Source organism: Vitis riparia, chromosome 4 (assembly GCF_004353265.1).
Source record: "Vitis riparia cultivar Riparia Gloire de Montpellier isolate 1030 chromosome 4, EGFV_Vit.rip_1.0, whole genome shotgun sequence".
NCBI lineage: Eukaryota > Viridiplantae > Streptophyta > Magnoliopsida > Vitales > Vitaceae > Vitis > Vitis riparia.
Window position 1 is genome coordinate 2,591,479 of NC_048434.1, and position 273,033 is coordinate 2,864,511.

Consider the following 273,033-nt stretch of genomic DNA (forward strand, 5'->3'; position numbering starts at 1 on the left):
TAACTTATTTTATTAAAAATATTTTATTATTATCTATATATTAAAAATTAAATTAAATTAATTTTAAAATTTAAATTTAATTTAATTTTAAAATTAATTTTATATATAATTGGGGTGAGGCAAGGCGGGATGGGGCAATACCTGAACCCGCCGTGGGATTTTTAAAAAAATATCAAACCCGTTCCATTAGGGATGGGGCGAGTACCCGAAAAAACCCGGCCCATTACCATCCCTACTTACCATGAGATTAATATGTAAAAGGGATAAATAAAAAATGTTGATAATATATCTTATCTCATATTTGATTAAACATAAGATATGATAAGTAATAGGTATCATATCCCATCAACCAACCAAACATGGGATAGAATATAATATCCCCTCTATTATTCTATCTCATATTATATCCTGCCAACAAAATATTACCTTATGGAATTTATTTAAATCCAATTTATTTGTTGATATAAATAATCCAAGATATAAATGATGACCATTAATATCAACAATCCAATCACTTGACCCCACCACGAAATAAATGTAAATGAAACAATCCATACAATTTAGACAGGTAAAAATTACAATATCAAATAAATTTATGTCTATATAACATGTAATGTCCATATTTTTCTCACATTTTCTCTCTTATTTTTTTGTACAAAAAAAATTGTAACAAAAGGGATGATTTAACATTTAGACATGACTTATAATTGAATTTACTTCAAGAAGATAAAGTTTACCCTAACTATATATGACACACGAAACACACATTTGAAACTAATGGTTCATGTGTGGAAAGAATATAAGTCTATGTCCAACATTAAAATGATCGTGTAAACACTAACTCTAATTTTCATGTCACCCCCATTTCTGAGTCCAGTATGGCGGCCTATATGATCCCATACATACATCAGTATTTTTCACTAGTTTTCTAGTAATTTTCCCCTGATTTTCTTGACCGAGAAAATAGAAAATCCATGTTCAAACCCCAAGCCAAAGGGCCCCTATTTCAGCTCACAAATCAAGTGCAGTGCTCATGGATTCGTTCAATACCATCTGATATTTTTTTATATTTAAACCCCATTCCCCCCACCTCCACCGTTCACAGACACCCATCATGGAGCTCTCTTTACTCTACATGCTTCCATGGGCCATCCTCTTCACCACTCTTTCTCTTTCATTCCTCATCTACAAGCTCATGATCATCTCCCATGGTACACCCAGAAACCTTCCGTCCGGCAATACCGGTCTGCCCTATATCGGAGAAAGCATCCAGTTCCTCTCCAATGGCAGAAAGGGTCATCCCGAGAAGTTCATTTCTGAGAGAATGTTGAAGTTCTCATCCAAAGTTTTCAAGACCTCACTCTTCGGAGAAACTGCTGCAGTCTTCTGTGGCTCGGCCGGGAACAAGTTCTTGTTCTCCAACGAGAACAAGCTTGTGACCGCATGGTGGCCGAGCTCCGTAAACAAAATCTTCCCTTCCTCTCTGCAAACCTCCTCGCAGGAAGAATCAAAGAAAATGAGAAAGCTGCTTCCGGGCTTTCTCAAACCCGAAGCCCTCCAAAGATATATCAGTATCATGGACGTGATAGCTCAGAGGCACTTTGAGTCCAGCTGGGACAACAAGGAAGAAGTCACAGTCTTCCCGCTAGCCAAGATGTTCACATTCTGGCTGGCTTGTCGCCTGTTTTTGAGCGTAGAAGACCCCGACCATGTCGAAAAGCTTGCAGAGCCCTTCAACGAACTGGCCGCCGGGATCATAGCCCTACCTATTGATTTGCCTGGGACGTCATTTAACAAGGGGATCAAAGCTTCAAACCTAGTTAGAAAGGAGCTTCATGCAATAATCAAGAAGAGGAAGATGAATCTTGCGGACAACAAGGCGTCGACGACGCAGGACATATTGTCACATATGCTTCTCACTTGTGATGAGAATGGAGAGTACATGAATGAAGAGGATATAGCTGATAAAATTCTCGGGTTGCTCGTCGGAGGTCATGACACAGCCAGTGCTACCATTACTTTTATTGTCAAGTTCCTTGCAGAGCTGCCTCATGTTTACGATGAAGTTTTCAAGGGTAAGTCACCCAAAACCCACTATTTTCCCACTGTTAATAGCCTTATTTTTGTGTTTGTTTTCTTTATTTAACGTCTGATATCTCGGATCTTTACTCATCTAGAGATCTGTTCACCATAAATTAGAGATGTGCACCTCCGTCTCTGATATCTCGGATCTTCACTCATCTAGAGATGTTCACTATAAATTAATTAGAAAAAGGCAAGTACAAAATTCTAATTATTCCGATCAAGTCTAAGAAGGCCTAATCACTTAAAAAATGTCTAACAATCAATCATCATTTATACAAACATGACGTCTCGTTGTTTCAATCATTTAGATATTAGTCCATTAGGATTCAAAAGGTTTTTACGACTTTAAAACATATTTGCATATTATAATATAATATATATAATCCTATATCAAAATGGAATGGTCTTAATTATCAGCAGTACCTAGGTAATAAGCTTGTCATGTTTTGCTTAACAGAACAAATGGAGATAGCAAAATCAAAGGCCCCAGGTGAGCTGTTGAATTGGGAGGACATTCCAAAGATGAGGTATTCATGGAATGTAGCATGTGAAGTGATGAGACTGGCACCACCCGTTCAAGGAGCTTTCCGAGAAGCCATGAATGACTTCATCTTCGAGGGTTTCTCCATTCCAAAGGGATGGAAGGTCAGTTACTTCATGTATCACATACACTTCTTCCGTCTTATCTACATGCATATATGCTTGTGAAACAACTCCAATACTTACATGTGTTGTCTTCAATCTTTCGATAATCAGCTGTACTGGAGCACGCACTCGACCCACCGGAATCCGGAACACTTCCCCGAGCCGGAAAAATTCGACCCCTCGAGGTTTGAAGGAAAGGGACCAACCCCTTACACCTATGTGCCTTTCGGAGGAGGACCCAGGATGTGCCCTGGCAAAGAGTATGCTAGATTGGAAGTACTAGTGTTCATGCACAATTTAGTGAGAAGGTTCAAATGGGAGAAGCTGCTGCCAGATGAGAAGATTATAGTAGACCCCATGCCCATTCCTGCAAAAGGCCTTCCCATTCGCCTCCATCCTCACCAACCCTAGACCTATGTTATGAACATCATATCTACTCTCTTCAATGATATTGTAGCATTCAGTATGTGTCTGTATGGCTTCTTTCAATTTTGGTTAATGATCCATGTTCTAATTATTACTACTATAGACTTGCATGCAACTAATAATTAAGCTAACATGGGTTATAAAGCAATCTTGTGAGTTTGCAATGGACTCAATTAATGGTTGAAATAAATGTTGGTCAAGTTCAAACTCTCATTAACTTCTGAGGGCAAGAGTATTATGATTTGATATTAAAAACAATAAGAACTAGAATTTTATGAAGTATTGTGTAGCTCATCTTGAAATATGTACATGCATGATAGGCCTAAATATAAAAAATATGAAAATTGGATATCTGATTAGGTGATTATTTTAGAAAACGGTTTTTTGTTTTTTGACACCCAAAAATAAGAAAACACGTTTGATAATTAACAAAAAATAGAAAAATAGTTTTCTATTTTTTTAAAAATAAAATAAAATATTTAAAAAAAAACATTTTTAGTTGTTTTAAGTTGTTTTCACTTAGGGTAATTTTAAAAAATAATTATAAGAAATATAGAGAATGAATAAAAATAAACACCATATATAAAAATTATTTTTAAGAAGTACTTTAAAATATAAAAAAACAAGTTACATATATTTTAATTTCTCAAACATATTTTTGTTCAACAAAATATAAGAGCATGTTTAGTAACTATTTTCAAAAATAGTTTTGAAAAATAGTTTTATGATGTTTTATAGAATAAAAGTATGCAAGAAACTCAAAATATTTTAACCTGTTTTTAATATTTTAAAATATGTTTTAAAAATAATTTTTATGTTTAGTGTTTTATTTTCAATGATTTTACATATTTGTATAATTATTTTTTAAAACAGTCCTTACAAAATAAGTGAAAACAATAGAAAACAATTAAAAGATATTCTCTAAAGATAACTTATTCTATGTTCTCAAAAATAGAAAAAAAAACTATTTTTAGTTGTTAAACATGTTTTCTTAGTTTTCTTGTTATAAATGAAAAATAAAAAATAATTGTCAAACAGACATTAAGAGATCAATAAAAATTGTTTTTCAAAACAATTGTGAAAAACACTTTTCAATAAAATATTGTCGAGTCAACCCAACTTATAAAATCTTAAATAAAAATTTTTTCCTCATTTTTTAAAAAATAACATCATTTTTGGCATAGTTTTCAAGGATAGCTTTGATAACGTCTAGGCATTGACTATCACATTTAGTAAGTAGTTATGTAAAAAGGAAATAAAGATTTTGAAGTCCATGCACCAAGCAAGGTAGAAGAAGAGTCCAAGAGGAATCCAAAATTAGAAATAATTGAATCACATGACATGTCCAAATTATTCAATAGAAAATAACGAGAGATAGTAGAGATAGGACTTAAATAATTGGAACAAATTCAACATTCATCCACCATGGGAATAAAAAATATGCATAGGAAGGGAAGTTAATTTTGGTACTTTTTCATTTGGTCAATACTCCATAACTATATATTTAAATACAAATAATTTTTATTTTATCTTCCATTCCACTCCTTTCCTACTAGCCAAACAAGTATATATATATATACACTACTTTCCTTGGTGACTAAGCTGCCACATGTGTGTAAACACAACATTAAAATCAAAGAAAGGAATGAGGGAAAATCCCATTTGGACTTAAAGTTGTGATTTGTTGACAAAACTTGAATTTGATAAAATTTTCCTAGATTTGAATTGATTATAATTGTATTTAAGTTAAATTTGTGTCGTATAACTCATTTAATAAATAAATAATTTTTTATATCAATTTATATAATATGAAATTTAATTCAAATTGACATAATAATCATACTATTAACTCGATTATAATCCTAACTTATTTAACCTACATTTGACTCATTTAAAATTTGATTTTGAATGACGAGATCAATTACATCATGAACATATAAGATTAAAAATTTAATCATATTATAAGATTAAAAATTTAATCATATTGAATAAGATTTAACTTGACCAAATTATTAAATCAGACCTAATTTTTTAATAGGTTATATGATGTTTTAACTATTTAATAATTAAATCATATTTAGGTAATCTTCCATATATCTATGATACCCTATTTTTTTATCATATCTTAATGAGAGAGTAATTGACTCAACCTTCAATTAAAATTATTTTTGTCTTCATCTTGTGCTTTGTAATATTTTGTTCTTCCAAAAATCTTTCATTCGGAGTTAGGAGCTCTAATACTAATATGTAGTGCCAATGGAAGCTTTAATGCAAATAAAATTAGATTAATAATACAAAGACAAAATAATTAATATATAAAACATCTTATATTTTCTTACTCCTTATATTCGTACCTGAACCACGAGTTCTTTCACTCCGTTGGATATCTTCTGTGTTTTTTTTTTTTACATTTCTGTTACATTTTTTTTCACATCTTTATCCACCTTATATAGTCTTTATAAACCCACCTCCATTGTATGACTTTTTCCTCGTGATCTAGAATATTTATAAAGATATTCAAAATAATGTTGTTTATTTTATAAGGAAATTTATTATTATAATAGTATATCAATTAAAAAAAATATTAATTTTAATAATTTTTTTTATAAAAATGAGTTTATACTAATTGAAAATTTAGGACACTTTTTGATTGGTAAAAAATAAATAAATAAAAATTAAAAGTGTGTATAAATGAAAATTTGAAGTTATAAATGTTAAAAAATTTTTAATAAAATTTATTGTAAAAATGTAATGTTAGTATAATAAAAAATTTTGACCAAATGGTAAAAAGTTGAAATACAAATTTATGATCAAATCCCTTTTAAGTCAAGAATAAGAAATGTTTTAATAGTTCTTGGGTCATTGTATTTTTTAAAAGTTTTCATACATAGAAAAATTGTTTAGCAAGTTGGCCACATGTCATTGTCTTATTATAAGTAGTTCAGGGATTGGGGAAGATCCAAAGGACAAGGACAAGGACAAGGTCTCATCCAAAGTCTTCAAGGCTAAAGGACAAAAGCATTGCGGATCCATTTTTTGTTGTGTTGCCCGTCCGACAATATCTATTTTTCGAGATTTATTACCGATTTTTTTATTTAATTTCTGTTTAATACCAAAACTTTACATTAATTGCAACGGCCAAAGAGTCGAGGCCTGACCAGCCCATCTAGCGGTCCTAGGCTCCTAGCCCACATGGTTGGGACCATTGTAAGGGTACCATCTCATTGAAAAGGTGGTGGCTGTTTTTTTAAGGTTTCGGAACCCGTCCTGCTACCATGGCCCTATATTTTCTCTCAACAGTGACTTAGGCTATGTTTGGTTTCGGAAAATTTGAGAAAAAATACGAGAGAAAGAAAATACAAAAGAAAAATAGAAGGAAAGAAAAAATGAAGGAAAATAAAAAAATAGATTAAAAGTTGATAAATTATTATTTTTGTTATTTCAAACTCATTTTATTTATTTTAACTCATCAATATAAAGATTAAATAATTTAAAAATACATAAGTTTTTAATTAGTTTTAATTATATTTGATTTTCTTTGATATTTTTCATAGGACAACCAAACATGAGAAAATCATTTTTCTTAACATTTTTTTTTTCCTTTGTACTTTCCGGGAACCAAACATAGCCTTAAAGTAGCTTATGAAGTAATTATACACGAAAAATCCCAACAAAAACATGCAACCAAAATAATATTAATTACAGTATGACACTTAAAATTAGCATTTAGGATTAGATTAAGCAGCTTAAGAGATAAAACGACTTCTGAAAGGTCGAAGAGAGTGTGTGTGATGAAATGCTGGAAGAGAGTATTTTGAACACAACCAAATGCTCTAACAAAGTTCCAAGTAATGTTGCTAGAACCCCAATCTCATGATTAGGACTCTTAAGGCCATTGAAATAAATGAAGAATATGCAGAAAAGAGAAAGGAAGGGAACTTTATGATATAGGAAATGGTGCCTTTTATACAAGGAAATCAAGTAAAGCTGTATTCCATTGATACATCTGAAAGAACATAAACAATACTCTTAAGTTTCAACTGTAATGCTCAGTTGAAAATGATATAAACTAAAACAGCAGCAAGATAACCAGAACAATGGGTACATTTACAGACTTCCACCAGTCTAAGCCTCTATGACTCAAGCATTCTACAATCAAATCGGATGAATAAGACTCCCCTTTCATTCTTTTCTTCTTATTTTTCTAAATCTCAAAACCAGTAACTCAGTTCTGCTATCATTTCTTTGGTCCATCCTTATGATGATCAGATGGATACGTGACAGATGAACTAACTATATATTTTAAGAAAATAGCAAATGGAACACAATTTTGAAACCCTTCAGTACATTAGCTCTCCGAGTATGCCTGCTATTTTGGTGATGGATAGACAACGGTATTTGGAAGATGATGATTAGTCAAAGAATGGAGCTGAAGCTTTCAATGGGATCGGATTCTTCAAGAATGGAGGCTGCTTGGAAGCAGTCTATAGCATCAGCTATTCGTCCATCGTCTCTGTGAGCCATTCCCAGGTAATACCAAGCCATTCGGTTGGTAGGCTCTATCCTCAATGCATCTGAAAGTAGGCTTCTCACAACAGGAAATGCCTTCGAGCCCTTCTTCAACAACAGAGCACCAATCAAGATCTTGCAAGGCACATAACCCGGATCTAGTAAAAGGGCATTGATATAAGCAGCCAAAGCTTCTTGGATTTGTCCATGACCTTCAAACTTAACACCTAGTTCACACAGGAAAATAACTTTTATTATGATGAAAAATGCATTATCTATATTACAGAGGACTCCATTAAAATTGATATTTTTAAAAGTAAATAGCTCATAGTATTAATTAGTTTTTTTTTGGTAAACCAACTTGGTTCCATGTTTATTGCTAATATCCTCTAATCTATGATGACCCATCTGATAATATTTTAAGAATATTTCCTCACATCACTAGATTTAAGATCGTGTTTAACAATTTATTTATTAACATGTACAAATGTACACTAAACAAAAAAAATCCAGATATCATTTAGAATTCTTTCATAGTTTATCATAGTCCTACTGAATTTTAGCTTGTTAAAGGGGTTTTGATCATCCTAAAATTTTGGATTGGTATCTGGCTGGGATCAGGTTTCCTTTATTATTTAGGCTTCATCAAACCTTCTTTGCAGGAAATCTAATATTTCTAATCTGTTCTTACTTCTGTTAAACTTTTTATTTTTTATTTTTATGATTTTTATTTATTTGAGTTTCTAGGTTGAGCTATTAGATGTTTTTTTGTTGGGTTATGGGGCAGCCAATTTCGTCGTTATAAACTGTCTTATTTACATTTTATATTCATGCTTCTAGAAGTTTTTCAGTACCTGTACAGAAAGTTCTTAAGAGTTTATGAATAAGACACATGGCTCAAAAAGATTGAAGTTCAGAGATGAAAATTTTAAGTTTTAGTTAATCAGAAGGTATGATTGCCTAATGCTGGTGTCCCACTTCAGCGTGATACATGAATCAATAAACAAGTGGTAGGAATGCCACATAAGTCCTAGGAAATGTTAACTAATCATTGAGTGCCATATTGCACAAACTTGGAGACACCAGTAGGGAAATAGATGCTAGACTTATGCCAAATATCTCTCCATAAATATCTCCTTGAACCAGATATCTTTCCATAAATATCTCTTGAATGTATGTAGGCATTGCATTCTAATACTAGTATTCCTAACCTAAAAGCAGGGTTAGGGGATTTATCGCGTTGGTGGTAGGTAGGTAGGACTTTCCTGCTATATTGGATTAGTTTGAGGGTGTTGGTTTGACAGAGTTGAGAGCTCACTGATGCACAAGTAGACTAGAGGTATTAAAACTGTCATGGTTAGAGGAAAAGGGCCCCCCACTAGTTTCTAGGGGCACGTACCAGTGCCTGCAAATTTAGTGTATTATTAATGGAAACTACAACTCTCTGAATCCATAGAAGGATATCAATCCATTATTTGCATCGTAATTGGAGACTACTCCCTAGACATCTTAATCGTCAAGGCCCACCATTTGAGACCATCTAAGAATCTCAAGCTCTCTGCTAGTAAGATTTATATTGAGATTCCCATCATATTTTGCAATCCCTCCTCTCAAGCTGCTCTACTCTACCCTCAGACTTGGACACCTCAACACCACAAGGTTGACCTGCTCTGTTACTAAGAAGCCAACATAAATCTTTCAGGAATCATCCAAGGAGGTGAGCATGGAGATACAGAGATCTATTTGGCATGATGTCCCCTAGGTGCTTATATTGTATAGAATTTTTATTGAACATGACACCCAATATTAGTCTGTATGTCATGGGACTTTCATGGTGCCTCAAACATGGTGCTTGCGTATTGGTAACCATCTTGGCAACAATACAAAATTACTGCATCTACAGGCATCACATTTAAGCATGCTAAACCCTGTGACAGCAGGACCAATTATCAAGCATCATATTTATGGTCATGACCCCTAGGAGTTGGACTAATTATTAAGTGCCCCAAAACTCCATGTCACTCAACCACCCCAAAGCCTCATAAGATTGTTCATGTAGTAAACAAAGTTTGAGGTCTTGCCTTCTGCATGCAGTAATTCCACTGAGTATTCTTTCAACTCTCTAGCTTTTCCCAAGCATATCTCTGCATCCCTCCAATGTGAAAGGCTTGAGTATAAAGTCGCAACGCCATACCAGACTTCAAATTCATTGACTCTATCATCATCAACCTATCATAATAAACAGAAAGTTAAAAATGAATTCAGAAGCAATATCTAAGAATCAGGAACAGGCTTTTTCTGCATGGTTTTTAATTTTGCTTATTCAGGAAGGAATTTCAGATAAGGAAATATAAGGGTGCCCCCCCTAAAAATCACCAAGTTATGCATACCAATTGCAATGAAGATAAAAATTAGAAGCAACAAATAATCATCAGGGAACCAGTATAATTCTTATTAAAAGCAAAAAATAATCATCAGGAAACTGCTCTAATAAACGATTTAAATTTTATATATTCCAAGAGCCCTCCTATCTACAAATTCTATTATATAAGCCAAGCCACTTCTATATTGTAAGGAGGGAACCATATGAGGTATTCAGAATAATTAGTATATAATTTGTACATAATTATACTGAGTATATATAAGCCCCACAGGATGTAGTTGAATGGTAGTGTCCAATGGCAATGAATCTAAGGTACTGAGTTCAAGTCTCCTTGATGTTTAAGTGGTGTAAGGTAGCAGGGCAAGCCATATCACCCAGGGCTTGCTTCACCAGAAGTTGAGATAAACGCTTCGTTTTTGCAGTGGATTCCTCATTATCAGGAAAAAAAAGGTACATCCATGTCACTATGTGTAACTAGTATATATATAGAACAAATGCAAGGAATATAGGATTAATAAAAGTACTTATCAATCTTTCTACATAAAATATATGTATGATGACCCGCTTTATTTCCTATTTAGGTTTTTTCCAAAAGCACACCTTATAACTCTACTTATTTGTGGGGAAGTTAAGTATTAAATATTTAATGCAGGATTTTCAAAATCCAGTAACTGAGTAACATAATTGGGGATTAGGGCAAGGGTCTGTTGTCCCTTAGATTTGAGATAGGTTAGGTCATTGGAGTAGAATACCATACCTTTTAGATTTAGGATAGGTTAGGTCTGTAGAGTAGAATTATGTTTTGGTGCCATTTGAATGGTTAAATTAAGGTTTGATTTTTAACAAACAGCAAAACAGTGTGAAATGATAAGGACATTCAAGGGAGGAGAAGAAGAAAAACACAGACAAAGGGGCTAAAAAACTTAACAATAAATCCTAGCTTTTGAACCAAACAATCCTAACCATCAACTAAAACATGACCACAAGAAACCCTCTTTACATGTTCTCTGTTATAGTATCACTGTATCACAAATAATACTGGTACGGTAATGCAAATAGTGACACAGTAATTCACTACTGTGGCCTTTTATATATATATATATATATATACACAGACATAAAACAGGAAATTCACCTTGTTACCAATGTATTTACCCAAATGCTGGCAAAGCAAACCCTGGATGATATTGGCCCACCCCTCGATTCTGTATCACTTAAATACTGGATAGGCTCAAACTCAGGAGCTCTGTTTCATTTCCAAAGGGCACAATTGATGAGCTGCATCCCAAGGAGCTATGCAGAGCTTTGTTTTAGGTTCTGTATGGGGGGATATTTTCTTCTCTAACCAATCTATCTATGCCATAGAACTATTTCATTAATAACTTGAGAACAAAGTATTACACAGCACAGCCCAGGTATCCACCATTCATGGTAAGCCACGAGCATTGAAGCAGTTAACAACATAAAATTACCCCAATGTCCAGCTATACCCTAAAAATTCATAAATTTCCATTTCTCATGAATATCCTATCAATTACAAGCAATATAAGATATTTTATAGTGGTATAATTCCTCCTAACACATTTCAAGATTATGATGTGTTATCATTCTGACACCACTTGTTTTAATGAAATTAGATGGATGGTAACGTGTCTGGATAAAAATTCAGATGCACCTTATTCCTCCCAAAAAAAGGAATGCAGTCCACACAGAATCTAACCTGATGAACACTTGGGCGAGGACCAAGCGATTTCCTTTGGGCTTGAGCCAATGCAAGGAGGGAACAAAAAGTTTCAATAGCATCCATGGGTAATGACTCAGAGATCTTCAATTTTGCTTTCAGTCTAAGTAGTGGTCCTTGCTCCCATTTTGTAGTCACATTCAAAGCAGCATCAGTTACTGCTTCAGCCTCTGAAAATCTTTGTTGAGCAGACAAAATCATAACAAGCAATCTCCAACCTTTCGATATGGACCCACCTGTTGCATCAATGAACCGCTTTGCATAACGCAAGGCAACATTCAAATTCCGGTGCTCTGCATATTGAACTCCCAACTCAAAAATCAAATCTAAATTGTCACGCTCAAAAGGAACTGCCTCATTCAATTTCTTCAATGCTTCAGACTGAAGACGGGCCCTCTCAGCATCTGATAAAGAAGCTTTTGACTGTTTTGCTAGACAAAGACCCAACATGCGAAGACCCACACCCTTAAAATGGTGATCTGTTCCCTGAGTATTACTGATTGCTCTCTGAGCATAACCCACTCCTTCAGCTGCAAGAAGGGAATCCTCACTGCAAATCTTGGCAGCCAATAACAATGCCATGAGGTCATCTGGTCTTTCATGTTTGTGTAGGGACTTCCTTAACAGATTCAGGGAAGTACTATTTTGTCCAGCTCCACTGTAACAAAGAGCCAATGTTATCCAGCGGTCAACACGATGAAATACCCCAGGCATGACCTCCTCAAGTTGCTTTGCTAAAACAGAGGTTTGGCTGCACAGAGAGAGTGCAAATGTAAGGTGCTCCATAACTGATGGATCCCATTTGGTCTTACCAAGGTAAATTTTTTTCATAAGAATCATCAAAAGTAGGATTGCCTCCTCCAGATTATTTCTTGGCACATATGAACCATCCATCTGAACAGCTAAACTGGGTGGTGCAGCCTCTACTCCACTGTAGAGCAAGAACACTGCAAACCCTTTTTGAATCCTTGCACAGCAGTCGTTATCAAGATTCCATTGACTTAGCAGTGCACGTCTATAAGCAGACATCGCTTCATGATAGCAACCAGCCTGCTTCCAAAGCTCTGGAAACAGCTCTACAGCTTGGCTTACTGTCTCTTGCAACTTACTGTCCACTTGCACATTGGGTATGCCATGATGGAATATCCTCTCCACAGCATCAAGCACACTTTTACATTCATGAGCAGCCTCTGCACCGAGCAAGAAAAGATGCCTTTAGGTACTCATATTAGGAGAACAAAAAAATAAAAAAGAAAAAAAGGAAAAAACTAAAATTGACAGGTGAATCTTCTAAGAACTATCAAATTAATTATTAGAGCAGCTTTGTACCAGTTAACCGTCCAAGCTTTTGAAGAGACTTGGCCTTCAAGTATATTGCTTCCAGCACTAGGCCAGCGGCATGCTGTGAGACTGTGATAAGTGATTCAATGCGAGAGCGTCCCTTCCTAGGATGTAACCTTTCAGAAAAAGAAGGTTGCAACCGCTGTATAGCAGCTTGAAGATCAATACCATCAAAAACACGAAGAGCGCCTTCCACATTGCCTCTTTGATACTCCAACCTCCCAAGAAGAGCTCTTGCTTCCTGTAAATTTTTACACAAATGAAACCATGAGGCGTCACATCTGATATATGCTTCTGATATTATAGGCAGCATAAAAGTTACATCAGTGGATTCCATTTTTATGTCAATAAGGATAATTACATGAGGTTGGTTCATTCAAAAAGCTTCCTGCAATCATATCCATTGAAACAGAAGGGCAAATTTATGAAGCAGACCAGCCCACAGAGTCTTATTTGATTATCAACACAAAGAACATTCCGATTGTTAATTGAAAAATTGATATAAAAGCAATATTCCATGAAGGAAAAAGAATAAATAAGCAAAATGGGAAGCTCAATGTGAGAGCTAATGCGGTTGTTGAAGTTAGACTCTGACTAGATGTGAGAACCTGCAGATAGGATAGGGCAATACATGAAAAATGACAGAAATTCAAAAGCCTAAGATGATTTTGTAATGTGTTACAAAACCAGTGACTTCACAAGCAAGGAGTGGTACAATTCAAGTGAAAGGTAAAGGTCATGTGAAGAAACCATCAACTGGGGTAACAAGAAAAGAGCCATAACCTTATGATCCAAGAGGAAGAATGAACCTTGATATTTTTTATCCCAAAAGGCCAGCATTATGTTTAGTTCAATTAAATGAGGCACTTAGGAGGAACAATCATGGATGATAATCTTTTATATATAACCTAGCATCAAAAGAATTCATCTTGGCTCCCATCACATTGTCAGACACCATAAACACCATGCATTTCAAATACACCAGATACCAAACATCTACAGGACAGTTCAATGCACCGTCTATTCAAAACCTGTAGTTACAAATGATTATGCAGTGACAAAATGTTGTAAATATTATCAGTCCTTTATAGTTCAGAACAATTTTTATTACTTGATATGAGATATAAACCAAATTTTTTCACATTTAACTCCTTAGTGTCAACTACTTTGATTTCTCTAACAAGATTTTAAGAACTCTAAAAGAAACTCAGCAGTACAACCCCAATATTCAACCATTCCTTGACCTTGTAGAAACAAGTAAATAACAAAAACCTCTGAGAATAGGTAAGTTACCCATTGATGGCCTAACAATAAACCCAATTCCCAACTGACTACAACAAACAAAACATTTCTGTATTTTTATTTCATCAATTGTGTGACTAATTACACAAGAAACCTATGGGCAAGTGATAGAAATGTGTAAAGAAAAGTGGGAATGCAGAGAAGAAGCAACCTCAAAATTGAGTGATAGCCCCTCCCTTAGTGAAGATTCAGCCTCTTCAATATTTCCCTCGTCGAGTTTGGCCTCGACTTCAGTAGTTTTCATACAAAGCCCATTTACGCGAACCTCACCAACACTCAGTTCCCCTTCGGAATCTGTAGTCGATCGACTCCTCAGCATCTGCACCATCTCTGCACCCACCAGCTTTCTTCATAAATTTCAATTCCGCTCCCAAAACCTATACCAATTCAAATCAGAAACAACACCCATCATACTTCGAATCGTATTCTGCAATTTCCCAACAAACCCCACCAACCAGAAAATAAAAAACAGACATAACAAATCCGTATGCAACATAAAACGTGAGATCTGGGCGGACCAAACGATGGGATCACATCACGCAGACGAACACCCAGCAAATATATGTGGATAACAAAAACAATAACAATAGCAAAATGGTGGCATTGGGAACGATACCTCAATTTAATGCCAAGGGTTTCCACAAGAATTGTGAGATTTGGAGAAGAAAAGTGGGAAATGGGGTGATTTGTAAACCCGCGATGAAACAGCTGTTATTTTTGTGGGACATTAAATGCTCATATTCTTTATGGTAGTAGTAAGGCGTAGGGAGTTGTAGTGCAAGACTTGCAGTTGAGAAATTGAGAAATTGAGAAATTGACTTTCCCCACTACTCTCTGCTCGGTCCATTTGGGTTTTGGTTAGGTCGTAATAGAATTCCATTAATGATAAATCCAATATTTGATTGTATGCCATGGACTTTCCCAAGGGCTACTTCCTCATTTCTGATCGATTTCCATCTATTGGGTATGAGAGTGTAAGTCAAACCCGTTTGATAGTGATTCTTAAAAATGCTTTTAATATTTTTAATATTTAAAATTTTTCATCAATATTACATTATTGATGAAAAATTTTCTCTAATGAATCTTACATTATTGGCTATATCTCACATCAATCAAGCTCGAATTGGATGGTATCCCTACCTTCCACCATTTTCTTTAAAGACCATTGGGCCATTGGTTGGAAATATGTAAGAAAAACATGTGACCTTCTTCAACAAGCTAAAAATTTTGCCTTATATACTCAAATTAAATTAATTATGAATAGATAAGAAATTAAATATTTATAATAAATTTAAGTTGTGATTAACCAAAATTCACCACATGCCATAAAATACATAATGAAATATTATATGTGTGATAAAATAAAGATTATAATGTAAAAATAACATCCTTAAATTAAATTATTACGTATGTCACATGAGCCTCACACAAAAGGACAACAAGTCGTCTTCAATTTAAGTAAAGAAATATAATTTTTGATAATTAAAATGTAATTGTTAGAATAAATAAAATAATAATTTGTTTGATAATTGAAAAAATAATTATTAAGTCTTGTTAAGAAATAAATTGAAGACTATCAAATGTATATATATGTAGTTTAGATCTTAACAATGAATTTAAATTGTTTATTCCTTTAATCAAACTCTACATTTCATGAAGTGACTTCTTCAAAGAATCCAACTATCTTATTAGCTTTACTAGGGGAAAAGAAGGACATGGTTGAGCAAGTGGTACCACATGCAATCATTTTTCAAGAAACATCTTCAAGAATGAGCTAGCATGCATCTTACCACTAAGAAGTGTTGACAACTTCCTTGTAAGAAGATGGTATAGTAGTGGTAGAAGAATAAACTAAAAACATCTTGGGTTTAGAATGATATAATTTTGGAACGTGTAAGCATAGAGTGATGATTGCTAGGAGAGAGATGTAATGGAATTGTGACAATTGGTAACTTAAGACGGTTATCAATGGAAAAAAGAATTGTTGAAACAGTTGGATGATTCAGAGATAAATGGGATGCAACAAATGTAACACAAGAGATCGGACGGAAATATTAAGGGTAAGGTTGAGTATACAGGAGTGAATTGTGAATGAGATGATGATTGTGATGAGGCAAAATAAAAATCAGATTCATGGAATCTGACATGACGAGATGTATATTTGACTAATGTTAATATCAAGATAAATAAAACATTTGTATTTAAAACTTAAGCCGAAAAACAACAATGAGTGAAACACATCTATAGTTTATGAGAGTTAAAAAGGTCTAATAAGAGGAAAGTAAGAAGAACCAAAGACATGAATAATGGAGTAATTTGGCAATCAATGACATAAACATTCAAAAGGGGATTTTTGTACAAGACATATGGGCAAATGATTGATAAAATACATAGCAAATTGATAGGCATAAGGCCAATATTTGAGAGACATAGAAACATGAGTAAGAAGACTTAGGCCATCCTCAACTACATGTCTCTTTTTACATTCAGTCCTTTCATTTTGTTCAAAAATTGAAGGACAAGAGAGACAATGAAGAATACCAAAATGAGATAAGAAAGTAGAGAGATGACGATATTCCTCTCCCCGATCAGATTGAAAAGTGAGGATTTTAGTGCTAAATTGAGTTTCAACCATTCTTTTGAATTAAATGAAGTATTTGGTAGTCTCATCTTTAGAATTTAAAAAATATATCCAAGAAAAGTGAGTGCAATCATCAAGGAAAAGTAAAAAATATTTAACTCCATTAACCGAGTTAACAAGTGAAGATCCCCAAAGATTTGAGTGCGCTAATTCAAATGGTTTTTGTGAAACCAAGGTTTGGTTATTCTCAATTTTGATGATAACAATATAAGGTTTGGAACTAATGATTATATTTCAAGTGTGATTAAGTAAGAAAATTTTCAAAGTGGCAATCACAAAGACAAAATCAAGTCAAAGAGCAATCAATAAGAAAAAAAAAAACCTCAAAGAGAAATATTTTTCAAGACTTAAGCTTCATAGGATCTCTTTATAAGGTTGTTGGTGCACTAGTCTTTTAATGTATTACATTTTTTACTTATACACCAAAATCATCTAAGAGTTATTTTGTTTTAAATATTTTTAGATTGGATGATTTCACATTTTCAATTAAAACCTTGTATTAAATATCATTCCAAACTTGTTTAAAATGTTTTCAGTTGAAAAAAATGGTTGTTAAGCCAAAAACGGTTCAACTGGTTGAACTGGATTAGGAACCTGTTGACCTGTTCAGCTCAATCGGTTGAGGGGTACAAAAACCATATCTCTCTTCCAAAATGCTTATTCAATCGGTCAAGGTTGAACCTTAACTGGTTAAGGTCCAGTCGAGGGACGGTCGAGGTCCAATGGCCACCTGTCAAATATTAAATGCTAACGACTAGTCAACTAGTCGAACTGAAGCTCGATCGGACAAATCTTCAACGGCTAGTTTGACATTTTTCCTCTATAAAAAGACTTCAATCTTTATTGTTTTAAAAACTTAACCTTTTTAAATATTTCTTAAATATATTTGAGCCTTATGAGAGTATTTTTAGTACACCATTGTTCTAAAACTTGCATATCATTAGTACACCTTTCAATCTTAGTTTTTTTTTTTGTACATTTGAGCTTAAAGTTTTGTATTAGGATTTTGTGAGAATATTTCCTATCTTTATTTGTAAATCTTTGAAAAGAAAAGTCTAAGTGTGATGTATCACTTAGGGAGTCTCAAGTGTGGGATATCACTTGAGAGGTTGTTCAAGAGTGAAGTATCTTTTGAAAATTGTAAAGGGTGCTTAGAGCTAGAAGTCCAAGATAGTATATTATAACCATAATCTCATTGTATTGCTTGAAGGTTTGGTTTGGAAGCCATGAATTAGTGGAACCTCAAGCTTGGAATTGAAGTTAGAGAAGAGTGAGTGTAGACCGGGTTGCACCAAACCATTATAAAAATCTTGTGTTTGCATTCCCCCTTCCATACTCTTTTACTTAATATGCAATTGTTTTTATATTGTTTTATTATATATTTGCATATAATTGTATTTTCCATTCACATAATTTAAATTTTCAAAAAGAGACCATCACCCTATTCACCTCCCCTCTAAGGTGATTATCATAGGTTAGATTAGCTTAATTTTTCTAACAGTTTTATCGCATAAGAAGAATATTGAACAAAAGGAAGTTTATGGCTCTTGGCCAATTGACATGAGACACAAAAATCACAACAACATATTGTAGGTAGAGAACAAGCACTAAGGATTTTATTTATAGAAGGCAAAGTAGGGTGACCTAACCTATTGTGCCATAATAATACATTATTAGTAGGAAAATGAGTTACATTGGAAGAAAAACAAGATACCCTAGAGTTAGTAGTACTACTTTGGATACTCTTTTGTGGAAAAGAACAGGCACTAAGGATTTTATTTACAAAAGGCAAAGTAGGGTGACCTAACCTATTGTGCCATAATAATACATTATTAGTAGGAAAAGGAGTTACATTGGAAGAAAAACAAGATACCCTAGAGTTAGTAGTACTACTTTGGATACTATTTTGTGGAAAAGAACAGGCACTAAGGATTTTATTTACAAAAGGCAAGGTAGGGTGACCTAACCTATTGTGCCATAATAATACATTATTAGTAGGAAGATGAGTTACATTGGAAAAAAAACAAGATACCCTAGAGTTAGTAGTACTACTTTGGATACTTTTTTTGTGGAAACTTGTAAAGACTATGATTAGTTGGTCCTTGGAGAAGAACCTTCTTTGAAGATAGGTTCTTCACTACAAAAAATAATGGATAAACTTAAGGAAAACATTATTATCAGTATATAATTTTTAAACACTAATTAAATTGGTAGAAATCAAGGGAACATGAAGAACATTGTTAAGGTGAAAAGAATAAGAAGTAGATTGTAAAGAAGTTGAACCAATATTTAGAATGGGTAGTTCTTTACCATTTCCAACAACCTTGTTTGGACTCACAAATGGATTAGATGATGTGTAGCCTTACAATCTATCTACCACACAACATCACCAAGTATAAACGAAGTTGTGAAGTTAGTGAAGTAAGCAGTGGGATTGGACTGAGTAGTTTGGTAATTGTGATCAAATTGATGGTAACAATTAAGTACAATATGACCAAATTTGCCACATACCTGACATTGTGGCTTATTCATGTAATCACCACCAAAATTTTGGAAATGAGACTTTGACATTCCTCTACCACTAGAATATTTTGTTTGATTATAGAAATTTTGATTAAGGCCTTTGCCACCATGACCCCATCCAAAATTATCAGAGTTGTTTATCAAACCTTGATTGGTGTGTGGTGGGTGATTGGAATTGCCATAAGAGTTGTTTTGATATGGCTTCTGATTTTTTTTTACTAAAATTGTTCAGGACATTTGCCATATTTGCCTAAATTAAAGAAATCTCTTGTGTTGAAGTTTGCCACTCCAAGCAACTTTCATAGGCCAACAAGGGAGTATTGATATCATCAAGATTGGGTATATTTGTGCAAGAAATGATAGAGACAACAAATGAATTGTATTCATGTCCTAAACCTCCAAGAATATACAAAATCTGATCTTGTTTGGTAACAGATTCTCCAATTGCAGAGAGATTATCAACGATCTTCTTGATTTTGAACAAATATTAGGACATTGATTGTCCACCTCTCTTTGTAGTTTGAAGTTGTAATCCCGGTTACATAATTCTAGCCTTTGATGCATTTAGTATCACAGAGGGACATGGATAAAGACCATCAATAAGGAATTTGAGGCCGTTTGCGATAATGACACTCATTGGTTGTGTTCGATCAAGCCAATTGCACGGTTAGGGCTTGATTCAACGATGGAAGTGGCAAAGCGTGATATTGAGAAGTTGAGGATTAAACTCCTACTGTGGTTGAGGATGAAGCTGTTAACGCCATTGTTAGAGAGGTGAGATTTTTAACAACAGGTGTGGTTGATCTAAGTCTGCTCTAATACCATTAAAGACACATAGTAAAGTATTTATCTATTTCACTTACATTTTTTTTTTTTCTGTATCTGAATTGTTATGAGATTACTGGTTTTTCCCAAAGATAATACATGAAATTTTCTTAGTTTCTTTGAATTAGATATCTTAAGAAGGAAATGGAACCCTTGATCTGTATTCTCCTATAGCCCAGAGGCACATACTCCTGCTTCACCAAAGATTAAAATCATGAATTAGGGTTTTGTAGCTAAGCAGGACTACTATGACTACATGGAGAGTTTGGCCATGTTGAACATTACTTTCTTGGGACATGAAAGATAGCTCTCCCCCAACCTCCATCTTCTCGCTTTGATCCGAGCAGAAAACTGCAACCTTTTCTAACAGTTGCAGAATTGTAATATGTCTTCCCTGCAGCTGCTAGCCCACTCAGTGCAAACCAGGTACCATAAGTGAAGCAAACTCCCAGCTCCCATACCATGAGCCATCCGGCATTTGAACATTTTCAAGGTAATGGATTGCCTTGGCAATGAAAGCTTCTATGTCTTTGTCACGATGTCCAGGGTATAACTTCTTGAACAATACTAGAGACTGGATTGCTGATGAAGTGCATTCTGCATACTCATGTTCAATAACAACATCCGCAAAACACTCTGTAGGATTATGAAGCTGGAAAGAGAAGATGTAGAGCCCTCATTAATTCATTTATGGACAGGCAGAGTATGTGCATGCTTATCATGTTCAGCTTGATAGCATCTAGGTAATATAACCTCCAACCATTTTGATGCACTTGCTGGCTCCCAAACTGCTAAACCCCCATTTTTACTCTGCAGGCAGAAAAGGAGAGCTTAGCTCAATGAACCACAGAGATCAAGTGATTTAGTAGAAATCGGTAGTTCAAAGAACCACGATAATTCTTACTTGAAATGAGAGGAGGATATTGACAGCATCATACAATCGCTGCGGTTGCAATTGTTGGCCAACAATTTCTGGTGGAAGAAGTGGCAGCAATAGACAACACTGTCCAGAGGAAAAAAATTCATTCTAAGCTCCATGATTTTAGATCATAAGGGAAAATGCTATGCATTTTGGAATTTATGAGCCAAGACCATTCCAACCAGACACATGGAGAACTGCTTCTCATTTTGAATCGTTTTCAGGGAAAATCAATTACCCTGAGCCCTTCTGCAGTGCAATCTGAGACTTGCCAACCGTGATCTTGATGAGATAAAGTCCATAATCCTCTGGAAATGTGGTGAAACATGCTTGGGAAGTCACCAGATGGGTTGTCTTGAACCTTCAAGTTTTCAAGGACGAAGTAAAATATTTAAGCTAAAAACAAACTCATAAATCCAATTACATGCTTTTGAAGGCTGGGTCTAACCTGCATTTTCATGCCATCTTCAGCCACCCAGATATAATCAGGGATCCTAGCAAGATGATACTTGAAATGGTCACCATTTGGATCCCCTCCACCCAACAGGCCAGCATGCATAGCACCTTTTCCACGCATCCAATGGTGATGTATTGACTGTTGTCATCTTCATAATGGATGTGCTTCATTGTTGTCTGAAGACCCTCTCTCTGAGTTTATGTAAAGGGCCAGTGCATAAGCAACGGCTCCATCATTATGTAAAGACTATCCCACAGCAAGTCCTGTATTAGGGGGTGAGGGTAGTACAAATCCTCCTGCAACACAATCACATGTGTTTTAGGCAATACTCTTACAAAAGCCCTTTTTAGAACACATTGGCATACGTACGACAAACCTTTGCGCATAAGTAGCGAACGCCTTTCCAGTTAATTTCATGATAAGGTTGAACATGAAGCTCTACCCTCAGTTGCAGAACATCTGTTATTGGACAGACAAATCTCTTCCCATATAAATATGGCATTGGCATGTACACCAACAGACAGTAGCACCACATCTTTGCTGTGTTGCACATAATTGAAGACACATGATGTGATGATTTAGACAAAACTTATATATAATTGAAGAGACGTGGATTTCAGGACTGCATCAATTCAGTTGTCCATACCTGGATGCATAGATAGAAATGAAGGAAGCATCCAAAACTCTGGGGGCATTGGATTGTTGCCTGACCAATCAAACACACCAAGTATCTGCAACAAAAGAAACACCCTTATATTTACTTAGAACTTAGGTTATGGGAATGTGGAGTAGAGTTTTAAGTCCAAAGCTGAGCATACCGAGAGCCATGTCTTTCCCCAAGTGGGTATTCTGGTTACACCTCCGGGGTCAAGGATCCATTTCTGGGCTCTTGCCACTGCATTGTCTTGGCCACCATTAGGCCCTTCCCCCAGCAAGTGCATACATATGTAGTTAAGTGTTGTGCAGAACATGGTACTATGCCCCTCTACGTGTAGTCCCCACCCACCATCTTGGTTCTGCAAAGTGAATTGAAGCTCATTACCTGGTAAATCAACAAATTATATAGGGAAAAAGTGATGGAGAAAATGAGTATGTTGGCACCTGGTGATTGTATATGTACAGGAGAATCTCCCTCTGATGTTGAGATGGAAAGTGTATTGAGATGCCCAGTTATATATAGACACATGACCTACATTTAGCATGAGTTTGAAACTTAGGAAATGAGTAGATTCCAAGAATTGAATGAAATGAGAGCGATGGAGACAAACCAGCGGAGGAAGGAAGAACAAATAATGGCCAGTATTCTCAGCAGGCCAGTGGCCATCACTGGCCTGCAGGGTTAAGTAGAAGCGGATGGCCCTTCTCAATGTGGCAGTGGCTGCTTCATGGGTTACTTCCTCATTCTCACCATCTTCACTGGTAGAATAGTTTGCTGGAAATTATTCTCCTTCAGTAACTGCAGGGGTTTTTGGAAATCACAAAATACATGGAGGCCAGTCAGGAACCAAGCCAAAATATATCGTCTATCAACCAAACCATGACTGTACCAAATTCTTCTTTTCCTTCATTTGTTTTTCTGAGAAACCAAATATTACCTGGATGTGGAGAAGAGCATCAGAACTGGGCTTGACATGAAAGTCGTTGTCATGGAAATGTTGGCGAGCAATCTCAACCTGGTGAAGCTCCTGAGAGTTGGCGTAGTTGGGATCAAATTCCCAGGTCTGGCGTCCAACAAAGTTGTTGGTGGAGTATAGGTAGGGGTCATCACCTTGTGCAATCTTCAACCTCCACATTCTCTCTTTCTCAGTTAGCCTAACTGGACCTGATCATATTTGAGAACCTAAAATGATTTTAACCTTTTTTCTACGTTTTCTTAAAATGTTTTCAATCTATTTTCTATTCTATATTTTTAAACCATATTTTAAAAATAACTGTTGCATATAATACTTTATTTTTAATTATTTTTCAAATATCTATAATTAAAATATATTCTTTGAAAACATTATTATTATTATTATTATTATTTTCAAAAACCGAAAACAATTTTCTATTTTCATACATGTTTTTTTATTTTTTTATTATTTTATTTTGGAGAATAAAAAACTGTTTACAAAATAGTTCCCATACAAACCCTAAAAGCCTACATGATTTAGAAAAAAGAAAAGGAAAGACGTGGTAATATTGTTTTTGTAAAATGAAATGGCCACACTTGGTGTGTTTCATCCTCAGAAGAATAGAGTAGGGACAAATTGGGAACAAGTCAACTTTGCCGACTCAAAAGAGGAACGAAAGCAAACAATAAATCTTGGTAAGCCCAGTACCTTTCATTAACATGAATCAAAGCTTGAATTGGTTGGTATCCCTACCAACAGGCAACAGTTCCAGATTTTCACCACCTTATCTAAGATCTGTTGGGTCATCGGTTGGAAATATGACAAACTTGTCTACTTCCATCCCCATTTCATCGAATCCTCTTCTTTTTAAGGGTCTTCCTACAGTACCCCAAAACCACTTTTCAATACGGCACCCAACCGCAAATAACCCCTGCCATTAAAAAGGATTTTATTTACCAATCTCATTTCCTTGTATCTTCATGTATGATTCAGATTTGATAATGCATTTTACTCCCCAGATTTTGAGTTCATACCCATTTGATACCTTTATTCCAGGAATGGAGAGGCATTGCATAGTAGGTTATCTCAAACATAGAGTGACCCAAAATTGTGACAAGAACAATTATCAAATGTACAACCAGTTGTTTTCTAAAAGCAGTAAAGTAATTGATATGTTTTCACATCTGCCTGCCTGGAAGAGACTCACTAACAAGTCGATATCTTGATCATGGGGCAATTCTGGTTGGATCACGGGGGAAAAGTGATGTTTTGCGAATATTATTAAGAGCACAGAAGAGCATCACGACTCGCTCCAAACCCACTCCAAACCCACCATGTGGAGGTGCACCATACCTGCAGTAGCCCAAACATCACATGATTATATTGAAAATCTTAGGTTATTGTAGCAGCATGGAGTTTATTAAGGTTAACGGGCAATCAAGGTCAATGTATTCCAATGTTCATCTTATTCAATGCATAGAATTTTCAAAGCAAGCATTATTCTACAAGCACAACTCTAGGGATCTTTAGAATTAACAATATTTTTTAGCGATAAATACACAGAATGCATGATGAATGGCCAGATAAAGTTCAGAAATAAGTGAAACAGAGTAGATATCACAAAGAGACCAGACATCACTTGACAGCCAGTTCAGGAGGATCAGTCACTGATTCAGCTGCTGTTTTGACCACTTGATAAATAAAATATAAATCATTTCAGACATCCTAAGAGTGTAATCATGTTTTTTTTTTTTCTCTTTTCTTTATACATGCTAACACAGTCACTGGTTCAACTACCCAAGAGAGAGAATAGAAAAGACAAACCCTAGTATTTTAATTTCTGTTGATACTAAATGGTTTCATTCTGAAACAACTCATGGCATTTCCAAATCCTCATCCAAATGCACCCTAACTGCTTTATGTCTTTCCTACAAATTAAACTAATACAAGAAATTAAGCAAAATTTGATAATTGTGGTTATCACCTAACAATTGCAGCTTTTGACTAAAGCAACAATCACAGAAAATCAAGGATTCAACAATAAGTTTGTCGATAAAGAAGAAAAATACCGGAAGGAATCAATATATGTTGATATAGTCTTAACATCAATGCCACAAGCCTCCGCACGTTTTTCCAAGAAGTCAGGTACATGAACACGCTGAGCCCCTGAGATGATCTCCTCACCTAAACACAAAGGGAATTTAAAAATAAATCCTGATGAAACAAAAAACGATGTCTGTTTGCCGTAAAAAATCAGTAAGCAAAAGATATGGTGTGTTTTATATTTCCAAGAAAAAGTTCATAAACATTTTGAGCAAAACAATAAATAGATGCAAGAGTTAATAGCTTGCAATGTGACAATCCCAAACCCCCACCCTAAATATATATATATGAAAAAGAAAAATTGAGAAATTTTGTAGAAACCAGAAACAAGACGGGCACATAACAAATAATTTCAAACACAAGTGGATAAACAAATATTATGTATTGATATAATTTCTCAATTACCTCGAATAAAGACATCAAATGAATTACTGTACAATGGATCATCATAGGAAGGCATGGTATAAAATGGCCTAACAGCCAAAGGATACCGGTGAAGTATGTAAAATTCAGTGCCATATCTGTGTTCAGAAGCAAATTTTGGTTTAGTCATCCACATATTTACCAGACTTTTAATTTCAAGATTAAATTAAAAGGGAAGGTAAAAAGGGATGAACAAGAAAGGTATGTGCAAGATTGTAAGGAAAATTAAATTACTTCTCCAGAACTAGCTGGCCAAGTTTTCTCTCTGCTTCTGTGTTCAGGTCCCCATAAGGATCAACTTCCATGCCAGCTTCCTGCAAAAACAAGTTGAATTCAATCGCAAACACGAGAAATATTGTGAAGGAGCTGAACTTTGTGTAAGTAATGGTGCTGGTTATTGGAACATGAAATTCATTTTTGTTACCTTGAGCATTTGAACCCCTTCTTGAAATGTAAGTCGTAAAGTTTTTCGCAAGTACTGCACATTCCGTAAGACATCAATAATCAGAAAAAAAAAACCATTGGTCTATAGAAGAAACCACAGCCATGTAAACTACATTCTACAAGCTTTTTCATTATATAGAATGCAATATCTCGAACATGAATACTCGAGAATTTAAGTTTCAGAAGAATTATAACCTTTAGAGGTTCAAATGGATACTGCCTCTCAATAGCTTCAAGCTCCTTCTTGCAATTCTCATTCAAACTGTCAAACATTGCAACGAATAACCGGTCCACAATATCCATCACCTGCATAAACAATTTCTTATCAACATGTAGACCCATCATCTACTTCATGTGCTCATGCTGACCAACCCCAGAAATCAAATCTACCTCAAAATAGTGTTCCTTGATCTCCATTTCAACATCAAGACCTGTAAACTCACACAGATGTCTATGAGTGAAAGAGTCCTCTGCTCTAAAAACAGGACCAATCTCGAAAACACGCCCAAAATCACCACAGATTGCAATTTGCTTGTGAAGCTGAGGTGACTGTGCCAGACATGCAGGTTGCCCTTTGTAGTCCAGTCTGAAAACAGCTGAACCACCTTCACTAGAGCCTCCTATCAATTTGGGTGTATGGATTCCAACAAAACCTTCAGATAACAAGAACTGCCTAAATATCTGCAAATGAAAATTGAATTGAGGACCAGGTAGTTCAGCATAGCTATTATATCTTAAGTAATAAATTCAATAACTAATAACTAAAACTTACAAATAGAAAAGGGTCTGAGTGTCACCATTAAGAATACAAAGACCATGATATGAAAACCCATTCCAGAAAACTGAAACACAAAGTTAATAACAAGTAGACAGATCTTGTTCTTTGAATGAGATGAGCTGTATATTTAAAAAAAAAAAAGTCACATACTAAAATACTTAGGGCACTGTCAAGAGTCTTGACACAAGACTCAGACTAAAATACTTATAGGAACAAAAATACGGGGAAAAGACTGTTTTTAAAACTAAACCAGTAATTGAACTAGAAAAGTTCCAATTTTTAAATTAAAAAAATTAACAGTTCACGATTCATTAGTCAAACCAATACTTGAACTGTGGTCAAATCAATGATGTCACAAACATATAATTTATATATTATATAATATTAAAAGTAATTATTAGAAATTAAGAATATATATATATAAATATAAAATTCAAAATATAAGTCTATTAATATTTTAAATTATATTTAATAAAACATGCATGATATTTAAGTGTGAAGATATACATAACCGCCTAGTTTGATCTGGTTGATGGTTGGACCACCGGTCCAAACGGTTCAATTCCGATTTGACATGTACAGGGTCTAAAACATGAAAACCGATTGCAAAAGTGTCCCGTTGGGCTGGAAAAAAAGGTTTATGGTATCGTTTTGTTTCTCTAGCAACAAATTTTAAAATAACAAACTTCAAAACCCCTCATTTGAAAACCATCTAATGAAGCATAAAAGAATCAGTCTTGAACTGAACAAAATAAACATATGCAAGATTAGTAATTGTGAAAAAACACTCGGTGCAAATTCAATACTTAAAACTTTCTGCACTTAAAATTCAACTTTCATAGTTTTTAGTAGTTATTATTTAGTTATTAAACTAATATTAGTGATAGGTGGTGTCACTGATGGAGTCAGGAAATTGATTTGGGGGGTTAAGATTTAGGAATTTGGTTCAGGGAGGCAAGAACAAGCAAAACCTCCCAGTGCAGCATAGTAGTTAATTCACCCACCCTTGTTCACTGGCGGAGGGCGCCATTTTTTTCCTTCACAAAGACTCCCTTGAACACACACACACAAAAAACTTGAAGCAAGGATACATCCTTTTTTGAAATAGATTATGCCACATAGTGATGACCAAACAACACATCAAGTGTGGACCAACAGAAATGGAAAAAGGCAATTCAAAAGCCTTGAACTTACGTTTTCAACTTGACACTGGACGCGGAAAATTGCTTGATTAGCAGGGGTTCTCAAGTCAAGAACCCTATAATTTAATCGGGTATCCTGATTAACACGAACAAGCTGCTCTCCAGCCTGCAAACCCAAATGATCAAATTAATATACAAAATGAGGGTAAGAAGAAAAAATGCAAATCAGTGGATATAAAGAGAACGATGTTCATCGCTGATTGAAACTCTATAAAAACAAAACGGAAAATAGTCTCACTAAAAAAAAAAAAAGAATAATTGTAAATATACCTGCAAAGCCTTCTCGATTTCGCTTTCGCTTCGAGCAGCATCCTCAATATTAATTGGTAGATTTTCAGCCTTGCTAATGCCATATAGTTTCCTCACTTGAACTTCCACCTGAACAAAGGAAAATAAATTTCTACCAACACTTTTCCCGGAACTAGAAATATCGAAATTTAAAAATTTTTAAAAATCCACACCCACCTGTTGTGTAGCGCCCTTGATGGGAACGCCGGGGACAGAAATGATCCCTTCAATGTCAACATGGGACTCGCGGCTCAATCCCGTGGCGTATTTCACCATGTGGCGACTGACTAGATCAGGAGCCACCGTCAAGACGCACTGAACAGTGAAACCCATCTGTCTGACTACCAAGAAGGCGATATTCTTGCCGACGGCCCGAATGGTCTGTGCTCGCCCTCGGATCAACACCTTCTGGTCCTTGAGATCCTCGGTCAAAGCCCCAATGTCCGTCCATTTGAGACCGGTGACCTCTTTGGACTGTAAATCAAGGAGAGGGACATCGCCGTAGTTGGAAGCGAGGGGGTCGGGAGTGTCACCTACGGAAATTCCAGCAACAGAGGCAGAGGCGGCGGAGGCTGCTTCTTGGCGGCGGCGCTGCTTTTCAAGTTTGGCGGCCTCTTTCTTGGCGGCTTTCTTGCTCTGGGCCTTGGCTTCGTCTTCCACGGGTAGGTTGGGGGTTTGTGATTCGGATGACATTTGTGTTTAACTCAAAATTTTCACTATGTTTATCGGGATCGAAGAAGAAAATGAAGAAGATGAAGAAAGACGAGGAAATGAGCAACAGCCGCCGCTACTGCTGTCTCACGTATAGAAAGTCTAGGGTTTGGAACTTTGGATATGGAGAATGAGCGAATCCTCTCCTTCAACCTTTTTTCTTTCATACTCCATTTATCCTGTTTGGTTACGAAGGAATAGTATTCTCATCCGAATTTATGCTTTCCAGGATTATTCTTATTCTTACCTCTTCTTTCTTATTTGGATTAGTTTTCACTGGAACCAAACCATAAACCTATTGAAAGATAAGATTTTGTTTTGTGAATTACAATTTTATTTTATTTAAAAATTTTCAATTAACTCTTTTCATTATATATTTATATATTATTATGGACTAAACCACGAGAATTTAAAACTTATTTACTAATGATTTTGAAAAGTATTTTTAACATTTGAAAATTTTTATTTTTATCATTTTAAGTGTTCAAAAAAACTAAAAACGTTTCTTAAAATCACTACCAAACACACTCTAAGTATTATTAGCATTATGACTTAACTTTTACAATTCATGATAGAAGTAATCTCATTCTGACGTTCATATCGATTCGAATAAATTTTCTTTCCGAAAACCAAATGGAGCACACCTTTTTACACCCTGATTTCAAAGAAACAAAGAACATGCACTCATAAGGTAATCTCACCTGTGATCATTCTTTTTCTGAAACAATAGGCTGAATCCCTAATTCTGCAGTCATGCTGTGGACGATGGATGGGAAACACCTTGATGTTCAAGCATGCATTAAAGGGGAAACAGAAAGGGAGAAAAAGGGAAGAAAATTAATGCAATAGAAGGAAACCTGCCTTTGGTTAAGAAATCCAACAGCAGAAAATACAGGGGGTCCAAATATATATTACTAGAAGATAGGGAAGATACATACCAATGCTCCTCTACAACTACAATTACAACTATTACACCTTCAACACCACTAGTTCAATTCAAAAGATACCAAACCCAGAAACAAGCCCAAGTGTTTTTATGGTCATCTTTTTCCCTATCTTACCCAAAGAAAATACTGATAAATACACAAAAACACTGATAATTAACATTCTTACTCCTTTTTCTCCTTTTCAGTTTTCATTTATATCCCTTTTTTTTTTCTTTTAATCTTTAGTAATATCTGTTCTTCTGTCCTCTATTCTCTGGATCAGTCGGTTGTCATAGGCTGGGTCATGCAGCACCTAAAGCGTGCCTTCCGCACAGTTGTCATGATCTCAATTTCTGCATTCTCAAGCATCCTGACAACCTCAGTGAAGGGAGGACGCACTTCAGGATTGGCGTCCCAGCAGCGGGTCATGATATCGCTTAGAACAGGAAGACAGTCGCTTGGGATAATTGGCCTCACTCCCTTGTTCACCACAGCAAAGGCTGCCTGCACTGCAGTCATGTTCTGGAAGGGAAGCAAGCCTGTTATGAGCTCCCACAGGACAATTCCAAAGCTGTAGACATCTACCTTCTGAGTGTATGGCCTGTGCTGGATCATCTCTCTGCAAGAAAAGTAACGCACATCAAAAAATCAAAACCAATGAATCACTTATAAATATAAAAGAATCTACAACAAAAATTACAAGGTGGTCCTGTTTCATGTTCTGTTCTTAAACCATGCCGACCAAATGTTAACAGTTTCAAATTGGTAAAATGAGAAAGAGCCATCTCCATGACCATCCTAATCACCAGTACTGGAACCATGCATTATAGTACAAGCCAGAGAGAACAGATTTGTTAAAATGATACGATAGTACCAAGCAGCCTATCTGGTAGTCGGGTAACATGAAGTGGCATACAGACTGTGTCTTTAGACCAGTTTATATGTTAAACAAGTTCTTTGGATAACCATAGAGATCAGAAAAAGGTCCCAGACAAAATAGATTTCAACTCCCACCTCATTAGTTGGACCATGCTCCCTTGACTAGTTAATTTTATTCTCTACAAAAGACATTTGCTCCGAATGTAAAATAAAATTGGTTCTAAGCACTAAGCATGGAAGGGCACTCAAGACACTAGACATTCAATGTGACAATAACTAAATGGGCTCTGCTTGGAGTCCATACTTTAATTTTGATGACAGCATAACTGGACCACCAACATGAATAGTTTCCATGGGCTCTGAACAATTACTACCATTATGGTAATAATGATATATATCGGTCCAAGTAAGATGGTTATTGTAATTAATTTGTTGGCCCCCCACTCTACTTGTGAGATGAGGATTCTTTGGAGAAAAAAAGAAAGAAAGCTATTCATCTAAAATAACATGAACTTTGACCATTTACTTCAATCCTTCAAATGGGACACACCTAAAACAAGCAACTAAAATGAATTTAATGGCTATTAAAAATTATTTCCCTTGAAAATATTTCCATAGAAGCACTAAATACATAAACATTTCAAGCGCTATCCAAACAAGCTTATAGTAGGAGGGGAGAAGTTAGGGGAACTCTATTCTCTGATTTCCCCCCCTCTCTTTAATAAGCAAGAGAACCCATGCACGCAAAAGCGTACATGTGACAACCAACTCAAAGAACAAAACAGAAATTCAAGAACCCCAAGCCCAGCAATGAAGTCCAATAAAGCAAAACTACCACACGGAGTAAACCCCTCCTCCACCACTCTACCACTCTTCTCCGATCTGTTAGAATTCCAAATCACATTGATGCAGTTAAAGAGAAGATAACCTAAAATTAAGTAATAATGTTGCAGGTCCTCAATATCAGTATTGGAAACTAATGGCATTTACAGACAACAAAAACATTGAATGTTTTCTAGAGCAATAAGCATAAGCCAATGAAATGAGGAACTAATAGAAAATCAATATCCACAAAAATAATATGTATAATGTTCCCACTAGATAGAAATAAGGAAAACCTCCAAAGAATCAACTAGCAAAAATCTTGAAATTAGAAGAGAAGCTGAAATTCACAACTTATTATTATTATTATTATTGGATCAGAAATAGGCAAATTTATTCATTGAAAGGTAAACAAGGAGGAGGATGGGTAATCCTTGTACAATTGCTGATCAGAAGGGAAAAAAGTATCTTGTTCCATAAAAAAACTAAAACCATTTGCACAAACAAAAGCAGAAGCAACACACACAAACTAGGGAAACTTTATACACTAAAGGGGGAAGAAAATTTCCAACAAAGGCGACCAAGTGCTTTGCTCCTTGGCTACCTAGTCTGGAACTTGACTAGCAGAATAAGGAACTCAGGAAAAATAGCATCCCACCTCACTAGCAACATCTATGATTTTGAAAATCTAGTTGTCAGTCTCTGATGTAGGACAACCCTAGGATGGTTGCCTACAATCAAATAGGTGGGGTAAGGTTTTTATCTTTTAGGGTCTAAGGAGAGAAATAAGGGACAAAGTATATGGCAGCAAAATAAAATAAAACAAAATATAGAGAAAGAAGATAAGGGGAAGAAGGGATAGAAACCTTAGAGTCGCATTAAGGCTTTTTAAGAGTTTCACCTAGAAGAAATCAATTGAGTCTCACCATTGAAAATTGCATAGTATGCAAGAAAACATAATGTTATTAATCATCAATTAATTAATACTTTGGTCTACATCAATTAACATTATTTATAAGCTTATTTAAAAAATCCAAAGTCTAGTAAGATTCTAATAACCTATTATGATTCTAATTATTGGCTACTCCTAATTTAACTCCAACTAAGACTAATTCTACTTTAATTGCACTAATACTAACTCTCTTTCCTGATATATATCTTGGAGATTTATCCTCATCACTCTCCCTCGATCTTTTTGAGTGGTAAACATTTTTTCAATTTAGTGATGAAAGCTATTGAGTTGTTAATTTTCCTAAAAGCTTAAGCTACTAGAATTTGGTCTCAAAATGTATATCTCTTTAACACCTTCATTGACATGAGGCCCTATACCCACAAACAAACCAAAAATGGCCTCCTTTGCACTTACACATGGAATTAATAAATTGGAAAAATAAACATGCAGTGAGGTTTGAGCACATGACATCTCGCCAAATGAGACTCTGATAGCATGTTGAGTAACCAATTTTTTTTTTAAAGCTTAAGCTGTTAGGATTTTGGGTCCACAGATATATGTCATGCTCTCCAACATCCACAAATCTCTAACAACAAACTACAGTTCCTAAGTTCAAGCATCCCAGGATTTAAGTTGTCTATGGTAGAAAGGGGGGGAAAACTCTTCAACAATAGATAGACTATTTCTTTGGAACATAAAACTAACATATATGATTTGGATATTAAATATTCAATACCATTATATAAGAATGCATGATGAGTATATGACATGAAACACTTGATTGTCTTATACCATCAAAAGTTCTTTCTAGTGGTACATTCAAACATGGAAATTTTCAATTTGAGTATCATTTTTAACATATATCCATTCATTAAGACATCATATTTTTGTTGAGTTGAAATATCAATGTCTAATATTAAAGAATGCCTATATTTACTTCCTTTAACCTTACTACGTTTCATGAAATTGCTTGTCATCTATTTCTTTACTCCATTGTGGCAATATGTTTGCATTTAAATATACGTATCTTTTTTTTTTCTTCCTTAATATGTGGAAAATTTTATGGTACACTATGTAATATACACTGTAATAAAATGGAAAAACACTCAACCCCATCAAAGGTGAGTTTAGCTCTTGCAAAATTGTCCAAAACAAACATAGAGGAGTCATTGTTCATGCTTTGCTTCTTTTTTTCCCACAGAACTCTAGTATACACCCAAGAAAACCTCTCTAACCAATCTTGGCAACACCAAGGAGAACCCAAAAAGAGCACAAACCAACTGTGATAAGCTTCCCACTATGTTGCAATAAATGAGGATATAGATGACTAGCTATTCATTGCTTCTACAGAATAAATAAATTAATTAATAATAAATGTTTAACTTCATTGTTTGCATAGGGCCCCACATTTTTTTTTTGTTGGTTTCATTCTAGCCTTATGACACCTTTTATATACTCTCAATGTACTAAGGCTGCACGCCCCTTTTATCTTTTGATTGCCACTTGTCAATATATTCTTTCTATTTGCCTATAAATTATATTTAAAAAAAAAAAATCAAATATTGAACTAATCACTCCACCCCATCAAAGGTGGGTTCAACTCTTGCTAAATAGTACAAAACAAACATAGAGGAGTCATTATTCACGCTTTACTTTTTTTCTTTCCCACAAAACTCTAGTATATCCCAATAAAACCTCTCTAACCAATCTTGGCACCACCCAGGAGAACCCAAAAAGAGCAAAAACTAACTACAATAAACTTTTCACTATGCCACAATAAATGAGGATATGGCTGACCAATCACTTGTTGCTTCTACACAAAATAATAAAATATAAATATATCATATTGTGTATCATAAATTTTAACAAACTCTATATCCTCTGCCCCATTGCTCCCAAGTGTAATTATATTTCATTTTTTTTCCCCTCTTTAATTTTAAAATTACACATATCATACTATATCAAACCACATTAAGTCATATTGCAAAACTATGTTGCACCAAGGCAAATGTGTTTCAAATAAAGACATAAGAAAATGACCATGATTAAGCCTTTGGGATGTAGTTTAAGTAAGATTTGAAATGTCGGCATATATCGGCGAAATATCATTGATATTTCAAGTATCGAGCGGCATCAACATGATAATCACCACAAATATTTCATTAGTCTGAAATTTCATGTTTTTTCCACATTTTTTATCGATACATCAGCAATATACTGATATCACACCAATTTTTCGATGTTATCCATGATATTTTTTATGCCATGTCACACCCTTTTCAATTTTGGATTTAATGCCAAAAAGAAATTATTCCTAAATGCGGGGCCCAATGTCACATCACACCCCTTTCAGTGTTATTGACAAAAATTTTGGTGCCACTTCACACCCTTTTCAATTTTGGATTTAATGCCAAAAAGCAATTATTCCAATAGACAAGGTCCAATGTTGAAAATCAGCCCATCTAGCCCACCCATTAACTCATGTGCGGGTGGAAGGGGCAACATCTATTAAATAGACATTGTTTTTCTCTCCAAGTTCCGATGATGTGGGAGTGCACTTACTCTTCAAAAAATTACTTCAGCAAGATCACAACTATAGAGCTCGAACATAGGTCCTTGAACAAATCAAGGGTGGCCTATGCCATTGGACCATAGCTTCATGTGATTTAAATATGTGTATGAAATATTATTGATCCAAAAAAAAAAAAAAAAAAAATATGTGTATGAAATATTATATATATAAGTCATAACATCTTTGATAAATTATTAATATATATTATATTATAAATTAATTAAAATAAATTATATAAATAAGTTAAATTTAATTATCTTATTATGTATTTTATATACTAATTAAATATAAGTTTATAAAAAAGTTATCCACATTTTTAAATAAAAAATATTTATTTAAATATCATCCTTTCCTTTTGTCCTTCAATATATTTAAACTAAACATATTATCATTTTAATATTAATGTATTTTCAAATTCATTTATTATTGCATAATGTTACAAATTTATTAATGTGTTTTCAAATTTATTGTTTTTCTATCATTTTTGGAGTTTTCCAATATTTCCATGAGTTTTAATTAATCTTTATTTCATTAATTTTTTTGTCAAAACATCCATTAATATTTCCTGATATATCCGTATAATCCAAGTGTCAATATATTCATGTTTACCGATAATTTTATCCTTGAGTTTAAGGCATTTTCTTTGATTCTTACCCTAAACAAACCTTATAGTAAGACTTCTTTTTTTCAAAAAAAAAAATGATAAGCAAATTAGAAATTATATTACAAGCACCTATGAAAAAAGCACACCAAAATGCATACAATGTATACCAAAAGCACCACAAGGTAAGCAAAAGAAAAAAGATAACACAAAAAAAAAAAAAAAGGCTTCTTCCCCTTACTTGGACCTTAACCAGTCTGCAAAACCTATCATAGTTATTGAATGATCATCTATGTACACCCTTGAGTAAGACTCACAGCCTTATCTTCACCAACTTCCCGTGTTAGTCGAACAAACTTACAGGAAGGTATTATACATTTAACATCTGAATATAGTTAGTTATTTATTTCATAAGCAAATCAACAACGTATATGTGTGTTTGTACGCGCCCACATAGAAAGAAGTAAAAGAAAGAGTGATATTTAACAAAAATAGGGTGCAACCTAGCAAAGATGAAGTACATAGGGCATGCCAAGGCCAACAAAAGAAAAGACTACACTACTTTGACTAATCCGCGGTCAAACTACCAGCAACATTTATAATAGACAAATCATCTATTCCCATCTTGAGGTTCAATCATTCAAGCAAAGTTTGGGAAATATATCATCCACTCCCATTTCCAATAGCTCCAAAGCCTTCAAAAGTTCTTATATTCTCCCTTTCCACATGGTCCAACATGAACAAAGCGAAATCATTTTCCAAACCACCTTTCATCTCTCAGCCACAAAATACCCATGCCAACTATGCAGTCTTTGACTGTGCTAGGAAGGATTCAATTCATTCCAGGTAGGGAAAATATCAAGCTCCATAAATTGACAGCTCCGTCCAATGGTTCAAAATTGATGAATCGTTCTCTCCAAATATTTGCAAAGCTAATGCTGATTAACCAACATCTAACCTTTTCCTATCAATTAATCCATTTTTCTTCCACAACTACCTCTTATATGAAGAAACCCACCTCTGCAAGTGATTCAGAGTCAATTCATCCCAAATAGGGAAAATGCCAAGCTCCTTGACATTTTGCTCACAATGGTTCAAAATTAATGAATAGTTTCCTCCATATGTTTTGGAAGACTACACTAAAAACCAATGTCCAGCCTCCTCTTATAAGCTAATCCATTCTTCCTCTACACACCCTCTTACATAAGAAACTCGCCTCAAGTGACTTAGGAGTCCAAATTTCCCTAAAGGGAAAGTCCAAGCAACTTTGGAAACCAAAGCCTTAAAAAGCGTTTAATCGATTAAATTCCATTATGAGAGGTATCCTAACCAAATAAAGTAGTTTTATGGACAAATGAAATAGCTCATTTAGGTGGTGTTTGTTTTTTGGCTGAATAGAAAAAGCCAAATATTTTGACTTTTTCTATTCAGTCAAAAAACAAACACCACCTTAGTTTTTTTCTTTAAAGGGATAGCTCATGTAGTGAATTTGTTGAAAATATTTGTTTTTATTAATAAGTAAATAGGTAAATTTTATAAATATCCAACAAGAATGCTAAACAAAACATACACAAAGGCTACAAAAAGGCACCACCCTAAAGGGAGAGAACAACCAAAAACAACCATTCCCTCACTCACTAAGAACCTACCCAATCTACAAAATCAATAAGAGACATTGGTCCTTCTTCTATATACATGCTACCTCATGACATAAATGAGTGTTTCAATGCTTGAAACAGCTACTCCTTACTTTGGAACACTCTTTGGTTTCTTCCTTCCATATTATCCAAAAAAAAAACAAAGGGGGCCCATTCTTCAAACCTTCTTACACTTCCTTCCCAATAAAAAACCACACCACCCTAATATAGTATCCCATACCGAAGATGGAAGGACCTAAGCAATGTCAAACAAATAGAATAGAAGCTGTCAAACGATCTCACGACAATACAATGAATGAGAATGAGATCTGTCAATTCCTCTTTGCATTTGCAAAAAGCACATCTATTCGCCAACACCCACCCTCTTTTGAATATGATCCATGGTCAATACTTTGCCCCAACTAGCTTCACATGCAAAAAAACACACTTTTGAAAGGACCCAAGAATTCCAAGTGATGGCCATGGGGAAGGGAATTGCATGCCTCAACTCCAAAATGGAGTAGAAAGATTTGTTGAAAACATTATATATCATGTGAAGTAACTCTACATGTTTTTTTTTTTATCAATAAGCAGAAAATTGTATTGCAAAGAGGCGCTAAAGTAGCGACTCACAGAAATACAGTATAGAGAAACTCACCCCCTTACAAAATGACCCAAACAACAAGTTAAAAACAAAAAACCTTCTCCCTCATCGCAAACACACCCAATCTATAAAATCTATTAAAGTCGAAGGACCATCTTTTATCCACAATTTGGTTTCTAACCAAAGTAAATACACAAAAGAAGTTTTCAGCCTTTGAATAGACAACACTCCATCCTCAAAAGCCATTGTATTCCTAGCCTTCCAAATAACCCAAAACAGGAATAACGGTCCCAGTTGCCACACCACCTTCCTCTTCTTTCCCACAAAAGAGCCCCTCCAACCTACAAGGGTTTCCTTTACCAAATAAGGAAAAACCCAAGATACTCCATAAAACGAAAGGAGCAACATCCACACTTCCCTTGTTTTTTCACAATGAAGGAGGAGGTGGTCGATCAACTCCCCACACATTTGGCACAGAAAGCATCTATTTGCCAAAACCCAACCCCTCTTTTGCAAACGGTCCAAGGTTAGAACTCTTCCCCACAAAGCCTCCCACGCAAAGAAGCTTAACTTGGGCCGCACACAAGAATTCCAAATGATCTTTGAAGGGAAAGAAGCAAGAGACACCGGCTGCAAAGCCCTACACAAAGTCTTCCCCACAAAGCCTCCCACGCAAAGAAGCTTAACTTGGGCCACACACAAGAATTCCAAATGATCTTTGAAGGGAAAGAAGCAAGAGACACCGGCTGCAAAGCCCTACACAAAGATTTCACCGAAAAAACCCCATCGTTTGAGTCCATCCACCTCACCCTATCCTCCTCATCCACCCTAACCTTCTTCCCATCCAAGCAACAAAGCAACCTTCTCACTTCTTCCATCTCCCAATCATTAAAAGGTCTATTGAAACACAGAGTCCAACTTCCCCTCCTTTCCCCCTCGGCTGTCCAAACTTCATTTACCCAAGCTTAGACGTTGCTAGAGCAAGTAACTCTACATGTTACCTCACATTATTCTCAAGTCTATAATTATATTTTATTTTTCTTTCAAACTTACTTAATACTCCCACACCATAGTTTATTTATTTTTATAATAAACTACACTTGTATTTTAATAGATTAAAAAAAAAGTGCACCAAAAACAAAAGATAAATCCTACCAAAGAAACAAAAAGAATCCATGCATACATGTATACAAAAGACAAATACAAACTCCCTATAGAAATCCCATACAGGTTCCCAACACCAAGGATTAGTGTCCTTGATAAAGTGAAATAGAAAAGAGGCTTCTTTCTTAAAATAGCCTCTCAAATTTCCAATTTGCCAATTTACACTTCTGGGAAAGAGCTACCCAACACCCTAATGAGGTCCACAACCCTCCACATAAATAGTCGCATCTCCATGACCCTATTCGCCTGTTAGCCACCAATGATAGAATTGCCACTAGATTCGCCTTCATTAGGATATTGGAGAGATCCAACTCTTATAATTTTGAGAGCTTCAACTAAAGATGCTACCCACATAAAAAATTAGTTCAAAATTGCTTCCTTAAAAAGAAGTACAGAAAATCCCCACCCTTATGATCACACATGAGTCTATGAATGTCCATCTACTCTAAGATTACCCAAGGAACATTCATTGAAGTTGAGCTTCAAAGTGTCAACTATCAATAAGTAGAAGAATCGCATACTATAATGTATCAAATCATAGTCATATTATAAAACTAAGTTGATTAGGGCCATTATTGTCATGAATAGGCGCAATACTTAGAATTCAAGATAAATAATATAAGTTTTACCTAATGTAGAGGTTTAAATACCAAATATATATGTCACAAATGTACCTTTTTTTGGTTGTATATTAGATTCTAATATATGTCACAAAAGATGGTCCTTCGACCTTAATAGATTTTATAGATTGGGTGGGTTCGCGATGAGGGAGAAGGTTTTTTGCTTTTCCTTGTTGTTTTGGGTCCAACTGTAAGAGGGTGAGTGTCTCTATACTGTACTTTTGGTGGGTCGCTATTTTAGTGCCTCTTCGTAATACAATTCTTTTGCTTATTGATAAAAAAAAATTAAATAATTAAATAAGTATATTAGAAACAAACTACTTTATCACATTGGAATTAGTAAGTACCAAAAAAAAAATGAAATTTTTTTCCAAAATTTACAAAAATTTGTAAAAAAAATATGGAATGATATGCCTGTCACTCTTAAGAAAAGCAAAACAAAACTGCACATTTTAAAAAGGGAACTTAAATAATATACACCCAAAACTGTGTGTACGACTTGGGGGAAATTAAAATACCAACTGATAAGCCTCTCACTCAAAAGATATGCTACTTGGTTAGTTGAGCAAGGAACCCAATAACAAGAACATCTCCAGTTGCATCCAACATCAATAATTTGATGGATACACCAATCATAATTATAAACTCCATCCTTTTTTACCTCTCCAGAAATGACAATATGGAGTCACCATCAACCCACAGATTTGAGAGACTGAAAAGCTTTAGCCCTTAGCATACCTTCTAAAGAGCTTGTTTTCTCCCTCAATAGCCATACCCACTCTAGCGCTAGTTAAGCAAAAAGATGCACCTCATTCTATGAAGTCAAAGCACCAATATCCAAGCCTTTGAGACGTAAATCAAGGCACTTTACTTGAACCCCTACCAAGACGAGCCTTAAGGTAAGACTTAAAATCACTCCCTCTTACTGCACTCTACTTAGAAGTTTACCATGTAGCCAATCTTATAAAAAAATCATAATTGAATAAAGAAGCAAACATAACACTCAATAGAGATAACTACTTCATACATAAGTTCAAAACTCAGACCTATGTCCTAAAACAGAAACCATTCCATCCCTACTCCTCCTAGTGAGACCACCATCCCCCTTCTAATTCTCTAACCTCCTCTTTGATGGCTCTTTCACATAAGTAATCCATCTCAATAGCAAATTTCTGAAGCCATTTACCCAAAAAATGGTCATTCATGACCGCAAGGCTTCTAATTCCTATACCTTCCAACCCCTCCTATGACCAATAGACCAAGTAATACCTCACCCCACTCCAAAGGAAATTTCATTGAATCTTCTCTAACCTAATACGTTTCTGGCTAGGGACCACAAATAGATGCATAAAATAGACACTAAGTTAAAGAAGGTACTTTTAATAAGCGCAAGTTTCACCCTTAGATAAGAATTTTCTTTCCACAAAGCCAATCTTCTCTTAAACCATTATTCATCAAAGTACCAAGCTGCATCTAACTTGAATGGAGCACCAAAGGAAGACCCAAAGGACAAAACAATCTTTTAAAGAGAAGACTAGGATATCATATCAATAAACCAACATAAACTTTCAAGCGTATGCAAAAGTTTCTTAGCTGTGCAATTCAATAAGAACCAAATATTAGCACCCGATCCCTTTTAGAGGCCATGACACTACGGCCAATATTTAGCACAATTCTCCAGGGGCACATCTAGTAGTAAATGAATAATAAGATGGGAAGAAAGTGGAAGAGGAACATATCAATTGTGAACCAACCAAGAGTCCCCTCCCAACACCAGGACAATCACCAAAATCAACACGGATCTACCCCTCACAACCCTAACAACCCCAAAACAAAAAAGTGTGTGTGTGTGTGTGTGTGTGTATATGTTTGCGTGTATATGTATATATGTATACACATGCACACAAACTTCAAACGAAGAAACATAGTATGTCCAACAAGTTGCAAAACAGAGGCAGCAAACTACAATTGAGACACTCCAAAATAACAACATTGCTCATGTGTGGCATTTAAGTATCTTGAGGTTAAACACTGTTTGGAACATTAGCCCCAACAAAGAATCACCACTATTCATGATAAAGGACATGAAGAGAATGAATTAAGTGAATCCAGTGCTGCTTCTGCTTCAACCTTCATAACAATCAGCATATTTTGGACCCACCAGACAAGAATAACATCATGTGCACTCTGTTACCAATGCCCAGAAGTAGAATCAGACCCAACAACAAGGCACAACCATCGGTTTTCAAGGTTTTAGATTTCAATAAGGACTGTTACATCCTGATAGAATTAAGTATAAAAATAACGATAATGAATAGGTAATAGGTCAAATCCAAGATGCACAAAGGAAGAGTATGGATAAATATGTCATATGGAACAAAGCAGCATAAAACAGGTCAATGTTGTTTCAAAGCTCATAACACATTCTCATAGCCTAATGAGATGAAAGAAGGAAAGATAAGTGTGAAAATTGGGATGTCTGCATAAGAACAGCCTCCAACAATTCCAGAGTTCATCAAATGCTTGCTTCTATGTTTGAAGGGAGAGCCTCTAAGGAACAAGTAAACCCTAACTAGAATAAAGTAGAAAGGTCTTTAATATATTTGATAGCATTTATTATAAGACATAAATGATCTTCAAAAAGGAATTGAAACAGAAAAGATTGATCAGAACTTCGTAGCAAAGGCCTGCTCTCAGTCTTAATATTTTATTTATTTATTTATTTTGATAGGCAAATAAGTGCTTGCATTATAAACACCTAGAATCTGCAAAAACAATACATATGAAGTATACAAACAACGCCAAAAAAACTAGGTAGTAAGGAGACAAAAAAAGGTCTTCCCCTTACTTAACGAACAACCAATCTATAAAGTCAATCAAAGACAAAGTGTGATCCTCTATATACACCGTAAGCCAATTCAGAATGCAAGAACAATGTGAAGAATCATCCAGCATAAAATATAGAGGAGAAGAAATCTTAACAACTTAAAAGACGGTTAAAATGCTTACGGGGCCATCCAGCGATACGTCCCTGTCTCTGGTGTCATTCCTTCGGTTTGCACCTCAATCCGGGCAACACCAAAATCAGCAATCTTAATGGATTTATCAGCAGCAATCAAGAGGTTATCTGACTTCAGGTCCCTGTGGATGAACCCGAGTCCATGCACATATGCCATCCCCCTTGCAACATCCAATGCCTGCTTGACAGCCAATTTCAGCGGCACAGACCTATTCTGCCTCCTCATCAAGAACTGCCGAACTGACCCTCCCTTGGCATATTCAGTCACAATGCACCAAGCAAGGGGCTTACGGCATGCCCCAATAAACCTCACAATATTGGGGTGTTTCAGTGTCGCAAGCATCATCACTTCTTGCTGGAATTGCTGCTCCATCACCTGCGCCCTCTCAGGACTATTCTCCGGCCTTTCCAAAATCTTAATCGCCACATCGTCCCCATTATACTCTCCCCTGTATAACTTCCCAAAAGCCCCTTGAGCAAAAGCCGTCCCCATGTTGAGCTTGCGCAAATCAATGGTCCATTCATCATAATTCTCCAAACCCTCAGTTGGGTACCTAGTATCCATCAAAGCTCGAGCAAGTGCGTCTTCATTCAGAGCATGGGTGACCTTACCTTTCCCGGGACGAAGGACGCTGTGCCCCACAGAATAATTGTGGGTAGCCACAGGCTTCAGACCGGGGTGGTTTAGGATATGGGTAAGAGAATCATTGGACCCAACGCTACTGTTGTCCACAGACATCGACACGGACAAGCCAGCATTACTGGTCTGCAAACTGTCAATAGACATGTTGGAGTCCTCCCCAAGTTTCTGATAGAAGCCTTGAGTGAAATCAAAGTAATTGTTATCATGGTTGTGATTCCCCCCTCCGCCAATAATTCCAGTGAATTTCGGACCCTCCACCATTTTCCAACACTCCAATTACGCAAAATAAAACCCTAGAAATTGAATTAATCAAAGCTCATCTGACGCCACCAAACCTAGAACCAAACGATCAAAAATCAAAATCAACGCCAACACATCCCATAATCAACTAGTAAAGCAAAACCCTAGAACCAAAAAAAAAAAAAACCAACAAAACAAAAGACAAACCCCCACGCCCCAATCCACCGTTTGGTTGGGGAGAAAATGAGGAATATGAAGAAGAAAATGAGCAAGAAATAGAGAATTAATTAGGGCTAGAGTTAGGGTTACCCGACCGTAGACAACGCTGTGAGCTGCTCTCTCTCTCCTCTCTCCTCTCTCCTCTCTCCTCTCTCTCTTTATCTCTTGAAGGCAAAGACCAGAGAGAAAAAACAAACCCCCTTTTATATTTACGAATTTTCTAATTAGACATACAGTCGCTTTTATAAATACATCTGCCACTGAGTCTGTGTGCTGCTCCATCTTTCTATTTTCTTTTCTTTTTTTTTTCTTTTTTTTTCCTTCACATCCGACAAGTACTGTTCGGCTGTTCCACTATTTGCCACGTGTAAAAATGGCATCTTTTCATATTTATTATCAATTAATATTTTCCTATTTTTGGACTGCTTGGACTGCTTCCTCCCCACATCTGATTGGGCTTTCCATTCATTCAAATTTTTGCCAACTCAAACACACGATTTTTTGTGTCGTCATTTTGTACATTTTTTCTTGTCTTATGTAATTATGCCCTTAATTGTAATTAAATTTTAAAATCATCGAGCCTTATCCATTAAATTTTTATTATTTTATTTTTCCTTTTTGGAGGCATTAAATTTGGTAAGGTAATATAACATCTCTGTTCACTTACTAGGAGGATTCTTTTGGATTGTATTTGTCTTTTAAAACCCATATCTTTGTGACCAAATATGGATTTGGTTCATGATCTTGTTGGATATCCTTAAATTATACATCATAAAAATACGGGTTATTTGATTAAAATAGATGAAATAATCCTAAATTTATCAATTTAATTTTTCGCATTTTTCCTAAAAATGAACCATTTATAACATGTTTTTGAAAATATATAAATAACCCTAGAGAATACCCAAAGTGAAGCAACAAAATAAAATTTAACAAAAGGGTATTGCATTAGTTACCCTTATGTCATGTTTGGGAGAAAAACATGAGAGAAAGTAAATAAAATAAAAATAAAAAATTAAATAAATATTTTTACACCCTTCTTTTTGAACTTATTTTACTTATTCATATTTTTTATATAAAATAAATAATTAAAAATATATAAATTTTTTACTAATTTTAGTCCAATTCGACTTTATCTACAATTTTTTTTAATGATAAAACCCTTCACTATTTTTTTAATGATAAAAGTATAAAACCAATTTTTTTTATTTTTTATTTTATAACCGAGAAACTTTCTATTGTCAAACCCTTAAGACTCTCTATGGATACTAACCGTCCAACAAAATGATAAAATCAAATATGAAAAATAATTTTTCTTAATTATTTTTAAAGGAGCAATGCCTTGTATCATCCATGGGTTTAAAATGGAAAAACATAAAAATGTTTCTCCCTCATTCAAAAATTAATTAAAAAATAATTTGTCTTAGCATGGTACTTTTCAAAGAGCAAATATAACCTGCCTTAAATTATCCATGAATTTAAAAATCCCACCCACTCACGAATTATAACAAAAAGGGTGTCAGATCCTATATCAATAATGGACTTTTGTAGTATAATGATCCAAGTTAGTGTCTATGGTGCGTATTTTATAATAGTATTAGAAACATTAAAAGTGCTTTCAAGAATCCCGGTCAAATTATATATTTAGAATGCGTTTGATAGTGATTATAAAAAACGTTTTTCATATTTTTTAACACTTGAAAAGTGTAAAAACATTTCATAAATTCACTGTCAAACGAGCTCTTATAATGCGTTTGTCAATGATTTTTATGAAATATTTCTACCATTTCTAAAATTTGAAATTTTTTATCTTTCAAATACTAGAAAGATTAAAAATAAAACCCTTACTATAATCACTGTCAAACGTACTCTTAAACAACCCAGATTATAGCATTTTTTTTCATAATATATTACTTTGTTCTAGGCTACATTTGAATTTTGGTTCTAGGGAAGAGCCGAAGTGCAGCAACACAAATAAATTTGACAGAAGGATGTTGAAAATTGTTATTATTTGGCTATATACAAGAGCCACCTCCAAAATTGTCGATGTAACAAGGACACCACTAACATTTCAGTAGTCTGCCATTTAGAAAATCTTTACAAAGTCTGAGATTGCATCAAGGGGTTTTTTCTTTTTCCTTTCTTTTTTTTATTCTTCTTCTTTTCCCTGGGTTCCAATAGTAGTAGATGGTGCATGAGGTAAAAGAACATGACCAAAACAGCAGCTCGTGCATGTTTATGAGTCTGTTTGTCCAAGAAATTAAGCAGCTCTAGGGGTCTAAAACGATGAAGAAGCCGGTTCCAGATACTGACCTCTGCAGAGTTAACTTGAAAAAGGCTGCTGGGAGCCAGAGCCTGCGGTGGATTTCTTTTGAATATTTGCTGAAGCTGATGATTCAGAGGGGGATTTCTCTTGAATGTTTGCTGAAGCTGATGGTTCAGAGGGAGTGGGGATTGATTCTCGTCGCCATTGTAGATGAGGGGTGGAATACAGAGGTCTGTCAACGGCGATCTTTCCCTTGATGTGAGCAAACCGTGCTTGCACTGGCATTCCAGCAACCTGGGGTGGTGCAGATTTTCCAGTGGCCATGTCTGCCTTTCTAAAAACCTACATAGTCCAACATTTACAATGAAACAGCAGTGGAAGAAGTGAATCAAGAGTAGTAAATGAAAATGAATTCAACATCAATATTAACCGTCCAAAGTCAGACATCGAGCACATTAGTTAAGATTTTCCCCTTTCCCATTTGAGGTTAGTCCATCAGATATTGCTCCAGTAAAAAAAAATTACCCAAAGAACAATGAATGGGAGCACATGGATTCTTAAAATGGAAACATGACAGGAGACAAATTCAACAATAACTCCTTGGAAGTGGGACAGTACCTGACCACAGTCACTCCCTTCTACGTTTTGGGGTAGGGAAATGAAAGAAGTGAACCAAAACTACAAATGCAAATAAATTGCAACTCAATTCCACTGAATATTAGGTTATTTAGTTTGAAATTCAAACACTTGACAGTGATGCACCACTCCTGGCATTCTAGTCAGCCAATATTGTACAAGACACTAATGATATCACGTTTGCATCTAGGAGGCAGTGATCCTGATAACACGAGGTGGGAAGTTTTCTTCCCAAATATTCATTGTTGAAATTGTTCAAGGCAGAGCCCTATACTAGTCAGATGAAAAAAAAAACATAAGAAGAGCCAGGGAATCACAGTTGAAGGTTCATGGATGTAAAATAGAGTGCCATCATCGAGGCATTAAAGGTGTCTCCTAACATCTTATGACTATTTAAAAAAACTCAACCCCAGCACCCACACACCACACACACCCTTTTCTCCTTTCTGCACCTAACAATGTCAGAAGATATATCAGAAAGTTTCAACACAACTACCATCCCTGGTCAACTCATATATATCATATGGAAATTTTATGAGATGTCATCATAACCTATAAGCCTGCAGCCCAAGCTTGTCCAGGTAAATCTTGTCTCATGAAAACTTTCTAAAGCACTCCCTTGCCTTGCCACATGCAGCACCATATGTGTTTATCTCATCAGGTTTTCCAAAGATTAACTTAACCAAACCAAACCAAACCAAAAATAAGAAAAAAAGAAATTAGAAATAAAGAAATGCATAAAAACATTGTTTCATGTTTTCCTTCACTACCACAGCTTCATCTTACCATATCAATGATCAAATTGATCCTCTACAAGAATTTTAATCAATTGGTTACCTTTACAGTTCTTGAAAAAAATGAGGTCCCACTCAATGCCAATGCTTTGTTAACAGACTCCACACTGGCAAAAGTAATGAAAGCAGACCTAAAAGAGAAATATTACATGTCATTATCCTGCATCAGAAAGCCACAATATATAGATGGCACCTACCATGGTATTAACTGCGATAGAATGGCTGAATGAATGATATTTACCTCTTTGGTTGGGCAATTGTTTCATCAGTCAAAATAACAACATTGACCACCAACCCACATTTGGCAAAGTGATTTGATAAAGCTTCTTTAGTTGCTGCAAAATGTACCTGATATTTTCCACAGGAAAGGGGCAGCAAGCTTACGAACCAATTTTAACAGCACCAGTTAAAATAGAAAGGATTCATCAACAGCAAGAATACTGAAAGATTATGTTTATTTCAACTGGCATATATTTGATTTCATGTTTGCAGAAGATTGAGATCACATCACAGTCTTCAGGTGCCATACTAACAGCCATAAATCTTCCTGAGGGTTTCTCTATTTATTCACTTATATTTTTTGGTCTGATAAAAACAGGAGGGTTTGAGAGTTGCAGCAACTCATGGTTAGTTAGAAGCCTTGCTACCTACCGTCTTCAAGTCATTTCCTCCACCAATCAAGAGAATATTTTTAACAATTCTTCCCACAAGAGATAGTTTACTCAGGACAATCTATTTCTATATCTTTGTAATTCATATCATAGTTATCAACTCATAGTAGACCTCACAAACATTCCCAATGATCACATATATATCTGCAAAGATGCAGGCATCTTATATAGTATAATAAAAAAATAATTTTTTGGCAAAGCTTCTAGTGAGCCCACCCAATGTAACAATAAACATCTACAACATCATTAGCACTAGAAAAATACAATATTTTGAATTCCATAGCCACCAATTGGATTGCCATTCCGTGGCAATTTTTGAGAAGAAAAAAATTATGAGATAAATCCTGTAACCTCAGATGTTTCATAAGTTTGAATAAGTTCCATAATAAACCTAGTAGCCCAACATTCTAGATGGTTGCCCCAAGCACAGCCTGAATCCACTGAACCTGCATCAGTAAGCCTCACTTTTTTTTGATAGGTAAATAAGCAAATAGATTAAAAGCACAAGAAGGCGCACCAAGTACACACTATAGAAAGAGTGCTAAAAAACAAGCGAAAAGAGAAAACAACAAACCACACCCCAAACCAACAACACTAAGCCCTGACAAGCTAAGGACAACAAGACAAACAAAACCAAGCCTCACTAGCAAGAACAAACCATAGAAACTTCAAAAGGGATTTGCATGATAAATGCATTCAAATTAACAACTCATTATGCCCTTGAGGCCTAGCTCAAGTGGCAAAGGGATGGGAAGAGTTTGTGGGAGGTTCCAGGTTCAAGTCGCAATGGGGACAACACCTATCAAAAAATAAAATAACATACACAATTCATTATATGACCTTGGAAAAACATATAGAATGTTTCATGGAGTTTACATTTGTTACATATACAGTTCTTGGCTCGATATCTTCCTCTGGATGTCTCAATGTACCTGCAAATACACAAGTAAATAAATTTCTTGCACCACTTACCTCTTGATACAGTATGATGAACAATTGTCATCATTGTAAACTATTCTGGTAACACCATGACTGACAAGAAATCTAATAAAGACATTGTGATGGTGGTAAGAATTAAATGTGCCTCAACAACTAAGTTTTTGACAGGTAACTTATCAATGATAACATCAAAGTTCATTCAGTAACTTGCATGGGTGGCCCAGGGTAAATAAGCAAACCTGAGCTGAACCATGAACTCGAATGTCCTGGTTCTAGCACGGTGTTTCCTTGTTATCAACATACATATATACAAATAGTTCACTAGGTAAAAAACAAAATTACCTCAGAACATAGTACACCAGAAGTTAAAAAGTCAATTCCTGATTGAGGAAGAGGGTAAGGAAAGAGAGGATAAACCTTGCAATTATTCCTTTCCATATTCGAGGCCTATTTATTTTTCTTTGACCCTTTCCTATCTATCTTGATTCTTAAATAGATGCCAGAGATTTTCTAGAAATAAAAAAATAAACAGAAATCTACTAATAAGAAGTGCTGTCTATAACCACCTCACAATAGTTTTATAATTTTTATGGCTTCATCCACGGATCCAACACTTGGGAAGCTAGAAAGTTCGGGTGCAAAACAAAACATCTAAACAGAATTATTATTCAATTCATCATCCAAAAAAACACAAATCTGAATCATCACATGATACTGAAGACAAAAATGTGGAATCACAATTGATGAGATAGAGAAAAAACAATAAAATGGCAGAAACCACTCCACATGCTCCTTTCCATATTCTCAAGATGTTAATCTTTCATTATTTTTTACTTAAAACCACCACACACATCATAGAGAAAACCTTGTCAAAATTTGACAATAATTAGCAACTCTTAAAACAAGAAAAGCCCCAATAATTGCATTATTATTATTCACTTCGAAAGGTTGCTCCAATATGGCCTCACCAGAACTAGATGATAAATCAGGCTTTCCACCTCTTGTCAGATCTGTGTGCTTTGATCGAAGCTTACACATTTCCCTTTCAAGTTGATGAAATCTTACTTTCAAATCTAACATTTTCTGCAAGAGAAAAGGCTCAAATACTTCAACATATGGATCAACTCAAACATTCACTTGATAAACAAAATAAATAACATATACGGCTGCTGAAAATACTAGATAGTTGCATTTGGAATAAGGTCATTCTTGAGAGCTTGCATAGGATTGAAATTCAGTGATGTATTCATTTTTTAGACTCAAATTTAGCATCCACATAAAAACATCCAGAAACCTGAGCAAATGTCATAGCCTCTGAAACCTCTTCGGCCAGTTTTGACTTTTTGGAATCTCCTGAAGTTTCTTTATATTGAACATCCATGTTCCCCTTGTCCACCAAAGAAACTGAACTGTTACCTGGGCCAGTACTACTCTCACCAAAGTGCCTCTTTCGCCTGATATTACTGGCACCATTTAGTTTGCCAGTAGTACTCACACCACTCTCCAATTTCTTACATTTTCCAGAATTGTAAGCACCATTACCAAGCCCAGGAGCTTCTTGTTTACTATGTCTTTCAGTTGGTGAAGGAAGCACTGGTACACTCTGGTCAAGAAAAACTCCATTTTGCTCTCTAATAGAAATACCAGGTGCATCAACAGTTTTACTCCTTTCAAATGTATTTTTTTGCGGCTTGCCCAATCTATCCCAAACACTACCCCGTGACTTGTCATACTGGTGAGATACTGCAGTGACCACTTTGGGAGAAAGACTTCTTCCATATGCATTGGCAGAAGATGTTTGCCTGGGAAGAGGATTATCTGCATATAGAAAGGACATCTCACCTCAATGTGATCAACTCATATGTAATGCAGATTTTAATACGTAAATTTATACTATAGATAGCCTTGTAACTTCACGGATACATAAGAAGGCATAATTTTTCTGCTCACACCTTTAGCGTGAATAGACTCAAAAATTGATATGCTTGCTTGTAAATCATGTACATGGATTTAATGAACTTCCGAGACATATTTCAGTAGCCTTAACAAGTACAATACCTGCAATAGAAGACTGTAATCTTCTAGGATATGGCTGTTTTGAGGGTGAGAAAAGTTTTTTAGGCAAGTCAATGGCTTTACTATCAACAATCTGCTCTACAATATGCCAATGTTAGAAAATGGAATGTATTAGGGATAAAATTAGAAATCAAATAAATGGTTCACATTTGCCAACCTTCTGATATTTATCCATGTAGAGAATTCTTTCTTCTCCACTAGCTGGCATCACTGAAAAGCTATCCTTTCCAGAACATCCATGTGCCAAAAAATCATCATAAATGTCCTCAACTGGCTCAAGTTCACTTCGCATACCATTTCCAGACATCAGTAAGGATACCTTCTCAGTATTAACATCATCTGAAGGTGCAGCAAAACCTGCAGACCGTTGAAAGCCCTCAGAAAAGTCCGTATCATCTGGAAGAATATAAAAAGCATAGGTTGATGGGTGGCGCAACTCCTCACCTTCAGTCTGCCATGGGAAATTATAATTTATGTCACCAATTTAGCAAACAAAGAAAGCACTATTATGAATAAAGAAATGCATCCATCATACTGATATTACAGGTGATCCATCATCATTGCTGGTGCCATGATTATGAAAGTTCCTTGACCTTTTAGCTCTGTACTCCATATCAGCGTCATTGTCATGGGGACTGCTGAAGGTGACACCCTTGGGATCCAACGGGACAATGCTTGTATTTGATTGATTGGCATAGTCCAAGAGAAGATCCCATAACCTAGATAAAAGTAATACAGACTATTAATATCAGAGTAACTAACACATGTATCCAAGATACACTTTCAATATTTGAATCAGGATTTGTTTTTTTGTCGCTACATTGTATACGCAATATGTGAGCCAAACACATCCTTTTCAATGCCCCCTTTAGCTAAAACCCAAGCATTCAAATAACAATCAACAAATAACAATGTTGCAGTACTTTTTTAAAATGTTTCAAAGAAACCGTTATTAGTTATTTCAATGAGGATGCAACAGGTCTAGAATCATACTACCATGATACAAATTCCTCACTCCGTTCTCCAAGAAATGCCTCCAAATCATCTCTAGCTTGATTTCGATGCTTTCCATTACAAACGAGCACTGTAATATACTCCTAAAAAGAGGTAAAACTTCAGAGCATTATTCAACTATAAAGAGTATTATAAAAGTGAAGGTGTCAATATGCCAATGCCATAACCTAAGCTCATTATAAGCTTTTGATATCTCAACTAAAATATACAAATTTCCTGCCAAAATTCAAAAATCTATTTTGGAAAATTTTCAGAGCTTTCCATGAAAAAAGGAACCAAATCCAACAGTCTCAATCCCATCTGCCAAAACCTATAGATGGTTTCATGAACAGCATGATACATAATGCTGAAGCCACAACCAAGAATCCTTTACACTCAATCCACAATATCTAAGAAAAAGAAACTATAATTCCAGGAGCAAAAAAAAATTTGCACAGAATTACAATGATAAGATAATAATTACAACCCATGGAGGATTTCTTTTAGAGATATCTCTACCAAAGAAAGCTACTAAATAGTGCACCCAAGAGAATGGGTCTGAATATTTTCCTAATTCTTTTAAATTCTGATCAAATGATAGAACAAACTCTAAACCCCACCCTACCCTTGCCCTGACTATCAAATAAGTTTAAATTATTTTAAATATAATCATAAAATGGATATTAAAAGGCTGAAAGCAGCAAAAAAAGGGCAGGCGATGGAAACTTGGAAAACTTCCTTTACATGCATTTTCCACTGTTTGGTTCCTAAGAAAATAAATAAATAAAAACCCAGCCGACCCAGCCAGATTTTCTCGAGAATAAAACAAGGAAAAAAAATTAAGAAGTAGGGTTCGGATTTCTTTTTTCTTAATTTATCTTGTTATTGTGATGGAAGTAGTGAGAATCCAAACGGCACATGAAGAAAGAGCCTGGAACGGGATGCAGAGTCAGGGGAAGTATGATCAAAATCCAAAGCCTGAAATGATGAAAAGGGAAGGGGGGAGTAGTAGAGAGAGAGAGAGATGAAGAGAGAAATAGAATTACAGCGAGCACGTCGTCAGTGTAGTTTCCAAGGAATTCGAGAAGCTTGTGGGAAATAGAAGATTTGAGAGTGGTTGCCAGCGGAGAATTTATAGGGATCTTGAATGATTTAGGGTTTCCCATTTCGCAGCCCGCCTTCTGGAGAAACGAAGAGGACGAGACGATTAGACCAACACTCTCTCTCTCTCTCTCTCTCACCACCCTCGCTCTTACTCAGACTGCCGCTGCTCTTCCTACTATCATTATAAGTTTATGTTTATTTTCGTCTTTGCCACGTCATTAACTAAAATTAATTAAATAATATCCTTTTTCACATTATATATAAATGGTATTTTTCTTTTATAGAAAATAAATAAAAAACAGTATTTTATATTTAGATTTCAAAAAAAAATTGTTCTACAAATAATTAAAAACTATTATTTAAGAAGGGTTTTTTAAAAATTATGAAAAAAAGCCTAGATTTCTAATATATATTGGGACGTAATTTCTAAATATAATGAACCGTGGATATGAAATTTTTGTCAAATTTGAGTGAAGTTCAAAATATTTTTTAAATTTTATTATGAAATATAGTTTTTCTGGTGTTTGGTTTCATTATAATTAACATTAATTAAAATTTTATATATTTTAAAATTATTTAATCATCAAAGATAATAAGAAAAATAATTTTAAAATATATATAAAAATAATTATTGATTTTAAATCTATTTTTATTTTCCTTTAATTTTTTTTTTCCATTTATTTTTTTTTCCTTCACATTTTTCCAAAAACCAAATATAGCCTGTATGAATTCCATACATTAGAGCTTAGACATAAGTCGAAGTCCAAGGCATAATTTTTTAAAAACCGAATGACGATACGGGTACATCTCGCTTTTATAAAATATAATTCAATAACAAAACTATATGAAATTTCAATCTACATTAAAAAAAAAAAAAAAATAGATGTTTTAAAAAAAGTAAAAGAGAAGGAAATGAATAAATCACACGGTATGAACATAGTTTTAAAAGGCGAGGTTAAGTGCATCTATACTCAAGGTGCAATCACTCTAATTATAGGGCTTATCGAACGAACACACTTTATCAACTTTATTCTTCTTTTTTAAATGCTTTTATTCTTGAATTTTATATTATATATTAAAATTTATATAATTTCTTTACTTTTTATATTGAATGTTTCTTTTAAATAATTAAAATTTAAAATTCTTTATTAATTGGATTAGATTTTAAATCATATTTTATAAAATCGATACGTGCATTTCACTTTACTCAAACACACTTTGTGTTGCATCTTACGGCTAAGTTGTAGCAGATGCTTCTGCCTTAGGTGTGCCTTGTGCCTAAGGCGCCTTGTGCCTTTTAAGACTATGGGCACGAGCGGGGGGTCAGTGAAGCACTACAACTAGGGAGTGGTTAGTGGTTGCCTTTAACAAGTATGCTGGGCATCCTTGCACACTTGTACTCCAATTTGCCAAGTTTTTGAGACTCACTTTTTTATGGGGTTAATCCCCCAAAGTTCTAAAAAGAAGATGAAATCACATAGAGATGTTTGGCATTTGGAGTACAAGTACAAACATGACACATCTTCAGATCTTCTTCAACCAGAGCTCAACTGTGCCTGCTGAGGAGTAAAAAAAAAAACACAAACCCCTGGCCTCCTGTCTCCTAAACTTCAATTTCAGATGGATCAAAGGCCAGGGCATCATGATTCCAACAAAGAACTAGGTAACATCAATTTCTATAAAATTATATTTTAGTATAACTTTTGCTGCTTTTCACCATTTCTTACTAAACTAACTATAATCAAATCAACCTTTTCAAATCTTCTAGGCTCATCTCCCTGGTCGTCATCCAAATGGAATCATAAAAACAAGCGTAAAACTAAAGGCAGAGAAGAAAAAAAAGGGACGGAAACGCACCAGAGGATTAGCGCTTAATGGCTGTTCTTTTCACCACTACATGGGCTTACTCGACTGTCTAGGTCTAGCTGTTGGGAACACTATAAAGACTTTGCATCAGTTTTTAGAGCAGGTTTAGCCAAAAGCTTATCCTGTGAGAATTCAAATCATCGCCAAGAAGAATGACAGGCTAAGGTACTTCTGCTGAGGTTTATGTTTAACATTTTGTTAGAGCTATATGACAACCTCAAGTGAGTAATTTCTCACTTTCAGATTAAATCATTTGTCACCAAACCTCATCTTCAACAGTTGGCAGCTTTGTATTATACTACTATAAGCTACTGAGCAAAGAGGTTCTGTTAATCTCAGCTCCAGGCATCCTTGTGACTTCTCTTCATTCAGGTTTTCAGAAAAGCCATGAGGCATATTCCCTGCTGGTATTTGAGGAAAGATTGGACAATGGTATTCAACAAGAAACTACTAAGTATAAATCAGGACTGTTTCAGAGGGACTAAAACTTCCAATTAGTTTACTGAAAAGCAACGACATGAACAATTATATAAATTTGATGGTCGTTAAGAATCTAACATAGATTTGATGTCAGTTGCTCGAAGGTAATACCCATCAATGTTAAACCCAAAGCAGTCCTAAATGCTTGGAGAAACATGCTCCATTACAGACCCAATATATCTTAAACAGATATTAATACATTGTGGCATATGTATGATAATACTCCAAAACTGAATTCACAAGATGGTAGATGTAACCGACAATCACTCGCTAATTGGAAATCCCCTTTGAATAGTGTTTTTCAAACAATGAAGATCAACTTAATAAAAAAAATTTCTAAGATAACCAACACAAAAGAACATGTACTCCATCATCACAGTAGGATTTAAGCTCATTTTTGTTTAGTCCTCAATTATGTTTCAACAACACTAGGTTTGGAAGAGGATGGACTTGTGAATGGCCAAGGCATTCAAGTTCAAATTCAAAAGCGAAAGATAACTATAGCCGAGACCGAAAACACCCATGTAGCACAAGAATTGTAAACCACACTTTTGATCTCCTTTTGTCTGGGGTGAGAAAGTTGGAACTGAATGGAGGGTGTTGTGCAGAAGAAAAAGAACAAGACAGAGAAAAAGAATACCGCATAAATGCATTGTACTAGCACAAGAATCATCTTGACTAAAAATTCTGTTGCAGTTCATGCAGAACCAATGGCAAATTCTAAGACAGAGACCATCAGATTGCCATCCAAAGTTCTAATTCCCATTTGAGATTCAACTCAAGAAGGCAGGAAAAATCACAAACTGATGCTGATAGTGAATGAGCGCAATCCAACCACTCAATCCGAGAGTTATTATCTTACTGAATAAGATAAAATACAAGCAAATATGGAAATTCGATTACAGGTGAGGTTACCCAGTGATCATTGTGCCGGCACCTTCATCAGTGAGGATCTCTAGCAGGAGTGAATGAGGAAGGCGGCCGTCGATGATACTAGCAGTCCTAACCCCTTGTGATAGAGATCGAACACAACAATTCACTTTGGGAATCATTCCGCCACCAATCTTCCCCTCCCCCTCCATTTTCTTAACCCCTTTTATGTCAATTTGCTTCACTAAGCTCGAGGGATCGTCCCGGTTTTCGAGAATTCCGGCCACGTCTGTTAACAAAATCAGCTTCTCCGCACCCAATGAGGCTGCCAATTCTCCGGCAACGGTGTCAGCGTTGATGTTATAGGATTGGCCAGTCTCGTCGGAGGCCACGGAAGCGATTACAGGAATGTGGTTGTTGTCAATGAGGGGGCGGAGGATAGTGGGGTCGACGCGGGCGACGTCGCCGACGAAGCCGAGCTGGGCGGAGTTGGGATTGGGTCGGGCAGTGAGGAGACGGCCGTCCATGCCGGAGAGGCCGACGGCGGTGGCACCGGCCTTGTTGATCAAGGAGACAAGGTGCTTGTTGACCTTGCCAACGAGAACCATGGTGACGATTTCCATGGTGGAGTGGTCAGTGACGCGGAGGCCATTGAGGAAGTTGGGCTCGAGGCCAAAGCGGCCAAGCCAGAGGTTGATCTCAGGGCCGCCGCCGTGAACGAAGACGGGGCGCAGGCCGACGCAGGAGAGGAGGACGAGGTCGTTAATGACGGAGGCCTGAAGGTCAGGGGATTTCATGGCGGCGCCGCCATACTTGACGACGATGGTCTTGCCCCTGAACTTTTGGATGAAGGGTAGGGATTCAGAGAGGATCTCGACCCGGAGCTGACCAGCTAAGTCGGATTTGGAGGATTCTAAAATGGGTGGCTGAGAGGTTGAAAGAGAAGCCTTTATAGAAGGAACAATGGTGGGTCTATTGGGTGTGGAATTGAGAGAAGATTTGAGAAATGGGGGAGAAGTTTTATCAGGAAAAGGGAGGGGAGAGGAAGAAGAGAGTGATAGGGTTTTGGGGATGAGCGAGTATGACATCTCCTGCCTTCTCCTTTCTTTCTACTGCTTCAGCTGCTTCTACCAGTGAGGCGGCTGAGATTGTTGTTAAAAGAGTTCACTTATATACTCCTATATCTTTCTACTCCCCACAATCCCTTCTTTTCTCCCTCTGTTCATATTCCATGTTGGGAATTCTTTTCTCCCCGTCCCCCCTCTATTCATATTCCATGTTGGGTATTCCATCCCATTGGCATCTACCCTTGCATAATTGGCATGTTTCACAACATTTTTAAAAGTAATTTGATACTTGGTTCGTGATGATGAAACCACCTAGAGTATAGGAGAGATGAATTGACAATTCAAGCAATTTAATCATATTACATTAGCAATTTTGACAAACTTATAAAGAAACACTTGATAAAGTCATGGATCATACAACCGCATATCAATTTACTAATGTGAAATAAATGTAATAGAGTTTTATCTTATTCAGACACACTTACACCCAAAGATTTTATATCGATTGTTTTCGTAGGTTGTCCTCATACTTATTAATAGATCAACTCAACCTGATGTTTAAGGTAGCAGATCGATACATCTTACCTTTTTGTCAAAAAGGCTTTCAATAATGCTCTTGAAAGACCTAAGAATTAAGAATGTTAGGGTTGAGATCTAGTTATCCAATGTAAGTGCTAGTTTTTTAGTTTAGAAATTTAGGGTTTTTTTTTTTAAATCAAAAACCTAGATAGATATTCCAAGTAGGTTCTTTAAAATTAAAATTACCAAAAAATCCTAACATAAATAAAGAAAATGGACTTATAAATCTAATGAGAGTATCGATGTTTAAACGTCCTAGAACATTAAGTAAACGTTTGAGCATCCCACTTAGAGGATGTTTGAATATTCCCCTTCATGACATTTGAACATCCATCAAAATTTTTAGGCTTTCAATTCCATTTTTTTTATTTTTACTTTGAATTTCTAACTTCTTCAAATCCAATTGTCATTTTCCATGCTCTACTACATCCAACATAACTCCAAAGTAAGTCAAAATCGATGATAACCAATAAGATTCTTGGAACTTATGATGTGTCAATTTCAATGCAATGATAAAAGAAAATCGTCAATCTTATATATTACATAAACAATCTTTTCATTTGATAGTTGGTGACAAAACAAATATTACAATGAGACCACCCTCCTCTCCCCCCTCCCAACCCCAACTCCTAAACCGTTGCCTCATCGAATCCTAATGTAAAGTCATCTTAACCATCATACAGTCGTCTACAATACCCTTATCAACAAACCTCTCATCTACACTCAACCAATATGCAAATATCGTCAAATTATATAACGAATCCTTTTTATAACAAAAACGACTATTTGGAAAGGCGGGAACATGTAAGAACTATAGAGGCAATGAATGTGAGATTCGACCCGACTACAAAGCAACTTAAGACTCTACCAAACTAAGTCAATCGTCCATCACCCACAGCCTAGAATATATAATGGCAGTGCTTGTAGTCAACTCCTCAAAAAGCTTGCCTACTAATCAGGCCAGTCGTTGTCACACATCTCATACCTACTCATTTATAGCAAAAGAAGTTATAGGGGAAGGGATTTGATCCTTAGAAGACTAGATCGAGCAGATAACGAGGCAGTGGCATGTCCAAGACCAAAAGCCCAACTTCTAGAACCTTGAACTCGAGCCTGAGATGGACCAACATCATTAGATTCCTACTTATAGACGAAGATGAAAGCCTCCTCCTAGTACCTCCACAAGGAGCCATGTAGAAAGTCCGAGAAAATTTAGAAGAATAAGACTAACCTGAATAAATGAACATTACGTAATACAGAAGATCCTATAGAGACAGGATTAAGGTAGAATGGATGAAAATGGAGAGTGAGGAAATGACCATCAATGCCCTTATGTAATAGGGACGATCGTGTTTTAATATAACAAAACAAGACTTTAAATTAACGTTTAGTGTAATTAAAAAAAGAAAAAAAAAAGACCACTTGGAATGAATCAAGAAAAAGCTACGCAATTCAACGATACAGAATTAAAGAGGACATTAAGAGAATGATTTCTTCAAGAAATATTCTCTAGGTGTCCAGGTGACATTTGGCAAAATTAAGAACGTTGATGACTCCAAACAACTCCTACTTGAATTTGTGACATTCTTTTTTGCAAGAATGACTTTGCAGGCGAGCCCTTGACCATTTCCTACAGCTTGCTTTAGGCTACTTGAATAATTGTAATAGGCTAGCTGTGGCCCATTACCTTGCCACTCTCCGATGCAGGTGGGTTGGTTAAAATTAGAGTGCAGACTTGTTTATTCAATATCAATTTAACCCTAACCTTCATTATGCCATAGGCAAAGATATAACAAAGTAAAAACCCAAAAAAAAAATTCCAAATCCAAAAAGGAATTCTCCCTTTTTCCCTCCCCCCTTTCACTCTCTGTGAGTAAACCCCCAAGCCCATAAAAACAATAATTACACGATCTGGGCTCCTCACTTCATCATGTGTAAATATATATAGAGAGATCATCTAGAAGCCGAAACCATTGTCCCCAAAATCTTCCTCATCACCACTGCTGAAGGATTCCACCACCTCACTGTCATTGTCATCCTCATCTCCCTCCGTCACTAACTCCAGTATTCCACCTCCCCCATCAAAGTCCGCATCATCCATCACAAAATCCCCATCATCATCATCGTCGTCATCCTCTTCAAAATCACCCAAGCTGTCATCATCATTGCTCAAGTCATCACCATCGCTCTCTCCATCCCCATCAAGTGCAGGACCCAGTAATGGGTCCTCATCTGCATCCTCATCCTCGTCTTCATCATCTTCCTCGCTCTCTGCATCATCAGGATCAGAGTCATCATCTGTTGGCCTGCGCCGCCCAATTTCATACATTCTAGCAGAAGAAAACATCTCATCATGATCGTCCATTGAAACCAACCCCACAAAGGAGTCGGTTGGCTCTGTTGCAAAGTCAAGCACACAGCGGTCTACGGTAATCGTGGCAATGTCAGAGTAGTTGACAGCATCAACAGTGCGAAATGCAGAAAAGAGAGGGTGCTTGGCACGGCGGCTGTGAACTGCTGACATTATGTCCTCAAGATTTCTCCTCAGGATGGCATAAATCACATCTCCACGAGAATTAAAAGTTATTACTGTTTGATCCAATGAAGGCACAGTTCGGAGGAGCCTAAACTTCCGGAGGTCCCAGACCTCAGAATTTATAATCACCTGTTAAAAAGGAAAAGCCTTCATTAAGTTAATTAAGGGAAAGTAATTGTAATGATATTTATGCAACAAAATAGCATTCTGCAGATGACTGTTGCATCAAAAGAAAAGTGGCGGAAAGGATCAGCTTACCTCATTTCCAGCAGGATGGAAGCCCCCACCCCCATAATCTGTAAACTGATCAAAACGATGAACAGGGCCAGACCCCCGCCTATCCCATAAGACCCCATTCCAGAGAAGCATGGTGTCTGAAGGACTGAAGTGTATGAGTGGATACACATGGCCTCGACCTGCAGAGCTGGCAGAAGTGTCAGCCAGTTTGAGATCCAATTGGAGGGTCTGGATGTCATACACGAGAATTTCTCGTCGAGATGACTCTGATGATAGCGCTGCAAATATGGTCCCAGAATTGCTAAATCTAGCAGCCTTGCACCCATCAAATGGATGTCTAGGGCCACCTGATATCGAAGAGGCATCCCACAGTCGCACATCATGGGAGCTTGATGAGAGCACCAGCTGTGTGTCACCAGAAAGATAGGACTGGACTAGTGTCAAAGGATACTGGTGGCCTGTGAAACTCTCTAGCATAGTGCTGCTGTTGCAGTCAAAAATTTTAAGCTCTCCAGAATGACTTCCAGCCGCAATCTGTGCAGAGTCCCCTAGAAAAGCAAGAGATGTCAAAAGGCCATTACCATCATCCCGGCAAGTTCTCCAGGGCCTGAATCTGCTGTAAATGAATTGACGATCCCTCCTGTTTCCATGGATTCCACCATGCACATTTCTAAACTCACGTGTGCTAAGCCGGGCAGTTACATTTGATGGAGCATCAAGGCTTCGTCTTGGTTCAGGACAAATATGTGGGTGTAAGAGAGAGAGTGGCGGTAATGTTGTTATTGGTGCTGGGCACTGGCGATGCTGGTGCTTTAGATACTGGACAACAAGAGAGTCTAGGGTAAGCCTTTCGGTGTTGCCAGTATGTGGGTCATTCAGAGATCCAAGTTGGAAGGAAGAAGGTGTCATCTGACCCAAATGAGGAATACCACATTGGTTATCATCTAAGTTATCAGTTAGAACACTACTTGGTGTTGGCCGCCCATATTGATCTCTTGGTGTACAACATGGTGTTGAGAATCCAATCGCATCATTCAGTAGATTGCTTTTTCGGACAGTATTTGGTGTTGAACAAACAGGTGAATGAAGTCCAAGCTCACTGGTGTTGAGTCGCTTCACTGACGATGCCAACCCAACATCCTTTAACTCCGTTAGCTTCCTTTTCATTGGCAATATAATTGGAGTCTTATATTGGGACTCAGCATCCAAATTTGGTTTTGATGTAGTTACTGATGGAGTTTCTGGTACACTTGCAGGTGCTGAAGACTTTTTTGAAGTACTGAAAACTTTGCTGATTGCTGGAGATTGGGCATCATGGGATTGAGGCTGATTTCTGAATTGAAAGCTGAGAGTAGATGAGAAAACCAGTGGCTTCTTCTTTGAGGAAGACACAGATGAATCAGAATTCAAACAGGAATCTTCATCCTTTGTGGTCGGCTTCAATTTATTGGAGAGAAACCCACCAGCAATGCGACCAGATGGCCACTGAAGTTGCATAGATGGAGTTTCTTGGGAAGAGGCTTGATGCACGAGAGATGATGGGGCTGCCAAGGATGGCAAAGGTGTCAACTGAGCCTCTTTAAGCAATTGAGCAGCAGTTGTGCTCAAACCAGATGCCTGTAGGTGTTCATGTATAAGGAGTAAGAGTTCCCTGAAATTTGCCCACATAAGACCTCATTAAAACAAACATAAAGAAAAGGAAATAATAGAAAAAGAGTTAAAGTGATTATAAAATAGCACCAAAAAAAGAAAGAACAAATACCTGGAATGATAAGTAATAGGTGTGGCAGCAGCTATAGCTGCTCTCTCTATGCGCCTCAAGGTAGGGGTAGCAGCATCTGTAGCTGCTAATGTACTTGCACGCCCTGAATTTGTTACAATCTGCAACATAAATTGCCCAACATAAGCTACATGTGATTATACAAATTGAACAAGGGGCCAAAGAAGAAAAAATGAAACTTAGTGGCTTGCTTGTAGAGCACATCTAGGCATCTAGGTGGCATTTGATAACATTGACCACATAATACTTAATGACTTAAAATAACTTAATGCAGATTTTGCTAATTTGTTGATTTAAATCTCACTACTTAATTCTATTTTATAGAAAAACTTATAACTTAATTCTTACTTTAAGTATTAAGATTATTTCATAAACCTAACTTAAACCTTTTTTGAAACTACCAAATTCAATAAGCAATAAACTTACGAGACAAAAACAAGACAGAAAAGATTATGGCTGTGGTAGAAAGTTGATAAAAGAAAAGAATTTTGGGCAATGAAGGCAATAAACTATTTAAATTCAGAAAAAGTGATTTCTTTTTAACTCTATACACTTTAAGTTACTTTTTGACTTGAGTAATACTATTAAATCATTGACCAAACATTTTTAATATACTTAATGACTTAACACTAAGTCATTAAGTTGGTTTACCAAACATCCCATGGTACAACTTGTATCCCTGCCGTCAGAAGAACGTGCAAGGCAAGCAAACAGAATCAGCAGAAGAGGTGCACTCAGAATATACACATAGGATTGCCATTGCAGAGATCAATAAATTTTCCAGTAAAAACATAATGGCAGCACGGAAAATGTTTCTTACCCCAATTAGCTCAATTGCCACCTGGGCAAGTTCAGCTTGCCACCGGCCTTGTTCATTTCCCGATGTCTGGCTGCCTGAATCTCGGATTAGTTCTGATAGCTTTTTCCCAACCTAATGCAAAAAAAAAAAAAGAAAAATATAGTAAACAATAATAACAACAATAATAACAACAATAATAATAAATATTCATAACAATAAAATCATATACAGAGTATAAACTAAAGCAAATAAGGTAAGGAAAACTGAAAAGGCTCTCAAGAATTTTGAATGAAATATACAGCAGGTCAACCCAGAATGGAAAGAATTCCAATACATCTTAACCTTCTACAGGAATGCAGCATCTTCCAAATAAATCCTCGCAAACCATAAAATACCTCTAGTTTGAATAGGCCCACACTAATTTCATGTATAAGTACAAAAGAATTCACTTCAAGCACAGAAGTTCAGGTTTTCTGGCAGCAATATGTTCAGTTTTGCATCATTGTTCACTCCCCTTTCTTGATAGGTGAGCAAAGGGTATTACTAGGCACAGAGGAAAAGGTGGGGTGAGGGGTGGGGTGGGGTGAACATTATTGAAAATTGAACATCTTGATCCTCAAAAACCTGAACTGTTAATCTGTAAATTTCTGTGTATTCTTATAACAATGTTTTAGACCTAGACGCATTGACATCCCACAATAAAAATAAAAATAAAAAATAAAAAATAAAAAATAAACATACAGACTATTAGTAATATGGTGTAAAGCATACAACATAGTTGCTTACCTGAAGCTTTGTCAATATATGTGCTATTGCATCATCTCTAGCTAAACCCAGCAGGACTCGGCATGCAAGAGCTCTAAGGCAGTCAAGGGTAGCAGGAGGTGAAACTATACGTGGTTGGAGGAGATGCAAAAGAACCTTTATACCACTATTGGCTCGGACAGCCTCTCTTGCTTGACGATATCCTTGTTCCAATTGTGCAGCAAGACCAGCACACCCTGCTCCAGCACCTAAAGATATTCTACGGTCTCCAACTAATCCTGAAGCAATGGTTGGAATAGGTGTTTGTGAAGTACTATTGATGGATACTGCACTAAGTACAGCAGAGCTGCCTCGATCTACCACACCAGATTCCCCATTTCGCTCCCTTAGTTCACTCTGGCCAGGCATGTTAGCAGCTCGATCTGAGATATTCCGTTCTGCATTTCTATCTCTTGCCTCCATAGCAGGACCATTAGAGGTTTGGACAGAAGCAGACTGCTGACCTTGTGCAAGAACAGGGGGTTTAAGGCTGATTGAAGGTGGAGGGCAAACAAGATTCACTAGCACATTTAATGCTGGCTGAATAATCTGACAAATTTAAGTTAAAAAATACCATTAAGCAGTAAACAACAGCAGAAGATCAGTACTCGCATCAAGAGTCTGCTAGCGGCAAGAAGAGAAAATTTAAGTATAAAATACTTATAAACAACTCTTACAAGCATTTTTTACCTCAGGGTCCACAAAACTAGCACCATTTGCCGCATCTAAAATGACTGCAATACCAACACGATTATTGCTTAATGTGACATTTACAATCAGCTTGCGGCTGTAAGGTACCAATGTAACAATGTGCAGAACACCCAATGCATATTGAAGCAAGTCATGCAGATATCGTTCAACAGGTGGTGCCTACAGACAATAAACAAAATTAGCACCCAAGAAAATAGAAAGGAAAACAATAGATTGATTTAGGAAGCCACAAATATGATATATATTTTTTTGATATGTGCACAGAGGGTATAAAAGAGATGATTTATGGATTGTGGTTTAGTTTTAAAAAAGAAGAATAAATAAAAATGTGTATGTGTGTCAAGAAGATATATATCTATCAATAAATTTCACTCCCAAAATCATATAACAAGTAAATATAATTTTAAAAATATAGCAGAGATTCAATACTCAAACAATAACAAAACATAAACCCCTTTATTTTATCAAAACCTGCACCTATTTGAGAGTGGAAATTACCTATTGTGCGGCTCAAATGGATTGGATAGACAATAGTTGTGAGCTGTGGTGAGGTTTGATTGATTGTTTGGCTAAAAGAAGAGAAGGGAGTTGTAATCCAAAGATAAAACCAGGCAATTAATCTTATAACATCTTAAGTTGGTGGATGGTAGAAATTAGAAAGAAAAAAAATTCCAATTCTGAATGGGAAGAGTTATGATAGGTTTTTTTAATAGGAAAGCTCTGTTCTTTTTTCTTTTTTTTTAAGATAAAGGGGGGGCACAGCCTACGTACACAGAGGGGGTATGCAATAGGAAGAACTATAAGAGGTTGTTTGCTTACCAAAAGTTTAGGAACCTAGAACTATAATAAATTTAGAAACAGCATACCTGACACAACTCCAGCATGGTAATATGACCATTAGAGGTTAAGAACTGATCAACTGCAAGCCAACGAGCTCTTACAAATGCAGGACCAAGTTTCCGATCCTTCTGTAATTGAAGAAAAACTGCATCCATAGCCTCATTACTGAGGTCAAGTGGCTTATATGCCGCCCTTACACTTGGCAAATTACGGGCTGCACTTCGATTATTTTTATTTGGCCGAATGGAATCCACAAGCAGGAGAAGGTGTGCTCTGAAATATTGTCGCAAAGCAACACAGGTATGATAAGCTATTTGCTTCTCTGATGATGTTAATACTTCTGGAGGTGATCGATCATTTCGAAGTGACCCTGAATTGGACAAGCCTAACCCACCAGAATTAACTCCAGATCGTACCGAGGCGGCATCATGTAGAAGGCTCAACAACTTCTGTAAACCATCTTGAGCATCAAAGGAATCAAGAACTGCTCTAAAGACAAATGCAGCAGCAAAAAATAAAGCTGCATTTTTTCTGGCTTGATCCTGGGAACACTCAAGAAGTTGCAGAGCTAACTCAACCACTTGGTGGACAACTTCTGAAGGAAGAGCACAAACACGTTCCATAATCCCCTGAAAATTTTTGAAACAAAGCAAGAATCTAGGGGTCAGAAATACTAATACAAGAAGGACTAGTGACAAGAAAACTTGAAAACAGAACTTCTAACAATAACAATTTAGCATAACACAAGAATACCTGAAGAGAACCAATGGTAAATAAGCAAGAAGAAAGACCGAAGAAGGTGAGAGCAACTCTTGGGACAGCAAGCAGTTTTTGCATGCCACCACGATCCACAAATACTGCAGCAAATTTCCGGTGAGCTGCCAAAGCACAGATTAACTTTAGCACATCAGGCAAAAGCATTGCAAGCTTTGACGCCTCTTTCAATTTCGAACTTCGTTGCAATAGTGCAAGACAGACGTCTACACCCTTTTCATGTAGAACAGGGCCAAGAACCTCAACATATTCCCCTAATATCTCAAGGCACTGAATGCAGTATTTTTCTCTCAACTGTGCAAGGGAGTCAGCATCCATAATGAAAAATTCTTCAACCTCTTCATTGATTTCTGTTTCAGTACCTCTTGAATTCATTGGATCAGCATTCATATTACTGGAGCTCCTGTCACCAACTCATTAAAAAGTTAGTACTCACACAAACTGAAATTACATTCAAGTATTGCATTATACACATCTATATAAAATCACCAACCTTGAAACTTCAATTGCATTAGCAGCATCAATGACAGTAGATGCAGCTTTTGAAGCAGCTAAAACTGCAGCTTCCTCATCATTGGTGGTCTTGAATTCCTGTGTAGCAAACAATAAAAAGTAAAAGATTTAATAACAACGTTTGTTCTTTACAAAACAAAAATGAAACTAGAGCAAAAGCAAGAAATAAAATGCAGAAAGGGGAGGCAATGTCGCATACCTCCAAAGCTGCACTTTTGACGACTTCAGCAGCAGCATCACCAGCTGCTTTGATGGCTTCGAGAGGTGCATTGGCTTCTTTAGCTTCAGCTTCAGCAGATTTAACTGCTTTCTTTACCAGATCAGAGATATCCTTGGATCCAACTTTGCATTCCTGGAAGCGGTCATCATTATCTTCTCTTTCCATGGGAAAACCATCAGCAATGGTCCTGCCAACACACTTCTTGGCATCTGGTGCTCTTTTTGTGTCTAAATTTCTTGACAAACTCCGGTCTCTGATACTACGCCCCTGTCCTAACCTACTACCAGATCCTGGAGAGGTCAAAGCATGCTCATTCTCTATAGCCCCCTCATTGACTCTTCCCTTCCCTTTAAGTCTTGACAATCCACGGTTCGCCCTGCGTTTTGAGTCATCTCGCACATTTTCATCATGATCTCCAAATTTTGTCTTCAAATCACGCAAATCACGACCATGCCATCTGTCCTCGCCATCAGCATCCACTTCATACATATCATCTTCATCCAAACTGTTGGGTGGTTCTCCACCATCAACCCGGGACTCTTCTCCATGCGTTTGCCAACCAATGCTTCTATCATGATCCCTTTCAACACTCTGATCATGTAAAGTCCCTTCGTCTATTATCCTAGGATCATCTAAATGATTTGTTTCCAGAACCAGCCGCAATCTACTGCGACCTTCATCTCTACCTCTCATGCAAGTAGCACCAGGCGTATTCTTACTCTCTGCTATATGACTACCGTCCTTTTGACTTGTATTTGTCTCCCCAAGGACTCGGGTACGAAGGTAACGCATCAGCTTGGCGGATAATCCAGATGTCAATACGTCTTCCACTACTTGACCACCACTGGAAACATCAATCAGATATTATATAAATGTTAACTAAGAAATTTACTAGCACAAAAAAATCTGAACTGGAAAGAAATTGTCCATCGACCACAGGAGCATACCCAGCCAAACATAAAGCAAGAAGTCCAGTAGAGTAGGTTCTCAACATTTCAGAATCTGAGGCCTCCTTTCTCCCTGAGTCATTCTTCCAGCTGCGATCTTCACCAGAAAATCTGGCATTCTCATCCATCACCCAATTTTTTATATTCTCCAAGACAACAGTTTCTTCAAAAACATGGGGATACTGTATCCCATAAATAGCTCATCAAAAATATTCATAAAACATATACACTAAAGAAGACATGATATATATAAATATATGTAGTAACAAATTAAATGTATTATCTTACCACCAAAGTCAGGGAACAGATTAGAAGAAGCCTTGCAGCAGCTGCCTGGACGGATATTGAGTATCTACTTTCAGACAGAAACTTTGAAGATATCAACTCAAAAAAATCATCATTGTCCTGAGGAAAAGAAGGAAAAATTCAGGAAGGGAAGAATTCAATATTACATAAGAACGACTCAGAATCATGTGTTATCATCTTCAATAAATGTCCCAGCTAAACAAATTACAATAAAAGCATTCATCACCAAACCAAGTGTAAAAGATGAACAACACAATCAAGATCAGTTACCCGGACTAGGCTACCCAGCCGTCCAATAATATGAGTAGCACGACCATTATTTAAGGATGAATGACCTGTCTCTTCCATGTACCTGCACTTAATTCAAAAATTAAACATTAAACAAAATTTAGAAATTTTCTAAACCAAGCAAAAAGAAGATGAGTACAAGCCATGATTGGCACAGAAAAATATCTCAGTAGACTCTTATACAGATCCCCATAAACAATTGAACATTCTTGCAGTGAAAAGAATGATCAAGTTGAACATTGACAACAAAGTAAAACTTCTAGCAGCAGTCTAACTAGGAATCCTCAACAGATTAATTAAAGACATATATCCCATCAATCAACAAATTCTGCAAAACCAAATATTTGCATTCACAAATAAAGCCAATGGAAGTCACAGAGTATGATCTCAAGTTTCTACATGGAAAAACCTCCAAAACCCATAATTTTATCTCTTCTTGCCTAAAATAATTGGTTTACTCACAAGTGCCTCCTTTTGGGGATACAGTCAATGCTTTCAAGGTGATTCTTGCAGAAAAAATGCTCTTAGTACATACACCCACTGACCCACACTAAAGGCCCATAAAAGTACATGACCATTTCTATAATTAACCCATTTCTTTCTCTATTTAAAACTTGCTCAACCTCAATGCACCATATGTCAATAGTTTTATTCTAACATGTAAAAAGATTTGATTGAAGGAAATGAGGGGACCTGCATACAGAAAGTGTGTGCAAAGAGACCAGCAACAAAGTGTAGCAGCAGAAGCCCCAGCAGAGTCTTAAACTGCAGCTATACACAGTTCAAAGAACCAAAACACCCAATACAAAGCAAACAATGAGCTTGTGGGGGAAAAAGTCCCTAACAAGGGGGAGAAGGTTCTCTGCTTCTAGCAAGATGCCTTTCCAGACAACCACCTTTTTTAATAAGAAGCCTTTCCAAACACCTATCCTCCGTAATAAGACGCCTAACCAAACAGCCACCCCATAACTAACACTAAACTCTACAATCAACCAAGAGCTCATTTCACCAAACTTCCATGATCCCACAATCATCCAAAGGCTATGGCAAACTTTCGTAACTACATTCCAAGGGCCCTTGAGCTCAGCTACTAAATCTTAATTCTATACATAAACTAAATCCACATAATCCCTAACCTAAAAAAATGGGGCTTTTCAAAATTATAATTTACATGTTAAAAAGAAAAACAGTTCCAGGAAAAAAAAGAAAGTTAGGAGGATAGACAAAACCACCCTCCAGGAGATGTTTGCAGAAAGCATGCAATATCCGTAAGAATGCTAAAATAGCAGCACAATTTTGTGCAACATACAAGAAGAGCAGTCACAAAACTGAAGGGGACACTTTTTTTTATATAGGTAAATTAAGAAAATATATAAAAACCACTTGGAAAATGATGCAACAAAGTACACACAAAGTATACAAATAATGTCATAAGGCAAGCAAAAAAAGAAGAAAGAACAACAAATACCAATCACCCTAACAAAAACCAACCCCCTAAACCCCCAGAAAACTGGGCTACTCCCAGCAGGCCCTCTTTAACCCACAGCTCCCAAAACAGAGAAACACCCAGTCCTAGACTGAACACAATCCACCCTCTGAGCAAATCTGCAACAAAAAACTCTCAACCAGCCCAAGAGCAAAATTCAAGCAACCCCAAACTAAGAGAACGAAGTTCAAGTGACACTCTTACACTAACATTTTTTAAAGATTAAACAACCTGTCTATGAAGACCAATTAGCTAAACCTTAGGAGGTAAAAATGGAAACTCAATTATTCTTTTTCCAAGATTTATAAAACCATCAACTTATTTGCAATTTCATTTTAAGATCTTACCAATCTTTTTTCTGATTAAAAAAAAAAATGTCACCATAATAAAGGCCCCAAATACAGAGAAACCCTCAAGTGCCAAAGAAGCTAGAAAATAAAAGGAAGAAGGGAACAGAAAAACATTGAGGACCTAGAATATCAATAAAGAGGGGGAAGGATCCAAATCATAATCAAACCAGATTTGGCAGTCCAAGAGTGCTAGGAATGGTGGGAAATCTCTTTCAACTCCCTCCCCAGCATTTCATTCCCTTCCCAAACCCTATTCTGTTCTTCCAAAATGCACCACACCAAGCAAAAGGGTACTGCCCTCCATGTTTATCTTTGAACAAACAAAGCTAGAAACACCTTCCCAAGGAACAAAGGAGGACCCACATGACACCACAGCCAGAAAAGAAGGATTAAATGCTGCCAAAATTATATTGGTTTTGTCTAGACTACTCTATGAAAAATTTCAGAACTACAATTTTCATAACTAGAATTATAAGAGTGATAAAAAAACTAACTAGAACCACAGAGGATTATCTTTGATCTTAAATGAAAACCCATTTAATGGTCAGGTAGTTTGGCCCTTAGCACCTTGCTCGTGTGGCAGATAAGTGGATTGGAGTTGAACCAGACCTAGGCTTTGAAACTAGCGGTATTCTTCTATGTGTACTTAAAAAATCAAATAAAGTAAGAAATGATTTGAGGTCAAGTTCTAAAGTTAGGATTCGAGAAGTCATTTCAATCTGAAAAGCAGATGAATTATACATCTAAATTAGTATTATATTCACACAGGCACCTGTGCATACACGCATGTGGACATGTTATGAAAACTTCACTAGAAAACTAGGATAAAACACACAGATGAGCACAAAACATATTCAATAACATAGCCAGAAAATCAGGTTTGGTTGTAATGGATGTTGCATGAGTTTAATGAGGATTTAGATTTACATTGAATGTATCCATGTTAGCTTGCTTGGTTAATTCCCATTCTGATGCTTAGCTCATTTATCATCCTATATACGATACACTACATGACACATGCCATAAACACAAAATGATTAACCACATAAAGAAGATGCACAATTTGAATAATTTCACCTTTTTTCAAACCAAAAAAAAAAAAAGTCAAATTTTGACTTAAGAACACAATACTTCGTAATCAATAGGACATTCTTTAGAGAATATCTTCTGCATTATTTAAGCACTGTTAGAAAATAAACAACCATTTATTCCAGACAATCAGGAGAAGATAGTGGACTCAAGAAAATTCAAAAAAAAAAAAAAAAAAAATGGAAACAAGGAACAAACATAAAAGTGTGAATCTTATAGAGAAAAAATAAATAAATAATCAATAGCAGGGTATTAATATGAACGCCTATGCTAAATGAAAATACATACGAAAAAGTGTATACATGCAAGTGTGGAAGGATATGGCAGAACACAAGAAAACAAAGGAGAAAATTCCTTAAATCCAGGGATGTATGAAAATTCAAAAATGATAAATAACATATGTTTAGAAATAGAAATTAAAAAAATTAAAAAAAATTGAAAAAAAAAAAAAAAACCCAACAACAACAACAACAATACTTCATATAGCTGAAGTGCATGAGAAAGTATTAAAAAGTATACAACAAATAGGCACATTAATATAGACATTGTTGCATGATAATTATATGACGAGAAATTAATGATAGTGTCTTCACGTAGCTGATATACTCAATACCAATTCATAAATAAATTTAAATCAAGTCTTATAAACGAACTACTTTTTATGTTGTTTCCATAAGCAAAAGACCAAACGCAATCACAATCTAATAATATTCAACAAGTCTTCGAACAATAAACTCTATCCTCAAGCACGTGAAATCCATAAATTAACAATCAAATGTGAACCCCGAACTGAAAAGAAGGCATCAGGAACCCAGAAAGGGAAAAACCCCATTCAATCGAAGCTAATATGACCCATTAATTGACCATATAGAAGTGGGATTCTATCATCATTTTGAATTCCGGTAGCTCCGCGGGAAACAAACAGAAGGGAAACCAAATTGCAAAACAAACACCAAATGATAATTAAACTACTGGGACTCCAATTGGGTCCAATTGGAAGGTGAACAAGGAAAAAGAGAAGAAAAATAGAATATTGGACAGTGTATTTCCAGTGGCGCCATGAAAACCGAGAACGACCCAGATAAAATAACCGAAACAAGGAACGGATGTAGTAAGTAAATATGTTGGGGAAAGAGAAAAAGAAGAAAGAGGAGGAGAGGGGTACCTGGATTCTTGGGTTTCGAGGATGGAAGAAAGGGCATGGAGGACACTAGGGTTAGGGTTATCAGGGGAAGAAGTGATCTTCTCCATGAGCTTCTGAACCTTGGATTGCAAGTTATCATCATCTCCGGAGTCTTCTTCTTGGATTGGCGGCGAGGAAGGGGGTGGCGGAGCCTGTGATTCAGCGGCGGATGCTTGAGAATCGTCCATGGCCGCCTCCATATATTTAATATATCTCTGTGTCTATGAAAAAATCCACACAAATGATGAACAATGATGAATATAGATGTGTACAGAGAGAAAGAGGAAGAAGAAGAACAATGAAGCGAGCTTCCGCTTTGATTTTGGGTGTTTTTCCTCTTTCAGGGCAGAGGGCTAAATGGTATTAACGATTAAGAAATTGAGAGAAGGGCTCCGCTCTAGTGTTTTTGTTCCCCTTCACGGGTCGGAAACTTCTCGATATCGGGTCGGGTTTCGGGTGGATTTGTGTCGGGCATCAAAATCAGCCTTCTGGTTGGCCCAAATGATAAAAGTCCAGCTCATTCCCTTAAAGGCAAACTTGGACTTCGGGGCAAGGTTCAAACAACATATGATTGTAGTCATTTTCCTTGTTACAAGGGAAAGATATCAAATTCATTTTTGATATAAATATATTATATATTAATCTTTTATTTAAAATTTAAATTTTAATATAAATATATAAAAATTATGTTCTAAAATAATATTTTGGAGAGATTCAACATAATCAAACTCAATTTTGACTCATTTAATCAAATTAATTAATGTTTAATCCAATCAAACTTAAACTCAAAAATGAATTTGATTGGATTAAAGTGCGATTTCTCATATATCATTCTTGTCTCCCCTTAATGGGACTAATTTGGAAAAAATGGTAATCGGGTTAGAAGCAATTTTGGGAATATTTCCATCCAAGATGGATTTAGATATTGTCTTATCATATCCTACCTGGTCCCGCATGGCTATATGATTATTAAAAATTTTAAATTTTTTCTTATTTTTTCTATTTTTAAATACATAAAATTTTGAAAAAACATATATTTCTCGTTAAAATGACAAAAATTAGTAATATTTATTTATTTATAAATTATGTTTATTTTTAATATAAATTTAGTTTAAATTATATATATTATTTAAAAAAAAAACTCAAAAGGGCATAATGGGCATAGGTTGGAATGAGAGTTTCGTATTTTACAATTATACAGTTATACTTGAAAAAAATTGTTTTCAAATTTATTTATTTTTTATCTCTTCCAGAATGAAGGATTGAAATTTTTGTAAAATTTTAAATATTATTTATTTATCTATTTATGTATTTATTTATTTTTTCCATGGTCTACTTCTGGGTGGAAATCCTTCATCCTTGTGGAAAAATCAGAGTAAAACCCAAAAACTACATCAAGAACCAAACCCCTGGGCGCCCACCTCTCAATCTATGAAGAAATTCATAAATTTTAGAATGAACCCATCAAGGGGTAGTTGCTTTATGTACTCTTCAGATGCAGTACCATGAATGAAGAACCAGCATCACTTTGGCAACAGCAGACTGGGGAGGATCTGAATAAGAGCTGTTTCTGATATCTGGGATGGAGTTGGAGAAAAACACAAACAGCATCCTGAAGAAGATGCCTGCTGAAATGGAGCACCACAATGTGTGATGATGCCTCTGTATAGTTCCTCCTTGCTTTTTGCCAGCAGGCAGCAGCTTTTCTGGGATTCCACAGCTCTGGTGTTTTATCATCTGATTTGAATCAATGTTCTTCAAGCACAAAGAAACATATGCCAGAAGCAGGACTCGATCACGTCCCATTTATTATCTTAACGCCATTGATGCTTCTGGAGGTATTGTCTTGATCTTATATCAGCCTGCAGTTCAAGACAAAGCAATGACTCTAATTGAAAAGTATACAGCTACAATATAACTAGCACCAAAGCAATGATACATCAGGTAGTGACTAGCCCAGACAATGAAAAAGGCTTCCTTGTTGACAGCCAACCTTATTAATCCTCATTTTGCATCAAAATTATGAGGCACAACCAGATAAGACCCCTACTAGATTAAGAAACAGTTCCAAACAGAAGTTTTCAATCATCTCAGTGATCATTTCTGATAAAAGTGATTTCCTAATTCAGTAGCTATCATAAGCAATTGGCCTCCGAAGATTATGGAAGAGGAGATATTAAGGATTTCATGTAACAGTGATTGAAAAACTGAGGTTAAATAGTTGATAAAGCTTTTGTGGAAAGTGAACATAGGATTTTATGAACAGGTCGTATTATATTATGGAATTCGAGCGGACGGCCAGGTTTGACTCAAAAAATTTCATGACACAAAAGAAACAAAAGAATGACAATAACAACATAGTAGACGCTGGCAATAGCCTCAGTTAGAATTGTAGTTTCTATTTTTGATAATGAGAAGGTAAATAGAGGGAATCCACCCACTAAAGCAGACATTTCCAGAAATTTCAAGAAGTACTAGGTTTTACCTGCCGAACGGGCTCTGGCACACGATAATTGCAAGTCATTTTAATAATTATGATGGCTGTGTCAAGTGATACACGGTGACCAATTGAAACAAATATCGGCTTCAATGAGCTCTCAGTTGACCTCATTGCCTGTATAAAATTTACTTAAAACATCATTTCTCTGAAACAGACTTAAAAGGTTGGAAGATGACACAAACTGTACAAGTACATAAAGCAGATGTCTTTTGGCATGCTAAACAAATAAACCCATGGAACCACACTTGCATTCTTTTGCCATAAACGAGACAATGTAAGTTGCAACAATTAGTTGAAAGTTGAGACTAATTAGAAAGGTCCAAAAGGAACCTCTTATGACACCTACGTGCAGCAATAGTATGGGGGTGTTGTCTGAGCTTGACATCAAGTGCTTAATACAATCTCGAGGTTATCTCTCATTGTTAAAGGGATCAAATTCTCCTAAGATTGTCGCACTTCAAATATCATGGAGAAAAGATTGAACCTCAAAGAACATGCATTTATTATCTGTGGGGCATAAGCAACCTAAAGTTGGCATTTTAAACCTAGCTAACTGTTATCCCCTCCGGCTTATTCTATAAGTCTTACCACTCCCAATGTCTGGCCAGAGTATCCTGTTAAAGCAATAAAATCTTCAGTCAAGTTTCCTTTGGCTTCAAGAAGTTCTCTCACTCCAGATTGAGTAAGACCATCCACATGATGCAACTGAAATAGATCATATTTTGACATCAGGCATGAATTTCACAGAAAGGAAAGTGTTCTAGGCCCAAATTCTGACAGTCATAAAACAAAGGGCAGTGATCTGTTAGAATTTCAAATGAGCAAAGAAACTGACAGCAATCAATCAAGTGGAACTGAATGAAGATCTATTCATTACATTGACTTAAAAGGAGACATATCTAAGGACTTAGCCTTTAGCATGGAAGGACTTATTGGTATAGAGTTAAAACTCACAGTTTTTCCTATCCCAATTGTTGGAATATTAGCCAGAACACCCAGATGACAAGCCAAGCCAAAACCTACAGAAGAAATCCCGTAGTTTAGAACCTACAGTTGAGTGACAAATAATGCCAGCATTAGGTTAGCAGCAACCTCAACCACAACTCATAACTTAGAACAAGTGCTAATAGTGAGCACACATGCAATTAATGTTAATTCCAATTATAACGTTTCATATCTTAATAACCCCTTAAGACTATAATTGCCCAATGGTTGAGTAGTGAGCAAAAAGTTTACTCTCGATAACCTCTTTCAAGAAGCAAACTAAATTTGTAGTGGATCGAATCCCATCTGCACTGGACAAGTCAACTAAACTGACACAAAGATCTTTTGAAATCCAGAACTCAAATTAGAAATTAGGGTTCAGGTTTTCTGTAGATGGGTTTAAGGTTTGTAGTGGAGAGGAAGTGCTTGAACAAAATAACGATACAGGAAAAGAAGAGGAGAGAGGGAGAGGATAGCCTGTAGCCCTAGGATTTCCAAGGGGAGTGACTCAAAGCAAACTAAACTTTCATTCATTCCAAATTCTCTATTCTTTTGGTACAATGGACCATATTTACAGACTCTTGAAAATTTAAAACGGCAAGACTAGACTTTCAAACACGAAAGTAGGCATATAGTAACCAAAAAGGGCCCAAATTTCTCAGAAATAAAAATTTCTTCTTCCCCTCCCACCCCACCCCCCCCACCCACTTCCTTATGGCCCCATGGGGAATAGATTCATTGACTTTGACAATAAGTCATGCAATACAGAGATATACACAGGTTAACACATCCATCAATAAATATATGGGTGAGAAAACAGATCTATCAGGGACTGTGACACATATATATAATTACAAACATACATTAAATGCTATGATGCATCCTATCTGAAGAGGAGATGAAAAGGAGCTATTTATACATATCACTTTAGGCTCACTAAAAAAAAAAGGGTATTGTTATTTTACCAGTGTCCACATAATACTTCACTTGCTTAGAAGGATTCAACAAACGAATATTGTTATTTTACCATTAAACCATATAGCAGATGAGAAGATTTTCTTTACTATAATGCTCAGAAGAAATAGATAGCCCATTGCGACTGGTAAAAGAGCACTTGCCTCGAGGATGAAGTAAACCATTGCCATCAACCATTAGCAACTGTTGACATATATGGGAGAGCCATTGTTAGGAATCTAACATAAAATAAATAGTAATGTTATTATTCACCTAAGATTCATTTTATAACACTGAAATCCACTAGGCCTGCTTCCTAGGATTAAGAGAAAACATAGATAATGTATTGTTTATCCATACTTTGACATTAAGTTGAACAAAATTATAATTTAAAAAATGCATCTCACAATCAAGGAACTTGAATTAAGAACATCCTTACATTATCAGATAAAATTAATTAAGCAAAGAAAATCTCAAATAGAACAGAGTTGCACAAGGTAAAGCAAATGCAGGTTAAAAACACATTGATCATAGACATGGTAAATATTTTGAAAGACAATGTTCACCTGTGGGTAGAAAGGATGGGCACTGTTCTTCATTTTCTCCAAAAGCTTTAAAAGAACTGGAGCCTAAAACAAAGAGAACAATCACATGAATCAAACAAAAAATCTCCAATCACTAGCAAGAATTGATAAATCAAACTAATGACTAGGACAAACCATATAATTTTCTTAATAAGAAACAGAGTAGTGAATGAAAGAATTTATAAGTAAGGGGAACTCCTTAAGCAACAAGCAAAGGAGGAAACAAAAACAGAGGGAACATCAAGCACAAAAGCAAAACAAAGTCACCGGATATAAAGCTCCTCTCTTATAATTCTACCTTACATAAAAATTGAATAAACTGGTAAATAAAGTTCACCTTTTTGTAAGGCAATCTATTTCCTGAGTCATCTCTGTAGCTACAAGCCTATGCACCCAAGTATAAAAAAATCCCAAATTTCTTTAATCAAGTATGCATATATCCAGGACCAGAATCTGCCCCCTCACACACGAAGATATGTTCAATTAACCTAGAAAATCCCTTGACTTTGAAGGAGATTTTAGCTTTCCAAATGAATGTAGCAATAGGAAAACTGGAAAGTCTACCCTCTCCAAACATAGCTTGAAAGAAGAGTTTGAGATGAAGTATAAGAAGAATTTAAGCTGGGGCATTGATTATTTTCTAAAGTACTAACTCCTCTGTCAAAAGAAGACACAGATATATACAAGTTGGTTGTTATGAAACTGAAGAACCAAAGAGAGATCATTAACCTATGGATCATCAAGATTTCTACACATAAAAAATCCAAGAAAGAGTAAGAATAGATGCTCCTCTGAGAAGTAGTAATTTTTAAAAAGAGGGGGCAAAAAATTTCAAAAGTGCTCTCCCCCTGCTATAAATAATTTAGAAAGCCGCCTTCAGTCTACCAACTCCAAAAAAATTTGGGATCGCTCTCTAATGACATCAATGGGATTCCCTCAAGCAGGATTGCCATCCCATCCTTTACCTTTGGTCACTGAGTAGCAAGGATAAAAAAAAATTCCCTTGTTCTTGAGGGACCTTCAAAACCATTTATTTAATAGGGCCATTACATTGACCTAATTTCATCGCTCCCTCATGCTCAGAGGAAGTCACTGCTTCCATGCAATCAAATGATCTCTCTTGGGCTCGCTATAACCTTTCCACAGGAATTCTCTAAATTCTCTCCATCTCACCAGCATCGCCTATATGAATTCTAAAAGTGTGAATGAAACATATAGGAATTACAGCCAAACAAGTCTGAATTAAATTAAGGTAATTCATCCTAAAGACAGAAAATCCCTTTTCCAAACATCTGGACCTTGGAAACTCCTTGAGGGCCTCAACACACTACCAAAATTATGCATGGATTGAGTAAAACTGGTATAATCATGTCTATACACTAAACAATGGAGAGAAATCCAGTCTATAGTTTTCAACCTCAGCATGTTTCCATTCCTGTAATAATTCTTCAATTTCCCCAAAATTAAGATCCCAGTAGCAGAATACTTATCTCTATGTGTTCATAACCAAAACCCTTTCTTTTTCCATGTTGAAATTGACAATTGGGAAATGGGTATACCTCTCTGAAGGCAAGGAAGCCAGGAACATATGGGGTTTGAAGCCTAACAACAGAGTAGTCATCGTACACAACTTCCAAAGTGCCGAGATCCAAAACGACAATAGTCCCACACGCAACCGACGGATCATCCTTTGAGAAGCTCACATCAACTCCACCCACATACTTCAACACATGCTTGTCGTCACCCTCTTCTATTCTTCCTCTGACCGTGGCTGTCGATGTGGGTTTGGGCAGTTTCCATGTGAAATCATCTTCTGTGACCAATCTTCTCTTGAGAGAGTCTTGAACACTGAAAGGAGGTCCAAAACTACTTTATAGTAATCAAATCAGAAAACAAAGGATTAATTGACGGAAAATGATGACATACTGAATCCAATTTTCGATAAATTGATGGGACTCGGCTGATGAAATCTCTGGTGATGCCCTCTTCTCCATAGAAAACATTAAATTGAAGGAGCAGAGGGTGGCAGTCATGGATCTTCTGCCCTTTTGTTGTCCCGACTTCTGGGAAGAAAAACGGAGGAACTTCCAAAACGATGTCGTTTCATTCTGCGTTCCTGCTCCAATCTTCTTGACAGACGCCTTTGTCGTTTTTGTCTTTGGATGGGATCCCAAACGACTGCGTTTTAGTTTCTCCGTTTACTCATCAAATTACAAATTCTGAATTTTTTGAAAATTACATCCACAACCCCTCTATTTTTGAAAAATTACACTGATAGTCACTTTCAAATCTTGTATAAGGATTAAAAAATAAAATAAAAATGAAGATAAAGAATGAGAAATTTTAGGATTGGATTAGATTTTGAATGATTTTGGAATAAAATTAGGAAATGATCTTTTATTTTAGGAATTTTTATTATTTATAATATAATTATTTAGTATTCTATTAACAACCATTTGAGATTAATTATGATTAATATATTTAATAAGGAAATTTAATTAAATTATTTATAAAATAAATTTATTTTTTATTATTTAACATGATTTAGTGATTTTAATTTGCATTTGAAATCAATTATAATGAATATATTAACAAAAAATTTAAATAGGATTAATTAGGAATAGAATTAATCTATATTTTAAAAAAAACGGCATACTATTTTAATTTAATTTTTATATTATTTTATGAATTTAATTAGTATAATTTTGAGGTTTAATTTAAATAAATAAATATTATTAATTAAATTTTAATAATATACATGTTAATTTTCTTTTAGACTTTTTGGTAGTTTTAAAATTTACATATCACATAAAAGTATATATGTTATGACTTTAAGTGGAGTCCATGATCATGAGTAAAAATATAGATGTAAAATATTAGAATTTAAGTGATTTAAATTATACTAAAATATAAAACCCACATGTGGTTTAGTGAAAAACAATTTTTTTTTAATAATTTCATTATAAATATTAGTGAAATAATATATAAAATAAAATAATATGATTAATAACTAGTATGATCACAACTTGCAGAGATTTACATAATCAAACTCGAAATTTGGGTAGCCTTAGAAAATATTTTCATTTTTTTTATTGAGCTTGAATTAAATTTTTTCCATAAGAAAACTCCAAAGCCTTGGACACAGAAACACACAAACATAGTCAAACTTGTCAAAATTCAGGTTAAGAGTCTTCCTTGTTTAGGAATCCTCCCTAAGGCCTTTCCTATCATAGAGACAGACGCCTCTAATTTAGGATATGGTGGCATACTCAAACAATATTTTCAAAATAAAATCTTCATTATGGGCCCCAGGGAAATTTTTCATGTCCAGCTGAAGGAAGAAGAGGAATATCATACCCATATTGGGCACAAAATGATCTTAACTCTTTCTTGGCATATTTGAAGTCCTTTTTTATAGTAGCATTAACCTTGGCTAGAGAACAAAGGTTTAGTGCTTCTTGGCTAACAAAATTTGCTAGTTGTCCATAAGTCAAAGAATCATAAGGGATTATACCATTGTACATCTCTTTGATTCTTAATTGAACCCTTTCACTAAAGACCTTGGGTAACCCATTTAGAAAATGTTCTTTCCAATAGGGTTGATTACAATCTGACCTTGATTGTACTTTGGCAAAGTATACTTCCTTATACCACCTATAATCACTCAATTTATCACAATGTAAATTTTGAAAAATCTCTTAACTCCGAGATTGAAAGGAAAGAGGATTTCCTAGGAAGTGTTTGGTTATAGCATATATTAAAGTATGGACTGCATTAAGGTTTCCACTTTCATCTACACTTTTTTGAATGAATCTACTTTCTTCATTTATGAGAGCATTATCCCACCATCCTTTGAGTTGTCTAGTAAACCCTGCGATCAAATGAAAGCAAATTGTTGGATTAAGGTTTCCTCTTGATTTGTAGGCTGTGGAGGCTATGATCATTTCTTGAAGAATATTCAAGACTTGATGATCACTAACTCCATCTATGTTCCATTCATAAATGTCATCTCCATCATATTTTGATTGGACTTTATCCACATAAGGTTGGCTTTGACTTGAAGAGGCCTTTTGAGCAAAAGTTTCTTTGGGCTGGATTGGAGGAAAAGTTCCAAGAACCTGGAATCTATTAGGGTTTTGAGAATTGGGATTTTCCGGATGGGCTTGAGGCAAAGCATATGAAGATTTTGAAGTTTTTGTAGCTTTGGGCCTTTGATTGCTCATTTTCCCTATAAAAACTCACGTGAAAGAAAATCAAGGAGAGAGTTTGAATCTCCTTTGATAAACTCGATTTCAAAATCAAATATAGACAATATAGTCTGTCATCTTGCAAAAATGTGTTTTGAACATCCTTTTGAAGAATTTCTTTTACACTTTTACAATCCACTCGAAGAAGAAATTTTTTGTTAAAAACATCGTCTTGAAATTTTTAATGCATGAATCAATGGCCAAAATTTCTTTTTTGATAGTTGAATAATTGAGTTAGGATCATTTTGTGCCCAATATGGGTATGATATTCCTCTTCCTCCTTCAGCTGGACATGAAAAAATTTATAAATCAAAGAAAAGAGAATCAAACAAAAAATATTCAAAGTTTAGAGAAGAACCTTTTTATAAGAAATCTAAACACAATAAACATTCAAATAAAAAATATCGAAAACATCTCTTTAAAAAGAAATATAAGGATGATATCAAATGTTTCAAGTGTGGCAAGAAGGGGCATATAATTCCCAATTGCAAAGTAAAAGAAATCATTGCTAACCTAGACATAGGAAAACGTCTTAGGAAGCCAATGATAAATCTTATCAAAACAGATTCTGATTTATCCAGCCAGTTCTCAAAGTCTAGTGATAATTAGTTTTTTCTACTTGAAAACAACTCTTCAAATGATTCAAATAGTTCGTCCTCCCAATCATCTTGTGATTGTGTAGAAAATTGCCTTTGTCAAATCCATAAGGTTAATATGATATCTAGTGAAAATAGTTTTATCATAGAAGTCATAGAAAATAGTCCTGATCCAAATCTTCAAAAAGAATACTTTAAAAAATTCTTAGAAATCCAAAAACAAAGTAATCAAAAGAGTCTAGAAAACAATAATAATTACAACTTAAAAACCGTGTTAGATAAGTTTTCTAGTAAACCTAAGTCTGTAGGAATACAAGCCTCCAACATGAGATAAGTGAAATAAAACTTCAAATTAATACAATGTTGGTTCAAAAGAAAGATTTAGATTTAAGATTGAATGTCTTAGAAAAAGGAAAAAATCAAATTGAAGAAACAAAAGATGAAGGACAATTAGAAGAAGGAGAATCTTCTCAATTGTTTGTAAATGCTATAACAAAAATGATTAGGCAAAAATGGCACATCAAAATAAGAATTTTTATCAAGCCTGATTTTTCAAAAAATATTATCGCATTAGTTGATTATGGTGCTGATATTAACTATATTCAGGAAGGATTGATTCCCTCAAAATACTTTGAAAAAACTTTACAAAGAGTTGTTGGTGCAAACAAACAAGCCCTTAAAGTAGAATACAAAGTTTCAAATGTTCATGTTTGTAACAAAAATATTTGTTATAAAATTTCTCTTCTTCTTGTCAAAGACATGAACAAAGAAATGATTTTGGGAACACCTTTCTTGAGCCTTCTATATTCTCTAACTGTTGATAAAGAAGGAATCAAAACCATTTTTGAAAACCAAGAAATTTGTTTTTATTTTCTAAATGCTCCAGAAATAAAAGAATTAAACTTTGTTGATAATCAAATAAACTTAATTCAAAAGAAAAAACAACAAATCAAATTTCTAGGAAAATAGATGCATCATAAAATAATAGAAGAAAATCTGTTAAATAAAGATATTCGAATCAAAGTTGAAAAGATTAAAAAAAAATTTGAACAGGATTTATGTTCTTGTGTTCCTAATGTTTTTTGGAATAGAAAGAAACATAAAGTTTATTTGCCTTATGTGGAAGGATTTGATGAAACTCAAATACCTACCAAGGCAAGACCTATTCAAACGAATACTGAATTACTGAATTACTTGAATATTGCAAAGAAGATATTAAAGATTTATTGAATAAAAATCTTATTAGAAAAAGTTAATCTCTTTGGAGATGTGCTGCTTTCTGTGTTCAAAAACCTTCGGAGATTGAAAGAAGTGCTCATAAACTTGTTATAAATTACAAGCCTCGGAATAAGGTTCTCAAATGGATAAGGTATCTTATATCTAACAAAAGAGACCTTATTGGTCGCCTTCATAATGCTTCAATTTTCTGAAAATTTGATATGAAGTCTGGATTTTGGCAAATCAACTTCATGAAAAAGATAGATATAAAACTGCATTCATTGTTACATTTGGGCATTATGAATGGAACGTAATGCCTTTTGATTTGAAAGATGCTCCCTCATAATTTCAAAATATAATGAATGACATTTTCAATTTCTATACTAATTTCTCCTTAGTATACATTGATGATGTTATTATATTTTCAAATTCTTTGGAACAACATTCCAAACATTTAGAAACCTTTCAAAAAATTGTAAAAGAAAATGGTCTTGTTATTTCTGCCCCTAATATTAAAATGTTCCAAACCAGGATTAGATTTCTAGGATTTGAAATCTACCAAGGGACTATCAAGCCTATTCAAATATCAATAGAATTTGGAAGTATGTTCCCTGATGAAATCAAGGACAAAACCCAGCTTCAAAGGTTCTTAGGAAGTCTAAACTATGTGTCAGACTTTTATCCCAACATTAGAACCACAATCAAACCTTTAACCAGACTTGGGTTAAATAAACCAGTTTGTGCCTGCCTCAAAAATGCTAGACACAATAACTTTGATGATTCCTTATTAAGAATCATAGAATCAAACATGACACATGACCCTGTTTATTTCAATTGTTTTTTATTTGAATGTTTCTTGTGTTTAGATTTCCTATAGAAAGTTTCTTCTCTAAACTTTGAATATTTTTTGTTTGATTCTCTGGATTCTATTAACAACCATTTGAGTTTAATTAGGATTAATATATTTAATAAGGAAATTTAATTAAATTATTTATAAAATAAATTTGTTTTTTATTATTTAACATGATTTAGTGATTTTAATTTGCATTTGAAGTCAATTATAATGAATATATTAACAAAAAATTTAAATAGGATTAATTAGGAATAGAATTAATCTATATTTAAAAAAAACGGCATACTATTTTAATTTAATTTTTATATTATTTTATGAATTTAATTAGTATAATTTTGAGGTTTAATTTAAATAAATAAATATTATTAATTATATTTTAATAATATACATGTTAATTTTCTTTTAGACTTTTTGGTAGTTTTAAAATTTACATATCACATAAAAGTATATATGTTATGACTTTAAGTGGAGTCCATGATCATGAGTAAAAATATAGATGTAAAATATTAGAATTTAAGTGATTTAAATTATACTAAAATATAAAACCCACATGTGGTTTAGTGAAAAACAATTTTTTTTTAATAATTTCATTATAAATATTAGTGAAAGAATATATAAAATAAAATATTATGATTAATAACTAGTATGATCACAACTTGCAGAGATTTATATAATCAAACTCGAAATTTGGGTAACCTTAGAAAATACTTTCATTTTATTTTATTGAGCTTGAATTAAATTTTTTCCACCTAAGCTTAATTTAGGTTAGACTCAAGTCAAGATTTTGAACAATCGAACCTAACCCGGTATCAAAATATAATCCTAACATACGCTCTTTCATTATATATATATATATATATATATATATATATATATATATATATATATATATATATATATATATATATATATATATAAGTTTATTTTCATTTTTTATTGTTATCTTTAAGTTTTTATGTTATTTATTATTTAAGTTTTGGTTTTTTATTAATCATAATGAATATGAATATATTTTATTTAATTTATTTTTTATTATTTAATACACAAACATATTTTATTATTTACGAATAAATAAATTATTTAGAAAAAGAAAAAAGAATTGAATAGAATTTTGTAGTTTTATTACAATAGTAATCATGGATGAAAATGCACGAAACAAAATATAATCAATTGGAGAAAAAATTGAAAAAATTGTTAAAATATCGATTTTGTACCCAATTTTATCACCATATATTTGCAATAAGATTTTAGAAATTAAATCTCAAATAAAATATTTTTATTTAAAATATAATAAAAATATGTTTTAATAAAAGCAATTTTAAAATTTTAAAATAAATAAATATAAATATATTAAAAGAATTTAAGATATTTTTTTCTAAAAAAATTTGATAAATATTATCTTTCACCATGTTAATTATACTTATAATAAATTTTATTTGTATATTTTTATTTATTTTATCATTTTTTTCAATCATTTCCATAACCTTTGAATAATTATTTCCTCGATATTTTTATCAAAATATTAACTGATATTTTATAGATAAATACAGATATATCTGCATTTCCTAATATTTTCCTCATAATTAGTCCTTGAATTTATTAAAAGAGGAATATCTTTGGTTGGGAAAATGAAATAAGAGAATTATATATTTTTTTGTTTAAACTATATAACAAATTATATATATATTAATTAATTTTATAAATTGAAAATTTTTCTTTTAAAATAAGAATAACAGAAAGCTAAGATAGAACATTAACATTAAAATAGAATATTTTATACAAAATATAGATTTAAATAATTTTCAAAAATTTTAAATTCTAAGATAGTAAAAACCCTTGCCTGAGGAGGTGGTGGCTGGGGTCGAGTCGGAGAAGAAGGTGCCTCAGAATCTGGTGTCGTTCAAGGAGGAGAGCACCAGAGTGGCGGATCTTAGCGAATCGGAGAGAGAGGGGTTGGAGGAGCTGAAGCAGTTGATGCAAGAAGCCATAAATGCAATGTTTATGGGGAGTTTCCAAACAAAGAAATTATACCCAAAGACTTTTTCAGGTGAGAGGAGAGGATGAACTCCTTGCATCAAATGAAACGATGGCAATATTGTAAATATCTGAAGACCATAAAGTTTAAAAACATTCACAATAAAGGATGGCAGTTTGGTAAATAGCACGAAAAAGGAAGGATAAAACAGTAAAAAAAAGTTGCAAAACAACAACTGCATTCCAGCTTTTATAGTATAAATATAAGTTTTTTTTTAAATATATATATATATATATATATATATATATATATATAAATTATTTTCATTTTTTTATTATAAATTTTATGTTATTTATTATTTAAATTTTAATATAAATATATAGAAAAAAAGTTTTTAAAAAACCATTGAATTTTGAATTATACAATTCAATCAACTTAAGTCTAACCAAATAAACCCGAATTTAATTCAATAAACTTGAGTTTAACTTGATCAACCCGAGTTCAATTCAAGTTAAAAAAAAAATGAGGTTGCATTGAATTTGGATTGATTATTTCTTAATTCAAGTTGAATTTAGTTTAGTCATCAACCTTACTAACAGGACCAAGTTGTAATCCTTATAACTAGTTCGTGTTCTAGTAAGAATTAAAAGTTTTTTATTGTCTTATAATATATGATTAATTTTATTTTTATTTATAATTTGTATATAAAAAAAGTTCATATGAAATTGAAAAAAAAATGAATTAATATATTTTAAGAAGATTTTCAATGATCATAGCAAGAATTAAAAGTTTTTTATTGTCTTATAATATATGATTAATTTTATTTTTATTTATAATTTGTATATAAAAAAGTTCATATGAAATTGAAAAAAAAAATTGAATCAATATTTTTTTAAGAAGATTTTCAATGATCATATATGGTAAAATACAAATGGGTTTTTATTTTTTACTATAAGAATTATTATTCTGAAAAAAGGAATTATTTAAACTTGGAATTATGTCACATTTCAAAGGAGATTTTTTTTTTAATTTTTAAGGCAAAAAAAATACAAAAATTAAAAATAAGAAAAAGATGCTGCAATCATCACCCTGTGAAAAGAGCCAATTGTGATTACTCTATTTCTATCCATCAATGAGTTTTTGGTATCTGAATTAATTAATTTTAGGAAAAATAGGAAGTTTTTTATTCTTTTCCCATTCCTCTAAAGAAAAATAGCTGTTAAAAAAATGTTACCATTAATTTTCATTAATGGGTTGAAGAGGAATAGATGATAATTTTAGTAATTTCATGAAACTGACAAATATAAAAAAAAACAAAAATGCTTTAAAATTGAATTAATAGCTAAAATTGGTAAATTATTTATTTTCTTTTTACAGGTGGACTTGAACATAATAGGTAAGACCAACCATTGACAGCCAACAACATGTCCATTATGGGCAAAGATTCCAGCCATGATTGTGAATCCAAACCAATTATTTGATGCTGTTTTTTCTTATTTAATCCCTCTCTTTTTTCTTTTCAGATTCTCAAGGATTCACAACTTTTTCTTTCGTTCTCTCTCCCCCTTTCCTGTGGCTTAGAGGGAGGTAAGACATGGGTCTGCCTCTTTTTTTTTCTTGATGATGGAGAAAGTAATGAAATTTTCTCAGCGTATTCATGGGTTTTTCTGTGTTTGTCTTTGCAGCAATTCACAGGGCGTTGGTTGGCTTCTGCAGTAGGTGCAATGGCAGTGAGTATTAAACTGACTTCAACCATTGTGGTAGCCTTGGGCTTGGTTTCCTTCATATTTGGTGTGGTTGCTGAAAACAAGAAGGTAATAATCCCTCACTTTTTCTTATATTTTCTCCCCAACCAAACATGGGAATAACCCCATTTCATTTCCCTTTTCTGGTTTCCCACAGCCTCCTGCTGGAACCCCAGTTCCAGGGAAAGGTGTTGTTATCTGCCAGTACCCATCTGCTCCAACTGTAGCCCTGGGTTTTCTGGCTACTGTTTTCACTGTTATACAGACTGTGGTTGGTTTTCTGTCTCTGTTTTACCCTTACAAGGGTAGGGCTATTCCAAAGGGGGCCTTCTTGGAGAGCACTAGATGGGTAATCTTTGTCAACATTGCTCTGTAAGTATCATCTTCACCATGGATTCTTCTGCTTTTTCTCTGATCTTATATTACTCGTTACTTTTTCTCTGATCTGTTTGTTAAATGACAGGGCTACAGCAGGACTGGGGTTTGCTTTTCTGCTATGGCCAACAGTCACAGAACATTACCACTTGTCTAGGAATGTCCATCATGATCTAGAAACTCAATGCCCAACTGCCAAGACCGGTCTGCTTGGTGGTGGGGCGTTTCTTGCTCTGGATTCCTCCCTCTTCTGGCTGATCTGTCTCATGCTGACTGGCAATGTAAGGGAAGATTTCTTCGAAGAAGTAGATCAAGATTATAGGGGTGATGGCCAGGTTATCCCTTTTGACGATTATGCTGGTGCCCCTGGAAATGTAACTACAGGGGTTATGGCTTAAAATGCCACTATCGTCATGATGAAAATGCCATCAGCTATGCCTTTTATCAATCTACCTGTGATCCCTCTGCCTTTTCTTCTCTGTTTCCCTTCCTAAGTTCTGTATATAGGACTATAATCTCCATTTTTTAAGTGTAAGTTCTGCTTAAATGAAGAAGAAAGTTGTGTTTTTCTATTTATGATGATTCATGATGAACCCCACCTCCTATCTTGGCTTTTCTGCAATTTTTGAAATAGCCAAGTATAAATCCGATTTGGGGTTTTTTTTGGAAGTAGATGAAAAATAAAAGTTGCCTTATAAGTTATAATGCCTTAATGCCAAGTCAAAGTTAATCACATTCTTCAGGCTAAAAACCAGGTAGGATTACTCTGTCTTTGTCAACTTTCCCTGAATCATTTACCCAAAAGGAAAAAGGTTTTATTCAAAGAATAATTATCCAAATTTATGTAAATAAAATAAATCAAAGTGGACCTACAATTGTGGGGTCTGTTTGGGAGTGAGACAGAGTACAGTCCACATTGATATGGGACATCCCCACTCCCCAGTGCCTATTCTGCTGTTTCTATTCCTTCAAACCTTTCAGAGATTGAATATTCAAGGCCAGACTGGAAGCAAGAGAGGTTGGTTTTTGTTCTCTTTTTCTAATGACGGGGATGAATGGAAAATATCCATGCCATGTATGGATCATGGATGGATGAGATTTATAGGGTTATCAGTGTTTTGACTGCAGGGGGATTTGGGGGTAGAAGATGGCTGTTACCATGAAACAAATGTCAGTTATTGTGACAACTTTAGGTGTAGCTTCCTTCATATTTGGGATTGTTGCTGAAAATAAGAAGGTTTGTTTCTATTGATTCCTCACCCTTCCTTCCTTTGCTTACAGGGTTGTCAGTTTTTGTTTTGAGATGCATATTTATCTTTTCAATATCAATTTTTCTATATTTCTATATCAATTTGAAGATTCCAATGCTGGTGCAAGCCTGTTTTTCAAAATAGTTTTACTGTTTTCAAAGGTGTTTTCTAAGTTCAAAAACTATTTTTCTCTTTTAAAGGATAGAAAACTGTTTTCAGTTTGGGGTCATAGTCTTTCTGGCTGGTTGTACACCATGAGGAGCAAATTAAAATATAGAGAAAGGATTGGGAATTTTACATCATACAAAAGTAGAAAGTGTTTTTCAAAAGCACTCTCAAAAACTATTTTTTTAAATTGTTTTTCAAAAAGGGAAAAGTTCAATAATTTTTTAAGACTTCTCAATCCATTTGGAAAATTTCAACTTGTTTTGTTGATTATAATGAAGGACTTCAAAAGCATCCATCCACCCCTTTGCTTCCTTTCCCACCATTGCAAGTATTGATTACTAAAAATCCTTGCATTACTTCATGCAACTTTCTGTGTGAACAGGTGTAGTACCATCCTCCATGGGAGCAAACTCTTCAGTAAGAGTGAAATCAAAGCAAAGACTCAAAAAAAAAAAACAACAAACGAACAAAACAAAAAACAAAAACAGAAACAAAAGCCCCTTCAGAATTTCTCCTGGTAATCAATTTTATCTTGAATTTGATCTAATTTCCATGTTTTCCACAGCCTCCTTCTGGAACTCCTACTGTGGGGACAGGTGTGATTATTTGCAAGTATCAGTCAGATCACACCATTCTTTTGGGCTTTCTCTCCTTTGGATTTCTAGCTGCATCTTCTGCAGCTGGGCTGGGCTCTGTATTCTACCCCTTCAAAGGAAAATCCATTCCTTACAATGCTTTATTCCGAAACACCACCTTCACTATCTTCTTCAACATTACCCTGTAAGCGTAATTTTCTCACCATCCTCTCTGAATTTTCCTTCATTTTCATTTTTCCCATGTTGTTATGAAACCATGCCACAGGGGTTTGGTGGGAATGGCAGCAGCCTTCGTGTTATGGCCAACATTGACAGAGCTACATCACCGGGTCCACAATCTGCATGACAATCTCAAGAAAGAGTGCCCCACTGCTAAGACTGGCCTTATTGGTGGGGGTGGGGTTCTATCCTTCTGTTCATCCCTCTTCTGGCTGATTTCCCTTATGCTAACAGACAATGTAAGAGAGGATTACTTTGAAGAAATGGATCCCGCTGGTGGGTATGGGTATGGCCAGGTGGCCACTACCCAGGTTTGAAGAGAAGACAAAAAGGCCAGTTTCATCATTCTGGGTTATCAACTTCTGGATTAGGAATTTAGGACTTGATTCTCTTTTGTTTTCTGTTGAGTTAATGGGTTGGAATATATTGAATTTTGGGTTAAGCAAGATTGTTGTCTTTTTTGTTTTTTTTTTTTTCTCCCTTCTGGCGTGTGAATCAAATCTTAAATTTCTGGTTTTGGTCATCCATGGAAGGAAGGAAAAAGCAAGACTTAGAGCAACCTGTCTTTTTCATCATAGCTGGAATCAGCTTGGTGTTTGTTTAAGTCAATGAGGAAAAAAATGATGGATTTTCCATTTATTAGACAAGACATAAAGTCTAGGACATGTTTGGGAAGGTTTTAAAAATAGTTTTTATGAATTGTTTTCCAAAATAATTTTCCCACGTTATCTAGAGAAAAAGTTAGTGAAGTTGTCATGAAACCTATTTCGAATTACATACTTTTTCTTCTCACATTCCTCTTATTTTCCTGGTATCACTTTGTTGATTTAGGTGTGGATAATATAAATTACATGTTGAGCTTTATTGATTCTCGGATATTTCTTTTTATATACTTCGTTGTTGTTGATTCATCTGCTATTCTCGTGGGCCGATTTCGGGTTGCCCTGACTTTGTTCTATATACATTGTGTAGTAATTTAGAAGCATCATCATTCATGTTTTGAATCTTTTTTAGGTTTTCCCCACCGTTTCAAGCTCACAGAAGACATGAAATGAGGCTATATGCATTTAATTTCTGCTTGATTTTCTAATTGTTTTTTTGTATTTTTTTTTATTTTTTTTACTCTGCTCGTCTTTGCTCTATTCCTCCGTATACCTTCCTATGAGTCTCCTATTAGGTTGTGCGAGGTTTGAGATGGAGTATTTGAGATTGTCGAATGTTGGTGTGAAGTTTCCTTTTTGAATTAGGTGAGTGAAACCAACAAATTTCTACGCTTTCTGGGTCCATGCTCCAAAGTTTTAGGCGATTGTGATGGGTTATGCAGTTTGGTCCTCAAGTGGCTGCAAGATCTTCAACATCATAAGGGTCTTATAGTTGAAGGAGTATTTTTTGAATCGGTGGCCAAATCTTGATGAAAGTGAAAGTAATTAGAAGAATCATGTTGCCTGCTCAGTCCATATTAAGAAGCTCCTCAAGTGGAAGAAACTAAAAGAAACTTATATTACCTACATTTGAAAAGAGCCAATTGTGACTAGTCTATTTCTATCCATCAATGAGTTTTTGGTATCTGAATTAATTAATTTTAGGAAAAATAGGAAGTTTTTGATTCTTTTCCCATTCTTCTAAAGAAAAATAGCTGTAATTTTCATTAATGGGTTGAAGAGAAATAAATGATATTTTTAGTAATTTCAAGAAACTGACAAATAAAAAAAAAAAAACCAAAAATGTTTTAAAATTGAATTAATAGCTAAAATTGGTAAATTATTTATTTTCTTTTTACAGGTGAACTTGGAACATAATAGGTAAGACCAACCATTGACAGTCAAGAACATGTCCATTATGGGCAAAGATTCCAACCATGATTCTGGATCCAAACCAATTCTTTGATGTTGTTTTTTCTTATTTAATCCCTCTCTTTTTTCTTTTTAGATTCTCAAGGATCCACAACTTTTTATTTCATTCTCTTTTCCCTCATTTCCTATGGCTTAGAGAGAGGTAAAACATGTGTCACAGACTTAGTATTTTTTTAAGCTCGTACGACACTTAGACAAGTCAAAACATTTGATCTTGCTAAGTCAGTCTGACTCTCAATGCTTAACTTGCTAAGCTAAAATGCTCATGACTTGGAAGCTTGAAAAGACGTAATAGGCAACTCTTAAATAATGGAAGTTGTTATTACTCAAGGAAGCCTTTACAAGTGCTTTTGGAAACTCACTTGCTTGGTGCCTTGGTCAAATGAGGTCCTCACCTATTTATAGGCACCAATGGAACTCTTTGGAACCTTGGAAGGTTCCTTACAATTCAAGAATATTCTAAAACACCCTAAACCATTTTATGTACAAACCTATGTGTTAGGAATTTGAGGCTAATCAAAACTATGGTAATCACCCTAGAGGGGGGTAAATAGAGTGATGGTCTCTTTTTCACAAATTTAAACTATACAAAAATAAGAGACAATTATATACAAGTGTATAATAAACAAAATAAAGACAATTGCATATAATTTAAAAGAGTTAAGGAAGAGAGAGTGCAAACACGAGAGTTTATAGTTGTTCGACACTTCTTTGTCTATGTCCACTCTCCTCAATCTCCTAACCGAGTGAGGGTTCCACTATCTTGAAGCTTCAACCAAACTTCCAATCTCTTTACAATTGGATTATGGTTCCAATTCACCCTCTTGGACTTTTGGCTTCAAGCACCCTTTACACTTCTTCAAGAGATATCCCTCTCTTGAACAACCTCTCAAGTGATATCCCTCACTTGAGAAAATTTCTCATAAAGATATACAAATAATGATCTCACAAAAATCCTAGTAATAGAACTTTAGGCTCAAAGATACAAGAAAAACTAGGAATGAATGATGCACTAAAGATATACAAGTTATGAAATAATGGTGCACTCAAAAGCACTCTTCCAAGGCTCAAATATAATCAAAAATGATTTGGGAAGGTTAAACTTATGAAACAATGAAGATTGGAGCCTTTTTATAAAAGAAAAAAGTCAAACTAACCGTTGGGGGTTCGACCGGTCGAGTTAGGGGTTGACCGGTTGACTAGCCTTTAGGGAAAGTGACCGTTGGGCCTCAACCGGACCTCAACGGGACCTTGACCGGACCTCAACCGAGAAAAGAAGGTCACTAGGAAAGAGAGAAACTTTTTGGCCTCCCTCAACTAGTCCTCGACCGGACGAGCACAACCGGTCGACCGGTTGAACCGATTGAGCCATTTTTTTGGCTTAATACCCAACATTTTTCAACTTAAAACCTTTTAACACAAATTTGAAAATCATTTAACACAAGGTTTTAGTTGAAAACATGAAACCATCAAATTCTTAAGATATTTAAAACAATATTACTCTTTGATGATTTTGGTGCATAAATAAAGAATGAAATGCATGAAAGTCCTAGTGCACCAACAACCTTACAAAGAGATCTTAAGAAGCTTTGGTCTTGAAAAACTCTTCTCTTTGAGGTGCTCTTCTTCTTCATGATTTCTCCTTGGCTTGATTTGTCTTTAGATTGCCACTTTGGAAATCGTCTTGTCTAATCACACTTGAAATATGATCATTAGTTCTAAACCTTATTTTGTTATCATCAAAATCAAGATTAACCAAACTTTGGTTTCACAATCTCCCCATTTTTTATGATGACAAAACCAAGGTTGCTAAAAGGCTTCCCCTCAATATATGCTCCTTTGAATTTAGAAAATTTTCAAGTTTAGAAACTTCGAGTATATTAAGGATGCTCAAAATGATATAATCAAACATACATAGCATAAAGAGCATTTAGCAATTTGGCAAGACATTATTATTAAAAATGATGCATACAAATATAACTAATAAGCACATAGCATCAATATGAATGGGATTGCTAAAACAATATTGAAATATCTTCCCAAGTTAGCAACCTATCATTACTTTTCCCTCTTTTTGTCATCAACAAAAAGTTTCAATAAAGTATATAAGGGGAATCACATGTTATCAAAAGTTTAAAACAATAAACAATAAGCATGATATGATTTCTCATGAAAAATGAATCTCCCCCTTTTTCATTTTGAGAATAGTTTTTAAATAAAAGATTTGCTCATCTTTAGAGCATTTCCAATTTAAAGCATGATTTGGAAAAAATGTTTGGGAGAACATATGCATTAAAAAGATATTTAACATAAATTAAATAAAACTTTTAGGGCACACAAGCATATGATCATTCAATTTTACATAGGTATATAAAAAAATCTTCTTTTTAAATCCAAAACCTTGGTTTAACAAATATGTCAATTTTATCAAAGTGATACTAAAAGTTATATTATCAAAAGATATACCAAGTGTTACTAAAAATGATACCAATTTCAAATTTAGCTTGAGAAGGGATATCGTTACCAATATTGTCAACGCGTTCTTTCCAAAGTAAGCATATCCTCCTTTTTGCATGGATCCCTACAAAACAATTTTAAGAAACCTTTAGTACCCATATCTTTTTGGGTCCTAGAGAGTTAGTCTTTCTTTCCTTTGGAATCCAAAATAATTTAGAGTTTTGAAGAATATGAGGGGATTTTCAAATATCACCAAAGTGACCTTTTATTTCACAAAAATCTCAAATAGTTAAAGGCGAAAAACTAAAGGTTTCCTTTTAAAAAAAAAAATAAATTTGAAAGGCTTGTAGGCTAACCTCTTTTTATCAAAAATGCAATTTTTGATTTACCAAAATCATATCAGAAGTCTTTTGGCCATTTGAGAATTTTTAGCCCATCATTTTCCTTTTCAAAAGAGATTTTTGTCTTCTCAATATTTTCAAAATTTTCATTATCCTCATTGAGCTCATTTAGAAGACAAGAAATCTTTTTTTTGAGAGGGATATTTTTGGAACCAAGTTTTTCAAGATTAAAATATAATTTTTGAAACTCATCTTGAAAATCAAAATGGTTAGAGTTGGAGTTTACCTCATCACTTTCACTTTCACCCTCTTCCTTTTCATCATTATTTGTTATAGCCATAAAGGCTATACTTTTCTCATTTTCTTCAACTCTTTGATGATTGTACAACTCTATCTCATAAGTCATGAGTGACCCAATGAGTTTTTCAAGTGAGAGCTTGATGAGATCCTTCGCTTCTTGAATAGCCATCACTTTTATTTCCCATTTCCTTGGTAAAGACTTTAAGATCTTCATGACTTTCTCTACTTCGATGTAGGTCTTTCCTAAGGCTTCAAGTTCATTCACAATCACAATGAACCTATAAAACATCTCAACAATAGATTCAAAATCCTTTATTGAAAATAATTCATAATCATGCATAAGGATATTGATTTTAGACTCTTTAACTTGGTCGTTTCCCTCATAAGTGACTTCTAGTAGTTTCCAAATTTCTTTAGCCGACTTACAATGCCAAATACAATTAAATTCATTTCTTCAATAGCACAATGTAAGATAAAAACGGTTTTGGCATTTAATTGAACTTTCTTTCTATCAAGTTCATCCCATTCATGCTTAAGTTTTGGAACCATCACTCCATTTTCTAATTTTGAAGGAATGTGGGGACCATCTTCAATGATATCCCATAAATCAAGACTAGTAGATTGGATAAACCAAGTCATTTCAGTTTTCCAATAAGGATAGTCAGTTCCCGTGAAAAGTGGAGGTCGGGTGGTTGAAAAACTTTCAATTCTGGATGAGCTTAATGGAATAGTCATTACTTCTTAGACGGTTAAGTCTTAACAAGAAGCCTTGCTCTGATACCAATTGTTAGGAATTTGAGGCTAATCCAAACTATGTTAATCACCCTAGAGGGAGGGAGGGGGGGGGGGGGGGGGGGGGGGGGGTAAATAGGGTGATGGTCTTTTTTTCACAAATTTAAACTATGCAAAAATAAGAAATAATTATATGCAAGTATATAATAAATAAAATAAAGACAATTGCATATAATTTAAAAGAGTTAGAGAAGAGAAAGTGCAAATACTAGAGTTTATAGTGGTTCAACACTTCTTTACCTACGTCCACTCTCCTTAACCTCCTAACCAAGTAAGGGTTCCACTATCTTGAAGCTTCAACCAAGCTTCCAATCTCTTTCAATTGGATTATGGTTCCAATTCACCCTCTTGGACTTTTGACTTCAAACACCCTTTACACTTCTTCAAGAGATATCCCTCTCTTGAACAACCTCTCAAGTGATACCCCTCACTTGAGAAAATTCCTCACAAAGATATACAAATAATGATCTCACAAAAATCCTAGTAATAGAACTTTAGGCTCAAAGATACAAGAAAAACTAGGATTGAATGGTGCACTAAAGATATGCAAGTTATGAAACAATGGTACACTAAAAAACACTCTTCCAAGGCTCAAATATAATCAAGAATGATTTGGGAAGGTTAAGTTTATGAAACAATGAAGATTGAAGCCTTTTTATAGAAGAAAAAAAGTCAAACTATCCGTTGGGGGTTCGACCGGTCGAGCTAGGGGTCGACCGGTTGACTAGCCGTTAGGGAAAGTGACCGTTGGGCTTCAACCGGACCTCAACCGGACCTTGATCGGATCTCAACCGGTTGAGGTTCAACCTTGACCGGGAAAAGAAGGCCACTGGGAGATAAAAAAACTTTTTGGCCTTCCTCAACCGGTCCTCGACCGGATAAGTACAACCGGTCGACCGGTTGAACCGGTTGAGCCATTTTTTTGCTCAACACCCAACCTTTTTCAACTTAAAACCTTTTAACACAAATTTGAAAATCATTTAACACAAGGTTTTAATTGAAAACATGAAATCAACCAATTCTTAAGATATTTAAAACAATATTACTCTTGGATGATTTTGGTGCATAAATAAAGAATGAAATGCATGAAAGTCCTAGTGCACTAACAACCTTACAAAGAGATCTTAAGAAGTTTTGGTCTTGAAAAACTCTTCTCTTTGAGGTGGTCTTTTTCTTCATGATTTCTCTTTGGCTTGATTTGTCTTTGGATTGCCACTTTGGAAGTCGTCTTGCCTAATCACACTTAAAATGTAGTCATTAGTTCTAAACCTTGTTTTGTTATCATCAAAATCAAGATTAACCAAACCTTGGTTTCATACTATGTACAAGAATATACAAGAGACCTCTGGAATTCTCTAGAAAGCTTTAGACTCCTCTTATACCTTCCACCATAGTGTAGAGTTGTGTGGACTTCTCTAGGCATCTCTAGAACCTTCCACACTCTTCCCACTAATGCCTAAGTGTAGGAGTCTCCAGAAGTTTCTTAGGCTCTATATAAACCCATGGGGAGACTCATTTGAAACATCATGTGACACTCTTTCCCACCTAAGCCGTAGACGTCCTCGTTGCGCCTTCTACCTGGAACCGCTCAATCTGCTCCTAAAACTGCCATAGTGCATCTCCTGGCTCCCAGCTCGACTCACTCTCTAGTAGTCCCTTCCATTTTACTAAGTACTCCATAGCATGAGGCACGTCTCGTCTCCTGATGACTCAATTTGCTAGGATGTGTTATACCTCATTGTCATAGGAGGTCATGATTGCTGTAAGTGCCCTCTTAGACAACCCTCGACTTGGATCATCCTTGTCTTCGTGATAGGGTTTCAAGTAATTATATGGAAGACGGGATGAATCCTCAACCTTGGTGGTAACTTAACTTTATAGGACACCTTACTGACCTTCCCAAGTATGTGGAAGGGTCCTTCATATCTCCTCACAAGGCCCTTATGCATCGGCCTTAGGGATTTGAATTGTTGAGGAAGAAGCTTGACAAGTATCATGTCTTCGACCTTGTACTCCGTGTGACGTCACTTATTGTTAGTCTACTTCTTCATTTTCTTAGCGACCTTGTCCAAGTATGAGCTTGCTATGTCAACTTGCTTGTGTCACTCCTTCGCGAACTTGAAAATCGTCGGACTTCTCCCCGTATAGCCTATTGTTAGTGTGTGAGGAGTTAAGGGTTATTGCCCTATGGCTAGCTTAAACGGGTTCTTGTTGGTTGCCTCACTCCTTTGCAAGTTGTATGAGAATTGGGCTATATCAAGCAACTTAGCTCAATTCTTTTGGTTGGCACTCACAAAGTGCCTCAAATATAGCTCCAGTAAGGTGTTCACCCTCTCAGTTTGCCCATCTATCTGTGGGTGAAAGCTTGTGGAGAAGTGAAACTTCGACCTTATAAGCTTGAAGAGCTCCGTCCAAAACTTCTCAGTGAAACGTGGATCGCGATCACTGATAATATACTTAGGCAACCCCCAATACTTGACTACGTGCTTTAAGAATAGCCTTGTCGTCTCCTCCGCAGTGCAGTCAATAAGGGTTGCTATGAAGGTCGCGTACTTAGAGAACCTGTTCACTACTACTATGATAGAGTCGTTGTCCTCTAACTTGGGCAGCCCGATGATGAAGTCCATGGTGATGTTGTCCTATGGGCGCTATGCTATTGGTAGTGGTTCCAACAGGCCTCTAGGTTGTCGTTGCTCTACCTTGTCTTGTTTGCACACAAGTCAAGTCCTTACGTAGGCCTCAACTTCATCCCGTATTTGAGGCCAGTAGTAAGCCGACTTGAGTAGTGCCCTCATGCGTCGTTGCCCAAGGTGTCCAGCCCACTTGGTGTCATGGCACTCCGTAATCAGATTCCGCCTTATGTTCCCCCACTTAGGCACGTAAAGTAGTCTCCCCTTAGTGTAGAGTAGGTCATTCTCCACCCAAAACCACTTAGTCTTCCCTTTATGAGCCAGGGCGATGAGGTTCTTAGCCACTGGATCATGTTGCAGTCCTTGCCTTAGAAGATCCATTATGTTTCCTTGGGGTTGGCTAGTCATGGATGCTAACTCCGCTTTACAGCTTAGGGTGTCGGCCACATGATTAGCACTTCCTGGCTTATACTTCAGCGTACAGTCGAACTCGGCCAGGAAGTCTTGCCACCTAACTTGCTTATGACTTAGCTTCTTCTGTGTTTGGAAGTAGCTAGTGGCCACGTTATCGGTCTTCACTATGAAGTGAGATCCTAGAAGATAGTGTCTCCAGGTGCGCAAGCAATGGATAATGACAGTCATTTCCTTTTCTTGCATTGTGTAGCGTCTCTCCGTGTCATTTAACTTGCGACTCTCGAAAGTGATCAGATGCCTTTCTTGCATAAGGACTCCCCCTATAGCGAAGTCTGAGGCATCTGTATGTACTTCGAAAACCTTGGTGTGGTCGGGTAGTGCCAACAGTGGCTCTTCCATCACAACCTTCTTCAAATCCTCAAAAGCCCCTTCAGAATTTCTCTTGGGTATCAATTTTATCTTGAATTTGATCTAATTTCGATGTTTTCCACAGCCTCCTTCTGGAACTCCTACTGTGGGGACAGGTGTGATTATTTGCAAGTATCAGTCAGATCACACCATTCTTTTGGGCTTTCTCTCCTTTGGATTTCTAGCTGCATCTTCTACAGCTGGGCTGGGCTCTGTATTCTACCCCTTCAAAGGAAAATCCATTCCTTACAATGCTATATTCCGAAACACCACCTTCACTATCTTCTTCAACATTACCCTGTAAGCATAATTTTCTCACCATCCTCTCTGAATTTTCCTTCATTTCATTTTTCCCATGTTGTTATGAAACCATGCTACAGGGGTTTGGTGGGAATGGCAGCAGCCTTCGTGTTATGGCCAACATTGACAGAGCTACATCACCGGGTCCACAATCTGCATGACAATCTCAAGAAAGAGTGCCCCACTGCTAAGACTGGCCTTATTGGTGGGGGTGGGGTTCTATCCTTCTGTTCATCCCTCTTCTGGCTGATTTCCCTTATGCTAACAGACAATGTAAGAGAGGATTACTTTGAAGAAATGGATCCCGCTGGTGGGTATGGGTATGGCCAGGTGACCACTACCCAGGTTTGAAGGGAAGACAAAAAGGCCAGTTTCATCATTCTGGGTTATCAACTTCTGGATTAGGAATTTGGGACTTGATTCTCTTTTGTTTTCTGTTGAGTTAATGGGTTGGAATATATTGAATTTTGGGTTAAGCAAGATTGTTTTGTCTTTTTTTTCTCCCCTTCTGGGGTATGAACCAAATCTTAAATTTCTGGTTTTGGTCATCCATGGAAGGAAGGAAAAAGCAAGACTTGGAGCAGCCTGTCTTTTTCATCATAGCTGGAATCAGCTTGGTGTTTGTTCGAGTCAATGGGGAAAAAAAAATGATAGATTTGCCATTTATTAGACTAGACTGTTCAAAAGACAGAAAGTTTAGGACATGTTTGGGAAGGTTTTAAAAAATAGTTTTTATGAATTGTTTTTCAAAATAATTTTCCCACATTATCTAGAGAAAAAGTTTGTGAAGTTTGTTTAGAAATTTGGAATATTGTAACATATTTCTTATATTTTTAAATCTTTTTAAAAGATAATATTTACTTTATTTTTAATATTTTTTTATACTTATATATTATTTTTTAAAATGCTCTAAAAAAAAAGTGAAAACAATTAAATTATATTCTAGGAAATCCCCTGAAAACAGATTCAAAAAACCAATCTTAAAAATAGTTCCTAAAGAGGAGTTTAGATTTTACCAATTTTATCATAAGGTATATATCATAGTATTTTCATTATTCAAATTCTTTATCATATATTTAAACTGTCCAAATCATGTATTTATCAAAATATTTTCCTTTTATATGGTATATAATAACTATGGGCACATGAATGAGACTAGGTGAAGGCAACCCATACCTCCTTCCCTTTAAGTGTACTCTTTTTCACTTTTATAGAAGAGGTTTTTCTCATGGTCATAGGCGAAGGTATCACTTGCTTTTATCTAAAACAAGAGCTCCACCCACATGGGGGTTTTTTTTTTCCATGTTAGCCAAATAATTTTTTTATTTTTTTATTTTCTTAATTTATTTCACTTTTTCGTCACCTTTCCCTCGTTCTCTCTATCTCGTTCCTCATTTCAGTTAAAAAATAAAGTTTCAATTGATAACTAAGTTTTAGTTAAAAAATAAAGTCACTTGCTAATTATGACTTCAATTTGAAAATGAAATATTAGTTAATAATTAAAGTTTCAACTTAAATTTTGAATTTTTTTTTTATGGCATGGTTTTTACGTGACCTAATTTGAACATAAGTTTTGCAAAGGGGTTAAACTTTATATATATATTTTTCTCTATAAAAGGGCTATTTTGCTTTATAACTAGTTTCTCGAAGTGTTTTTAGAAAAAAAGGTATTTTAATACTATACATGATTTTTTAGATTTTTAAAAGTATTTTCTAAATTTTATCAAAAGTCTAATTTTTTTTTTCAAAAATACTTTTTAAGGTGAAAACACTTCATAGAATTCATGTCAAACGAATTCTAAAAGTTTATTTATTTATTTTTGTATGTTTCAATGATTTTAAGATAGCTTGTATCACTTTAAAATTAATTTTAATTTTTTTATATCAAAATTTGGAAAAAAAGTCTTAATAAAAGGATTTATTTGATATTTTAATATAATTTATTAAAATAATTTCTTTTTTTTTTTTAAATAAAGCCTAGTATCTCACCAAAACAATATTTTATTTTCTATTATTTTTAAAACGGTTTCCAAATCCTATAATTAAATAAAATTTTAGTTGTTTTCTAATATTTTAAATATATATTTTTTGAAAAAAAATGACAACTATTATCTAAATTTATTTAAAAAAAAAACTATTTTAATAAATTGCTTTCATTATTTCACAACATCAAAAAACAACCGAGGTGGGAATGGACTTCTAAGACTCTAAGAAAGGATTTTCTCAAAAAAGAGAGAGTTTGAATCTTTTTTTTAAGGTATTCCCTTATGTCTAAGGTGTCGTTTTATTGGTTGTTTTGGAGAATTTAAGACTCAAAATTAATAATATTTTTTAATATAATTAAATAATAATTTATCCTGTGGAGGACAGGGCCCTTAGAATTCTAATATATGTGAGTTGACTTCAGTATAAATGGATCTGAGCCTTTCCTCTTTCTTCTCCACCTACCAGCAAAAGTGAGTATCTGAATCACTGATTCTCCCTCTCTTTGGTTGCCCAGAAATTATCTCTTAGTTCAATTCTCAATTTTCATGTTATTTTCTCATCTGCCAAACGCCGTCCTAGTTTCTTTTCTTTTCTTTTCCTTTTGATTCTATTATTTTATTTTGCTAGTACGGTTCCTTTTTTCCACTGAAGATCTTCTCTCTGGGGAATCTTTCCCCCCACAAAGATTTTTTTTTCTCTCTCTCTGAATTCAGCTGAAGTGAAATTCTTGGTCAGTTTTATTCTGCTAGCACATAGATTGCTTTCTGGGTTATTTTTATTTATTTATTTTTATTTTTAAAAAAATTGGAAGTGAATTTTAATCTGTAGTAACATATATTTTTTTCAATATTTAGTCCTGAATTTTATCTGTTCTGATATTTCTTGACTCCGTGCTTCAAGTTTTTCGTTATCCAACTATGTAATTGTTGATGGTGGCGATGCTTCTGTGCTTGATTATTGCTAGAGAGGGAAGGAAATGGAAAAATTATTCTGCTTTGTTTGAGAGACTGTGTATGGTTTTGTAGAATTTCATGTTGATTTTTTATCATTTAATTTGTTTTAGATCGGTAATTATGCTCTATTAAGGATTTTCTTCCATGCTTCCTTAGGGTTTTTAGGTTTTTGTGTGAAGGAAAGGCTCTAATATGATCTTAAAAGCATGGGATTGTGTGCTGTAAGCCTGTAACTAGTGGTTTAGTTGTTTGAATTTGAAGATTGATTCTGATTGGAACCCTTTTGATTTCGCTGTTTCCATTTCATTGTTCTCGTTTGAATCCTCTTTGACGGTCTCCTAAATTTTATGCTTTTTTGTTGCAAGGTGTTTGTGAATTTGTTTCTTCAGGTGTGATGGCGGCTACTATCAAGCAGATGTCCATCATTGTGGCAACGCTTGGAACATTGTCCTTCATGTTTGGAGTAATTGCTGAAAATAAGAAGGTACTCCTAAGTAAAGAACCTTTGATATCATGTTATTTGATTAAAAGGGTTTCGGGATTTCACTTAACTTCTTAACAATTGTTTATGATCATCAATTTTTATGTCATTTCAAGGACCTGTTTAAGCTAAAATCAGCTAGTGGAGGACATATGATAGACAGATTTCCAAAATTCTTTAGTAGAACATGCTATTTAGATTGGGAGATCCCTTGATTGTTGGATTTGAATGTCTTGGTCTCTGTTGGCGCTTCCCAAATTCTAGTACATATGTATTTGAACTTTCTTCTGTTATGGTTTTCTGTTGGCATGTCTGCACAGGCATCGAGCTACAAACAATGAATTTAGTGGTTTCATTTTTCTTTTTGGCCGAAATGTAGATAATTCCATTTTGTCTGAACACCATCTTTAGCTTTTGGTGATACCCTGAGTGTAAGCTCTGAAGGATGGCTGCAAGTGCACTAATTGTTGAATGCAAATGGCAAAACCCTTTGTTTTTCTACTTTTGTCCATGAAAGCGTTTTTTCATTCTAATAGCTATGGACTTGATTACTAATTTACAATTGCTTTCCATTTTGGGTTTCCACAGCCAGATTCTGGAACTGCAATTCAAGGGAAAGGTGTTGTAATTTGCAAATATTCATCGGATCCTACTGTTGTCTTGGGGTATCTGTCAGTTGCGTTTCTAGTTGCATCTACTGTGGCTGGGTATTTGTCTCTATTTTACCCTTACAAAGGAAGATCTATTCCACAAGCTGCTTTGTTTCGAAGCACCAGCTTCCTTGTATTCTTCAATATCGCTTTGTAAGTATACTTTCCTCAGTTTTCTGTGTTGCATTTTGATCACTGAAGAGTTTAGAAGGACCATATAACAAGAAAGCTTGTAAGAAAATCTAATAAAATTCCCTGTTTACTTCTTCTGAGTAAGAAAAGACTTCAAAATGAAAAAGAGCCCAGGAAATTACTGTTTAATATCTAGAATTAGGGATATACATTTTTGACCTTTAGAGCTCACAAGGGGTAAAGTTATTTTCAACCATCAACAGGGAAATGGTAATGGTAGCTTTTCAGGAGAAGGAAGATTAGAAAGGCTTTAGGAGATCTTGCTGTCATCAATTGCAGTCTTTTATTAATACCCATGAGCCGAATTATCCACCAACTAAGGAAGCAACAAAAAAGATTGTATTGGTTAATTCTACACAAACCCTTCACTGACTATTTGCATAACAGAGTCATGATGCTGTAGCGAAGCTTCATGAAGTGAAATTGGTGTTGGGAAAAACCCTAATCCAAGAAGATAAAGATTTTATTGATGTAGAATACTAGTGAACATTAGAAGAACAAAACTTACTGCAAGTTCACCTGATTTTAGTTATTGACTTTGAAAGTAGCAGAGAGCCCTAGTAAAAGGCTTAGTGATGTGAGCTAGACACCTAAGAATTGTCTTCAAGCTTCACATAACTCACACCAATACACATTGGGGTGGTACACACAATGTTGGATAAAATCTAAAAAAAGATGATTAAATCACTTTCATTTGTAAATTTAAGCTGTGTATTCTGCCTTCTTGATGGTGATAAAACCACAGGGGTATGGCTGGATTGGCAGCAGCAATGTTGTTATGGCCAACAATCACAGAGCAACTTCACTTGATACGCAATGTTCATCACAACCTGAAGACTACATGCCCCACTGCCAAGACTGGTCTCCTTGGTGGCGGTGCCTTCATAGCCCTCGATGCTTCCCTCTTCTGGTTGGTTTCCCTAATGTTAGCTGACAATGTGCGAGAGGACTACTTTGAAACAGTGGAAAAGGACCCTAAGGGTGAACAAAGCGAGGTTCTCACAAATGAATATAGTTCAAATGTACCTGTAAAGGGCATTGCTTAAAATGTCCCCTATCCTGATGGCCATAACAACTTATGTCTTCTTTCTGTTTGGGTTGGAAACGTTTCCTTCACATATTATTAGTATACTCCCCACTTATTAGCAATGAAGCAACTTATGTAATGGACCTCAAATGTTTCGAAATTTCTTTGTTTTGTTCACACTCCTCACCATTCCTACCAGGGCATGGGGGTTGACATCCTACAAGTTGTTCTCATAGGTTCTCTGAAGTCACCCCCATGCGATCCCTTTCTTATCAATGACTCACCCAGTTACTTTGGATTATTTGTCGATAGTGGACGCTTCACTTTGTCTGCGGTCCATGACTCCATTGCTTTCTATTACTGGCTGTCTAACTTGCGGCATCCGCTTGTACAGGTTGTAAAATTGGCGGGTGGGCTATGACTTTACGAATATCAGTTTCCCATGAGACGGTGGGATTCATACGGCTCATTGGAAAGTGATTTTGGAAAGGGTTAAAAAGGTCCTATAATATTTTAAAATTCGTAGAATTTCTTTAAGGATTTTTGAATGATAACTTGATGGATAATTTTTTTTATATGATATATTATCAAAAGTACATTTTTTGGTTTATATTTAAATATAAAGGATTCTTTAAAAAAAAATGCCCACTGCCCAATTGTCATGTACCACATCATCTCCTCTCATTTCAGCTCTTACACTGAAGCAGAGTTGCAGCAGCAGGTAAGTGTGGTTCAAAGTTTGAGAGCTCTACTAAACGAAGAAAGAACATGCAAGTAAAACAATTAACAACCAGAAAACAACTTTCTTTCTCAAAAATGGTGAACTTCATATGCTCATCTGAGTATATTGAAATTAAAAAAAGCACCTGCTAGCAACATCCCTACTAAAAATTTGGATCAGAGTGCACTAGCAGTACCAAGATGTCCAATTCTGTAACTACATTGAGCATTTTCATTCTTTTGAACATCGAAGGACTGGATAAGGCTAACTGAGAAGGACTGTTGCTCCTTGCTCAGCGAAGAAAACCAGTTCCTTATATCATGAACAAGAGCAGACTTACTAGTGACGTCTGGGAGATCCACCACATCAGTCTGAACAAATTCTTTCAACTCAACCGCGAGAAGCCCAAGCAAAGCAGTGATGGTGGAAATGTGAAGAGGAAGGCAGGTTTTCCTTGTTATTATCTTGCAGAGATAAGAGTATAATCCACATCTGACAGTCTCAACCCCAGTGTCTTCGTACCCACCAGCATCAACTCCAATCCTGAATATTAGAACAAAGATTATTTGAATTAAAGCAAATATTAGAACATGGTGGAATAACAAGAACATGATAAAATGGTATTCACTCAAATAGTTGTTGCCACTGGGGCGTTGGCACATAGATGATAAAATGGAGTAGATTGGGTGAGTCATGGAAGTTCTAATTTTTATTTATTTTTTTTACTCCTGTTCAAAAGTTCTAATAATGTGCATATATATTGGAACTAGGGTGGTTCAAATTGTTCTTGTATATGTGCCAAATTGCTAGGGTATGCATGGCTCACCCACAAAGTCTGACCTACTATATCTGGTCCAAAGATCTAGACATCGAAACTCTCCTGCTAAGCACCCACTTGGCTTTAAATCTTCAACAAACACCAAGCAGATACCAAGGCCCCTACCCTTATTTAGAAGGTTGACAGTGATCCCCATTACAAAGACAATAATCAAGAACTAGCACCAGTGATTATTCATGCCAAATCAAAATCATACTTTACCTTCCCAGTTGGCCAAGAAGAATGACAATTGCTGCAGAAGTGTCATCCATATCACACAAATTCAACATTTTCAACAGGTGAGGGACAACTTTGTCGCATGTCCACTCCCAGCTCTGCATGTAAATAAGAAAATGGTTATAAAGTCAGATACTAATCTTTTGCCATATTATAAAACCATTTACCATGACAGAAAACTGGGGGGAAACCATGTATGAGAAAGATATAACACACAGAGTGACAAAAATTATAATTGACATACATATTCATTTGGGTCAAATCCATGAAACATCCTTCTTACACTGATAAAAGATAAAGCAAGCTCAGAGAATTTTTCCTCATGCATTATTATTTTTAAAAGAAAGATTCAAATGGTTTCCATTGGTTATTCACGGGAAAACCTATACTACCTTACTCTGTATCTTTCATCTTGTGGTCAAATTTTACTTACTTTAACACTCCATATTATAGCACTCAATTTGAAATCTACATTTTTTGAAATAGAAACTGAAGGATTTGCAACACAAATTATATCCCCAATATTTAACTTCTGCTTTCTCATGAATCTCAAATCTGTTTGAAAACAGAGCAAAATTTCAAAAATTTCAGAACATCATTGAAACACTGGAATTTGCCTTCAGGAAATAGGTTGAATTTGAAAAGGAAAAAAAAAAAAAAACAATAAGACATGAAACTAATATGAAATTCAAAGTTTTGAAAATCTTATCAGAATATAATAAATACCATGATTCCATGGTTGCCTAGTCAAGCAAAGTGCACCGTGGGAAGGCTATGGGTAGCTGCACCCCAGCAACATAAGCACACCAAAACAAGGAAAAATGAAACAAATACTAAGGTATCCAGTAAAGGGAAAAAGTTTATACCATACTGCTGGCGACAAGCTCCACCAATGACAGGATATCAATGAAGTGGCACAACGTTCTGTTAAAATCAGATCCTGACTGAATTGCAGGCATCACAAAGTCGTTAAAACAGCAAGGCATGTCACATTTCATTGAGTGAACACAGAAAGCCTCTTGAAGATCAGATTTTTTTTCAGCTTTATCCTTGCTGGACAGGGATCCAGAATTCAATGACTTGTCTGATTTGATTAGCTCTTGATCCACAGCATCTGAAATGGCATAATCCTGAAGCTTCTCCAAGAGCAGCGATATGACAATATCCACAGAAGCTGCATTCTGAGAAAATGGGCATTTGATGCATGGAGGAAACTCATTTTGAACCTTACTCCAAGATGAAAGACAGGATGTAGTTTCGATTGACAAATTCCGTCCCTCACTAATCGTAACTAAAGATTTCATAACGGTCATTATCAAACAGTAATTGCTCAAGGTAAAATATTTTTTTCCACAGACATGAGCAAAAACATGAAGAATTGTCAGCAGCAATGAAGAATCAGATCTGTGCATCCGGAAAATATCATATGAAGCCTCACAGATAAAACCGATGTGGTCAATAGCCGTGCAAATTGATGCTAATATGATACTCCCTGCCACCAACTGGTGAGTTGAAGCTGTTTCAAAGGACATAATTCTATCTACCCCATCCACAAGAATGCTGAATCTTGAATCGCATACTACGAATGATTCAGGAGATGCACTATTATACACCAGAACTTTTTTACCCATAAGGAACTCCTCGATAAGACTAAGTAGCTCATCCAAATGACATAACTTTGCAAACAAGCTTCTCATCTCTACATTGGACATCACTGCACCATAAGAATGTTAACTTGTCAATGTAAGAAAACTGAAGACAACACATTCAAACCACAACATTATGGGGAAACAAACATGAGAATATATCATAATATGACATGTAAATATGCAATCATGCACCAAATGGACAGACCTGTGTTTATCTGTGCAGAAAAAGAGTCTAAGCAGCAGATAGACTCTCCAGTTAAAATGTTCTGGCATATCTTTAACGCAGCTCCAGAAAGGTTGTGCAATAGTAGCGAAAAGAGCACACAAGCTTTCTCCCTGAAATAAATTTATCCAGAAAAAAAGAAGAAAAAAAAAAAATCATCTCCAATTTTCATAATATTATATAGCATAAAGCATGTATTTAAGCTAATTTGTCAATCATGGGGATAATGCAGACTATCAATATCAAAAAACAAACACAAGTAAATGACAAATATAAAGTTTCTAGTAGCATTGACATCACAGCGCATATCTTGTGCCAACTTCGACAGCAATGAGTCACTTACTTGGGCAGAAGATCTACTTCCATTAAAAGAGCATGGATAATTTCTTCCACCATCCAAACTGATCGAGAAACCAAATGGCAGCGAGCTATACAGGTCCTGATGGCACATAATATCCTAGAAATGCAGCTATTCTCCTTGGTATCCGAAAACACAATACAGAATTCAGGAATATTATCACGAGGAGCTCCAACTTCATCTTCACTAAGAAATTTTGCTCCCTCATTTATAAAAACAGATATATTTGGCATCCCCTCCTCAGCACTGGATCCAAAAATCTGATTAGAACAAGTTTTTCCCTCACAATATATAGGACTATGAATAGCATTCTCATTATTTTCTGGCTTTTCAAAAGAATCAGCTAGACAATCACACTTAAGCAACAATGGATTTTGGGAAGTATCTGAAAGATTGAACTTGAACTGATTGGAATTAATCTCCAAATTGATGACATCAAAGCTAGGAGATGGCACTGAATTGTGTTTTTCATTTGACAACATCTCATTAAAACTTTCCTCCAAACAATTAGAGTTATCTACTTCATATGCTTGGTTAGCATGGATCTCAATCTCAGGAAGAGTAGGCGATAGAGGAGTTTCAATTGCTATTCGATAAAAAGCCTCATCAACAGCACTATCCAAGTCCAGCAATTTCATATAATCCCCATTAACTTGTTCCTCAAAGCTCAGCAAAGCATCTTGATTGCTCCTATCAGAAGTACATAGTCCATCCTTGCATCCCCGAGCAACCCCAGTATGATTACCTGCAAGTGCAGATGCTAGAGTGCTGGGATTTGCCTCATCACTGCCTTCAGTTCCAAGTTTCTCTGCCTTTTTTTGCTTGTCAGGATGACACAAGTGCTTTACAACCACTTCCTTTTTATGAGAAACCCTTGGTTTCTTACTTGACCAGCCATTCTTTGCATTAGGATCACCTTGCAGGTCAGAAACCAAACATCTTCCATCTTCCAATGGTTTGTTTATGTTTCTCTTTGACTCATCATCCAAAATAGAGAGCTGTTCTTCTACCTGCAGATGCAACCTTTTATCCTCAGAATGCAAATTTTCAATGGATTCAACTGCAGCATGAACCCTCTTCCTCTTCCTACTACGCCCAATATCTCTTCCAACAACATCAAAAGCAAAAGGACCCTTGACACAATTTTCAGCCACCACTGCAAACTCTCCATTGTACCTCATTTTGGTAGCTCCATGAGAAAATCTGGAACTGGTTGGTCGTAGATTTGAGTTCTCTTCAGCTAATTTTGTTGATGTGGTGACAGAAAAAGCACCCCTTTCCTGTGAGCCCACCAACTGTCTATCAGAAAAAGATGCCATACTGGAATTTATGGCAGAACTCTGTAACATTTTTTGGTCAGAGCCTCCAAGCAGAGACTCTGATTGAGAATCAATACCTGAGATGGACCCAACAGAGTTCCCTCCAGATATAGGAAGCAGTGGTACATTATGTTCTTGGGTTGGCCTGAAAAGATCAGAAGAATTTATAGCTGTGCAGCAATGATTTACAATTCTGTTTTCCCTCGGGAGGCATGCCTGAAATGGTTCTACACCAGAAGGTCTTCTCTTCAAGTTCAATTGTTGCACGTTTGAGAAGTCTTCATCCTGCAGAGTAATTAAATAATTCAGTAAACAAACCATGTGCAGAAGCTTGTGCTTGCTTTGATCCCCAGGAAAGAAAAATACATTATATTTATAGCCAAATATACAGAGATGTGCAAAATAAAGGTATCTGCAACCACCCAATAAATTCTCTGCATGTCAACATGGAAATGCATGGTCAATGGCAGAGACAATGTCATTAAGAATTGAAAAAACAACCTTACTTTAAGAGCCAGAAGGCAGCATTTAGTCTAAAATGCTTCAAAAACAAAAACCAGAGGAAGGGAGAGGCAAGGAAAGCAAAAGAAATTCCATTTTATGTTAGTTGACCATTTCATGACAGTTTTGATGAATAAACCATAGAAATGTTTTTCTGCAAATAATCACAAAACTCACAATGCAGTATGAAGTATTATTAAGAGCAAACTTATGCTCTACCCAACAGGTTAGTATACTAAACAGTTATCAGGTGTACACCTATATTCAAGAATACTTCAGCAACCTTGCTTCTCGGTTAGCAAAGTACACTAACAAATGTCAGAATCTGTATGCTATTTTTTCAAAAATCAATGTCATCATAATGGCATCAAACCAGACATGTTTGCAACTCATTTTCTTAAACACTGTGGATAAGTACTTTGTACGAGGAAACCAACCTTTGCTATGCCGTTTGTACCTTCAACTTTACGTGAGAGACAGATATCCAGCATATCCAAGCGATGTGAAAATTGAGCAAAGTCCTGCTTCAAGTGACTTAATTCTTGCTGCATTATATTATTACGATCTTTTTCTAACTTAGCCATTTGTTTGGCATGCTTCACTTGCATCTTTTCAAACTTCAATTTTTTCTTGAGAAGCTTCATATTTCCAATTGTGACATCCATTTCAGGTGGAACAGCAGGAGCCTCAGCCAAATTTCCAGAAGGCACAAGCCCATTTAGCTCCTTCCGTAATTCCTCAATCCCGCGTCTATGTTTTTCTAACTGCCGAGATAACTGATCGGCACGACATTTTTCTTGCATGGCTTTCTTTCTATTTGCTTTTGCAAGCTTTGCTTTTGCCATCTCCAAATCTGCATGTTTCTTCTCTCTGGTCACCTTCTGTTTTTCTACATCAACTTTCTTGTTTACCTCTTCAGACTTCAGAAACTTCATGACCAACTTTCCATCATCAGCTTCTCTTTTCATCTTTTCTGACCGTTGCCTAGCTTTCATTTTTGAAGTTTCGGTATTCACACTTTTATCAGGTGGAACAGCAAGAGCCTCAACTTGTTTCCTAGAGGACACGAGTTCATCTATCTCTTTCTGAAATTTCTCAATCTTTTGTCTATCCTCTTCCAACTGTTTAGACAGATGATCAGCATGGGATTTTTCTACCATGGCCTTCTTCTCATTTGCTTCTGCAAGCTTCCTTTGCTCTTCCGCTTTGGAAATCTCCAAATCTGCACGTCTTTTCTCCTTTGCTGCCTTCTGCTTTTCCCTTTCACACCTTTTATTTGCATCTTCTGCCTTGGACCTTGCTTCATCAGCTTCCTTCTTTAATATCTCCAACTGAAGCCTGTATTCCTCTGCCTTTTTCCCTTCAAGATTAGCAATCTTCTTTTCTTTATCAGCCTTACCCTTCTCAGCTTTCACAATTTTCCATGCCTCAGCAGCTTTACTCTTCTCAGCTTCAGCTTTCTTCCTCTCAGAATCTGCCCTCATTCTCTCTTCTTCAAGGAGCTTGTTCAGTCTATTTATTTCTGCTCCCCTTTCAGCCCCATCTCCATCTTGAGTTCCCGAGCCCCCTTTTAGCTGCAAGGATGAGATCTCATGCTTCAATGAAGAGATTTCATTCTCCAAAGAAACTCTAAGTAATGATTCTTTCAGTTTCTCCTGTCTCTCAAATTCCACCTGTGTGTGCTCTTCTTCAAATGCTGCAAAATAAAAAAAAAATAAAAAATGCAATTCAACAAATTGAAATATATTCACCAATTAAGACCCAATAAATCAGGTAGTTTCTCTCATCATCCAATGTGTACTCAGCATTGCCAATTACATATACCCTGTCAATGTCATATTTAGAAGAATAGCATAGCAAAGGAATGCAGTAATTCCAATGCCCATAGACCATGTTTGGAATGATGACATAGAGAATGGGAAATCAATTCCATCTCCTACTGATTCATGACCTGGATTGGTTTTTTATAATGGGAATAGCAATCAACGATTCCCTGTTACGAAAATCAAATCCTACTCTCACTAGGATTTTGATTTCTCTCTTCTACTAGGTATTATGATTCCCCTCCATTCCCATCCCATTTCCATTTTTATCCCCACGCGCCAAACACACCCATAAGGAATTCAATTTCATCGGATTGATGTTGGCTGGAATCCACGTTCAGATATAATAAATTGAAGAAAAGTGGAAAAAAAAAAAGGAAAAACGGAAAACAACGGAGATAAGCAAGATCGGAAAACCTTTCTTAAGACGGAGATTATCGGATTCAATCTTTTGAATTTGTTGCTCCAACAGCTTCACGGCTTGCCGGAGAGCATTCCGTTTCTCTTCCAACTTCGAGTATCTCTCCTTCAACTAATGCAACACGAGACAACACGTTAATCAGAGACAATAAAACCAGTGATGGAAAAGATTTCATCTCCCCCCAAAAAAAAAAGTAATAATAATACAAATAAAATACCAGTGCGCAGCAAGGATTCTCATCAGAAGCCATTGCAAGGTTTCACTAAAACTTCAATCTGAAACTTCCGAAACGAAAGTAAAAGAAGGATGGATCGGACTTGCAGCGTTAGGGTTTAAGATTTTGCCTCTTCTCTCTTCGATTGAGGGGTTCGGCCCTTCCACTGACGCCACACCCCTCACCGCCTCTTTCTCTCCCTCCTACTATTGCCACTGCCTCAGCTCTATGCAGACCCATGTTTGTTTCCAGCGAAGTATTTTTCCCATTCAATTTCCGCTTCCATTTTTTTTTCCTTTTCCTTCTAATATTTCATTTTTGCCCTTTTGATTTTTCATCTAAGCGGGCTCCCAACCCAAACCGAATCCAAACCCATTTTCTACGGTTTCCACGACTTGATTTGCATTTTTCCTTGGGCTTGGGCCCAAAAAACCTCAAATACATATATTGATGATTTATAAAGTTATGGAACACTAGTTAAATGAATGCTAAAAATAGTTTTTTACTTATTAAATATAAGTTATTTGATAAAATATCTAAGAAAATGAATGTTAAGGTTATATAATTCTTATTAATTTATTAAAATTTAGATGAAGTTTGGTTCAACCTCAAATTTAATTGTGATTAGATAAATGAGTTTCGTATGTAAATTGAATTTTGGTTAGTTATGAACTTTATTGGACCTTTTAGACTATCACATTTGGTATTATTAGGGTTCCAACTTTGACCGATTCACCACGTTGATGACTAATGTTAACATAGGCCAAATTAAAAATAATTAATCAAAGTTTAAATTGACTCAAATTTTTTAAACTCGGGTTGAATTCAGGTTAGTTGAGTTAAACCATGGTTAATTGGATTAAATTCAGGTTTATTGAATTATATGATTCAAAATCCATTTTTTTAATATTTTTAACAAAAAAACTAGATAATAAATAAGAGAAAACTTAAAAATAACAATAATGTATTTAAAAAAAAATAAAATTGAAAAGTACATGATATGATAATAATTTGATTTTTTAAAATAAAAAATATTATTATATAAGATAATAAACATTATAAAAATATTAAATTCGAGTCATATTAAAAAAAATTTATTATAACGGATAATAAATATTATAAAAATATTAAATTTGATAAAAAAATATTATTATATTGAATAATAAACATTATAAATATTATAAAAATATTAAATTTGAATCATATTCGAATTGTTTGAAGCTTGATTTGAGTGAAACACAAATTGAATTTAGATTGAAAAAAGTTAACCAAAACTCAAATGCAATTATTGAAAATATTTGCTCAAATTTATCCGAACCTTGGTGGCACCAGCACACCCGAGTTGCACCCAAGTTACGTGGAATACGGGTACCACTCAATTTCAAACGGGTTCAGTATCAGCCACTTTTGACCCGAACCCATTGTGGGCAGTGGTCAATTGGAAGCCGTCCTAAAACCCTAACCCTAAATTTGTTGCATATATAAACCCCGCCACTCGCCCAGCTCAGTGCAAAAACCCTACCAAAACCTCTAGCCTGAGATAAGCTTCCGTTCTTTGTTAATTGTTTTTTGTTTTCTGTTTTCCGTTTTCCGCTTGATTGCTTTTGGGTCACTTGACGTAGAGGCAAAATGGTGCTTGGGGAAAGATTGGGCGACAAGAGCGATTCCAGATTTTGTGGGGTTGAGACTGAGTTCCAGGAGGACATGCCTCAACTTTTGTCGTTCAATCTATCATCATCTGCGGCCTTTGATTTCGTTGTTGCTCCTGTGGTTAGTCTTACCATTTCTCTCACGCGTCAAATATTGGATTCTTGAATGCTCTGTTTGGTTAGTGGAAAATTAAAAAAGTAAAAAAAAAAAATGTAAAGAATGATGTAACAATGCCCTTCTTATGTGGGATTCAAAATATAAATCCCAGTTTCATTTCAAATTTCTTCAGTTTTCGTTCATGTCATGGGAAAAATATTTGTCCTCATGAATCAAGAGAAGAAATGTTGTCAATATCTGGAAATGCATCCATTTCCGTTTTATATTGGTATAAAATTCATAGTGAAATACAATTTTTATCTCCAAGCGAGTCTCTCTTCTACAGACATTCATAATCGGGAAGCAAGCTGCGCCGGACCAATGCATGATTGGAATAAACTTGCCAATTCAATTTCAAACTAAAGCGCTGACATTACCTTCTTGGCGTTCCCCACCTTCTTTTTTGCTTTCCTTTTTTCTGGGATTTTCATTCTGTTCTACTTGAAGAACTTTCAGCATCTGTTTTACCAATCTGTATAAAACAGTCTGATTTTCATTCCGTTTTATATTGGTATAAAAGTCCAAACTCAACGCCTGAGTAACTTGAAGGCGATCATGATCCTTAAAGATCCAAGAAAGCAAGCTGCGTCGGACCAATGCATAATCTGAACAAACTTGCCAATTCAATTTCAAACTAAAGCACCAACATTATCTTCTGTCGTTCTTTTGTTTTTTCCTTTCCTTTTTCTTGGGATTTTCATTCTGCTATACTTCAGGAATAGTTTTCAGCATCTGTCTTATCATTCTGTACAAAACAGTCTGGTTTTGGGGATGACAGTTTTTTGTAAACCTACTGTGAGAAAATATGATGGAAGTTGGGACTTTGGCGGGCTTAACTAATTGTGGTAAAATATGTTGGTGTACTTTTGTTGCTTCTAGTTGCTTACGGTGGCCAATTAGCCAGTCACACATCGGCTGAACAGCTGTCATTTTTTTGTGTGAATGGTCAGTAAGCTCACCTACAATAACACATTGTTAGCAGCCTTTTGCAGTGAACGTTGTGACCTTATGCTTCACTTATAGGCCGTTGACTACATTTTTATTATTCTATTTGTGCAATGCTTTTTATTGTTTTTTCGAAACAGTATGCTAACTATATAGCATCTGTGAGGGCAATAGTTACCTCCTGATAAGTTTTGAGGCACTTGCAGTGAGTTGTGCCCTGTGTTGGACCACTTACCTTGATTTTATTTGAAATATGATGGGACTCCAGATATGTTTGAAAACTTTCATGGGGTTAGGATCCCTCATGGTTCTCCTTAATTAAGTTTTACATGTTTGCTTATTCCATATGCACTAAGTAATAAAATGTTTTATTTGTTTCTGGTGGCCAATTAGCCAATCACATCTCAGTCTGGAGGCTGCTCTTTTGTGTGACTGGTCAGTAAGCTCACCTAAAGCAACAATGTGTTTGTGGCTGTTGATGGTCTAGTGGTATACTGGTTTCACTCAAAGGCTGCTTGCCACATTCATATAACTTGTAATTTTGCTAGGACATCCTCAATCCTTCCTCTAATGCTATTTGGGATTAAGAATGAGTCTGATCTGTTCAACATTTTAGAGTTAGTGGATCTTATAAAAAGCATTTAGAATCAATAGATACAACGTTTACTCTTTCTGTTTGAATTATGATTTTTTTAAAGCAATGTACCTATATGAGTTATGATCAATGCCTGAGTGGTGATGTTATGGAACAGTGAAGAAATAAAAAAGTGATATAATAATGTTTCCGGAGAGAGGTACTCCCTGTATTCTTTTGAAGTGCCGGGGTTGTGACCCCTCTTGTTAGACTCTCTTAGTTGTATCATTTTGTCTGCCTATCAGGGATAAAAAGGGAAACAATGATTCTGGAGAGAATTTTTGAACATATTTTCTGATCTTTTCAGAATAATCAGTGACGTGTATGATAAGTATACTTACTTGATATGAGTCATTGGTAGCAAAAAATACTAGCGTTTGACGTAAGGGCTAGGTAGTTTCCTCTACTAGTTGGCATTCTCTAACTCAATTATGATGCAAATTCCTTGGATTTTCTGAGTTAAATGGGTATTAGTCAACTCATAAGGGCGGGATATCTGAGCTTTCTTGCAGGTAGCCAGTTGTGGCTGGCTCCTGAAGCAACGATACTTGCAGGGGACACCCTCATGTGCGTGTGCACACATAGACACAAAAGAAAAAGAAAATCCTAAAAAACTCCACTGGATACTTGCTTTACTTAACGCATGAAAAGTGTGTGAGAGTTAGGTATCACCAATTTTTAGGGGGAGGGGATTCATTGACCCCCTTTTTTTTTTTTTTTCTCATTTTCTGTTTTTCATTTTTTGTGGATGACTAATGGTTAGAGCCTTGGAGATATGACCTTTGAAAGATTGGGGACGTTGCCAAGACTCAAGGGATTGGATCACACTTTTTCATGGAAGCTTAGATCTTCAAATGAGGAAGTGATAAGCCAATCAAGAGAAGAGCCTCTTCTCTTGTTGACTTTGTTGGAGATCTCACACCTTCTTGAGTTTTTGAGAGGTATTATACATGGAGGGTGGGAAGCAAAAGGTCTTTTGTTGCAGGGAACTCTGTATTTCTCTTTTGTTTTTATTTGTACAAACTCTAATTTCTCTGAAGGGCTTCTCATCCTTCATCCTCTAACACATTTTTCTTTTGTATAAAATAATACAATGTATTTTCTAACAAAAAAATATTCATGCTACAATGTGAAAGTAGAAAATTATCATTAAGGCTGAAGTCAGTGCCTATTTTGTAAGGGTTAGATATGCCAAATCAAAGCTTTCAGGATTTGTGCTTGGTTTAATTATTTTCCTTGCTTGCTATATTTGTTTTGGTATATGGCTTATTGACTAAAGCATCTTGGACTTATGTAGTCTGAATGTTTAGTTAACACGTAACCCTACACATATGAGTACTGGGTTAAACCACAGGGGAATTTTAAATCAATAAAGTTTACCTTAATGTAAAACAACTTTACTGCTGGCAAAAAAGGGTACAGTTTTCTATTATATTTCCGCACCTCGTGGCACTTACTACCATATAACTTCATGACACAGATGGATCCGACTTATAGACCAAGCTTGATGGTTAATGATCGTAACAGGTCTGGTGTTCTGCCGGTTGCAGGGTCAGACCTAGTTTTGAGCCCTGCCCAATGGAGTAGTCATGTTGTGGGTATGAACATCCCCTTTAGACCACTTTTAACTCTCAAGTATGTTATTTTTGCTATCTGTTTGATACTAGCATCTGAACTGTTATTTTAAAAACTGTCTGTTTGGCGATTCTATCTTGGTTTCAATTGCTTTTTAGATTATAGGATAGAGCTGCAGCCCCTCAATGCATGATATATACAACTTCTTGTGCTTGATACGAACTAGAGACTTTGTCACACATGATCACAATGATTAACTTAATTCAAATTGTTTGATGAACCATCTTCAGCATAGTTTTATGGTGCTAAACAGGACCCTTGAACCACTTCCAAGTTTTTGGTGGGAGTCAAGTCCACTACTAAGGTGCACCAAATACATCATGGAACCTCCAAGCCTCAATCCTAATTGTTTGCTGTGATTGCGTTGATCCCATCACTGATATCACCAAGTTCACATTGGACTCCTCAATCCTGCTGTCAACGTGGGAAACCATTTTGTTGTTATGCCATGAAAAAGACACCTTCAAGGGATGTTCTGGAGGAGTTTGTCCCATTGGGAAGGGTCTTGCAAGATTGCATAAAGAGTGACCTCCTCATTCACCTAAATAATCTCGTTTGGTTGAGATTTTTCTGCTTACATCTAAATTTAGATGGTAATCCTTACGTCTTTGGTTGAGTCTCATTAGCAAATAATTTGTCCACCTGGAACCTCCTTGGCATCCATCACAGGTCAACATAGCTTAAGAGTACCTAAGATGCTTGGGCACTGAGATTGGACTCTAAATTTGGTTTTCACTAGGTCTTGGTGGTTGTTTCCTAGATTGACTGATATGTGACGGAAATTTCTTTTACAGTTGAATGCCATCATTGATGTCAAAGGTTAACAGGCTAGTATTTTATGAGTCATACTCTGACAGGCTAGTAAAGGTGGTTAGCTGGCTAAGTTCAACTGACTTGTATGTTAGTAGGATATCATTGTATTTTTCTGCATGCTTTCTGGCTTGGTATCAACCAACGTCTTGAATTCAGATATTTATGACTTCAACATGAGATTTCATACTGGATATGGATGGGAATATCTGGGCATATCTTTCAAATAACTTTGTTGTATAAATGTTGATCTTCTTGGTAGTGCTGTCCCTGGAACTCCTGAACTAGTGGATTTGTATCTCATGCAGGAAAACTTAGCTCTTGGATTGACTTGGATTCAGAAGATAAGATACTCCGGCTGGATTCTGAAATCACTCTGAAGCAAGAAATAGCGTGGGCTTCTCATCTCTCCCTACAGGTTTGCATTTATTGATTTTTCAGTCAATATTCTGCTGTAAAACTTGGATTGTTTGCATGGGCCATTCTGGAAAGCATGCCTTTTCTTCATTTATGGCAAATTGAATCTTCTGGGAAAATACTATAGGTTTTGAGTATTAAAACTAGGTGCTTAATATATTCCTGCCATGAAGACTTTGGGTGCACCAAGATTATCAAAATTTGATTCATTGCAAACTAAAGACTGCAAATTGACTTTTGAAACACGGGCTAGTATAATTACAGGTGGTGTCCAGTTACTGTACATTCCTCCCTTTGCCATTATTCTTTTCTTTTCCTGTGAAAACATATAGGTTTCAAGGATCAGTTATTTTATCGAAGTATTATTCCCATAGATCTTACCTACCAGGGTAGCTCAGTTGGTCAGGGCGAACACTGGGAAGTGTGGTCACAGTAAATGATACATGATCTTGGGTTTGAATTCTGCCACTAATGATACCCTGAATTTACCCGGTGCTAGTTGTTGCGAGGTGGTCAACACCCCGAGGTTTGGGTCCCCATGGAGAGTCTTAAGGGCTTGGCCATGGAAGGTACCTTGGTTATCACAAAAGAAAAAAATAAAAATAAAAATCCCATAGATCTTATAATATTGGGATAATTTCTGCACATACCCATGGCCAGATAAAAGTTCTTCTGTACATATTATTTGTATATGATTATGAGGTTATTTTACTGCTGCATATGATAATGACATATATTGGTTTGTGGTGCTTGAAAATAATTTCTTTCTCTGTTGCATATTATGCTTGTCGATTTAACTATTTACATTTATACTGCAGGCATGCCTTCTTCCTACTCCAAGAGGAGCATCCTGTGCTAATTATGCTAGGTGTGTGAATCAGATTTTACAGGGCTTAAACAATATGCAGGTGCCTTCTTAACCCAAACATTTGCTCTGGCCTCTCATTTCCTTATATAATTGTTATGACCTCAATTTTTACCTCCTTTCTGTTGTCTCTGTACTGATTATTTACTTTCATGTTAAAGTTGTGGCTTAGGATTCCCTTGGAGAAGACCGATGATGATGCTATGGATGGGACACATGATGATTTGGTGAGTGATTCCCCTTAATCATGATTGGTTCTTACGGTTAAAATGGTTATAAATGTCACACCATTGCAGATCGAAGTTAACTTTTATGAAAGGAAAAAAATTGTTTTATGATGAAATTCTCCTTGCCCTGCCTCCCTCTCCCTGCACCTGCCTGATTTCTCCTTTTTCCTGTTATTATTTTGTTACTCAAAATGTATGTTCTTGTTGGCAGATCTATTCTTTTGTACCTGTTACCATCATCTTTTGACCGATTTATTTTCCTCTTTGCTTAAAAATTCTGACTTCCGAAAAATGGCACAAACTGCCTTGCAGAAAGATTGACTTTTGTGATTTACAGACTTCAAGCACATAATGAATTTTCTAGTCTAAGTTGAATTGATGGATCATTTGAAGAGCTTTTTCGTGCCATACCATCTGGCCACAATGAATCAGCCTTTATTGAGATGTAACTGTTTAATATGACTACTTATCTTTGTGGACCTTTCTATTTTTTTCCATACAGAATGGAGGGCAAACGGATTCTTGGGAACTATGGAACTCATTTCGCCTTCTTTGTGAACATCACAGTCAACTGTTCATCGCCTTAGATGTTTTGTGAGTTAAAATGAACTTATAATCCATTCCTTTTGGAAGTTTCATTAATGCTGAAGTGAGGCAATTTTTTTACTAGTCATTGCACGAGAACTACCAGTTATTCTATTTAATTCTAATTATAAATGCTTTTTCACCAGGAGTTCACTACCTTCTGCAAACTCACTTGGACGATGGTTTGGAGAGCCTGTTAGAGCAGCCATAATTCATACCAATGTAATTATTAATCATATTTTATGGTGTCAGTGTTGTACATTTGAAGGCTAAATGTATCATTTTCTACTTCTGTGATAGACAATATTTGTGACTGTGTTGCTCTTCTTTTCTCAGTCTTTTCTAACAAATGCACGTGGACATCCGTGTCTATCAAAGCGGCACCAGAAGCTGCTGACTGCATTTTTTAACCATTCAATTCAGGTAGGTAATGTTTTGTTCTTTTGGTCTATAATACGGAGTATGGATGAAGCTCCTAACTTGTATTTTTTTTTCCTTAAAATTCTTTTGATTCTTAGATCCTATTAGATTTTCCTGCTGTGAGATTTGTTTGTTTGTCAAAAGTGATCTGTGAATAATTCATATTTCTCAAACCGTTTTAATGCTATTAATTGAATCAAAATTCTATATGGCATCATATTTTTATACTGGATTAATGGCATAAATCGGCACCTTGTATCTCCATGGTTCTTGATACAAAAAGGCATTGATTCATTTTCATTTGGGCTCTGAAATTTAATAGAATCATGAAGCTGATAGCAACACCTATTAATTGGAATGTGGTGAAGGCTCCTTAGTTGTTGACTCCAATTCATTCTCAGTGTTCCTGCTTTGGTTCCATTTCATTAATTCATTGTGGTAGCCTGAATTTAGAAATATTTTTCTCCAATCAATTAATGTTATAAATCTCATAGTGGGAGCACTGTTAAGAAGATGATGGTTTTATATATATATTTTTCCTTCCTATTTATTCTGTAACTTACCAATCATGTTCTTGTCAATATCTTTTCAGATGGTGCTTTCTGGAAAACCAGTACATAGTCTCCCCAAGGGAAGTTTGGAACTAGGTTCTAATGATGCTGATGGTGAGTTCCTAGGCAAAGTAGTGTTTAGCATATGGTTGTTTTAAGCAATGAAGAAGCCACCCCATTAGCTTCCTTTTTTCTGTTTCTGTTATAGATGTGCATGGCTGTCTGATTGTACTTCCCTTTTCCCTATGTTCTCACACATATCACTTATCATATTTTCATTTCAATGCTGTTATCTTTTATTATTGTGTATGCATAAAATTAATAGTTTTAAGGTGTTCTTGTCATTTAGGTATTCAGAGACATCCCTTGAGATCATATTTGGACTATGTTGGTTATCTCTATCAGAGGATGGATCCCCTTCCTGAACAAGAACGATTTGAGGTAGCTTTTTCCTTTCTCTCTCTTGCTCTTTGCACACACATGAGAACTGTCTATTAAGTTTTGCTCAGCTACTATGTTTCTTTTGACCCATTCAGTCTCTTATGCCAGCTTGGTTATAGGGATTTCTTGCAGTCTCCATTGCAGGTAACTTTTATATGCACTGTGACACCTTTTTATATTATCTTATAACTATTCAACAAAATTTTCCCAATTTTTACATGGTAAATCCCCTTCCACCCCACCCCCCTTCCCCTTCCCCCTCCTCTTCTTTCTCTCTCTTTATTTTAATAGCAAGTTGGGCTTTTGTACTTTTTAATGCAGCCTCTCATGGATAATCTAGAGGCACAAACATATGAGACATTTGAGAAAGATACAATGAAATACATTCAGGTATTAGCTTAAATGCATATATTTTGTCAATTTTTGATCACTTATAAATGTGTTGTGGCTTTGAGTGGGTAAGTTCATACGACTATTTTGCTACAAAGACCATCGGTGGTGATGTTAATGATTTGGTTTTGAATTTTTTCACTTATTTTTCTAGTACCAACGAGCAGTCTGTAAAGCTTTGTTAGATAGGGTCCCTGATGAAAAAGCATCCATTGTAACCACAGTAAGTGAACATTCACAAAGTTTTTCTCTTCTTTTCTTTTCTCTTTTCCAGTATCATTTCTTTAGTGTGTCAAATTCTATGACATTATCTGATTAATTTTTCCCATGCCAAGGTACTGATGGTGGTGGGAGCAGGTCGTGGACCTCTGGTTAGAGTGTCATTGCAGGTTCACTTCTTTACCTTCTGCTTGCTAGTGTGAATTGTGCTTTTTCATTTGAGACTCTACTTTGGATGTGCTTTATCTGCTTTTTCCTTTTCTTTTCTTACTAGGCTGCTGAAGAAACCGGACGCAAGTTGAAAGTTTATGCTGTGGAGAAAAATCCAAATGCAGTTGTTACACTTCATGTAAGTTGTAGATCATGGTTAGTCATCTATTTTATGCTGTAGAGAAAGATCCAAATGCATATTCTCCGTTTAAGTTGTGGGTTCTAGTAAATTACAAATTATTTATGCTGGGGAGAGAAATCCAGATGCACGCTAGACCTGATGTAAGTTGGAGATTCTAGGTGCTTATATTTTTCTAATTAATATTAGAATGGAAAAGGTACTTGGTACAAATGGCTTTATCAAGTAGAGTGGTGAATTGCAAAGTTGACATGGTGTGTTAAATATGCTGAAAGATTACAAGAGAATTGGTGTACATAGAAGTGGTCAAGACCTTTTGGGTTTGAGGTCAAGGGCAGAGCAGAAGGCAAGAACATGGAGAGAAGGTGCCTCTCAAGATGGATTAAAATGGGAAAGTGTTTTTTTTCCTCTGCAGCATGCTTAATATTTGCCTCCCTTTCCTTAGAGATGCTGAATATGTTACCTATATACTTGGGTTGTGCCCATTTAATAAACTTATTTTATGAAAGGAAGGATTAAAGTGGGGAAGAGTAGTTAGATGTGGTTGGCAAAGAGTTTGTAAATTTCAGTCCAGGTGACCTTTCCATGGGGAGTGTAGGGAGGAATGTAGGAGTCAGTGTGGAGATGAAGATCCATTCTGCAGGCTGGTTCTTATTATGTTCAACCTTCTGGTCCTTTAAATTGTTTCCTTTTTGTTTTTGAATTTTTTTGAATTTTTTTTCCCTTAACATAGTTATGTTGATCATATTGGAGATAACACTGCATCTTTTGGGACAGAGCCTGGTTAAACTAGAGGGATGGGAAAACATTGTTACCATAGTTTCTTGTGATATGCGTCAATGGGATGCTCCTGAGAAAGCTGACATTTTGGTATGTGGGTTTTCTTGTGGTGAATACATTCTTTCTTACTTCTTTGTTGTTTCTTATGCTCCTCTCTAAATTGAATTTTAGGTTAGTGAGTTGCTGGGTTCTTTTGGTGACAATGAGCTGTCTCCTGAGTGTCTTGATGGAGCTCAAAGATTTTTGAAGCAAGATGGAATTTCAATACCATCATCGTATGTAACTTTGTTTTATTTATTTATTTTTTGGAAAGATAAATGTAATAGTGTATTTCTGTATTTCAGCTTAAAAAAATTTGTGTTGATGTCCACTGATACTACATCAGTGTGGAGCGATGATGGATTCATGCACATTGTTCAAGGACTTAATGCTCACCTTTTTATGAATGGTGCATTTGGTATCTATTTGACAATAGTATATGTGGTCAGACCTAGAAGAGTTGTCCACTAATCTAGAAAACATAAACAAATCTTTGGTCATGGCCCTTGGCCTTAGTTCATTTTTTGATTTTTGGCTTGTGACATTTTTATGGGATCTCATGTCGATCGGCATCAACTTCATTTTGCACAGCTCATTGGGTTTCATAAATTATTTTTTTATAGGCAATTTTAATAATGTATTATATGCTTTTCAATATTAAGATGGCTTATTTAATACAAAATATCCCAAAAAATCATCTTGATTAAATGTTAGTTGTTTGATCTTGATTAAATTCTTTGAAGGTGGATAACTTTTGAGTATGCCATAAGGAAGAGTTGTTGGGTTCAATGTTTAAAAATCATCATATCAAGCTGAGTTTTCGGTTTTCACCTTTTCTCCTCTTCTATTTCTTCTTCTTCTTCTTCTTCTCAATTTGATGCTCTCCTCTGTTTCTCTTTTCCTTTATTGTCTGAAACAAGTGGGATGTAAAATAGAATTTTGGTGGTCTCAGTAAAGTGCTCTCTCTATAAATGACTTTTGCAACTTGGTAGTAGTCTTCATACAGTTGCATTTTTATAAATAAATTATCTTTTAAGTAGATCATTCCTTGGCAAAGAGTAGCACTTATTTATTGCCTTATTTCCCAGTTATGTGTTTGAAACTCCAGGTACCAATTACATTCATAATTCCATCAATAACTTGCATTAAAAATGAGTTCAGCATATCGTGCACCAACTTTAGGTCACTTCTTGCTGGAAATTCATTCAGATATCTCGGGATTGTGGTCAACCAAGTGAACAATGATGATGACATTATTTTTGTGTTGGTCCAGTCCTCCGTTAATGCTGTTATCTGACATTCTTTGATCTGCCTACTTCAGGTACACAAGTTTCATACAACCAGTGACTACATCAAAACTATACAATGATGTATGTCCTACATCTTTTTGTTTTGGTTTGTTGAACCATTTTCTGTTCTGAGATTTGAACTGCTTGTCGTTATGTTGTAGGTTAAGTTACATAAAGATCTTGTGCACTTTGAAACTGCTTATGTTGTCAAACTGCACAATGTAGCAAGGCTTGCTCCTTGTAAACCGGTGAGTTATCCTTCTCGATGTCATGCCTATCCCAATCCTATGAAAAGTTTTAGGTCCATGTATAATCTATTTGCATTTTGGCAGTTTGAATTGTAGGTGATTGGCATATACACTTGTTAAAACATTTTCAACACTTCCCTCTAGGAATTAATGATGCATGCACTGACTCTTTTCTTTTGGTCAGCTAACTTTGTTTCAGCCTCTGGTTCTTTTCTTTGGAAAGCTATTAAGGCACTGGCACTTTTTTTCTGCTTGCTTAGGTTTTTACATTTACTCATCCAAATTACTCAACTGAGAAAAGCAATCAACGTTATAAGAAGCTACAGTTCGAGACACTTAGTGACACTGGATCAGCTATGGTGCACGGTATGTGGGTGCTAGTCTTCTTAGCACTTTATCTCTTGCTGTCTCTCTCTTCCTTTTTTGTTTGCGAGAATAAGGGAAAGGGGGTGTCGGGGTTGTTATATTTGTTGTTGGGTTGGATTGAGGTGTTTTGCTTTTTATGTCCAGGAACCATGTGTAAAAAGTTCATTTACCTGCAGAACTTGTGCTTTGGAAATTTATTTGTGTCCCTTTATGTACGTGTTGGTAAGTTGAGAATGATGTTCAACCAAAATTGTAGAGAAGGTTAAAAGTAGGACGTAGGATGGGAAGAGAGCAGTTAACTACCCAGGTGATTGTTATGCAAAGAGGTTTTTCTGGGCACTGTCTTTATCTGACAATAACATATTTTTTTATCATTTCATCCAACTAAATTAAGAATATATAATGTCTGCTTTTATCCTGCAATAGCTTAGCATTTGTTATTTCACTGATGAAATGGTGAATTGCATTATGTTTCTTGCACATATATTTGGAGTGCATAGTTTATTAGCACATGGTGGTCTCAAAGAACTGTAGTGAAGATGATGATTGAAAAAAGTTTACTCAAAGGGGGGAGAAAATGAAAGAAGTTGGAGAGCAAGTCAGTCTGTATGCTCTGTCATCGCTGCAGGTGATGGAGAGGGATGAACAACAGGGATTGAATGGTTTGTGGTTGTGTTTCATATTGCTGGAGAATTGCTAAATGGAATGGATAGAGGACACAGCAATCAGTGCTGTATGGAATGGAAAAATGATGAAGGGGAGAAATAATGTAGCAATTTTAAATAATTGGGCCTGAAAATGCAAAATGATTTTAAGATTTCTACTCAATTTTCTCCATCCATGCAATCAAATTACAGAAAATTGTAGAGTTTCCTGAATTTTGATATAGTGGGTGTCATCATACAAAATTCAATCTAAAAATAACATACACGTAACTTGTTGAACTGAAACTTCAGCCTTGCACTTGGGGATGTGGTGTATGAATACTTGGATCATTGGCTATTAATATGTGAAGAAGGTTTCTCTACAATTTCTGGAAGGGCATTGATTATTTGCTTGCTGTTTTTTATTTTTTTATTTTTATACATACCATTGCTGGAAAAACTTTCATCATAATAATCACTGTATATTTTACATCTGATTTCTAGGATTTGCTGGCTATTTTGATGCAACTCTTTACAAAGATGTACATCTTGGCATTGAACCATCTACAGCAACTCCAAACATGTTCAGCTGGTATGACATTCAATCCTCTTTGTTTTTATGCCCTAGCAACAAAGTTGAGGTCCACCATGAGTTCACACGCTCAGATATGTTTGTTTGGGTGTTTCAAGTTTTTGGAATGTATAATGGGTTATGGGTCTATTTGGATCCTACCAAGTTCCAATTGCCAGAAAAAAAAGCTTCATATTTGTTTGTTCTAGACTGGAAGTTCTGAAAATCTAATTTTCACACCTTTTTTTTTTTTTTTTTACAAGGTTTACTTATTGAATACAGGTTTATCATCCCACAGCTCTTGCTGAATATAATGGCATATTGTTTGTTGTTTCTTTTCTTAAAATCAGGTTTGCAATATTTTTTCCACTGAGAACACCGGTTTGCATACAACCAGGTTCTACTTTAGAAGTTCACTTTTGGCGTTGTTGTGGTGCTACCAAGGTAAAATATTTTGTTTTATGATAGTCTAGAAGCTATTGGTCATATTTTGCCATCCTAAGAGAAAGGGAAGAAGAAGCAACCATGGCCCAATCTTTCCTAATTATAGGCCAGAAGGAAGAATATTACCCTCCTGGGAAGTTGTCCCATAAGCCAAAAACTGTTTCTATTTGCTATCAATCTGTTGTTCCTGGTCTTATTTTACCCCTAAGACTAATAGGTCGCACCAACTCCTTACCGTTTATGAACAGTTGAGCTTGCCCTAGGGCCATCAAGAAGCATGTCAAATTCAACTCCAAGACCTGTTGTCTCTATGATGCTTGAACGTGTGTTTTCGGGTTGTGTAATTAATCTTTATCTCATTAACCTTTTTGTTGTTGGAACATGAGCAGGTTTGGTATGAATGGTGTGTAACATCTCCTACCCCTTCTCCAATTCACAACTCGAATGGTCGTTCATATTGGGTTGGACTCTAGTACTCCCAATCTGTGAATGTATTGGCAGATAGATATGAAGCAGAGCAGAAAGTAGCAATGCCATGCACCACTTGAACAAAATGCGTTTCAGAGGTTTGGACTCTGCTACAAACAGAGGAAGTAGAATGCAACTTACGGTGAAGTGAGTGGTCATTTACCCTATAAATGTTGGGGTGAGGGATCGGGTGCCAGAGCTTGTTCCTCCTGCTTTTGGGCTTCTATCTCTGTTGGTTGGGGGTGTTAGTAGACTGTGATGCAAAGACAAGCATCGTGATTGTTTTTGGTTCCTGGAATCTGTATAAGAGCCTTGCTCATAAAATTTGGAGTTCTCCCCTTTGAGATGTAAATCTCAATGTTCCTCAGCTTCTGTTGTTTCTTTTACCTACAGAACCTTGCATACGTCCCAAGTTCTTTTCGTTCATGTTGCATTCATTTTATCATATGGAACAACATATCCTCCTTTAAGGTAAGCTCTCAAGAAGTTTCAAACCTGGGAAACCAAAAGAAGAAACATTCATAATCTTCTTTAAGGTAATTACTTTTACTACTTTTATTTCTAAATGCAGTGTTTTCAAAATTGATCTTATTACTGAATCGACAAATTTATGGAATCAAGGTTTATTGATTGGATTGATGGTTGAATTATATTCTTGGTTTTACGATAATATGTTGGTCCAAAATTGACTCAAAAGGGTTTCCAATTTTTGGGTAAAAGGAAAATACTTTCTATTTTATAATTTGACTTGTACTATATTTTTAATTTCAAAAATTATTTTTGATAAGTTCTAAAATTATGTTTAGCTCTAAATTTGGGTATGATTTTTAACGAGTTTTTTGAATTTTTTTTAGTGAGTTTTAAAATAGGGATTATCTTATTTGATTTTAAAAGAATTTTAAATATATTTTAGAATTATGAATCTCTCCATAATTCTAAAAGGGTTGGTGCTATTAGAGCATAGTTAATAATAAAAAAATTTTAACTTCCAACTCTCAAATTTTCATGATCTTTCATAAATCAATTTAATAATTTAATGACTTAATTTATATCAATCTCAAAATTTTCTTATAAATGTAGTTTTAGATTTATTAAGAATAAATAAATTATTTTAATTTAATATTTAAAATTATTTTTAATTTTAACTATTAAGTTATTTTAATAATTATATGGTGGTGTTTGTTTTTTAGCTTAATAGAAAAAGCTAAAATATTTTGTTTTTTCTATTTAACTAAAAGTACTTTATTGATATTAACCAATATAATTAAAGTGAACTTGTTATCAATAAGTTTAATCTAATTATATTGGTTGATGTGAATGAATTACTTTAATTGAATAGAAAAAGTTAAATATTTTGGTTTTTTTTATTTAACCAAAAATCAAACACCATTAATCTATTTGATAACTTAATTAATTAAGTTATCAAATGAGTATATAAGTTATTAAATTAATAACTTTAGATTTCAACAAAGGTTAAAATTCTTGTTATGGGTTTTGAGGGATGTACAAAAGAGTGGACTGTAAAGAACTTGAAAAAGGGATATGTGATTGATTTTATTTATATTTTTATAGGATTTTTGTTCCGTACGAAAAAGTAATATAAGAGGAAAACAAATAAAATATTAATTTGATCCAAATGCTACCTATGCACCCATCAAGACTAAACCTTACCGAAATTATTTCTTTAATTTTTTTTTTCATAAAAGAATTAAAAATAAGGAATGGTGGGGAGGGGTATTGTGGGAACACAAAACCCTATCAGATAAGAAGTGGGTTGCAGGTTATTTTCTCTTCCTCGATCAGGGATTTACGATCTCGTTCTCCAACTCGCACCCAGTCGCTATAACCATACAGGTATCGCAATCTTTCTTCCTCCTCCTTCCTAAATCTCTTTCTTTTTTTCGCTCCCCTAACCCTACCCTACTTTTTGCAGGTTTTTTTCGTCTGTGGGCTACGCTTGCTTGTTCTTAATTTGATTCTGCAGTTCAAGGTTAATTAAATTTCTATCCATTGCTTATATTTTCCTCTTTCCTTTGAATTTTTGAATTTAGGTTTTCCTGAAACATTTCAGTTTCAAATTTGTGGTTTTTAACTTTTTACCCGAATATTAGTTTTCCCGTATGCAACCTCCGGGCTTTTATCTGCGACCTCCGATCTCCTACCTCCTGGAGATTTTTTTTTTTTTTTTAATTGTTGACCTCCGATCTCCTGGTTCAATTTTTTTTTTTTCAAAATTTGTTGTACGATGAATAAAATACTCATGTATCAATAGTATACTTGTTTAACAACAGGTGTGGGTGAGATGTACAACGGAATTGGGCTGCAAACCCCAAGGGGGTCGGGAACCAATGGATACATACAAACCAATAAGTTCTTTGTTAAACCAAAGAGTGGAAAGGTTGCCTATGATAGTGGCAAGGGATTTGAGGGTGACCAGGGTACTGCTGGGGTAACAAAGAAGCCCAACAGAGATATATTGGAACATGACAGGAAACGTCAGATTCAGCTCAAGCTCGTGGTGCTTGAAGATAAGCTCGTTGATCAGGGATACACTGATGCTGAAATCTCAGAGAAACTTGAGGAAGCCAGAAAAACTTTGGAAGCTGCTGCAGCGTCTGAGGCTGGTGGTGGTGCCTCTGCCATAGTTGCCTCTGACAAGAAGTAAGTAATTGATTCCTGTTGTATTAACTAGATATTATTCTTTTAGTAGTTCAAATTGTTATTGAAGTGCTCCAAGTAGTCATTTTAGAAGATGGTTTAATTCATTGTCTAAATTTTCGTAGTTTACAATGATACTTTGATGGTATTGTGAGTATTCTGAATCTAAGAATTTGTTTCTAGTTCTATTTCTTTTTATTTTACCTCTTGTGTTGTTATGTCATTGATGACTTTATTTGCTATGGTTGATTGAATCTATTGTGGACTTGATCTGTAATGTTAATCTTAAATGGACTAGCTCTTTGTGTGTCACAACACCATCCCCTCCTCTCCTTTTGGTTTTTGTTCAAGCTAGAAGCAGCTCTTGTAGGTTCAAGAAGATTTGGCAAGTTTGACCACCTTTGCTGGGTAGTTTTTGATGTTTTGACATTATCAGTATTTCACAATCGTTGCTGTTTATGTCTCATCTCTACATCCTTTTTGTCCTTTGTCTTAGTAAAAAAAGGGGAGAGGTTACTGGCTTACTTAAACCTTTGTTATGTTTTCTTTCTCTTTGAACCAAAAATGGTTACAATTGTTTTTTCACAGTTATTAGCTTAAGAAAACTCTAATCCAAACTCTATTGGTGTCTTTCTGTTGGAATTTTTAATTTTTAAGGCTCCCTTCCATCATATAGTATAGCTTGATGCAAAGTGTTTTGGTGAATAATAATGATGAATTTTATATTTTTGTGGGGAAATTTCTCAACTTTACAACCCAAAATTGAAGTAAAACATTCCCTTTTGCCACCAGTTCTTTGCTATTTTCCAATTATATTTTATTTGGTTTTTGGTATTTAAGAAAGGTGGAGCAAAGGATGGGCTTGCAATTGGGAAGGTTGAATGCAATTTTAATAATGAGGGCTTGGCTGGTAATCTTAAGAAAAAAAATTGCTCAGTGACGGGTTGGCTTGCAATCTTGATATTGGAAAGGCATATAACTATTCCAATTGGGAATTTCTATTGTTAGTTTTGGGAAAAATGTGTTTTGGATAAAATTTGTTGAGTAACATTACAAGATGAACTTTCCTTGAATCTTGAAACCTTTATATTAATTAATGGTTTATGCAGCCCATCAGTACCTATATATAGGCATTTTGAGCTTAAACAAATGAGTTTAGCCGATAAATCAAGCATGCCCTATTAAGCGAAATATGCTAATTATATACGGCGAGAGCCACGTGTAGCCAAGGTGAGTCATCAATGTCATTGCTTTTCTTATATTCAAATGCCCCATTACCCAAAATGGCATTCCAGAACCTTCTTAATGCTAATAAAGTAAATAAACAAACGCCAAGGCATGCTATTAAAGATTATGCAGATCAACAAATGTCTCACAAGCATTGGGGTGGAAGCCATTTTCAAGGAAACATCAACAACCTGCTACCCTTTTGGCTTACTCAAGATTATGCTTTCTCTGGTCTTATGATTGACAATGTGGCCTTTGTTATGGAATTGTAATGTCTCCATATTGGCCTTGATCATATATGCTGTGATCATAATTATATGCCTCACAATGCAATGGACTTGGTAGACTGATTACATGTTCCATTCTGGTTGGCTAAATATGATGAGCTGATGAGTGCAGTAGCACACTTGGGTTAAAACTACTGGATGCTGGGATTGATTCCAGAGAAGGAACAGGCATGAACACTGAAGAAATGGGCCCTTGAGGCCTGGCTCAAGCGGTAAAGGGATGGGGGAGGGTTTGTGGAAGGTTCCAGGTTCAAGTCCCAATAGGGACAAAATTTACCTATTAAAAAAAAAAAAAGAACACTGAAAAAATGGTTAGGTTATGGAGCTGGTAGATTTCTTCATTGTTCAGTGTTTTCTGCGGAGGCTGGGATTTATTTATTAGGCTTCTATGTACTTTTTTTCCTTTCTATTCTTAAATGGTTAGGCTTTTGGTTCTTTATTTTATTTTTCCAAATGGTTTTGAGGCATTGTCCTATGTGAAACTATATGAATGGTGTCTGCTTTCCTTGTGCTTTTTTATAGCTGTGCTTTTTTGTCCCGAGTTTGGTGAAAGTTGACAATTTTGATTGGTTTCGTCATTTTGTGCTTTGATTTAATGCACTTGATAGCTGTATGATTTATACTCTGTGATCATGGAAAGAAAATTGATGTTAATAATTGACTATGGTGGTTTCTTCAGGGTTTCGAATACACAGACTCATCAAATTGCTGCTAGAAAAGAGAAGCAGATGGAAACCTTGAGAGCTGCTCTTGGTATAAGCATGCCGGAAGTTGATGTACAAAAACAGGACAAAGTCCTTGATTCAGGCACTGAAGAGGTGGATGATGATAAACCAAGAAACACCCAAAAAGATGATGAAAATGATGAAAGCATGCACTATGAAAAAGATGAAGCTTTCCAAGATAGGGAGATCATGAGGGAAAGACAAACAACCAAACGCAAGCAGCAAGACAGCAAGAAGAGAAGAGATGGAGATGATCCTTCTGATACAGATAGTGGTGGAAAGCATGGAAAGGCTATTAAGAAAAGTTATATTAGGAGTGGCTCAGTTGATGATTCTGATGTTGACACTGAGAAGAATAAAAAAACTTTGAAGTCTGAGAAAAACAGAAGACATAAGAGTGGTGCCACTGATGATTCTGATTTTGACACTGACAGTGGTGGAAAACAGAAAAAAGGAATTAAGAAGTCTTTCAAGAGTAATTCAGTTGATTCTGATTTTGACACTGAGAAGAAGCAAAAAACTTCAAAATTTAAGAAAAGCAAAAGGCATGACAGTGATGATTCAGGTTCTGATGATGATTTTGATGTGCGGAGTTCCAAAAAGGAAGCTGAGAAGCATGTCAAAGCTCATAAAAGGCATGATTCAGATGATTCATATTCTGATGATGGTGTACCTATCAGTAAAACTCAAAAAGGGAAGCAGCATATGAAAGCAAGCAGACGGCATGATTCTGATGATGAATATGATACTGATAGTGAGAAGGAAAAGAGAAGAAACCAAGTGGAAAAACAGAGGAATCGGCTGAGTGGGAGCTGCAGCAGAACAGAGAGAAACAGTACTTATAAGGAGGATCACAAGAAGACTGACAAAAGACATGGGAGTGGTGGAAGGTATGTTGCTTATAGTGATTCAGATTCTGATAGAGCTAAAAGACACCAAAAGGAAAACATTGAGACCAATGAAAGGCATGGGAGTGGAGGAAGGTATGTTGCTTATAGTGATTCTGGCTCTGACAAAGCTAAAAAACACACAAAGGAAAGCATTGAGCAAAATAGGAAAAATAGAAAGCATGGTGTTGGCAGGGATGATTCTAGTGAAAAAAGAATAGGGAAGAGTAGAAGGCATGACAGTGATGAGGACAACTCTGATCGTGATGACAGGTATGATGGGAAAATTACTAAGCGCAAAGCAACAGAAAAGGACCCAGAGTCTTCCACTGATGATAGTGATGACAGTATCAGTGATGATTCTAAGGAGGAAAGCAGCGACAGTGATTCAGGCAGCAGTAGTAGTGATTACAAACATGAGAGAAAAGATACGAATAAGTCCATGAGGAAAAGCAAAAGTGGTGATGGAGCTGATGTGAACGCCAAAGGTGAGCGCGGTGCGTATGGAAGTGATCATAGAAGAAAGGAAAGAAGTGATCTCTACAATGATGATGATGGTGGATTGGGCGCATTGAAGAACTTAGAGAACAAACTGTACCAGTCGAGGGGAAATATTATGCATGGATCTGGCTATGGAAATCAAGAAATAACAAAAGGTAAAAGAAAGCTTGAAGATGGACAGGATGAGCAGCCAGAGTCAAAGTCTAGAAATCGAAATTCAGGGAAAGAGGTGATGCAGAAGAGGGAACATCGGAAGGAAACTAAAGTTGAATTTGAGTCAAATAGTAGACCAAACAAGAGTAAGGATGATCAGAAGAGAGAAGATTATTCAAGATTGACTCAATCTGGAGGAGGGAATTATCAGGATGATGTAAAAGATGGAGGCAGAATTCGAGGTAAAGATGATGAGCCATGGCATGGAAGTAGGAGGAATGACGGGGATCATGAAAACCATGGGGGAAAACGAAAGCATGGTAGGGATGAAGAGGAGGATAGAAGGAGAACACACAACAGAGATGAAGAAAAGAGACTTGAGTATAGAAGGCATGAAAAAGATGAGGAACAGAGGCAGCATGCAGGTAGAAGGCATGAAAAAGATGAGGAAGAGAGGCAGCATGCAGGTAGAAGGCACCGAAGTGAGGAGGAAGAAAGGCAGGCAAGCAGAAGGAATGAAAGTGATGAACGAATGTATTCATCAAAGAGAGGTAGGGATGATGATTCTCGATCCAGTAAGAGAAGAAGGTATGAGAGTGACAATAGCGATGACGATTTGGCAAGGCGTCGAAAATGAAACTGCTTGATCTTCAATCTGGAGGTATCCATGGTGAGTGGATCAGATGTGAACTTAATATGTTTTCTTTTCTAAGTCCTTGAAATTTGTCTAGATAAATATTTTGAGTGCCTCCTACAACTGTGTAGATCACCTTTTTAAGTCAAGTAGCAGCAGCAACAATTTAATATAGGTTGTTGGGGTTCTTGCCACTGCCCTGAATCAGGTTTCTGCATTAGGTTGAGCACTGTCAGCACTTGCTTATTATCCACCAATGACAATGTTTATCTAACCTATTGAATAATAGCGCAAGCATGTTACTTGCAGTAACAGTTGATGGCCATGTATTTTATAGGGAAGCAGCGTTCACTTTTTATTGTAGTGGGCTTAAGTGGTTAACATTGCTGGTGGAATTTTTATACCATGCATTCCATCAAACAATACTTTCTTCGCCTTGTGAATGCCATGTGATTACACCAACCTCTATAGTCTCTAGTAGGTTAGTGTTCTGGCTTTAATTTATTGCTATCATCCTCAATAAATGATGAAAGTCTTTCTGATAAGCATGAAAGTGTTGTGATTTTCAGTTAGAACATCTCCAATCTCCTGCTCTATCCTAATGCGGATTATCAAATCCATTGATCCATCATGATACTGATCTTTGTGATTTTTCTTTGGATGTTGCAGTTTTCTTAATTTGGTTGGAGTTGATTTATCTGTAACCATGTTAAAGCTGGCTAAAGCCGAACTGATGCAGTGTGAAGTTGGGAATGTATGAATGCGACTCTCTTCCGTACCTCCCTCTCCTCTCTGATTTCTGAAACCTGTTTGTAATACGAGTTAACATATCTTGCCGTTTAATGTTTCAATGGATTGATTGCTATGTAGATTAATTGTTTTCATTTGGTCCTTGCTTTGTGACTCTTATAAAATGATAGGGAAACTCCTTTTAGTCTGGCCTGTTTAAATGGATTATGCCATCATATTCAGCCATCCTACATGTCAGGCAACACAGGAGTGCCTTTTCCTGGGGCCAACTGTGACTTTTTGTTGAAACAATTTTGGTTAATATACCGTTCTACTTACTTGCCAGTTTTGGCAGGTACAGCAAGCACGACCTGCTCCAAATGACCCTCCCCTTGAACTTATATAGGAAGCGGGAAGTAATATTATGGTGACAATCCACTGCTGGTATACTTTGTGATTGGTTTTCTTGTTCTGGCCAGCAAACATCTTGTCATTTCTTTTTTGTATTATTATTATTATTATTTAAATCATAGTATCTCAGGACTTGTAAAATTCACTTAAAAATACACAGTATCTTAGGACTAGTGAAATTCACTTAACAATACACAGAATGTGAATTGTAAATCAATATATAAACCAAATATGTGGTACCACCCGAAAGTGAACTCGCATAGCTTCTCATGGCACTCCTTTGATGCACAGCTTCATCAAATAACTTGTGGGGAAAAGGCACATCCTTTGCGAGACAAAGGACTTGTCATGGCTATAGGCCATCTTCATTTAGTGAAGTAAAAGTCATCTGTGAATACATACATAAAGGTTACGAAATGATGAAAAACCCTGGAAATTTCAAGAGCATAATATAAGTGGGGTGAAGTTACTGTGATGCAGTCTCCTCTGAAGGGTATATTTTTCTTAGAGATAAAAAATACATTTTCATCTATTTCCATTATGAGGACAAGAACTGACCTGCAACATTTACTATTATCTCTTATTCATAGAACCTTCAACAATCCTATTGGGAGATACCATACCATAGTATCTAGGACAACACTCTATGTCCAATCATTACTAATCAGTAAAAGTATGTCCAGTGTATAGATACTTGCCTATCCTAATATATGTTCTCAGCATTTGATTGAAATGGTAATACATTGAGAAATGAGAGGACATGATATTACATAAGGTCATGTTTGGAATGCTGGAATAAAGAAGAGGAATGATAAATCAATTCTATTTCTTATTCATTCATGTGTTTGTTACGGAAACCAAATCCCACTTTATCTAGGACTTTGATTTTTCTTTTCTACATGATTATGATTTCCCTCCATTCCTGTCCTATTCCCACATACCAAATGCACCCTAATGAGCTATAGCATATTCATCGCCTATTCTTTGTGTGGTAGTGTATGGTAAGCCTGATTGGGCCAGAATTCATGCTGCAACATCCATTGTAAATTTAGAAAAACAAACAAGGAGAATGAAACAAAAACTGCCATGACATCAAGCAACTCACTTGACCATGCAGGTATCACCAACCGCATTCAGGAAGAAAATTCACATTTCTGTTGAACCCAATTGTCATAGTCTCGTATTAATTGCTGCAAAAGCAATGGAACTAGCCTATCCAGTAGCGCTTGCATCACTCTGTATGTCACCATATTTTTCACTGTTTAGATTTGAAAAAACAATGTAGTAGAACAAACTGAGCATAAGGATGACAAAGTCCCTGGACTGAATCCATGTGCAATGACCTAATTTTGAATGTATGGGTGTAACACCATACATTTAAAAATAATCATAGAAGAAAAATAAATCAATAAATAAATACATGACAGCATAAATATCATTTTTTTGAATTTAACATACCAGACAAAGATAAAAAGAGGGAAGACAGAGAGAGATAGAAGAGACAAAGCAAAATAAAATAACAAAATTAAAATTACATTAAAAATTTTAAGTAGGTATCTAATTCTCTTTTGGTGTACGTGATTCCATGGGTGATTTTCAAATGGGTGTTGATGAAAAGGAAATATTCACCAGGGAGACTTTAGAGAGGAGCTTGAATGCTGCATTTCTTGTGTTGGTTCCGAAAACAGTTGGAGCAGGGGATATTAAAGACTTTAAACCCATCGGTTTAGCTGGCAGGCTGTATACGCTACTGGCTAAGATCTTACTTAGCTAACAGGCTCAAAAAAGTTAGTATAAAATATTTTTGTGAAAGTGAGACGATTTTTAGATGCCGTCCTCACCAATGAGGCCATTGAGTCCAGAGTAAAAAGTTCCAAGGCCAAAAGCGATTCATAAATTGGATATAAATGTATATGATTATGTTAATTCGGTTAGGGAACTGCTACAGCCAATTTTTTATGGAACCTTCATTCCTCACAAAGATTGCCCACAATCAGACTTACATTCAAAGTTTCAGCCTATAAACCTATTCCCATTTAACCCGACCCTCAACAATCTCAAACCAAGGGAAATTTTTTTAAGTTATCTTGATTTGAGACACCAATCTCACCAGAATTCTAAAGATAGATAGGCAGTAGGTAGGGAGTAGTACTAAGCAAGTGGAATCAAAGAAGTACAAGATGGAAAATGAATAGATGCCATCCTCAAAAGGAAGTCCTGATAATACTGAGCATTAAGTTTCCATGGATATTGATTTGAGCCCTTGACCACACTGCTGGAACCCCTCTCCTTACTGTGTTAACCTTTAGTATTCTTAATCACTTGATCCCATAGGGACCAATTTCCTCTAGGGAACCACCATAACCATTTGCTAATGGAAGCCTTCTCCACATCCAACAAATCCAGCAAGTCTGCCCAATCTTTTGCTTCTTCTCCCACTGAAATTCTTCCAGGCGAGTGAGTACTAGTGAGAGATTGTTTTTAGTAAGCGCAATGAGTCAAGAGCATCTTTACTTCATGCCAATTCCCTTCCTTATTTGATTTTATTTTAGGATGCAACTTGGCTCAGATTTCTCTTTCACGGCTTGAAGCTGGATAGCTTGAAGTTTAAGAGCTATTGGAATTCCCTTTCTCAAGAGAGCTATCAGGCCTCTTCAACTAGACTAGAATAAAAAACTGCTGACTCGCATCCCCTTAATCTGAAACTCTCATAAGAAGAATTTAAAGTCGTGGAATGGATCGAAGTTCTCTTAGCCATTACATTAGGGTGACTCGATGACATGCTAGGTACAGACAATGGCATTGAATGCAAAGGCACTTTCTGGATAGACTAGGGTGTTTTGGATCCAATACCATGCCTCCTTCCCTATTGAATGGAGTTGCCCTATTGTTAACATTTTCTGAAAGAAGTCCTTCAACAAATCTACCAAGGAAGGAGTTAATTGCTTTCTAAGAAGGACTTTGCTTACCCCCTTTAGTATAATAGTAGTAGTAGTCTAGGAGATGGAAGATATGATTGGCTAAAGTACCATGAATTTCAACTGTAGGTAAAGTAGAAAATTGTTTATGTTGAGTAGAGTCCCAATTCTATACCTCATTCAAAATTTAGCCTATAAACCTATTCCTGTTCAAGTAGGTGGTCTCTCCAACCATTGTCAATCTTAAACCACATGAAACATTCTTAAGTTTTCTTGATTTAAGAGGCCAACCTCACCAGAAAACTAAAGATAAATAGAAAGTAGGTAGGCATTTGTGCTAAGCACGTGGAGTCAAAGTAACCTTACCCTCTAAAAGCAAGTAGACATTCTTCCATCCATTTAGTTGTTTGGAGATCTTCTCCACAACTGGACCCCAAGAATGAGAGACTCTAGTATTACGGTGTTACCTCTCAGTTTGCAGCCTGAACAGGGAGAGGGACAAATTGCTACCCCAGAAAAGAGGCTAATCTTCTAACATGATGGTGGATCAATATTGATGCGCACTGACATGTTTTTATCTATGTTTCTTAAGGTCAAACACCAAAAAAGTTCACAAATGAGCTTAATATTGTTCACTCTTTATCTATTGTATAGAAAAAAATGGTGTCAACTGTAAACTACAAAATTAGAGGTTGTCACTCTATCCTTCCCAGCCTCAAAGGCCCCACAACAAGACCACTTTCTTCAGCCCTTGAGATCATCCTAGTGAGCAGATCTATCATAATAACGAACAAGAATGGGGAAAGAGGATCACCCTGGTGAATTTCATTGGAAGCTCCAAGCCTACCTTTGCCATTCTCATTAACTAGTACTGCAACACTAATGGGCTAAATGCACCCCTTCCCTTTTAAAGAAGATCTGATCAAGAAAACCTCAGTCTACATAACTGCAGCCATTTGGAAGGCCACCCTCTCCCTTTTTTAACCTTTTTGCTGCTGATGGATTTGTGCTGTGCATCTAGAACCTAGCACTTTGGCTGGTTAAATACATAAGTCAACAGATATCAAAATTCATCATCGAGCAACTATCAGCAAATAGATCCCTAAGTAGACAAACTGTTGTTTAACTTTAGTCATTGCATTACTTACAGATTTCCAGGGCCCTCAACAGCAGATATCGGCAGCAAAGTAAATGGCTTAGTGTAGATCTGCACATTGTGGTTACATGATTGAATTGCTAGTAATAATTGTCAAAACTATTGAAAGCTTAAACAAGCTCATGAAGATACATAACGAGAGGACAGCAAAAGTCTAAAATAAACAAATTGTTTCACTTGGAAGAAAAGGGTAACTTTTCCTTATATAAAATCTTTTTGGTATCTCATGCCCACAAATTCTCAATTTTCCTTGTACTTGTCATAACTATAAAGATGATATGTGTGCTATTCCTCTTTGGACATTTTTTCAATTTCGAGAGTATTTTAGCCCTTTTAACCAAATATCTCATTATTTTATCCCTTTTAATCAAATAACCCTATAAAAATTGGATCTATTTAAAAAAAAAAAGAAAAAAAAAAAGAGAGAAATATAAGTCATCCAACTTCCTTTTATCTTCATCGTCTAGGAATAGGAAATAAAAAAGTCTCGCTTAAGTATGAGAATTTCCCAAATTTGATAGGATCTCATATCTAAGAAAGCTAAGGACTTTCCAAGCTACATTTAACTAAACATGATAATCTTATACTTGGATATAAATATCTATTTCTTAAGATTTCAATGACCCAAAATTCATCCATTACCATCATATCTTTCAGAGTATTAGATTTTTATCCTTTCATGTTCCCATACCTGCTTTTTGGAGCAAGATTCTAAACTTTTATTTGGATGGTAGAACTTAGATGAGCATAGAAGCGGATATATTACTGGTTTTGAAACATAACATCACAATGCGCTACACTAGGGTCTAAGATATCAATTTTCTATATCATTCAATTGGTCAAAACCATATAACAAATTAATTTTTGAGTGTATACAAATTCTAATGTGGATTTCCATCATTTCAAGAATAAACTTCCTCAAGCAATCTAGCTATTGATAGAGGAATAATGACATGTGAAACCATATCGTGTCATTTACAAACCATTGCATTAAGGTGGCCCTATATTAGTTTACATGTTTCAGTAGTGTTAATGTTATTTTAATCATCTCTCTCTGTGTAAGGGCTTTTACTGAAATTAAAGCATCAAAATAATATTCATCCTGGAAGGATGCCGCCTTGAAAAGGCCACAACCTACAAGTGCTTAAAAATAAATTTTAAAAATATAAAGGATGATATAAACAACCTCAAGAGCGAGATTCAACTCCACGTCAATATCCAAAAATGGCTCAGAATTATTTGTGTCCCATGTAATTTGATTTCTCATGGATGCTGCAAGTGGAAAGCAAAAATCAAGTAAAAATCTTTTGCATAACTCACCTATTGCTTGAGAATAAAAATAAATACCATATAGCACATAGAATGGGTTCATAGGTAGAAACTAAATGGTGAAACTCCAATGGATATGGCTCCAAAGATAGAAAGGGCTTCCCATTTCAGTGGGAAAGCTATCCACCTTGCCATAGGTACTATGGCATCTCAGTCAATCCCTTGTAAATAATATGCAAATTTTAACTTGTTGACTGAGAATTTGAGGTTACCAACAGTTCAAATGTTGTCGAACAGATTTGAAGGTGTCTATTTTCTTCAGACACTCCAATATAAAAAACGGTTTATCCCTACATCAGTAGAACTGAAGCTAACTAAAAATTTCCTTTTCCATACATCAAATTTCACTCACCAAATAGAAATCTGTGCCTTGTTTAGTTAATAAGCAGCAACCAAGAGTAGTTAGGATTTCCAGAAGATGTCATTTGCTTGATAAGAAATAAAATAGAATATTGAAAATTCAAGTGGTTGAAACTGAAGCAGCTAGTTTTGAAGTAAAGAAAAGCAGCAACTGCAGTGGAAGAGTTAGAGCTGAAAAGAGGATTCTTCATCCAAGTAGATCTGAAAATATACCTGAAAAATGCTTATTTTGGCGTTCCATGATTTCGGAACCCTCAAACTGCAAGGCACAATGGAAACGGATAAATATGAACAGAGACCCTTTTAGAAGGATCATTTGTTATATGCTATGATGCAAGTACTTAACAGACACACACAAATATAAAGAAAGAGAAAAAGGTGCAATTGTTTAGTCTAAAACATGAAAATGTGAACAATGCTGAATGTCAGAAACAGTAAGAGGATTGAAGAAACTCTAAACTTTGCATGGATCATCAATTTCATCAATTGTTTATACTTCTGTTACTGCCTACTTTTTTAAAACTTTGCAGATAGGGCCTCACCGTGCATGATAACATTTCAACTGTACAAACTTCACTTGTTGAGGTAACTCGTAAGTCAACCACAGGAACCACTTCAAAGTTCAGAAGTTGAATTCTTGGCAGGGTGCACCTGTAAGGAATGCTAGTCAAAAAACAACAATAATTTATTTATGTATTTTGTTTCTTTCTTTATGTATTTTGAGAAGAAAGAAATAATATTATACCAGAAAAAGGAAGTAAAAGAAAGGAAGAGAGATTCTTCAAGCAAGAGCATAAAATGCAACCCAAGCTCACTGATAGAGCAATAGACTGCTGTACTAATTGTCAAACCTCCATGGTCCTCTTCTTCCCCAAGAAGTAGATTAAAGAAACAAAAACTGAAATTCCTACTAGAATATCACCACCATATTTGTGTCTATGGATGTAAACAAGAAGAGAGGTAAAGGACCTGTATAAGTCCGAACCAAGAGACTGAAAACTTTTCAAGGCTTTTGCATTCAAGATTGCTTCAACACCAGATGGGTCACTCAAAAATTCCCGTATGTGAAAGGTCTTGCCCCCTGAACCCACATCATAATTTGGCAACCCAATTCTTTCCTTCCTTGTGGCAAATAAATAAGCTTTCTTTTGCTTTGAATCCGACAAATTGGCTTTATGTACCTTGATGACTTGTATTCTCCTCCTGAAAAAATGTTTGATTTAACACACCCCAACAAACCAAAAATGAAGCACAAACAGAATAAGGTAATTAGAACAGCAAGCAGCTCTGGAAGCTTAAGGTTAGCAAGAAACTTACAAATTAAAGCAAATTAAAACCAAATATGGCAAAAATTAAAACCCCATATGCAAAACAACTCCCCTGATGTCAAGCACTTTCTTCTACTAATACAATTTCTATACAGAGTAAGACAAGGAACAATAAATGAATACAGAAAGGAAGCAACCTGGTGAGCTTGGGAAGAGCAAAAGATAGAAATGCAGGCCCAGTCGTAGCAGTAGCTTCCATCTTCACCCTACATTTATACAGAGATTATCACTCCCTGAACCTACATTCCAACAACACCAAGTCTGATTTGTTCATTTTATTTATTTGTACAAGAAGTATTGATGAAAAACAGTATGATTAGTAAGCAAACAAATCAACCAGACTATTCCAGAAAAAATAAAAACTCCGAGATAATTTTCAATAGATAAATACTATGAGTGTCTGAAAATTGAATTTACCGAATTTCCGCAAGCGTCCTGGAGATTGAAACAGAAGCAGAGAGAGCTGCCTACTGCCGGTAGCGCCGCTCTTCTGCCTCAAACCATGGAAAATGGCAAGCTTTTCCGGTGACAAAACCACCGGCCATCGGGTAATGATCAGATCAACTGTACATATGCCAAATATAAATAAATAAAAAATAAAAATAGAAAAAATCTCCGGTATGTTATCCGCCTTCAAGGAGGATTTTATAGCCAGATGGCCTTTTCTAGGCAAAACATCAAACTTCTATGGTCTCTTTTCCGCCACATCGGATGGTGCTCCGGTTATATTAGATGGTGTTTGGATATCCACTTTCAGAGACTGGATTCTGGAAAAAATTTCATTCTACGAAAATCTCATTTTTATTTCCCTCTAGCCTTCCAAGTTCCAACCACATTGATATAATTTTTTTTTTTTTCCAAATTACAAGCTGATGCTTGAAAAAATTCGCCATGTTTTTATGTTTAGAATAAGAAGAATATGTCAAAAAAAAAAAATATTAATTTTAATAATTCTAAAAAACTCCAATTATTTTTTCATTTTACTCTGTAATATAAAAAAATAAAATAAAAATGCATAGTAAAATCTAAACCGTGGAATAAAAATATAAATACATAAAATCAGATCTTTTTATTTTTTATTTTCTAACCCAGGAACCAATCAGATCTTTTTAATTTTTTTTTTCTAACCCAGGAACCTTCCAGGTTCAAAATCTTAAGACTCCTCGAGATCAAACTCTCGAAATACTAACCATCCCATAACAATCAATATTGAGTAAATTCATTAATAAATATGGATTTAATATTGTAATAAAAATAATCTTATTGCTTAATACTTATATATTTTTTATTTGGACCGAATCTTATTTCTTTATACATTTATCCCTACAAATAATCTGAATTTAAAATTAAGTATGAAAACCACTCGGAGCATTTTCCTATTTTATCAGATTTTGCTAAAAGATTTGGAGACGATGAATGGTGGGAAAATTGTTCTTTGAGACATGTGAAATGAATGATCAATCATATGACCAGAACCACAAGACCCCATCTGTAAGCATTTCACCTACTCTGCTCTTCCCATCTGATTTTCAACCTTTCTGGATCACCCTGAGCTTAGCGCTCCGGCTCCGACGATTCAATCTCTCTTCCTCTTCAGATGGTGTGATCGGTCTTTTTGTGAGGATTGTTCCATTCCACCCTTGTACCATCTGTTTAATCCATGCTTCTTTTTCATCATTGTCATTTCTGATGTTTCTCAAATCTTTCCCACCCCCTTCTCCACTCTCATCTTCCCCGTTGCTGTTGATGATGTCCAGAAAAGTCTGTTTCACAATCCTGTCCTCCAAACTGTGGAAGGAAATGACAGCAAGTCTGCCCCCAGGGGTGAGGCAATCGAAACAAGCATAGAGGGAATCCTCCAGCGTCTTGAGTTCATCATTAACAGCTATCCTCAAAGCTTGAAACGCCCGGGTTGCAGTCTTTATCCACCCTTGTCTCCCACCTGTTGCAATTAAGTTATACATCAAGCAAGGATATACAGTGTTACAAAGCTCCAAGGCTCCCTAGAATGGTAAAGCAAAATATTTGGGAACAGTATCATGGTAACAGGTGGATACATTGGTTGTGCATGAGAAAGGTAACTTCGCTTTAAAAGGAGAAAGGAAAATCAAAGCCAAGACAAAGCTACATAAACAATAGAGAGGAAACCCACCTCTTGTTCTGGGTGTTGTCTTGCGAATAAGATCCACCAATTCACCAGTAGAATGCAACCCACCGAACAGACGGGCCTTAACAATCTTGTTCTGAAGAGAGCGCCAGTTGCTTTCCTCCCCATACTCCCTCAGGATTCGCCCGACTTCAGTATCAGGCCAAGAATTCAATATGTCTTCTGCTGTCAGACTTGCCTGTCACAGGCCTGTTTGAATCAGTTAAATGAGAGAAATTTAATGAAGATTCTGAAGCAAGCAAAAGTGAGGGCTCACATACAATGACATAGGACTTCAATAACTGACTATGTTAAGAGACTTCTAGATTGGAATCATTGACTTGACCCTTATAAACAAATAAATAAATGAGAGAACATATAGGGATAGAATTAACGAGTATGTTATCTATCAAAGAGGGGGACACTGAAACCACCCCATATAAGTGAGCACTATTATTCTCCTTAATGGGAGCGTTTATCTGCAGTGAGCATGACATGCTTTTCCTTTGGTCCCTGAGCTGGAACTTCTCACCCTTCCTTAAAAGTCCTTTTTTGCTGAATAACATTTGTTTTTTTGGGTGGTTTCTGATCAAAAAACCAAATTGTCTCAAAGACAATGAGTTCACTGTTTAAATTTGGTGCCTGATATTCTACCCTAAGTTGGGATAGGAGGATCCTGCCTAACGAACCGTCTTACAGAAAATCAAGCCTAAAGCTAGACAACAAAAACAATTACTCTTTGCTATCTCTTTCTAATCAACATTAATTACTTCCCCAACTGTGCCTTAAGTATTGATGAGATTAATTACCATATATTCAGTGTTAGTTCTACTCAGATCATTTTTTAACTTTTTTCTATTCTAAAGCACCTCTCCACAATTCTAACATAGAATTTATCCTTACTTCAGTTTCATCTATTAGAGTAATATCATTAACATATAGCATCGCCCTTGAACCTCTTCTAGCATGGATCCACTCAATTTGTAGACCTAAAAATAAGAAACGAAAAAAAAAGAAAAAAAAAACTATGCTATTTGTTCCAAAGTTGACTTTACAGTCCACCTATGTCAAAAGTACCCTAGCCGACAAACTCCTTGCTTGTAAAGCATTTTACTTCTAAAACTTGCCATATTAAATCTCTAGGAACTTAACAAATGGTTGGTGATGATGATCACATGGTATGCCCAACAATCCTTCACAACCCTTTTACCACTTAAGGGCACCACATGCAGAGCTTTCTTCTTCTATTAATCTTTTATTAGCCATTGTGGCCCAAAGACAGCTTCCACAGTTTCATATTTAAGTGTTTCCTCAAGAACACACAGTTGTTCACAAAATGATTCATGAATCTGATAACAAAATAATTTATGTGACTTTAGATATCTCCTTTATTTATTTATTTATTTTTAAATTAGAAATAATAAAATCATAGAGATGAATTAGTAAGTATTATCTTTCTTATTCCTATAAATAGGTGCTAAAAAAATTTCCGCTGTTTTCTTTGTTTTGATAGACAAAGAGAGTATGTTGACAAGAACCAATGTAAAAGAGGGTGCACACCCCTAGGACACTGGTAAAAGGCCAGAAAGAAACAATAAAATATTAGCAGGAGTTGGAACTGCCATATTAACAATGAAATTAAACAAAGAGAAATGTCAATACCAAAACTACCTCTAGACAAAAGAAAAAGAGAATGAGTAAAAACATCTTTTCAAGATGAACTGAACACAACATTCCCAAGCTTGGCTAGATGACAGATGACTAGGTGCATGCCTAGGTGTCAGATCATAGATGTGAACAAAAGTGAATTATTTTTTTTCTTATTAGAACACAAGTGAATTATTAAATGTGCAGCTTCATTGATCTCAAATCCTAATTTAAGATTGAAGTTTTTATCCAACAAAACTGGTTAGACATGGATACTTATCAGTTTGACACATCCATGTAATAGAGTGATACACTAAAAAGGGATCCTATGGAAAGTCTAGGGGAGCAAGTGCTCCCCCTTTGAAATTTGAAAGGGTTTAAATGCTTATCACTAGGCTAGATGAAGGAGATGTATACCCTTTTTGTGCCTCTCCCCCCAACTAAACTAATTTTCTGGCTCCACCACTAGTCCTCTCTTCCATTGTTGCATACTCCTGTTGTGAGTCTGTGAACAGGTATGTTACACATTTGTCTTATCATCCTCAATGTAGGTAGTTGACACATTTTAAAATGACCACGTGAGTGATGTGACAAAGATTAGAAGTTTATGGTTCCCTCATCACAGATTGAGTAGTTAATCAATATTATTGGATAAATTTGGGAGAAGTTTCCTATGATTTTTGTTTTTGTATAAATTTCATACAAATCCTTTTCAATACTACATTAAAATTTATTAATAAAGAAAAATTCAGCCCAAGAAACTGTAATACCTGTCAGCATACCAATAAATGCCATGCATAGTTAATTTCAAAAATCATGAAAATATTGAAATTGTTGAAATAAACACAACTTAAAGCTCTATTGTTTGACCAAAAACAAGCAAAACCAGATGTTAGTAAGTTGCTAAGTTGTGTTCTCACACAATGATCATTTGACCCACATAATTGAAATTAACTTTTCCAATGAAATTCAATAAAGTAAAATAGTAGCATATTTGCTCAAAAAGGATAAACAGAGTAAATCATTCACTAATAAAAACTCTAGAACGGCCAACAGCTCTTACTTGAGGATCCATTCGCATATCAAGAGGTCCATTAGCAAGCACACTGAACCCTCTTTCAGCATTATTCACCTGTGCAAAACCAAAGTCAGGAGCTAAAAAAAGGGCCACTATCACCCAATGCTAATTCAGAAACTAGACAGTCCAAATGAGCGAAGCTGAAGCAAGTGGACACTAATTGAAAAGGAACCTCTCCTGCCTAATTAATGCAACTATATGGGGATTTTCCAATGCATTCCTATTGAATTCCCATCCTCCCCCCCACATCCTGAAAAAAGGAGGGAGGGGTATTCTTCCAAAGGATATAATGGCCACAAGCTTGACAAAGCAGCAATAAAATTGGCTTAGAAAGCAAACCTGCATGGATGACATTCCCAAGTCCATTAAGATCCCATCAACCCCAGAACTTAAGAGTTCCTCATCAACCTCTCTAAGCACGGATTTGATATTTTTGAAATTCCTCATAAAGGTATGTGCTTTCAAGTGAGAAGAATCGCCACACAGAGAACGGATCCGAGCTTGAGCCTTTTCATGTGCTATAGGATCAACATCCATTCCAACATATAGTTCCAATTCAGGATGAGCCTGAATAATCTGTTGTTTAATTTTATTTTATTAAAAAAAAAACTAAAACCCATATCAGAAAGCTATGAAAATTCTAAAGACAATGCGAAGATCAGAACTCCTTCCATTCTATGATAGTTGTTATGGCCAGAAACAAATACTCACAGCGGAAGAATGCCCAGCAGCACCTAGGGTACAGTCGACGAAGGAACGCAGCGGGGATGAAGAAGAAGACGAAGAAAAAGAGGAGAAGACCTCGAGAACTTCACCAAGCATAACTGGGACATGGGTGGCAGTGCCTCCGTAGACCATAGCTTGCTCCTTATCAAACTCTCTATCGGAACGGGTCCTCTTCTTCAACTTCTCTGCCAGTGATTCTGGCTTGGCAGTAACAATCCCACCCTTACCATTGCGCTGCTTCTTCTTCTTCTTGTTAATTTTAGTGATGGTGGTAGCATTTCTGAGAAAAAGTGAGGAGTGGGTGGGGTTTCCACAGAGAATACGAGTCCAGTGGAAATGGAATTTGGGTGGTGATGATAATGAGGCCAACAAACTCAACTTGGGTGCTGCCATTTAACGTTGCAATTTCTGAATTTGAGAGACAACCACAAACTCCTCCCCTTTCGCCGGATAGGGTTCTGGCCGCCTCCCTTGGGTTTTACCTTCTAACCTGAGTTCACACCCAAAGCCTTGGTGGCAAAAAATGGAAAAAAAAAAAAAGGGTTTAGGCATTATTATTTGAAACTCGTTGCCTTTTAATTTTCCTTTTTCTCTAAATTAAATTAAATCCTTATTTAAAAATGTGTTTTAATATATCAGTCCAATATAAATTAAAAAAATCTAGAAGATGTTTCTTTGTTTGACTAATAGTTGTATTTAAAAAATATGACTTTAATAAGACTTTAAAAATTTTAAGTCCCCTAAAAAATCAAAAGGGGTTTTTTCTATTTATTAAGATATCGAGTTGTATGTCCTATCAAAATGATATCTTAATCTCATTTATTTACATTCAATAATATTATGAGTTTCATAGGTATTAATATGTTTGATATAGTTACACAAATATATTCATTTATTTTTTTACACTTTTTTGTTGATTAATTGTTCAAGGTTTTATTATTTTCTTAGAGAAAATGGAAAGAAAAGAAATTAAAGGGCAGAGAAAAGGCAAAAGAGAAAAATGAGGGTTTCAGAATTAGAGTTTATGTATGAAAAAGAAGATGAAGAAAATTTCCATGATCATTTATTTATTTAAAATAATAATAATAATAATTAAAAAAAAAAAAAGTGGGTGAAGGAAAAGATTGGAAACCTGTAGATAGATATATGATTAGAGTAATAGGATATGATAAAGAATATTGAATCAAAGCATACAGGGTAGGTTTGAAGTTTAATTGGGTGGTTGGGTGGATGAAAATGTTGAAAGCAGAAAGCAATACTGGAGGCTACATTTATTGGGTTTTGACTTTGGGCCCAATCCCAACCCTTTCTTCCTTTTTGACCACTTGACGATGTCCTCCTTTTTAACATCTCTCTACTTTAATAATTTTGCCCATACGGTGGCTGATTGAATCGTGAAGCGAAGCCGGAATGATGGACTCCCAACCATCATTGCCTTCATCGTCATCGTCGCCGCCGTCTCCGCCGCCTTCTTCTCCTCCTAGAGGACGGGGAGGGGGAGAAGGAGGAGGAGGAAAAAGAAGAGCGGCAGCATCTTCTCCGCCAATTAATTTCCTCGGGAGGCATCGAATGGCAGCAGCAATATCCCAACTCCATCACCAGATCGACGTCATCAAGGTATTTTATCCAAAGTTGAACCATAAGAATATATCTGTATCTATATTGAATGCTGAAAAGCTCTGTTTGTAGGAAGAGCTGGAACAGCTTGATACGCTTGGTGAATCCTCCATAGCTTGCAGAGAGTAAGCTATATAGCCTATATATATATATATAAAATACATACGAATTTTAATTGCCTTCAATACAATCATCTCTGCTAATAATTACTCAGTCCAAACTTTTCTATTTGCTCCTCCTCAGACTCTTTTCAAGCGTTGAATCCATACCCGATCCTTTGCTCCCCACGTAAGAAATCATAATCTGAGTAGTTGTTATCACTTATCATGGGTGCTGCTGCTTCATGTAACTCGTATGTATACATATATATGTACAGGACTCAGGGACCGGTGGATATGAGTTGGGAGCGGTGGTTCCGAGGAGCCCATGAGTCCAAAAGTCACAAAAGGTGGATTTAAATCATCATCCTCACCTGCTATGTAACTTGTCTGTTTCCACCCGGAAATCGATGTTTGAGAACCCAAATGAATTTTCCTCTTTCGAATGAATCAAGTCTCATGTCTGACTTAGGCAATCATTGAAGAAAACCCTATTATTTTCACACCTGTTTGAATAGTTCATGGTTTGTAATGCAGGCAATAAACCCTTCATTGAGCAATAATAGTGGTTACACTTTATTCCTTTTTTTTTTTCTTTTTTTCTTTTTGGAGAAACAACTCCAGTGATTCTATGGTGTTAATTTCCCCTGTTGCACTCATTTTCAAATATTATATCAAATTAATGAAAGGAACCTACCTCCCCAATTCCGTCTCTTTTGTTTTAAATTAGACACAAGCATTATGATTACATATAAGACCCGTTCCTCAACCGAGGTCAGGAACTTAGGGTGAGGGAAACTGACGAGAGAATTAGATAGTTTTGACTAGAGTTCATCACAATCTGCAACCATTTCTGGGGATCCAAAAAGGGGGAGAGCAAGAAAATGAATGTTCAGTTAACATAACCCAAGTCAGCTGTTGGCATCCCATATCAAAGGTGCAGACTATTTCATACCCAAAAGGTTCCAACCTATTGACCTGAGATATGGGACCGTCCGTCCTTCCCATCCTTCCCATCGTTATAAGGCAGTTGGGACCTGATAAGTGATAACACATCCATTGGAGGCTGAATCTCAATTAAAACAAGATACAAAAATTTCACAGCATGAAGTAAATCTAGGATTTCTTTGAGCCACTTTTGAAGGGGCAGCTATTGGCAAAACAGCATTAGATAGTTTCACAAAAATAAGCAGCTCCTCATGTCAAGGAGTTCAACAGCCTAGATGAAGGCCTATTACACAGAACAAAAGTCAAGAAGATCATATCAAGGAATCTACAAAGCATCCAACAACCTGAAAACCAACTCCTTGATTGGAGAAGTGGGGGACCGCAACAAGCTGGTAGCAATCAAACCCCAGGAAATAACCCATACATTTTTACTGATAAGCTGTACATTCATCAGCATCGTTGCCAAGACAAGCCATCCCAATTCACACCTAAAAACCAATTAATGCATGCTGACTGTCAGAGGCAAGTATTACATAAATAGAATAACCTCTCATATAATTAGTAACTTGATATCAAAGAGAGAGAACATAACAAAAAAAAGAAGAAGAGATATTTACAATGATGCTCAAACTCATGGAAAAAGATGAACCAAGAGATGGAGATTACAAGAAATAAAGTGAAAATTTCCAAAAAAAATCTAGAATTTATGGATAAAGAAGCTATAACTTTATTTTATCATCTTGCTACTTGAAGATTGAGTTTGACAAGACAATCCCTGAAGAAAGTTTGCATTTAACATTATAATGCAATGCAGTTGAAATGAAATGCCTATTCTGGCTAGAATTTAGAGCGCCTATGTCAAATCCTGCTACCCTTGCTGGGTTATCATATTTTCATTATTGATTTTAAGTGGATGCTTCTCTTTTTCCTCAAATTCCCAGTGTTCAGTCTAGTTTCACAAGAATTCGCCAATGCCCAACAAACTTGTTCACAATACTACACATTTCTCAAAAAAATGGTAGAGAATATAATTAGAGATTACAGTAGCCATAATAAAATCTAAAACATTCACATAGGACATATTATACTGTGACATTGAGAAAATATCTCTGCCTTGATAGCCAACCCCAGTCTTGTTTGCTTAAAGAAGACTCTCAATTCTATACTAGAGTGATCTCTAATCACGCCGCCAATACCCATCTGACCAAGGTTACCAAAGTAACATCCATCAGAGTTTAACATTACCAAACCTACTAGAGGGGGTGACCAATCAATTATAACTTTCTTCATCAACCTATTTGAGAGCCAAGCACTATTCCAGTCCAACATTAAAAGAAACAAAGGAACATCTACAAAAAGCTTAGTAACTGAGGCCCAAGGGGAAGAGAAAAAGTGAATCAAGTCACAAATGGCATCCATGGATCTCCATCTAACCTCAAAAATCCTTGTACTAGTGCAAAACAATCTTTGCCAAGTACTAGTGCAATGAGACATTGAAGAAAGAGATGATTGGATGATTCACTGCTCTTCACATACATAATGCAATGATTCAAATTGAGAGCTTTGTAAGGCCCTTAGTTGAACCATGTCATTGGTATTAACCTTCTTACTAGCCACAAGCCAAGCAAAAGTCTTAACTATGGTGGAGTTTTTGAGTTCCAGATTAAATTAGCAAAAGCAAAAGAGATGAGAACAGGAGAGGGAGTGGGTACTAAAAGAGCTTTGTAAAATGAGTTGACAGTGAAAAGTTCCAAGGGTGTCAGCGACTAAAATCTTTTATCTGTAAAAAAGGTGATATGTACACATGACCCAGGAAAGAGGAGAAGAAGGTGATATGTACATATAATCCAGGGAAGAGAGAAGGCTAGTCAATTCCTCAAATCATTGAATGAAAAGGTTTCGATGAAAGTTGAAATTCTAAGATGGACCAGCAGAGGACTGATCTACAGTAGAGAAAATAAGCATATTCCTTGTTCTTATTACTCAAAACAAATTTGGAAATTAAAACTTGAGAGGAATCTTGCCCAGCCAATCATCCTACTAAAGGTGAATTTAAGGATGAGAAATCCTCCGCAAGATGTACAAACTTGATAAAAAAACTGAGAAAACCTCCGCTAAAGAAGGAGGGCCATACAAAAAGACAAAAGGCCTATACACGTATAATGAATCCAGACCTTGTATACCCAATTTCCAAGGGCAACATTGCGACCACCTAACAACCATATTAAAATCCCAACCATTGAAATGCAAACCATAAATACTAAAGAATGATCTTATGCCAAAAAGCATTGTTCTTTGTAAGAAGCCTCCACAACCACTTTCCAAGCAAGGATTTACTTCATATTTCTTTGGTTTACACACAAGATCCCACCTAACTAGGTGATCTCTTTTCCCTTCCCCATACCCTGAACAAAAGAAATCTCTTTGTAATTTCTTACAAGGTCATCTAAGGGCATACCTAGATTGGTAGATGCAATTTTGCCCACACCATAGCCAAGTAGAGTCACCACACTAACCAAGGCCAACAAAGAAGAATCCACCTCAGATATAATAAACGAGGGGAAAAAAAGTATCATCCAGAAAGAACATATGCAACTTTGCACCCCCACCCCATCCCTGCCCTCCCCTCACCCAAAAACCCCATGTATAAAACCTCTCTCCACTACCCTGAAAGCCAACAACTCAATGCCCGCATCAAGTATTTATATCCCATCCAAACACATTTTAGAATACAAAAACAACTTACCAACCACTCTCCTAAGTTCATTTGTAGGGATGTTGGTTAAGAGCTTATAAAAACCACCAACCATTGGCCTTGAGTCCTAAATATCCTAAACGCCACTTTTCTTAGGCACTGGCACAATAACAGTAGCATCAAAACTCTACTTGAAAGCCCTAAAGAGCATGAAAACCACCAAGGAATCTCCAAAAAGCATCTCAAATTGTAACCCAGCATTTTTCCACAAAGTTATAGTCAAACCATTGTACCTCCGACTTAGATTCCCTTCCATGCTTGGACAAGGCAGCCAAAACCTCTACTGACTAAAAAAACTCTCCATGCATACTGGCTTTCTAACCCACAAGTCTGAAAACTAACTATTAAAGAAATTAGGAATGCCAAAACAGATGTCAATAGCTTTTGTGATCCACATCTCATCCACTATAACTTACTAGAACAAAGTTATCGTTACCAATAAACCCCTCGATCTACCTACTAAGCAAACAACTACACTTTCCATTTAATTGTCATCCACATTCCTAATTTGCTTCAGAGCATAAGTTTTATGAACAGCCACATTTCCAAGCTCCTTTCCATTCCATCTTTTCAGATCTTCCTTCAGCATCTTTATCTTCTTGCCTAAAACAAAACATGAGGAACCCACCTCCAATTTCTTCGACCACATATTTCCAAACCAAACAAAAGTTTCATCCATCCTCAAACCACCCTAGCGAGAAGGAAAGAGGTATCATTTCAGAGGGTCAAGAGGATGTTAAGACAGACCAAAGAAATGCTCCTCCCACTATACTGAAATTGTAAAATGATCTAAATGAGTTATGAATTTCCAACCCTGACCATCAACCAGTATGAAACTAGAATGGGACATCCATTCTTTTCTCTTTTTTAATCAGAAATATAAGGATTTAAAAATACATGTGAAGGCCAAATAATCCTTCCCAAATATACAAAACTCTGATCAAACTAAGTAAATGAATGAGTTTTCTCCAAAATACAAAAAAAGACCTACACCTCCATATAGTGGTACCACATGAAACTATACAAAGGAAAAACAACTCTACTCTCAATTGGGATCAATACATCTACAAAAAGAGCCCGACACTTTGCTCCACACTTTGCTATTTTAATCCTCCAGATTCACACACCGAATGCCAATTGAGCTAAATTACATTGAGAGGAGTATCCTCGAAAGCTGGGGTTGTTGAAGCTGAAAAAGAGGAATAGAAAAAATTAGGTCCCATATTGAATCTATAGTTCTCCATTGTCCTAAACAATCCTTGCATTTCTCTCCTGCCATACTATCCAAATCAAAGTGAGGCAAGCAATTTGCCACAACATTTTTCCTCTACTTGTACTCCCCAAAGTCCAAAACACTAAAGGAAATAGTCATCATGTCGCTTAAGCTCCGAGAAGAAACCTAATCAAGCCCAGGTAGTTTGAATAGTCGATGTCATAACCCTAAAAGCATATAATAGTGTAAAAAAAGATGACCAATCAATTCTCCACCTTTGTACACATAATGCAACAATCAGGACTATAGGTTGTGTATGATCTTGTTACCTATATCAAATCATTGGTCTTAAGCTTCTTGTTGTCCACTAGTCACACAGAGGCCTTGATCTTAAATAAGGATTTAAATTTTTGTATGAATTTTGCTAGAGGAAAATGAGTAGGAGTTAAGAGGATAGACAAGGCTAAAAAGAAAGATTTTATCATAAATAAGCCTGAAGAAGGCAATGACCAAGCTCTCACATCATGGACAAACGGTGATAGATGAACGAGAAAGAGAGAGAGAGAGAGAGAACATAAGCTTTTCTAGAGGAAAATGAATAGGAGTTAAGAGGTTGGACAAGGATAAAAAGAAAGATTTTATTGTACATGGACCTAAAGAAGGTAATGACCAAGCTCCCACGTTAGGAACAAACAACGATAGGTGCACAAGGGAGAAGATAAGCCTTTCAAAGTCCTCCATTTCCAAATCAGTAGGGAAGACAAAAGGAAGGAAAAAAGATACCAAAGATAGTTGAAATACAATAATTTTTTACTATCATAATTCTGAAAAGATTTGAAATTAAGAGCACACAGGTTGATCCTCTCACCATACATCTTCTTAGAAATGATTTTTTTTTTTTTTTTTATTTTTTGGTAAATCTTCCTAGAAACGAATTCTTACCTTATGCTAAAGAGAAATGCAACCATTGGGGTGAGTCTCATTAAGCTTGGAATAAGAGTCCATGCGGGAGTAATTTTAAAAGGGGTTAAAAGCACTTCCTAATACTTGAAAACAATTTTTTTTTAAAATAAAAAATAGGTGTTTAGCAAATTTTTGAAAATGATTTTTAAACTATGGAGAATCACTTAAAGTGATTCCAAAACAATCACTAGGTAGGTGATCCTTCCAAAAATCACTTTTTTCATATATAATACATTACCAAAATCACTATCAAAACACCTTTTTTAGTTTATATCCAAACACTAGGTGATTCTCTTTAAAAGTGCAACAAATAAAGAACTTTAACAAGAATCACTTCCAAATAGGGCTCTAAGTGATTTAAACGAGAAGTGGATTCCACATATTAGAATCGGAATAATTGAGTTTTGGAATATCAATTCTTTGAATTTATATCACAAGGTGTGTTCTATTTCATTCTTGCATCCCATGAATTAAACTAGGCCAAAAATCTTAGTAACTCTCTCTCCTTAATTGCTGGACTAAGACGCCGCTACCACAAGTTCCTAGTGAATCAGAAGTTGCACTGAAACATGACTAGTGTTTCAAGAACTGGTGAGTGGATTCAAAGAGATAAGGCACCCAATAACTGATATAGATACAAAACTATCAGCCATTCTTAACTTTTTTGTGAACAAGACAGCAAACTGAAACAAGCTGGACAAAGAATCACATCTCACCTTCAAAAAATGACTTGAAGCTTCAATAGATGCCTCTCCCAGTATCATATAACTACAAAAGGTAGAATGTTACATGCAGTCCCTTATTGACAAAAGCATACTTCTTAGACAACCTGGGACGAGATATTTGATGTCAAAAGCGTTCCCCGGAACCCTTCCTCAGCCTGTTGCACCTCCATTTTATGGTCAGAGAGCTCATCTGTGGAACAATAACATTAGCCAAAACATTAAAAATGGTTACTTCTGTACAAATACTGTAATAAGTATAAAAAGATGCAAGCATGTGCACACACAAGTAGTTGAATGGACAAAGAGGATTTGTGTAATTTGTAACAAGTAGTTGTGATTAAGGCAGATTTTGGTTGAGAATTGTACCAAATTTTGAAGAGTTGGTATCAAATTACTTATAAGTTAACATATATCACAGCAGCTAGGTTCTTGTATATAAGAAAAAAAAAGAGGAAAAAATATTGGGAACAATCTTTTTTGCATTTGTCAAGAATTGCATTGCTCTCTAACTTATGTGAAATTTCTTGGCTGTTTGGATTCAGCTGTCAAAAATTCTTAGGCTACTGGTGCAAGTAAAAATTTCTATGATTAATTATCTATTCTCAAATATAATCAAAATCAATTTATTTAAATTTGAGGGAAAATTTCAACACATTCTCCATAACATAAAGAAGAACAATCTCCATATATGATCTTAAAAAGGTTGGAATGAACTTATCTATCTGAGTATTTCTACATTTCATTGTTTTATTATTTTCCTCAGGCTTTGGTGAAGTTCTATCAGTTGCTTTTGTCATTGACACATTAAGGATATCATGAACTTTGCTTGTGCAAAAAGATATCATTTGGCTTTCCTAGATGTCATTAGTTTTAGAACATAAGTGTTATAAAAAAACTGTTTTAGAATATCAACATATTTAGTGGCATCCAGACTACCCTTCTTGCAAGAATCCCCCATCTGTTCTTATAAACAGAAAATTTTATAACAGAGAAGAAACCAACAAACACACAAGAAGAGTGCACAGATAAAAACCTATTCCTGAAGAAACTAATGGGAAAAAAATCCTACACAAACTCCACAAAGGCAGAGGCTTCCCTGCCAGCTGATCCAGGCTTCTAAATGAAGGAAGAAACACTCTTCTTTGACAAATCAAGAATTCCCTACATTAGACTATGGTTCCAACATGCTACCTCAATCATTTCTTTTACTCAGACACTTGCATATGTCGATTACCTCATGCAAAAACCATGTGAATTCCCCAAAGCCCTCCTAGGACTCATTAAATATTTCTAAAGAAACAAATATCCCCAACAGTTCATTCAAGTATGTAGCAATAACTTACCTGCAATATCCCGATACTCATGGATCTCTGAATCTTTCACCCAAAGAAGATCTCCAGGGAATATATTCATGTCAGCAAGAGTGGAAGTTTCACCATCAATTACTGTAGAACCTTTGTGAAGTATCTGGTTTTCCTTAATTACCTGCATATATACTAACTCGTTAGAGAAAACAAAAATAAGCACAAATTATCAAACATAGATTGAAAAAAAAAAAAATGTGACTTTGATAAACCAAAATCATGTGTTTGGTTTTTAAAAGATGTAGCCTACCCCAAAGGATTCCCATATCATCATTTTTAACTGGTAGATTGATGTGGACCCAGAAACTTTCAGATTTATCGAATTTCCAAAATTTGTCTTTCGAGAGCGCTTAGAGATTCGGCGATCTGGCTCAGAAATGGTCCCAGATGCTTCTAAAATTGATTTAGGAGCTTCCTTACCACGTACAAAGCAGACACGTATATCCTCGTTGCAATAGTTAAGTTTTTGCATTAACTCACAGCTTTCTCTTTCTCCAATGCAAACCTCACATACCTACCAGAATCATAGCAACACTTTAGAGAGACAAGGAAAAAATGGTTACATTTTTCACTAGGAGTTGTAGCCATACTCAAAATTCAAAATCCAGAAAGCGGCAAGACTTCAAAGCAGAGACTATATAAATACATATATACACACATATCAGTGGGGCTACTACTTCAAATTAAGGCAGGTCCAGATTAAGATGATGAAAATATCTATCCAAGAAAACTAAAAGGTGAAATATTGACATAGTATACCACTCTGGGTTGATAGCATCTCTATTTTTCATCATTTTCCTAAATTCATTCCATTTATCTATTTGGGCACCATACCTTACAATGCATTCTCCATTCATTATCAAACTTCAGAATTCTTAAAATTCACTTAAAATATATGTAAAATTCAAACTGCACAGTTAAATATTTATTAGTTTTCAGGAAATAACAAAGTTTACTAGAGGTCTTAAGAAATAATCAAATCTTTATTTAAAAAACTAGAAATCACCTAAATAATATAGGGAGGAAAAATTTTACTCTACGACAGGCGTGAAAAAAGCAGATTAGAGTTTCAAATTTACCTCAGGAGAAGTCTTAATCACAGGTTGTCTAGACTCAATTTCCTCATTCACTTCATCATGAGGACTCATATGCTCCTCAATAATTGGCATTTCTTCGCAGGACCCAGCTAAATTATTTGCCACACAGTTACTGAACTCAATTTCAGCAGAGATGCCCTTCTCTTCAGTACAGCCCCACTCCTCACAGAAGAATTTCCAATCATCCTTAGTTATGATTGTTAACCCATCTGTCTAGAATCCAAAACCAGAAGAAATATAAATCTGACATCAGAGCATATACGGTATTGAGCAGACTGAAGCACATAATATCTTGCTGCTAAACCTTCTGTGTGTTAAAACAATTATTACACAAACACCAGTAGCTATTAAGCTAAGACATTAATAATCATTCTGCAGCTGAAAAATAAATATAATTTTTTATAGATATTCCAAATACTTACAGCAGAAAACCTTTGGAAAATCGTGCCACGTTTGCAAATCAGTTCAAGAGGTCTTTCCAGAAGCCTTGAATGCTGGCAAGAGAAACAGACATGTAAGAAATCACAACATTTAGCCTGATGGAAGAACACAACTTAAAGATCAAAGCACAAGTGTAAAATATGGATCTGAGATTCATTTCACCCACCATATCCTAGTCACAGTACATGATTACATAAATTTTGTAATCTCGCAGTAATTGCATACCATTCAAAATCTAGGCAACATTTCCAGATAACCCTCATTTATTAAGGATAAATAATAAGACAATTATCAAAAGGTACTGAATAAATGCAAGCTACTCCCTACATGAAGAATAAAAGATGAGAGCAATCAAAGGGCACTGAGTAAATGCAAGCTACTCCCTACATGAAGAATAAAAGATGAGAGCAATCAAAGGGCACTGAATAAATGCTAGCAACTCTCTACATGGAATATATGATGCAATAGTACCTGAATATGATTAAACAGAAAAACACTGCTAGGCTAAACTGCAACTTACTTTTCCACATTTCATCATATCAATGACACTATCTAACATTTCAGGTTGCACTGATGATGAAACATTCTTTCCATTTGCATTGATGTAGCTTCTCCATGTTGACAGCCATGAAGAGGGCAGCAAATAATACTTGCAATGTGAAGAAAGTGCAAAACCTTTTCCCAGTGCTATTTTTTCATGATTCTGACGCTGTTTGAGCTTGAATTCTCTGCATAATAAAAAATTAAGTCAGGCAATTGTTACAGTATATCAATTCTATGCCATTTAATATTCAGATGACCTTAGTGTATCTTCTATGCTTGCCACTTCCGTAAGCTCCATACTGCATGTAGCACATGGTTCCACATCTGAAGGAAAAACTGAACAGCCCAAGGTATCATCAGGTTTGACTGTGTTAGCACTTTCACAGAAGAAGAGCCAGAGATTTTCAGGAACCAGCAAACGCTTAGCACCAGGAGCTTGCTCAGGCATAAGTTTCCCATGAGGGCATCTAATTGAAGCTGTTGGTCCTGCATCAGCATCGCATGGTGAGTCAATGATTTTTCTGCGTGCCCACTGTTGGAACCTACAAATAAAATCTGATTAGCATCAATACACAACCACCAGAAAACTACATTGACAAATTGGGGAATGTATAAATCATTATTAAAAAACATTCACCTTCATTGCTAAATTAAAAGGGAAGTTATTCTCAATCGAGTTCAACATATCAGTTCAAAGAGAGAGAGACAGAGAGAAGACGAAGAAGAATTTAACTGACAGTGATGAAAAACAAAGATAAGATGAGAAAAAGAGCAATAGCTTTTTCTTTTGTTTACAGCATGAGAGTACAAAAATTTTATCACTAAGATGATTTAGCCCCAAAACTCAAGCTAGGCCTAGTGAAGCAGCCTTCCCCAGCAACATGGGCCCAATTTTTTTCAGGAGATGTCCAGGGCCTGGGCCCCAGTTCAAGGCCCAATCCACCCCACCTTACCCCTGCCTCCCTCTCTCTGTCTCCCACAAATGCCAGAGCACAGAAACTTGTCAATTTTTCCCCTCCCCGCACCCCTTTCGTTTCCCACCCTCTCTTGGGCCTCTCCTAGCCCCAACTAAATTGTTCTTCATTTTCCTTTCATTGGGCCACTTTGGGTGGGGGCGGACCTCAGTTCAGGCCTCAGTCCTGAGCTCCTATCAGGCCTGACTAGGACTCTATTTCAAATCCAAAGCCAATGTGGGCTTCTTTAAGTTGAGAACAGTTCCCTGAAGGACTTAAATAGTTAAGTGATATAAGCATTAACACATCACCCAAAAAAAAAGGTCCCAAAGCAATAAAGAGATTTGAAGTCATACCATGATTTTGAAACATAGTACAAATTTCCATCTAGACACTTCCCTGAGTGTACTGCATCAGCAAGTTCTTTCATTACTTTTCGCCGATCCCTATAGTTATCAGCAGAAACCATAGTGCTTGCCCCTTCCACAAGGCAATTGATGCAGTAGTCATCATTTGACAGTGCAGGTCCCCCTCCATACTGAATTGTACAAGCACACAATAAAAATCATCAGTGATAAGAACACAGATGATAAGTAGTAGGAGGGAGACAGAGAAATGAAAGGAATATGAAACAATTGAAATTCATGTACAGACTACTACACAAGTAAGAAATACCAGATTGAGAAAGTTCCCACCAATATAAACTAGCAGAAAAGATACAATGAGATAGGTCTTTTAACAACTTAGCCTAAAGTTCATGCAGAAAAAATCTAGACTAATTACACAAATGCATACCTTAGAGAACAACATGTTCCAAGCTTTAGATGACAAGCGCTTCATGGAACCAACTTTTGATACTGGGACTTTTCCATGCAAGCACTGGATCGGGGTGTTGTCAAGAACACTGTAGGAGGTTAACAGAGTAAGCTGCTAGAATTAAAATCTTCATGTTTTGATCAAACAAAGCACCATAGTACACTTTATATGACAGATATCAAGAATACCCACCATATTTGCTTATGAAAATGGACCAAAAGATGGATCATAAGGTTGTATTGGATGTGATGGCAATAATAGAAGTGATAAAAATGGAGCATAAGGTTATTTCCATTAAAAAAAAAATTACTTGCAATGGAGCAGTAAATTGTAGCTAATGATTCATTTATTAAAAATCATGAAGCCTACAAATATATTCACATGCATAACATAGGTTATTTCCGGTGTACAAAAAAGTTCTGCTTGCAACAGGGAAGTAATTTGTTGCCAATCACTCACTTATTAATCATGAAGCCTACAAATAGATTCACATGAATAACATGCATAAGCAGATGAGGAACAGTCTTCTTTGAATGATGCTATAAGAACAGATATGATAAGAACTCATACTTACGGTGGAGTGATGTTGTCAGCCCATAGGCGAAGCCAGTCTGTAGAAATCCAAAAATATGGATCCTCAAGTGATAGAACAGGGCCTTCAGAAAGAACCGATCGCACTTCCTGTCTCCGTTCTGTGATACAATCCAACTCTCTTTCCTTCTTTGATTTGTACTGTTGACAAGCATCAAGATACGAGGCATTTAGTTCTTTTATCTCTTCATAAAGATGAGCTGGAAGAGCAGCATCATTGTCTGAATAAATTATATCTCCTTCTATTTCCATATGGTTGGCACCAGATACAGTTTGTCTAACTTCACCACTCTTGGTGGTACGCCTAAGATTATACATCAACATGTATGCATCACCAGATGAGTATGTCTGTGAACCACTAACAATACTACATTCTGAAGATTGTAGCTGACCAATATTTATATGATTTCCATTCATGACACCATTCATCGGTTCAGTGGAAGACAGATGAACAGATGGCTCAGTTTGAACAGGTTTAGCAGCAGAACTTGAAGACCCCTCTCCAAATGGGTGATGACCCAGGTTTGAGACATGCTCATCATCAAATTCCCACCATTGCCCTGTATTCTCATCCTTAATATGAGCTATGTAATGGCCACTGTTCACAGTAGTCCCCTTGTGAATCAGCACAGCTGACAAGTCATATATTAGTTCCAAATCAGAAGGTTCAGACAGCCTCTCTCTCATATCCAATTCTCCAGGAAAACAGAATGCAGAAGTGATTTTCTTCTTTGTTGTAGTCTATAGAAAGAAGTAAACAAACAGAAAGTTAACGCATATAGAAAAAAACTGAAAAGGAACCTGTAACAAAAAAGGATACCACACAACTACTTCTGCAATAAAGTTGATAAAATTCTGTACGTCAAAAACTCCACAAACGCAAAAAAGAAGATAACAAGGAGGTGCTAACCGAGCGGCCTAGGTATCCAGAATTAGAACTCATAAAGGATTCTCCTGTTGAAATCTGAGGGTAGTTCACAAAACACCTACATCCATTAATGCGGTATCGCACTTGGCAGAGCGGATGTTTTCTAGTTTATTGTTTTCACAAGGCCAACATGTCACTAGTTACACATTTCTTAAGAACTTCCTGAGAATATCTTATTTTACCAAAAAAAAAAAAAAAGGGAACAACTTTCTGTTTCTTACCTTAATTTATCATAGCAATTGAATTACAACAAAAAGTGAAGTGATAGAACCAGCAAGAGCAAGTCAGCCAAAACAAGCAAGGAATTTAACCTTTCACCACATAAACCCTAGAAAAAATTTCCTTAACAACAACCAAAAAAAGGAAGAAGAAGAAGAATTACCACATTTACCATGTAAAACCCTAGAACATTTTCAAGAAACAGCTAATGCCAAAGAGCAACAAGTTAAAGGCAACAAACCAATGACAATTGCATGTAGCACAAATTATAAATTAACATCATATCAAGTACTCCACTACATATGAATATGTTTGATACAAAATGACTGTATTGAACATTAATTCCAGAAACATCTTGAACATTCCATTTTTTAGCAGATGAGCCATTTTCAGGTAGTGTTTAATCAGTTATCAATATTCAATTGATTGAGCTAATTTACTCAGGCCAATTGAAAGTCCAATCATATCTGAACTACTCATTTTCAACTGATATCCATGTTGTTCACAAATATTTATTTTTTAGATATTTTTTAATAATTTCAAAGATTTCATAAAAATTGCTGTAGGTATACCAGATTGAAACTCTCTCCTAGGTCAAAACAACTCTTTTTTTTATCAGATAGGTCAAAATAACTTGTACGTGTTGATGTTGCAAATATAAACCGACTCAACAAGATTGACCTAAAATTGTTACCAGGCCACAGGAATATGCCTTTAACCTCCAGCCAATAAGGAAGATCTGATAGCTTCCAAACATCATATTACCCTTTCTTATAGCACATATTTTTCACATAAAAAGAACTCTCATCCAAAATGCATTTGCTTAAGCAAAACAGAATAGGAAAAAAATTAGGAAAAGATAATGCATGTCTGTCAGTCAAAAACCCTTAAAACAGCAGCAACAAAGAAAAATCTATTAAAAATATATCATTACGTACCTTTGGAAGGAAAACACAGCGCTTGAGCTGGAAATTAAGGACATAAGGCAGTGTGCGTAACTTAATGCTACGGGTGGCGTCGACTCTTGTTCCACATGACTCACAAAAATATTGGTTATCTCCATGAAGCTCTTCCACACTAAGGTAATCATTTAAACTCTCGTCTAAACTTTTCAAACCCTTGACATTCAACTCCAGTTCATAAAAATCTTCCATATTCGAGGAAGCTTCAGAATCTTTTCCGCATTTTGAGCACCTACATGTTTCCAGAGAAGAATGACTAAAACTTAAATCTTCTTTCCAGACAAGGAAAATATAAAAATGACATTAAAACATCTAAATACGTAATAAGTAACTATTAAGACAGGTCGTAGATGGGGAGGTATATATATTGAGCACCCAAAAGACAAATATAAAATAAAAGGGGAAAAGAAAGAAGAAGAAGAAAAAGAAGATTTCTTACAACTTAAGGATACATGATATACATCAATGAAATCTACCAATGGATAACTGACCATAAAAATAATTATAAGTTGCAACCCCGACCATTCCGAACCATTTTTTATAGGCAAGTAAAAATGTAATGAAAAGCACCTAACAAAAAGGGAGTGGCGAGTGCACCCTATGTCCACAGTGGTATACAAGACGCACTAAAAGAGGAGCAAAAAGGAAAAGACCAACTTCCCAGAAAATAGAAACACAAAACCACCTAACCCCAGTTTAGATCATCAACAAACTCTAGTAATAAGCGACTTGGCATCCCTTGTGGTGTCCTTGACCACTCCATAAGGTACTTGATAAGGATGCCCTTCAAGTTTTGAGCAGAAAGCTCTATCTCCTTAAAGGTTCAGCTATTGCACTCTCTCCAAATACACCAGAAGAAACAGAGGGGAGCTATTTGTCATACCTTCCTTCGCCCCTGCCCATAACCCCACCTTTCCATCCATAGGAAGCTTCTTAGTTGACTCTCAAAAGACTCATTGTGTTCCAAAGATAGCCAACAAAAAGCCACATAGTTTGAGTTTTATTACAGTGAATTAGAAAGTGATTTACTGATTTGTTACTTGACTTACAAAGAATACATCTATTCACCAATAATCAGTCCGTCCTCATTAGATTATCTTAGGGTTAAAATATTTTCTAACACTATTTCCCAAGGAAAAAAAAATGACCCAAAGTGTGGACAAGTATTCTCAACCTCTTTCACAGATAAGGGAATATTCTTTTCCTTCCAAAAACACCAAAGAAACACATTGTGTATGTATTCCATACTTTCCTCTATCGTTTTTATTTTTCTCTTTTTTTGATAGGTAAATCCTTGTCCCTACTGAAACTTGGACCTAGAACCTCCCACAATCCCTCCCAACCCTTTATCACTTGAGTAAGACCTAAAGGACTACTCTTCTCTTCTGCATTATGTTATTAGCTTTTCCTTTTTGGGTTTGGCAAGCAAACATAAAATGCTCCTAAAATGTCTAAAAAGAAATGGTCAAATCCTTTGTAGAAGAATATCTTAAATAAATTCATTAGTTATGTACAACTCCTCAACCATTTTTTTACTAGCTTAATTATTCTTATATACTCTATAAATCCAAAATGCCATACCTCAACAGCTTGCCTAAGGAGGAAAGCCTGATTTACAACTACTTGTATAAATTGCATATAAGTTAGAGGACTATCCTTCCCATTTTCTCACAAAAGTTACTAATACCAGTTAAGACAAAATTAACCAAGATGGGCTAAGGATGAAATGGTAACTAATCATATTGAAACTTAGCATGTCTCCCTCTTCCTGTCCAATAAAATTGAATGATTCATCCATTACTCCACTCTCTACCTACCAGAGAGTTGAAGTTGGTGATTCACATCCCTTTCCTCTGCATTTCCATTTTTTTTTTTCTGTTATTTGAAACTACATCAAGAATAAGTTTTTTTCAGCTTAATGATGGAGGAGAGTTTCATTTCAACTCTTAGGGTGATGATAGAGGAAATTCATGAGACGAACTTCAAGAATTCAGGGGTATAACCCCATAGTTTTTCTTCCAGCAAGTTGAGAAGAATAAGATTACCATTACCATATACTTTCAACAAACACATCGTTATGAAATTATACTATAAAAGCCTATTATCCATGACAGTTCACAGCATTTGTAACGAATATGGATTAGCATTCACTAAGTTCACCGATTTTCCGGCCCCTTTTATTATGCACTATTTACTAATTAATTTGCCTATCAAAAATAGAAGAATTCACAAAGTTTCCAACTTCCAAACCCGATCCACGATAGCTTTACAAATTGCACATGAGTAAAGTAATTAATTATATCAGATAAACTGCATTTGAATAAAGAAAGAAATATCTTATCACATTGCAAAAAGGAAAAAGAAAACAAAAATCAAATCTTACGTGGTGACATGCGACACACTTCCTCGGAAAAGGTCCTGAACAATGGTTCTGGCTCTTGAAACTTGAGAATGGCTGAGACATCGCTCAAGCAAAGAAAGAAGTAAGGTAAGAAACTCATGGCTATCCTGTTGAACGCCATTATCTAACTCTAGCGTTTTAATAAAGGGAGCAGAGTCTATAAAAGCCAGTTTACTGGCGTGCAGCTGTGCAAAAAGCCTGGCAAGTTGATCAAGAACTGGATATTGTTTCAAAAGACCCGGTTCAACAGAGAAAAGACCTCGTCTGAAAGTCTTGTTCATGTACAGGCATTGGAGAATGCTGTTGGCGTAGCAAGTGGCGCCAAGATTGGTGAGGCCCGCGGGGGAATACTCCGACGAAGCTCGGAGATCCTTGAAAGGATCAGGACCGAGAGCCAGAACAACGTCAGACATTTTCTGCCATAACCCGGACTTTCGGCTTCCATTGGGAGGCGGAATGAGACCACAAAAACAGTTGGGGTTATCTTTTGTATTCACTCGACAACCTTGACAAACAGGCTTCCAAATCATATACAACTGATTCGCATCGTCCTTGGTCACCTCCCCCGTCGAATGAATTTTCCTACACAATTGAGAATCAATATCAGTTTTATACAAAATTCACTCATTGAACAAAAACAGCGTTATTCTGATTAAAAAACGGAAAATTAAAAAGAAACACAGCGTTACCTGTATATTTGGCAAGTAGTTGCAGCATTGTCGTCCGCCCGATGTCTTTTATTCTTGCTGCTGCGCGTACTCGGTCGACTCATTGCTTGCCCTACCACTCCCCTTCCCAAGCTACAAACCCTAACCCTAACTTGGTATCGAAATCGAATCTCAGAGGAGAAGAAAGGAGGACCTTTTCCTTTTTCCTTTTTTTTTTTTTCCGGTTTTAATTTTCTTTCTTGTTTTGTTGTGTATCCCAAACGAGAAATGGCAAAAAAAAGCAATAAAAGAAACAAAAGGAGATGAGAAAAACTTTCCTATTAAGCTGCGTTGTTTCCTCGTCGTCTTCTTCCTTGGGGTAGGGTTTTGTGTTGTTTAGTCAGTGATCTTCGCATACAGAGATCAAGGAAGCCCTTAATGTTTTTCCCTTTCGCTCCTGACCCTTACAGGGGGAGTCCTCGGTCCGTACAGGCGCAATGGGCTTTGCGACGAGCTATGTGTGAATTGGCCGCGTTGCGATTAGGTGCATCCACTCGATGGATTTTTTCCCCAAAAAAAATTATTAAAATACCTTAGTTGATAAAATATTTTAATTCTACGAGAAAATTGGATGAACACAAAATATGTCATGTCATAATATTTATATTTAATTTATAAGATGAATAAAGAAAATGAAATCAAATATAAATTATTTTAATATTTGATATTTATTTAAAATAAAAACCATATTATATTCTAATATTCATTTTTTAGTTTAATATATTCATGATTGAAATATTTAAAATTTATAAATAATTTTTTTTTTATATTTTGTTATCCATTATATAAAAATAATTTTTATATAACTATCTTAAATAATACATATATTAATATTATTTTACAATATGAATATTTTTTTAGTTATTTTTTATCAAAATTTTTATTTTTATAAATAAATAATATAAAAATTGATAAAATAAATAAATAAATTTATTATTTATATTACATTAAAATATCTCATATAAAAAATATAATAAATAATATATCTTACTATTTATAATATTATATATTTGGTTGAACATAGAAAAAAAATAACAATATAATTTATCATTTTTCATTATCAAACAAACACAAGATAAGACATGTTATATAATTTTTTATCATATTTGGTGTCATGTTTAGTCAACTAAATATAACTTAAACACATATTTTTAGAACACTATGTTACAAATTTAAGCATTTCCTAAACTCATATGCGACACTTATATGAGCAATGACAACAAGCTCGTCTTTTAAAAATATAAATTTATTTTTTATATTAAACTCGTGTTTTTAGAAAACAAGTTTAATTTGTTTTTCTTTTGTATATAATTAATTTTTAAAAAGAAAAATACAATAAAATATTTTTACACTCAATTCTTCTTTTTAAAAAACAAGTTTTAAGAAAGATTTCATTTGACATAAAATACATTAATTTTTATTAATATTTAAAAAAATAGTATTTTAACAATTTTTTAATTCACCTTCCAACTAAGAACCAATTAATCTAAAATTTTGTGGACCTTCCCACTACATTCATGTTAAGATAAATGGATTCTGTCATTTTCTAATAGTCCAAATAAGAATATGGTGAGGATTTTTTTGAAATAGTTTGAGAAATGGATTGTTTTAGCAAAAAGAAAATTGACAATTAAGAAATAGATTTCCCATATAAAATAAATTTCACCAAAATATTGAGTGCCTTTAAATAAAAATGGACATGTTAGGTGTTAGTCCGTTATTTCTATCAAAATAATCAAAAGATAATTAATGCTTTAACAAAAGTGTTAGAAGGAATTTTCAATTTGTAATAATATTAAAGAAAAAATTTATTATCTCAAAAACCTTTTTTTAAAAAAAAAAATTAATTACTTCATCCACATCAAACTTGAGAATGACAACAAGGTTGGCTTTTTTGAGGATTCGAATCATCCCAACTCTAATAGAGAATGAACTTAAGAGTAGCGTAATTGGATTCAAGTTAGGTTAGGGATTTGATTCTTAAACCCGATAACTTAATTTATCTATTTATAAATTTGAGGGAAAAAAATGTTGAACCAGCAAAAAACTAATTAGGTCGTCCGATACTCGCCTTGTCTAGTCTAGTCTTGGTTCCAAATAAAAATGAGATGTATTTAAACAAAATGGGGATGGGTAACACCCCTAATTTGTCTTATTGGAATCCCTAATTTAATTCAAAATTTAAATTTTATTTTTAAAAATTCATCCTCAAAATATAATGATGATAAAACTATCATTATAATATTTGATTAAAATTAAAAATGGACATTCTTTTCTCAATGGAGTTGCTTCAAACTAATATAAACAAATCTTTTTATTTTTATTTTAACAAAAATAAACAACTCTCATATAGGCAAATTAAATTATCATTTTGAGAAAATTTCATATTCAATGAAAATAAAACTTCCAAACCTATGGCAACATTGTAATCCTACACCTAGATATAAAATACAATTTCCTTGTTAAGATATTTCCTTGTACTATTTTTATATAATTAGGCAACGAAGAATAATCATGGCCATGCAATTAATTATGCATTATCTTATATGAATGAGATTCTGGAATTTTAAAAATTATTTAAATTTTAAGAATATTCATATTATATATATATATATATTGAACCCTAGGACATGTTTAAAGTTTTTTTTTTCTCTAATTTTCCTACAAACATGCACAATGCATGAAGGCACCTCACGAACAATAACTCAATTAAAATACACATTTAAATATTTGATTGATACAAAAATAACGTAATTATATAATGTAGGATTTCAAGTGCTACCAACTCTCCTAAAAACAATTATCGTTAGAAAAAATGTATATCCTAACTTTATAGTGCATTTATCTAAGCGTCCACATTATTCGAATACAAAAAGAGTTAATAAACTCGACCAACCCTTCAATCTGCCAACATACAAGATTAGAAATAACAATTTTATATTAATAAGTTGTATTACCTTTGTTTACACTCTAGATCCTATGTGACAAACTTTCACCTTGTCGTTATAAAAGCATTTTCTTTTGGTAATAGTAAAAAAACATCATTGTCGTTACCATATCGAGTCTTGGTGGTACATTACTAATACAAGTGTTACTTTTTTGTTAGTTCACTTTATTCTTTTCATCATCTAGTTAAAATTCGAGGACAAAGACCTATGTCCACTCATGAGAGAGAGCTCCTATTTTGCCCAACTCCTTTGATTCCATTGACCCTACCTCCTAAGCCTACTTTATAGGCCTATCAATGACAAAGAAAGACAAGAAATTTCTTATGGCCTAAACTCAAAATCTTCTCACCCAGTTGAATCATATCAAGATAACATATTTAAACTCGACATCTTATCATTAATTTTGTGTCTTACAAATATGTCTTTTCCATCCATGTGATCATTCTCTTTTGCCTTGTCCACTATTTCTATTCCTTATCTTATTAATAGGCTTTACCTTCTGGTGGTTGATATGAGTGTCCTTCACAAGAATCAAACTTATCAACTCACTGAATTACCTTTTCACGAGAAAGAGTAATCGGTGTTGTTGAGTATATTCTGTCAAATACCTCCCCAAAGGTATATATTAAATGTCCTAAAGCGCATAAACCTGTGGAGTTGATTATTTTGAGACATTTTCTTGTAGTGCCCATTTTTTGTCTCAACAAAAATATGTCGTTAATCTTGTTTCCAGAACTGGTTTCCTGAGTGCTCAGCCTATTGATATTCAAAAGCATTCTACGCTAAACTTGATGAAGGACAAGGAGAGTTCTTCACACTCTTGTTGGAAGAATAATTTATCACACTAATTGAAAATTGCAGATTCTTCACTAATGCTAAACCTCTTCCATTCTTTTTTTTTTCCACCTTCTAAACTGTGGAACCACAAATATATAGTTTCAACTTAAGCAATAATGAAAAACTATATTTACGACAAATATAATGCTGCAATCGCGGACCTAAAATAATGGGATAGATAAGTGCTCCATGAGGAGAGAATTAGTCATCATCATCATTTCTCATAACATGCGTCCTATATCAAAGAAAGGAGTTGATCTCGCTTCCCATGGGAGAGCCACCATCCCACTAAACCAATAAGAACATATACCTGGTCTAGTAGTTTCTAATATGAATAACAGGGTCATGTTAAATTTGTGGCACTTTCTGATTGGTCTCGTTTTTTGGTAGGTACTGATTCAGGGCTATAATAGAGCTCAAATCTTGCATGCCAGAACTTAGAGGATATTTGAAGTAATTGGTATTATGTTTTACCAAATACTCTCTTAATCTCATACAGGAAGACTATATTGCTAAATATTTAATCTCAATGTGGTCAAATTGATGCCAGACATACAGCACTGACAGGTTGTACTGGCATGTTAGTCAAAGCTTGTGCACAGGTAAAGACTGCATACTAACACCACACATACCTACCAGGTTTCACGGGTGGTCCACTCTTCAACTAAAAAGGTCCAGCTTCACTTTCTAGAAGCCCTGCTAAACATGTCTTTGATGTTTCTTGAATCTTTCTCCACTTTTGCCTTTTTAGGTTGCTTTCCAGGTCTCGTAGTTTTTCTTTCATTCCCACTCTTTCCCTGACAGGGATAAGAGAGGTAGAAAATATCAGTCAAAACTTAAAAGTTATCACAAGTCTCTGAGCATGAACAATAAAATACATATTTAGGCAGATAGCATGCATTAGGAATGTATCGGGGCAGGGTAGGGGAGGGGTCTCCTGCCTTTGTCCCTAATTGTAAATCTATTCCACATCCTCATCCCATACCCTGTCTTAAAACTAGGCAGGGTGAGGATGGAGAATCCTCATTATGAGGAAAAATTCCACATCCTTAATGAAGAAAAATTATATATATATATATATATATATATATATATATATATAAAATAATAATAAACCAATATATTTAATATAAATATTTAATTTTTTTAATTTTCTAAATATAGAATTATATCTAGTATATTAAATAATGACATAATATAATTGGGACAGGGAATAGGATCCCTGCCCCTGCCCCCAACCCAACCCGATTATCAGTCCCCATTTCTGCCTCAATAGGGATGGATCCCCTCGGGAACTTGATCCAATGGGTTTTTCCTTTTGCCATCCCTACCATGCATCCTTTTGCATTCTGCACTACACTAAAACCTCATGGTGCAGAAAAAGATTATGTTCACATGGTCATTGAGTCTAACTTTGTACTCATGCAAGGATTCTTTTTGCTCAAGACTAAGAACTTATATGCTAAAATCAACACAAAAGATTTCCCTACAAATATGATCTTTTTATCATGCAAAGCCAAGACTGGAACAGATTAAGAGGAAGCAGTATAAAAAATCTATAAATGAATCAGGGGTCAGGCAGCTCACTAGTGCACAGTAAAGATGAGCATCCAAAAAGTTCTTTTTTATAATGGAGGGACCTCGGATCTAGGTGATTGTACCTGTAATTGATTGGAAGACCCTAAACTATTGTCTGGAGCAGTTGGATGGAATTCAATAACTGGTGCTTTCATAGTTGCATCCAATAAATTTAACCTGCAAACACAATCAGTTAACTAGAGAATGTGAATACATCTACCATGCCTAAGTTGTTTGATTTACATTATTCTCCTAGTTTGCAAAATACAGTAAGCTTAATAATTTTTTGTTGATGAGAAAAATTCAGAGTTTGAAACAATACTTTAGATGGTCACACAAAAGCTTCAACCAAGGCTCATCCTCCAAGTATTCCCCCAATATTGAGATCGCATCAGTTACTGCACCAACAAAAATTTTAAAATTAATTAAGAATGCAGCATTGTGTCCCCTATAATTTTGGAACTATTGTCATATGACAATTCCCCTTATATAATGCCTTTTTTATTTAATTACTGTCAACTATTTTAGCCTCATATTCTAGTAGTCCCTTTTCATAGTAATCCATTTATTTTCCATTCTATTTAAATAATAATTTATTTTTGCAACAAGTTTCAGAAACCCTGGCTCAAGTGGCAAGGGATTAGGGTGGGGATGTGGGAGGTTCCAGGTTTCTTGTTAAAGATATTGTTTACCTACTAAAGAAGAGAGTTTAACAAAAATCATGATTTTTATTGTTTTGCCTCTAATTTATCCAAGCATTTTACACAGTAATCATGTAAAGCATTATCTTTTGCATGATAAATCATCAACTTAGCATAATAGCATATATTAGTGAATAATTTGTGTTTGGCTCCAACATAGTAACTGATTTTTCATATTCTTTTTGCATTTTTATGACATATTTGGTCACAACTCATATTTGTGTACCTCTAAAGCACAACATGATATATTTTTGTCCTAATTTTGCATTTTTATGCATTGAGTTAGGAGATATTTTTGTCTTACTTTAATGGAGTAATCAAACTCTATACCTATGATGTGAATGGTAGGCTTGTAAATTAGGAAAGAAAAATCTAGAACTTGATAGATGCTCTAGGTCTTGCATAGGTACTGAGTTATTCTTTAGTACCTCAGAAATCAAGTAACCAGAATCAACCAGCCACTCTTAACACCTTCTTTTAGACCTACCTGTTCTGAGATAGGTTGCATCACATCCTGCAATCTAGGTTCATCATAGCCCTTTCCTCATTGTCAATTTCAAATTGCTTCTTAGTTGAAGTATTTGATGGTTCTTTTGCTTCCAATGATGCTGATTTCTCTTTCAGTTGCTTAGATGGTGGAATTTCCTCATTGGCTGAAGAATTTTCTTATGTCTCTTATGCACAAAGGTATAGGTGTTTTTATTGTCATCATTTTGGAGACCTATCCAAAAAAAAAAAAAATAGTCATCATTTTGGACTCCTAGATAAAAAAGTCATGGTCGTAAAAGTGAAAATGATCAGTTTCCATTGGAAAAACATTGCACCACACTAATTGCTCAAAATCATAACTAATATTAAAATTTACTAAACAATAAGAACTCACACAACAAAATGTCTTCTATCCATGCTATTTGATAGCAATTCAGATGGTTCTTCATCTTTAGATTAAGCTTCTCAATAAGTTCTTGTGAAACTATAATGAACCTATCACATCCATCAATAATCATAGTGCATAATCTTTCTCGGCAAAAAGGTCCAAAAGAAGCTAGTATGTTGTCAATCCTCATCTTCGTTTGCCCTTGGTATGGTCACCAATAGTTGCATTAGAAAATTATAGCCTTTAAACATGGTTGCATAAATGGTTCTACTCCTTATTTAGTACCCTCAAGTCAAGAACTTTTGCTCCGACACCAAAACTGATTTAGGACGACCATAGGGTGGTTGTCTGCAATCAAAGAGGTCATCTTGAGCTTATCTAGTTTAGGGTTTAAAGAGACCAACCATGATAAAAGGCTGCGGTAGTGGGGAAAAATTATATTTAAATCAGTAAAAGAGAGAGGATAGAGAAAAAAGATGAAATAAAGTCTTGGAATTTCAGTAATGTTTCTAGGAATCTCAACTAAAAGAAAAGAGAGTCTCATCATCAAAAGCAAATATGTATAAGAAAAAAATATATATATATATCATTCAATTCACTGTTTTCTTGGTTTACATCAATAACCTTATTTATAGGTATTAGAAACCCAAAACCAATTAGTACTCTAATAAGGAATCCAATTAACCTATTTGGATTCTAACTGTTTCTGGAAGACTACTATATCTCCTAATTCATAAGTATTGGAACATAATTATAAACCTTTAGGAAATAGAAAATTTTATGAACTCAAATCAACTTTTCCTAATTGGACTTCACATAGCCTGAATCTACAACATTATCAAAAGACCCTTAACTAAACTAACTTGGTTTCTCCATTCTCTTTTCTTCCTTTTTTGATTAAACTTTTAAGGACACATCCACATCAATTCCCCCTACTTAGAGGAGGAAACTTGACCTCAAGTTTTGGTGGCTTTCCATAGTCTATTAAAATCCCAAGAAATCCTTTCTAACCTTTCTTTCATGTTGTCCCATATGAACTCACTTTACACTCCTCATCTACTTGTCTTGTATAATATGCAGTCCATATTGAATTCACTTTCAACACTCTTCCTGCAAACTATTGATAATAATCTTTTGCTTTGGGAAGTCAGTCGCAAGCTTCTCTTGAGCTGTTAGCCTCTTACGCTTTGGACAAAATTATAAACCATAAGGAAATAAAAACTTGTGTCATTTTGCACATAAACTCCAATAGATTTTTCTATGTTTGGATTTTTATTTTTTATTTTTTTGATAAATTTTTCTATGTTTGGATTTTTACAGTCAATAGATGCCTGATGGAAGGAAATATGTCTCTTCCTGTCTTAGTCAATTGGGTTGGTGTTGGGTGAGTGGTAGTTGTGCATGCTTGCTAGCAGGGTTTTTCCTTTTTCCTTTTTCCCTTTAGCCTCTTTTAACTTTTTGCATGTTTGATTGGGTGGTTCTCTGCTTATTCCCTACAACTAGGGCCCATCCCCTTTTCATGCTTTTTTACATATTTTATTACTTATCAAAAAGAAAGAAAGAAAGAAAGAAAGAGCATAAGGAAGAAAGAAAGAAAGAAAGAAATAGCATAAGGAAGAAAGAAAGAAAGAAAGAAAGAAAGAACATAAGGAAGAAAGAAAGAAGGAAAGAAAGGTTATAAATAGCTTTCTTACAAAAACCATACATGTATCCTTCGTATCACGAGCAGCATAGTTTTTGTCCAATGTGGGTAGAATCTGTTTTAATTGGTGTACCTAAATTACAGAAGAAAAAAATGCATAAAAAACATGAGAATCTTCATAAGGTCTTACAACATGGCCGCATATTCATAAAACTTTGTTCATGAGTGCATCTATATGTCAAAGTTAGAACATAATGGAAACTAGAAGGAAAAGAATAGTCAGCAGTATAGCATTGATTTTTCATCAGTAATGACCATGTCATTTTGCAGAGTGAATAAAGAAATCAATTGGTCGAATGGTTTAAAGATGAAGACAGACCTTATAGCACAGCCAAGCTAAAACCTTTGAGTCATCCAGCCTAAAAAACTTGGAGGATCCGATTTCTGTCAGAGAGAGAGAGAAAGAGAATTATTCAAACAACAACAGCTTGATAAAACAATGGCATGACAAACATCTTGGAGTCAGGATTCATATTCTTAAGATTCTGAACTTTGAACAACACATATAACCAATTGACATGCTATATATTCTCTTTCCAAAAGGACAGACCAAATCAGACTTCAGATTTATCAACTTTTAGCTTAGGGTATTTTCCAACTTCCTATTAAGTGATGACATGTCAGTGCATTTGTCAAAAAAAGGGCATCTGATATGACATAATACATCCCAGTTGGCAACTCTTAGCATGCTTGCAAGTAGAATTTCCATTGAATGAGAGATGTATGGGATTACCTTTGATTTCACAAACTACTTGCATACAATTCTCTGCAATGGGTATTAAATGTTGATATCCAGGATAGCTGTTAACGAACATTATCTCATCTAATTGCCTGAACTTCCCTGGGTCGTCCCTCTTCTGCATTCATTTGCAAGGTATACTAGTTGTTGAAAGAAAACACCATAATCGTGATAAGGAAGTACATCACATTATGGCCTAGGATAATTGATTTACAACACTAAATAGATTTTATAGTGTCAATATCTGAAGCAAATATATGCTTCAGAAAATACCAAATATACAATGGAGAATGCAAAAATAAGAAGGCCTCGCAGACTTATTAACTTGGCATGGACATCATTCTAAGTACTTAAGTGGGATTCTTCCACAAGGAAACATAAAGCACATGCATATAGAACCACATGGTGTGGAATGCTTTCACAAGGAAAATGAAAGGAAATATACATATAAAACCAATGGTGGATGTTCAACTACCAAATTGTAGATTTAAAATGGAAGAGGATGACTGAAACTACCATTTTAAGATATGTTGAATCGGATAACTGAAGAAAAAGGCCCATGTTGCCAATCACAGTAGTGAAAATAAGGATCATGAATGACAATTATTATACCTTCATCCTAGCTTCCTCAAAAATGGGCAACATAATGAAAACAGGATCAACTATAGTGGCAGTATATAGGCGCCCATCTGTCAGAAAAACAAAAGATATATGCAATGGAAATGTCAAATCTAACAGCACAAAATTTTATAACGATTCAAACAATCCAATAAGCAAATATTACACTTTGTATGGCCATATTAAACCAACCTTCACAGACATAATCCCCGAGGAACCAAGACCCGTAAGATTGCTTAAACCAATTAAGTTCTTGGAGTGTCCCATTTTTAAAGAGATAACATGTCGCTTTTCCTGTGAAACAAGTGAACAATATAATATCCCAAGCTTGAAAATTTATGTATGTCCCAAAAGACCCAAGCCTATCTTAACATATAAAAATGAAAAAATGGCAACAATAGCAACCAGTATGGAACACACCAGACCGGACAAATGTCCTGGTAAAAGAAATGAAAAACAGGGAAGAAAAAAAAACCCAAATTTACATAGGAGTTGCATCGGCGTCAGTATGATAAGTTGATTCTAATCGGATACAACAATCGCTTATTAATCATTTCTACCCCACCCAAAACGAAAATGAAGAAACAAAAAATTTGTAATATTTGGGAAAGACAAATGAAATCAATGTTCTTCTAAAATTACCTGATTTGGGATGGCGAAGGGATAAAAATTGCCCTAAGCCATTTCCAATTGCATTAACATCTGCAGTTATAGGTCAAAAAATCATTAAGGCAAATCTCAGAGATATTGAAATGCTTAAGAATCAAGAAATATGGGGATTGGGAGTTACCCGGCGCAATGAGAAGACGAGTTTCCTCAACTCCTTCCGACCAGGCCATGGGGTATTACAGCGACTAACCTGCATTCACCCGATAAATAGCATGACAAAAACAAAAAAAAATGAAAGAAGAAGAGGAATGAGATGAGAGAGGAGGAAGATAAAGACTTGCCTGATGAGCTTCTTCTTCTACTTTGGTTAGGGTTATGTTGTCTTCTTTTTCACCTCCGACACAGAGATTTCCACTGACAGAATTTTAAAATTAATCACCCAACTACAAGAACGTGGAAACTCTAGTGTGAGCCTCAGTTTCACATTTCCATGTATTTGATAGCTTTTCATTTTTTTTTTAGCAAAAATCCATAAGACAAAAAAAAAAAAAGAAACATAAACATGAAAGGGAAAACTTCCTTTTCTATTTTTTATTTTCAATAATAAAAAAAATAATTATATAAACATATAAAATAATTAAATATTAGATATAAAATTTATTTTTAAAACATTAAAAATATATTAAAATTATTTTAGGTTTTTAGATTTTTGTTATACGAAACATGGGAAATAGTTTTAAAAACTATTCTAAAAAATTATTTTTTAAAATAGTTATCCAATAAGGTCTTAACCTTCGTTTCACAGTAATTATAGAAATCACTTTAAACTTAAAAAATGTATTTTAAAAAAAATAAAAATTAGAGTCGGTTTGTTAAATATTTCATTTTCTATTATCTGAACAAAAAAATTAGGAATATTTGACAATTCAAAAATTATTTTTTATTTTTTGTTCTTAAATAATATAAATAAGGTGTTTTCAAATAATATTTTTTAATTGTTTCCTACTATTTTCATTTATTTTTTAAGAACTGTTTTAAAAAATAATCATATAAACAGTTGGATGATTAAAAATAAAACATAAAACATACAAATTATTTTTAAAACATATTTAAATATATTAAAAATATTTTAGGTTCTTAAATTGACTTTGTTTTACAAAACATCTTAGATTAGTTTTCAAAAGTCATTTCTCATAATTGTTTTCGAAAATAGTTACCAAATAGACTTTATATATTTAGCAAAATTTATAAAACACTTTTATTTTATTTCATGTATTTTTTTGAAAATTATAAAATCTATTCAATTATATCTGGATTTAAACCTTTAAGTTTTACTTAAACAATATCAATCATTTACCATCTCCAAATGTCAAAATATGTCATTTTATCCATAAATTTCATGTAAAAAAAAATGGGTATGTAGATAAATTGTACACAAAAATATATATATATATCATATAAAAATTTATGCAAACATACGTATGACAATTTTGTCTTTTCATCAAAATCCAATAAAAAAAAATATTAGAGGAAATTTGATATCAGTATAATTAAAGAATTGAATTGCTTAAGAAATTATAAAAAAAAAATGATATAAGAACGAATGTAATTTATATAATTTATATTTCCTACTTTTACTTAAAATTGATAAGATAGTGATTTTAGAAAGTGTTTTTACTTTTTAATACTCTGAAAACTTTTATTTTTCAAATATTAAAAATATTAAAAACAAGTATTAAAATCATTATTGAACAGACTATAGTTATTAAAACAAAATTACTCTATACACAATCCACTTTACTCTTTTACTTCCTTTGTTCTCTCTTCCTTCTCTTCGTCTTCACCGTCAAGATGAACGACACATCCTTCTCGACGAGTTTAGAGGTTAGATTAGAGAAATCCGAGACAATTTTAAAACTTAATTAATCAATCCGTGCTAAAAATTGAATGAAGAAATTTTACATTTTTCCAAAATGATATTTCACATGACTAAATACTTGATACAATATAAGGCAATACATTGTCATACCATTGAGCAACTGGTTTCAAGAACAAGAAAATCTTAAGGTGAGGATAAATAATCAAGAAAAAGAATCACAAACAGCACTCCTAAATCCTCCTAAATACACATCTGATCTTTCTCCAAATTGGGTTGTTCTTCTCATACAGAAGCCTCAATCCTAGGTTCAAATGAGAAGGCAGACATGAACTCCTTGGCTTCACCTTCCTTGATACATTGGGGCAACTCAATCCATTCATTGGCCACCAGGTCACATAGAATGTATCTGCATAGCTCGCCGGAGTTTATGCAGATTAGTATCTGGTGACCGGCAGCAGCACAGTTGATATCCACCTTCTTGCCGTAGAACTCATGGGACATTGCCGGCGGCATTGCTGCAATCTGACGCCAAGCCCGCGTGTCTTCGTCGAATTTCCACACTCTGAGGCTGGCAGTTTCCAGGAATTCAGACAGCACAACGACTAAGAACTCTCCCTTGGATTCAACTATATCAATGGAATACTCGGAAAGGGCAGGCAGCAACTTGGGGTACTCGTAGAAGAGTTTGCTGGTGAGGTTGCAGGACACCACCGTCCCTGACGAGCTAAGGAAGTAAACGATCTCTTCCCCACCATCTTTACGAGTGATGACTGATGAGTACTGCTTAGATGGGCTTCTCTGCATGTTGGTCGCCACTACATTGCCCGTAATACTGAGGAAATATACAGTTTCATCATCATCATCTGGGTCGGATTGGAAAGAGTTTTCAGGGTTTTCAGCCTTTCTGCTCAGCCTGATCTCTTCTTCCCAGAGGTTCACGCTTGAGTTATAGATTCTAAATGTGAGGGAGGAAAGTTCACCATACACCAGCACAAGCTTGTATGAGTGGTGGGATGTGGAAAACGAGTTCATCGCAATGGCGTGAAGGGATTGATTTTGTGGGGGTTTATCAAGCGGAGGAAGTTGCCTGGTGGAGCCTGTCACGGGGTTGCAGACAATGTAGTGGCCGGAGGAGTTGCGGAAACAGATCAATCCGTCATGAGCTGCAACAGGAATGGAATCGATGTGGGGGTTGAGCTGGAGGAGGGGTGGGTGATTGAGGGTTTTCCAATTCCGTTCGGCGGAGTCGAAGACGACCCATTGGTTGAGGTGGGGATCAACCATAAAAAACCAGGGGTCCCTGGAGGGGATTTGGGAACATGCTAGCTGGAAAGTTGCAGAATCTGCAATTGATTTCCATCTTTTGCACACTGAAGTAAGGCGGAAGAAGACGGAGGTCGGTAGCCACGAAAGAACCCTTTCGAGGAGGTCTTGATTGAGATCATCCAAAGGGAATTTTCTCTTCCTACTGGCCGTGGGAGCACAGAAACCACCGTCGGTCTGCATTGACAAGCAAACTGCAACAAACAAGAAACAACCCACAAAAGAAAAGGAAAAAAAAATCAAAATGGGCTTTGAAAAGGGGAAGTTCCTTTTTGCGAGAGAATGAAATTCGCCTCAAATCACTGCTCAAGAGGCGGCGATTAACAAGAAAAAGAGAAGAGGGCATCAAACAGGATCCTTCAGACCTATTGAAGCACTAACTTCCACTGATTGAGCGTAACAAAACCATAACAGAAAGAGAGCGAGGATGTACCTGTAAACTGGAACTGGAATGCGCGAGGATGAGGATGAGGATGAGGATGAGGGTTAGGGTAAAAGAGAAAGAGAGAGAGATGCCCTTCTGTGGCAAGACAGCAGGCTTTATTAGTAAGATGGCGGAGGAGGTGGGTGGGAAGGAGGGAGGGAGGGAGGAAGCTTCCTAGGAGGCTCTTTTTGTTCCCGTTGACACCAGAGAGAGAGAGAGAGGGGGAGGGAACACGGGTGGTGGCGAGTAAAGTTAAAAAACAAAAACAAAAACAAAAAAAGAGAAAAAGTGAGAGAAAGAATAGGAGAACATCTGTGTAAAACAAAGCTCACTGACTCGCTGCTATGTGGCTTGGAATCAGAACCGGTTCGTTTGTGAGGACTTCTTTCTCAGTTGACTCTGCTGCCTGGCTGCCTACCTAGTCCTTCCTAGCTTCTGATTCGGGTCCGGCGCAAACGAGAAAAGAAGAGAGAAAGAAAAGAAAATACAACAACCCTCATAAATAAAGAAAGAAAAAGGGTTTGGAAAGCAAAAGCAAAGCAAAGCAGCCCTTTGCAACCCACCCTTCTCCATCTCCACCCCCATCTCCTTTGCCTCGGTTCAGGAATCTCTCATATCTCTATGAGGGATTATAAGTATTATATATTGGATTTCTGGTTAATTTAGTTTGTATAAGTCAATGGGTAACAGGAAAAAGCCGTCGATTGCGATATCTTTTTAAGGGGTTGGTTGGCATACTCACGCCCTCATTGCAGAGATCTCGATGCCATGTTGCTTTTGGCGTCCCTCCCCCCATGTACGACGTCCCACAACCACAACCACAGCCAGCCACTCTGCCAGCGAGAAGCAAATCTTACCCACAGATAAAGAAGGGGAACACGGCTCTATGTGTCTCACTTTGTGTATCAAATCAAAACACACTGATAGTCACGACAAGAGCTTCCGTCGCCAGTGCCTTTTATTTTGAAAATAGAAATGATTAAAATTTAAAAATAAAGTTTTGAAACAAGTTTTTGTGGTTTTAAACATGTTTTCAAATAGATCTTAAACAGCTAAGAATTGTTTGTTTTGCAATATTTTAAACATATTTGTCCAAAATAATTTTTAAAATCAATTCTTAAATATATTTTTTAATTATTATTAAAATAATGTTCTATCTAGCGTTTTACATATAAAAAAAAAATCGTTTTCATACTTTATTTTACTGCACTAATTCTAAAAAAAACCAAAGAAGTTTATCCATTTTTTTAATTATTAAACATGTTTTTTTTCGTTTTTTAAATTAAAACAATTTCTATGCAATAGATAAATTTTTGTAAATCTTTAACAGGGATAGTAATGGAACGGGTTCAGGATAGGCACCCTATCCCAATTTCATTTTTTTTGTTTATATTTATTCTTATTCTCACAAAAATAAATAAATAAATAGGAGCAGCGAACATGATTTTAAAAATCGGATTGGATAGGTTGGTCCGATTGACCCAATCGTCGATCGGTCACAGTTCCAATCTGATCCATTGGACCAAAAATAGGTTGAACCAGGATCAAATCGATGAACCGGCCAGTTCCTTTCAAATCAGATGGTTATTATTTATATATATATATATATATATATATATATATATATATATATATATATATATATATATTTTTACAACATCAAAACGACACTATTTTGGAGGCTATAAAAGCACCTTCCAAACTCTCCATCAGTTTGAACTACATCAATTGTCACCTGCCCGCCCTTGACGCGCTATGACATCCACACCAGGACAGCTCCCATCGGCAGCCTGAAAGCGTTGCAAAACTTTCCTCCATCAGCCATTACAACATCGCCTCTTCCTCATCGTGCTGTTGCAAGCCTCCCTGTCGCTGCAAACCCCTCGTCCCAACCCACCTTCCCTTGCAGCGCGCCCCCGAGCCCAGCTGCAAAATTCTCCCATCCCCCCTCTTCTCATCTCCCAAAATCCCCTAGTTCCCACCGCCTTCCATTTTTTGTTTTTTTAAATTTAATTTTTATGTTTTATATTTAATATCTTAATTTTTTGTTGATTATAATTGTAACGATATATTTAATATTTAAAATTTTCATTTTATTTTATTTATTGCACATTGAAATTTTTATTTATTAAAATTATTGGGTTAATTGACATCTACAGGTAACTGTGTGAAAAAACTCAATGAACAAAGTAGATATTGTCAAATTTTAAATAGAATTTATTATTTTTATTTATTAAAATTTTAAATTTTAATAATATATAAAAATATATATTTATAACGTTATATATTTAAATTTTAATATATTTAGTAACTTTTTCGGTTCAATAACTTGTTTGGTTATGAAAACATTGACGACAGTATAAGAAATTCTCATACCCATTTCGTTCCGCCCTTTTAAAAAATTTCAAATATTTTTAAATTTTAAATTTTATTCAAATGAATATAATTTATAAATAAATTTTATTATAAACATTTATAATTTATTTTTATAAAAAGTAATATTTTTTTATGTTTAAAAGGTTAAAAAGATTAATTAAAATAAATTTTTATTTAAAATTATACATTACCGAGTGGTGGGAGACAAGGTTACGCGTTTTGGGTTTTTAAAAACATCAAAAACCCACCCTAAGCCCGTTTATCTTTATACCAAATCCTAATGGGTATACCCCCGAAAAACCCGCCTCGCCCTGCCAGGTCATCCCTAGCCTTTACTCTTTAGGCTTAGGTGAGGAAATGGAAAAAAGGCCTCCCTATTGGGTGTCTTGCAGGGTTTGGGCTCTCCTGGTCTTGTGGCTTTCCCTTTTTGTTGACTTGGGCCATTGGCTTTGGGTGGAGACCGGGCCCATTTGTTTTTATTATTTTTATTATTTTTAAAATACAGTTTTTCCAAAATATGCGGATCACGTGTGCACTTGTTTGGATTACCAAATTTAAAAGCCTAATGTTAGTTTGATTTAGGAAAAAAGACGGCCCTTGAAGCAAAATGCACGCGGGGCCCTGTGGACATAGCTAGGTCGTCATCCCCAAACACTTATGTCACACCCCAAGACCCACTTTAAGGGCATGACGATCATTTCACACTTCAAACCCGAAGGTTTATAGTGTGACCTGACTCAAACAATTATCTTGTAATCGGAAGTTACCAATTACCAAATACTTGTTCATAGTAGCGGAACAAAATATAAAATCCTCAAAATTCGATTTCAAAACTAAAACATCCACTATCCAAAATCCATTGTTCAAATATTTGCAAACTTAAACAATTCAAGTATTAAAACAAATTTCAAAATCTCCAAAACTCAACTTTGAACTAACATAAAATTTAAAGAATCAATATTCAAATAGCTTCCAAATACCAAAAAATCTAAATGAACATAACTAACAGTTAAACAAAATCCAACATAAAATCTTAAGTCAAATCTTAATGATGACCATTCCTCAGCCTAGCCATCACTTCTCACCCAAACTAAGGGTACCTGAAAAGTAGTCAACAAATAAGAATGAACTCACAACCCACTAAGAAACATTAATGCAGTCCATGGATCAAATATTTCAAATTCACTTGCAAAATAGGAGATATTGTAATCAATTATTTTCATAAACCCGTGAGTTAATTTTTATTTTTTTTTTGCCAATACATTCAAAATTTATAACTGTATGCATTTATTTTTTATTCAAACATTTTCATATCAAATTCAGTCAAAACATTCCAATAATTTATTTACTCTAGTCATCAAACATCAAAGGGTGTCAAGTTAGGTGAAACTTTTCAAATAGGTGGTTAGCCTCAAATTGTTCCTTTAAGGTGGACAGAACCAAACACTACTAGTACTAGTAACCTCTAACCGAAACCCCTAGAGGCTGGGGTTCAAATCAATTACATTCCCCACCAATAAATGTAAAGGTCAACTATTATATCCCATTGATAAGGGCCAAAAGTCAAAAGTCAACTATTATATCCCGTTGACAAGGGCCAAACAAATCAAAGTCAAATATTTATTTTATTTATTCAAATTTATAACATATAATATCTTCACATTTATTTGCAAAAAACAAAATATAAAATTCTAACGTACTTTTCATGCAAAACAGGTTTGATCCATGCATAGAACGGAATATAACTCAAATGTTTTCAAATAATGTATATATATATATATATATATATAAATTGTTTTAAAAAAAAATTTAACAACCGCAGTAATTTCCCTTACCTCAAATAAGCACTCTAAATCTTGAAAAGTTTGGCCCCAAAATTTATTTATCACCTAACATAATAAAAAGGTACTATCAACACTATTGACTATTCATTTAAAATAGGTTTGGGAATCCTAGAATTTATTTATTTATTTATTTATTTATTTTTTAAGTCAATATTATTATTACAAAAATTATTTTCCAACTTTTTAACCAATAACAATTTATCCTCAATAATTTATTTCTATTTCCTAAACTAAATTGAATTTCCTAAAAATATTTATTTACAATAATCTCTTTTATCACTTTACATAAGAATTTATTTCTTTAATTATTTATTCCAACTTTTCCTATGACCTACTTCATATTTTAATAAGATTATCCTACAATCCTCAATATATCATTTTTCTTTTCCATCCTCAATATCACAAGTCATTGGCTTTTCAACCACATAACCAAACCCACGATCAGTCTCCATGATCTCTACATTTTCTTTTTAATCACTATTCTGCCACATGTTTTTTTTTTCTATTTACTTATTTCAAAACCTCACTTTCCACACTTATCCTACCATCTCCAACACACACCAACCATTAAACATTAAATAAGAAAACATACACTCCACACCCAACGGATCCCACGTTCCCATTGCTATTTATTTAAGAAACACAAACCCTAATCTAGATTGGGGTTTTCTACCTAAATAAAAATATAACAAATATATTAAAATAAGATCTAAGAATTAGAAAACAAAAATTTTACCAATAGAAATCTGTTCTTCAAACCCTATATCCGAAAGTCTTATGTCCTCTGGTATTCTGTCAATAGGAATGAAAATTCAGAGAAGAATAGAAATGATTTTCCTTTTTTTTCTTTATACCTAGGTATTTATTAAGAAAATTACCTTTTTACCCCTCTTTCATTTTATTAAAATAATTAATTCTCTAATGTTATTATTATTATTATTATAAATTTCCTATCTTATCCATGTATAAAAATTTCTTTGCGTTACAACTCATATCTCACCCAATCTCATGGAAGAACCAGAGCCCAGATGGGAAGGCAAAGCCACAGCAGAGCTCAAAACCACCGCACCAGATCAGGTATGGCCTCTACTGGAGGACTTCTGCGGTATCCACAAATGGTTTCCCGATCTTGATACTTCTTATCAAGTAGAAGGGGAGAAGGGCAAGCCTGGCCTGACTCGGTACTGTGCCAACAACCCCGGCGAGAGTGGCGTCAAGTGGGCCAAGGAGAAGCTCCTCACCATAGATCCTATCCAACGCTGCTTCAGCTACGAGGTTCTCGATAATAATATTGGATTCAACTCCTACGTTGCCACCATCAAAGTATTGCCGGTGGACGGCGGTGGGTGCCGGATCGAGTGGTCCTTCGCGTCTGGTCCGATCGAAGGGTGGAGATCGGATGACTTGGGTTCTTTTATTGACTCATGTCTCCAATTCATGGCTAAGAAGATGGAAGCTGCCATCAAGAATGAAGACGGAAGCAGCTGCGGATAATGTATAAATACATAAATGTAATACGTCTCTACGTGTTGTGTTTATTGACATCCTTGGTGTATTTTCTTATTATTATTATTATTAAAATATTAAATGCAATAGGATTTATATTTGATAAAAATTAAGATTAATTATGGTTAAGTGTATTCACATTAAACCTAAAGGGATTTGTATTTAATTTTGTAATAAAAAAATACAAAATATAATTAAAATTAAAATTAAATTAAATTTAAACTGATATATATTTTATTAATTTTGAATTTATTTATTTTCATATTTTCTTTATTTGTACTTCTGATTTATGCGCATTTGTCTCTGCTGACTTTCTCTTTGTATTCATTGCATTTGAACTTAAAGATCTGTTTTTTTTTTTAAAAAAAAAAATTACACGTTTGGCATAACTTAAAAAATGTTTTTAAAATTTTAAAAAAATCAATTATAATATTTTTTAAAAAAACATTTGATAAATTTTTTTTTTTTAAATATCTTAAAAAAAACACGAAAAATATTTCAAATATAAATATTGCGAAGCACTCCAGGTCATCTCTACGTTGGATTGGTTTGAAGTTATACCCTGGGCTTGATTTGGGAGAGGAGAAAGGCTGAAAGGGTGGGTAGATGGTAATTTTCCATAGGGATAGATGTCAAAAATGGAAAATTTAATGTAAAGCGGGTACAGTAAACTGATAATCTGGGTTCCTTAAACAGGGGTCTGATATGCTTTTCAAACAATCCACATGCCAACGAAAGACACCCACTTTTTTTACTTATCAATGAATATAAGTTCCTTCCCAAAAACGTAAATGAAGAGGCCAGTGAAAGACACCCACTTGCTACTTTTCAATGAATTCCTGAGTTTTGGGTCAAAATGGGCTTTTGCTGAAACTTAATATTAAAACTGGGCTCATTTCCAAACTAATGTTCAAAATAGCCCCTTAAATCCACATCAGCATAAAACTCAATTTATTATACCATTTTTTTTCACTTTACCAACTTCATCCCTTCTCTCTTCCCATCCCGTTCTGTATTTTTTCCTCCAAAACCCTAGCCCGAGCAGCTCTTGGTTCTCTCCTCCCAAATCTCTCCATTACCTTAAAGACAGATGTTCACTTCTCGCATATAAAGCTCCGTCCTTTGCAACACTCTCTTCAACGCTCCTTTCTCTCTCCAGGCTCTCCCTATCTCTGTCTCTCTCCAAATCTCCATTTCTAGCATGGTAGAACCCAGGAAAATCCTTGTCTACTATTCTCATTTGATGAGGTATTGCTGGTTCTGAAGCCACATTGAGGTTTCTGCAATGGAAAGTGGTTTTGACTACTCAATCTCAAGCTTTCTTTGCTCAGAAACCCATACTGTGTGCTTTGATGATCTTAATTGTAACGCCATTGATGAGTTTTTTCTTTCTTGGAATTTTCAAAACCATTATCAAAACCCGATTTTTAGAAACAGTAGATCGGATTCCTGGATTGAGTTCCCAATGCTTAGCGAAGAGCGTCTTAGAGAAATGGTTGAGAGAGAGGGGGAGTATATGCCTAGAGATGATTATCTAGGGAGGTTGAGAAGTGGGGACTGGACCTGGGTGTGAGAAGAGAGGCTGTCGATTGGATTTTGAAGGTCTGTTCATTGATTTTATCAAATGGGGTTTTGTAGATGTTTGGTTTTTTTTCTTTTTCTTTGTTTTACTATTTCTCCCTGGATCAGTATCGATTTTTTTTAGTTGTTTTTGCAACAATAGTTAAGATTTTCGTTTTTCCCCCTCATTTGGCTGTTCATCCCATTTTGATCAAATTTTTTATTTTCTTCAACACCTATTTTTCTTATCTAGGAAGTTTTCTGGTTGATGTTTACATTCTCATTGAGGCCCAATTAATTCCCGCAATGGGTCTTCTCGTTTTGTGTTTCCAAGTTTCTCTGAATTTGGATTTGGGTTTTTCTTCACTCTCTTCATATTTATTTCACCTTTTTTTTTTTTTGGGTTTTTGATTGATAGGCTTTTGAAAATGGTCACCTGAAATTGCCTTTTTCACTGTGTTCAACAAGCTCATGCTTGTCATGGCTTTGGTCCACTGAGTCTTTATTTATCTATAAACCTTCTCTGGATCGAGTCCTATCGGTCTACCAACTTCTGTAAGTTAAGAAGGTTATCAAGTATGATTTTCAGGATCTTTAAAATAACATCAAATAGAATATCAAAGTTTTTAATTGAATGTTCCATATATAAAATAATATAATAATGATATGGTTTTTATTTATGAGATATTAAAAATTATTTTTTTTACAAGGTTCACTAAAAAATCTCATTTTAAAATTTACTTTTTAATATAAAAATATTAATTTCATTTTATCAATAAAATATTAAAAGTTAATTTCATCCTCATTATCAAATTAGAAAAATAAATTACATGTGTTTGTAGTCCAAACACATGTAAAACATTTTATTGGACCACAAAATAAAATAAAATAAAATACGTCAAATTATGCAATAATAGACATAGTAGTAAGCTCAACAGTTTCTCAATTTATTTTCCACTATATTAATGTTTATTGGATTTTTTTGTGACTTTGATTAAACTATTAAAAATTATATTTTGTAATACATTTTTTGTATTTAATTTCATTAACTACTTTTGTCAAAAAATCTATATATGACAACTACGGCTTAAGAGTATATTATTATTTCGATAAAAATAAATTTATCATAATACAAATAAATTAATATCTTAAAAAATAATAAATTAAATATTTTAAATTAATAAATTATACAATTTTATATATTATTTATATGTTATATAAGTTTATTATTTTAAGATTATTCATTTATTAATAAATAAAATATTCATTTATAATATCTTCTTTTTATCAATTTATGTTTATTGAAGTAATACTAGATGTTTAAATTTAAATATAAATAATTTTTTATTTAAGTATATTTTTTAAATTTCAATCATAAATTGTAATTTAATAGTTTTTAATTAAATTGGAAAGTAAAAAAATATATTATAATTGAAATCTCAGTTATTAACTACTATACTATTATTTCGATAAAGATAAATTTATCATAATATAAATAAATTAATATCTTAAAAATTAACAAATTAAATATCTTAAATTAATAAATTATACAATTTTATATATTATTTATATGTTATATAAATTTATTATTTTAAGATTATTAATTTATTAATAAATAAAACATTCATTTATAATATCTTCTATTTATTAATTTATGTTTGTTGAAGTAATACTAGAATTTTAAATTTAAATATAAATAATTTTTTATTTAAGTATATTTTTAAATTTCATTCATAAATTATAATTTAATAATTTTTTAATTAAATTTTAAATTTAAATAAAAATGAACTAAAGCCGCAGTTGCCAACCGCGGCTTTAGTTAAAAAATGAAGTCGCGTTTGGCAAATGCGGCTTTAGTGCAAAAATGAAACCGCATTTGGCAAATGCGGCTTTAGTACAAAAATGAAGCCGCGTTTGCCAACTGCGGCTTTAGTGCAAAAATGAAGCCGCATTTCCCAACTGCGGCTTTAGTACAAAAATGAAGCCGCATTTCCCAACTGCGGCTTTAGTGCAAAAATGAAGCCGTGTTTCCCAACTGCGGCTTTAGTGCAAAAGACGAAAAAAAAAATATTTTTTAATGATGTGGCGCCTATGTGGCATCAAAGAGGCCATTTTGAACAATAGTTTCAAAATGTGCCCATTTTCAACATTAAGTTTCAAAAATGGGTCATTTTGACCCAAAACTCTGAATTCCTTCTCTTAGTAAGTCTGTCCATTTAATGGGAACCTTAAACTATTAAGTATTAAGTGACAGCACCAACACTGTGCAAAGGACATTCGGTTTATTAATTTTTAAGTCCAGTCCGAATCATGAAAAGGACGGTCCAAGTCAGTCCAAAATCAAATTGGGTTAGGCGGACGCTCCTTGGTATTTTTTACATTCCCCTGTATATTCTCTCGCTCATCCCCTTTTCCCCTTCCTCCCTCTCCTCTCTGATGGCAGAAGAAACACAGTTCAAATGGGAAGGAAAAGCCACCGCAGAGCTCAAGTCCACCAAACCTGACCAAGTCTGGCCTTTCTTAGAGGATTTTTGCAGCCTCCACAAGTGGATGCCCAGTCTTGATACTTGCTATCAAGTGGAGGGCGTCAAGGGTCAGCCCGGCCTCATTCGCTACTGCTCCTCCACAGCAGCATCGCCGGACAACCCTGACCAGACCACAGTCAATTGGGTCAAAGAGAAGCTTCTCACCATCGATCCCATCAACCACTGCTTCAGCTATGAGGTTCTCGACAACAACATGGGGTTCAACTCCTATGTGACCACATTCAAAGTAATCCCAATCAACGGCGGTGGGTGCCTGATCCAGTGGTCCTTCGTTTGTGATCCGGTTCAAGGGTGGAGATACGAGGATTTGGCGTCTTATATCGACTCTTCTCTCCAATTCATGGCTAAGAAGATGGAAGAGACTCTCCAGCACGCAATCTGACTCCTGCGGTGTATATTTATTTGTACTTTGGTGTATGTTTTCATTCGGAGTTTTAAGATAATGTAGTGGATATTTAAATAAAATGCACTTCTTCTATCAGCATCATTATCACTAAGTTGATGTACAAAGGGCAGGATTTTGGTAAGAAAACAAGCCACTACATTTAGAATTTAAGTATGTTTCAATTCTTGAACAAAAATAAAAACCCAAATACATACATGTGTAGCGTTCATTCGGTCGGACGAATTTAAATTCTAGGGTGTGATGTTATCTGCCTTGCTTCATTGAAGGCTATACCCAGAACTTAAGGGCTAGCTATTATTGTAATCACCAATGGCTGTGGACATTTTCAAAATCATGCCCGCATAATCTCTTCTCCATCCAATCGATGATGTCCTGTGCGATTTCTTCACGCTCAGGCTCGAAGAGGAGGTCGTGCAAGAAGCCATCATAGAGCTTTATGTTTTTGCACCTGGAGGCTGCCTCAGTGTATAAATCCTGAGAGGCGAGCGGATCAGTTACTCTATCTGCAGTTCCATGAAGGACAAGGAATGGGACGGTTACAGACTTGAAGTTCCGTGTCAGGTAAGAGGAGATGCGCAAAATCTCATGGCCTGTGCGGACCCTTATGGGTCCGGTATAGACCAAAGGATCAGAGTACTTGGCCAACATTGCCGCAGGATCCCTTGAAACTGGAATGCCCCTTTTGTTGGCACCTTTGAACTGGTATCTTGGAACGACGAGAGAAAATATAGGCGCCACAGCCTGCATAATAGTAAAAGTAGGATCAAATCCAATTGTAATATTGAATTCAAGTCATCCAGAGATGACCAAATAGCCAGGAGGGAAGGAGGTTTTTGGTTGGAAACAAGGGAAACTCAACCAAAAACCTTCCAAGAAAAAAAAATGCAGAACTCCATTTTAACATTACTTGTCACTGCTCATCACCCTAATGCAGAGGCTAGTTGTGGTGTGTGGGAAGGGGATGTTTTTGAGTTTGATATATTTTCCAAGAATGAAGCACATGTATTATGTGTTATCAGTGGGACAGAAGAAACTTACCCCGACTATTGGATGGGCTGGCTTCACACGCAGAGCAGGGGAGGTCAATACAATTCCCTCCAGTATTCCTTCAATCTCAGGATATGAAGCTGCCTGAAAAAGGGTTTTGATTTTCAATTAAGAAGTTTCACCACAAATCCACTAAAGCTTGAGCCTAGAATGTTTATCTATTGGTGCCTTACCTTTAAAACAACAGCCCCTCCAGTTGAGTGACCAAAAAGGAAACATGGTATCCCCGGGTTCTCTGCTTTAATCTTTTCCAAGAAAGCACCCTGTTAAAAAAGAAAATATATATCTTATTAGAGGGCTAACAATTGATCCTCAATGTTAAGACAAAATAGAGACCATGTAAGAGAACATGAATCCCCTTTTTTAAAACATTTAATACAGAATGCATTAGAGCTAGTGAAATCTATTGCAGTTTTAGAGACGCAAATAAGCAACAATCAAATCCACAACTGCATGCATTTCACAAGCATGTCCGACTCTAACAGACCATGTTTTTTTAAGGCTGATAAAAGCAAAAAGTGAAAGTGAAAAATAGCAAAGAAATAAATTTTAAACTGAACTCACAGTGTCCGCAACAACATGATCAAGTGAAGGTACGTATCCATGCAATCCATCACTCCCACCATGACCTACAGAATGTAAGAACAGGTCATTCCAAAATGTGAATAAACCACTAGTACAATACCATTTGAAAGGAAGAACAGAACTGTTTGTTCAAATGACCAGAAATTCAAGAAATCCATCATCATCAAATCTACTGAAACTTATTCAGACTGCTTTAGGTTCACTCCTCTGACAATGTTTTCTTATTCTTAGATCTAATAATATTCAATAATCCAAATCAGATATATCAGTTTTCCACCAGTAACAAGAAGAAATTATAACCTTGAACAACTAACAACATTCAAAGGGGTAAAATTCTTGATTGGAATTAATATGTAAAAGTATACAATATATGTAGCTATGGTGCTTCAACAAAAATTCATTCATACAGAAAGTTCATTCTGCTGAAACTTGAATCATAAAGCTGAATCTGTGTTAAAACCCACACAATTCTTCTTCCAGTCATGTAAACCAGTTACCCTATAATTTGGGGCTTCCCAATATTGAATATAAATGAAATCATTAAATTTCATTCATTCTTTAAAAAGATATGCTTAAAAGAAAGATAAAAATGGGATTATCCCTGAACCAAGATAATACTTATATCGCTTTTCCAATACAGGGCAATGCAAATTGAATGCTTTCATATCCAATTAATCTCCAGCATGAAAGTGGCTCTTAATGAATAAAATATCTTGAATCACAGATGGAAGCCTGGAATGCTCAGTGTGCCCATTTTGAGGATAAAACATAGAAAACCAATAAATAGAATGAATTAGATGAGTAACTACCTATCCAGTCCATTGCATAGACACCAAAGCTGCATGAGGTTAGTTGCTTTGCAAAATCCGCATATCTTCCACTGCAGATGAGCATCAGAGAATAATACAGTTTTATTGGAAAGATATACGACTAAACATAGATGAACACCACATATTAGCAGCAAAATTCAACAGCTATAATCTTGAGTTTAAATAATAATGTAATTAGAAATAATAAACCACAGGGTCCATTTTCCTTGCTTGTAATATCAAGCCTGAAAAATTTAAAGAGTTAAGGTAATGGTTTTGGGTTGGGACATGTTTTGGTTTTTGATATAGAAGTGGTGATGGGGCCAGAAGTAGCATGCAATGGTTGTTAAGATAGTGGCTGTGGAGACAAAAATGGAGGTGGTGATGGCAATGAGGCAACAGTGCTTGCTTTAACGATAGTGTTAGCAATATTTGAGGCAATGGTTGATGTAGAAGTGGTGATGGGGAAGAGGTAGCATGTAGTAGCAGTGATGATGGCAGCAGCAGTAGCATTGTGGTTGCAACGGAGGAAGTAGTGGTCAAGGTAGAGATGGCATAACAGTAGTGATGGCATGTAGAACAGTTGTGGGAGATGGGGTAGTAGTAAAATTTAGGACTCCTAAGTCTCAATTGTAAGTTAAGACTTGTAAAACATTTTCATTAGGATTTAAAAATTCTCTAAGAATGGAAATCAATGATTTTGATCAAGTGAACACCAGTTCTCAAATAACTCCCAGGATTAGAAAAATCCAGGCATTGAATTCTCAAAGAAGAACTAATCTAAAAGAAACTGAATTCAAGTTTAAGCCTGCAACAATACCTGTGCTCGTTAAGCCCATGTATGATGATCATAATACCCCTGAAATTGTAAACAAATTATCATTTAGACAAAAGCACAGAAAATAATTTAAAAAGGTAAGCACTTGCAAAATGTAAAACTGTACATGCTAAAGATGTATTGACTGAAAACCACAAAAAATCAGAGAGCCAAGCAGGCAGCACCATAGCCCCCAAAATGCTTTCTTCTAGAGTAAATCCTGATGTGCCAACATTTTATTAGGAAAAATAACAGTCTATTACCTAGACAAGTCAGGAACATGCAGAATTCACATATTAGATGTAGGAAATGATGATCAAAGATAGTGATGCATGTGAGGTCGTTTATGCAAGAATATTACAGATAAACACAAGGAAAGATAGTTGGGGAAAGATAGTTGGGGAAGCTAATAGGAATTAAAAAAGAAAATAGTGTGCAAATCTTGGTTTTGTTTATTAGAAGGATTTATTGATTCACCAACTAGCAGAAGAGCCCAAGTTTTTTCAAATTCAAATCCAGTTAACTAAACCATTATTTTACAGATGTTTCACCAAATCTAGTTTCCTAAGACTTGTGAGAATTCCCAAAACTATACCCCATGACTCTCCCTCACTCCCCCACCCCACCAATCAGAACTATTCTCAACAAAATTGAGCCCTAACATCTTGCTCCATAAACCATCACCTTTATTTGTTTGCTTAATAAGGATTGTTTTTATTCATAGCCACCAAACTCCTGAAACCTGACCCGCAGCTTCTGTAAGGAGTAAACCAAAAACAGCTTCTCAGAATGGCAGTTGAATACATCACTTGATCCTCCTGAAAGGAAATTTCTATGGATCTTCTCAAGCTTAGCAAAAAGCATGGACAGTAAAAGTACATATAGAACAATTTAGTAGGCATGACAAACCCACTTTCTGACTTAAATTAATCTCCCTCATTGTAGAAATAAAATAACTTAGGAGGGATGACAGATACTTTTTAGCTTAAATTAATCTCCCTCACTGCTAGAAGATGACATTCTTCTACCCTGCTACTACTCTCCCAAAACTGGGACCCGTAACCTTGCTTAAAATGAAGGGAGACTAAATAGCTTGCCCAGAGTTCCCTGATCCTTACAGCAAATTTTTTGTTTCAATTGTCAGTAAGCATTTGTGTTTTTAGAAATTTTACTCATGAAATTATCTCGTACTTCTTATTTCATAAAGTGATGGTCTAATGGAGAAGTTCGCTGTTTTTGCCACTCTGATGGTTGGTTGGGATAATGAAGTATTATTTTTAAATTTAAACTACAGACAAAATCAAATCACAGGAAACTAACTTTTAAGACTCGAGTCCATATTGTTCGCTGTTTTTGCCACTTTGATGGTTGGTGAGGATAATGAAGTATTATTTTTAAATTTAAACTAAAGACAAAATCAAATCACAGGAAACTAACTTTTAAGACTCGAGTCCATACTGCACTCAACCAAAATTTCAGATTCAAGTCCTTATTTCACGAGATTAGTAACCAATAATTGCGTAACAACATTCCACCTGAACAAAGTCGATCTTTTGTAAAGTCCCAAATGGGGGAAAAAAAAAAAAAAAAAAAAAAAAAAAAAAAGAAAAGAAAAGAAAAAGCCTAAGAATAAAATTCAGCGATCATAGAGAGCAGTACTGACCTTAAAAGTCAATACATCATTCAAAATCAAAAGAATTTCTCAACAAATCACAAGAATTTCTCAAAGATTTAAGTCCTGGTTTCATTTTGGAGGGGAATGAAACATGGAAAAATAAATTTTCAATTGAAAGTTTAACTTTCATTTCTTTTTGAACATTCCTCACAAAGAAACAAAAAATCAACTTAGTCTTAAACACAGACATTCTCAGAGTCGCAATTGAATTTCGATAACTTTCTCGACAATCAAACAGGGGACAACTAATTCAGAAAAAGAAAAAGGAAAAAAAAAAAAATCGGTTTGAAAGACCTTACTTCATTTCACCAGCGACCGGAAACCACGACCGGCAGAACAAAGCATTCCTTCTGGTTCCGTAGAACAAGGACGTAGCGCACCGGCACAGGCTCGTCCCGTCTTCGCTCTCCGTCACCATCTCCAAACCCTCAGCTAAGGCTCGGCGCTTGAGAGTATCCTCCTCATCACGCCGGAACACCGATCTCCTCCTACAGGATTTCACCGGCGCTGGCGGCGACTGCGCAGACGAGGAAAGGCGGTGGCGTGGCAAGAGGAGTATCAACCAGAGGAAGATCGAATGGATGAAAATGAGCGACCGACGAATCGACTGCCACGAGAGCACTGACCGTCGAAGGTTCCTGAAAACTGGTATAATACGACCGCTCGCACCTGAGGTTAGCTCCTCCATCTGTACGGACTCCATGGGCGTGGATCGAAGAGAGACAGAGAAGTAGACAGAGAGAGCGGGCAGACAGAAACGAGCGTTTACAAGTGTTTTTTAAAAGGAAGGTGGTGACTATTGGCAGAGCCGGTTTTGTTGATTCCACTACACTTCAGCGGGAATTGTCCAATCAGACGGGTGGAAGGAAGGAAAATAAAGATATGGAAACACGAAACAGGTTGAATCGTGGAACGTAGAAAATGAGAGTTGGCAAAAGCGATGACACGTCATCTTTCTTTTAAAATATTTATTTCCTTTTCTTGCTTCTCGTAGGATGACTTGGTTCAATTTTTGTTATACAGCGTAACAGCTTGGCTCAAGGTGTCTCCCCTTGCCAGTGCCATGTAATTACTTCTTTCCAAATTGATTATTAACCTTTTTATCAAATATCTTATTTTTCTTTAAAAACGTTTTTAAAAAATAATATGAAAAAGATTTTTAATCTATTAAAGTTACAACTCCTTTGTGTATATAATTTTATAAATTAAAATTTTGAAAATAATTTTAATATTAATATTATTTTTAAAATTTTAATATAAAAAATATTTTTTATTCTCAAATTTTTAAAGAAAAAAAGACGGAAATTTCACCGCTACTTCAAGAGCTGTAGCCGCTGGAAGACAACGCGTCCGAAAGTCCAATTCGATCGCTTATTTTATTGCAGGGGAGAGTTGTACACGAAAACTCCGAGAAGGTGGAAAAAACAGAAACTTGGCCTACGACGGTCCATGATTATAACATGTGCCTAACGTATATAGAAATAGTAAATTAACCGTTGCAGACCGATTGATATTATTAAATTTATTATTAATATAGGATCATAACAATTTTGTACTATGGTCTCAGAATATCTAGACAAGTAGAAAAATTAATGATTTTCTGTTGTATTTTAATAATTGAAGATGAGTCGAGCGGAGCCGAGCCGCTGGAGTCGAGGTGTACAGCGATAACGTTTAAACGAATAAAGAATAATGATTAACGAGGGAAGAATCAAAAGGAGACTTGGTTAACATCGAAGCCGGGGGCGCCTATTTCTAGCCACGCAAACCTCCGGATTCTCGTCACTGAGATTCTTCCACGTGTCAACATCGTAAAAGCACAAGCTACGGGACTGCCATCGCTAACGGACTTGACGACAAAATTTAAATTTGACTTTTTCGACTGTGAGGTCCCTTTCTGTCACCACCAATCCCAAACGTCGCGGCGATTTCGTAGAGAGAGCTCTGCGGATATGAAAGAATCTAATTCCTATCACGATTCGAATTACTCTAAATTTTTTAATCAACAAGAAAGGTAATGATTGGATCGCTACGGTGAATTCTATCCAATGCATAAAGTGAGTAATTAAGTATAAGAAAACAAATCATTTTATATTCAATAGTTTAAATAAATGATCAAAATTAAATTGAAAGTATTAAATATATATAATGGTCCAAATAAATGGATTGATTGATGGATGGTTGTAACGCGGGTTTGATAAAATAGATAAAAAAAAAAAGTTATTGGGTATAAGTATAAATTCCTTTTAATTTTGCAGATGTCTTTTAATGTTATGAGAATTTTTTTTAGTTTAAAGTGGACAATATTTATATGAATATCTATTTTTATAAAATGATAATAAAACTGATCTCGACCTCAATGTTAGGGTTTGTTTGATTTCGTATAGGTATTTATTTATTTGGTCTTACAAATCTCATAAGTCATATTATGTCATGAAAGATATTTGTGATATATCACATAAGATAGGGGTAAAAAGTTATTAAGATTATATAAATATAAACTTTTTTAACCTTATAAGCACATTTTAAAGCCGTAAGACCCCTTTTAGATTTAAAACGAATAATATCTATATGATTAGATGCAAATTCCTTTTAATCATGTAAATATCACTCATTGAATTTACAATAATAAGTAAACAATCGGGTAACAATTATGATATTAATAACAAAAAAAAAAAACTTAAAAATAAAAATAAATTTGATTTTTTTTAATTTACTAACAATAACAATTTTTATTACTGAAATAATGATTAAAAAATATACTTATTTGGTGACATGTCATTGCTTTCCATTAATTAAAATATTTATATCAAGAAAAATGTTGAATTTATCATCATTTTTTGTCTCTTTTCCACTAATTATATTAACAACTTTTTCTCACATATAATCATCATCAATCATGTAAACAAAGGATCATATCTGGATATTTTGTCAATTACTTAAAATTCTTAAATTATTAAGATCTAAAAAATGGAAAATAAAAAATAAAAAACCAATCTTTTAGTTTCCAAAAGGTGTAACAAAATGGGGCCACGCTTTATTAAAGCTAGTGACATAATGTCATGTCAATAAATGTGGGATTCAAATCTAAAGTTGTATAAAGCCACCCAAATATGTTAGCTTATATTTAAAAAAAAAAAATTTAATTTGGCCCCACTAAATTGGTTAGGATCCAAAAATTTTGGTCTATGTCATGTGAGTGATCTTCCAACATTAGGCCATATAATGATGAAAAATGATTTGGAAATGGACCTTTTTATCATGGTGTGCCACATTTTTATGATTTATTCACACGTAAAAATAAAGAATTTTGTGTGATTCTCAATGGCCAAATTAGTGAGAGAATAATGGAATGTTTTGATGAATTTTTGGAATTTTATATTTTCAATAATAATACATTTAAATGAACTTACTTCTTTTAGTACTTAATTGAAACAATTACATTATGTAATTAAAATTGAAACTAGAGAATGTTTTCATCAAACTTTTGTAATCATTTAATTTTTATATGGATGAATTAAAATAAATTACATAAATTTGAAATAACATATTTAAATTTATAGTTTTTATTTTTTTGTAAAAAAATTAAAGTAAAAATGCAAGGGAAAGAAAAAAAAAGAAAATTTGAAAGAAAAAAAAAATTAAAATTAATAAATTATTTTTACAAGCTCAAATTCATATTACATACTTAGGGCTTGTTTGGTAACTATTTTCGAGAATAGTTTTCTGTTCTCCAAAATAAAAAAATAGAAAAATTAGTTTGACAAAAAAAGTATTATTTTATATTTTCTAATATTTTCACATAACATCTCTCAATTGTTTTATGTTATTTTTTCTTATTTTTTATGGTTGTTTTAAAAAATATCATACAAATAGATAGAATGATTAAAAATAAAACACTAAATATAAAAATTATTTTTAAAATATATTTAAAAATAGGTTAAAATCATTTTAGGTATCGATATAGACTTTTATTTTATAAAACATCATAAAACAGTTTTAAAAAACTATTTTTTATAATTATTTTAAAAAATAATCATAGAATAGATCCTTAACATTTTTATATAAATATTAAATAATTTGAAAACACATATTTTTTTAACTGGTTTTAATTGTATTTAATTTTATTTTATATATTTTTTTATAGTAAAATCAAATATGAAAATTTTGATTTTCAAGAACCAAATATAATTTAAAATTTTGCATTATTTCATCCCTCACATTTTAGCTTTCAAGATAATAAGGCAAACTTTTTTTTTTTTTTTTTTTCATTTTGAATAGTATAATATATGATTGAATGAGTCATTAATAATTGGTTCACCCACCAATGAATTTCTTTGGGTGGGCAAAAGGGGTGTGTCCCTAAATAATGCATATTTTTCAATCCCATCTCATTTGTTGGACCACAATCATTTAAAACCAAAAAAAAAAATAAAAAATAAAAAATAAAAATTAAATGCCTGTTTGGGGGGCAGTGCTGCAGATAAGGTTGGTGCCGTATTTGAATCATTCACTGAACATCAACAAAAGTCTAGAGGAAAATTGAATGCACCTCTCAAGTAAATTTCAAAGTTAGGTTATTTGTATGGTTTTTCTCTCTCTCTAAATTATTGAAGTTCCCCCTCACCATAATCTCACATCTATAAAAATACCATTAAAACATCACATTAAATTTCCTATTTTTGTTAAATAAAATTATAACAATTTGCACTAATAATATAAATATTGTTTGCTTTGAACTTAAAGGGATATTTGTCTGTTTGAACCCATAATCCCATGGGGCACAATGAGATCCTTATGTTTACGTGAACGTATTTGTGATATTCCATATAAAATATGAATGAAAGTTCTTGATATCATGTAAATATAAATTCATCTTAATCTTATAAATGTGTTTTAAAATCGTGAGAACCCCTTAAGCTTAGACCAGACAACATCTACACAATTGAATGCTGGTATGAGAGTCGATTTTCGACCTTGCAAATCCCATTTTGAAAGAAAGTTTTTGGGTCACTCTTAATCCTATAGACTTGTTTTAAAATCGAAATACTCAAAATTAAGACACTTAAAAAGATAGAAAATGAGAACAATTTGTTTTTTTAGTGTTTTCCTTGGTATTTTTTTCTTTTTTCTATAACGTTCAAATATATATATATATATATATATATATATATATATATAATATTTTATTTAACATTTTTCCTGACCTAATTACTTTCCATGAATCCCCTTTAAGGTTTGGGGCCCAGTGGACGACCCAGGGAAATTGGAATAACATATTGGGGCCATAAGTCTTTGATTGTGATTGAAAATTGAGCTTTCAATTGTGACCAGGACTCTGGATTTTTATGATCTTGAATTCAAACAAAGGCGCATTTTCTGATATTGGGCTCACGGCGTGACTTGCTTTGAATAGTCGAATAATCAGTTAGAACTTAGAAGCTCCAATTAAAATAAAATAGAATCGGTAGTTGCCTCTTTCCGCACCTCAACCGCCTTTGAGTCTTTGACTTGACCTGAAATGTTGAGTCCATAAATCCTGCGCTTTTTTTTTTTGGTCTTCTCTTTCATGTCTATTAATTATTTAATTTGGTAAAACATTTTGAAATTTGACCAGAATAGTGTAGGAAATTTATATTTAATTTTCCATTTATTATGAATTATGACCAGGATACGAACATTACTTATTATATATAGTTTGGGCCGAGCATGGTAATGAACCAATTTTGGATCTACTAAACCCACCGAGGGTCGGACTATTTGTCCGAATTAGTGTTGCGATAGCATAAAGGGGATGATTAGAGATGTCTTAAAAATGATATAAAGTGTATCATAAAATGTACACGTGATATGATTTGATTGATCTCCGTTAAATTAAAGATTCACTTCTATTTTAAAATAAATAATTATTTTTCAAAATAAATTAATCTAATTTTAATTCTTAAAAACAATCTATTTCAAAATAATTAATCTAATTTTTTTATTTATAAAAAATATGGCAACAGAAAATATTTTGATAAACAGGTCATTAAATTCCATGATATTTATGTGATATGATGCCCAAAAAAGTGATAAAGTGCCCTTGCTTTTTTACATTACACAAAACGCAACACATCCTTTTCCTGACGAAAAAGTTGGTTGCCCAAACAAAGAAGCCAACTAGATTCAACCAGAGGCATTACTTTTCCTTCTCTCCTCCAAGACACTTGTGACTCTCTATCTCTCTCTCTCTCTCTCTCTCTCTCACAGTTGGTTTGGTTTCTCGTGAGGTTGGTGTTCTTAATAAATTCTGTCTTTTACATTGTTTATGGGAAAAACCCATCTGAATCAGGCATTTTCTATCGCATTGTCATGTAGTTTCTCTCACCAAAAAGGCACAAGAGACCTTAATCTCTGAAGAGCTAAGGACTTGTATGGTTGCAGAAGACCATCACGTGAATGCCCATGAAAATTTTGCTGGAAATTGAAAAACGGTTTACAGGTATGTGGATTCTGTCGGCTAATTCATTGAAGATATAAAGATAACTAACCCAGAATTAAGGGCCAAAAAGGAAGAAAGCTCAGCCTCTTTTTCTCCCATATTCATGAGAAATCCACATTATTCAGTAGTCTACATACATTTTCTGTAAGGGTACTACAAAAACTAGAACACCAATATAAATTAGAGCTTTAGGGCCATACCCTCCTCCCACATGAACTGTTCTTCCTCAAACTCTACTATGAAGGTTTGATCAATCTCCAAAATTAATCAACTGGGTTGTCCTTCTTTTTCGATATTCATCTCATGGCACCAAACGGAGAAATGGTGTTAGGCTCAAGCTCCAGGAGCGATAATCCCAGAAACAAGCCTACAAGACTCTCCGTAGAAGGCCTACAGAGAACACTCTCCGACATCTCACTGGAACTAATCAAAGAAGACATTGATAACGATATCAACCTTCCACCCATTTCCGAGGTGGAGAATGCCAAGTGCGAGTGCTGCGACATGTGCGAGGAGTGCACACCCGAATACATCAGCCAAATACGCGACAAGTTTTCCGGGAAGCTGATATGTGGGCTGTGTGCAGAAGCGGTGAAGGAAGAGATGGAGAAGAAGGGATGGAAGATAGAAGAAGCAGTGAATGAGCATATGAGCGCCTGTGTGAGCTTTAACAGGTTTGGTAGGACACATCCTGTGCTGTATCAGGCTGAGGCCATGAGAGAAATGTTGAAGAGGAGCTCTAGTATGGAAGGAAGAGCAAGTAGGGCGAAGTCCATGAGTCCTAGAGAAAAGAAGGGCGGTATTGCGAGGAGCTCGAGTTGTATTCCGGCCATCACGAGGGAGGTGAGAATGCTCAATATTGAGCTTCCTTGAGGGGCAGAACTTTCTATAAGCATATATAACTGTAAATAATTAAGGTTTAGTTTCTTTTATGTTGTAATTTGGTCACATATCACTGAGGTTTTTATTTGTAATATGAAAGTATATTCAGTACAAGAAATTAATGTCTTCGGGTCTGATTTTACTTGATTGAATAAGAGAACGCTATCAGAAGTACCGGAAAAATAAAATATAGATGAAATGAGTTTGAAATAATATATAAAAATGATTTATTAATTTTAATTATTATTATTATTTTTATTACCTTTCCTCTTATTTTCTTTTCTGTGCATTAATTTTCTCTCAAATTCTCAGTTTTCCATCTTGAATTTTGAACGTGGGTGTGATGCCATTCTCCCAAGAGATGAGGGGATCCTAAAGGTACCAATTTGACCCCAGCTAGAGCCCAGAGGTGTGGCAGCCTTCTTTGGACTTGCATATGGGCTCAGTGAATGGAAGAAATAAATGCGAGGGGGGTTCAAACAATGCACACCAAAGCTAATTCAAGGGACGACCTTTAAGCATGTATGCAGGCTCAATAAATGGAGGCAATAGAGACATTGGTGCCTCTCATAAACCAAGGGTCTATACCATCTTAAGCTGTGATTTGACCAAACAATGTATGACTTTTAGGTAAATAATTTGTAAAAGAGCATTACCTTGTAAAAGAGCTCTGATTTGCTTGAATTTGAACTATGTGTTGAATTATGTAATGGTTTGCCATTCTTTCCATCAAATTAAACCAAAGGAAGGAGCCTTGATTTCTTATGTTCTATGGACCAACCAATTTCACCAAACTCTCCTCTGTCACCTCCTTTGATTTCAATTTGATGCAACAGTAAAACCGAACCAACACTCATAATCAAGAGCTAAGCATGGCGAAATAATATCAATGTGGGAAAATTTATTCCAAGTTCATTTTGTCCATGATCTTGCTGACACAGTTGCCCACCTATCTTCGTACTTGAAACTGAAGCACACTTCATTCAGTGACAATTAATTGAACGATAAAAAGTGGAGAAATTTCAGTATTGACTCCAAAGACCATCGCTCTTTCCTAGGAAATATTATTTTCCAGCATAGACCGATGACGGTTTCCATCCATTTTTGTGGGTGGATGTCATTTCGGGGTTTAGCTAATTGGTTCATCTGCAATTATGAATTTCTCAGTGGATGTCAGTGAATTTTCAGGGTCATTGTGATTTTGTTGTTTGAAGGGGGGGAGGCGTTAGGCGTCAAATGGGCCGAGCCGCCCAGTTTGGCCTATGGCCTATCACGCTAAAAGGACTGGGTATGCCAACACAGCCCAATTACTATAATGGTTGTGCCGGTAGGGTCTAATCCTTTGGGCTATGTTGGGTCTAAGGAAATGATTCGTCGTGCCATCATATCAACTCTTCATGTTGGTTAACTTGATTCGTTCGAATATTAGTTTCTATCCTTTTCATTTATGCTTCTCACCCTTTTTTCTCTATCATTTTTCATATAATTTATTGAAATATTAAATAAAGTAATTATATTTTCTGTATTTCATTTTCTTTTATATTTCAATATTTTAAATTTATTATTATTTTGATTAAAAAAACAAATTCAAATATATATATATATATATATATATATATATATATATATATATATATATATATATATATATATATATATATATATTTAAAAACAAAAATTATAATTACAATTTTGATATGAAAAAAGTAGAATTATTTAAAAATGTTTGAAGTAACAAAAAAATTTTCACTTAATAATAATAAAAATTTTTAAGATAAAATGATTTAAAAAATTAAATTAAATATTAACAAAGTGAGTGACCCATCAGTATGCCCATCGGCACAATTGACCCATAGACTTAACTCATAGACTTATGGGTTGTAATTAATCACCTATTTCGTTTGCATGGACCGACATAACATATTACGATTTTTAGTTAGATCGTGCTGGCCCGTTATGGCCCACTAAAACTGGCACAACCCATTTGACACATCTAAAGGTGTCTTGTAATCCGTTACGCTGTTTGGGTTCCGCCGTTGGACTGCAGCATTAAAACGACACAATATGGGTTTTGCCGTTTTTATGACAATAGAAACAGTGCATGGACATGAATCACAGAAACTACGTCGTTTCGATGTTTCTACGTTTATCTACGTGTAAGACCGATTGTGTATTTCATGGATCTGTGCAACGATGTGAAGCAAAGTCCGCTACTCTCCAAACGACGTCGTTTAAGTTTCTCCGTCTTACCAACAGCCCTTCTCCTCGACTAATCTCTTCCTACGAAGATATGCTTCGATTTCCTTCCCAACTTCTTATATCGTTTTTGGAGATATTGTACGTGTGCATTAATAAACATCAGATTCACTGTTGTTTTTCCTCTAGATCTGTTTGGTTCCCTAGAAAATAAACAAAATTGCATCTGCCTTAATCAATTTTAAGCCTACTGCAACTTCCCCATGTTCACACCATTTGATAGTATTATGTTAGAGCCCATTTGAGCATATACCCATGATCTGAAATCCCAGAAAATAATGCATGACATCATTCCCACAGATCATGAAGTGATATTTCACAAGCCCAGTGTCATAATTAGGATTGAACAAGATGAAGATGGGCATCTTTTTTCATTGTCGTTTCGCTTCATACAAGTGCTTTTGAGAGAGGAAAAGGATGGGGGACCATACTTCTTCAGTTTATTTTCTCATGATCTGCATGCAGTGTTCTCTTTTACCTCAATGATCAATCTTTTCCAGCTCTTTGGATTTCCATTCCTCTTTGTTTATGGCTATGGGAGCAGTACTACTTGTACATGTTGCTATAAACAAATAAAGAAAAAAGGGTTCCCAATTAATATGGACGCGAGGGATCATAGCTTTGATATGCTGACAATGACATGGTTGTTTAGCTATAATTTCATGAAAGTGAAACCCTAGCTTCATCAATCTTTTTTTACATTTGATTTTCTTACATTTATCTAAGTCACACATTGATGAATGATGACTTGTTCATTTATATTTCATAGATGTTCATGATCCTAGGTCACAGACTAATTATTGAAACAAGCATTAATTAATCGATCGGTTTCTTAATCGTTGGTACTAGGGCTCGTGAATCGTCACAAGAGGAGTGAGGGTAAAAATTCCTCTAGAACTTTCAACTGGTGGAACGACGGCGGTTTAATCGATCTAATTCTGGAGACTTGCTAATTATATGCCGCTTTTCCCATGCATGGTACCTCTCCATTATCATTGTTGAAAATAGAAGCATGCGTGAGCCCTAGTGGTGCAATTTGGTCATTAATGGCATGGGAAAGCAGCCCCCCCATCTGTGCGAAATATAGATATTTTAACCTGTAAAGGGCTCTCATAACCTAAAAGAAGCCTAGTAAAAATCACAACTACATTAACTTTCTGTTGTTTGATTCAATCTCCTTATAAATAAGAGATTCTTCACATGTAACCATATTCACCCTTTTGCTGTGAACATATTTATAACAGTAAGTATTCCCCTCCTTCATTGAAGCCATCTCCAACCATTCATGATTCAGCAACTCATCATGACCCCAAAATCAGTATTCAGTATAGAAATAGAAGAAGAAGTAGAAGAAGAATCCAATCCCTTCTCTTTCATGGTATGTATATATGCAGTACTCTCAACTGTTGCATTACTTTCTTCTTTGAGTACTAGTCATGGTATTATTGAGCTCTCTCTCTCACTCATTCTCTCTCCCTCTCCCTCTCCCTCTCTCCTACAGAATGAGCAAAGGCTTAGAAAGGCCGTCTCCGATGTCTCGTCCGAAATAGGCAAGTATAGGAAGGAGTTGGAAGCCATTACAAAGATTGATGAAGTCAAGCAAGCAGAATGTGAATGCTGTGGACTCATTGAGGATTGCACCCCGGATTACATTGTAGAAGTGAAAGATTCTTATTCCGACAAATGGGTATGCGGCCTTTGTTCAGAAGCTGTCAAAGAAAGGCTAATCCATGGGCCAAGAATCACCATGAAAGAAGCTGTGAGCTCCCACAAGGACTTTTGCCAGAAGTTCAATAATACTACTAGACTCAACCCTAAGCTCTCATTAACATGCACCATGAGGGATATAGTTAAAAAAAAATCCGAGAATAGAGATTCCAAGACATTGGTCACACCAAAGCTCGGTCGAACCATTAGCTGTGTCCCCAGGATCAATGCCAACACGAAATAAGTAGCTTGATTCTGTCATTTTAAGTTGTGTTCATATCTATATCTATGTATATATTGCCTGAAAATTAAGTTGGAGCTATGCTAATGGTTTGCTTATGCTGTACTAATGGAAGCTATGTGAATACATTAGTAAAATTACTACTTGTTTCTGAATAAGGATTGTGAACTCGGAGATGATACGTGGAGACTTAAAAATCAAATGGAAACATTAAGAAATGTACTGTGCTTTCTGGGGTTGGGCCTGGACTCAGAATTTTTAACCATCTCATGTCTCACTTTGGAGGGTCTAGTAGGTCTGGGCTTCTAATCCTGCCCTTTTCTTTCTTTCTTTCTTTTTTATTTTTCTTTTTCTTCTTATTATTTTTGTAATGAAGAAGGTTAGATACGGGACTAAATAAGTCAACATAAATATGATATCAATAATAATTAAATTAAAAATATAAACTTAAATATAACCTAATTATTAAATAGGTAATATGCCGTGTAACCTATTTAATAATTAGGTCTTATTTGAGTGAATATGATAATTTCACTAATATGTTTATATCTCAATTGAAATATTTATTCAAAATGAAATTTTAAATAAGTCAAATATAAGTTAAATAGGTTATGATTAAAATTCATTTAATCAACATATATAATTATTAAACAATTTTGGATATATTTTTTTTTTTTGTAGGTTATTATTGGATTATGAAGCTTGAATCAGTTTTATTGCATTTTGCTCAAGATGTTATGGAAATTCAGAGTTTGTTGGCAAATTTGGGATTCAAACGAGTGATAAATGTTTTACATAGTCAAAGTGCAATATATTTGGCTATAGAATTTAGCATTTCATTGGAGGACTAAACATATAGCAATTTGTTATCATTTCATCAAGTCCTTATTTGAAGATGGGGTGTCAACACTTTTGAAGATTCAAGGTGGTAAAAATCTAGCTCACATGTTGACGAAAGTAGTAATAACAGAGAAATTGGAGCTATGCAGAGCCTCAGTGGGTCGAGAATGAGGATAAATTGTTTGAGTACACCATATCCATTAATCATCGAAGGAGAATCTTTACTTGTGTTTTCATCTTCAAGTGGAAAATTATTGAATTGTGAAGTTTGAATTAGTTTTGTTGTACTTTGCTTGAGATGCCAAGGTCAAGCTTCTTACTGAGTTTGTAGGAATTAAGCTCCCTGTTGAGCTCATGAGGATCAAGCTTTTCTCTAAGCTCACAAAGATCGTGCTCTTCGATGAGCTTGTAGGGATTGAGCTCCTCATTGAGCTCACTGGGATGGAGCTCCTTGTTGAGCCTTGGGGATCGAGCTCCTTGGAGAAAATTTTTTTATTTGATAAAAGATGAGTTTGTTCTTATTATATATTTACTCCTTTTATGTTTTTGAGTTTTATTTTTGGGAAAAGTAAGTTTTGACTTTCAAATATGAAAATATATATAAAAAAAGAACTCCAAATTTTTTAAATTGATATTATCTTCATCTTTTAAAAAATAATTTGAAATACATGAACTTTTTAATGAGTTATATAATTATTCCCTAAAATGTCCTATTTACTTATTATGTTATCAACATTAGCTAGACTTATCCACCTAAATATTTACCTTCCTTTTACATTTATTATTATTATTATTATTATCATTTTATTATTATTATCTAAGATTTTTTTTCTTCCATAAACAAACACCTCTTGGGAAAAGTTGAAACTTATTTTTTCCTCCATGAACAAACATCCTATAGCAAAAATGACAGTAGTTTGGAGAGTGTGAACATTAGAAGTAGTGAAAAAAAATCTTAAATAATAAAATAATAATAATAATAAATCTAAAAAGAAAAAAAACATTTATGTGAAGGAGTTTAATTGTCAATTGATGTTGATGTCATGACAGCTAAAAGGGGTATTTAAGGGAATTATTAATAACTCATTAAAAAAGACATTTATTTCAAATTATTTTTAAATAGATGAAAATAATATTGATTTAAAAAATTTGAGGTTCTTTTTTTCATATATTTTCATATTAGTAAATCAAAACTCCCATTTCCCTTTATTTTTTAGAGAGTATGGTTGCAATTGATAAAATTTTTTTTTAGAGCTTCACAATTATACTCATCTTTCCTTTGTTTAGTAGATTGTTGAGTGTTGGTACATTACGTGGACGTAGAGATCATATTGATCGTCAAACCTTGTTAAAGTCTTGTATTTATTTTTTTTTATAAATTTTCTACTTATATATGTGCGTGATTTTGGTTTTTAGTTAACTAAGAAGTGATTGGTTTATTAAATAGATTATACATGTTAAAATTAACCCAAATATGAGTACTCGACCCAAACCCAATGTTGGATGAGTCATGGGATGAATAGTATCAAACTTTGTCATCCCATTCCAAATTATAGCCTTAAAATTACTCAACAAATTATATAAAGTACATAAACGATTATTTATTTATTTATTTTAGAAACGCTTTTCTATTTTCGAGAGTAAAAATAATGGCCATGTTGATTTGTTTCTGTTGGTTTAAATTATTAAATTGATTATGCTTTTAAATTATTTTTAAAAATAATATTTTTATATTTTCTACAAACACTCCAATTTGTGAATGGGTTATTTGATTATAAGAGATGTTGAAAATCCAATTTTAGAAATCTAACATTTCATCATTTTTTTTAGTATCATTTTGACATAAATGACTTTATTATTTTTTTTTATAAAAATAATCATTTCTCTTTAAATGTATTATAAATACTTAAAATATATAAAAATATTTACATAAAAATAAGTTATTCTTCAAACAAAAACATGGGACGAAAAGTATTTCATCCATTTTAACCGGTTATTTCATTTCGAATTCAGACATGTACAAGCAAGAGAAACTCTATGTCCATGTTGATTAGAAAAGTCGAGTGTGAAAGTGGGCCCAGAACAGAAGGGGAAATGAGCAGTACTGTAGGCAGGCCCACAATAAAGGTACTTTCTACATGGGCCAACTGGGTGGTCCACAGTCTATGCATAGGGTTCATACTTATCATTGAGTCCAAAGACTAGCCCTAGTTGATGGAAAGTTTCATTTAGCACGTGAGTTGGCACACGTGCATGCAATTCACTCCACTTTAGGGTTTTAATAAAGCTTGGACCCCTTTGGGAAAAAAAAAATGCATGTGAATTTGAATCAAAATTTATGATTATTTCCACCCATCCATTTCATTTTCTCTTTTCCGTTGGCAAATTGTTTGGTCCGCCGCAACAGTCACCCTTTGTTTAAATTTTCATGAGATGCTTGCAATTGATGTGACATTAGGCCTAACCCAACCCCCTAAAAAAAAATAAAAATTGATCATATGTTATGTTTGGCCAAAAGTAGGTTAAGAGTTTATGTAGTCTATATGTAACATTTGGGACAATAATGATAGATTATAGTTAAGAAGTCATTTGCATTAAAGAGAATATTATTTGAAAGCTTTTTTTTTTTTTTTAAAGTAAAATTTACAATTTAATAATTTTTACCAAAAGAATTTTTAAGAAGTTAGAATTTTTTAAAAATATTATCATACTTTTAAATTTTATATGATAAAATAATCATTTATTTAGGGAAAAAAGTGGGTTTTGACTCGTTAATTTTAATAAATAAATAAATTATAAATAAGTTTTATTTTTATTAATTTAAAAATATTTTAAAATACATGCATTTTTTATCAGTAGGATAATTATTTCTTAGAATACCCTCTTACTTGATAACATTAAATACAATTGTCAAGAAAATTAATTTATGAGTTTAATTTGATAAAATTATTTTACAAATAAACATATTATAATTTTTTATTATATAATATGATATATACACTATTTTGGAAAATTTTTTTAGGATCTTGATAAATAAATATTTTTAATTTCCTAATTAATAATAATTTTATATCATGTATTATATAAATCAACTCACCTTCTCATCTTTTTTTTTTTTTTTAATAAAATTGAATAAAAATTTTGTTAATTGACATCAACAATAAAATAAGAAATTTTAAAATTTAAAAATGTAATTAAAACTAAAATACTTAAAATTTAAATAAAAATATATAAAAAATAAAAAATTTTAAAAATAAAATATTGACTCCCATTGTATTTCCAACTCTTTCCCCATATCTATATTTTCTACTAATGCATTTTAATAAAGTGAAAGTTAATATTTTATTTTTAACAGTAATTTTTTTTAATTGTATTTTTAATTTTAAAAATTTCTTATTTTATTAATCTTAAATTAGTTCTCACAATAAAAAAAATTATAAATTGGTATTATTAACCTTACAAATAAAATAGTTATTTCATAAAATAATTATCTAATATATGATAAAATGCATGTATTTTAAAATATTTTTAAATGAATGAAGATAAAACTGATTTATAAAATTTGAGATTGTTTTTTTATTTATTTAAATAACATCTAAACCCACACTCATCTCTTTCTATACATTGAGCTATTTTAAAAAAAAGGAAGCTTTTTTTTTTTTTAAAGTAAAATTTACAATTTAATAATTTTTACCAAAAGAATTTTTAAGAAGTTAGAATTTGTTTAAAACATTATAATACTTTTAAATTTTATATGATAAAATAATCATTTATTTAGGAAAAAAATGGGTTTTGACTTGCTAATTTGAAAAAAATAAATAAATTATAAGTCAGTTTTAATTTCATTAATTTAAAAATATTTTAAAATGCATACACTTTTTTAATAAGTTGGATAATTATTTTCTAAAATACGATTTTACTTGATAATATTAAATAAAATTATCAAGAAAATTAATTTATGAGTTTAATTTGAAAAAATTATTTTACAAATAAACATATTATAATTTTTTATTATATAATATGATATATACATTATTTTGGAATTTTTTTTTGGATCTTGATAAATAAAATAATTTTAATTTCCAAATTAATAATAATAATTTTATATCATGTATTATATAAATCAACTCACCTTTTTATTTATTTTTTTTTTAATAAAATTGAATAAAAATTTTGTTAATTAACATCAACAATAAAATAAGAAATTTAAAAAATTTAAAATATAATTAAAACTAAAATACTTAAAATTTAAATAAAATTAAAACGAAAAAATAAAATAAAAATTAAATACAATTAAAATAAAATAAAAACTTAAAAATTTTAAAAATAGAATATCGATTCCCATTGTATTTTCAACTCTTTCCCCATATCTATATTTTCTACTAATACATTTTAATAAAGCGAAAGTTAATATTTTATTTTTAGCTGTAAAGTTTTTTTTTTTTTGGTTTTAATTGTGTTTTTAATTTTTAAAATTTCTTATTTTATTAATCTTAAATTAGTTCTCACAATAAAAAAAATTATCAATTAATGTTATTAACCTTACAAATAAAATGGTCATTTCAAAAAATAATTATCTAATATATGATAAAGTGGATGTATTTTAAAATATTTTTAAATGAATGAAGATAAAACCGATTTATAAAATTTCAGGTTATTTATTTATTTATTTAAATAACATCTAAACCCGCACACATCTCTTTCTATACATTGAGCTATTTTCCATTTAGATACTTGTAAAAAAGGGTTTCATTGGAAGTTACGAGTTAATTTCGTAGAAATATGAAGTTAACTTTTGGCATGCATGAAGAGATCGATTATTAAAGTCCTAATTAATTAGTCAAACCCTTTGCAATGACTTCAATGAAATCTCGCACAATGTGAAACCCCCGATAATGCATGTTACATAGTGGACCCCGTGGGCCGACATTTATTGATCATAGTGCATTAGAATTTAAAAAAAAAAATTTTTTTTAATCATTTTTATAGTTAATAACCTCCTTTAATCAAAAAATTATTAAAGGCTTTGGCTAAGTGATGGCACTGGACCACTAATGACCTATTAATTAACTTCAAGAACCTCACTCAATATTAGGAATGTGTCGGCTAAACGTCATCCATACCTCACTAAATTAAGGCCCAAAGGGACCATATATATATATTAAAATTAATACATATACATGTAACAAGATATTAACTAAAAACTATGCCATAAAAAGTTGTCACACATTAATTTAATTACTATAAGTAGTACAATCGAAGCACTAACCTTGGTTTGTGCCACACTAACACACATTAATTAGTGTAAGTACAACTGAAACACTGAACCTAGGTTTGGATGCTAATGCCCTTTATAGCATAATGGCACAAATGCACTTTTCAATATTATCTATACTCTTGAGGATGAACTAATGACTCAGCCATTATTGATCATGCTCGTATATATATATATATGAAGCAATAAATGGGTAACGATGGAGTTTTCAAGCTAGTGGTGGCTTTACCATCAGTAGCTTTCAAAATGAAGGAATGTGTATATGCTGATTTGCTAAATGGGTTGGCTTTAAAGGAGGGTTTGACGATCGGTCGAAGCGGCCCGAGACAGGTAGGGTTCAGGGTTCATAAAAAAACAAGAAGAAGACTAGTGCCACTTAAAACCCTTTGGTGGGCTTGATCCCATGTCTATACCCTTTTGTCCTTCAAGTCCCCAACCGGGTGAGAAAATAAAATGATCGAAACGTAGACTTACAGATGTCTAGTGGCCTAGCTCCCTTTCTTTTTTATTTATGTAAGTGGAATAATCACAGACACAGAGATGTGTATAGAATAGGAAAAGGTGAGGGGTTTAAAGAAAGAAAAAAAGGAGGAGAAGTGGGATATGGGGGGAAGGGAAGGGAATGGGCGTGGGGTGAAGATGGGAGGGGAGGATTGAGGAAGCGAAAAACCCTAGAAAATGGAGATGAGGAAAGCATGCTGGGTGTGACAAAGACCACACACTGTATATTCCTTCGAGAAAGAGATTGTGGGTCCGGTTGGGCTGTGCACGAGCATTAGTGTAACGTAAAGACATCTCACTTTTTCTTTTCATTCCTTTGCTTTCCTTCTTCTCTTTCTCTCTCTCTCCCTCTTTTTCTTCTTCTTTCTAACTTTAAACCCCCACTGTTGCTTCTCATTCCTCCTCTCTGCCTCTCTCTCTCTCTCTCTCTCTCTCTCTCTCTCTCTTTCTCTGTGGGACTGAGGGGGAGAATCCAAGATAATAATATAAAGCTAGAGTCCAAACAAAAGGGCCGGGTTGAAGAATGAAGAATATTTCTTTTTACATGCATGGAGTTTCAGCTCTTGCTCTGATAAGTAGCCCTCACTTCTGCATTAGAATTACAGACATATACACAAGCAAGGCTCTCTTACGCATGCTAGACAAACGGAAACTTACATATTTCATGATTAGGATTTTCCCACTCAAAAATTACAGATGCCTTCTCCTTTCTTGGCCAAGAACATCCTGCTATCACCCCCTATCCCACACTCACAGATCAAATGGCCTGGGTTTTAGAAACCCTAACTGTAAAAATTCAAGTTTTGAAACTACAAAACGAAAAACAATGATTTCAGGAGGCATTTCAAATCTAATCATTTTGCTACCTTTGAACTCCACCATCCTCAATCTAGTACCACATGACCCTTAATATATGCCGTTACCAAAATCAGAGCTGTCACTATCAATTAACACCCCCCTACATCATTTGGTTTTTTAAACTACCCCTTCACCTATTTTTCAAGGTAAAATGTACATATATTTTTTGACAAAAATGTCTTTTTCTTTTTATGGTAAAAATAATCATTTTTTTAAAACATACATATAAATAATAAATATATAAAAAAACATTCATATCAAAATTGGAAGTTAAAAAATAAGAGAGATTAATTTTACAAATTTGACATATTTTCATCCCTTTTAATCAATTAATCCAAAAAACAATCCCCTTAATTGACTAAATTTTTTTTTTACCATGTGCACCTAAGCATAAAATAAAAAAAAAGATAGGTTAATGTGATTTGACAATCATCTTAATGTTTATGGAATACACGAACACTTAAAGAATATATTAATTAAAAAGAATACAAAGGATTACAATGATCAAACTTTCAAAAATACCTCCCAACTATGATAAAACGAATTAAGGCAACGGTTAGGAGGGGACTGTTGACCCTAACACCCTAAGTGAAATGCAACTAAATTGATTCAAACTTCACAATCCAATAATTTTATCTTCTTCGTCAAACCTATTATGTATTTTTTCTTAAAATAAACTATATATCCTACCAACATTCTATATCCAAATTCACATAAATGATATTAGAATTTGATCAAAACATGCTATATGATACCAAAAGATGCATTAATTCAGCATCAAAGGACCCATATGATCTACATATAAATTTTAATTAGGATCTGGTTGCAGAAAATAAGTAGAAGATGAAAGGCATATCCAGAGTATCATCAAACTTTGAAACTTTTAACGGTTACAGAAAAATGTTGTCACTATCCAAGTCAGTCAAAAGAGCATTTTGGTAATATCCGACAAAATCAGAGGCTTTTCCAACATCTGTCCCTGTTTCTCTTTCAACCGTTCGTGTTCAAACACCTTCAAAGTGAGGTCAAGGTGCATTTTTGTAATTACACCCCCTAATTCCGTTGCCCTTTTCCTCACCTTTAACCCCCACCTTTCTATTTATACACACAAAATCTCACTCTCCTCACTTCAATTCTTACAAAAACTCTCACTTTAATTCTCTGTTCTTTTCTTCTCTTTCAATCCAAGCTTTCTCCCCCAACAAATCTTCGTATAATCTCTGCAAATTCACAGCTCAAATGATTGTTTTTAGGTAAGTTTTTTCCGACATTTTACCTACACTTAGTATCATTAATGTTTCTGGTTATCATTAGTATTCTTTGTATTGATGAAGAGTGGATGCCATACATGTTTTGATTTTTTTCAAACTCTGGATGTTAACATAATCTATATTGTTGAATTCTTGATCAAATGAACAATTGCATGAATTAACTGTGTTTGATTGCTGAGAAAATGTAAGAAAAATAAAAGAAACTGATATCTCTTAGAATTTGACCCGAAAAACATCCATTTTCATTTGTTTGGAAACCAAACAAACATGAAATAATTCTTTTCTCTTTTTCTCGGCTTTGGCTTCTAACCAAACGGACAGTTTTTGTAATTATAGCTGTATTTCTTCTTGTTCCAATATTGAAATATGTGCTTATATTTCATTCTGCTTTTGCTTCTTTTCTCATGACTTATCATCAGCTTTGGATCCATGGTATGATAACAAGATCTTTATTGGTGCAGACGGAGAATGATCGTGTCGATTAGTTGATGAAAAGCTTTTCAAATTTCAGCTCTCTCTTGTTGGTCGGTTTGATATAGTATTGGAGTTATAATTCACGTAGATGATATAGAATTTTCAGCCGAAGATCATGGCCAAAAGAGGAGCTCAAACATGTGGATTATTTATCATCTCCATGTTCTTCTTCTTCTTCAGTTTTGGCATGTCCGCAAGGGAGGAGATAGAGCTGCTGCTATCCTTCAAAGCTTCAATCAATGATCCGCTTGGGTTTCTCTCCAATTGGAATTCCTCCGTTGATTTCTGCAACTGGTATGGTATCTTATGTACGAACTCATCTCATGTTTCCAGTATTGATCTCTCCGGGAAGAACATCTCCGGCGAGATTTCTCCTGTACTTTTCGGTTTGCCGTATATTGAAACTCTCAATCTCTCCAACAATGCTCTTTCCGGTGGAATTCCGGGCAACATCTCTTTGTGTTATTCACTTCGATATCTCAATCTTAGTAACAATAATTTGACGGGTTCTATGCCAAGGGGCTCAGCTTCCGGGCTTGAAGCTTTGGATCTCTCCAACAATGTGATTTCCGGTGAAATTCCAGCGGATATGGGATTATTTTCCAGACTCAAGGTGCTTGATCTTGGTGGAAATTTTTTGGTGGGGAAGATTCCAAATTCTATTGCAAATATCACAAGTTTAGAATTCTTGACTTTGGCTTCCAACCAATTGGTTGGTGAAATTCCTAGAGAATTAGGCCGAATGAAGAGCTTGAAGTGGATTTACTTGGGCTACAACAATCTCTCCGGTGGTATTCCAAAAGAGATAGGCGAGTTAACTTCTCTGAACCATCTTGATCTTGTCTACAACAATCTCACTGGTGAAATCCCATCCTCCCTTGGAAACCTCAGCGACCTTCACTTCCTCTTTCTCTACCAAAACAAGCTTTCGGGTTCAATCCCTCCTTCCATTTTCGACCTTAAAAAGTTGATTTCGCTTGATTTAAGCGATAATTCTCTTTCGGGTGAGATTCCGGAGCTTGTAATTCAGTTGCAGAACTTGGAGATTCTTCATTTGTTTGCCAACGATTTTACTGGGAAGATTCCAAGAGCTTTAGCTTCTTTGCCTCGGCTTCAAATCCTCCAACTATGGTCCAACAAATTGTCCGGGGAGATTCCGAAGAACCTTGGCAAACAAAATAATCTCACAGTACTGGACCTCTCCACCAACAATCTCTCCGGAGAAATTCCCGAAAGCCTTTGCAACTCAGGGCGCCTCTTTAAACTCATCCTCTTCTCAAACTCACTGGAAGGTGAAGTCCCAAAGAGTTTAAGTGACTGCAGAAGCTTGCGGCGAGTCCGCCTTCAGAGCAATCACTTCTCAGGTGAATTGTCGTCGGAATTCATGAAGCTGCCCCTAGTCTACTTCCTTGATATCTCGGATAACAATCTTACAGGCAAAATCAGTGATCGGAGGTGGGATATGCCATCACTTCAGATGTTGAGTTTAGCAAGAAACAGATTTTTTGGGAACTTGCCTCAGTCTTTCGGTGCTAGCAAGCTCGAGAACTTAGACTTGTCAGAAAATCAGTTTTCCGGCGCCGTCCCGTCGAGTTTTGGGAACTTGTCCGAGCTCATGCAGTTAAAGCTGAGTGAAAACATGCTTTCAGGTGATATCCCAGAAGAATTATCGTCATGTAAGAAGCTTGTGAGTCTAAACCTCAGCCACAATCAGCTCAGTGGTCACATTCCCGCTAGTTTCTCTGACATGCCAGTTCTTGGACAGCTCGATTTGTCTCAGAATCAATTATCTGGCAAAATCCCACCGAATTTAGGGAGAGTGGAATCACTTGTTCAAGTGAATCTTTCCAACAATCATTTGCATGGCAGTTTACCTTCCACCGGAGCGTTCCTCGCCATCAATTCAAGCTCAGTTTCAGGAAACAATCTTTGTGGTGGGGATACTACAAGTGGGTTGCCACCATGCAAAAGGTTAAAAACCCCAGTTTGGTGGTTCTTCGTCACTTGTTTTCTGGTTGTTTTGGTGGTGCTTGCTCTTGCTGCTTTTGCCGTTGTGTTCATCCGACGCCGAGATGGATCAGAGCTCAAGAGAGTAGAACATGAAGATGGGATGTGGGAAATGCAGTTCTTTGATTCCAAGGCCTCAAAATCAATCACAATCAAAGGCATACTGTCATCTACAACAGAAAATAATGTGATTTCAAGAGGAAGGAAAGGGATTTCATACAAGGGGAAGACTAAAAATGGTGAGATGCAATTTATGGTGAAGGAAATAAATGATAGTAACTCAATTCCTTCTAGTTTCTGGACAGAATTCGCTCAATTTGGTAGGCTTCGGCATTCAAATGTTGTCAAGCTAATCGGACTGTGCCGGTCTCAAAAGTGTGGATATTTGATTTCTGAGTACATAGAAGGGAAGAATTTGAGTGAAGTTCTTCGAAGTCTAAGCTGGGAGCGTAGACAAAAAATTGCCATTGGGATATCAAAAGCCCTAAGATTTCTGCACTGTAATTGTTCACCCAGTATGGTGGTCGGTAACATGTCACCACAGAAGATCATAATCGACGGAAAGGATGAGCCTCACCTGAGACTGAGTCCTCCATTGATGGTCTGTACAGACTTCAAATGCATCATATCCACAGCCTATGTTGCCCCAGGTACACCTCTAATTTTCCTTGTGTGTTTTCTACTATCTACTGTTCTTAGATTAATGCTCGTGCTTTACATGGTTAGCCAAGGTCTCAATCAGACTCATTGTGAAAACTTAAACTCGAAAATTCAAAGCAGTATCATATATATTACATATTGTACTAACAATATGATAATGGGTTCATCTATGGTACGGCATAGTAAATCTTGTCATATATATATTCAACGGTCAAGATTTAAACTTGATAGGTACCACTGCCGTTACTTAGCATTTGCATTTTTCTATGATAATGCATGGGTTTATAGTAAAAATCTCAATAGTGTAACATGGCCTGCTCTGTACTTATCCATGCACGTATGATTCACTGAAGGTAAATTTCATAATTTTTAATGCAGAAACCAGAGAAACTAAAGACATAACCGAGAAGAGCGATATCTATGGATTTGGCCTCATTCTGATCGAACTAATGACCGGCAAAAGCCCCACCGACGCAGAATTTGGCGTGCATGGAAGCATTGTGGAGTGGGGTCGTTACTGCTACTCAGACTGTCATCTTGATATGTGGATTGATCCAATAATTAGGGCACAGGTATCAAGCAATCAGAACCAGATGGTTGAAATCATGAACCTAGCCCTTCACTGCACTGCCACTGACCCTACTGCAAGACCTTGTGCAAGCGATGTATTGAAAACTCTAGAGTCTGTGCTGAGATCAAGTTCTTGTGTTTCAGGCCTGAAATTTTCTTCACCTATTTAGTATTTCCCCCCCATGATTTTTTTCTCCACTTTCTTTTTTTGTTTTAATTTTTTTTCCTGGTATTTTTATTAATAGGCAAGAATTATGAGTGATCAGTGTTATTACTCAAATGTTTTGTTTGATGTTATGATGATATACTAGTGAGTGTAAAAATGTAGATAAACTAAAAGCCATTATATGAATTACAGCTTTTTCTCTCAGTTACCATCATTTGAGCTCTCTTCTTTCACCTTCTGCATCATGGCAGTCTCCATTAAATTTTGAAGAATTTGGTCACTGAATAATGATATCTTTTCACTTTTACTATCACCATGTCCAACCACTTTGTTTGTTTGTTTGTTTGTTTAAAGAAGTGAACTACCTCAAATCTCGTCCTAGTAAAACAAGAATGCCTTGGTGGGAATAGTTTGCTGTCATGTGGGTGGATAACTTAATATTGCAATGGAGGAGATGATGTGATTGCTCTCTCTCCCTCTCCCCCGGCCCCAACACCCCAACACCCCAACACCCCACCCCCCCTCTCTCTCTCTCTGTCTCTCTCTCTCTTTCATGAACTGGGTTGAAAGTGGGTAAGTGAAAGTTGAAAAGCGTTCACTAGTCACCTACCTTTTACATCCTTTTACATATAATAATAGTAGTTTATTTGGCATAAATGAAGATGGGTTGCTTTTCACCCCACCTATGGTTTATGGGTCATTGGCTCATACATTGCTCCTCCTGTTTGTTTTTTTCCAATTTGTCAAAAGTGGCGTTTAGGTTTGGAATTACTTGGTTTTTGGAGTTTACTTCCTTACTTTTTGTTCCTCTTTTTCTTTGCTTTTCTTCCTCTCCTTCCATCTCCCTCACTTTTGCTGGTATGTTTTCTTTTTCTCTCCTTCTTTTCCCCTTTCATTAAATTTGACACTCGACAGCATTATCTGTTTTGTATTCTTTCATTCTAAAGGCAAGGATCGATTTTAATCATCCTTAGGTAATACAACCCATCAGCTATATTCCAAATGAGTAAACTCACATCCACCAACCATTAACATCTCATCCATTTGTTTCTCCAAGTAGAAGAATATAGCAAAATTATTTCCAAGTTGATAAAAAATTGCACCACCCATTTTGAATCTAAAAAAAAAAAAAACACAGTTGGGAAACACCTTTTGAGGGAAAAGAGGGGGATATATTTTCTAGGGCATAAGTCCAAACACCATTCACATGATTAGAATTATCGCATTAGTATAACTTTTTCCCTAGTACTGCTCAAATGAGAACAGACCATAGTGAGTGTGGGTGGTCCTGGTGAGTGAGTTATATAGGTCAAACAGCTAAGCACCAAGATGTCCTCACTTTTGAAGGGGACCATCTTTGTACTACATCTGATGGTTTTGGAGAAATTGTTTGTCCCCATTGTCGGGAAGTCTCTCCCATTTTTAAAACTACTATACACACTCAAAGCTGCATATATGTTTATAAAGCTTTGTGATACATCACAGTGAACAATATACCTTTATGCTTTAGCCTCCCTGTCTTTTCTCCCCCCACAGTGGTCAAATGTCTTTTGATAATTCTGTACGTTAAACCCACAATTTTTATGTTTCTCTCGTGCTTTGAGCTCTCTTCATTACAGCCTATTCCAACTCTACTTTGATTAATGAAAAAAGTCAGACCCAAATATATAAAGTTCCATGACTGGTGACACCATCTTAGGTTTTTTAAAATATTTTCAAAGGGGGTGCATATCCCATCAAGATTGCACAGTTGTATAGTATTTTTTTTACAAGATTTTGGGGGTAGAAATCCATATCTCCATCATGGAGTGCCGCATATATTTTTTCTACTGTATATCGTTTGTCATGATGGCTGCTAACTTTTGAGAGGGCAACCTCTGCATTCATTTTAATTCATCAGCTTAATTCTATTCTCAAAAGCATGTATGAATGTGCATCATTATTAATGTAATACATATATGTTGCCACAACTTGGAGAAGTTTTTTCTGATGATTTCAGAAGAAACACAACCAACCAAGAGTCTAATGGAAAAAAGTTGTGTGGTGTCTAGTACTTTGCTATGCTACTTGTCTGTAGTCTGGACTCTGGTGTTGTGTTTTTATTTTATTTTGTGTTTGTATGTTAGGTGATTATTTGTCCAAATGAAAATTTTTAAAATTGTATAGATTAGATTTTATTTATGGGTCCTATGTGGTAATCATGAATGACATAGAAAATCAAATAGTGTCATATGTACAACTTGGGACCTATAGCACTTACCCTAGAGGGTACATAGAAGAATTCACAGTTCGGAGTATGAGGAATTGTTTAATAATTATTTTTGAGAATAATTTTTTATTTTTTAGAAAAAAAAAAAGACATGTTTAATAATTAGAAAATTATTTTTTGTTTTATGTTCTTAAGAAGAAAAAATAAATATGATGTGTTAATAGATTTAATTGTTTTTAGTTATTTTCTAAGGATTATTTTAAAAAAATAATTAAACAAATTTATAAGAAAACTAAATATAAAGTAATAGATATAAAAATTATTTTAAAAAAATATTAAACATAAGTTAAAATATTTCAAGTTTTCAAACAACCTTTTGTTTTACAAAACATCATAAAATAATTTTTAAAAATTGTTCTCAAATTTTTTTTTTTAAATAAGTTCCAAACAAGGCCCTAGTTTTTCAGAGATTAAGAATTTGTTTGGACATTGTTTTTAAAATCACTTTTACATTCTCAAAAATAAAAAATAAAAAATAAATAAATAACTGTTTTTCAAATTTACAAACATTTTTGAAAACAAAAAAGTTTTATGAGAACTTGTTCATAAAACATGGTATTTTAATTATTTTTACTTGTTTTTAAAAGATTGTTTAAAAAAATGTTTTAAAAAAATATACATGTCAAAAACATTTTAATTTTTAAGTAAACTTTTTGTTTTAAAAAAATATTAAAAATACTATTTTTTTTAAAACTATTTTCAAAAACTATGTTTTGATAACTATTTTTAAAAATACGTACCGTTACCCCCTCATTCATTGTATCTGGGAGGAACTCCGGCTTCTCTATTTCAAACTCTATCCTCTCTGATCCCTCCCCTCGAGTCAGGCAACAGCCGTTGAGTTCTCCCACAAACAGCAAACACCTCTCTTTTTCCTTAAGACTAAATCACGATGAACTGTAGACGTTGCGAATGCAATTCTACATCATGATTGGTTTCTCTGACTTCCCAATTGTACATATTTTTGCTTTTCTCTCATGATCACACGCCTAATTGATTTTCATTTCATCTGCAAGAACCTCAAACTTTAACACTAGGTTAGGCTCATAGCCCGTAGGCTGTACTAAGAAGAAAAAAGATCAACAAAATACAAAGAACTCCCCCATACTTTAACACAACTCTCATCTATCAGTATCACCATGCATGGGTGCATGAACTTGGGTCAAAAAGAGAAGAATTAATTTTTACATGGGGTTGCCTCTTTCCAACCATGCTTGGCCACAACCTTTCTTGTGACCCACCTTTCCTTCTATGTTCTAATGATGGTGCATAGGGCTTTTCTTTTCTTTTCTTTTCTTTTATTTTCAAAAAAATTCCCTTTTTTCTTCTATTCCCTCTGGCAATGATGGTGTTGACAAGAACCCTTTTTCCCCTTTTGCTCAATCTGAACTCATGAGCGCTTACATTGTTAGAAGATTCCATTGCTAAAGATCAGTCTAAACAGATAGATATAAACTAGCTGACTTTGTAAGGAGCAAAACCAGCTCAGTTCTGCTGGCATGGATTTGATATTTGAAGCGTTTTTATCTTAAAAGCCTCAAGATTTCAATTATGGTCCTTGGAGACCATGCAAAAGTCCCTTTGGCTTCTTCTTTCCAATTCAAAAAGCTCCTTTTTTATTCCTCTCTCAATATTTTTGCAGGGCAAGTTCCTTTGCTCAAAGAGGGGGTAAAAGGGGTACTGTTACATCTTTAAAAAAAAAAAAAAATCCCCTTTTTAGTTTACTTTGTAGATTGAATAACAAACATTGTTCATGTCTGTTGCTTTGATTTAAGACACAGCTAGCTGCTGGCTTAGTTTTTGAGTCTTGAAGTGATGATAATAATTGGATACACGTGCACCCCATTGGCCGTGTATTGGATATCTCAACCCACCAACCCACTTACACCATTGATTGATGGAGTCTGGTCTGTGGACACAAATTTTTTAGGGCAACCCTGGATCCTCAATTTGAGTTATTTTGTTGTAATTTTTTTTCTATTTTGAAGGGCATTTTTTTCCATCCACTGCATTCCATGTATATATTAATGAAAAAATGGACTTTGACTCACCTCTTTTTGCAACAAATCCAAAGAAGAAATCATTCAAGATATTTTGGTCTTGAAATTCTATAAGGCACATGCTTTTTGTTAGGGTGTCAAACATCTTAATAATACATATTTGTGTGCCTCTGGACCTTATGGTTACAATGAAGGTCAGAGCTGATGAACCCCACCATCCCCCCTCAAGACCCAAAAAACGAAAAAACAAAACAGCACCCAGAAAAGACTATGGGGAGATTGGGATCCGAGACCCTTTTTCCATGATAGGATTGCCATATAGAAATTGTCCCACTTAATTGTTTTTCTTTTTGTGACTTTTGCAATAGAGTAGACCTTGGTTTTCTAAGTGATGATCACCTTTAATCTTGGAGATAAGAAGTTTGAATCAAGGGGTTATTTATAGTACTATTCTTAGTAGAAGCTGATCTTCTATAACTTCTTCATGCCTTCCTGTAAAAGTATTCATAATGAGATTAATTGACCATATGAAGCTCCTGTTTATCAAAGGAAATACACAACTTTCACAAAAGTTCATACAAAATCTCAAGGCAATTAATATGCTTAGAATCAACTGTAATTGATTAACATACTTCTTCCATTCTTCCCATTGTAATGCTTGGCAAGATTTGGATCAATCATAAGTACTAAGCTCCAACTTTATTGGAGTTTATCGAGGGAGAAAGGGATTGGACCAGAACAATCCAATCCCGGGCCATACATGGGCCAGTATAAGTTCATCATTCTAAAGTACAACTTCTATAGATCAATTTCTAGTCTTTGATTACATGAAAAAGAGGGAGAAAAAAAATAAATTGGAACAAGAATGATAATAGAGAGAGATCATGCAGTTGAATATGATTAGAAATGACTAAGGGGATGATGTATTTTCAAGTGGCTTTTGATTGAAATTGAAAGATGAGTAATGGTGGAGTAGGTGAAAGAGGCCCTTCAGATAGAGCTTTGAATATACACCTCAAACTGTTCATAAAATGGAGTGCCTTGGAATAAATAACCATTCACTGCAGATAGAAGGTGAGTGCTGTAATGGAAACATCTCTCTCAACTCATTATCAGAAATAAAGCTGGATAAGGACCTTTGAATGTGGAGGAACAATGGGATGAAAGAGACCTCAACTGACTGATTCAAAACCAATGGAAAACAAAGCCAACACTGGCAGCTACCTAGTGACATTATTCCATTGAGTGTCACTCTCTCACTTGGATAATTTTTCCTGGAACAACCAGAAATGGGTGATGATTACATGGGAATATCTTGACTGTCCAAAGTTGGGTGTTTGATTGAATGGAAAATTCCAAAATCCCCATCAAATCACTTGCCACTCCATGGAACATGTAGGCTGCTTTCTGTCCTCCAATTATATCACCAAAGTGATGTAAAAATTCCTTTATCTGCTTTAGCCAAAATTTCTCAATTTGAACCCTTGAATGATAAAACTTTCCTTTTGAGGTATCACTTTGTTTATATTGGGAGGAAGAAGCCTTATTGGCATATGCGATTAGGGTCAGTTTGGTAATGAATAATCTTTTTCATAAAATACTTGACTCCCTCATTCATGTTATTTGAGCACATATAAAATAAAAATATAATTATGGTACAAAAAATTATTATAATAAAAGAAAAAAAATGTGATTAATATAAGAAGAATGCCATTAAAGTACAAAGAATATAAATAAAAGAAAAAAAATTATTGAGGATGTGATCAAACGTTGAAATTTTCTTTGTAGTAAATAAAAATTCCCTATTTTTATTGGGTAAATACATTTTCTCTTTCTCAAAATGCTTCTTCATATATTTGTTTTTTAATTATTTGAATTAGGGATGTAACTTGGATGAGTCGGTTTAGTTGATGGCTAATATGAGTTCAATTCGAATTAAAAAACAATCAACTCAATCTCAACCCAACCTAACGTCTAAGTAGAAATACTCAATGATGAAAATATCGATAATCACGTATATATCGGTACTTCGATTTTACGGATATATCGGATATATCGGAGATATATCGACGGATATTCTGGAAAAAAATATCAATAGGCTTAAAATTGTTAAAAACTCATGGAAATACAAAGAAAACCTCATAATAATATAATTAGAAGTATAATAGACATTTTAAAGTTGTTTTATTGAAAAATTTGATATACATATGATATAATTTGTGATATTAGATGTTATTATATCATGTCAATCTATAAGAAATGTTAATTTCGTAATTGTTCTCATTATAAAGTCACATAAAATACTTCATTTAATTAAATATCAATAATTTGTACACATTACATTGCAATGTCCCTTTAGTACCAAAATGAGGATCGATGTGGTTCAATGAGATTGATAGATGAAGGAACCCTGGCTTGCTGTTGGAGACAATATTGGTACCAACTCAATGAGCCTCGATAATATTGGTCATAAATTCTAACATGTCATGCATATACTCAAAGTTCACTCATGTGTTAATGTCAAATCCTTCTTCCATTTGATATGAAACTTGGTATGACATTTGTCTGGAAGGGGAATAACGCGACATACCATACTCTTTATCTGTTGAACTTGAAGGTTGACCATAACTCATCACATGAGGAGGGTAGACGTTAGCCTCATTCGAGGAGTCACTAAATTGAGTCCATATACTCATAGATTCAAAACTCCCTGAAAGTAACTCCTCGTTATATGGTTCCATCATTCATTTTCTTCCTCTATAAGACTTCCCAATATCTCCTATGCCTAGACCAGCTTTTCTAGAGCCATGGTCTTCATCCTATGTGCAGTGTGTGAAATCATTTTCACAAGTAACTTGGCTGATTGGATATTGACTATGTCGACGTTCATCAATATCTCCTCCCCCATTATCACCTCCATCATCAGTTCCACCTCTTGAACCATCGTAACCAGAAGCAGAAGTACCTGCAGCACTAGGTCTACTACTATGGTCAACACTTGTGGAGTCAATCTCTTGGTGGGAATTCAATGCCGCCTGAAGTGAATCATCAATATCTTTGCTAAAACTTTCAGAGTGAACTTCTTCGGACAACACACGTTCAACATTAACTCCAAATTCTCGAGCATGAGCGGCAATTCGTGGATTAGGATTTCCAACTTCGTCATCCAAGTGCATAGGCCTAGCCCACTGGAACAACTAATTATCTTCTTCTTCACCCACCTCGGCTGAAATGTCAAAAAGATCAAGGTAATCTTTTTCAGCAACTCGATCATTTTCTGTCTCCATATCGCGTAAGTTTAGCCTTATATTATAGTAACAAAAAACTAATTGCTCCAATCAAGGGTTAGCCAAACCATTTCGTTGCTTTGTGTAGATGAGAGCAAACATGCTCCAATTTCTCTCACATGCAGAAGATGACGCAGTTTGTGAGAGAACTTTGATGGCTAACTTTCTCAATGTAGGTGTTTGATTCCCATACATAAACCACCATTCAGCTGCAACGAATTTGATAATCATATAAATACTTATGTGGTGAATTTACAATAATGATAATAATTTTTTTCCTATAAAGAATCACCGGGCACCATGGTTGACCTTGCTGCAATTGCCGCTCGATCACCGAATCCTCTTTTTGCATCTCGAAAAAGTACAAGCTATGTATTCAACATTTAATTTGTTAGTAAACGTTCAAATAAATTGATGAATGAAATGATTGTTTTATTGACAAAAATAACAGTTTTTTATTCACCTCATTTCCAAATTAACCAAGCGATTCAATAGTTGGATCTAATTTTGCAAAAACATCATGGACAACTTGAAGTAGTTCCGGATCACTACCAACTCCATGCCTATATTGAAATCTTGGATTCAAGAAGTATGCTACAATAAAATTTAGTAGAGTTAGTATTTTTTTTTAAAGAAACTTAAATACAAAGTAAAAACTTATAAAAATATATAATACTTAAGTACCTGCTGCATGAAGTGGATGTTTTAGTGTTTTCTCCCAACGATCTTGTATTATTTTGAACATCCAATCTCCAGCTCCTTGACGAATAAGGTTCTCTTTCATCACGTGCATAAGCTCATACACAAATGGCATTGTGGGAACAACTTCATAATCCACAAGTCGAAGCACCACGTATAATGGCTCATATAATAAAACTATATTTGTCAATCTGTCCCAATACGTATGGTCAAACAATAATTGCTCCAATTCTCGTCCAAGTTTTGTTTGACTGAGTTTGTGTTGTGCCCATTCATCACTCATAAACAATTTGTTCAAATCAACCATTTTTTTTGAGAAGATTTTCAAGAGCAATATAATTGGTAGCAAACCTTGTAACTCCTGGTCGAACAATGTCTCCACCACAATACTTTCTCATTTGTGCTAGTAACCAACCATGATTGTAAATGAAGTTAGTTATCTTGCGAGCATTGTTTGTCACCTCGATAACACTGGGTCTTTTATCGATGTCTTCAAAGATTAAGTCGATGCAGTGCGTCGTACACGGAGTCCAATATAAGTTATACTTCTTCATCAATTGTTTTCCTGCTTTCATGAACACCGACCCATTATCTGTGACAATTTGGACCACATTTTCCTTACTAACTTCTTTGATAATAGTCTTCAAAAGATTGTATATATACTTGTAGTCTTTGATATAGTTAGATGCATCGACTGACTTAAGGAACACCGTGGTCCCTTTAGAATAAACCATGAAATTAATAATACTTAATTTCGTGGGCCCTGTCCATCCATTTGACATTATTGTGCACCCATATGTCTTCCATTTTTCTCTTTGTTGGTTCACATAAACTTCCATTTCTTTGTACTCCATTTCCAAGTATTTGTTATTTATTTTATATGGAGATGGAGGTTCGATTCCCATTCCTGCACTTCATATGTAAAACATGTCACAAAATACTATACTTACTAAAAGTATAACACAATATAACATTTGATAAATTAGTAATTATCTGCTTGTTGTGCACCAATAATCATATTCTTGAAGTGATGAGACTTTGCTTTTGCGGGTGCGACACTCTCATAAATGAAGAATTTGCTGCTTAAGCGTCCCATCGTTTCTTTAATTGCACCACCCTTGAATATATCTTTGATATTTTTGTCTTGCTGCAGAAGACTTGTAAAGCGAAGGGGCAATAGGGGGTGAATGATGCGAATGTCTCATACTCTGTGATTTTCGCATCGTCGACGGTATACCAGTGGAATACTCTCTCAGTTTGCGTTTGCTTCCTACAATATTCTCATGTTGTTCACGTTCCCAATTAGATGCTTTCGAGGCACGAACTGCAGATCGATATGCATCCCGCTCATCTGGGTGCATATCTGTCGGATACATATACACATCTTCATCCTCAGCATCTTTATCATCATCGTCTTCGTTTACCAAATGTGTATGATGAGTCCCCATTGTGCCACGTAATTGACTACGAATGTCTTCAATATCAGCATTTTTCTTTGCTTTTGCTTTTTGTTTGTCCTGTACCAACAATCGTATCTCTTCTTTCACTTCGGGCGGCACTCTTGGACACTTTTTAGTGTTGTTATGCGGGTCCTTATGCGTTAAATGAGACTTGAATCGCGTGATGCCTCCACTTTTCATTACCAACCCACAGAAATTACAAATTGTTCCATTTCGATTATCCTCAATTGGTGAACAATACTTCCAAGCCAGATCTCGCCCTGACATGGTAGAACCACCTTCACTAGCCATGCTAAATCTATTACAAGAAAAATACACTTAAATTTAAATCTATGTTAATTAAACTAATTAAATAATTTAGCTAAGTTAATTTTTTTATTCTCTATGATAAATTTACTAAATATAGAAATTAATCATAATTGAATATGAAAATAAATCGCAATAATAAAAAAAAAATGAGTATATTTAATATTCCATATATAGTAGTTCATGTTAATTAAACTAATTAAATAATTTAGCTAAGTTAATTTTTTTAATCTAAATGTAATTATATGATAAATTTACTAAATATTGAAATTAATCATAATTGAATATGAAAATAGATCGCGATAATATAAAAAATTGAACATATTTGATATTCCATATATTTCATGTTAATTAAACTAATTAAATAATTTAACTAAGTTAATTTTTTGAATCTAAATGTAATTCTATGATAAATTTACTAAATATAAAAATTAATCATAATTGAATATGAAAATAAATCTCAATAATCATAAAAATGAACATATTTTATATTCAAAATATACTAGTTCATGTTAATTAAATTAATTACATAATTTACCATGTTAATTAAATTAATTAAATAATTTAGCTAAGTTAACTAGTTTAATGTAATTCTAAATGTGAATCTAAATCACAAATAATCATCTAAAATAAATATATCAATTTATAATTAAATAATCAAATTACCCTAAATTAATTCAATAAAAATATACAAATTAATTACAATTGAATGTAAAAATAACATTAAATCATCCTTGCAAACATACTAATTAATTAAAAATACATGAATTAATTACCATTGCAAACAAAATTAATTACAATTTAAAACAAACACACTTTAAAATGATTGAATAATTGAGCAACCTTAGAAAAAATTGGAGTAATAAGAGAGCAAATGAAGAATCAAAGCAAAAATGGATGAAATTGATGCAAAATGGGCTATTTATAGACGAAATTTGGGCCAAAATAGCCGTTTGAACCTTAAGTTACCGTTGAAATTTAATTTTGGCCATTGGATCTCTTTATTACCGTTGAGATTCAAATCTGGCCGTCGGATCAACACGGGCGTGATCCGGGTCGTCAGATCAATATTTAAAAAAATGAATAAAGAGTATATGATATAATTATAATTTGATATTTAAAAAAAAATGAATGTTATCTTATAGAATAATAAATATTATAAAAATATTAAATTGATTCAGGTTAGGTTTGAATTGTTTGAACCTTTGCCCAAACTCAACCTAAATTAAGTTCAGGTTCAAAAACCTTAACTAGAACTTAACCTAAATTGAGTTCGGGTTCAAAAAACTTAACCCAAACTCAACCCAGGTAATGAAAATGTTTACCCAACCTTGCCTATATCAGGTTGGATCAAGTCACTCCTATCCAAGTTGCACCCCCTAATTTGAGTAATGCAATTAATCAAGGAAACTATTTGAAAAAATGTAGCATCGCTGCTTTTATCAATCATGGATTTTTCTTCTTCTTTATTTAGGAAAATGGGTACTGTTTTTCAATCTTACTAGATTCTATATATGTATGATGGTCAATGCATTAATGTTGAATCTTTTGAAAAGCATTTTTCAAAGGGAATTTGAAGAATGGAAACTGAAAGGACAAGTCATGTGCTTGAAAGCAATTTAAAATTGATTATGATAGAGTTTAATCAAATGGGGATGAGTCTTTTCATCATGAGATTCCCAATATTAAAGAGTGTGGTAAAACTTAATTATCAAGCTTATATAATATTATTAAAGCCCAATAATGGCTCTCATAATCTCTGCCTTCATTTTAAGATTAATTGATTGATGCGTTCATTACATACTTCTTGCTCTTTTACTTTTTGCTTTCACTTATTTTTCTTTTCATTCTTCACTTCTTTGCCATGTAGAAAATAATAATGAACAAAAATATTTTAGGGGGGGTAAAAATGCATAGATCCTATAATATCACATTAATAGTAATGATAGCAGCAAGACACCAACAAGAAATTAATGATTAGGAAAAGATACTATATAATCTAAATAAGATGATTTCCATTCTAGTTAGATGATTATGGTTTGGTGTTTGGTCAAAAATTTTACGATGAAATGAATACAAATCTTAAGATATTGTCATGTCTATCAGGTTGCAACTTAAGCAGGTTTAACTCGATCTAATAGGCAATTTGAATCTTGCATATACATGTAACTTTTAAATTTTATATCAATATATTATTTTATTTAAAAAATACATATATTTATTATATTGACTATAATATAATAATGTAGTTATAAGAATTATTGAGTGAATGAATGTTATAAATTGTCATATTAATTTGTTAAGATTCTTGATAAATATAATTATCTACATTTTTATTTATTAAACATCGGTCAATTGATAAAGGAGTTAGTGAAATTGGTGCACAATTTGTATAATAATTATTAGTTTTGTAGGTTGATTTGGATGTATTTATTAATGCACTTTGATCATCCTTATGTACAGAGTTTAGAAATTTGACACTCAATTCATTTCATGGATGTCAAATGGAAGATGATAGTTTGTTAATTTATTCTACACTTAATCGATGATTAATATCTAAATATAGCTTTTGGTCATTGTTTTCAAAACTCAATATATATATAACCTAACATAATTTTGCTATAGCGTATAATGTCACTTTTAAGTATGAAGATGGGTTACTCAAATAATAGTGATCGAATATCAAAACTGGATCCAAGAATTGATATTAAATTTAAGGTTATGAGATCATGAGTTTGAGTCAGGGAAGCCTCATATCGATGGAGGAATGGATATCCATTGGTTTTCAAATGAGATGGTCAATACTTGGTTTAGGAAAACCTATCTATTCAACCTCAAAATATATTTAAAACCCTAAGCCTAATATAATTTTAATCAAGTTTAAAAAGAAACATACTTAAATTAGATTGAAAATTCAGGTTAAATATTAGGTTGGGTTGAATTAAACTTTGTAAAAAATTATTTTCATGGTCGTCAACATAACCTAACCCATCAACACTAAATCTTAACATTACAATAAATAACAGCTTGTGATGAGTTAAATTAATTCATTGCAAAATATTATTTTTAAGAAGCTAAAATTCTTAATGAATAGTTGAATTTTATTTCACCATAAGGAACTATATAGAGAGGGATTTTTTTCAAGTGGAGGACCCCCTCTCTTAGTTTTGGAGGAGCTATTTATTTGCTCTTCATGCATGAAACTCCCGAAGAGTTTCCTCTTCTTTTTCTATTCCTTTTGCAAATAATGCCAAGGATGGTTGACTACTTTTCTTTAGTATTCAGATAACCTTCTACAACCATTGATGACTTTAGCCACTAATTGTCAAAAGTGGTTACGGATTTGCTTTTAATGGCACATATGAAAGCAAGTTGGTTTTGATTGAAGGTCACTCCTTGTAGAGGACCTTTGTTGTAGGTGAGGTTACTTTTTATGTCTTCATGGTTGTGTTGTTATATAGATGTAGATAAAATTTTTTAGAAGCTCTCAATTTTAAAACAAACTCATATCGTTCGTCTAGAATTAGGTTCTTCAGTTAGATCGAGTAAATGGTACCATCTCTTTACTTAAGAAGCCTCGAGGTTGGGTGGTTGAAGCTTAGTACTTCGAGATGATCAATTTATTGTTCGCTTCATTGCTCTTTCAGCCTCCACAATTTAATTTTAATTAAGTTTAAAAGGAAATATACTTAAATTGATTTGAAAATTTAGGCTGAATATTGGTCGGTTGAATTAAATTTTGAAAAAAATAATTTTCATGATAGTTAGTCTAATGACCCAATCCATCAACACCAAATCTTAACATTACAACAAATATCAATTTTACCATGCCATTATTTTTAATCATAATATGATGAGAATTATTTTCCCCACTATGAGCTTCACATTTTGTCACGAACTTATTCAAGAAAAATTGTCACCATTTGAAACAAAAATAGAAATTGTGGCTAAAAGTATTAATTTGTCACCAGTGTATTCTTGACAACAATGCATAAATTATTTCATGATAAGAGTTTTTATTTATTATTATTATTATTTTCCTACGAATATCTTACTTTTCTTCACACAAATATTGTTCGTCATTAAAGGTTTTTTTTTACAATGAATTTTTTACTCATAAATAAAAATGATTAGCTCAACTAACAGCCCCATATGGATGGATAGAAGTAGAACAAAGGAACGAAAATCTGCAATGGCTAGCCCAGTTTTGGGACCCAGAAATGCGCATCATCGGATAAGAAAGGTCCCAGCACTATCTAGTTTTTATATATACATCCTGAAGGAAAAAAGAGGAGAATAGATTATATAAAGAGACAGGCAGTGGCCTAAATATTCATAGATAAAGGAAAAGGCAAAATACAGAGTTGGATGACAAAAAGAGGGTGCTACAGATGCTTTGGTGTAGCTTTGCTTAACGCTTAGACACAGTATTCAGGCATTTCAAGGTCTCTCTCCATACCAAAAGAACAAAAAAGAGTGTACTAATCTAGTTTCTTTTCATTTCCTTTCTTTTCTGAATCCTATGTTAAGGTTTCAAACGAAAGACCAGTTGATGAACATGAAGCATATGCAATGAGCATTGTCCTCTTCGGTCAACACCTTCCAAGCCACTGCTCTCTCGTAGGAGACCGGCCTCCCCATGCTAGACAAGCAAACACCACCTTGAAGACACACAAAACCCTGCCCACAAAATAAAAAATATAAAGATCAATAAGCCGTTAAAGCACTCTGAGAAGATGGAGAACTTGGAACAATGTATAATGACATCTACATCAGAAACGACCGTATGCAAGCTGACTGGCAAGAAGCAGGGCAATTAGCAACTTCTCTTGTTCAAAAGAAAGGCAATGCTTTAGAAACTAGTCTAGCTATTGATTGCCACAGGATGGAGATGGTTGGTTCAGTTCTAGTGGCCACTGTGGAGAGCATCATCTGATGTCTCATGTAATTCTTTAAACAATAGAGAGGTGATAGCAAAGATAGCAAAGACCAAGAGCTGCCCCGCTTACTGAATCGGTCATACATTCTGGATTGCACTTGGCAATGAATGACTCACTCTAGGGATTGAACCAACCTAAGCAGGGGCAAACTAGAATTTTGAACTGGTTAGTTCCATCTGATTTTGAAACGTTAATGCATGGACATTTTTAAGAAAACTTTCCATCATGGAAAATGCTCGAGAGATTCAATTCCAGAACTTTTGAATTTTTTTTAGAAAAATAGGTAAAGGTCAGCATGGTCAGTAGTTCTCCCCCATAAGAACCAAAAACATATACTTCTAGTGGTGCACTTAAAATTGTGGAACACAAACCGACAAATAAATTCTATGTTCCATTTGTTGCCAGAAAGGAGAGAAAAGAAATCTATTACTGTTATGTTATGTAAGATATAACAAATATTCCTTTTTCCACCTCAACATCCAAATGGAGCTTTAAACTTTTTTTAGTTCATTTCAAAGTATTGATACCTGCTGCATTATCTGTGGGAACTCAGAGCAGAGGGTCTTTCTTCCATTGTCATCAAAGGTCTTCTCCAGAGTTATATCCTGAAGGGCTACTAAGGTTGTCTCAAGCATGTCAAGCCCTGCCTGATTTGCAAATGTAAAAACTGGCAGTGCCTGCAGATAGATATCGCATGATGGGTTAGAATGTCTTTAAATATTAAACATTAACAAAAACAAATATAAAGTAATGAGAGATGCAAAGACTAGTTGAAGTTCATACCAATGTATGGATCTACAACAAGCAAAAACAAAGAAATTAACTAAATAGTGAGAGCTAATAACTTTTTGTGACCATAGTCAAGCATATATACAGGTGAGAAGATTATTCTAATCTATATATGTTAGAAGCAAACTCCTAAACGAGACAGAAAAGAAACACCTTCTTTATAGTTAGATACAGAAAAGAACCAACTGTTACGAACCAAAATCATTTATGAATTTCTTTTTATTTTGCTTCATAATTCTGGGTTGTAGAGGAAAGATCATATTTTTTATGTCAAAACACGCGAGTTTTGATATTTTCTTTATGTCACTTTCATTTGGTGATGCAGCTCAGTAAGAAATTAAAATTCTAACCAAATAGCACTTTGGCCAAGATGTCACTGAAAATGTCAGTGCGGGTGGGTGGAGGGTTCATTATATGATCCAATATCAAATGTTTCAGGCAAACCCATGATACAAAAACATTTTGGTACTAATAATATAGCATAAAAAGCATCTACAAAGTTGAGATGTCTCTGCAAATGTACCACCACATCAGAAAGACTTATCAAAGATGTGGACAACTTTTCAATGAAACAAACAGTCAATGGGTGACTGAATAATTCCATCATGCTCCCTGTCCTAGAAAAGATAAAAAACTTCTCGACTAGAATCAGAGAATTGAAAAATACTTGTAAAAAAAAAATGTTACTTAACGATTGAAGCAATTACCTTTAATGAGCAGCACATGACAGCATCAGAGTGATGCCAGAGAGTTTTGAGAATGGATTCATTTCCTTCATTACTGGGTTTGAGCAGCTCCACTCCCAAATAGCACCTGTAGAAGAAGATTCACAATTAATCTACACGATGATAGCAAGAAAATTTTTACAAGTTTCCTACTTGTCACCCCCTTGAGCTCTTTGCCATACCGATAGGCAGGCTAAGTTTGAACAATTCATTTATTAATCATAAACAAACTACTATAAATTAGTGACCAACCCCAACCACTCTAAAAAGAGAACCGATTGATAGTTGAATAGACTTGTAGGAAGTATCATTAGTGTTCATGTTACAATTGTGTGATTTGACCTGCCTATGTTAGGCATGGCCTAGGCAATGATCAAATCCTTCCTATTCACCTTCACAAAAACATTTACACACTAAACAAATCACTCATAGAAATGAAAGATATCGAGGCCTCCCATCTATTAGTTTTGTTGGGAGATTCAGCTTGTAAGTATCTCTTTGAAATTATGCTACACTCTAGGACAAATATCTCATCTTTGGATCAAAAGAAATTTGGACACAAGGGATGTTTCCATGTTTATTTGAGACCATTCTTATTGGGAAAAGAAAAAAATCATAAGGGAAAACCTCTAATTTATATATTTGAGCTCAATGGTAACTGATGCACAACAGGAATTATTGGATTCAGTAAGTGCCTGAGCTCATCAGAAATTGAGTCAGATTAGGACCTTTGTAGCATGGAGAATTTATTGACAGAGTGAAGTGTTCAGAGTGCTTTAAGACCTATATAGTAAACATCTCTTTAGGTGCTGAACATTTTGTTAAACAGGGACTAGCTAGGCTTCACCTGGCTGCTACTGCTGTCCTAGGGTCTAATGCAGGTGGATGAGCTGACTATGCAAAAGGTGCCACAAGACCCTTGTCTACATAGATAAAATTAGCTTCTCATTTAAGAAGAAGACCCAAATTGTTCCTGCAAAAAGAAGTTATGGCACCAATTCAACTTCCTATTAATCTTTCTGTTAATGATTCTTGCTTCTTCAGCTTTCAAGCGCAGAGAAGTTGAGCTAAATTTGAGAAAATTGCTGCAGAACAGTTCATGATTTCAGAAAAGATGGAATACTAGTTTCCTCATAGAAATCATGGTCAGCACACTGACTAAGCTTCTATATATGTTATGTCCCTCTTGTAGTACTGAAACATAGATATATAAATATCTAGGTCCAGAGCTCTAGATGATAGAAGCATGACTAAGACTTGACTACGCACCTATAGCTCTGACAGATCCACCGAGCAAGTGTGTGCGCCTCAGGAGTGCCTGGCAGTGGGCGAAAACCCATTTGAGGGCCAAATCGAGAAGGAGAGAGTGCTAATGCCACTCTCTGAACAGATGATATGATACTGCGGACATACTGCCGAGCCATGGATGCCACATTTTCTTGAAGGTGCATTTCAAACGCAAATTGAAATGATATTGTCATCACAGATTTTGCGCTCCCAGTGTGCCCAGAGTTGTCACTAGATGCCTTGTTTCCAGCTGGCCCAACTTCAAGAGAAGAAGCAAGGTCGAGGGTACGATTTGGACTAGAGCCATCCTGCATCATGTAGCAGTACAGAATGAAGAGGCAAGAACCTAATAAAACACATACATGTGTAGATTATACAAGACAAAATAAATACTTACCACCCCAGAATCAAGGGGAATAATTCGAAAACCAGAAGGAAGAAGAGGTGCATCATCAGAGAAAGAGGCATCAATTGGAGCAAAGATGAGTTCAGAACAGGTGCCCACAGCATTATCGTCCACTCCACTACAAAGCTGGGGAATCAAAGTAATTAGGAACAGTAATGCTGAATATGATTTTGTGAGTTTGCAATGACCCAATTTAAGATTAAAATCGTCTTAAAGAAACTAGAATGAATAAACAAATGTAATTATCTAAGCTCAGGTCTTGATTTTTCCTCTCCAGATCAAGGAATCACATGTTCTAAACAATTCAAAGATAGTGAATCACTTCAACCCAAGTGGTAAAGAAAATAGTTTCAACCGAGGAAGAGTCCTCTGAGATATGTGGCCAGTGGCTCACTTGTATAATTAATTATTTACCACTAACCAAAACATTTAACAAACTTGAGAACAAAAAATACTTACTTGCAAGAGGAAGACATCTCCAGACATCATCAGGTCTTCCCGATAGTGATCAACATTTTCAAGTTTAATGACCTCCATGAACTGTTGCAAACAATTGAATCTTATCAAATCTGATACAGCATTAACAAGCAGCATATTCCAAGGATATTTTTCCATAACCTTCATGTGAAAAGAAAGATAATATTATTTGCTAGAAACTCTTAGAAAAAGTCACTTGCCTCTTCATGCTCAATAGTGTGAGCCAGTGGGAGAATGACCTGACCCCCATAACCTCCAGCTCGAGACACTGGTAAGGTACAGGGGCCAGCTTTAACAGCAGCCGCAGAATAAGCATCAATACTGCTGTCTGCCCATTCTGATCGGTGTTCCCTCAAGAATCTAAGAAGTATTGCAGGAGGCACATTCTGAAAATAGGAAGAAGCACAAGAAAACAAAGTAAGAAAATTTTACCTAACAGAAGGAAAATGAATTCTTGAAATCAAGAGGAAAACCTCGAATCAAGACACAACACAATAAGATCCATTTCTGAAGTGGAGTGAGAAGTATAAAGCATGCACTACCCTTAAAGTTCTGAAATTTTTTGGATATCTGGATTAGTTCTACTTTGTCAACTAAGAGACCAACATGACAGTGTTTTATGAGGTCTAATGCTTCTTGTATCTGACTGACTGACTTAATAAGGTGCCTAACACCTAAGGTCCTACCCTAGTAGTTGAGGTTCATCTCAGAGAATGACCAGTGGTTTGCTTTAAACTTTTGTTTGACATCAAGAGGTTTCTTATTGGATTAAAGGGATTTGGAGCCCCCAATCTATAAGGAAATTTTTTTATAACACAATTTCAATTTTTATGGGATTTACAAGGTCAGCTGAATAACTAGGTTTAGCAATGTGTGCACTGTCTAACATGCAACTTTGGCTGCCACATCATTATAACTTTGCATGATAAGAAATGATGATTGTAATTCCAGTATTCACAGTTTTCCACCATCACTTAGCAAACGTCCAACACATTTAATATCTTCACCTGTAAAAGCATAGATGCTTTGGCACACAGCACTGCATTGCTCATAGATGGAAATCCACTGGCATAAGAAAGATTTACTCCCATCATTTTCGCAGGAGAGGAGTTCACAAGAAGGGTAACATCATCAATACCATCACTTTCCATCATAGACCATCCTTCATCCGTAAACCCATTAACAGCTTCATTAAAACCCCTGCATGATAAAATATGTCAGATTTCCAAATATCCAAGAAAATTTAACAGCTTCTAGGAACAATTTCAATAATGAAACAAACTCACTTGGTTAGCCTCTGGCCAAGTGCACGCAGAGCTGCAGGCCTTCTTCCCCAACCAGTATTTGTTGGCTGGGAAACCTCTTGAGATATCTGCCTCAGTTGGCGTAAAGCCTGAATGAAAATGCCACAGTCATGTAGGAGCACAAGGTATTTGGAGTTTCAATTTTCTTTCCCTATATTTTATTTATTATGCATCATTTCATGATATGGAAGAAAATTGTTTCATTCCATAACTAATTCAATATCCTACCAAGGAAGAATGACTCAATTCTCATGCAATACTGAAAGATCATTCAGTTTATTAAGAAAAATGAAAGCATCGCATTCATAATCACAGGAACAGTGTATAAAAACTACAGATATGAGAATGAAAGAAAGTCTACCGCCATTGTGGTCTTCTGAGCAAGCAATGTTGATGACTCATAGAGAGGGCGCAACACTTCAGGTACACTCCATGGCTGGTCAATATAAAGAGCAAGCTGAAATTATTATCTTTTGAAGCATAGGAAAATACATTAAAATATACAAAGCAAAAGCAAGGTGATTTACATACCTCTAAATCCATATGATCAACTATATGAATGATTGATCCACCCCCTTCACAGGGTCTTATCAAATACCCACTTGGTAGCTTTTCAGCTCTCACAAAATACTGCACCGGTGGCATACTTGGGCCATTCTGAGTGTTGTTAAGTGACCTTTCACAGACCTAAAATGCATAAAACAATCAGAACATACAGCCTCAGATAGTCTCATGATGAGATTGAGGCAAGGGAAAAATAAACGAGTTCCAAATTTTGTGGTGAATTGAATTAGGAGTTCCAGATGTCACATACCACAAGACTCCCATCCTCCAAAACAGATGTATAACGGAGCAACCAGAAGTCACGAGCTGGTGCCAAAGTTGTAGGCGCATAGAGCTAAAACACACCATCAAAATCCAAGGTTTTCATTAAGCAGATGCACCTTGAAACACATAAAATTACAAAACAATTACCACGTACCTGCATGTAAAGCAGTTCTATGGTTCCACCATTTCCAGTAGACAACACATTAAGAACATCCACATTGCGGCACTCACGATACCATGAAGGCCAATCTTTGAGGATTTCTGCGACCTGGATGGAAACACTTAGTCCTCCAATCTCCACCAAGAAAAATATGCTTGATACCAAGTGTTGAAAATACTTACTCTTGTTGGCTCTAGACTGACAAGGCCGCATGCGCGTGCTGCCACTCCAGTGCAACCATGAGAAATAGCAACGATTCCAATGGAATCCGGACCAGGCTGCACAGGGGACAGATCAAATAGAGATTACGAAAAAGGAGCAGGAACACAGGATTAGTTTCGGTCAGAAAATATTGCAGCAAAGCCACAATGTCACCCATAGAGCAAATAATTAAAAATGTAAATCAGAGTCTTTTCTGTTAAATAGAGGGAACAAAATGAAGCCATGAGAGACAAAATAGTTGTTCCTGGAGACTTATGTGATCTGAATGATACTACAAGCATGGGCTTTCAACCACCTATTTTGTTTTTAATGGTGAAAGAAAGGAGACTATGCTCCATTTGCTCAGCAGAGAAATTTGCAAATCAAGATTTATTAACAAAAATTAATCAAAATAAAATAACACAAACAACATTCTCTTCTGACCTAGAGGGGAAAAAAGATAAAAGATAATGGGAAAAGGGAAATTGAGCCAATGAAACAGTGAAACAGCAAAGTGCCCCAGAGATTTTGATGATTTAGTTTGATGTTGCTTAGAAGGCTAGCAAGCTTTTTTGTTTATTAGGTTTAATCAATGAATAAAGTAGAATGTTGCAAGGTTTAGCACATTAAATAATAGACAGGAAAAGAGGGTAGTAACCTTCATCCCAGGCATTTGGACCCACTCCACAGCAGTTCCAGTGGCCTTTGAAAGAAACTCTGTTAAAGTCTCCTCTGCAATAGACAAAAGTCTAGAAAACATACAAAGCATATTAACATAAGCCATACAACAAGGGCAATGGTAATAATCGAGGACAGAAAAGGACCTAACAATAAAAAGCATTTCCACTAACCCTGCAGGACTGGCATCCCTTGGTGGATGCTGAGGAGTCAAATGGTGTTGACCACTCGTCACCACCGATTCACAACTGGTGTCTGTGGTGGCAAGGGTCGCCTGCAAGACAAGGCAATAGGCTCAGAACCCATACATAAGATAATATGAAATCAAAGGAAAGGTGGGGTTTATGCAATTTGTTGTCCATGGACGCTGAGAAAACAAATTGAATTTTGAAGATCAGATCTCTTTCTATCACTCGGGTTCCTGATAAAACTATAACTTCCCCTCAATGGGACTAATTCCATATGCTTAATCGAGAAGAAATTTCCATTATTTTGAAATCAAGCCATATAGAGATTAATTCCTTACATTCTGAGTTTGTTGGCGGAAAAAACTGTTCTCATACACCAGCTGTGACACCTGCTTCTGCAACCTATCATTCTCCTCCATTAACAGCTTATTCATGGCTGTTAGCTTCCTATTCACAGCTTGGAGGCGTGACGCCTCCTTCCGCTGCTTTTCTCTGCATCTGTAGAAATAAAGGATAGAATATGTCCAATAAGAGACTGTTGCAAGAGAATTTCCAAAACCATAATATTCTTTTTGTTGCGCAAGAAGACAGAAATAGAAAAGGAAAAGAATTGAGATTCTGAATATCAGATTTTGCATTATCCAGAACTCGGAAAACAAAAACCATCAATTAACAAATCCTATTATGGTCATTGGATGCCTTCAGAAACATGAAACATAAGATTCAAAATAAATTTCTTTCCTTTCCCTGAATTTTCCTGGCAGCCAAAGGGAGGTTGGTAAAGGACACCCGAAATTACTTTCCGAAAACATTTACAAATGGGAAGATAAAATAAAATTCTGAATCTTAGATTTATCACTTACTCAAGAAAGCCTGCACTCGACTGAGCTTTACAGAACTGTATATTATATATATTTTTTTCCATTTTTCATTTCTAAAGACGAGAATAAAACTCGATTTTTCCTTCTCTTTTTCTCTCCTAAAATTTCCCGGAAACCAAACGGTAAAATACACCCAAAAACTCAAATTCTAGGATATACCTTCGGTTCTGAAACCAAACTTTAATCTGCTTGGGCTCGATGTTGGAGAGAATTGGGCATTCCCTGATAAGCTGCTGCCGGCGAAGCGAGCTGGGTTTCGGGCAGTCGTGATACAACCTCTCGAGCGCTTCGACCTGCTCGGGCGTGTACCTAACATACTTCCCATTGTCCAACGCCATTTTCGCATCCTTACAGCTCGAACTAACCGCCATCATCGCTTCAAACAATCACCAAAACAAAGAAATTCTCAATTCGCAAGTCACAAAACCCTCGAAGCTCCAGACAAAACTCTAGAAACCTCAATTCCCAGAGTCTCCAACACACAAACATAAAATCACAAATAGTTCGTTAATTCCGTATGAAAACGCTGAGATTCTCAATCCTCGAACAACCAAAGAAAACCACCCCTACCACCCAATCCCCCTATCCCCACCCTCGATTCACTGCATCGACGTCGCTCAGCTCCCAAAACTTGGCAGCAAATAGCGCTCTTCACCACATCTCTCCCTCAGTTCCTCTCACTTTCCCTCACTTCCCCTCACTTTCCTCCTTCAACTTCTCTTCCCAGAACTCAAGCCTCCTTCCCCGAGCCAAGTGAAGGCGACACGCGATGAAGTATAAGCTTCAATACCTGGGGAAACAAGACGACGTGGCAGAGCTCAAAAGGAGGTAGTTGTGGCCATGGAGGTATACAGAGGTATTCCCTTTTACCCACATGAAAATGGCATTATTAATAGACAAAGGTGAAGCCAAACCCCAAATTCCAGACAGAGGGGAGACCATGTTTTTACATTTCTCTCAGTTTTGCTCCCTTCGTTTTCACTCCTTTTCACATTTTTCCATAGTTTTTACTCATCCATCCCCACTCCCACTCTCACCTTTACTCGCGTGTCACCAACCCCTTTTTTTATTTTATTTTAAAGTGCTGGTTATTAAAAATAAAAATTCCACCCAGTTTTCAAGGTAAAGATGGATGGTGAATTTAATATAAAAATTGAATTTAAAAATGGAAATGATTGATGGCAACTGAGTAAAATATATGGAAAAGTTGGAAGATGTTGGTGTGGGGATGCATTTCTCACCCAAGTGGGAAATGGAGGATTCTTATGCTTAAAAAAAGGGGAAAAAAATTTGTGAAGAAGGAGATGTGGGTCATGCAGAGGACAAAATTATTAGGGTTTTTGCATGCGTCTGCATTTCTTTCTTATGCATGCCATCGCCACCTTCTTCATCATCCCTTTCTCATGCTTCATCACATCAATGCATGATACACACACATTCATGGATTTTCCTGATTTTTTTTCTTTAAAAAGTGTAAAAGCTTTGGTAGAAATGTAGAAGGCGAAAACATAATCATACCGATACTAATAAGCTAGTTTCGCTTTGGAAGGTGTTTTTGAAAATAGTTTTGTATGTGATTCAAAAATATGGTTTGAAGCAATCAACGATTAAAAACTGTTTTCAAAAATAATTCTAAGCAATCCTTAACGATGATTTATCACTATAAGTATATTAAGTTTTTACTAAGCCCACTCGTAAAAGCTAAATTAGACAAGGACACGATTAAAAAACAAATTAATTCTATTTTGCTGTTACGATATTAGTAAATAATTTTATTTATTTATAGTACAATGGGGCGGCGAATATTTGATAAATGGATTTATAAATACATCAAATATAAATTACTAAGCAAAAAATAAGACAAATAGATGATAATGCTCTTGTAGAAAACATCTACCAATAATAAACAATATAGAAATATTTTGGAATATTATATATATTTAAAAAAATAAAAAAAAATGATTCATTATTGTATGAAAAGAATAATAATTCGAAACCTAATCTTTTGACAATACACGGTGTAAACTTTTAATAGGATGATTGATGTGAAAATTGAAGGGAAAAATAGAAATCATAGTAGATGGAAGATATTTAAATGCATCCAATTTAACCTAAATAAGTCAAGCATGGAAGCAAAAATGGAATGATTAAAATAAATAGTTTTTAAAAATGGCATGTATACCATTATTAACATTTATTTTAAACCCAAGCTAAAGTCAATTTCGTGTAAGTTTTGATAACGTGCAAAGGCACAAAAGATCAACTCCAAAAATTGGTAATTCAAAGAGGGGAGAGGACGCATGCCTTTGTACAATCAACAATGTACGTCACCCACACCATCCAAATTCACTTTAGATTTTTTCCAAAAGAAAATTATTTATCTATTTGAAGTCTTTGAATCATGTTTAGAGTACTAGAATAAGGAACAAAATAACAACCGGGAAATCTCGATATATTTCGTTTTTATTATCATTGTGTTTAAGGATGCATTTGATTGATAAAAATGAAAATGGACAAAAAATAAAATAAAATAAATTACAACATCGTTTTTATGATTGTAATTCAAAGATGATGATGAATAGGATCGGTGGTTAGTTCGAACACAACCAGAAGCAAGAAATAGTTAATTTATTTAATCTAAGTTTAATTCAACCTTTTTTTTTTCTTCTTTTGAGTTCAAGTTGATTGGATTAATCTCAAGTTGTATAATAAAAAATCAATCTATAATATTTCAATCTTTTTTGTATTTATATCAAAATTTAAACAACAAATGGAAAAAAAATTAAAATAATAAATAAAGTAAAAATAAATTTATATGTCTCTATGATATTCTTTTTAAGAAACTATAAAAATATAAATAAAATAAATATTATTATATATAAAATATAAATTTTAAATATCAAAAAAATATTTAATCAATTCCAATTAATTTAAGGTGTCTACTACATTAGTTTCAATCTAACCTAAATTAAATTTGAATTGAAAATACTTAATCAAAACTTAATTTGAATATTAAAAACAATTATTCAAATCCATTCGAAGTTTGATTGTTTTAAGTCATAGATTGATAATAAAGAAGAAATAAAATGAATCGGTATTAGTCATTCTCATTCTCTATTCTAATTCTACACTCTTAAAATTCTTATCATCATAAAAGAAACTATTAATCATTCTCATTTTCTATTCTAATTCTAAACTCTTAAAATTCTTATCGCCACAAAAAGAACAGTTGATCATTCTCAATTTCTATTTCAATTCCACACCCTTAAATTTCTTATCACCGAAAAAGAAACGAGTCAATACGAAGTCGTAGTCGTCGTAGTGATCTCCATTTTCATACGTTGTTCATCCTGAAGATAGCAACCATTGAAGACTTTAAAAGTGGCACCCATCAACAAGTGATTGGCTAGAAGGTCCCAATGGCAGACCAACCTTAGTGGTGTTTGATTCTCCCATTCTCCCCATTCAAACATGGACTTCAATTAAAACTCTCTTTTTTGGCTTTCATTTATGGTTTAATCTTAATCTAATACACCTTTTTTCTCCCATTATGCCTAGCAGGCTTCACCCAAAAGATTAAAAACAAGTTGATTTTTTACGGCATGTGAATGGAGACTATAAGCAAAAGTAGCGTCATAGGCCCATAACCCACCACGCCGGCACTCCGCTTCCGCCGTGGACAAAACTATGGTCATAATTAAATTAAGACGAATTTTGTACAATTTTTTATTTTTATTTTTAAGGAATAGGAAGGTGAAAACTTAGGTCAAATACGTATAGTTCACTTAATTTAGATGGTATCTTTGAAAATTTTGGGACGCCCCATTGGTACCGACATGATATTATTTTTTTTTTTTTAATTTGTAAAAATGTCAAAGTTTTGATGTAAAACCTAGATTATTCCATTGTTCTTGTTGGAGACAAAATGTTATCATGCATATAAGATAATATATTTCATTTTTTCCAAAAAAAAAAAAAAGAAATTAAATTAAATAAGGATAAATGATAATATTATTATTCTATATTTAAAACAAATTATTTAGACTTCGTAACTATATATTTTTAAAAATATGTTTGTTCATGTTTTTTTTTTTTTAATTTGTTTCTAAAATTATTTTTTTATTTTTTAACTTAAAAACGGTTTTTAAAAACATGTTTCAAGAAATATAATCAAACAGACTCCTTATTTAAAAAAAAAATCATAAAAATAATTCATATTTATTATTTAAAAATTATTACTTATTTTATTTTATTTTTTTAAATTATTTTTACAAAACAACTATTAATATTAAAAATTTTATAAATAGATGATCAAACAAACTCTAAACTTTTAAAAATTATCATATAAAAACATAAATTTACTGTATTTTCTTAAAAATAATTTTTTTTTTTTTAATTCTTAAATTTGAATACCTTACCAAGTGGTTATGAATATAATGTGAAAAATAAGAAACATTTTAGAATAAATTGAAGAGAAAATCGAAACATAAGTTACCTTAAAAATAATGAGGGGGTCAAGTCAATTTGCCTTCTTGCGGAAATGTTCAACAGGTGGACACGTGTTCAGAAGGTGGGCTTGACGCGAGCCCATAGAGTGGCGGGGCCCACCAGCGGGCCCGCACGCGTGCCTCCAACTAAATAACGTGCTTCTCACCAGCCACCTGTGTGAAGCATATTTTTTTCTTTTTTTTCTTTTTTAATTTTCTCCCACTTTTATTAAAAAAATGTAATGGACAAAATTTTTTTAAAAAAAAGTGCCGAGATTTACAATCTATTTGCATCCACGCGCTGGATTAGAGTGCAAGACACTCCTTCCCTGTTTGAAGTTGAACCATGTAATATATAAAAAATAAATAAAATTAAAATTAAAATCAAATATAGTATGTTCTTTTGGTAGTTTATTAGCACTAAAAATATATTTTTTTATTATCATATAAAAAATAATTATAGATTAATAAAAATACTTTAACAATTGGATAAACAAAACATTGTGATAAACATCATACTTTCTTTAAAAAATAAAAATAAAAATAAAAACCTTTTAAAAGCCATTCAAGTTTTATATTTTTATTGGTCTAAATATTATATTTTATGAAAAAAAAAAAGGAGTAAAATATTAATTAATTGTTTAAATTTTGTATTTTATAAAATTGACTTCTAATTTATGATTTTTTTTTTTATATGAGTGCATAAAAATGTATTTTTTTTTCAAGATTTTAATATTAATTATTTTATTAAGACGTTCAAAATTTCCACATAGAAACCTAGTTTTTTAATCTAAAATATTTACATTTGAATCCATAATCATGAGACCTTCGAATAGTTTAAGGATCTTTTAAACGTATACTAGGTAGAAAGGGAAGGAGCATCTATATGTTAATTCTAGGTCCATTTATACTCAAAGCCCAGCCTAAGATCTTAGAAACATATACGAGTATGAAATCATAACATATGCTATGATCTTGGTGCGGCGACTAACGAATAAAAAATATTTTAAAATCATAATATAAATTTAATATATCAAGTCGATGGTTGATTAATTGAATCACCAGTAAGACAATTTTTTCTCCATGCCATAAATTCTTCCCGGAACTTACACGTGTGGTTTTATTTTTCAACTTATGGGCGATATCCAATGTACGTACATTGAACGTGGCTGGTCGAATCTACAGAGCGAGTATAAAAGCAATTTGATACGCGGGGAGAGTAGGATAGAGTAGATGTATAGAGAAACGTGTAATGGAAGAGGGGGCAGGTGTCATCACTGTGCCTAATGTCACCGAATACGGGTGAAAGATCTGAGAGGGGACCACTCAGAAGAGAACGCGTGTCGCTTTCGGCGGTGTCAAAGCTTGCGCCGAAAACGACATTCTCATAGAGACGCGTGACAGCTTCGTCAACGTAACGGACTGTTACATCTTACTTTTTCTCCTTCTTTTTTTTTTAAATATTTTTTTTACTGTTTGGGTTGAGGCTTTGAGCCTCCATTTTAACAGTTTCCGTCTCTCCGCTCCCACTTGCAACGTCAAGAAAGTAAAAATCAATCACTTTTTATTATTGTTTTTTAACTGACAAACAAAATCACATTTTATGCCATCGATACTATATTTTAAAAAATAAGTGAAATAATAGGGGTGTTTTTGTAATTATATATATATGTTTTTAAAAGAAATTTATTATTGGATTATGCGTCATATTTCATTAAAATAAAAAGTAAGTTGAAAGATTAAGCTTTGGTAATTATTATCGAGAATAATTTTCTATTTTTTAAAACAAAAAAAAGAGAAAAATATGTTTGATAATAAAAAATAATTATGTAAAATAATTAAAAATAAAATATTAAATATAAATTTTATTTTTAAAATATTAAAAATAAGTTTAAAATATTTTAAGTTTTTAAACACATTTTTATTCTATAAAATATAATAAAATGATTTTAAAAAAATATTTTTAAAAACTATTTTTTAAAAAATAATTTTTAAATACATTATAAAAATGTGTTTGAGAATTATTCTAAAAATATTTTTAATACTTGAATGATAAAATTTTCAAATGTTAAAAAAAAAAAATCACTTTTTAAAATTATAACCAAACCCACCTTAAGAATATTTGTTACATGTAAGTAAGGCACGTGTCCACACCCAACACAAAATAAATGTGGGATACACGGAATAAATGAGAATATTGACTAATCAAATATACGTCCAAACACACAAAATAAATGTGAGATTTTATATATATATTTATTTTCGAATTGATTTGATTTGATTTTTAATAGATATATAGCTTTATAAGACTTTGTTTGGTTGTAATTTATAAACCTACATATCCTGATTTGACTTTATGATTTTGTTTGGTTATAAATGGACACGTATTCTGATTTGATTCGATTTTTATTAGGATTTTTAAAAGCATAATATTATTCTCCCTTTTAGAATAAAATATATATTTTTAAAATTAATTTCAGATTTCCAATACGTAAGGGAATTTAGCGTACACTTTCTTTTCCGAGATTTGATCCTTGCATCAGCATGTACCTCATGCAAACATCATACATGCATGCATGATGCATGCCATTCACAATGATGAGACATAAAACAATATAGGAACTGCCAGAATACGGTTGACATACGGTCGGCATACGGTGGCTAAAGCACGCGTGGTCCAATGAAAATTTTATTGGTGGGCTGGCCTGAGCGTGGGCGACAAAGAAATGGCGGGGCCCACAAAACGGCGAGAAAATTGAGGCTGGGGCCCACTAAAGGCCCAGCTGGGAGGTCATTATTTGGTTAACAAAAAAATATATAATAAAAAATTTAAAACGGGAATATTCGGCGGCGCCACTTTAATGTGACCCAAATCTCGATTTTAGGAACAAAATTAATGGGCCCAACGTGCCAGACTAAGCCAGTGAATACTGCTCAATACTTCCTCGCAGTGCGTGGATCCAACACATGTTTATAAAACCAGGGACGGCTTCTTTGTTATTTTAAAAAATAATTATAATTAACTTAAATTATTTTTTTTATAAAATAATAACAAATATGAATAAATTTATATTTGATTTTTTTAGAAAAATTTTATTTAAAAAAAAAAATTAGAAAATGCTCCTAAAATTATATTTGAAGGCATTAAATTGTAGATCTACCAAAACTTCAAGAAAAATTTGGAATTTGACTACCAACTCACCGAAACTAATGATTTAAATTCAACAATGGTGGGGCAGGCCGACAGTCTGACCACTGTTCTTTGGGTCAACAACTCTTATTTTTATTTTTTAAAAAGGTAGACGAAAAACTTGAAATTGAATTTGGACATTCATGTTCATAATTGTCAGAATGATCAGTAGGTCAAACATCTCTAGAATTTAAGGTAAGGACATGAAGTATTATAACGAATTTTAATAATAAAAAGCTGGCTTTAAATAATAGTATCAGATGATGTAGAGTCGGGTATAAGCATAAGCATAGATTCTTAGTATGATTTTAGATTATTTGTATTACGTGGGGGAGGAGGGGAAAAAGTGACGGAAATGTTAAAAGGAGGTGAAAGAAACAGAATGGCAGTGATGGTGGTGGAGGTGGAGGAGGACCAGCGATAATGGTGGCGTGATGGTGGGGCGGCGAGGAAACAAAATGAGTAGTTAGTGGGAAATCCCTTTTTGCCAGCCTTAGAAGTTAGAAACTTAAAAGAGTTGGAACCTTCCGACATACTCATCCAACGGGATGTGGGCAATGGGCTACGTAAATTGCCTGGACGAATGTTGGGCTGGCTCGTCTCCAGTTTCCATCTTTCAGGGCTGCTCATCATATTAATCCAAAGTTCAATTAAATGTGAAATAAAAACACAAGAAGTATGTCCAAATCCAAATAAAATCAAGATATAAACAATTAGATTGATGGTTTCTTTTTGGTGCCCTAAAAAATATACCTTAATGCGTGTGGTCCCTTCCCACCAATACTTGTTTGATATATCCACCGTTTATCCTTACCAACTAAACAAGGGATATGAAATGTTATCTCTTCTCTTATCTTATCTCTCATGACATATCTAATAACCAAACCTCACCTAAATGGCCAAGTCATGAATTGAAGCTCTAATTCATGACTTTCCAAATCTGACCCTCGCTGAGGTTGAGGGAAGCCGTGAAGGCAATGTGATAATGACATTATTGGTGGAAAAGTAGTGGGTATTGAAGGAAACCTTGAAATTTTGCAATTCAATATCAAATGTCAAAATAGAATGTAATTTGGTGCATCTTGAACCTATGACTTCAAATCTTCTGCTCATTCATATATTGTTTCTGTAAACAAATTTAAGGCCAGGAGAGTTGAAAGAATCCCATTGTTCTCAGCAAGAAAAGACTTCCTTGAAAATGATCAGAGATTGAGACCTGCATATTGAAAATGTTGATTACATGAATAGAAGAATTGTATCCATTCAATGAATTGGCAAATTTCTCAAACCAAGCCATGTAGGGTTAGTTAATAATCTGGCATTGGTACACATTTCTAGCATCCAGGAGAAATAGTAAGATTCCTAACCTGGATATCATCGTTAAAGCCAATGCACAGAGAATAATGTTTTATGAATTTTTACATCTCTATAAAGGGGAAAAAAAATCCAGATTGCAGTACATGAGAATGAAGAGCTGAAAACATAAGAACATGTATGTGCACAACAGTGTATGATATTTACCTATCTACCCTTTATATATTCAAGAAGGCGCCGATCAAGCTCAAAATGCCGGCAAAGAAGTTTCTGAAACGCAAAAACTTCAAAAATAAATACTAAGAATAATAGCTGGACGATATTGCTAAGTTGATAGTCATAATCTAAGTTGGGCATTGCAAAAACATTTAGAAGTTTACTCATGAAAGCTTAAGGCAGTTGGTGCACTGTGATTTCATGTGTTGTAAAAGATGTATATACGGCAGATTTGCATATTTCAGTCAGTTACTTAAAAATTCTACAAATAAAAATGCAAACTTAGATGGTGTTTGGTTTTTTTTTACTTAATTCTAAATAAAACTTAAAACTAAATAGTGTTAAATATTAGGGTTTTTTTTTTTTTTTTTGTAATATTTTATTTCTATTAAACATTAAAAAGTAAAGAAAAATCAATATATTACTTTTTCTATTTAAAAAAAGCCAAATATTTTGACTTTTTGTATTCGGTAAAAAATTTATAATAAGTTATAAAAAAATAGAAAAACAAATAATCTAAAATCTAAAAGCAAATTGCTTTCAACAAAAAACTAAAAAAACAAACACTCTCTTTGTTTATATAGATTTGGACACCAATCCGGATCTTGTATCTACATGACAACTAAAAATTATCTTGAATGTCCATCCAAGAGTTCAGTCTCATGGCTCATAGAACATAGGTAGTTTTGACATGGAGGTGCATTGTATATGTTGGTGAGGTGGCTGAACCTTACACTGAAGGGGGAGCCAAGTGACCTGAGGAAGTGGGGTCCAAATGGCATAAGAATCTCAAGGAGAACCTCCCAGCCAACCAAAAAGGCCCCTTTCAAAGGGATCTGCCATTGTGGTAGCCCCATTATAATGAATATTCGCATTGCTACGGCTAGGCTGTAGGCCTTTCACCAGCAAGGGCCTTCTGACCACAGAGATTGTAAACCAGCAGAATCCCTGCAGCCCCCTTCCTACTCAAGTTCAGGAGGTCAGTAAGATTGACCTTTAGTTTATAGTAATTGACAGTGGTGTGACAATTGAGTCCCCATGGCCAAACTCAAGAAGTTCAGAACAGAAAATGATGCCGGGCTAATGGAGAGGATGCTTGCATAGCTCTGCCATACACGATCCCCAGGTCATCTTCATGGGCCAGGACGGTGTCATATATATCAGGATGCAAGAAGCCTATGATAGAGGCAGAATCTATACATGCACCTTTCAGTTCCCATGTCTTAACCCAAACCAATATCCACAACTCAAAAATGATGTGAGGCATCTACAGTTAGCCCTCTTGTAAATTCATGGCATGCATCATCTCTTTTTTTTCTTCTTTTTAAAACTATCCTAAATGACTTGACACCTTAGGCACATGTGCCATAATTACTTCCTACACAATCCCAAAAACAACAATTCCTTGATTTACTTTTTCCTCAAAACTACTCTCATTCTGAGCACCTGCTCAGTCTCATGGTAGAGTGGAGTCAATAGACCAGGGCCATGATTACTTGCAGTCATGGTAGAATGGATATAATATATTATGAATAATAATTTTGATTGACTTATAGTAAAACTGCACAATCACTCCATATCATTGAGATTGAACTATAAACTTTTCTGATAGGCAAAATTGAAATACAAAAATACCAAATTAATAATGCCCAACTTCCCTAATACAAGCAAAAAACCAGTTCAGGAAGCCAAGATTTTTTCTCATCTTCCGTTCAAGTAATACTTTACACATGCATATAACATAACAGATATAGAATATATCAAACAAATGACAAGCAAGCAAGCATGCACCTTTAACAATCATCTGGATCCAATCTAAGACACAAGATAAGAAGACAGAAATGGAAAGGGAAAAAACAACTAATAAACAAGAAAATAAAAAAGGTTCTGAATAGTTTCAGCAATTACCATGTGGGTATTTAGTAAAACTTAATACTTATTATTTAATGACTTAAATTGACATTTAAGTTAAATTATTCTGAAGTTGTTAACTTAAAACTTATTATTTATTTTTTACTTTAAGTATTAAAGTTGTTTGGCAATATTAACTTAAAATTTATTTTAAGTTATCAAATTGACATATTTATCATCATTAGTTGTAATTAATTTTTATCATTAACTTTAACTAATATTATTTTTATTAATCTTAAGCAATAAATTTGTTTATTAAACATCCATATTTAAAGTATTATAAATATATAAGATAACTTTAAAATATTTACTATAAAAAATGAATCATGGTTGTTAAATATATTCTCATTAGATGTGGACAAATAAGTCAAAAAAGATTTGAGATTAAGAATAAGTTAACTATTTTGACTTGATACTTAAAGTCATTTTAACTTTAAGTTGTGTTGTTAAATTATTTTATCAAACATGCTTAATCAGTTTAATAACTTAAATTAAGTTATTAAGTCATTTAGTTGATTTACCAGACACCCTCTAAGTGATAAAAATGGGCATTCAAGATGCCTTCTGAATTTGGTCCTTTTATTGTGGAAATACCTTAGTTATAGGAGGATGAGAAGCTTTTGCTTCAAAATCCAACTCTGGAAAGCGTGTCACCTCCACTGCATTCTCAAATAATATATACGTAGGAAGTTGGGCCATGCTGCCTACATGTCCAATGTCCCCATTAGGATCACTTAACGAATAATAAAAAAAAAACAATAAAATAAAAAACTGAAATATGACAATTAGAAAGCAAGAAATGCAGTGATTACAAAAGGAGTTTACCACCAAGAGATATTCCAAATTCTTCTGCCACATTTGGGAAGAGGCCAAGATCAACTATTCCAAAAGATAAATTTTTGTTTGAGTAACTGCTAAACAGAAACAGGAGAAATTACTAACACCACCTAAAAACAAGCAAAAGGAACTTCAATAAAAAATTAAGGAGAAAATAAGTGAAGAGTCACAACAAATACAATGGGGTTGATTTCACAACTGATGCAAGTTGCTGAAAGTTTTCATTTTAGCTCAGGTTACTGAAGCAAGAAACATACGTAATTGAGAGATCAGGAAAGAACAAGCTTGTGCGAATGCAAGTGGGCGAACACAAAGCACGAAATTCTACCTGCCAAATTGAGTTGACTGTTTATCCCAAGAAGAAAAAATTGAACTTACCAAAATTAAATATAAGATACAGCATCATTTATCATATTATTTGTCAAGGTCAAACACTGATGCACATTGGTGCAAATCAATGTTCCATGCATATTTCAGAGGCCATGCTATAAACCCCCCCCCCCCCCCCCCCCCACAATAAATAAATAATTAATTAAAAAAGAATAAACCTAATACAATTCAATTTATTGACATAACCATGTTGTCATAGCCATGTCAGACAGAAACACCCTTGGTAAAATTTTTAGTCATATTGTCTACACTGCTAGCATAGTTCCTCAAGGAGCTGCACCCCTCACCCAACCACCCCATCCCATGGAGAGAACAAATTAGTCTACAGACTCCTTGCTTCAGCTTTGGTATCCTCCCTCAGGTTTTATTTCATTCCATTCCAGTTTGGGTTATTATATTTTCTTTTGCAAGAACAGTTGTGGCAGATGCACTATCAATTGGATTATTGGTCATGGAATGGATTCTAAAACTTTTCCCTTATGAAGTATATAGAAGAAGCATATCCCTGACAACTGTTAAATAACCATGGCATTTATCAAAGCCAGCATGAAAATTTCATTCACCAATCGGGGAATGAAGTTGCACCAGAGTAGATTTCTCTGAAATCTGTGCCTAATTGTGTAAAACTAGTAACATAATGGGGAACCCTACAATATAAAAGTACTGATTCTACCCTCAAAAGCAAACATATTTATATTGGAAATTCATGAATACTAAAAATTTGAGAACAAGCCTATGGAACCAACCAGCCAGAATCTCGATGTGTTCCCTTCGGTCAGCAAGGCCTCTAATTGCAGCGGTGTTAATTTTTTTGATGTACCTAGAAAAATCAATCACAAATAGACAAACATTTCAGTTTTATCATTTATGACATTATATTGCAAGTTAATTTTGCAATTCATAAAGTGCATCTGACAGCAGAGAATCTTGTGAGAGACTATGAGAAGAATCATTTTTGAGCCATGATCCTGATATGCACTTCATACCTAATCCTTCATAAGCAGGTTGTTGTGCCAAAATAAATATCACTGCAAGAATGGGCACCATAGAATTCAATTAGATAAATGATCAAATCAAATAGTTTCTCCCTTTGACTCATCAAATATTCAATGTCAAGATCAGGATTGCCATCTGTTATAATTTAGTGCAAAAGATATCATTGCCATACTTTCATATGAGAAGAGAAAATAAAATATTGTAGATGGAGAAAACATGGATAGATGTTCTGAAAAAATTTACATGATTTCACCAATGAAGCTTCCTTCCTAACTTCCAGAACTTCTTCACATTGCTCTGCCCCATAACCTCATTTCATAGGAAATCTCGAAGTAGCCATATTTCATTATATTCCATCCATATCCCAATTTCATTCCTTTAACATCCTTTTCAAGTCATTGGCATAAGAGATGTTTGTTTCTAGTCTATCTATTCTATATATGGAAAGTTAAAAAATCTCATATTATAATCCAGAAATTGCGATAGAAAAAAAAAAGGAGGGAGGTTTTTGATGTTTTTAAAATATTTTCCACTTGGCAATCTAGTATCCTTATGCATGAAGATAATCAATTCAATCCTTGCAGTCTGACTCTATATGGATTTCTAACCAGTACTCCTTAGGGCCCTCTTAACTCTTCCTTCACTCAGGTTATGGAGGAAGGAGAAGGAGGAATTGAGAAAAAGGTGTCAGCAATAACTGGTTTTATTACAGAGCGGTTGATGATGTCCATATCAATCTATCATCCATCTTTACACCCAGCATTGGATAGATCTCATACACTAACGACCCTAGCTCTGTTGCATGTTTTGTTTTATTTCTTTTTATCATGGATATACTCCCAGAAATTCAAAGCAAAATCTCAGTATTCAATGTATATTCATGAATAATCTCCTTTTTTAATCATTTTACCTAGTTCAACCTTAGCCAAACTAGCGGTCATTTATATATTTCAATGCAGCAACAAGATGTTTATGAACAAGGTTTTGTTGGTTGGCTAATAGGTCATGTTTTATCCATGAACCGGGTCAGATTGGTATTAGTGTGAAAACAACAAATCCTTCTATTAAATGTAATGCACTTATTCAATCTAAAATGAATGTTGTGCTAGAACTGAGAAATTCTATGGCTCGAATGCGTCTATATTTAGCAGGAATACAGTCACCTGTTATTACTAAGAAAATGAAAGACACCTTAGAAACAGAAAAATGAGGGAAGGTGAGGAAGAAACAGCTGTAGAAAGAGAGAACTTTTGAGACATAGGAAACTAAATTGGAACAAGAAAAATCAAATGAAGAAGATCCTTCCTTCTCACATAATATCTAAGAAGGTCTAGCACATTGGCATTTAAACGTAACAAAGCAAACAATACTATCAAGATATAGTGATATCCAACAGAGTGTCCTTATTTGGTGAGTCATAACAAACAAAAGCAGGATGCTAGTTTTGATACACAGTGCTTAGCAACCAACAGACAACTTGTTGCCCTAATTTCTTATTGCGTCTAGCACATTGGCTTATCTCTTGTTGATGAATTAAAACAATGACACTATAAAACCTACCTGAAAATACCACTATGTACCAGAGAGCCAAGTGGTAATCCATGATTAAAGAAATGGCAACAAGAAAAACCTGAAAAAATAGAATGCAAGTCAGGCAATGGAGTGAAAAAAAAAAACCAGATTGAAAACATAACTAAAAAGTGAAAAATAGGTTATGGAGTTTGACATCAAAAGTTTATTTTTTTTATTTTTAAAGTGTGAAGACCTTTGCAAAAAATAAAGTATCCGAAATGAAGCCTTCCCATGTTTCTTCTTTCACGACCTGTCACAAAATAGAAAATAATAGAATTAAAAAATAATCCACATGCAAAATGTGTGAAAAATGCAGTATGAAATTTTACAGTGCACTTCTGGTAAGTGTACTGCTAATGAACAACCAGCCGTGCAGGGGTTTCATTTCTGGAGTTACAGGTAATACTCATGGTATTACAACCAGATCCAAAAATGGCATCTTTAAGCCAAAGGTTCTCATAGCTACAAGAGAACCAGACTCAGTAGAGGAAGCTTTAGCTACAGCTCCTTGGAAGACAGTTATGCAAGAAGAATATAGGGCACTAATGAATGATCAAACTTGGCCTTTGGTGCCTTTGCCTCCTGGAAGACAAGCTATTGACTGTAAATGGGCTTTTAAGATGAAAGATAATTCAAATGGGACAATACAAAAGTACAAGTTCAGATTGGTGGCAAAAGGGTTTCATCAAGCAGCGGGTTTTGATTTTAATGAAACCTTTAGCCCTGTGATTAAGCCAATAACAGTTAGAGTTGTTCTTACAATAGTTGTCTGAGGATGCCAGGTTTATCAATTAGATGTTAATAAAACATTTTTGAATGGTGTGCTCCAAGAGGAGGTTTTTATGCAACAGCCACCTGGTTTTGTCCATACTAAACAATCCCATCTTGTTTGCAAGCTTCACAGAGCATTGTATGGACTAAAACAAGCTCCTCGGGCCTGGTTTAAGAAGTTTACAGCAACCTTATATGCCTTTGGATTTGCTTCTGCCAGGTCAGATCAATCTTTGTTTATAAGGATCACATCACCATATACTACCTATGTTTTAGTATATGTCGATGATATACTAGTAAGTAGCAACTAGAAGTGATGCTCAAATTGTCTCAACTTTGAGAACAAAATTGCACAAGGAATTTGCTCTAAAAGATTTGGGAGTTGTCAATTACTTCTTGGGAATACAAGTGAAGCAAACTACAAGTGGTATACATTTGTCTCGAACAAAGGATATCTCAAACTTATTATGCAAAGCTAAAATGTAATATGCTAAGCCTTAATCCACGCCAATGACAAGTGGGCTTCAATTGCCTGGATTTGGCAGTGCTCTTGTTGCAGATCCAAAGTTGTACAGATCAATTGTTGGAGCATTGCAGTATGTGATAATAACTAGGTCTGAAATTTTTTACAATGTAAGCAAGGTTTGGTCAATTCATGTCTAACTCTTTAGAAGCTCATTGGAAGGCTGTCAAAAGGATCTTGAGGTATCTAAGAGGTACATTGAACTATGGTTTGCATCTCAGAACATCACCTGCCCTTGAATTGGTAGGATTTTGGGATGTTGATTAGGGCTTAAATCTTGATGACAAACGCTCAACAGCTGGTTTTTGCATTTATTTGGGTTCTAACTTGATTGCTTGGCATTCAAAGAAACAATATACCATTTCAAGGTCAAGCACAGAAGCTGAGTATAGGAATTTGGCTAATCTAGTATTAGAGCTTACTTGGATTCAATCACTACTTACAAAGCTTAGAATTCATGTACCAAAATCACCGGTAATTTGGTGTGATAATCTTAGCATAGTCAAACTTGCTGCTAACCCTATTTTACATGCCAGAACTAAGCACATGAAGCTAGATTTGTACTTTGTTCGCGAAAGAGTATTGCACAAACAAGTTGAGGTCAGACATGTACCACCTTTGGACTAGATAGCAGACATTCTAACTAAGGCTATCTCAAGTGTTAGGTTTTTGAATTTGAGAAATAAACTTAGATTAAAAGATCTTCCTACTTTGAGTTTGAGGGGGAATGTTAGAGAACAATTAATGAGTTAGTTAGTTTGTTTTGTATTCTGTTTTTATATTAGTTATGTTGAGTAGAATGAAATCCAAGTGTCATGATATGATTAGCTTATCTCATATCTTGTTAGAAGGTCTGTTAGGGACACTTGCAATATGTATATATATATATATATAGATACAAACACAGATATGTAGCAACAATATAATCAATTCAGATCAAATCTTCCCTCAGTTTCTTTACTTTTCTAAGAGTAACAAACATGAAAAGCATTAAACGAACAAAAGACCCATTCGCACATTTTTTTCATTACTGCCTAAAAGCTCTTTGGTGAGTATTACAGTGTGTTTGTAAAGCCTAAAAGTTTTCAATGAAGTTATACATTTTTGCAGAAGAGTTCTTAACAACTTAAGATTTACATATCAAAACCTCTTCCTTGCATGTATATTATTAACTAGAAGCCACGACTGGAGAGGCCCTAAATCTTCCATTGATAACTTATTTAATCATTCGCCATGCCATTTGCGCTCTGTTGTAAGCATAAAAAGAAATTATTGTATTAAGGGGCTCACCATTTATCATTTCCATTTTTCCAAGTATAAGGTGTGACTTTAACATTATCAAGTGTACTGTTAGTAAAATCACTAAATCTGAAATAAATCAACTTCATTCTCAAGTTCTTGAGAAAGGAGAACTCAATTTAGATCATTCCATAATCAAATGAGTTTCAATATTAGATTTTCACACCACTGGTTATTCATATTTCAACAGATATCCTTTTTTTCTTCAATTTCTTCCAATATCATAGGGAGAGCTTTGGATCGGAAAACGGTACCTTGATGACAGCCAACACAGAGAACGCCAAAATCGCTTGAATCTCCTACAAAAATTCAAAAAAAAAAAATCAAATAGAATACTAAAAACCATTAATTGCCAAAAGAATATCGGAGAAACGAATAAAATGGCGATTTGCGAGTAGAGAGAGTGCTTACGCGATGAAAAAGGCGATGGAGAATGTGCGGAGAGAGAACTTGGGATGCAGAGCTACGAACGACGAAGTATGAGAAGAAAGCTAGGAAATGGAAGAGGTAGTACGGCTCTGATACCATTAGGTTCAGCCATGTTAATGGATTCTTCTTCTTCTCCATTCTCTTTCTCTGCATCCTCTTCTTCACCGTTCGATTAATGTATATAATCCAACGTCTCTCAATGCCATGGAAAGGCCCAAGGGCCTTAACCCACTAAAAGCCCATCATTGAACATTTGGTGCCGCCACAAGCTCGGCCTAGTGCAATGGAGAAATAAGAGGCCAAGACTTCAACTAACATCTTCGGGCCCTCTATGGCTTTCGAATGCCACATTATGGATTTAGTGCTAAGATTTGACTTTTTATACAAGCCCAAAAATGGCTGAAGGATCCACGATGGAAAAGAGAGGGCCCAAGTTCAGTCTGTTGGCCTGGATCGAGATTGATATCATGGAAACATATGGCCCACGAGAGGCTTACTCCTGCAAATCCGTTTTAATTTAAAGTTCCCAACAGACTTAGCACTTAAATAGCTTATGCCAGCGACTTTTCTGCCTCTGTGGATTTTCCTTTGCCACTTTACATTGGTTTTCAAAAAATAAAATTCCAAACTTGACCCACGAAAAAGGTCAATCCAATTCTCTTGATTCAAGCTATAGACAGGGTTCGCTTCCTAGCCAAGACTCCAATTTCAAGATAAAGAATTAGCGACTATTTGACAACCGTTTTTCTAAATCATAATTATTTTTTCTCAAAAAAAAAAAAAAATCTAACTTAAAAAGAATAATTATAAAAATAAAAAAATACTTTAAAAATCTTTATAATAATTTCATATTTAAATTTATAAATATAATTTTTAAAAAAATAATTAAAAATTATTATTTTTTAAATATTGTTTGAAAATGGTCTCTTTTAAAATTTTAACCTTTACTCTTAACTCCCACGGTGAACAAAGAGACGTCAATAGTGATAATGGTCGGGGGCATTTTGGTCACTATGTAAAGGTGCTTAAACCTTTCGGGCCAGAAGCAAGCAACCCACTCTAAACCACGTGACTTGTCACAAGAGGAATGCACGTGAGTTACTCCCCTACTCACGTGACCGGAGGGGGGCACGGAGGCACGTGCTCTCACGTTATCGTAAGCTATAAAAAGACCATATCAGTTGGCTGAAAGAGAAGCATCCCAGAAAGGCAAGACACGGTGGATTCCAGCCACGTGGCATTGACCACCGTCAGTCATGGCTTTTGACACGAGCCTAGCCGCTCACATGGCCGCTGACACCTCCTACAGCCCCATCACGTGCAAACCGGACCCCACACTTCCCCACAAATATTATTTTAATAATAATTTACCAAAAAATATTATAAATGTAAACCCCCAAGCCAAGCAACCACCCAGGTACCCTCTCTTTTTCAGTTTTTCCTTTTAATTCAAGCAAAAATAAATAAATAAATAAAAATAAAAATAAAAAAGCTCACGTTAATAAATCTAGCAGTTGCACCTTAGCCAATTTTCCAACATTGACGCACCTAGGGATTGGTGTCATGAAAACCCCGGGCCCACTTTTCTCATTCTACACTCTTCATTGCGTGCCACGTCATGATAAGCCTCACAATTCCACTCAACTTTCATAAACTATCATGGACTTATCTCGTAGTAATCATGTAAAAAAGAATTAAAAATTGTGTAATTTTGTTCAGAATTTATAATTAAAATTTATATAATTACGCTATTTTTATTGTTTTCCGACAATAATTCTATACTCTCTCCCAAATATTTGTGTATAAATCATAGTCCTACGCGTACCACCATGTTTATTATTTTTTTTTTAATACCTACTTATTAGGGTGTAAAATCACAATAATAACAAGGAAAGCAATGATTGTAAATGATGTGCAACTCCACCACGGACTACGCCCTAATCCTACGTGGCAAAGTGGGGTTTGAAAAGTGAAAACCGACCTGGCAAGGCCCTTCCAAGAGGGGGTGACACGTCGGAGATATCGTGACCGTGGATTCAAACAAGTTGAGCTGTAACCATCGTGCTTACCAGTGGGGGGAGTTTGAATTAAGTAAGCACCTAATTAGGGATGCAGATTAATAAAAACACCATAATTAATTAAAACAATATCCAAAAAAATAATAATAAAAAATGATAATCACAGCGCAAATCCCGATGAAAAATGAAGAAGCGCAGGAGTCGGGGCTGTAAACTTGGACAGTAATGCACAGTTGCAGCCACAAACCTGCTACTGCTAGATCGGTTCCTAAGGGGTTGAATTTGAACACTAATTACTCCTAATTTTCTAATTTATTATTTTTCTAATTACCTGTTCTCCGGGTCATTCGCTTTCGTCGTGGGGTGCTTCACTCGGAGCTCACTACTTTTTGGACGGACAGGATTGAAAATTAAAATTTAGTGGGAGATGATCATTTGGTCAGTTAATCTGACGACTATGAATGTGAGAACCATTTTTGGTACAAAAACTAAAGGACAATACCTCACAAGCCCACTAACGTAACTTCACACTTTTTTTTTTTTACATGCTTTAGAGAAGCTTTATTTTTTTATTTACTTTTTTAAAGTTTTTTTATTTTTATTTTTATTTTTTTTTCTCCGTCAAATTCTTACATTTTAGCTGTCCTCATGTCCTCTTCGAGCGGAAATAAACTCTCACTCTCTTTCTCTCTCTAAAGACATCTTCACAAATTTCTCTCTCTACTATCTCCTCACCCTTCTCCAGCAACCTGATTCCTCCAAGGCGAAAATTCATAATTTTGTGCTGGTCTCTTATTTTAGCCAAGATCAAATGGAGGCACCGGAGTTTTTCCAAGGGGGCTTCTGCATAGCTCCGGCATCGCAATTCGGGACGGAGAAGCGCATTTCTGATACCAAGCCCGGCGGTGGTGACCACTTTATCATTGAAGACCTCCTCGACTTCTCCAACGACGATGCCGTCATTACCGACGGCACCTTCGATACGGTCACCGGAACCTCAACAGATTCTTCCACCTTCACCATCGTCGACAGCTGCAACTCCGTCTCTGGCTGTGAGCCGCAGTTCGCCGGAGATATTGGGTCTCGGAATTACACTGATGCTCATTTCTCTAGCGACCTATGCGTGCCGGTAATTTCATGCATGCAATAGTAACCAGAGAGAGAATTTGATTAATATTCAAAAAATTTCTTCTGTGAATCATTTTGCCTTATCGTTTTAGATTTGTTTTGTTTGGTTGCCGAGAAATGAATGAAGACAATATATATATATATATATATATATATATATATATATATTTAATTTAATTATAGCTTAATTGCAGTTCCGGAACCAAAACAACAAAAATAAAAGTAAAAAAAAAAAAAAAACTTTTCTTTTCATTTGTTGGCCATCCAGTGGAGGGTTAAGATTCTTCCAATTAAAATTTGCAGAAGGGATCGTATTTATTATTGGTTTCAGCTTTAAATAAAGTTGAGAAAATAAAAAAAGAAACGGTTCCTTTAAGCAGAAATTCAAACATATATAATCAATTCGAATTATGAATTACGAGGGAAAAAGAAACTCAAATTGATATATTCGATTTAATTTTTTTGCAGTATGATGATTTGGCTGAGCTCGAATGGCTCTCGAACATCGTTGAGGAATCATTCTCGAGCGAGGACTTGGAAAAGCTTCAGCTAATTTCGGGAATGAAAGCGAACACTGAGGAAGCATCCGAAACCCGCGACTTCCAACCCGAAAACAACCAAAACCCACCGCTATCGCTGCGAGATTTTCCGGCCAAGGCTCGAAGCAAGCGCGCACGAGCCATGCCATGCAAGTGGACGTCGCGCCTTCTCGCGCTTTCCCCTACAAGTTCCTTGTCAGAAACCGACATCATCCCCCCGAATTCCGGCAAGAAATCGACGAAATCGGCTCCCAAAAAGAAGGAAAGCCCCGAAGTTGTGGCCGGAGGCTGCAGCGATGGGCGGAAATGCTTGCACTGCGCCACAGACAAGACTCCGCAGTGGCGAACCGGACCCATGGGACCCAAAACTCTATGCAATGCTTGCGGGGTCAGGTACAAGTCGGGGCGACTCGTACCTGAATATCGACCCGCAGCGAGCCCGACATTTGTGTTGACAAAGCACTCGAACTCGCACCGAAAAGTGTTGGAGCTCCGAAGGCAGAAGGAGATGGTAAGGTCCCAGCACCAGCATCAGCAGCAGCAGTTCCTGCATCATCAGAACATGGTTTTCGACGTACCCAACGGTGACGATTACTTGATCCACCAGCACCTGGGCCCCGATTTCAGGCACCTGATATAGAGTGGTGGTGGGGGCCTGAGGGTTAGTGAAGAAATCATGATTAGGCAATTTTTAAGTAATTTTTTTTTGCTAATCTTCTAGGGTTTATTTAATTTTGCCTAACCTTTGAATTTGTTAGACTCTTTAATGTTGTCTCTTACAGTTCCTTCTTTGCCTAATATGGCAAGTTCCGAAACCAATTTTTCATAATTTTAGTAATTTTTTTTGAAGTTTTTATTTTTATTTTAAATAAATAAATAAAAGAAAATGGAAAAGGGATAAGAGTTGGTAGGTGAGAGAGTAATGGTACATGAGAGGAGAGTGGGTAGAGGACAGTGCATGGCATTGGGCATTGATGAGCATGTGCACTGTTATTTAAAAAAGTGAAAGATGTGAGAGGGACACACTCCTGTAAAGAGGGCTTCCAACCCCAATGCCCACTGCCCTAAGTCATAGTGGAGACCACTTCTCCCAATTTTCTACCCAACTTTCCCAAATCATTCTAATTCCAAAAACAAAGAGATGCTTCCAAATTCACTATCGCTTGAGATCTATCAAGCAATAATTATTATCAACTTTAGATTAATTGGGCCATGAATTTAGACAATAATGTCTACGTGGATGAGTGGATCATTATGTAAATATTATTTCTTTTAGTTTTTGAATATTAAAGTTTTAAAATCTTTTCTTGAATGGTAATAATTTTTTTAAAAATAAATATATTTATTGCTAGAGGTGTAAAAAAGTATGGTTCCATCATTTTTGGAATTAAAAAACAGTTCAACCGATATGGATGGTTTATCTTGAATTAAAACTAAATCAATTTTTTAGTGATAAAAATACCAAATCAATCGGTTAATTTGGTTTTGATTTGAATGATCGATTGAATGTAAGTTAATTTAAAGTCTAAAGGTTCATTTGATAATTATTTTTTAAAAACCGTTCTAAAAAATATTTTTTTTAAACAATTTTTAAAAATTGTTTTTTAATGTTTATAAAATAAAAGTTTATTTGAAAAATTAAAAATGTTTTAAATATTTTTAAATATGTTTTAAAAATATTTTTTATATTTATTTCATATATAATTATTTTTTTTAAACAGTTTTAGAAAATAATTAAAAACAATCGAAAACAATAAAAAAATACTATATAAAAATTTCATATTTTCTGTTCTTAAAAACAAAAAACATAAAACAGTTTTTTTTTTTATTGGCAAATGTGTTTTATAGCTTTTGTTTTGAAAAATAAAAAACTATTATTAAAAAAAAATTATCAAACAAACCCTAAGAATTATTTTTTAAAAAATAATTGAAACCAACTTTAATTTAAAATTCAAACTAAGAAATTTATTTAAAAATTAATTTAGTCATAATATAATAACATTAAATTATTTTTATAGAGTCTACAAAATATCTATAATAGTAAATACAAAAAAACCCATCATTGAATGATTATAAATTAGAAGAAATATAAGTTTTAAAGTATTATTTTAATTTAACTAGTATGAAAATAAAAAAATTAATAAAATTGATTTTCAAAATTTTCAAACCAAATCGATCTTTATGATTATTGAAAGCTGTTCCAATTTGATATATTTTAGTTAAATTAGATTGATCTTTTCTTTTTTATTTTTGTTTAATTATTATTTACTTATACCCTGTTTGTTGTCGTACTCAAATTACTGCAGGAATTGTTTTTGTGCGCTGGGTTGCTGACTATAATTAGTATAGTGTAAATACAATTTCTACGTTCTATTTTGGAAAATAACAAAATAACCTTCATTATTCACAAACATTAAAACCCCACCCTGGCAGAAAACAACGTCCAAAAGTCCAAACATGATGATCCTTATCCTGACCAATTTTGTTAAATCCAAACCCCATTTTCCCTTTGATTCTCGGTGTCCAAACAGATGTGAAATCAGTCATTATCGGATCCTCCAGCCCGACCCGATCAATAATTTGAACCCAATCCCACAGAAGGGTAGAAAGGTAAAATCACGGGGTCACAAACACAATAATGGATCACATTGTAGAATTTTCTTACATGAATTTCAGTGTCAACCTGCTGTAACCGGTGGATTAGTGATTGCAGAGAATGTTAGAAAAAAGATCAGATTTTTTCTCCTGGTTTTCATACTTAAAATCTTCTACAGTTCTTTAGTATCTTTTTGCATGGAATTCCCCACTTTACAACTTCGAAAAATATATTTAAAAATAGAATATCAAATCTAATAAAAATCTGGCTTTTATTTATAGCGGTTAGATTACTATTTTACCCCTTTTTAAAACACTAAGGACCTTGGTAATTTTGGAAACCTAAAATATTTTTAATATTTTTAAATATATTTTAAAAATAACTTTTATATATGGTGTTTTATTTTTAATGTTTGTATAGATATTTTTTTGAAGCAATACTAAAAAAAAAAAAAACCAAGTAAAAACAATAGAAAATAATTAAAAGATGTAACATGAAAACATCATTTTTTTTTTTAAATAATTTTTTATTGATAAATGTGTAATAAATTTTTTATAATAAGTAATATTTTCCTAACTTTTATGTTAATTTTTTTAAAATTATAAGTTCTTTGAGAATAGTTAATCAAACATATATAAAAACTTTTATTGAGATTAAAATCGAGTTTCTAGCTTCTGATAAATAAAAGCAACTCTAAATATATATATATATATACATATATTTTAAAATATTTCATTTCATAAAGTGTTTTTTAAAAAACACTGCAAGTAATTTTCATATAATATATATGATTTTTTAGATTTTTAAAAGTATTTTCTAAATTTTGTTGAATATATGTATTTTTTTTTTAAAAGAACATTTTTAAGGTTAAACCGTTTCTTAGAATTATTATCAGGGGACGATTTTATGAAACGTTTTCAGCCTTCCTAATATTTGAATTTTTTTATCATTCAAGTGTTATAAAAATATTTAAAAAATTTCCTAAAATTTAGCACTGTAGTGCAACTCTTCATATTATCATACTACCAGTACAGTTTTATTTTATTTTTCCATTTTTAATTAACCTCACAACAGAAAGTTTACTTTTACCCAGGCTTAATCAGAAATGATTATCCAAACATTCTAGATGGAGAAGGAGATACAGTACAGTTGACAATGTCCATTGCATGCAGTGTGCACGATCCGAAGTGATGCTAATCTAAATGCATGTTGTTTAATAGTTTAATACAATATATTTAAGGATAATCATATGAAATTATCTTAATTAAAGCTAAATTTTCAGTGGTCACATGATGTAGTCAGTGATTTTCCTCCGATTTTCCCCAACCAAACACAGGTTAGTTAGTTCCCAAGCTAGAAAATGGCCCCCCATTCAAGAAAAGGGGAGGCCTACCTGTTAAAAACAAGGAACAGTGGTGGCTCCATGACTTAAGCTTTTGGGAAGTCCAGTAGATGGACTTCCATTCCATGCATGGTGGGATATTTCATATTTTTCCATGTTCACTGTAAAGGATGTTGCCTCTTTGTCCAGCCATCCTTTCTGACAATGACTTGGCTAACCAGTCTTTTTCTCATCTTGTCCAAACATCATCTCTCACTCTTAAATTCTAATCTCTCTAGATTCTACCCATTCTCCTAATCATTTAATATGAAGTAATTTTTCTACATAAATTAAAATAGTACTTGTGTGTTCTGATTTTCAATTAAAATTTTCTTCTTGTTTTTTTTCTCAATAATTTAATTTTATTCATTCATAATTTTCATAAACAATCAAAGAGGAGAAATTTTTGCAAGTTTCTCTTGCATTTTTCCTTCCAAACAAACAAACATAGCCTTAACCTTCTCAATTAAATCAGTTCAAGTATGGGGATAGGATCATTCAATCCATTTCCCTAAATAGATGGACAATTTTCAAGAATTATAATCAGGAACCCTATGTTTTATGCAACTAGCAGTGGTTCAAAGAAGGAACTGAGAAAGCTTTATTGTATTGTAATCAATCTATACACGTGGGGATGAGTGTGAAGCAACGTACAGATGCACAGAGAGAGAGAGAGAGAGAGAGAGAGAGAGATGTGAGGAGGAGAGGAGGCGGCCCACATGCAAGTGTAGTGATTATATGGAGACATGGGACACAATGGCCAAGGCTTCTTTCAAAGGA

General features: G+C 34.8%; 28 protein-coding genes and 1 pseudogene across 53 annotated transcripts; 12 read left to right on the forward strand and 17 right to left on the reverse strand.

Moving 5' to 3' along the window:
• Positions 1-1,036: 1,036 nt before the first annotated feature.
• LOC117913383 (beta-amyrin 28-monooxygenase-like) lies at positions 1,037-3,256 on the forward strand. Its single transcript, XM_034828347.1, has 3 exons — positions 1,037-2,075; positions 2,543-2,730; positions 2,842-3,256. Exons 1-3 carry the CDS (start codon positions 1,115-1,117, stop codon positions 3,139-3,141), a joined length of 1,449 nt encoding a protein of 482 aa, XP_034684238.1. The 5' UTR covers positions 1,037-1,114; the 3' UTR covers positions 3,142-3,256.
• Positions 3,257-7,081: 3,825 nt separating this feature from the next.
• LOC117912927 (protein NPG1-like) lies at positions 7,082-15,311 on the reverse strand. 2 transcript variants are annotated; one of them, XM_034827734.1, is made up of 6 exons: positions 15,049-15,311; positions 14,584-14,809; positions 13,119-13,371; positions 11,769-12,979; positions 9,747-9,894; positions 7,082-7,892 (listed from the first exon to the last, which is right to left on the reverse strand). In XM_034827734.1, exons 2-6 carry the CDS (start codon positions 14,758-14,760, stop codon positions 7,573-7,575), a joined length of 2,109 nt encoding a protein of 702 aa, XP_034683625.1. In that variant the 5' UTR covers positions 14,761-14,809; positions 15,049-15,311; the 3' UTR covers positions 7,082-7,572. The 2 variants fall into 2 exon arrangements, with proteins under 2 accessions (XP_034683625.1, XP_034683626.1); XM_034827735.1 differs by lacking the exon at positions 15,049-15,311 and adding an exon at positions 14,907-14,996.
• Positions 15,312-19,958: 4,647 nt separating this feature from the next.
• On the reverse strand, positions 19,959-24,253 carry LOC117913077 (annotated as a pseudogene).
• Positions 24,254-24,430: 177 nt separating this feature from the next.
• On the reverse strand, positions 24,431-29,498 carry LOC117913075 (aspartate--tRNA ligase 2, cytoplasmic). The gene is made up of 10 exons (XM_034827981.1): positions 28,826-29,498; positions 28,631-28,738; positions 28,353-28,466; positions 26,771-27,061; positions 26,576-26,686; positions 26,361-26,414; positions 26,171-26,250; positions 25,919-26,034; positions 25,480-25,594; positions 24,431-24,763 (listed from the first exon to the last, which is right to left on the reverse strand). Exons 1-10 carry the CDS (start codon positions 29,339-29,341, stop codon positions 24,637-24,639), a joined length of 1,632 nt encoding a protein of 543 aa, XP_034683872.1. The 5' UTR covers positions 29,342-29,498; the 3' UTR covers positions 24,431-24,636.
• Positions 29,499-30,187: 689 nt separating this feature from the next.
• Positions 30,188-44,460, reverse strand: LOC117913076 (serine/threonine-protein kinase STY13). Of its 2 annotated transcripts, none has more exons than XM_034827982.1 (3): positions 44,353-44,460; positions 43,146-44,133; positions 30,188-30,904 (listed from the first exon to the last, which is right to left on the reverse strand). In XM_034827982.1, the coding sequence occupies exons 2-3, from the start codon at positions 44,057-44,059 to the stop codon at positions 30,565-30,567; spliced, it is 1,254 nt and encodes a 417-aa protein (XP_034683873.1). In that variant the 5' UTR covers positions 44,060-44,133; positions 44,353-44,460; the 3' UTR covers positions 30,188-30,564. The 2 variants fall into 2 exon arrangements, with proteins under 2 accessions (XP_034683873.1, XP_034683874.1); XM_034827983.1 differs by having other exon boundaries at positions 44,348-44,453.
• A 1,758-nt stretch (positions 44,461-46,218) lies between these two features.
• LOC117913040 lies at positions 46,219-53,882 on the reverse strand. 5 transcript variants are annotated; one of them, XM_034827908.1, is made up of 12 exons: positions 53,679-53,882; positions 52,636-52,736; positions 52,184-52,358; positions 52,084-52,090; positions 51,797-51,996; positions 51,622-51,712; positions 50,858-51,381; positions 50,532-50,646; positions 49,501-49,556; positions 48,195-48,301; positions 47,997-48,084; positions 46,219-46,865 (listed from the first exon to the last, which is right to left on the reverse strand). In XM_034827908.1, the coding sequence occupies exons 1-12, from the start codon at positions 53,796-53,798 to the stop codon at positions 46,581-46,583; spliced, it is 1,869 nt and encodes a 622-aa protein (XP_034683799.1). In that variant the 5' UTR covers positions 53,799-53,882; the 3' UTR covers positions 46,219-46,580. The 5 variants fall into 5 exon arrangements, with proteins under 5 accessions (XP_034683799.1, XP_034683798.1, XP_034683797.1 ...); XM_034827907.1 differs by having other exon boundaries at positions 52,175-52,358; XM_034827906.1 differs by having other exon boundaries at positions 51,797-52,090.
• Positions 53,883-56,708: 2,826 nt separating this feature from the next.
• Positions 56,709-58,155, reverse strand: LOC117911994 (acetylglutamate kinase, chloroplastic). Its single transcript, XM_034826394.1, has one exon. It carries the CDS (start codon positions 58,038-58,040, stop codon positions 56,994-56,996), a length of 1,047 nt encoding a protein of 348 aa, XP_034682285.1. The 5' UTR covers positions 58,041-58,155; the 3' UTR covers positions 56,709-56,993.
• Positions 58,156-60,310: 2,155 nt separating this feature from the next.
• On the reverse strand, positions 60,311-73,841 carry LOC117912005 (DDB1- and CUL4-associated factor homolog 1). The gene is made up of 14 exons (XM_034826407.1): positions 73,444-73,841; positions 69,336-69,417; positions 69,048-69,164; positions 68,760-68,941; positions 67,792-68,656; positions 67,573-67,670; positions 67,059-67,482; positions 66,332-66,934; positions 65,445-65,624; positions 64,737-65,303; positions 63,972-64,082; positions 63,134-63,252; positions 61,393-63,022; positions 60,311-61,263 (listed from the first exon to the last, which is right to left on the reverse strand). Exons 1-14 carry the CDS (start codon positions 73,659-73,661, stop codon positions 60,556-60,558), a joined length of 5,904 nt encoding a protein of 1,967 aa, XP_034682298.1. The 5' UTR covers positions 73,662-73,841; the 3' UTR covers positions 60,311-60,555.
• A 961-nt stretch (positions 73,842-74,802) lies between these two features.
• LOC117912222 (endonuclease V) lies at positions 74,803-80,537 on the reverse strand. 2 transcript variants are annotated; one of them, XM_034826733.1, is made up of 8 exons: positions 80,410-80,532; positions 80,043-80,331; positions 78,466-78,528; positions 78,064-78,103; positions 76,916-76,980; positions 76,550-76,666; positions 75,947-76,075; positions 74,803-75,323 (listed from the first exon to the last, which is right to left on the reverse strand). In XM_034826733.1, exons 1-8 carry the CDS (start codon positions 80,514-80,516, stop codon positions 75,276-75,278), a joined length of 858 nt encoding a protein of 285 aa, XP_034682624.1. In that variant the 5' UTR covers positions 80,517-80,532; the 3' UTR covers positions 74,803-75,275. The 2 variants fall into 2 exon arrangements, with proteins under 2 accessions (XP_034682624.1, XP_034682625.1); XM_034826734.1 differs by lacking the exon at positions 75,947-76,075 and having other exon boundaries at positions 80,410-80,537.
• An 8,315-nt stretch (positions 80,538-88,852) lies between these two features.
• LOC117913133 lies at positions 88,853-90,071 on the forward strand. The gene is made up of 4 exons (XM_034828068.1): positions 88,853-88,959; positions 89,058-89,186; positions 89,275-89,489; positions 89,581-90,071. The coding sequence occupies exons 2-4, from the start codon at positions 89,097-89,099 to the stop codon at positions 89,888-89,890; spliced, it is 615 nt and encodes a 204-aa protein (XP_034683959.1). The 5' UTR covers positions 88,853-88,959; positions 89,058-89,096; the 3' UTR covers positions 89,891-90,071.
• Positions 90,072-90,355: 284 nt separating this feature from the next.
• LOC117913517 lies at positions 90,356-92,290 on the forward strand. Of its 2 annotated transcripts, none has more exons than XM_034828513.1 (4): positions 90,356-90,510; positions 90,607-90,729; positions 91,476-91,690; positions 91,772-92,290. In XM_034828513.1, the coding sequence occupies exons 2-4, from the start codon at positions 90,640-90,642 to the stop codon at positions 92,040-92,042; spliced, it is 576 nt and encodes a 191-aa protein (XP_034684404.1). In that variant the 5' UTR covers positions 90,356-90,510; positions 90,607-90,639; the 3' UTR covers positions 92,043-92,290. The 2 variants fall into 2 exon arrangements, with proteins under 2 accessions (XP_034684404.1, XP_034684403.1); XM_034828512.1 differs by having other exon boundaries at positions 90,621-90,729; positions 91,772-92,289.
• Positions 92,291-103,602: 11,312 nt separating this feature from the next.
• Positions 103,603-106,689, forward strand: LOC117913491. 2 transcript variants are annotated; one of them, XM_034828474.1, is made up of 4 exons: positions 103,603-103,676; positions 104,525-104,643; positions 105,229-105,443; positions 106,228-106,689. In XM_034828474.1, the coding sequence occupies exons 2-4, from the start codon at positions 104,554-104,556 to the stop codon at positions 106,526-106,528; spliced, it is 606 nt and encodes a 201-aa protein (XP_034684365.1). In that variant the 5' UTR covers positions 103,603-103,676; positions 104,525-104,553; the 3' UTR covers positions 106,529-106,689. The 2 variants fall into 2 exon arrangements, with proteins under 2 accessions (XP_034684365.1, XP_034684366.1); XM_034828475.1 differs by lacking the exon at positions 103,603-103,676 and adding an exon at positions 103,726-103,936.
• A 595-nt stretch (positions 106,690-107,284) lies between these two features.
• Positions 107,285-115,061, reverse strand: LOC117912801. Its single transcript, XM_034827519.1, has 8 exons — positions 114,796-115,061; positions 114,575-114,689; positions 112,772-114,030; positions 110,500-112,118; positions 110,139-110,269; positions 109,151-109,998; positions 108,270-108,382; positions 107,285-107,773 (listed from the first exon to the last, which is right to left on the reverse strand). The coding sequence occupies exons 1-8, from the start codon at positions 114,826-114,828 to the stop codon at positions 107,407-107,409; spliced, it is 4,485 nt and encodes a 1,494-aa protein (XP_034683410.1). The 5' UTR covers positions 114,829-115,061; the 3' UTR covers positions 107,285-107,406.
• A 1,225-nt stretch (positions 115,062-116,286) lies between these two features.
• On the forward strand, positions 116,287-130,339 carry LOC117912840 (protein arginine N-methyltransferase 1.5). Of its 3 annotated transcripts, XM_034827582.1 has the most exons (23): positions 116,289-116,562; positions 119,658-119,775; positions 120,931-121,040; positions 121,858-121,947; positions 122,066-122,131; positions 122,634-122,725; positions 122,863-122,938; positions 123,053-123,139; positions 123,729-123,801; positions 124,037-124,128; positions 124,237-124,272; positions 124,450-124,518; positions 124,673-124,741; positions 124,854-124,907; positions 125,012-125,086; positions 125,864-125,956; positions 126,038-126,141; positions 127,227-127,275; positions 127,356-127,442; positions 127,703-127,808; positions 128,957-129,044; positions 129,374-129,467; positions 129,857-130,339. In XM_034827582.1, exons 1-23 carry the CDS (start codon positions 116,422-116,424, stop codon positions 129,938-129,940), a joined length of 1,953 nt encoding a protein of 650 aa, XP_034683473.1. In that variant the 5' UTR covers positions 116,289-116,421; the 3' UTR covers positions 129,941-130,339. The 3 variants fall into 3 exon arrangements, with proteins under 3 accessions (XP_034683475.1, XP_034683474.1, XP_034683473.1); XM_034827583.1 differs by lacking the exons at positions 128,957-129,044; positions 129,374-129,467; positions 129,857-130,339 and adding an exon at positions 127,953-128,557 and having other exon boundaries at positions 116,288-116,562; XM_034827584.1 differs by lacking the exons at positions 127,227-127,275; positions 127,356-127,442; positions 127,703-127,808; ... (1 more) ...; positions 129,374-129,467; positions 129,857-130,339 and adding an exon at positions 126,211-126,405 and having other exon boundaries at positions 116,287-116,562.
• A 1,348-nt stretch (positions 130,340-131,687) lies between these two features.
• LOC117913572 (protein starmaker) lies at positions 131,688-137,957 on the forward strand. 3 transcript variants are annotated; one of them, XR_004651113.1, is made up of 6 exons: positions 131,688-131,789; positions 131,869-131,925; positions 132,227-132,596; positions 134,787-137,043; positions 137,345-137,488; positions 137,677-137,957. XR_004651113.1 is itself a non-coding variant. In XM_034828572.1 (6 exons), exons 3-5 carry the CDS (start codon positions 132,238-132,240, stop codon positions 137,008-137,010), a joined length of 2,547 nt encoding a protein of 848 aa, XP_034684463.1. In that variant the 5' UTR covers positions 131,688-131,789; positions 131,869-131,925; positions 132,227-132,237; the 3' UTR covers positions 137,011-137,043; positions 137,677-137,957. The 3 variants fall into 3 exon arrangements, 2 of the variants coding, with proteins under 2 accessions (XP_034684463.1, XP_034684462.1); XM_034828572.1 differs by lacking the exon at positions 137,345-137,488 and having other exon boundaries at positions 134,787-134,959; positions 134,996-137,043; XM_034828571.1 differs by lacking the exon at positions 137,345-137,488 and having other exon boundaries at positions 131,773-131,791; positions 131,870-131,925.
• A 272-nt stretch (positions 137,958-138,229) lies between these two features.
• Positions 138,230-146,033, reverse strand: LOC117913573. Of its 4 annotated transcripts, none has more exons than XM_034828574.1 (9): positions 145,656-146,030; positions 145,376-145,444; positions 144,880-145,113; positions 144,453-144,561; positions 144,124-144,169; positions 143,408-143,493; positions 142,214-142,272; positions 139,253-139,383; positions 138,230-138,535 (listed from the first exon to the last, which is right to left on the reverse strand). In XM_034828574.1, exons 2-8 carry the CDS (start codon positions 145,435-145,437, stop codon positions 139,281-139,283), a joined length of 699 nt encoding a protein of 232 aa, XP_034684465.1. In that variant the 5' UTR covers positions 145,438-145,444; positions 145,656-146,030; the 3' UTR covers positions 138,230-138,535; positions 139,253-139,280. The 4 variants fall into 4 exon arrangements, with proteins under 4 accessions (XP_034684465.1, XP_034684464.1, XP_034684466.1 ...); XM_034828573.1 differs by having other exon boundaries at positions 145,376-145,477; XM_034828575.1 differs by lacking the exon at positions 138,230-138,535 and having other exon boundaries at positions 139,259-139,405; positions 145,376-145,477; positions 145,656-146,033.
• A 445-nt stretch (positions 146,034-146,478) lies between these two features.
• On the reverse strand, positions 146,479-151,337 carry LOC117911974 (ribosomal RNA small subunit methyltransferase H). The gene is made up of 5 exons (XM_034826373.1): positions 150,821-151,337; positions 150,449-150,685; positions 150,095-150,163; positions 147,391-147,583; positions 146,479-147,180 (listed from the first exon to the last, which is right to left on the reverse strand). The coding sequence occupies exons 1-5, from the start codon at positions 151,226-151,228 to the stop codon at positions 146,768-146,770; spliced, it is 1,320 nt and encodes a 439-aa protein (XP_034682264.1). The 5' UTR covers positions 151,229-151,337; the 3' UTR covers positions 146,479-146,767.
• An 839-nt stretch (positions 151,338-152,176) lies between these two features.
• Positions 152,177-153,140, forward strand: LOC117912529 (guanine nucleotide-binding protein subunit gamma 2-like). Its single transcript, XM_034827138.1, has 4 exons — positions 152,177-152,452; positions 152,525-152,577; positions 152,696-152,740; positions 152,829-153,140. The coding sequence occupies exons 1-4, from the start codon at positions 152,246-152,248 to the stop codon at positions 152,908-152,910; spliced, it is 387 nt and encodes a 128-aa protein (XP_034683029.1). The 5' UTR covers positions 152,177-152,245; the 3' UTR covers positions 152,911-153,140.
• A 469-nt stretch (positions 153,141-153,609) lies between these two features.
• LOC117912527 (ubiquitin carboxyl-terminal hydrolase 26) lies at positions 153,610-170,679 on the reverse strand. 2 transcript variants are annotated; one of them, XM_034827136.1, is made up of 14 exons: positions 170,159-170,679; positions 169,452-170,051; positions 167,045-167,300; positions 164,943-165,700; positions 164,348-164,456; positions 163,909-164,090; positions 162,857-163,141; positions 162,577-162,784; positions 162,038-162,109; positions 161,598-161,828; positions 160,769-161,032; positions 160,498-160,639; positions 159,146-159,344; positions 153,610-153,986 (listed from the first exon to the last, which is right to left on the reverse strand). In XM_034827136.1, exons 1-13 carry the CDS (start codon positions 170,239-170,241, stop codon positions 159,250-159,252), a joined length of 3,285 nt encoding a protein of 1,094 aa, XP_034683027.1. In that variant the 5' UTR covers positions 170,242-170,679; the 3' UTR covers positions 153,610-153,986; positions 159,146-159,249. The 2 variants fall into 2 exon arrangements, with proteins under 2 accessions (XP_034683027.1, XP_034683028.1); XM_034827137.1 differs by lacking the exon at positions 153,610-153,986 and adding an exon at positions 157,083-157,442.
• A 3,315-nt stretch (positions 170,680-173,994) lies between these two features.
• Positions 173,995-181,253, reverse strand: LOC117912028 (ribonuclease H2 subunit B). Of its 7 annotated transcripts, XM_034826447.1 has the most exons (11): positions 181,127-181,247; positions 180,967-181,035; positions 180,819-180,878; positions 180,369-180,470; positions 180,171-180,247; positions 179,553-179,676; positions 179,139-179,203; positions 178,823-178,892; positions 175,862-175,937; positions 175,623-175,716; positions 173,995-174,758 (listed from the first exon to the last, which is right to left on the reverse strand). In XM_034826447.1, the coding sequence occupies exons 2-11, from the start codon at positions 181,013-181,015 to the stop codon at positions 174,642-174,644; spliced, it is 834 nt and encodes a 277-aa protein (XP_034682338.1). In that variant the 5' UTR covers positions 181,016-181,035; positions 181,127-181,247; the 3' UTR covers positions 173,995-174,641. The 7 variants fall into 7 exon arrangements, 5 of the variants coding, with proteins under 5 accessions (XP_034682338.1, XP_034682342.1, XP_034682341.1 ...); XR_004650966.1 differs by lacking the exons at positions 173,995-174,758; positions 175,623-175,716 and adding an exon at positions 176,728-176,961 and having other exon boundaries at positions 175,860-175,937; positions 181,127-181,253; XR_004650967.1 differs by lacking the exons at positions 173,995-174,758; positions 175,623-175,716 and adding an exon at positions 176,728-176,961 and having other exon boundaries at positions 175,860-175,937; positions 178,812-178,892; positions 181,127-181,253.
• A 1,454-nt stretch (positions 181,254-182,707) lies between these two features.
• On the reverse strand, positions 182,708-185,249 carry LOC117912046 (F-box only protein 13). Its single transcript, XM_034826478.1, has 2 exons — positions 184,421-185,249; positions 182,708-184,181 (listed from the first exon to the last, which is right to left on the reverse strand). Exon 2 carries the CDS (start codon positions 184,168-184,170, stop codon positions 182,947-182,949), a length of 1,224 nt encoding a protein of 407 aa, XP_034682369.1. The 5' UTR covers positions 184,171-184,181; positions 184,421-185,249; the 3' UTR covers positions 182,708-182,946.
• Positions 185,250-189,603: 4,354 nt separating this feature from the next.
• On the forward strand, positions 189,604-190,224 carry LOC117913101 (lachrymatory-factor synthase-like). Its single transcript, XM_034828020.1, has one exon. It carries the CDS (start codon positions 189,640-189,642, stop codon positions 190,123-190,125), a length of 486 nt encoding a protein of 161 aa, XP_034683911.1. The 5' UTR covers positions 189,604-189,639; the 3' UTR covers positions 190,126-190,224.
• Positions 190,225-194,063: 3,839 nt separating this feature from the next.
• Positions 194,064-194,730, forward strand: LOC117912916 (lachrymatory-factor synthase-like). Its single transcript, XM_034827715.1, has one exon. It carries the CDS (start codon positions 194,134-194,136, stop codon positions 194,623-194,625), a length of 492 nt encoding a protein of 163 aa, XP_034683606.1. The 5' UTR covers positions 194,064-194,133; the 3' UTR covers positions 194,626-194,730.
• Positions 194,731-194,761: 31 nt separating this feature from the next.
• On the reverse strand, positions 194,762-200,370 carry LOC117912915 (monoacylglycerol lipase). The gene is made up of 7 exons (XM_034827714.1): positions 199,882-200,370; positions 197,911-197,949; positions 197,091-197,161; positions 196,261-196,325; positions 195,870-195,959; positions 195,688-195,780; positions 194,762-195,390 (listed from the first exon to the last, which is right to left on the reverse strand). Exons 1-7 carry the CDS (start codon positions 200,283-200,285, stop codon positions 194,953-194,955), a joined length of 1,200 nt encoding a protein of 399 aa, XP_034683605.1. The 5' UTR covers positions 200,286-200,370; the 3' UTR covers positions 194,762-194,952.
• A 5,571-nt stretch (positions 200,371-205,941) lies between these two features.
• LOC117912447 lies at positions 205,942-207,605 on the forward strand. Its single transcript, XM_034827021.1, has 2 exons — positions 205,942-206,906; positions 207,258-207,605. Exons 1-2 carry the CDS (start codon positions 206,367-206,369, stop codon positions 207,333-207,335), a joined length of 618 nt encoding a protein of 205 aa, XP_034682912.1. The 5' UTR covers positions 205,942-206,366; the 3' UTR covers positions 207,336-207,605.
• A 12,163-nt stretch (positions 207,606-219,768) lies between these two features.
• Positions 219,769-223,982, forward strand: LOC117913642 (probably inactive leucine-rich repeat receptor-like protein kinase At2g25790). 2 transcript variants are annotated; one of them, XM_034828674.1, is made up of 3 exons: positions 219,769-219,876; positions 220,314-223,025; positions 223,414-223,982. In XM_034828674.1, exons 2-3 carry the CDS (start codon positions 220,484-220,486, stop codon positions 223,773-223,775), a joined length of 2,904 nt encoding a protein of 967 aa, XP_034684565.1. In that variant the 5' UTR covers positions 219,769-219,876; positions 220,314-220,483; the 3' UTR covers positions 223,776-223,982. The 2 variants fall into 2 exon arrangements, with proteins under 2 accessions (XP_034684565.1, XP_034684564.1); XM_034828673.1 differs by having other exon boundaries at positions 220,356-223,025.
• A 14,082-nt stretch (positions 223,983-238,064) lies between these two features.
• Positions 238,065-247,575, reverse strand: LOC117912762 (homeobox-leucine zipper protein ATHB-15). The gene is made up of 18 exons (XM_034827461.1): positions 246,816-247,575; positions 246,114-246,273; positions 245,761-245,861; positions 245,568-245,658; positions 244,891-244,986; positions 244,703-244,816; positions 244,535-244,618; positions 244,252-244,407; positions 244,082-244,156; positions 243,703-243,809; positions 243,424-243,616; positions 242,617-242,802; positions 242,399-242,479; positions 241,931-242,065; positions 241,516-241,841; positions 240,229-240,334; positions 239,260-239,409; positions 238,065-238,472 (listed from the first exon to the last, which is right to left on the reverse strand). The coding sequence occupies exons 1-18, from the start codon at positions 247,028-247,030 to the stop codon at positions 238,326-238,328; spliced, it is 2,523 nt and encodes an 840-aa protein (XP_034683352.1). The 5' UTR covers positions 247,031-247,575; the 3' UTR covers positions 238,065-238,325.
• A 7,451-nt stretch (positions 247,576-255,026) lies between these two features.
• On the reverse strand, positions 255,027-264,751 carry LOC117913587 (thioredoxin-related transmembrane protein 2). 2 transcript variants are annotated; one of them, XM_034828590.1, is made up of 11 exons: positions 264,574-264,749; positions 264,417-264,461; positions 261,763-261,819; positions 261,558-261,627; positions 259,988-260,029; positions 259,748-259,821; positions 258,869-258,939; positions 258,600-258,685; positions 258,369-258,478; positions 255,855-255,917; positions 255,027-255,549 (listed from the first exon to the last, which is right to left on the reverse strand). In XM_034828590.1, exons 1-10 carry the CDS (start codon positions 264,742-264,744, stop codon positions 255,855-255,857), a joined length of 789 nt encoding a protein of 262 aa, XP_034684481.1. In that variant the 5' UTR covers positions 264,745-264,749; the 3' UTR covers positions 255,027-255,549. The 2 variants fall into 2 exon arrangements, 1 of the variants encoding a protein (XP_034684481.1); XR_004651114.1 differs by lacking the exon at positions 255,027-255,549 and having other exon boundaries at positions 258,369-258,474; positions 264,574-264,751.
• A 2,526-nt stretch (positions 264,752-267,277) lies between these two features.
• LOC117912375 (GATA transcription factor 9) lies at positions 267,278-269,105 on the forward strand. The gene is made up of 2 exons (XM_034826939.1): positions 267,278-267,738; positions 268,206-269,105. The coding sequence occupies exons 1-2, from the start codon at positions 267,421-267,423 to the stop codon at positions 268,914-268,916; spliced, it is 1,029 nt and encodes a 342-aa protein (XP_034682830.1). The 5' UTR covers positions 267,278-267,420; the 3' UTR covers positions 268,917-269,105.
• Positions 269,106-273,033: the final 3,928 nt, after the last annotated feature.

Coding starts and splice junctions, on each gene's coding strand:
- LOC117913383 (XM_034828347.1), top strand. CDS start 1,115: ATGGAGCTCTCTTTACTCTACATGCTTCCATGGGCCATCCTCTTCACC. Junction 2,076..2,542: donor TTACGATGAAGTTTTCAAGG/GTAAGTCACCCA, acceptor TTTGCTTAACAG/AACAAATGGAGATAGCAAAA. Junction 2,731..2,841: donor CCATTCCAAAGGGATGGAAG/GTCAGTTACTTC, acceptor TTCGATAATCAG/CTGTACTGGAGCACGCACTC.
- LOC117912927 (XM_034827734.1), bottom strand. CDS start 14,760: ATGGTGCAGATGCTGAGGAGTCGATCGACTACAGATTCCGAAGGGGAA. Junction 13,372..14,583: donor GGCTATCACTCAATTTTGAG/GTTGCTTCTTCT, acceptor AAAAATTTACAG/GAAGCAAGAGCTCTTCTTGG. Junction 7,893..9,746: donor GGAATTACTGCATGCAGAAG/GCAAGACCTCAA, acceptor TGTGTGAACTAG/GTGTTAAGTTTGAAGGTCAT.
- LOC117913075 (XM_034827981.1), bottom strand. CDS start 29,341: ATGTCATCCGAATCACAAACCCCCAACCTACCCGTGGAAGACGAAGCC. Junction 28,739..28,825: donor TCAAGGGCGCTACACAACAG/GTGGGTGTGGAT, acceptor TCCTTTGTTCAG/GTGGAAGTTCAAGTGAGGAA. Junction 26,687..26,770: donor TCAAGGAACACTATTTTGAG/GTAGATTTGATT, acceptor TTGTTTATGCAG/GTGATGGATATTGTGGACCG.
- LOC117913076 (XM_034827982.1), bottom strand. CDS start 44,059: ATGGTGGAGGGTCCGAAATTCACTGGAATTATTGGCGGAGGGGGGAAT. Junction 30,905..43,145: donor ACGTATCGCTGGATGGCCCC/GTAAGCATTTTA, acceptor CTTTTCTTGCAG/AGAGATGATCCAGCACAGGC.
- LOC117913040 (XM_034827905.1), bottom strand. CDS start 53,798: ATGGGAAACCCTAAATCATTCAAGATCCCTATAAATTCTCCGCTGGCA. Junction 52,091..52,174: donor ATGGATCACCTGTAATATCA/GTATGATGGATG, acceptor TTCCCATGGCAG/ACTGAAGGTGAGGAGTTGCG. Junction 48,085..48,194: donor ACAATTGCCCAACCAAAGAG/GTAAATATCATT, acceptor TTTCTCTTTTAG/GTCTGCTTTCATTACTTTTG.
- LOC117911994 (XM_034826394.1), bottom strand. CDS start 58,040: ATGTCATACTCGCTCATCCCCAAAACCCTATCACTCTCTTCTTCCTCT.
- LOC117912005 (XM_034826407.1), bottom strand. CDS start 73,661: ATGGAGGCGGCCATGGACGATTCTCAAGCATCCGCCGCTGAATCACAG. Junction 65,304..65,444: donor CTAGTTTTGTGGACCCTGAG/GTAAAAAATGCT, acceptor TAAATTTGTCAG/ATTATTCAGCCAGCATTAAA. Junction 64,083..64,736: donor ATATATTGACAAAGCTTCAG/GTAAGCAACTAT, acceptor TTTTTGCATTAG/GTTGGGAAAAAGCTATCAGA.
- LOC117912222 (XM_034826733.1), bottom strand. CDS start 80,516: ATGACTGCCACCCTCTGCTCCTTCAATTTAATGTTTTCTATGGAGAAG. Junction 78,529..80,042: donor GCTTCCTTGCCTTCAGAGAG/GTATACCCATTT, acceptor TCTTTGTTTTAG/GCTCCAGTTCTTTTAAAGCT. Junction 75,324..75,946: donor TGCCAGAGCCCGTTCGGCAG/GTAAAACCTAGT, acceptor CTTGAACTGCAG/GCTGATATAAGATCAAGACA.
- LOC117913133 (XM_034828068.1), top strand. CDS start 89,097: ATGGCAGTGAGTATTAAACTGACTTCAACCATTGTGGTAGCCTTGGGC. Junction 89,187..89,274: donor TGGTTGCTGAAAACAAGAAG/GTAATAATCCCT, acceptor GGTTTCCCACAG/CCTCCTGCTGGAACCCCAGT. Junction 89,490..89,580: donor ATCTTTGTCAACATTGCTCT/GTAAGTATCATC, acceptor GTTAAATGACAG/GGCTACAGCAGGACTGGGGT.
- LOC117913517 (XM_034828513.1), top strand. CDS start 90,640: ATGGCTGTTACCATGAAACAAATGTCAGTTATTGTGACAACTTTAGGT. Junction 90,730..91,475: donor TTGTTGCTGAAAATAAGAAG/GTTTGTTTCTAT, acceptor TGTTTTCCACAG/CCTCCTTCTGGAACTCCTAC. Junction 91,691..91,771: donor ATCTTCTTCAACATTACCCT/GTAAGCGTAATT, acceptor ACCATGCCACAG/GGGTTTGGTGGGAATGGCAG.
- LOC117913491 (XM_034828474.1), top strand. CDS start 104,554: ATGGCGGCTACTATCAAGCAGATGTCCATCATTGTGGCAACGCTTGGA. Junction 104,644..105,228: donor TAATTGCTGAAAATAAGAAG/GTACTCCTAAGT, acceptor GGGTTTCCACAG/CCAGATTCTGGAACTGCAAT. Junction 105,444..106,227: donor GTATTCTTCAATATCGCTTT/GTAAGTATACTT, acceptor ATAAAACCACAG/GGGTATGGCTGGATTGGCAG.
- LOC117912801 (XM_034827519.1), bottom strand. CDS start 114,828: ATGGCTTCTGATGAGAATCCTTGCTGCGCACTG. Junction 110,270..110,499: donor GAAGTAGATCTTCTGCCCAA/GTAAGTGACTCA, acceptor AATTTATTTCAG/GGAGAAAGCTTGTGTGCTCT. Junction 108,383..109,150: donor AGCTTGTCGCCAGCAGTATG/GTATAAACTTTT, acceptor ATTTACATGCAG/AGCTGGGAGTGGACATGCGA.
- LOC117912840 (XM_034827582.1), top strand. CDS start 116,422: ATGGTGCTTGGGGAAAGATTGGGCGACAAGAGCGATTCCAGATTTTGT. Junction 124,129..124,236: donor CTGAACAAGAACGATTTGAG/GTAGCTTTTTCC, acceptor CTCTTATGCCAG/CTTGGTTATAGGGATTTCTT. Junction 127,276..127,355: donor CATCAAAACTATACAATGAT/GTATGTCCTACA, acceptor GTTATGTTGTAG/GTTAAGTTACATAAAGATCT.
- LOC117913572 (XM_034828571.1), top strand. CDS start 132,238: ATGTACAACGGAATTGGGCTGCAAACCCCAAGGGGGTCGGGAACCAAT. Junction 132,597..134,786: donor ATAGTTGCCTCTGACAAGAA/GTAAGTAATTGA, acceptor TGGTTTCTTCAG/GGTTTCGAATACACAGACTC.
- LOC117913573 (XM_034828574.1), bottom strand. CDS start 145,437: ATGGAAGCTACTGCTACGACTGGGCCTGCATTTCTATCTTTTGCTCTT. Junction 145,114..145,375: donor GCTCTTCCCAAGCTCACCAG/GTTGCTTCCTTT, acceptor ACATTTTTTCAG/GAGGAGAATACAAGTCATCA. Junction 139,384..142,213: donor GTTGAGGGCCCTGGAAATCT/GTAAGTAATGCA, acceptor GGTGACATACAG/AGTGATGCAAGCGCTACTGG.
- LOC117911974 (XM_034826373.1), bottom strand. CDS start 151,228: ATGGCAGCACCCAAGTTGAGTTTGTTGGCCTCATTATCATCACCACCC. Junction 150,164..150,448: donor TGGGAATGTCATCCATGCAG/GTTTGCTTTCTA, acceptor GGTTTTGCACAG/GTGAATAATGCTGAAAGAGG. Junction 147,584..150,094: donor ATATGCGAATGGATCCTCAA/GTAAGAGCTGTT, acceptor GGCCTGTGACAG/GCAAGTCTGACAGCAGAAGA.
- LOC117912529 (XM_034827138.1), top strand. CDS start 152,246: ATGATGGACTCCCAACCATCATTGCCTTCATCGTCATCGTCGCCGCCG. Junction 152,578..152,695: donor TCCTCCATAGCTTGCAGAGA/GTAAGCTATATA, acceptor GCTCCTCCTCAG/ACTCTTTTCAAGCGTTGAAT. Junction 152,741..152,828: donor CCCGATCCTTTGCTCCCCAC/GTAAGAAATCAT, acceptor ATATATGTACAG/GACTCAGGGACCGGTGGATA.
- LOC117912527 (XM_034827136.1), bottom strand. CDS start 170,241: ATGAGTCGACCGAGTACGCGCAGCAGCAAGAATAAAAGACATCGGGCG. Junction 167,301..169,451: donor AGTGTGTCGCATGTCACCAC/GTAAGATTTGAT, acceptor GGAAACATGTAG/GTGCTCAAAATGCGGAAAAG. Junction 159,345..160,497: donor TGAGTATCGGGATATTGCAG/GTAAGTTATTGC, acceptor ATTGTTCCACAG/ATGAGCTCTCTGACCATAAA.
- LOC117912028 (XM_034826447.1), bottom strand. CDS start 181,015: ATGGCCTGGTCGGAAGGAGTTGAGGAAACTCGTCTTCTCATTGCGCCG. Junction 180,879..180,966: donor TCGTCTTCTCATTGCGCCGG/GTAACTCCCAAT, acceptor CTATAACTGCAG/ATGTTAATGCAATTGGAAAT. Junction 179,204..179,552: donor AGTAGTTTGTGAAATCAAAG/GTAATCCCATAC, acceptor TCTCTCTGACAG/AAATCGGATCCTCCAAGTTT.
- LOC117912046 (XM_034826478.1), bottom strand. CDS start 184,170: ATGCAGACCGACGGTGGTTTCTGTGCTCCCACGGCCAGTAGGAAGAGA.
- LOC117913101 (XM_034828020.1), top strand. CDS start 189,640: ATGGAAGAACCAGAGCCCAGATGGGAAGGCAAAGCCACAGCAGAGCTC.
- LOC117912916 (XM_034827715.1), top strand. CDS start 194,134: ATGGCAGAAGAAACACAGTTCAAATGGGAAGGAAAAGCCACCGCAGAG.
- LOC117912915 (XM_034827714.1), bottom strand. CDS start 200,285: ATGGAGTCCGTACAGATGGAGGAGCTAACCTCAGGTGCGAGCGGTCGT. Junction 196,326..197,090: donor CTATGCAATGGACTGGATAG/GTAGTTACTCAT, acceptor TACATTCTGTAG/GTCATGGTGGGAGTGATGGA. Junction 195,781..195,869: donor GAGGGGCTGTTGTTTTAAAG/GTAAGGCACCAA, acceptor ACCCTTTTTCAG/GCAGCTTCATATCCTGAGAT.
- LOC117912447 (XM_034827021.1), top strand. CDS start 206,367: ATGGCACCAAACGGAGAAATGGTGTTAGGCTCAAGCTCCAGGAGCGAT. Junction 206,907..207,257: donor TTCCGGCCATCACGAGGGAG/GTGAGAATGCTC, acceptor TCAAATTCTCAG/TTTTCCATCTTGAATTTTGA.
- LOC117913642 (XM_034828674.1), top strand. CDS start 220,484: ATGGCCAAAAGAGGAGCTCAAACATGTGGATTATTTATCATCTCCATG. Junction 223,026..223,413: donor CACAGCCTATGTTGCCCCAG/GTACACCTCTAA, acceptor TTTTTAATGCAG/AAACCAGAGAAACTAAAGAC.
- LOC117912762 (XM_034827461.1), bottom strand. CDS start 247,030: ATGATGGCGGTTAGTTCGAGCTGTAAGGATGCGAAAATGGCGTTGGAC. Junction 244,817..244,890: donor TCAGTCTAGAGCCAACAAGA/GTAAGTATTTTC, acceptor GTTTCCATCCAG/GTCGCAGAAATCCTCAAAGA. Junction 244,619..244,702: donor TAGAACTGCTTTACATGCAG/GTACGTGGTAAT, acceptor GGTGTGTTTTAG/CTCTATGCGCCTACAACTTT.
- LOC117913587 (XM_034828590.1), bottom strand. CDS start 264,744: ATGCAGAGAAAGAGAATGGAGAAGAAGAAGAATCCATTAACATGGCTG. Junction 258,686..258,868: donor TTTCCTGATCTCTCAATTAC/GTATGTTTCTTG, acceptor TCTGTTTAGCAG/TTACTCAAACAAAAATTTAT. Junction 255,918..258,368: donor CTCATCCTCCTATAACTAAG/GTATTTCCACAA, acceptor TTTGCGTTTCAG/AAACTTCTTTGCCGGCATTT.
- LOC117912375 (XM_034826939.1), top strand. CDS start 267,421: ATGGAGGCACCGGAGTTTTTCCAAGGGGGCTTCTGCATAGCTCCGGCA. Junction 267,739..268,205: donor CTAGCGACCTATGCGTGCCG/GTAATTTCATGC, acceptor ATTTTTTTGCAG/TATGATGATTTGGCTGAGCT.